At 35.6% G+C, this 288,358-nt stretch overlaps 8 protein-coding genes and 3 long non-coding RNA genes across 52 annotated transcripts; 5 read left to right on the top strand and 6 right to left on the bottom strand.

The window, feature by feature from the left end:
* Positions 1-22,560: 22,560 nt before the first annotated feature.
* On the bottom strand, positions 22,561-42,625 carry si:ch211-243g18.2. Its single transcript, NM_001044910.1, has 9 exons — positions 42,591-42,625; positions 38,728-39,125; positions 36,657-36,739; positions 36,414-36,570; positions 33,841-34,005; positions 32,157-32,282; positions 28,051-28,268; positions 27,872-27,900; positions 22,561-22,756 (listed from the first exon to the last, which is right to left on the bottom strand). Exons 2-9 carry the CDS (start codon positions 39,118-39,120, stop codon positions 22,641-22,643), a joined length of 1,287 nt encoding a protein of 428 aa, NP_001038375.1. The 5' UTR covers positions 39,121-39,125; positions 42,591-42,625; the 3' UTR covers positions 22,561-22,640.
* Positions 42,626-122,941: 80,316 nt separating this feature from the next.
* ndufa8 (NADH:ubiquinone oxidoreductase subunit A8) lies at positions 122,942-131,035 on the bottom strand. Of its 2 annotated transcripts, none has more exons than NM_200727.1 (4): positions 130,887-131,035; positions 126,953-127,116; positions 124,484-124,649; positions 122,942-123,234 (listed from the first exon to the last, which is right to left on the bottom strand). In NM_200727.1, exons 1-4 carry the CDS (start codon positions 130,935-130,937, stop codon positions 123,097-123,099), a joined length of 519 nt encoding a protein of 172 aa, NP_957021.1. In that variant the 5' UTR covers positions 130,938-131,035; the 3' UTR covers positions 122,942-123,096. The 2 variants fall into 2 exon arrangements, with proteins under 2 accessions (NP_957021.1, XP_087125152.1); XM_087269026.1 differs by lacking the exon at positions 130,887-131,035 and adding an exon at positions 128,307-128,836 and having other exon boundaries at positions 126,953-127,593.
* A 63-nt stretch (positions 131,036-131,098) lies between these two features.
* On the top strand, positions 131,099-180,214 carry morn5 (MORN repeat containing 5). Of its 32 annotated transcripts, none has more exons than XR_015500421.1 (12): positions 131,099-131,376; positions 133,112-133,260; positions 133,428-133,575; positions 134,460-134,571; positions 134,654-134,785; positions 155,185-155,278; positions 159,969-160,049; positions 160,147-160,262; positions 162,361-162,538; positions 164,297-164,378; positions 173,692-173,775; positions 180,005-180,214. XR_015500421.1 is itself a non-coding variant. In XM_087269514.1 (6 exons), the coding sequence occupies exons 3-6, from the start codon at positions 133,429-133,431 to the stop codon at positions 137,088-137,090; spliced, it is 396 nt and encodes a 131-aa protein (XP_087125640.1). In that variant the 5' UTR covers positions 131,099-131,376; positions 133,112-133,260; position 133,428; the 3' UTR covers positions 137,091-138,337.
* Positions 144,105-148,050, top strand: LOC147841970 (uncharacterized). The gene is made up of 4 exons (XR_015500786.1): positions 144,105-144,189; positions 144,586-144,663; positions 145,509-145,565; positions 146,896-148,050. It is a non-coding gene; the product is annotated as an uncharacterized LOC147841970 (long non-coding RNA).
* Positions 158,371-180,596, bottom strand: lhx6a (LIM homeobox 6a). Of its 2 annotated transcripts, none has more exons than XM_087269329.1 (9): positions 180,219-180,549; positions 179,553-179,624; positions 178,814-178,996; positions 177,047-177,168; positions 164,473-164,690; positions 164,291-164,391; positions 162,608-162,703; positions 162,342-162,516; positions 158,371-160,303 (listed from the first exon to the last, which is right to left on the bottom strand). In XM_087269329.1, the coding sequence occupies exons 1-9, from the start codon at positions 180,294-180,296 to the stop codon at positions 160,224-160,226; spliced, it is 1,125 nt and encodes a 374-aa protein (XP_087125455.1). In that variant the 5' UTR covers positions 180,297-180,549; the 3' UTR covers positions 158,371-160,223.
* Positions 180,597-182,356: 1,760 nt separating this feature from the next.
* Positions 182,357-213,595, bottom strand: rbm18 (RNA binding motif protein 18). Of its 4 annotated transcripts, none has more exons than XR_015500275.1 (6): positions 213,426-213,595; positions 211,395-211,508; positions 198,434-198,560; positions 197,619-197,705; positions 183,559-183,900; positions 182,357-183,353 (listed from the first exon to the last, which is right to left on the bottom strand). XR_015500275.1 is itself a non-coding variant. In NM_200793.1 (6 exon segments), coding segments are annotated over 5 exon segments (567 nt in total). In that variant the 5' UTR covers positions 211,502-211,508; positions 213,426-213,595; the 3' UTR covers positions 182,357-183,190.
* On the top strand, positions 184,712-186,451 carry LOC147841969 (uncharacterized). Its single transcript, XR_015500806.2, has 3 exons — positions 184,712-184,806; positions 185,406-185,445; positions 186,332-186,451. It is a non-coding gene; the product is annotated as an uncharacterized LOC147841969 (long non-coding RNA).
* On the top strand, positions 211,010-255,167 carry mrrf (mitochondrial ribosome recycling factor). 4 transcript variants are annotated; one of them, XM_087269237.1, is made up of 8 exons: positions 211,010-211,535; positions 227,246-227,297; positions 227,400-227,587; positions 227,870-228,022; positions 241,338-241,456; positions 245,767-245,858; positions 252,038-252,197; positions 254,611-255,167. In XM_087269237.1, exons 3-8 carry the CDS (start codon positions 227,416-227,418, stop codon positions 254,686-254,688), a joined length of 774 nt encoding a protein of 257 aa, XP_087125363.1. In that variant the 5' UTR covers positions 211,010-211,535; positions 227,246-227,297; positions 227,400-227,415; the 3' UTR covers positions 254,689-255,167.
* Positions 215,091-218,580, bottom strand: LOC147841968 (uncharacterized). The gene is made up of 3 exons (XR_015500821.1): positions 217,458-218,580; positions 216,300-217,302; positions 215,091-215,993 (listed from the first exon to the last, which is right to left on the bottom strand). It is a non-coding gene; the product is annotated as an uncharacterized LOC147841968 (long non-coding RNA).
* A 19,543-nt stretch (positions 255,168-274,710) lies between the features above and the next one.
* On the bottom strand, positions 274,711-281,034 carry slc37a4bl (solute carrier family 37 member 4b-like). 3 transcript variants are annotated; one of them, XM_087270198.1, is made up of 5 exons: positions 280,944-281,034; positions 279,342-279,504; positions 278,927-278,992; positions 276,762-276,900; positions 274,711-276,395 (listed from the first exon to the last, which is right to left on the bottom strand). In XM_087270198.1, exons 2-5 carry the CDS (start codon positions 279,342-279,344, stop codon positions 276,229-276,231), a joined length of 375 nt encoding a protein of 124 aa, XP_087126324.1. In that variant the 5' UTR covers positions 279,345-279,504; positions 280,944-281,034; the 3' UTR covers positions 274,711-276,228. The 3 variants fall into 3 exon arrangements, 1 of the variants encoding a protein (XP_087126324.1); XR_015500785.1 differs by lacking the exon at positions 279,342-279,504; XR_015500784.1 differs by lacking the exons at positions 279,342-279,504; positions 280,944-281,034 and adding an exon at positions 280,511-280,786.
* Positions 280,123-282,890, top strand: LOC101882704 (uncharacterized). Its single transcript, XM_087270153.1, has 3 exons — positions 280,123-281,510; positions 281,952-282,116; positions 282,226-282,890. Exons 1-3 carry the CDS (start codon positions 281,219-281,221, stop codon positions 282,849-282,851), a joined length of 1,083 nt encoding a protein of 360 aa, XP_087126279.1. The 5' UTR covers positions 280,123-281,218; the 3' UTR covers positions 282,852-282,890.
* Positions 282,891-288,358: the final 5,468 nt, after the last annotated feature.

The raw sequence follows: 288,358 nt of genomic DNA, 5'->3' as shown, positions 1-288,358 counted from the left end.
GTAGAAAAAAAAAAAAAAGATTTCTTAGTTGAAAATTCCAGCATTGCATATCAGGAATAAAAAAAAAATAAATAAATAAATAAATTATATATATATATATATATATATATATATATATATATATATATATATATATATATATATATATATATATATATATATATATATATATATTAATATGTTGTTACAAGTAATAAAGTCAAATTATCTGAAATTACTCTCCTGGCTGATATCAAAATTACCAAATTTAATATAGTGAAATACATTTACAGATATCAAGAATTAACATTTCAGCTAGTTACAACTGCATTTTTGATATTAAGAATTTGTGCTTTTGGTGAAAATTTATTAATATCAAAAATTATATTTCTAATAATTAGAAAAATAAAAGTTGAATTTCTGCCACTAAAAATCTAATCTTTATATCAACAATTACATTTTTTGACAGCCCATGTGGCATTAGCGAAACTGAATTGTTGATATCAGTAACACAAAACCTCAAATAAGTCAGAACAACTTGTCAAAGTTGAAGCAAACATTCACAAATATTCTTCATTAAAAAGCCTCACACAGAATTTCACCACAGAATCTGTAATTTAATAGGAGAGTAAAAAAATATTTAGCTGGTCTGTCCCTCTCTTGACCATAATCACTTAAAAAACCCATTATTCACTAGGGTACGATTTGCATCACAATGTGTCATTAGCAGAGGCTTTCAAATCTGGACAAGCGATAATTATAGAGCTTCTTAAATGGGTTTGAGGAAGGAATGACACAGGAACGCTAATAACACATGTCTGAACACTGAATCTCACTTTGAGGAACTGGTTCTTACCTACAACCTGACTGAACATGGGACACAACTTTGCATTTGTTGTCTTTTCTAGCTTGAAGGATGTGCAATGGCATAGGTAAATCATTAGAACAAATCTGCCTAATCTCTTGCATCTATCCTGTGGATTTCTAAGAGGTTTTCCCATTTAAACATAATGACAAAGAGCTGTCAAGCATGGGTAGTCTATACTAGTGGTCTTTTGTATGTTTATGGGAGTGACCCTAGATTTCTTGATCTCTTTTAAGCACCTCAGGACAGGTTTTTCAGGTGTAAATGCATCTAAGAATACTGATGAACCAGCAAGTTTTATATACTGTGATAGTGATATTAACAAAACTTTTATATTTCTCTCATTGACCTTAATATCTATTGTTCAAGTAAATTATGAACAGCAGCTACGCTACACTTTAAAAATGCTGGGTCCCACACAATCGATTTGTGTTGGGACAACATTTAGGAAGTTATTTAGGAACATTAAGGAAGTTAGTAACTACATAAAAGTTAGTAACTGTACATAAAACAGTTAGGTTGTCACCCCCCCCCCCCCCATAACCCCCCGCCCCCCTAAAAAATCTACGATTGTATTATTTCAGCTTATTTTAAATCAGTAGTTTAAACAAAAGGCAAACATCCTTTGAGTGTAGTTCTTTTTCTTTTCACTCTATTTCCACTACTAGGATTGAAGAGATGAGGTTTACCCTCTGAGCATTTTGAGCACAACACAAACACTTAAAACACAAATACTGTACACTTAATTGAACATATAATAGACATCACCTTTTTGAAAGGACACTGTATACTGTATAACTGCAGGTTATGTTTATATACTGTCCACCCATATGCAAAACTTTTCTGATTTTGACTGTAATGTGGTAATAATTTATTTTATTAAAGCTGCTTTGGAATGATAATTATTATGAAATATGCTGTAGAAACAAACTTGAATTGCATCTCTACATTTAAATTACAAACATGTCATTAGTCACTAGTTTCTCTGAGGACATCATCTCTGCTGTGATGTTAATCAGCTCTTCTTTAGTCTCTTCCACAGTTCACTGACTGTAGTGTTTGTTTAGTGATTTTCAATAAGGTTTAGGTCAGGGCTCTGGGTTGACATTTTATTATTTCAGTGTTTTTTACTTTCAAGTGATTGCTTTATCCGTGTTGCGATGATATTTGGGCTAACATTTCTGTAAACTCCTAAACTGGGGTTAAACTGTAGGTATTCATGTATCTTGTATTCATGTATCTCATGCATTTTGCAAGTGGCTGGCTGCTCAATTAGGTGGTTGTCAGTGGCAGTATGTGCAGGACTTTGAAAATGTTCTCTAGATTCTTCCAACATAGGCTCATTCTGAAAACGTAGCCCTTTATACATTTCTGGAGATCTTGAATTATGTAGCCAGAAGTATGTATGGCTGCATTATATTTTTTAAATGAACGCTATGGGGCGGGATGACGCCGATCCTTTTCGCGTGTACCATCTGATTGCTTACCTCTGAATGGACAGCTTTCTGACAGTTTTTCCAGTTAGCTCACCATGTACATCTGTGGACTTGAGATGCAGAGAGGAGATGACCATGACGACGGGTTTCAAGTCCGGAGAACTGTTCCAGAGAGCAGGTAAGACAAAAAAAAGCAAAAAAAAAAAGCAAATAAACAAGTAAATAACAGGGAGAGAATGAGGTAAAAGTGGTTAAAATCAGAAGAGGGCTTTTCTTTTTCTGGATTACATTTTAAATTTGTTGGTTGGGTTTAGGGAAGTGGTTGGGTGGGTCAGCTGATCGTTCAGTCATTTAGTCAGTCAAACAGTCAGTCAAACGCGGCCTTTGGTGGATTTATAAGAGATCAACATGCGCGAATGGCACTCGCAAGAGAAATTTGAGATCTCAGAAAGCGTACACAGCAGCCTCTCGTGGATTCGCGAAAACAAAAACTAGGAACAATTTAACTTCTGGGACGTGTTTGATGGTCTCCAGAAATGTATATAGAGGAACATTTTCAGAATGAGCCTGGGTTGGATTCTTCACTAACTTCTGGAAAAAAGTGAAAAAGTGAACCTACCATTTTGAGAGAAAATAAATAATGTGTTTTTCCTGCACATCTGTCTAGACTGTGCCCGTTTACGTCTGTAATCATAGCATAAGCCTTTGTTAATCTAAGCGATGGAGTTAACAACACCAGTACTTTTTAAAGGCTTAAAAGCTCTTTAGCAACAACCACTTGTGGGTTTTCTGTATTATAGTCCTTACTCAGTGTGTTGTTTTGACAGGGCATTATAGACGGATGATGGGTATTTCCCTCATAGTTCAAGATTTTCTGTTAGCTCTATCAGCACTTTTCTATTAACTGTAATAGTCTTGACAAACACTGTTATTGTTTCATTTCAAAGCACCAGGAGAGTTATTGGTTACCGGTCACTCCGGGACATGGACATGCTTGTGTCACGGTGACTGATTTTATTTTAGGGCTATTATGTTTGCTTCACTGGTTAAGATTTAGCTGTGATCTTTTATATGAAGTTTTCAATCACTGTGCTCACTTGCTAGCTAAATGTCTCCCTAAGTCTTGCGTATCATATTAAACAAGAGCCACATATCGGCAGAGATTCATTAAAGTGTAACGTTTTCTGCTACACAGGTTGATTTCAGAATAATTTGTGCTTTTTAGTGACAATATTGTACAGATCAGACTTCAAAGCCGAGTCAATCAGTAACTTAACATGGTGTGTTTTAATACATTTGAAAGGAAATTGTCTTTGAAAGGAAATTCAAAAACAACAAAACCAAGAATGAGAAGCTCTTTATGAGGATTTGTATGATTTGGTGTGGTGTTATACACATTCAAATTAGAAATAAAGCCAAGAATAGGCTCTAATATTCCATAGAATGGACAGTTCACCTCCAAAAAAGGAAAAATTCCTTACCAATTAATCACTCAAATGGTGACAAACTTTAATAAACTTCTCTCTTCTGTTTAACACAAAATAAGATATTCTAAAAGATTTATTGCAGCATGAACTCAAACAGTTTTGGAACAAGTAGAGGCAGAATAAATGACAGAATAAACAGAATAAAACCTTTAGGTGGGTTTAATCAATTCTAACACAATTGGATGATGCTAAATATTGATATAAATTATATTTGAACCACTTCTATTTGACTGGGTTGTTTTCTGTGTATAAACCCATGTGGTCAAATGCATTCAAACTGTTACAAAAGACAGTGTACTCTTAATCAAATGACTAAACACGTAATGGAATATATTGAGAAAGCTCACCAAAAACAAGGTATTTAAATGTCACTGCACTGTACAAGAACAAACAGATTTGTATTCATTATATCACATACTTGTGTGGCAAGTTCAATGGTGCTGATAGTGATGATTATCTTGGTTTTGGTAAAAGGACAGCTCACTTGGAACTTCATCCAAGTTTGTATTTAAAAATTACCAGATACTAGGTATGAAAGGCAGTTAAAAAGCACTTAAAAATGAGTGATATCCAGGCTCATTCTGGAAATGTACCTCTATATACATTTCTGGAGACCGCCAAATATATCCCAGGAGCTACGTTTTTTGCAGTTTTTGTTTTCCCAAATCCACAAAAGGCCACTGTATGCTTTTTGAGATCTCAAATTACTCTCGGGAACACCATTCTTCACTGGACTCAAACCCCATCATCTCCTCTCTGCATCTCAAGTCCACCGATGTACATGGTGAGCTAACTGGACAAACTGGTAACAGTGGGAAAGCTGTTCATATGGAGGTAAGCTGTCAGCTGGTAAGCGCGAAAAGGAACGGCATCATACAGCCCCCCGTAAATTTCATTTAAAAAATCAAATGCAGCCATACGAACTTCTGGCTACCTAATTCACAATCTCCAGAAATGTATTCATTTTTAGAATGAGCCATTGTACAAAAACACACAGATTTGTATTCGATATACCACATACTTTTGTTTCGCTAGCTTACCTGTTCACTCAAAAGCTACACAGCATGGGTTCATTCAGTCAGTACTTATGCATTACATTAAAGACACTTTTCCACAATGCAGTTTGGTGTGGTACAGTATGGTTCTGGCTGAGTAACTCGGCTCACTTAGAGTATGTACGGATTTGCTTGGGTTGGTTTACACTTTCACTACTTTTTGGTACTACCTACTGTTTGATACTACTGTTTAATACTGCCTCTATAGTTGTGCTCTAATGAATTCGCTTCTCGGCTACCAAAGAGAGGAATGTCTGTACCTCTTCTAATAACTACAATGCTGCTGTTACAGCTGTCTTTTTCTTGCAGTCGTAAGAAAAGCTTCTTAGTCATGTGAACCAACCATATTAACCATAAATATGACTATTTAAGTTTATCGAGTTTGGTGTTGCAAATTCAATGGTGCTGATAGTGATGATTGTCTTGGTTTTAGTAAGTCCAAGTTTGTATTAAAAAAGTACCAGATAATAAATATGAACAAAAAAAATTTGAAAGGCACCCAAAATGAGCCGTACCCAGGCTCATTCTGAAAATGTACCTTTATATACATTTATGGACAGTGCCAAATACTCCTCAGGAGCTACGTTTTTTTTTTTTTTTTTTTTTGCAGTTTTTGTTTTCGCAAATGCAAGAGAGGCAGCTGTGTATGTTTTTTGAAATCTCGAGCTACTCTCGTGAGTGCCATTCTCAACTGCTGTTTTCTCGTAAATTCACCCGAGGCTGCTGTTGGACTGACTGAATGACTGATTGACCGATGGACTCACCAAGCCTCCCCTTTCCTTAAACCCAACCAATAGTGTTTTAAAAAGCACAGATTGACCCTGTCATCATTTACTCACCCTTCACTTGTCAAAAACCTGTTTGAGGTTCTTTCTTCTAACACGAAAGAAACATTTATATATATATATATATATATATATATATATATATATATATATATATATATATATATATATATATATATATATATATATATATATATATATATATATATATATTTCCTGCTATGGAAGTTAATGATAGGTTGGTAGGGATATTCTATAATTATTCCTGAAGAATTCAGGAAGTCAATGGTTTTAAAAGTGATGTGGTCATATTTGCATACCCTCAACAGGATCCTGGCAGCACGGTTCTGAATATTCTACAATTTCTGTAGACTTTTTGCCAGGGATCCTAATGAGAAGAACATTAAAATAGTTTAGCAAAATTCCAGCTTTATAATAGTCAATCAATTGTCCAGCAGTGGTGTAAAGTATCAGATTACTGTAATTAAGTAGTTTTTCTCAAGAATTGTAATTTGTTAAGTAGTTTTAAAAATGTGTTCTTTTACTTTCCCCTGAGGACATTTTTAGTCCAGTATCGGTACTTTCTTTCCACTACTTTCCTTACACCTGCAGTCACTACTTTATTTTTTCTTGTCTATGACAATTGGCTGAGTAGAAAAATCAGTCCTGCAATTCCTGTCCAATCATATCGCACATGGAAAGTAATCACTTGCATCACTGAACAACAAGACACGGGCTCTATTAAAATGCAGCAAACTGTTTGAAAGTATTTAAAGTGTACAAGGACAAAATATTTAAACACAATGACCCAGAAACAGTTTAGACAGTCTAAAAATTGTCAAATAGTCTTAAACAATAACTTAATGCACAACAGAATGTTACGTTTACACACACCAGCACAAATTGCAAAAAAAAACACTAGCCTTTCACGGCATTATACTCACCACTCTTGAGTACTTTTAAAAGGGATACTTTTTACTCATACTTTGAGTAATATTTACAACAGATACTTTTTTATGCAAAATTTTTGGGCAAGTAATGGTACTTTTACTTGAGTATGACTTTTCAGTACTCTTTCCACCACCGTTGTCCAGCAATTCAATAGTCCAGGTAAGTCTAGCGATATTCACATGATGGAAAAATGAAATCTTGTACAGATAATTAACTTGAGCCTCAAAGACCAGATGAGAATTCATTAAAACACTAAAAACGTTTGTAACTGGATCTGAGAGTGGAATACTTTGACCAGAGAAAGTACTGCTGTCTGGAACTGGTGTGGGGTGCCTATTAAAATGCCGTCAGTCTTTGAGCTGTTTTAGTGCAGAAATTTGGACACATCCACTTCTGGTTTTTAAAACTCCAAACAGATGGTCAAGGTGGAAGATGACAGGGCAGCTAAAGTACATGAGTTAGTCCTAAAATAAAGTTGGGTGTCATTAGCATAGCAATGGAATGATATTCCATGCCACTTGATAGTTACGAACAAGGCCTAAAATTAACACTTTTCAAGCATCAAATGCAAGTAAATCTGCAAAAATTTATAGCAATGTCAGTCAAACACAATGCAGTGAGAACTACAGTCAGTTTTTAAAGATTAGCTTGTAACCCTATTGACCAATAGGTTTAATTTAGCCCTCTCTACCTGTACTTTAAGCACACCTATGCTTTCATTAGATGATGTATACGCATGGACATCTGATAGAACATGAGCATTAAAGTACAAATTAAAGAAAATATAATTAATTCCATTTCTCATTAGAGTTATCCTTGATTCTCTATTAGTGTGTTGTGTATGCTTTGCCTAAAGGGATGTTAAATCATTTACCTTACAGTCATTCTTTACTATATATATTTTTTATATTCTATACTATATTTTGTATGCTCTGTCAAATTATATGTTAACCAAAACTGGCCTTTGAGGAGATGTGATTTACATAATAATGAGACATTTTGCAGAAGGAGCTACAGTGTCTTGAAGAAGAAATATGCAGCAGAAACAATAAAAATAACGTGGGTTTCTCACTTCTGATATCCTGTGTAACCATTTATGAAAACATATTGGGGCCTATGGGGGTCTCTAAGCATGTGCATTTAATTGGTCCAGTTCTTCTGTGCAAAACAGAGGAACTACAGACGGTGCAGAGAAACTGACGGAGACAACCTGCCTTCCCCTTCTTCTGTGAATATAAACTGGGTCTTTAGCCCTAAGAAAACACTCGCAGAGAGCCTGGTGTGTTCACTCGCATATGTATACACACCCATAGAATAATAGAGCACATATTCCAACAAAATATAAAGTGGTCTATATACGATTTTTTACAAAGCTCATCTGGAAATAGTATAGTAGCATAGTATTGATAATGCATTTCTATCAAATAACATTGTCCCAACCCAAATGGCACCCGCAAGAGAAATTTGAGATCTGAAAAAGTGCACACAGCGGCCTCTGACTGCAAAAAAACTACAAAAACGTAGTTCCTGGGACGTATTTGACCTTCTCCAGAAATGTAAATAGGGATACATTTTCAGAATGAGCCTGTGTTCCATTACTCAGTTGAATGGGCATTATCAGTGCTTATCAACTGATAGATATGGGCCAGTAGGGTCCTTCTGCGCCTTTTGATAGGCTCAGAAGGCTGTTATCATCCATCCACGTGGTTAATCAGCTATACTAATAGAGAAGACTCCAGATTCAGATCTGTTTTTACATAACTGTGACAATTGGGTTTAGGGTTGGGGTAGGGGTAGACGTTAATAAAATACAATCATTGGGAACTTTAATAACTAATATAGAAAATTCTTATAAAATTTCAGCCATAGCCATGTGTGATCAATAGGTGATTAACCATGAGGATGGATGTTAACAGCCTACTGAAGCCTACAGAAAGCCCCTACTGGCCTATATCTATCAGCTGGTAACCACTAATAATGCCCATTCAATTAATTGATAACATTCAAATTGGCTGGAAAAGGAATTTCAATCACCAATTTTCCAATAAGAAAAGCAATAAATGTAATTAATTATAAATATTAAATATTAGTAATTAGCAACCCATGTCTTGTTGAATTGTACAAGCAGAATAAGCCCTGTCTGAGAATGAGGGGTAATGTGAATGTGTGTGAAAACGAAAGACTGACTATTTAGAAATTTGAGGGGAAAAATAAGTTAAAAATTCCATTAATCAGTTTTTTTTTTTGAGTTAAACAAAAATCATTGTAAAAATGATTTGTTAGAGTAAAGACAGAAAGTACCAAACATTTGTTATTTTAAACTGTAATAATATTGTAATACTGTTCCTCAGTGTTACTATTTTATTGTACTTTTAATCAACTAAATTGAGCTATCATGAGCAGGAGATTTTCTATTTTATAAACAGTTATTTTATCATTTGAAAAAGAGTATACATCACTATACTCACTGTAAAACACAAGTCATCTTTATTAAATGAAATGAGTGTAGTTAACTTAAAATTGAAGTGAATTCTACTAATTTGAAAGGAGCTTTGAACCCAGTGTTGAAGGTAATGAGTTAATTAAATACTTTATTACTGCAACTTAAATTGAGTAAGTTGACAGTACTCATATAAATTCATCTTTTAACTCAAATGGTTTTTATATATAGCAATTAGTGTTCTTAATTGGTTTGAGTTCTCTTCATTTATTGGGTTTCGATGTGCTCAAATTGCTTCATTTACTCAAATGGATTAAGTTGACAGTACACATTAGGATTAGTTTTTGAACCTAAATGGTTTGTTGCAATCAGTTTCCTCAAATGGTTTGTTACCTTAACCTTTTGGGTTTTACAGTGCAGAAATACTCTTAAATTGTCATATGGCAAAGAATTTACAAAGGTTTAAATAATAACAATGATTCCGTTCATAGATATTTCCTAAAATCACCATGGCAAGTTGTGTGACCAAAAGCATAGTACATCTCAGGCCTATAATGTGCATGTCACTGATGCTTATGACCCAGTATTTTCTTCTTGCAAATGTATGATTAGGCCTACATAGTGTACTATGTATACATTATACCCAGTCTATGTATATGCTATACCCAAAAATGAAATTTGTCATCATTTACTTATTTACTCATCCTTTACTTGTCCAAAACAATTTGAGTTTCTTTCTTCTCTTAAACACAAAAGGAGATATTTTTAAAAATGCTGGTTGCTGGGACCCATCGACTTCCATTTACATTTTTTTTCCTACTATGGGACTTGATAACTGTAAACAACAAGGATTTTTCAAATGATCTTCTTTTGTGTTCAACAGAAGAAAGAAACTCATAGCAGTTTAAAACCACGTGAGAGAGTATAAATGAGGTAATTTTTTTAAGGAGTGAACTGTCATGTTTGCATTTGCCCTTTCCTCATAAAGATGTCATGAAATCATATTGAAAGCTTGTGCGCTAAACATCACTAAACTAAATCCAGAAAGACTTTAATTTGAGCTAACTCTTAATCATTAATAACACAGACAGCAGGTGCTAGCTTTAGCATACAGATACATCAATCCAAAGAAGTAAACATCAATGTCATATCTGCAAAAATCCCAGTGTTAAATAGGGAACTGACAAGCTGTTTGTAGATGGAGGAGTTTGACAGATGTGTAAAGAGCTTTTTGAGGCATCCTGCATGTCAGTTTGTGTGTTTTAGGTTCAGGGTGTGTCGGGGAAGTCCAACATTCACCTTATTCCTACTAATCCCCTGTACTAGAGTCCCATTTCCATGAAAGAATGGAGGTCCCTTCAAAAGAAACAAGAACGCCTTCTTGTCATAATTGCACTGATCATTTTTGAGCCTGATTAGTTGCCATTGAGATCTTTCAGTATGAGGAATGACAAAATAACTGCAAGCAGCAGAGTGAGATGACATGATCCAGCTATATTTTTCCCACAAATTGTTATTACTGTACTTTTGGCTAATGTTCTCTGGTTGTTTCCAAGAAAAGGGATTTCTGGTGTGTTATTATTGCATGGAAATGGAATAGTATACGGTCAAACAAATATATTGTCAGAAAAGCGACTATAATTTGCACAAATTCATAAGATTTAATCCATATCTAATGTATTGTAATGCAATATGTATTTTATAGCACATTTAGTCAAACCATTCTTCTGCAATCTTATACCAAAAACGGAAATAAGGGCAGTATTAATAGCTATAAATGTGGGAGAGCGTTGATATTATGTGATTGTATTATATTGCTATATAGAACAATTAAGTGTTGATGTTAAATTCACAAATACTTGAAAATGAAAGGATTTAATGACAATAATTCTCTATGGTTACAACTGAATTAATTACAAAATAACTGTATAAAATGATAAAATATGAAATGATAAAACATATGGTATAAATTGTACCCAGCTTAAATGTAAAATTAAAGTTACCAGAGGTAGAAGGAGAGACACGGGGGGAAGGAGAGAGAGACAAGGAGAGCAGGCCCAAAAGTCTGTTGCAGTAGAGTTAGAGAAGATAGACTCCAGAGGAGGAGAGGAGCAGAGCAGGAGAGAAGCAGGCTAGGAAAAGAGAGGGCAGGAAAAGAGACAGAGCTCGAGTTTACTAACTATTTTGTATATTTCTTGACCATGTGACTAAAGCCGTTCAAGACATTCAAACTGACCAATCAACATGTGACCACACCATAAAACCCCCAAAGTCCACACAACAGGCCCTGATCTTATCAGTATCTGCCTTTGTAGTCAGTATGGACCTTCTTGAGTCAAAAAGCATGTTTTGTCATATAAACAAATGCATATGATAGTTTAGCCTCTTACAGTCTCATCTGAAAGTTGGAATACATATGACATGATGATATGATATATGATATGATATGATACGATATGACATGATATGATATGATATGTCATGTTATGATATGAATACATATGAATTTAAAATGGACAAAATGCCAATCTTAAACCCAAGAGGATTGGGGTATGAGCGAATCATACTAAAAGGTACAAATTATATTGTACAAATTCATACGAGATTGAGATTGTGTTGAACAAATCATTGTTTTGATTTAAAGGTTGTTGAGGGTGGTTGCCAAGAGTTGTGTCCTAAATTCCATACTTATGCATTCTGTGCCATTTTAATTATAAATAGTGAAAGTAGTGCATTCACACAAAACATTTTCAAAAGAATACTAAAAGAGTGCACTCTAAATTCTCGGATGATGTACTTATTTGGACGATAAAATAAAAAGTGTGGGATGTTGGACACTTTATGTACTCAACAGTGACAATTTTGTTCATGTAGTGCATAGGTCTCAAACTCAATTCCTGGAGGGCCGCAGCTCTGCAGAGTTTTTGCTCCAACCCTAATCAAATGCGAAGATCCAATCAATTTGATCTAATCAAGTTGTTCAAGCCTACTAACTATTAAACAGGCATGAGTTGGAGCTGGTGGAGCTAAATAGTGCAAAGTTGTGGCCCTTTAGGAATTGAGTTTGAGACTATTGAAGTAGTGGAAGGGAAGGAGCTTGAGGTAGAATTACTTTATTTATTTTAGATTGTTGACGTGTGTTCCAAATAAATACACTCTTTGGAGTGAAATCTATCATGGCTGCCAATATTGAAGTGTCATTCTTACCTGAAGAGCTCAAAACTGGCGATTTTGAACAGCCCTTTGGAATAGAGGATTAAAAAAGATATAACTGGCACTTCAGGCCTCCATGATTCTGCACAGGGTTGTTTATTGCATGGAAATGGAATAGTATACGGTCAAACAAATATATTGTCAGAAAAGCGACTATAATTTGCACAAATTCATAAGATTTAATCCATATCTAATGTATTGTAATGCAATATGTATTTTATAGCACATTTATCGTGTTTGGCCATACAACTAAAGTGCTTCGCAATCATGAAAGGAGGGTCTTTACACTCCACCACCAGTGTGCAGCTGTAACGGGGAGACTGACACGGAGGGATCCATTATGCAGTATTTATTAGTCACACTTTCACTCAAACAATCCACACGCACCAAGGTGCGAACACACAACAACAATAGTAATAAAGGTCTTAAGGCTGGCTGCTGACAGACACAGAGTGATTTACCAGGCATGGGTCAGAGGCAGGCGGCGTGATTCAGAGTCCGTGTATCAGGCTTGGGTCAAGGGCAGAGTGCGAGTATCAGAGTCCGTGTAACAGGCTTGGGTCGTGGGCAGGCAGAAGGCAAAGCAGAGTCAGAAACGGGCTGGAGTAATACACAGGAGATCAGGCAGGATATAACGCTCAGTAATGCTGGCCGGGGGCTGAACAAGACTTCGCAAAGACTGAGTGTTTGAGTGCGGCTTATAAACGGGTACGTGGGTCATTAACGGGATTCAGTTCAGGTGTGCTAGATCAGTGTAAGTGGATGATGTAATGCTTAGAAGTCCCGAGGTGGTGGCCTCTGCTGGCCAGCGAGGGGAGTGACTGGGACCGAGTCGGTGACAGCAGCATCCACTTGAATTATACAACAGCAGCCACAGGACAACAGTGCCACTACGCTCATTACACACCAGCCATTGGTGGATTGGGGAGACAGTGATAGAGCCAATTTGGTGGATGGGAATGATTGGGAGGCCATGATCGTTGAGGGCCGATAGAGGGAATTTGGCCAGGATACGGGGGTTACTCTTTACAAGAAGTGGCATAGGATTTTTAATGACTGAGAGTCAGGACCTCAGTTTAACGTCTCATCTGAAAGTTGGAATAAATATGACATGATGATATGATATATGATATGATACGATATGATATGATATGATATATGTTATGATATAATACATATGAATTTAAAATGGACAAAATGCCAATCCTAAACCCAAGAGGATTGGGGTATGAGCGAATCATACTAAAAGGTACAAATTATATTGTACAAATTCATGCGAGATTAAGTTTGTGTTGAACAAATCATTGTTTTGATTTAAAGGTTGTTGAGGGTGGTTGCCAAGAGTTGTGTCCTAAATTCCATACTTATGCATTCTGTGCCATTTTAAGTATAAATAGTGAAAGTAGTGCATTCACACAAAACATTTTCAAAAGAATACTAAAAGAGTGCACTCTAAATTCTCGGATGATGTACTTATTTTCCCGATAAAATAAAAAGTGTGGGATGTTGGACACTTTATGTACTCAACAGTGACAATTTTGTTCATGTAGTGCATAGGTCTCAAACTCAATTCCTGGAGGGCCGCAGCTCTGCAGAGTTTTTGCTCCAACCCTAATCAAATGCGAAGATCCAATCAATTTGATCTAATCAAGTTGTTCAAGCCTACTAACTATTAAACAGGCATGAGTTGGAGCTGGTGGAGCTAAATTGTGCAAAGTTGTGGCCCTTTAGGAATTGAGTTTGAGACTATTGAGGTAGTGGAAGGGAAGGAGCTTGAGGTAGGATTACTTTATTTATTTTAGATTGTTGACGTGTGTTCCAAATAAATACACTCTTTGGAGTGAAATCTATCATGGCTGCCAATATTGAAGTGTCATTCTTACCTGAAGAGCTCAAAACTGGCGATTTTGAACAGCCCTTTGGAATAGAGGATTAAAAAAGATATAACTGGCACTTCAGGCCTCCATGATTCTGCACAGGGTTGTTTGGTGTCTTACAGTGCTTTCCATTTGGAAGGGCTCAATCTTTGAAACTAATCTAAGTTTGTGGAAAGTAAAAATAAATTAAATATTTAAAATATTCAATATAAAGTCAATTAAACAAAACAAAAAAAAGTTAAAAACTTGTAAAATTTAAAAATAAAAAAATACAAGAAAAAAGTATGTTTAAATTGAGATTTATCATTATTATTATTATTATTATTATTATTATTATTATTATTATTATTATTATTACAAGTTAAAGAAACAGAATTACTTAAAAATGCATTTATTAATTTCTGCTTACTGTATTAAGGGACTATGAGAGACAGTACAGTACATCAGTAAATTAGATAAAGAAATTACATTTTACAAAATAAATAAATATAAAAGATGATTTTTAAATATTACATTTTATTACACATTCATATTAAAACATTTCTAAAAAAATAAAAACAAACAAAATAAAAGTAAGTATGGATGTCAGTCATTGATCAGACATTTCTAATCCAGCATTCTAAATGAATTCAGGATGACTTTCTCAGGACTTCTTAGTGAACATCCTCTTGTTCTCCACTGACAGATCTGAGCAGGGATCAGTTCAGATTGCTGGAGTCTCCAGACGCCCCAAATGCCAAACGCCTCTTCAATCCTCACCAGTCTATCCTCCACTGCCTTCACTGGCCAACAGATCCAATCACCTCAATGAGGGCATTTAGTAGAAGATGAAGACAACCAGTACGGCGTCAACAATCAAAGATGTTTGACCACAAATCTCATAAAATCAAATCCAGTACAATAAATGTAAAAAGAGTCATTTTATCACATAAATGCCTCCAAGATCATATCTTAAAACGTAATAGTAAAAAAAAAAACAGTACTACAGCAAATGACAAGTATACAGTCAACTTTGATAGCTTTGTTGTCCTGATGTGAACCAAGAACATTATTTACATGTTTTACATTCAAATCTCATAATTTAAAAGTGACTTTGGTTTGCAAAGTGCACCTAAACACACAGGTATTGCTACATTAAAGTATTTTGCTTTACCATTAGCACTTACAATACATTCTTTAAAAAATGTTAAAGTGGAAAAACTCTTCAGATTATTGACATTGTGGTTGATTTAAGAGTTAACTCATTAACTCGTTCAGTTTATTGAAAGGTTCTTTAATGAATCCAAAATGAATCACACATGACTCTGAATCCCCCTTTTTTTGAATCCTTATTTTGAACAGATTCATCTTTATAATTTCTATTGGGTTTTCTATTATGCATTTAGTTAATGTTGACCATTGTTCTTCTTGTCCTTCAGGTCACTACCTATCATGGATGTGTGGTTTGGAAGAACAAGGACAATGCAATAGAGATAAAGATAACATCAATTTAATAATCTTCACAAGTCACAGAAACACACATATCCCAACACTGAGAAAAACACTGATGTGCAGATTGAGACAATCATCAGTATCAAAATTAAAACAAATGAGGGGACAAAACACAACTCTGTTTGGTACCAGTAGAAGACAATGCATTGGACACCAGCCTATTAACGTTTACTATTTTGTATCTAATAGTAAAACTAGTTGAACTACATTGGACATCCTCAGTTATCTTCACTTTCCAAACGTGTCACCTTCCACTCCTTTTTTCACTGGGAAGCCATCTTTGAAATACCTTTCGGGCAGTATGCTTGGGCATTCTATCTGAATTTCGAAACATCAAACTCTCCAAAACTGTTTGCAAAACCTACAATTACATTACATAATTGGAATCATCAATAAAATTAAGCAACCGCTGTGCCATAAAGTTTCATTTCTAAACATTTGAGTCAAACAAGATTAGCATATTTTCAGGTTGCCCGCGCTAATGTGCACATTAATGTGCAAAAGGAATGAAATCACAACACCAACCTCATTTACAGTATTACCGTTCTACACATTATCATCCTCTGGATAATGTTTGTCAGATTGTGCTGGCCTTCTGAAGTAATCCACAACTTGGTCTTGATGGCGAATGTCCTCTAGAAATGACAGCAACACTTTGTTTTCAAGATTAAGGGTATAGTTTGAGTATTTTTACTGTATGCAGTATATATACAGTAGCGTTTGTTTCATACAGATTACAAAAACAAAAAAATTATGTTTTCAAGTGCACTTTGTTAATTTAAAAGTACATATTTCATGCTTTATGTTGATATATTTTTATGTTCGTGAAGCAAGTATTTGCTGAGATTCCAGTGCATTTGTTGACCACCAGACTGTCGTAAAAGCACACGTCTGGTACAACCAAGTGTGCCGCAAGCCTGCGTTTGAGCGAAGGTCTCGGCCGTTAGATTGCCCCCTGGGGGCTGACTGCAGTACAAGTCATAAAGCCCGCCTCCTCCGTGTTAATGAAGGAGACTTGAGCCCAAATAAAAAAAATTATTACACTTGCAATAAAATGTCCCGAAAGATGGTTCTGGTCGATTAAGGCACTGGTTATTGTGCTGAAATAGGTGCAGATCTTAATTTTTGTAAACAGTTTGTTTTTAGCAGTAATTTAATGCTAGGCGTGTCATCGTGATTGACAGTTGTGATTGACAGTTTCTCAAAGCAGCGCGTCTGAGCTTCGGCAGAAGACTGAAATGTTATTATTCGATTTCTGTGTTATTTTACCATGACAAAATGAGTTCAGCAGTAAACTATAGTTTCTGACATACATGATCGTGGTGGAACACTGTTTATTCGCAAAGTTCAGGGCTTTTTTCGGGCTTTATTAGTTTGCTGATACACGCCTAACCCCCCAGATAGCAAAACACAGTTCCGGCTAGATTCTCGCCTGCTGGAGACTTACCCCTCAGAGCTCAGTCTGACTACCTCTGCTGGACCTACTCCGGATGCCTGGACTCACTACCCAATTCCAGCCCGAGTCAATCGAGCCAGATGCGGCGGCCGAGCGAGCCGGCGCTGCCGCATGCGAGCCGGAATCAGCCCGCGACGCCGCGAGTAGGTTATGCGCTGCGGTCCGGAGATGGCGCGATTGAATATATAAAACCCTCATATTTGTTAACGTTATTACATCCATTTGTGTTGATATGACAGCAAACGCATGCTGAGAAGTTCGGGGGGCGTGGTTGATTTTACTTAAAGCGTTTGGTTGGAAGCTCGACTCCGCTTATTTTCGCGGCTCCTCCTCTGGCTCCATCAGACAGTCCTTCTGCGCATGTCAACGCTCCAATTTCAGCAGTCTTTTGCGACAGTTTGTGCCCGTCAAGCAGGCGTTTTGCCCTCAAGGCGTTCAATGGGAAAAAGGGCTGTCGCGTCGTCCATATTTTTTACAGTCATTGGGTACAACCTTTGACCCTAGAGAAACGCTAATCTGGCTCCTATAGGCGGACTATATTGACCGTTACGATTTTCCCCGTTCAAAACTATAATACGAGTCTATATATCTTTTCTAACTAACAGGCCTATGATCATTAAAAGAAATAGTATTTCTTTTTCCACAATAGCACTATATTTTTCCAAAGGATATCTTTTAAAAGTTTTATATATTTCTAAAAAAAAAAGAAAAAAAGGGGGGGGGGGGGGGTGTTTCTAAAAGCTGATCCGCACAATCTCTCAACATTCTTTTGCTAATTTGATCAGGGCCTGGCCTCTTCATTAACTTTATTTTTTAAATATATACAATAATTTGCAACATAGGCACATTCTGAAAATGTATCCCTATATACATTTATGGAGATCCCGAATTAAGTAGCCAGAGGAATGTATAGCTCCAAAATTATGCTGCTTTTCTTTTACAGGATTGTTTTGAAAACACTGTTGGTTGGGTTTAGGAAAGTGGGTGGGTGCTGTTCAGTTGGTGCTTTTTAAAACCCTATTGGTTGGGTTTAGGAAAGGAGGAGGGTTAGGGGATCGGTTTGTCAGTCAGTCAGTCGACAGGTGCCTTTCTTGGATTTATGCGAGATGTGCAGACACAAATGGCACTCACGAGAGAAATTTGAAATGCGCAAAAGCCTACACAGCTGTCTGGTGAATTAGCGAAAACAAAAACTGCCAAAAACCTACCTCCTGAGACGTATTTTGTGCTCTCAGGAAATATATATAGGGGTAAGTTTTCAGAATGAGCCTGGGTTGATTATTTTTTATTTGTTTATTTTGGTTATAGCTAACAAACACTAACTTTAGATCACTTGTGTTTAGATTCAGATACTCATCCTCTCATGTTTGTTAGTAGCTGAGTTTGTTAATACACAATTTTGAATATTGTTCGAGAAACAAGTGATAAAAGTGGCAAATTATCAATAAAAACCTGAAACTTGTAAAAATGTAATTAATAATGAATTGATAAAGTTTTAAACTTTTTGAGGTGGCTTGAACTTGTGTGAAAAAGGGTTTATGCAAATAATAGGAGATGGAAACACTTTTGCCAAATATTAAACGTTGTATTACTTTGTATTACTGTTTGTAATCGTTTTTTTTGTGAACTTTGAAAAGATTTGCTACATTTTAGGATGGAAAATTGGCTACTGTAGTGTTGTGGCTATAATACTACCGAGTACAGACTGCACAGCTGAGTATTTAAATCCAGCAGTGTCACTTTTTGTATATAACATTAGAGATGTTCGTCGGGCTGCAAGGTCAAGCAGTTATAAATTACACTCACCGGCCACTTTATTAGGTACACTTTAGTAATACTGGGTTAGACCCCCTTTTGACTTCAGAACTGCCCTAATGCTTCGTGGCATAGATTCAACAAGGTACTGGAAATACTCCTCAGAGATTTTTTTCCATATTGACTTGATTGGATCACACAGTTGCTGCAGATTTGTCGACTCCACAGCCATGATGCAAATCTCTCATTGTGCTCTATTGGATTGAATTCTGGTGACTGTGGAGGCCATTTAAGTACAGAGATGATTCGTGTTTTAGGTTTGTATTGTAGCAGATCTTCTTGACCATGTCTACATGGCTACATAAACTGAGTTGCTGACATTAGATTGGCTGATTAAAATATTGCGTTAAGGAGCAGTTGGACAGGTGTACCTAATAAAGTGAGTGTATATACGATTAAATGGAATGATTATAAGCGCCCAACATGCTTTAGTGCCATCTCAGATTTCTGATTTCACATTATAACGTGGAAACTAATTCTCTGTCATGTAAGTCAGGGAGGAGGACACTGTAACGCGATGCTTGGCTAAGCACAATATGGTGTGGAGCTTTTGCTACCTCAAATATAGATTGCTACCAGCTTCAGAGATGGGTGGGGTAACCAGCAGCTCATTATCATTTAAAGAGACAAGCACTTAATCATGTAGCTGTAAACTGTGTTTATTAAGGTTACCATTGAGAAATTTAACCCAATTCAGTCATAGACTTTAGATTAAGACCGTAAAGAATCATATGAACTTGAAATGAGCACCCCCAGAGTCACAATATTCTCACTATAATTCACACTGTAAAAAATAATATGACAAAAAGCTATCGCTAAAAAAAGCTTTAATGTTACTTTAACTTAATTTAATCGGGTTTCAACTCATCATCATCATCATCATCATTTTCATCTGCTTATCAAAGCACACTTGTCCCACCTCCCGTTTCCCCTGACGGCCCGCACCCACATTACAATCAGGCCTAGGCACGCTTAGGTCATCGATGATGTGCTGTTCAGTAAGCTCTTTCGCTCAATACAGTGGATATTTCTTTAGTTATTTAGTTTAAGTCATTTGAGATGCAGTGACACGCAGTCAAATATATTGCAGAACAGATCAGCCATTTTTGACGCTCATAAACGATCATAAAATCCTCGTGCTGCAGGTATTAAGAGGTTTACTGAAGGTGCAGCTGTTGTGCAGTGAGGGGTTTGAGTCTTTAATAATCTATGACAGTTTGTGTTCATTGATCTGTCAGAATGGTTATTAGTCCATATCAAACCGTCCTTTAAAGTTACTTCTCATCTTCAGTTTTGGGCTCAGGCACATTTTGCAATAACGCATGCCTGAGCCCAAGTGAACCGCGCTTTGGACACCTCTTCCAACCAGGCCAGGGCCGGCCAACTGTACCGTGCCTGAGCCAGATTCAGAGCACTCACACTTCTCAAACAATCCTTTGAACGGGCCTGGGCACGGTTCAGATAGCATTGTGTGAGTACACCCATAGTCCCTCCAGCGTGTCCTGGGTCTTCCCCGAGGCCTCTTCCCGGAGAAACATGCCTGGAACACCTCCTGGAGGCATCCGAAACAGATGCCCGAGCCACCTCAACTGACTTCTCTCGATGTGGAGGAGCAGCGACTCTACTCCAAGCTTCTCCCATGTGACAGGGCTTCTCACCCTGTCTATAAGGGTGCACCTTGCCACCCCACGAGAGAAACTCATTTCAGCCACTTGTATGCGAGATCTTGTCCTTTCAGGTTTCAACTAATTTTTTTCATTTATTAAAAGTTTAATTTTATATTTTGAGTCAGTTTGACTGATGCAAGTTGAGACAACTATAAAAGATGAATTTAAAAATATAATTTAAAATTTAAATTTAAATTTAAAAGATGAAGTTAATAAAAAAATTGAAGCATGACAAAATCTGCAGATGTAAAATCATCAGTATTAAACATTTCTCAATAAATCTAAGGTAAAAGTAAAGTAATAGACTTACAATTATAGACTTCACTCCAAACCAAACATAAATAATTTTAAAAAGATTTTTTTTTCCTCCGGGTGCTCCGGTTTTCCCCCACAGTCCAACGACATGCAGTACAGGTGAATTGGGTAGGCTAAATTGTCCGTAGTGTGTGTGTGAATGTGTGTGTGTGGATGTTTCCCAGAGATAAGTTGCGGCTGGAAGGGCATCCGCTGCATAAAAACTTGCTGGATAAGTTGGCGGTTTATTCCGCTGTGGTGACCCCGGATTAATAAAGAGACTAAGGCCGTACTCACACTAGGTACAGTTGCCTTGAACCGGGCCAAAGCACGCTTGTCCCCCCTCCCGTCTCCCCCGACGGCCCGCGCTCACACCACAAACGGGCTTCGGCATGCTTACGTCATCGCTGCTGCGCTGTTCAGTGAGAAGCACTCTCTCACTCAGCAGCACAGTGGAGATTTCTAGTCATATCGTTTCAGTCGTTTAATATGCCATCAAATATTTCGTCAAACAGTCCTTAGGGATGCGGGGACACGCAGTCAGATATTTCGCCGAACAGATCCGCCACTTTTGGCGCTCATAAACAATCATAAAGCTCTCGTGCTGTAGGAATGAGGAGGTCTGCTGAAGGCGCGCAGCTGTCGTGCAGTGAGGGGTTTGCGTCTTTAATAAACTACGGCAGTTTGCGTTTACTGAACAGTAAGAATGATTAATAAATCCATATGAAACAGTGCCTTAAAAGTCACGTCTCGCTTTCAGTTTCGGGCTTCAATTTCGAGCGCGTTTTGCACTTACACACAAGCGTACCGCGCCAAAGCCCAAGTGAACCGGGCTCAGGCACACCTCTTCCAACCGGGCCAGGGCCAGCCAAGTGAACCGTGCTTGAGCCCTATTCAGCGCACTCACGCTTGTGAAACGATCCGGGAAACGGGCCTGGGCACGGTACGAATGGCATAGTGTGAGTAGACCCTAAGCCGACAAGAAAATGAAATGAAATGATTATTTTCTACATAAATATAAAAACGACTGCTTTCATGCCTTCTTCATCTCGAGAGGCTTTTTCTGTTTATTCATGACAATTTGCTTTTGTGTAATGTTATTATTATTAGCAGTAATATTTATTATATGCATATTTATATTTGTTTTATTAAAAACAAACTTAGATTTGCCCACCTGTAAGGTGTTGGACCATATGGAGCATACATAGCATGTGTATTTGGATATAACCAATAATTTTGATCACACTTCGTTATTATTGTTCATTGATTCATTTGCTTAAACGTAGAACTGAATTAAGAAATAGTTTTGAATCAAATCTTTGCACTTAAACGAAATTAATTTTGTAGGCTAATGAATGTCTGTGCATACAATGAACCTAGATCGTCAAAATAGAGCCCATAAAGTTGAAATAAGTAGACTTAAGTCATAAGGAGTCACAACAAGTGCAGTTTGCATGGAATCGTTTTTAATATGGGTAAAGATTGAAAACAATAACAGAGAAGCAAACATTTAGGTAAATAAAGTCATCCTCACGCTACACTACTGAGAAATAAATATTGCATGCAGAAAGAATTTGGTCTGACAAGTGCCTAAATGCAATAACAGGAACACTTGTCACTTGTTTCTTCTTCAGTTTCAGCTCTAAATCTGATGGCTTTCCTAGTAATTTCACCTCTTTTTGTTGCTTGAGAAAGGAAAGACGATCTCTTTGAAAGACTGGGAATGAAACAAAAATCAGGGGCCCGCTGGGGCCAAAAGGTAATGCAGCTTCTAAATGAACAATAGAGGCTTTTATATGGAGAATCACACAGACAGTCTTGTTCTTGTTTTACTTCTTTGTCTCCTCAATCTGTTCGACTTCGCTGGATTCGTCCACGACTTTACCATTGATCATGGTTTGCGTTACCACCTTTACTATCTTGCGGGTACGAACGTCAGGCTCTTCTGCGGACAGAAAGACAGAGAGGGAGAGATGTTAGCGATACGTCACATTCCTCTCCAAGAAACAGACACTGGACTGTATGCTGCTTTATGAGAAGCCGCTCTGTTTGGCACTGTTTAATGTGTCATTAGTTTTCAGTATGGAGCTCAGGTGAGAAGATCCAGGACATTCCAGAGCCACGGGCTGATATCGGAGCTCTGTTTACACAACAGTACAAGACCACGGCTTAAATTATACTTAAGCATCAAGCATCATTGCTGGCCTGAACAGCGGATTCTACAGGATGGAGGACTTTTGTGTCACTCCTGCCTAAATTTGGGATAAAAAGTTTCACAAATTTACTAACACATCTTGACTTTGATTTACAGAAGATGCACACTAAAATGTAAATCAGTGTAACAATAGTTTATATACAGTGGCAAAATGTTCTTTAGGGCATATTAAGAATGTAAATCAGTTTGCAAAGTATTAAAGAAATTTTAATCTTTATACTTTGCCATTATTCTTTCCATTATAGGTTTTTATCCATTGGTTAGCTTAACCATTTAGGATATAATACATGGCAGTACTGTATGATCACTTATTCTTCTGTAGTTGTTTTCATAAAGAGAGATTAGAATAATTAGTTGTTTCATTTTTACATAAATATATCTGTTATTCTGAATTATTGTGTAACATAATTTCACCCATATGTTGACATTTTATTTCAAGACTGCAAAAGTACTCTGATAATCAGTTTTATGTACATTCAAAAACATTGAAAAATACTTTTCACATATTATAAATATATAATAAATATATAGTTCTGTCTTAAATGTGTGTATTTCTTTGGTGTGCATGTTAATAAGCATGCGTTTTCTTTGAAATGTTCTGATATAATGTCAAATTAAATGTTGTGTATCTCTGAGTCACACAAAATAGCTGTTCATTTCTAAGATACATGATATCTTTCTGTGTACTGTGGTCCGTGGTGATTCAGGCACTTTGAATATCAAAAAACATATACAAGCAAAACAAAACTAACCCTGTGTGGTTCACAAATTCTGCTTTTACATAATTTTTTTTCTAGTGACAATGGAAAGCACTTAAAATACGTTTAGTTGTACAGACAGGAATAAGACATCATATAAAAGGAGGTAAAGGGTTTACTTTTATTAGTGTTTCTGCACAATTTAAAATCCAAAAATCGTTTTTTTGCAAAAGAAATAAACCATGTAAACAATTAATTGGCCACATTGTGTAATACACTAACAATTTGTTTATTCTCCCTTACAATATTCACAATATTTATCATAGTTGGGGTTTTCCCAAACTATACTGTCAGAAATAATTCGTGTTGAATGAAGTATGTTGATAGCCATTGTACATTATATCTAATATGATTTGAACATATTATGAATTTTAGACTATTGTGTTTCTGTGTTTGCGAATATCTGAACAAATATGTTTATAAGGTGTTAGTAATCTGTGACACTGCACCACAAAGTCTTTTATGTTCATTAATTAATTAATTAATTAATTAATTTATTTATTAATTCATTTATTCAGTCATTCATTCATTCATTCATTCATTTTCTTTTTGGCTTAGTCCCATTATTAATCTGGGGTCGCCACAGTGGGATGAACCGCTAACTTATCCAGTATATCTTTTATGCAGCGGATACCCTTCCAGCTTCAACCCATCACTGGGAAAAAAGTTTTGTGTTGCATCATACATGTATAAGTCAGTGTTATATATTATTCTTTGATGGCAAAAGATTTAGCATTTTATAAATTTCATTCTGTAAATAAATTATGTACATAAAAACTACATTTATTATTATTAATATGCACTGCTAAACTCTTAATTCTGACAACTTTAAAGGTGATTTTCTCAGTATTTTTTACCCACAGATTCCAGACAAATAGTTATATCTAAGCCAAATGTTTATTGATTAATTTTCCTACGGCTTAGTGCCTTATTTATTATCAGGCATCGCCACAGCAGAATGAACTGCCAACTATTTGAGCATATGTTTAATGTAGCGAACGCCCTTCCAGCCACAACCCAGTACTGGGAAACACCCATACACTCATTTGCACCAATACTGTCCTATCCAAACATCAATGCAAATCTTATTTATTCAGCTTTCAGCAGATGTATACATTTCCATTTTCAAAAAATGTATGACTGGTTGTGTGGTCCAAGAAAACATTTCACATCTTATGTACAATATTAACTGTAGGTCATGCACTGTGTGAAATTTATTTTTTGTTATGGGTGGTCAATATCAGTATTTGTAACTGCCAACTGATAATGTCATTAGGGCAACAGCAAAGAATCACAAATGCAAATTGACAGACATCAGCATCAGCATATTAGACAGATATTCTACATCAACATATGGTAAATTTTCTATTGAGCACTTTTTTCTTCAGTCTATGGTAAAGGAAGCCGCAAACCCACTGGAAATGAAAGGTACGGTTCAGTTTATTTACAATTTTTGAGGAATGGCACAAAGGTGTGTGATTTTCTGTGTTCAAAATGTCTCTGTGTTCAGGTCATTGTGTGACTTTAATCTTTATTATTTATATTTTATTACATTGTGGACAGTGTAAAAAATAAACAACAACAAAGAAACTTCATCTTCATCTTCTTTACCTGCCTCAGTCAGTTTTCACATTGATGGGCCCATTAGGGGATGATGAAACTCACCATCAAATGTGTGACAATGACCCTCAAGCCTTTCTAACAAAAAGGTGGCTCAAAAAAGTTAAATCAACATAATATTTAAAGTCAATGTGTGCACAGGGTCATTTATACATCATTTTTGTAGTAACACCTCTAACCTTCATCATTTAGACAACAAAAACCTTCTCTGCCCTTATTTATTTGACTTAAAAATATATGTATATTTTTTACTAGCCACCCATATCCATTTTTTTCCTCAACAATATGTTTTACAATAACTGCAGTTATGTAAGCAATAATCAATAGTTTCAATACATTAATAGATTTATAAAGAACCACCTGACACACAGCAGGTGTATTTAACATCCAAAATCCAAACGCATGGCAATGTCTTGATTTTTCCGCTTACTATAGTCATTTTCCAAGTGATAGTTGTTACAACTGGTGTTGCTACAGTGCAATATTTGAATGAATTTTCATCAGTTATGACACGTTAGATCTCCCGAATCTGAATAATCATTTACAGGCAGACAGAGAGAGCATGTGTGAGATCGATTGTGTGTATATGTGTGTGCATGTATATGATACTGGCATATCTAATCTGGGTAGCTAAAATATATAGCTCATAGTAACATGTGTTAGCTACCTCTTTGCAACTATTTTTGAGCATATTGCTTAGTTCCCATTGGTTTCTGGCGAAGCACATATCAGTGTAAGAAGTAAAAAGTAGAAAAAGGTAAAAAAAATAAAATATAATAAAATAGGTTCCGGCAACTGTCACTTAGTTATTACACTCAAAAATAACTCATTGGATGAACTCAATTTAATTGATAGGCTTTCCATCCAATGTTTTTTAGCACCAACTAAAAAAAACTGTTTACACAATTAAATGAGTTGGTCCAACACGATTTTTATCAAATAAAAGTTTGACAACATTTGTATTTTTATTTTAATTTAAACTCAAAGGTCTGATAATATCATGTATGTTTATGTGTCTTACATTTCGAAGTCTCTTTTATTTGAAGTTATCCTAAATGAGTTAAATGAGTATATTCATATATTTCATATTTCATGAGTTACATATACAGTTGATTGAGAGAGATATCAGAACTAATTTTAGGACAGTTATTGCTCACTGAGCAAAACAACAAACACCCAAAGCATGGGTGCTTCTGCAAGGTGGAAATGCTGGTAACTACAAATCCCCTAACCAGGTAGTCGGACCAACCCAATTCCTTTATGTTGTCCCAACACAAAACACTTAAGTTAACTTAATAGTTTACAAATTTAAGTGGACTGAACATAAAAACAAATAAACTGGCAACAGAAATGACAAGAATTGTGTTGTTTTAACTCATATTACACAGGTAGTTTGAACAAGCACCAGTAATCCGTGGATCTAGCAGATTGCTTGTAAACATGCACCTTCACCTGGAATACGATTCTGTCACCTTATGAACTACAAATCCCATCATGCAACTCAAACACACCTGTTTCCAGCTGATCAAAGACTGATTACAGAGACTACTGCACATCCATTGCTCACATTCCCTTACACAGTGTCTTGCCTTCACATGTTTTTGGACCCTTGTTAGTTTTATTGTTTATGCCGTTAAGCTGTCTGTCTTGAGCCTTTGCCTGTTATTTTTACCACGTTCTTTAGATTACCCTCATGCTCCAGTTCGTCCCAGTTTCATCATTGCCTGCCTGACAACTCTTGATTTTTAAACTGCACGTGGATCCTCATCTTCGTTGTCCCGACCCGTATGTAACAGTTACTACTTATGTTTAAGGGAAGCGCATTTATATAAGTTTGTTCTAAACTGACTGGAATTATACGTGTGCATTAAACTCTTTTTTATTACACACTTTACAGCCAATCAGAATCAATTATTTCAACAGATTATGGAATAAAGGTTATTTTAGCACAGTTTGTACTTAATACAGTGTGCTCGTCACACTTTAGCCATTATTACATTTACAAGAAACTGAACAAGCACAAAAAACACAGAGGGTTAGTAAATAATGTACAGATTTTTGCAAACCCTTTTGCTTTATAAGACTTTAATAAGACTTTAATAAGGGGTATATCTTCAGAAGGAACAGATGTTAATTGTATTATATGTTTAGACTGTCAAAGTGCCGATAACTTAAGTGGAATTGCATTTTATGAATCACCAAGGACCACAGATTCAGCTAAAAACTTCTTTAATGTTCTACTGAGGATAAAAAAATCACCTACACATTAGATGGAGTAAATTAAATGCAAATTTTACAACTAAAAACTATCCCACTGAGATAATACCATGTTACAGTTTTTACATTCAGCTAATGCAATATGCACTTCTAGTCAAATGTTTGTTAGAAGCAAGTTTAGTTTGTGCATATTTGATCTACTGTTTGCTGAATCCAACAAGTGACACATTGAGAATGGATGAGAACTCACTCTTGGGTGGTGGAGGAATCTCTTTAACCCTGTTAAATAAAAGAAAATAAAAACATGACGTCAGTATCAAAACAGTCATTAAGTTGTGAAAACCCCAGACACCCATATCAGTGTGTGGAGATAGGGATGACGCTACACAGAGTAAATAATTGGGGAGTTGAGCTAAAAGAGTCACTCACGTCTCCTCGCCCTCCAGCAGCCTCCTGTAGGTGGCGATCTCCATCTCCAGGTTCTGTTTGATGCGCAGGAGCTGCTCGTAGTCAGTCTTGTTGCGCTGCATGTCCAGACGCAGCTGAGACAGGCTGTCCTCCAGCTGGGCCAGGGTGGCCTGCAGACGCTCCATCTCCAGGGTGTATTTCTGCCCCGTCTCACTCAGGTTACCTTCCAGAGCTGCCACCTGTGGGAGAGCAGTTTAAGGGGAATTTGTTAGTTGATGATTCCGACATCATGACAATGGACCACTGTTGAAATGCTGGTGTATTTGTAGCATAAGTTTTACACATAAGTCTGTTATTTCAAGGATTTGCAGAGCTTAATATGACGCGAAAAAAAAAAAAAGCTGTGATTGGTTGCTTTATATGTCTGTCAGACTGCTTGTGGGTTACAAAAAATATATTTAAAAAATCCAGTCTGGCTATGCAATGCTTTTTTGAAGGCACGTTAAAGGGATAGTTCACAAAAAATTCAAATGTACTCACTATCAAGTGGTTCCAATACTTTATGGGTTTATTTATTCAGTTAAACACAAAATAAGATATTTTGAAGAAAGCTGAACCCTGTAACCATGGAATTCCATCGTAGAAAATGTAAAAATACTATGGAAGTAAATGATTACAGGTTTCCAGATTTCTTCAAAATATCTTCTTTATTGTTCAACAGAGGAAAGAGAAACGTCAAACATGTTTGGTAAAAGTTAAGTAAATGATGACAGAATGTTCGGTTTTGGTGGTAACTACGCATTTAATGCATTAAACATTGGTGGTAGATACACATTGGATTTGTAATACATTTCTGTATACAATCATTACCTGTCCTCCACTCTATGATCCAAATAGTCAAAGGAAAACAAAAACAAAACAAATCTAAAACTATTATTAAGCATTAGGGGGCATTTCCGATTTTTAATTCAATTAAATAATAGACAATATCACAAAAGATTTATAAAGTTTTATGAATTTTGAACCCTATGCATGTGTCGAAATATTTTTATCAGAGCCAATTTTGGCCCGTTTCCACTGAGAGGTATGGTATGGTAAAAGGTACCTAAAAGTGAATCGTACCGTACTGTACAACTTTTTGAGTATCCTTTGCAAAGAGTACCTAGCACAACAAAAGGGGTACCATTAGATGGAGCTAGATCCGCAACTGAACACTTTTGGTTTACAGAGATACCTCACTTGTTCATCCAACAAGCCAGAATGAAAACAAAGGAAGTGCCATTTTTAAATACACAGCCAAGACATTACACCCTAATAATATAAAAATGAGCCATGGTCGACCTGAGCTCAAACAAACCTTGTCGTTGTCTTGATGAACAGCCATAAATTCAAGAAGAGGAGCAGAATCTGCCTTGTGCCCCATAGTTTTTTACAAGGCTGTCTAAAGCGTGAGCGGTTTATATTTCAACCCGCACGTCTATATTTGAAATAACAAACTTCCTAAGCTGATGATAATAACGTGCGCGTGATTATTGAAGAGCTTCTGACATTCGTTCCTTTCAGAAATAGACAAACATGAGAGTGAATCGCAAAAAAACAAAGGAGAAGCCGGAAAAAACAAAGGAGCAAATGATTCTTTCAGCAGCATAATACATACAAACCGCCATATTTAACTTTTGTCGCCTTTTGGACTATTATGAACTCAGAATGACGAAATTACACTCTAAAAGAGGTTACATGTGCTGGTGAAGATTAAGGATACAGACAAGATGTTTGCACTGACTGTAGGCTGATGTTGTGTGTTGTTTTTAACCCAAAAAAGGACTATGTACAGTCTCTCTGTAATTGGTAGCATATCGGACACTGTAAGGGGCTGTATGTGTTCACATTTATTGCATTTATTTATTTTCTATAATTTCACACGTTACAGTAGGATATTTCACATTGATCTGCAGTTATAATCAAATTACGTTAATAAAAATGTTAGTGATGAACATTTATACCCAAATATTTATGTTTAAATCCTCTGTTTCGAGAGAATGGCTTCTCGTGTGATATATTAAACAAACTGTAATTTGACATTTTCTTGGGAGAGAATGACGTTGACTAAAATTTTCTGTCAAACACCCACCAAAACGGTACCGTTGGTATCAATACCAGGGTACCAAGGGTACCAAAAGGGTACCATTGGTATCCTTTTAGCACTGGAAACGCAAGCCTGATAAAGGTGACCTGTACCGACAGTGGAAACGGGCCATTTGAGAATGTGTAAAGATAAAACAATCAGACTGTTATTCATTTTCGGGGACCCCTTTAAAGGGTTGTTTGGGGATTACCATTTGATTTTAGGTTCAAAGTTAGAACTGGGTTAAGGTTTATTTTAGACTAAATGTTAGGGTTAGGCAGTCAATTGTGATGGTTAAAGTTAGTGTGTGGGTGTGCTACTGGTATTGATCACATTATGGATCAATTCTATTCTAATTCTAACCTAACCCTTTAGTCCATCTATTTTACATGTAATCATATTTGAACTGCCAACCACCAGTTGGAGATAAGCTGAACTGCTCAGACAACAAGGCTTCTTTGAATACTGCCTCATGCATACAAACCCTTAGTGACCTCTAATAAAGTTGAAATTTAAGGTATTATGCAGTTCATTGTATAGTAAAATAGCAAAATGAACATTCTAAACTTACTTATGTTTTGCAGGGAAATTTACACACTATTTACTCACTCACAAGTGTCCAAACAAGAAGAGTTTCTGTTCACACTTTACTTTTATGATCCGTTTGTTGAATTTAAGTTACATTGCATCTACATGCCAACTAATTCTCATTAGATTATAAGTAGACTGTTAGGTTGGGGTTAGGGTTAGGGTTAGTGTAAGTTGACGTTCTTACACTCTCAGAAATAAAGGTACAGGAGCTGTCACTTGGGCAGCACCTTTTTAAAAGGTACATATTTGTAACTGAAGGGTCCGTAATGGTACATCAAAAGTACCTTTTGGGTACATTTGGGCACTAATGTGTACCTTTAAGGTACCACTTTGGACTCCTTGGGTACAAATATGTATCTTTTGAAAAGGTACTGCTCCAGTGACAGCTCCTGTACCTTTATTTCTGAGAGTGTATAGCAGCAGTATCAACAGATATTAAACAGTCTACTAATATTCAAATTGACCGTCAAAATAAAGTGTTAGGGAGTTTTTTTTATTTTGTTGAACACATAAGAAGATACTTTGAAGAAAGCTAAAAACCTGTAACCACATAATTAATAGTAATAGTAAGAAATTGGCCAATGGTTAAATGTTTCCAGCTTTCTTCAAAATATCTTCTTTGGTTCTTAACAGATGAAAACAGAAGCAGGTTTAGAAGAAGTAAATGGTGCACTGTAAAAAATCTTGCTGGCTTATTTTTTTAGGCTGAATCAAAGTCACAAGTAATCTCAATTTACATCATTCAAATGACTAAAAACAACAAGTTACTCTTTGCATAACTTTTAAAATGTCATTGAAACCTGGTTAACTAATTAGGGTAACAAAAACTTTTGTAGTCATGACTTTTTGTCATATATTTTTTTACAATATGAGTCAATGATGACAGAATCCCTATGTTCAGAGTCTTTAAAGGTACTGTGCATCTACTTGCACTTTAAAATAGCTGCATATACCATTAAAGTAACGACCCCTACTATGTGAATTTACATCTTGGCTTATTTACACAAGAGTGACCTGTTGATAGTAAATACATCTGAGATGCTGGAACTGATCTTTCACTTGCATGAGATCGGAAGGTCATGAAAAACAAGCAAACCTGATAGAAAAACCTCTTTTTTAGAGATCTAAAACCCTACCACTTTCAGTAAGGTCTCAACTGACCCCTTTTTACTGACATAATCCGACAACAAACTGTGTCTGTGCTTCCTGCCGCTCACATTTGACTGGTGAAGTAAGTGCAGGCATGTGATGGAGCATTTATGGCCTGGGTCGTTCAAATAGCTTTGACATAAAGGGCAGGGTTTTACTTTCCAGTGCTAAGCTGTAATTGTATCTGCATTGGCCGAGGCTTTCAAAGTTCACTCAGAGAACAGAAATGGTCGCTAAAAGATTCCTCCTGCCTGGTTCTGACCTGTTTATGAAGGCTCTCCAGTTCCACTTCCAGGGTCTGCAGAAAGCGCTGCCTCTCGGTGAGTTCACTCTGAGCTCCTCTCAGGGCTTCATTGCTCTCACGCACCTGCGTCTGCACTGTCTCCAACTAAACCCACACACATATACAGTTGATGGGTTACACAAGTGTTCTGTTTATGGAACTGAAGAAAGTAATGCAATGGGTATTTTACTTATGTATAACGATATCATTCATTGTAATAACATGGGACCTTAATATTACTATGGTTACCTTATGAAGATACCATGGTTCCACTTACCCAAAAATATAATTGTATTTGCATGGTAAATTATGCAAATAATATTGGGTAAATACTTACTGTAACTGTTTAGTAATGTAAATATCATACTTACACTACCTGGTAATACTGGAAATACTAGTAATAATGGTAATACACAACCTGGTTTTACTATTGTTCATGTCCTAAAACAGTGGTAAAAATGTTTTAAATCCATGTTATTTTCAAATCATCTTTTCAAAATATGTTGGTTTTATACACAAAAAATAATGCCTCAAAATAGTATTTATAGTACTATGCAAAATCTTTGATAAATAGTCCATAGAAGTATTATGGACTAAAATTATTATTGACCAAAAATAAATTGGTGTTATCATTGTGCTAAACGCATTTTTAGCATCTTGCTTTACCCTATTAATACTATCTTAAAGTTTACAAAAATACCATAATATTAATGTTTTGAAAAAACATATTAAAATGGTTCCATATAGTAGCATGCAAATACCATCTGTACCGGTGTGGTTCAGGAGTCCATGATAATAGTGTGGTCTAATATTTTTAGGAAATGGATGGTATTTGCATATGATACTTCAAAAATACAGTTGTATTTTTAAATATTAGACCACACTATTATCTTGGACTCCTGAACCACACCGGTACAGATCATCATATTACCATAGTTCCTGGTCAAAGTGTTCTTTATGTACCATATAAAGACCATGTTTTGGCTTACAATCATGTTATGGATAGAAAAAATCATGATTAACACAGAAAACAGTGCAATGTATACACTGTAAAACCCCAACAGTCAACTTTATCAAATGAAATGAGTTTAGTTAACTCAAAATTTAATGAAAGTTAATTTTACTCATGTGAAAAGAGTTTTAAGCTCAGTTTTGAAGGTAAGAGTTAATTAAATATCTTATTACTTCAGCTCAAATGGAGTAAGTTCACAATACTCATATAGATTAGTTTTTTTGTTTTACTCAAATGCTTTGTAGCAATCGGTTTCCTCAACCTTAACATATTGGGTTTTACAATATTCAATTGACTTGAGTTCTCTTCATTTATTGGATTCCGATGTACTCAAATTGCTTCATTTACTCAAATGGATTAAGTTGACAGTTCACATTAGGATTCGTTTTTGAACTTAAATGGTTTGTTGCAATCGGTTTTCTCAAATGGTTTGTTACCTCAACTTTTTGTGTTTTACGTTGTAATAATTTAAAAAAACCTTTTAGTACATGAATGCCCACGTTAGCCTGGTTTTCTATTGTACATGTCCAAAAACACATAGCTGTATGAAGGTGTTGTTGTAAGAGAAATGTGATCTGAATCTGGGATAGTCTTAATGGAGGCTGGCAGCCATGGTACTGGTTCTGACCCTGTTCCCCTGAGAGCACAAACCTTTTTACGGTACCAGCTCTCAGCTTCCTCCTTGTTCTTCTGGACAATGCCTTCATACTGAGACCTGAGATCGGAGAGGACAGTCCCCAGCTCTGGCCCACGGGCCGCATCCACCTCCACATTGACATCCTCTTGAGCAATCCGGGCTCTCAGACTGTCCATTTCCTGCAGAGAGTGTGGGAAAAGTAATGGGCGGATGATAAAAGAGAAGTATGTTGTACAACTAAACAAACTGAGCGATAATAACCTTCTGTGGAATTAATCTAAACTGTTGACTAATGAGATATGAAACATATTTGAGCATGGTAAATGTGTGTGTATTTTGTGTTTGAACACTGGGATGTTTTTTTGTGTGGTCATTCGAGACTGCGGAGTGAATATTGGCAATTTGATACCACGTGGTGGCACACGGTAGGTGGAAGTTACTTCATTATTAAATTCTTCTCAATGAATATTTAAAAGTGTTGATCTCATGTTGCTCACACAGGGAGTATGTAGTGTGTCTTTCATGCACACACACAAAAAAAAAACATTCAGATATAATTTGAATCATCTGCTATCACAGCGACACTCCTCCTTATCAAATACCAAGAGTATGCGTGTATGCTATATTTCTTGAATGCCATGTACTTTTTATATGCTTTGTGGATTTGTTTGTTTCGAAGTAAGACAATAATTCAAGTATATGCGTTTATTCTGCTTCTTTGCATTCAGACTTTGTTGGCCAAGCATTCACATCCGAGCATACCAATGTAGAGCAAGTTTCTGACCTAAAAATGACAATCAGCATTTGGTTTTGTGCCAAGGGTTTAGTTTTGAGGCACATCTTAGGTTGCATTAGTCAAAGGAACCACATGGATTGGGTTACAAGCAACTCCAGTCATAGTGCTTGTCTATCAAAGACAACAAAGGTCACTACTTTAGACTTTTCAAAAGTCTGACAAGACAGAGGGACAATCTTGAAAATCCATGGGTCTCAAAGGGTTTTTATTAGCCCTAGAAGAATCTAGGAGTGGTCAAATTTGGCTTGGAGAGCACTAAACTTGCAGAGTTTTGGGCCAATCAAGATAAAAACACAGCTTTACAGACCATTATGCCTATTAGCTTGTTAAAGTGTCTTCTGGAACTGTGGCTCTCCAGGATGGAACTTTAACCCCTGGAATATAATTTTACAGAAACCTTGTTGGCAAAAAAAAAATGACATTGGATAAACGAAGGTTCTCCAAAGGTGGCTCGGTGGATTTAGAGATTGAAACAGGTCTACAGTATGTAATAGATAAAATGACTATGTCTACAAATGAAGACTAATATTTTTCTAAAGAAGATATGTATATTTAGAGGTTAATTAACCAATCACCAATGTAATCTGAGATAACTGCAAAATAACCATGTAACTTGATGTACAAATGTATCCCCTGAAAAGTATTTATGATGGCAGTACTTTTTTTTTAATAAAGGTTCAAGCCTCAGCTGGGTCAGTCGGCAGTTCTGTGTGGAGTTTGCATGTTTTCTTGTTTTGGCGTGTTTTTTTTTTTATTCCCTTATGTGTACTGGGTAAAATTGTTGGGGAAGGGGTTGTTCTAAAAAATATAATAAAAGAAGAATATTAAATAAAAAGCAAAAAAAAAAAAATATGCTAATTGATCTATTTGACGTCCACACCTCGATAATCTTTTGACCATTAAAATAATGAAACAAAAGTATTACAATGTAAAACATATTTTATTTATCTTTTTAAGAGTTGAAAGTAGGGCACTCATGGTGTATATTATTTACTCTATATGGTGCATGTTCATATGGACTAGTGCTTGTTATTTGTTTTGTTTTTGTGTTTTTGTTTATTATTATTAATTTATTATTTGTTTTTAAAGTAATTTACTAATTAATTTTTTCAGCATTTTTCCTTATCATTTGTATAAAAAGCATTATAGACTGTACAAATGCTTTTTTGTTCTGTTTTGTATGTATAAAAAAAACTGTTATAAATAATGTTTTATTCACTCGAAAGCTTTAATTGCAAATTCTAAATTTACATTGGATTTTATATCTCTGCAATGCATGTAAAATGCTCAAAATTACATCAAACTGACATCTAACATGATGTCAAAAACACATATAAAAATCGTCCACAGGAGAGTTCAATAATTGATTTTTAATGTGTTTTTGACATCAATGTTAGATGTCAATTTGATGTTATTTTGACCAAATTATGATCAAACTGATTTGAGCATTCAGTGTGTTTTTACATGTTTGTGTGTCATTTTGACATCAATGCCCTGCTGGGAAGGGTCACAGTGTGAACAGATCCCTAAAAAACTTTTTATTCATAGTGTCCGAAGAAGCCCTTTCCTTGTTGAAAAAGTGTTTTGCATAAATTTTATTTGTGGAAAAATCATAAATGTATGAAGAAATGAGGGTTACACCAACAGTTTAGTAGCAAAAGAAAACAAGTGAGCTTTGTACTGGCTCACATCCAACTTTTTCATGTACACTTAAATGCTACTATTTAACCAGTTTGTAGACTTAGTGAATTGGGCTGTGAAGTGCAAGAACTGTCAATGTAGAGATCTTACCTCCTCATGGTTCTTCCTCAAGAAGTAGAGTTCTTCTTTCAGGCTGTCCAGGTCACCACGGAGTGTGGCGATGATCTGGTCATGGTCTGACTTGGCTTTCTTCAGGGCCACGCAGTCTCGTTCCACCGACTGACACATTGCGCTCTCCGTCTCCCATCTGCAAACACACATTCATTATACAGTAGGCCTTCGAAAGTAGCTCACCGGATGATATTTTGATGGGTGCAAAAGCCACGCACTCACTTGATTCTGAAATCATCTGCAGCCAACTTGGCATTATCGATCTCAAGCATGATCCGAGCATTCTCCAGAGTTTTCTTCCTTACCTGTAAGGTACAGTATTTTAAAAATGAAGGTGCATGTGGTGCATTTATCTCTGATGCATTGAAACAACCAATTAATCCGACACATGCTCATTGGAAATACATACTTTTTGTGAAACTGCAAAAATGGAATTCAACATATATAGTTTGACTGCAGTTTCTAGTTAAAATGAAGGCTAAGTATGATGCCAACAACTTTTGTTCCTTTTCAGTCTATTGATATTTATTTTTGATGAATAAAAGATTTTTCAATGCTTTCCATCCATTTTTCCATATATTTATATATATATATATATATATATATATATATATATATATATATATATATATATATGGCAAAACAACTTAACGGTGTCTATTATTTATATTCGAATACCATTTGCCTCACCTATCTTCATATAGACAACTTTTTGGTCAGTTTGCTCAGTGGCTCACTTTGTACGCAGTTAAACTTGTGATGCAGAGTGCTCGGGTTCAGAGCAATGTAAAATTAAGGTAAAACTAGGTAGCTATAATGCATTTTCTCTTATGTTTACTTTTGAAAACACTGTTGGTTAGGCTTAGGGACGACTTTAGGTTGAAGTAAAATGAATGAGTGAATAAATAAATGAATATAGACAGCGCCCTCTACCAGATTTGACATCTGAAACACGGAATGAAATGTACCCGGAGCAACGTACTTTATTTTTCCCTTAATTGTAGGCGGAGGCACGTATTTCCAAAGAGGCTGGTTTGGGTCATGGAGAAAGTCTAATTAATTATTGAAAACATGGCATGGCACACAACCAGGGGTGTCCAGTTCTGCTTTTGGAGATGCAGAGCTTGTCTCCAACCTTGGCATCTAACAAAATCAATGGGCGTTATGGTGACAAAGTGGGTAGCATGATTGCGTCTCAGCAAGAAGGTCGCTGATTCAAGTCTTGGCTTGGTCAGTTGGCATTTCTGTGTGGAGTTTGCATGTTCTGCCCATGTTGGCATGGGTTTTTATCCGGGTGCTCCAGTTTCCCCCACAAGACCAAAGACATGTGGTATAGGTTAACTGTGCAAGCTAAATTATTCGTAGTGTATGTTTTTGAATAAGAGTGTATGGGTGTTTCCCAGTGATGGGTTGCAGCTGGAAGGGCATCAACTGCATTAAACATATGCTGGATAAGTTGGTGATTCATTCTGCTGTGGCAGCCCCAGATTAATAAAGGGACTAAGCCAAAAAGTAGTAGTATATAATACAAAATTAGAAAAAATACAAACTGTCTGTTTTCTTTTTTTTCCTAAAAATAAAATACAAATAAATAAAATAAAATAAAACAAAATAAAACCAAATAAATAAATTAAACTAAAAATAAAATTAAATAAATGTTAAAAAATTAAAATTAAATCAAATAAAGGGCAACGCGGTGGCGCAGTAAGTAGTGCTGTCTTCTCACAGCAAGAAGGTCACTGGTTCAAGCCTCGGCTGGGTTAGTTGGCGTTTCTGTGTGGAGTGCTCCGGTTTCCCCCACAGTCTAAAGACATGCGGTACAAGTGAATTGGGTAGGCTAAATGTCCATAGTGTATGTGTGTATCAATGTTTCCCAGAGATGGAATGCAGCTGGATAAATAAGCTGAATAAGTTGGCAGTTCATGCAGCTGTGGCGACCTCGGATTAGTAAAGGGACTAAGCCGAAAAGAAAATGAATTAATTAATGAATGAAAGTAAAAATAAAATAAAATAAAATAAAATAAAATTTAAAAAATTAAATAAAACACTAAAGTAAGGGGCATGATGTGAACACGACAGGAGGGTTAAACTTAATTATAAAGGAATAATGGGTTGAGAATCTTAACCCTTTTACAGGGCTATTTATTCAGTTTTAAGTGCTTTCCTTCTTTGTTAAAATGTAACTGTTTAGTCTGCCAGTAGGTAATCATTTAGCTAGGTAATGAGCAGAGGCATTGCTGAGCAGACCTGCTAACAAACCTTATTTTCATGAAGTCAAAAAAACAGGACATACTTCCTGTTCGAGAGCATGAGCTTGGGCCATCATGGAATCGATATCGTGTCCTTTCGGCACACGGTCCAGCATCAGTTGTTTGAGCCTCAGCTCCAGGTCAGCGTTGGACTTCTCCAGAGAGCGCACCTTATCTAGGTAGTTGGCCAATCGGCTGTTCAGGCTTTGCATGGCCTCTTTTTCATTGGTGCTGTTGCCATGCAGGCCGTTGAGAGACATGCTGCCGAGGCCGTTCAGATCTGACATGCTCATGGAGGAAGAGCGAGACAGAGGCTTGGCTGCAGCGAAAGAGACCGCAGCTTTGGATCGGGCACGTCCACTGTCCCTCAGAGACATGCTGGAGAAAGAAGGCTGCCGGCCCAGAGATAAGCTCCGTACTGAGAGACTGGACGACATGATCTCTGTGGGTGGGAAGAAAGATGTATTTCAGATTGTCACAGAAGCATTCTTTTTGGTAAATGACTATCAAAAGATGTATTGTGCAACACTTAAATTTAAAGATATCCACTTCATATCCAACTGCACACTAATGTGCCATTCACACAGAACATGTCTTTTTTTTAAAGATTTTTTTTATCAGATTTTTATGACAGATGTTAATAAACTAAAGTAAAAGAGATATGACAAATAAAAAAATACAAAACAGTACAAAATTGATTACAAGAATATAAATGAGCCGCACTATAACTCTCATATTGTGCAACAAACAGTATATGATGTGTATATAAACAGTATATAAACAATATATGATGTGCATTCATTTTACAAATTAAGCATATAAATAGGTCAGTACTGAAAGTTGAGGTTGGCAGCATGGTGTATTAGGTCAAATAAATGAGAGAGGAAAGGCAAAATATATTAAATTGAATAGGCTGGAGGTGGCACGTTCTCCAAACTTGTGGTTTTATGTAAAAAAAGAGTTGTATACTGGATTTCATCTGAAACAGAACCTCTCTTTGGATGGAAACGTGATGTTTAAAAAAAAGGGACGGAACCCAACCACATCCTCTTCTTTAGCTCTCGGCGAAGTCTGTTGCACTTTTTCCCTCTTCGTCCCATATCTCTCCTTTCTAACTCCTCTTGTCTTCGTCTTATTCTATCTCTGAGGCTCTCCATGCCCTGCTATCCAAACAAATAAGGAATTATGGATTTGATCAACTGGTCTCGGAATGCAATTGACACCACCTTCTCGACAAGAAGTTTGGGCTCGGGAGGAGGTAGGCGGGTCTGCGACCAGCACCTCCATGGCTGCAGGACCAGATGGTTGCTCGCCCTCATCGGACTATATCCAGACCCCCTATTCCCATCCCCTGTATTAATGTTGTGTCTTGTCTGTGGGCTTTTTGTGCTTGATTGGGCTGTTTTTCTCCCTGTTCTCACTCTGCCCTAATTCAAGAGCAAGGTGAGAGGGTGTTTTTTTGCCTGCCACTCCTGGTGTATCTTACTTCCTTTTCTAAACGCTACCTCCTGTGACCTGTCTTCCCCTGAAAACTATGATATTTGTGTACAGTCAGGGGGGGGGGATGTTCAATTTTACAATACAAAAGTGTATGTGACAAATAAAGACCAGCACCTGTTAACAGAAACTTGCCCGACTTAGAGTTCTGATTGGTCCACTGCTTTGAAACTATTACTGATGATGAGTGATGCTGTGTGTAAAAGTTGAAGTTCTTTTAATTTGACATGGTGTCTAAAAAGGTGGTGCTCATTTACGCTGTGCTTCAAAAAACCTGAGACGCAAGCGTAGCAGTCCTGCATGTCTGTCAAGTGCATTTTTACATTGAAAAACCATGTAAAAGTGGTATGAAAAAACTCTAAATAAGCTTAAAACTTCCATTGTAGTCACATTTTAAGATAGCTTTAGGAGAAAAACATACAAGTAGCAACAGTGTGCAGGAGGAAATCATATTCGGTGTAGAAGAACATCACACATCTTCATCTGACCTCACGACATCCAGTTTAAAAACGCTCTTTATACAAACTGACTTGTCAAAAGAAGCTGGTCAAACCAAAAATTTTCCATGCTGAATTTTACAGCTAGAAGTAAACGTCCAAACCTTGTAACAAATGACTTCTCAACTCTGGGCTGCTTAAGAGAGTTGGTTCACACCTTCCTATTCCATTTATCTCCTGCCATAAAGTGATAACCGTCTGACAGCCTGCTACTGTTGAAGAGCTCTGGGCTGAAGGAGTTCTTTATGCCGATCTAAGACCACAGTCTCTACTTTGACAGTAATGTCAGGGGGGGGGGGTATACAGTTTATTTTTTAAGGAATCACCCACTATATCTGTCATCATTTAATCACTCTGTACTTGCTCCAAAACTATTTGACTCATTCTATTGAACAAAAAAGAAGCTTGAAACCACAAACCCTTGATTCTAAAGTATTTTTCTCTTCTGCTATGGATGTCAATGGTGATCGGTTTTTTTAGTTTTTTCATATTATCTTGTTTTAGGTTCAGCAAAATCAAGAAACCAGAAAGGTTTGGAACCACATGAAGGAGGCTAAATAGTGATTAAATTAGCATTTTTTCAGTGAACTATCCCTCTTATTTACCTGGATATGTGAAATGTAAAACAAATTAAGCTAAATCATTTTAAAAGATGTTATAATTATGGTATAAACTTGTTATGAATGTATTTTTTTGATTAACCACTCCTGAGGAAACTAACTTTCCTAGTTTCACACAACTAAAGCAATGAACTTGTAGTTTTAAATGCTTCTACAGTACTGTTAATGTTTATGTTTAACTTCACTCAATGAACTATTAAAAGCATCAAACAATGAACAAAGCTCCACTGAATGACAACGAACACATATGTAAATGGACACTGCATTGTTGTTTCGTGTTGGCACATCAAACATTTAACCTACTCATGTGAGGTCTGTTGTCTTGGAGACTTTACTGCTATGTCAAATACGATATGACTTACTCCAAACAAGGCAATGCAATTATTTTGTGGAGGTGCAACTACTTTAACCCTTTATCTGGTAAAGAACTATATACGGTAACTTAATCAACACTGATTTAAATATGAATTGTTCAGATGGAAAAACCTCTAAGTGTCGTCTGAAATTTCCATCAAACATTTTTCTCAGCCTCCCTTGTTAATGTTGAGTTATTTCACTTTAAAGACCAGGAAAAGGACTTATTCTTTGCCGAAAAAGTGATATTACTGAACTTACACACAGGATCCTGATAAAAATGCTGATTTTAGGGGAAAATTTCAGACAACATGTAGATGTTTTTGCATGTAAGCTCTTCATATATACTGTCAAGCCAGAAATTATTCATATCCCTGGGGTATGGAAAATGTAGTGACTCGTGTTTGACTTTATTAAGTCATAAAAAAAGACTTTAGTAATTTTCCAATAAATATATGAATGAGTGTATGAATGTCCTATAAATGGTTAAAATCAGTTGGTCGTCATTACAAAACTTCTGAATAAATTCAAAACTTTTTCTCAAGCAATCCAAAATGGTATTGCACCATTCTGTGCAAGAATATTTGCAACTCCATGTTAAATAACTTTCATTATTACTATTGGTACAACTCTAAAGTTTTTATTTGAGCACTGGTCAACACTCACTTTAGTCTTAGGGTTATTAAAATTTGTTGATATGCACTTACAAAATTACTTATTGGCAGATAAATGTCTGTTGATTCACCTTTAAAATATGTATAAGGCAGGCAATCTAATGACTTGAAGAAAATTAATAGAATATCTGGAATCTTACCTTCAAATACACTCTGAATTATTTATAATTAGAAATATATTTGATATTAAAACCCAGCAAGAGGCTGATATCCAAGTGGTTGGGCTACTGCGAAAGATAAGAAGTTAAACAAATTCATACTGTACCTGTTGTCAGTGAAGGGAGGGTGTTTTCTGTGCTGTGTGATGTGTGAAGCGCTGATCTGTGGTCAGAAACGAACAGTGCCCTCATATAGAGTTAAGGACCAGGGGTGGGGTTTATCTTACCTGAACACCTATGGGAGGAGCCACATGACACACACACTCTCTCTCTCTCTCTCTCTCTCTTACACTAAAGTTGAAACTCAAGACATCAGAGATCACGGCATGAAATATTCAACAGGTTTCCTCTGTGACCAGAACAAAGAGATGAAAAAACAAAGCCTGCTCTATGTGCCTGCACGACAAGATCTATGAGCCAGAACAGTGTTTACTATAGTATCTTTATCGTCTACAATACTCTCTGAACTAGATCTGAAGGATAGTCTGTCTATTCAGTATTTTAGTTATCAGCTGCTGCAAACTGTGCTCTATACTAGACAAAAAAGTTAGGAACCTGGCCTAATTTACAGAGGCTACATTCACACAGAAACTAAATACTGGTGTCAGTGCTGTTTTAAACGCTTAAAGGGATAGTTCACCCAAAAGGGAAGATTTGCTGTTAATTTATTCACTCTCAGGCCATCTAAGATGTTTATGACCTTTGTTTTTGCAAACTAAACATACAGGCAAAACAAAATAATACCTGTGTCTTTTAACTATATATACACAAGTCTTAGGAAGTGAAATAATTGGACCGTGCAAGAAACTGAAAATTAATTACAACATTATTATGGTGGCTTAAGAAAGCCAACATACTGTTATGCTACATAAACTTAATTTTCATGTTACGTACTCTTGTTTTGAGATTATTTTCTCCTCCTAGACCGATCAAGCTACATAAACCAAACTAAGAGCAAACCTCCAAACTAGTCTCGGGTTGCTATATCTTTTTCAACTGATCCGACTTACAGTTTTCTGAAAACTGACCCGGAAAATCCGGAAAAGTCTCTTTGACTTAACATTGGACCAGATTTATGACCTCATAACTTTGTGCCAGACTGTCATACAGACTTTTTAACTCATTTAACTCAGACTACCAATCTGCCGATCTCTGATGATCTTTAAACTTACTAACCACACCCTGGCAACCTCTTGCAGCACCTTAACAACTGTCCCATAGACTTCTATTGTAAAAAGCTGCCATTGACTTTAAATTGGACATACTAACAACATACCAATCCATATTAAACCATCCCTACAAACAAACAAATCATACTACCAACATGCTAATTTATACTAAATTCATGCTATCAACATATTAGTTTATGCTAGAAACATGCTAGCAACATGCTAATTCATACTAGAACCATGATGACAACGTGCACATTTATGCTGGAATATGCTTATTCAAACTAAAACAATGATAATTTATGATAGCAACTGCCTAGCAACCACTCAGAACACCTTAGCAACCGCTTAGTAACACCTTAGCAACTACCTACCAACCACTCAGAAGATCTTAACAACCACCTAGAAACATCTTAGTAATCACCTAGAACACACTAAAAAACACCCAGCAACTTCTTAGCAACCACCTTGTCTTGCCTTGCCTAACCAATCAAACACCCTAACAACTGCCTAGCAACCACTCAGAACATCTCAGCAACCACCTAGCAACGCCTTATCAACCACCTAGATAACCCTACCAACCACCTAGCAACCTATCAGAATACCTTAGTAACCGCCTAGCAACCACTAAGAACACCCTGGCAAGTGCCTAGCAACCACTCAAAACACTTTAGCAACTGCCTAGTAACAGGTTAGCAACCACTCAGAACACCCTAGCAACACCTTAGCAACAACTCTGGACACCCTAGCAACCACTAAGCAACCACTCAGAACACCATATCCACTGCCTACCAAAAACATAGGAAACCAACGCAAACGCGGGAAGAACATGCAAACTCCACACAGAAACGCCAACTGACCCAGCTGAGGCTCGAACCAGCAACCTTCTTGCTGTGAGACGACTGCACTACCTACTGCTCTACTGCATCACCCTTAGCAAACATTCCAAAGTGTATTGATGACAGTCTGGAGCGAGAGCCATGGATATTAATTTTGTTTTGCAAACATTTGGTTTTTGACTCTTAAAGTGCCAGCAGGGGTTTTTAATGTTCCGCTGAGAAAAAAAAGGATCACCTGCATCCAAGACGGCCTGAGGGTGGGTAAATTTACAGCAAATTATTATTTACAGAATGCAAAGAAACATATTGTGAGAGATTATAAAAAGCAAACAGATTCAAAAGTTTTAACTTAGCTAATACATTTTTTAAATAATAACAAAGAATTGGTGAGTATTTCAACAAACTAAATTAAATGTTTGCGAAAAAAGCACTTAGTATAGTATAGTATTGTAAAAATTATTTTTGATGAGTTGTTGAGTTGTTTAAACTAAATTGTAATTAAATATGCAACATAGGCTCATTCTGAAAATGTAGCCCTATATTAGTTCATCACAAATATAGCCAGAAGTATGAATGGCTGCATTAAATTTTTTAAATGAATGATATGACGCCGTTCCTTTTTAGGCTTACCAGCTGACCACTTACCTCCGTAAGGATGGGTTTCCCGCTGTTACCAGTTTGTTCCGTTGGTGGAGTTGAGATGCAGAGAGAAGATGACCATGCTGATGGGGTTCAAGTCCGGTGAAGAACAATTCCAGAGAGCAGGCGAGACAAAAACAACAAGCCAAAAAATAATATAAACAAATAAATAACAGGGTGAGGATGTGGTATTATCTGAAAACATGGTAAAAATCAGGCGAGGGCTTTTCTATTTCTGGATTGCTTTAGAAAATTGTTGGTTGGGTTTAGGGAAGTGGATCGGCAGGTCAATCAATACAATTGGTTTGGTTTAGGGAAGGAGGAGGGTGGTTTAGTCAATCGTTCAGTCAGTCAGTCAGGCAAACAGTCAGTCTACAGCGGCCTCTGGTGGGTTTACTCAAGAACAGCAGGCATGAATGCCGCTCGCGAGAGAAATTTGAGATCTCAAAAAGCCTACACAGCAGCCTCTTGTGGATTCGCGAAAATAAAAACTGCAAAAAACATAGCTCACTTTCCAGAAACGTATACAGAAGTACGTTTCAGAATGAGCCTGGGTTGTAAATATTAACAAATCTGAATATTAAGTTATTTTTTTTAATACAAATTGTGTTAAAATTGAAACAAAAATAAAAATTGTCTTCATTTGTGATTTTAAAATGTTTATGCTACAGCTGTCATTTATCAAATTAATTAAAAAATGTACTCTGCATACATTCATGAGCTTCCGTCTTGAAAAAGGTGCAGGTTCAAGTACATCACTGGGTGGGTGTTCAGAGCCAACAAGATCAATGCAGACTCATCTGGCACTGGGGTCTTTGCAAGAATCAGTCATGTTCTCTTGTCTCATTAATGTCTAAACCATATGCTCTGTGTATTGGCCAGATTCAAGATTAAGTGAACCTTGGAATAAGCAGAAATAGACAGACTAACATAAGCGCAGAGCATTTCAAATTTAGTTGTCAAGTCTTTTTGGAAAGTACTCACCTCTAACTACTCACTAATCACATTTTTGAGTAGTTTAAACTGCAACAATAAGGCAAACTTACACTACAAAATCATTTTCAAAAGTTTGGCTTAAAAAACTCTGTTTTATGGATGAAGCAAATGTTGTAAATGACTTAAGTCTCTCTAAAATGACTTGATGTGGTTGCCAAAGCCATCATTGGTCAACTGAAAATATTTATAAATAAATAAGGCATGGTGGATAACCCGTTAAAAACTCTTAAGCTAATATCTGCTCTTCTAACTACTGGCGTAGATCCAACCACACAAGGTTGCAACTGGGTTTGTAAAATTTTGTTGGAACATTTGGTTTGGGAAACAAAGAAGCAGTGAATTATGTTTATTTTTGTTATCTTATAGTAGTTCGCTAACGATGATTTTCAGAAGCGCTTTCCTGATAACACTGTGGTGTTTAACTAGAGAAGGCTGTTCTTTGCTCCACATTGTGAATATCGTGTGAAGCACAACAAAGTTTTTTTTTTTTTTTTAAATCTGTCTAAAGCACTGCAGGAAATTTTGTCAACACAACAAATTGCAGAATGCTGCATGAGTATAGGCGACTTAGATAAACTAAACTGGCAGTAGTGTTAGTGCAAATGCAAGAGTGTGTGGGTGTTTCCAAGCACTGAGGGTCCATGAGTTAGTGTACTCGAAGTACTCATCAGTGCTGGGTTGCTGAAAAGGCATTCGCTGCATAAAACGTATGTCATAGGCCTACTGGTGGTTTATTCCACTGTGGCGACTCCTGATGAATCAGGGATTAACCCAAAGGAAAGGAAAGTAGCTTGGAACAATGCATCATGCTATGGTTCAGTAGCGACCTACATATTTGTATAGGAAACATACCCCTGCTTGAGTTCTGGTTTCTACAAAGCCCCCTTTCTGAAAAAAAGTCTTAGAGTCCTGTGATTGAACAGCTGACCCAGTGCATTGTGTTTGACTGAACACCTTAAGCACAAGGCAGAAATGTACCGCCCCTTACCATAATCACCAGCTTCAGCTTTCAAGCCTTCTTGTAAAAAAACAAACTTTTAAAGTTCTCACAGAAATGAAAATTGACTCCTTATTTGAGCACTTTTCTCTGTTAAACATTAACAAAATGTTGGTGCATGCAGCTGAAATATTGGATTGCCATATCTGCAAAAAATACTATATAGTTTTAATTTTCAAATTCTATGTACATTTAAAATAAAACAAATGCAAAATGCATGTATACAATAATGTGCAACTTTTTTTTAAAGTGCTAATTTATGTAATACTGTCTGATTAAGTCATTGTGTTTGGGCAAAAGTGACAGAAAAATCAGAAAAATCCTCAAGTAGTCAAAATGTATCTGAGTTTCTTTTATCAGTTAAACATGAAAGAGAATATCTTAAAGAATGTTAAGTAAATGTAAGCACATTTGGCATTGGGGTGAACTGTTCCTTTACCACCTCTTGAATGTTCTCAAGAGCAGTGTAATCCTTCGTTCAAACTGTGTCATGGGAACAGTTGAGTAGCAAACAGAGATCTATTGTGAGAACTCTACACACACAATGAAGAATCCAGACTCTCTGAGCGGTACGACTGATGCCAAACTGGATGGCACCACTGCAATTGAGTAAATTCACACATGCATGTGTGTTTCAGGTTACAAGGCTTGGTCTGCATTTCAATGTGCCTGTAAACATGACATTCAGACATTCCTAAAGCCGCACTTCTATTCACTGAGGTGTGGTGTTTCTGTAGACACTGAAAAACGTGCTGTAGAAAACACAATTTTATAAATATTAAACAGAAATGGCATCAGTATCACATCAGATAAAAATAGGAATGTTTAAAGGAGAAAAACGTAAATTATTTTCTTGTAAAAAAAAATATTGTCTGGTAAAACATGCTCTGTTTTATTTATTTTGTTTTAACAGCCTAGATACACCAATGGTGAAATGTGTGTTTATATGTGCATGCACACACAAACTTAATATCTAAAAATATAAATGAAATAATTCAAAAATCAATCCTAATGATATTAAAATGTATATGTATTAATCTGGATTTATATATTTACATTATACATTATACATACCCAAAGCATTTCATTTATTGTGTTTATATGAAAATGTATTAATAATAGTTTTTTATTTAAAAGAGTTTTTATTAACATTTAATTTAAGCAATCAATAACAGCTACAATGATCTTTCAATAATATGCCTAAACAACACTGATCTGTATAAAAATAAATTTACAACAAATAAAGAAGCTACAGTCGTTTGATTGTTATGTAACTATATTAATATATTAATCAGAGTAATGTCTGATAATATTTTTTCTTCTGGAGAAAGTCTTATTTGTTTTATTCAGCTAAAATAAAAGCAACTTTGAATAATAATAATAATAAAAAACATTTTAAGGTCAAAATGATTAGCCCCTTTAAGCTATATATTTTTCAATAGTCTAGAGACAAACCATCATTATTCCATAACTTGCCTTATTACCCAAACCTGCCTAGTTTACCTAATTAACCTAGTTAAACCTTTAAATGTCACTTTAAGCTGTATAGAAGTTTCTGGAAAAATATCTAGTCAAATATTATTTACTGTCATCATGACAAAGATAAAATAAATCAGTTATTATAAATGAGTAATTAAATCTATTTTGTGTAGAAATGGGCTGAAAGAAATCTTCTCTCTATAAAAATAATATAGAGCTAATATAGGGCTAATAATTCTGACTTCAACTATACAATATATATATTTTTGTGTATAAAGTTACACCTTACTGGTACTGGGTTGGACCCCTTTTACCTTCAGAACTGCCTCAATCCTTCGTTGCAAAGATTCAACAAGGTACTGGAAATATTCCTCTAAGATTTTGGTTCATATTGACATGATAGCATCACGCAGTTGCTGCAGATTTGTCGGCTGCACATCCTTGATGCGAATCTCCCGTTCCACCTCTATTGGTGCTCTATTGGATTGAGTTCTGGTGACTGCGGTGGCCATTTGAGTACAGTGAACTCATTGTCATGTTCAAAAAAAGCAGTCTGAGATAATTCACGCTTTATGACATGGCGTGTTATGCTGCTGGAAGTCAGAAGATGGGTACACTATGGTCATAAATGGATGGACATGATCAAACTGCCGTTCAGTGGAAAATTTCTTTTTTTCTCGAACCATTTTGTGTAAACCCTAGAGAGGGTTGTTTATGAAAATCACAGTAGAACAGCAGTTTCTGAAATACTCAAACCAGCCCGTCTGGCACCAACAACCATGCCATGTTCAATGTCACTTAAATCACCTTTCTTCCCCATTTCTGACGCTCTATTGAACTCTATTGAACTGCAATAGATCGTTTTGACCATTTCTACCTGCCTAAATGCATTAAGTTGCTGCCATGTGATTTGCTGATTAGAAATTTGCGTTAACGAGCAGTTAGACAGGTGTACCTAATAAAGTTGAGTGTGTATTATAGATTTTATCAATCCAAAAAGAAACATATATGCTTTAAAATCACTAAATGTAATATTCATGTATATTAATAGAATTAATTTGATTAAAATGACTTAATCTCTGTTTTATGCCTTCCATAAAAAGCAAACATGTTATTTCATTTATTTATTATTTAAGTGCTCCAACGAGCCTATTTTAATTTCAAATATCATTAACAGATGAACAGCCACGGTTTGATCATCTCTTTATTTGCCTTGATAGCTTCATGTGTGGCCAAATAGACCCTCATGAAGACATTCCAAGGAGACAGGAAAGAAAGACAAACGAGCTGTAATTTATGTATGATCTTTCCGAGCAGCTATGATGTGCTGTGGATAATTGCTCAACATATGTTTGACTCGCACTCATCCACTGTCTTTATCCTGTAATATGAGGAGCTTCGCTTCTCTGTCATGTTGAATCCATCCCTACAACTACTGCTGTCAAAAGAGTTTTGACAAGCCTTAAAGGAACAGATCACCCTATTTGAGAACATTCTGGACATTTTTCCCTGTATAATCAAAGTAACCAAGGGCTGAGTCTGTTAAGATGCAAAAGTCTGCAATGCTCTGTTAATAATAATAAAATGTCAAATCAAGTGGTTCTTGTTTTCCATGTCTTAAAAAAAAAATGTTTTTTTTTTTTGTAAAAGAAACAATAAAAATTAAACAAAAAAACAAAACATAAGTATTTATAGCCGGCAGCTAGCTCTCTGCAAGTCTCACATGGTCGCCCACTGAAGCAAAGCACTGAACCTAAGCACTGAATCTAAGCACTGAAGCTGCACCTGGTCAGTACCTGGATGGGAGACCACATGGAAAAGCTAGGTTGTTGCCAGAAGAGGTGTTAGCGAGATCAGCAGAGGGTACTTAATCTGCTGTCCTGTGTGGGTCCTAATGCCCCAGTATAGTGAAGAGTACTATATACTGCTCAGTGAGCGCCGTCTTTTGGATAAGACGTTAAAGGTTCTCTCTGTGGTCGTTAAAAATCCCAGGATGCCCTTCGAAAAAGAGTAGTAGGTTCACCCTGGCATCCTGGCCATGTTTGCCCACTAGCCTCTGTCCATCATGGCCTCCTCACCATCCCCATGTCACACTTGGCTTCATCACTCTGTCTCCTCTCCACCAATCAGCTGGTGTGCGGTCTGGTGCAATATGGCTGCCATCACATCATCCAGGTGGATGCTGCGAACTGGTGGTGTATGAGGAGATTCCCCCCAATTTGTAAAGTGCTTTGAGTGTCTAGAAAAGTGCGATGTAAATGTAAGGAATTATCATTATTACTACCATTATTATTACTTAGATTTTATTTGGTTTTAATTTTAGTTTAGGTCCTTTGTCATTCCTATTTTAGACCTAATTACACACTAATTTTCAGCTTTTATTCATTTGTATATATATTTCAGTGTTCATTTTAATTTTAGTTTTAATTGTAGCAATTTTTTCTTATGCATTTTTATTTTGTTATATAAATTAGCAATTTTGTTTACATAATGTTTGTCAGTTTTTATTGCTATTATTCTTAAAATAAAGAACAGTAAAGTCTTTGTTGTTCAATAATTGAAAAGGTTTGATTTTATTTTTGAGCATTTATTAGTATTTTTATAATAATTACAATTTAATCACTTTTTAATTTTTAGATTTTCTGTTTTAAGGTTAATTTCAGTTAAAGTTTAGTGAGCTTTAGTAACTGTTTTTATTTTAAAACATTTTAATAGTTTTTCTGTCATTATTTAGGTTTTTAAATATTCAAATTTCAATTATCAGTTTCAAGTTATACTAAATTCAACAAAACAGCTTATATATTTATTATATTTTGCATGTTATATCGTTTTTTTTCTTTAACTTTCATTTAACTTTAGTTAGTTACCTATAAAATTGACTTTATTTTGCAGTTAGTTACAAAAACAATGTTTTCATTTATTTTAGAAGTATTACTTTATATGCCCCCTTTATTTTAATTAATGGAAAATGTTGTTTCGTTTTGTGTTAACGATAACAAAAACTGATTTCATTTTTCTACTTATCAGCAGTGAATCAAATTGGTTATGAATTGAACAGATGGGTTCAACTCGATTCGACTCACTGATCCAGTTGCAGCTCTTAACAGCTCACTGGACTGGAAAATTATAAAAAATGACTGGCTTAAATTTCAAAGATCACACAAAGCTATTGAATATACTCTGAACATAATGCATCGGTTGTTTGAACTAATTTCTTCTTACCTTTACGGTGCTTTTTAGGTCTTTACGAAACTTGAAACTCCTTTTATTAACATGACATGGAAAACAAACCCAAACATTTCTGCATAAGTTCACATTTTGTGTTCAATGTAAATAAGAACACAGTTTTGGATGGACACAAGTAAATATCTACAAAACTGTAACTTTTTTATACTAAGCTAATCCTTTGACACATAATTCACTCAACAAGAGATGGGCTGGTTTATGATGACAGCTAAAAGACAAACATGTGAGAGACAAGATAAAACAAACTCAAACTACAGACGTGCCATAAAGCAGACTGACTGAACACACACATGCAAACAAAACTGCTCTGTATGTCTGCACATCTTTTTAAACATGTGCCTGTTATATTTGCCTCACATTTTGGACACACATTTCACATTCCCATGAAAAAAGGACATGCGTTATTCTAATGTGTTGCTCACTCAGTGTTGAGTTATGAACCGTTCGTCCATCCACACCTCACATTTACATGCTTATCAGTCAGAAAACGTAAATTTTGTGGTTGTTTTAAAAGAGCTGAACTGTTAGCCAGCGATTTATGTCTTAGATGTAGACAAACTTTGTAAGTCTACCCAAGGGAGAGGGTGTGCAGACACTTGACAGGTGTAAATAATGTATATTTATGTAGGATTGGAAGGGGGAACTGCTTGCTTTCCTACACTGTAAAACCCAAAAAGTTAAGTTAAATCAACTGTGGTCTATGTCTCAAAAGCAACTACACTTTGTTATCGAACCATGGTTCATTTTCATAAAGGGTCATACTACATTAGTTCCAGGTTATTGTAAAAGAAACAGTAAGCCTATAATGTGGTTTTGGCTCCTAACAGCTTTATATTTAAAGCCATCACATTATTATTATTATTATTATTAGTATTATCTTTGTGGTGTAATGGTGTTTCTTATCGCCACCTGAGAATTCAGGTCTCTGCAATCTTCCCTCATGGCTGCTTTTTATTTTATATTATTTTAGTGTATTTTTAAATAAACACACTGGTTTTTAGAGCAGATTGTTTACCCGTTTGTTATACCCCAACTCTACAGGAAATCCACTGTAATGTGAACCGAAGAACGATACATAAACAGCACTGTATATTTGACAGAGAGGAAATGCTCAGCTCAATATCTCCACCTTGTGGATAAAGTAAACAATGCATTTCATTCTAGTGCTGTTTTTAAATAGTGGCTTAAAACATCAAGAAAAGTCTGACTGGCTTGTTTTGCAAACTAAACTGAGCTGAACTGAACTGACATAAACCAAATATCCAATTTACTAACTATTTTTGAAAAATCTTTTAGTAAAACAGTAGTTTGATACTGTTTGCCATACTTCTTATGAAAGGGATGATTTGGCTGTTCGGGAATGTTAGAAAATACAATCTTAGTTTACTTATGTGACATTTTGTCTTGTTTTTCTGTACAAATACTAATAAATGATAAACAATTAAGAGTTTCCTTCATGTAGAGATTTGTTTCTTTTTACAACAGTAGACCTACAGCATGTTTAAACATTTATATTATAACAATTTTTGTTTAGTTTTTTATTTAGTTTTAGGTTTCAGAAAGTGTATTAATTGTAATACTATTGATGTACTGTGATTAAAGTTTTCAAAATCCACATTTTGAACAGTCCTGTAAGTCAGTCGTGTATATTGATGTAAAAAGAGATCCAGGTGAGTATATACTGTATACTCGAGAAAAAAAAAATAGGTCTTCAACTGGTCTCCCAGCCTGGTCATATTTTACCTGTTTTAGAAGGGTTTTGACGATATTTTTAGTGGACTCAGCTGGTGGGAGACCAGATTAAACCAACTTAACACAAGCTTAACTATTTTAGCCAAACTGGGACCAGCTACTCAGAGTTAAAAAACTGGTTTCCTGTAGTTTTATTAGTAATTTTACTGTATTAAATAATGCTAGTACAGATATTATTATAAATTATAATTTATTGCATTTTTCAGAAGGTTTGTAGTAACAAAACAATTTGATGTTAATTAAAAAATACAAATTGAAGTAATACTAATAAGGTTTCATTTCGCTGTGATCAATTATTCATTTTCTTATCGGCTTAGTCCCTTTATTAAGCTGGGGTCACCACAGCGGAATGAACCGCCAACTTCTCCAGCAAGTTTTTACGCAGCGGATGCCCTTCCAGCCACAACCCATCTCTGGGAAACATCCACACACACATTCCCACACACACTCATACAGTACGGACAATTTAGCCAACCCAATGCACTGTGAGGGAAACCAAAGCACCCGGAGAAAACCCACGCGAACGCATAGAGAATATGCAAACTCCACACAGAAACGCCAACTGCGCTGAGGCTCAAACCAGTGACCTTCTTGCTGTGAGGCAACAGCACTACCTACTGCGCCACTGTTTCGCCCTAAAGGGTTAAGCCGAAGGAAAATAAATGAATAAATAAATGAATGAAAATGACATTTTAAAATTAAATTATATAATTTTAATGTTATATAATGTTAATGTTATTTAATGTTATATATAACAGTTTTGATAAATAATTTATTATGTGTTGTTTGTTTTGGCGAAATAATGAAATAACTTTAAAACTTTCAAGTGTTACAAAATCGTAGTTTTAATTATCATTAAAGTGGATTTTAAAAAATCTTTACCTGAGCAGAGACAGCAGGGGTCAGTAACGAGCTTCAGTCCTGACAGTTGAACATGTATCTGTCCTTTGTGCTGATCCAGCATCACTTCAGTCTCTGTCTTTAATCGACCAACATCATACAGGTACAGGTCATCTAAAGCAGATCTGTCTAAACTCCCTCTTTTTGATATGTTTTATTATCAGCTAGTCAATAGTCAGCGTTTCTTCTTCTTCTTCTTCTTCTTCTTCTTCTTCTTCTTCTTCCTCTTCTTCGTGATCATATTTTGTCTAAAAAAGATTTTTTTTAAATAAGGTGAAGTTTGATTAGTGTACAACGATAAAGCAGTACTTTTAAAATTATGACAGAAACTTTATTTACATTTTTGCTTTATTGAATGTGAATGGACACATATTAAATATTAAATACCCTATAAGTTTGACAGGACATCTCCCTTCAAACAAACAAACAAAAACAAAAAAACACTTCTAAAATATATTTTAATATCTGGAAAAGAAACTCAAAAACATTACAACATACACTTATTAAAACTTAGTAGTTTGCATTTGTTTTATTGTTTTGCTATCCACAATGTAATGACATTCAGACATGTTAGCTTACGTGTCCAGAGTTGTCCAACACTGTACGTCCACTAACAGCAATATATTTTCATAGGAACACAACACTAAAAACCAGAAGTCACTTTGTTTTAGATCATATCAAATATGGCAGCCAAAAAAGGGGGAAAGTAAGTTATAAAGGTGCACCAGAGCGAGGTCAGTGAAATAATCAACTAAATCAATAATAGTACTGATCAGTGAGTGCAAAGTCAGGATGCAACCTTTGACCCCACTTGACCTGTGCTGACCCCTGTCACACTTGATTAGGCTGGACAGAGCCCTGTAGCCTCCCTCTCACTTTCCAACACCACGCCACCCACCTCTGAACAATATCATGTTTACATTTAACCAAGAAAAGTGATCTGTGGTAATCTGAATAGTGATTCCCCTTCATGTCACCTCAGAGAACTAAAATAATCTTGTAGCTTTTTAAATAATATAGTTTGGTGCAAAACTTGAAAATCTGGAATTTTATTTTCATACAGATTAAACGTTTATGATTTGTTTTTTATTTTATGAACAGTTTTCTAGGTTTAGTTTCTGAAAAAAGAAAAAACATTTGTTACATTGATGGTGTCAATCAATTTGTCAGATGGTCATATATTATCTTTATACATCTCAGATTAGGGGTGGGACTGCCCTCACAGTAATAAGGTCGCTGGTTCAAGTCCCGGCTGGGTCAGTGGGCATTTCTGTGTGGAGTTTGCATGTTTTCCCCATGTTCGAGTGGGTTTTCTCTGGGTGCTCCGGTTTTCCCCACAGTCCAAAGACATGCGGTACAGGTGAATTGAATAAACTAAATTGCCCTTCAAGAGTTCACTCTTAGCTGATGATTGATTATAAATCGTGTTTGGCATATAAGCTCATAAGATTCCCTCCAGTTTGCAAGGCGAGGGGGGAGTTTGAGCTCAGGTAGATCTCGAGAACTCCCCTGCTGTAGAAGCTAATGAACAGATAGTGATTGCTCTTAAGAGATTACTACTTACTTGGAGCATGTCTATTTTGCCGATTTGGATTAGTCAATTAACTTATGTTACATGTTTTTGGATGATGGGAGGAAACCGGGGAAACTCATGTGAGCACAGGGAGAACGTGTAAACTCCGCACAGCAACATCAGCTGGCTTGATAAGGACTGGAACCAGTGATTGTCTTGCTGTGAGGCAACAGTGCTAACCACTGGGCCACCGTGCCACCCACCTAGGAAAGGAGGAGGAGTAGGGGTGGAAGGGGGGATTCTTCTAAACAAAGATGGCTGTTATATGGAACTCTGGGTATTTATAATGGCTTAGGAATCGTCTGATTGTTGAATCATGAATTGGATAATGAGGGACCGGCCGCACGCAATCATAAGCATGTGATCCTCTCGAAATTAGTTTATAAATAAACTTCACGTAATGTATGTGTGTGAATGAGTATGTATGAATGTTTTCCAGTAATGGGTTGCAGCTGTAAGGGCATCCACTGTGTAAAACATATGCTGGATAAGTTGGTGGTTTATTCCAATGTGGCAACCCCTGATGAATAAAGGGACTAAGCCAAATGAAAATGAATGAATGAATGAATGAATGAATGAATGAATGAATGAATGAATGAATGAATGAATGAATGAATGACATCTCAGTTCATACTGAAAATCATCAGGTTTTGTTCATCTCAGCTCAAGTGCTTTTATTATTTATAGAAAAGCAGCACCAGCATTACTTAAAACGCTTTCGTATTGTGTTGGTCAACAGTGGTTTGTTCTGCTGGGTCTAATAATATTGACCTTAAAAAATAAAATGAAGAAAGAAAACATTACTTGTTAAAACCTCACTTGATAATTTTGCCTTCAACTACTGTATGTACACACTGTAAAACCCGACAGTGAACTTTATCAAATGAAATAAGTGTAGTTTACTCAAAATTTACTGAAAGTTAATTTTACTCATTTGAAAAGAGTTTTAAACTCAGTGTTGAAGGTAATGAGTTAATAAAATACTTCATTACTTCAACTTAAAATGAAGTAAGTTCACAGTAGTTTTTTTACTCAAATGGTTTGTTGCAATCGGTTTCCTCAAACTGTTTGAGTTGCCCTTACTTTGTAGAATTGTAGAATCCACAGATGCAGAACTACTATGGGTCGGTCATCCTTTTCAGTGAAAGGTTGACATGTATGGAATGCCAAGCCTGTTGATTTAAAACTACATTCAGAACACCCAGCTTTTTCTGTAAAGCTGATAGAATGGTTGAAATCTTTACAGCAATGTGAGCATTAAGTATTATTCTTTCAGGTTGGTCAGGTTTCTCTTTAGTGTGCAGAGTGACTTACATTTTATGTTTGTGGCGCTGTATATACTGTTTGTTGTATTGTGTTTTCTTCTTGTTTATTTAACCAGGGACGAGGGCTGCAAATTAGCTTTATGCAACATGCCCTTTGTCCGTGAAATCAGTTGTCTTTGTATAACAATGTCAAGAGTATTGTCCCTATTAACAAGCAAATAAATAAAATAAATAAAAAATCATCAGGGGTTGCCACAGCAGAATGAACCACCAACTTATCCAGCATATGTTTTACACAGTAAATGCCCTTCCAAAGGCAACCCAGCACTGGGAATTACCCATACACACTTCTTCACACACATACACTACGTGAAGTTAATTTATTAATTATTTCAAGAAGATCACATGCTTATGATTGCTTGTGGCTGGTCCCGCAGTAAGTTCCATATAACAGCCATCTTCGTTTTAAAGAATACTACTCCTCCTCCTTTTCTAGATGGGAGGCACAGTGGCCCAGTTGTTAGCACTGTTGCCTCACAGCAAGAACGTCACTGGTTCTAGTCCTTACCAAGCCAGCTGGCATTTTAGTGAGGAGTTTACACGTTCTCCGTGCTCACATGAGTTTCCTCCGGGTTCTCCGGTTTCATCCCACCATCCAAAAACATGCAACAAACCTAAGTTAATTGACTAATCCAAATCGGCACCATAGACATGAACCTAGTTAGTAGTTATCTCTTAAGAGAAATCATTATCTGTTCATTAGCTACTACAGCAGGGGAGTTCTCGAGATCTACCTAAGCTCAAACTCCCCTCTCACCTTGCAAAAGGGAGGGAATCCCGGGCTCGAGGATCTTAGGAGCTTAGGGCTCTTTCCTAGGCCAGTATGCCAAACACACTTTATTATCAATCATCAGCTAAGTGTGAACTCTTGAAGGCCAATTTAGTTTATTCGATTAAGTTTTTTCTGTGCAAAACATATGCTAGAATAGTTTACGGTTCATTCCACTGTGGCGTCCCCTGATTAATAAGGGGCTAAGCTGAAGGAAAATTAATGAATGAATGAACACCACGAATGACTGAAAACCTTGTCTGAAATTCTTATTCTTATTGTCTGTTGTAATTTTTCGATTTATTGTGCAGCCCCTAATATATACCTCAATTTTGTACCACATGCAGGTCACATTGACATAGGTCACCCTTTGCATCATATAAAGGGCCAAAAAAAGATAAATCTAAGCACTTTCACTACAGCTCTCAGAATTTTGGACCTTAAACATGAAAGCGTTATCAGCCTCTCTTCCACTCTCAGTTTCATGGCCAACTGTTGTAGTTAATGCTTTTTTCCTCCTTATCTTTCCCCCGCATTTTATCTTAAGTCATTCTTTCCTGTTTGACCGTCTACAATGAACGGCCCGTCCCAGTGTTTACATGCACAGATGCTGCCAGGGTGTTTACTGTTTGTCTTCCAAACTGCACACACTGACCACTTAGCACAATTAGTCTGCTGATATCCAGAGCCCATCTAAGGGGAAGTGGAAACGTTTTCACAGGCTCGAAACGCAGTTCAGGTCCTTTGAATAGCTGCCAGCGCGTTCGGCCAGCGAGACTGCAGTTCTGAGCTCAATTGAACCAATGATAAAGATCGCTAGTGGTGAAATTGCAAGCAGATACGAACAGATGTGTATTACACTGGGGGTCAGCACCTGCATTTGCCTTTCGCTCATTACGTTTTTCCCCCCTTCTTCTTCTTTTCATGCAGTTTGTGTTTCCTCTCCCAAAGCACAGGTTGCTTTGTGCTTCAAAAGGCCCAGCAGAGGCAGTCAAAATGTGAATGGACATGTCTGAAAGAGAGATCGCTATCTAGAGAGGGCCCGTGTGTGAACACTTTAACCGCTGGCCAGCTTACAGCAGCTTTTAAAACCACTGCTTTTAATATAATTTTCCATCCTTTGAGCAATGAGGTCCCTGGGTATTACACACACACACTCATACAAACAGGCAATGCTGAAGAGTATAAGGGGAAATTGTTATAAGACATAATCAAGGAGAAATATGCCTTCCAAAGAATGGACATAAGACAAAGGGAGGGAATTTAAGTTGCATGAAATGAGAGGCTACGGTTATTTGTTGGATTTTTTTTACTAGTCAAGTTAATCTTAAGCTTAGAAAAGTTCATATGCTTAGTTTTTGAGTTGGCATGTTTGTTGTTTCAGATAAAAGTTTTTTGAAAGGACCAAATGATAGTAACATAGCACTTTAGGGATAGTTTGCCAAAAGCTTAAAGTGTCACGAAACACCAAAACACATTTGTTGAGCTATTGACAGTCGTATATGTGTCCCACACTGCTAAAAACAGTATTAGGACACATATATTTCACAAAAAATTTAAAATTGGTTGTTTTGCGTTATTTCGAGCAAATTCATATTTCCGGTTTGAAACAAACATTTGAAGCTGCGTCACAGCCATGAGAGCGTGTATTCCAGTATGGAGACTGGACGTCTGTACCTGGGAGCACCGTATTATGTTTCTGAGTGTGCTGCATTAATTCATTCCTTTAATGGCCTTTAAAACTTTGTCATCATTTACTCACCCTTCACTTGTCACAAACCCATGTGAATCTCTTTCTTCTATTGAACACAAGAAAATATATTTTGGGGAAAAATTACTGGGAAACTGTGACCATTTACTTCCATATGTTTTTTCTATGGAAGTTACACTGCAAAAAATGCTTTTCTTGCTTTGATTTTTTGTTTTTTTCTAGTCTAAATATCTAAACTTTCTTATATTAAGAAGCATTTTCTAGACAAGCAAAACAAATTGTCTTGTTTTGAGAAATAAAATGCTAATATTAAGTGAGTTTTTCCGTAAAACAAGTATCAAAACAAAATAATCTTGTTTTTTCTTTTGACGTAAGATTATTTTGCTTACCCCATTGGCAGATTATTTTGCTTGTTTTACAGAAAAACTAGAAAATTCTTCTTGATTTAGGAATTGTTAGATACTTGGACTAGAAACAAGACAAACAAATCAAAGTAAGAAAAGCATTTTTTGCAGTGTAATAGTCAATGGTTTCTAGCATTCTTAAAATCAGCGGTGCCCAAACTTTTTTATATAAAGGGCCAAAACCAAATATTGAGAGACGTGGGCTGAAGGTAACTATATCAAACTATATTTAATGAAAGTTGCCATGGGTAATTTCCTCATTTATTTAATAATATTTCAAAATGAATTGAAAACATTACTTTAAACCCTATTAGCTAATCCAGATAACTTTTTAAAATTATAACTTAATGCAATAAAAACATAAACAATCACATTTATAAAGAAGTGGAGTTTAAGACACTAAACGTAGAAACATCCCCATCATTCTTTATCAACCTTATTCATCATCCATTGTCCCATGATAGTGTACATTTAAACAAAATCTGTTTAATTTACACTATTTAATTGAAACATTTAATTTCAGTTTGCTTTTAACAATAAAGCATTGAAACATCTCTATCATTCTTCCTTTATTCTCAAATAAGATTACCATGGGCCAACTTTGGCCCTAGTTTGGGCATCACTGCTTTAAATGATCTACTTTAGTGTTTAACAGAGAAAAAAAATACTCATAAGGTTTGTCACTTGAAGGAGAATAATTAGTGAGAACATTTTCCTTTAACATTACTTACTAACATTCGTGAATTCTGTTATTAATACGAATTTTTTTTAAGCCAAGAGTGCTATCTAACAATTGTTTTTTTTTTTTAAATAATGATAATAAACTAGACAATGCTGAAAAAAATCCTAATAAAAACGTTATTCTCTCCATTACAATAAGCAGTTTAAGAATAACTGATCTCAGTTACAGAAATGGACATTCTTTCTACATTCTAAAGATTTTATAACCTTTATTAATGTTCATGTAGACTGAAATCTAAAGAAGGGTCCTTTAAAGCTTAACTTGTTTTTAGCTCACTTGCCAAAAACAAAAATACAAATTCTTATTTTAAAAAATGTAATAGTAAATGTATAAATGAACCTTGCAAAAATGATACTACAGTTCTGATGAACGCTAGATTTTCAACCCAGGACGTTTCTGGAAACCGCAAAATATGTTCCAGGAGGTACGTATTTTTGCAGTTTTTGTTTTCGCGAATCCATGAGAGGCTGCTGTGTGCATTTTTTGTATCTCAAATGTCTCTCACCGTGCCGTTCGCGCCCGCTTTGTTCTTGCGTAAACCCACCAGAGGCAGCTGTTGAATGATCATCTGTCTGACTGACTGAATGAAAAACTACCAGCCAATCAACTGACCCACCCTCCTCCTTCCCCAAACCCAACCAATTTTACAGATTGACCCACCCATTCGCTTACTTTTCTAAACCCAACCAACAATTTACAAAAACCATCCAGAAAAAGAAAAGCCCTCATCTGATTTCTACCACATTTTTGTATTTTACCACATTCTCACCCTGTTATGAACTTGTTCACTTTATTTTTTTGGATTCTGTTTTTGTCTTACCTAATTTCTGGAACTGCTCTTCCCCGGACTCGAACCCGGTCATAGTCGTCATCATCATGGTCAGCTCTTCTCTGCGTCTTAAGTCCACCGATGTACACGACAAGCTAACTGGACAAACTGGATGCAGCGGGAAAGCCCTCCACAAGGACGTAAGCGATCAGCCAGTAAGTGCGAAAAGGAATGGCATCATACCGCCCCATAGCTTTCGCTTAATAAATGAAATGCAGCCATACGTACCTTCAGCTACATAATTTGCAGTCTTCAGAAACGTCCACGAGACTAAGTTTTCAGAATGAGCCTGGGTTGTAGATTTTGCATGGTCAAACATTCAAAAGTTTTATTATGGGGGAAATAAGGATCAAATGTAGTTCCAGGCAGGTCTTCTTGACTACAATACAGCTTCATATCTCTTATTTGCATTTCTAACCCAAAAAAAACCCAAACCAACAAAGACACAGACAAGGTAAATAAAATGAAAGGTTGTTGATGTGTTTGTGTTTTTCCACATACTAATAAAAATGTGAAGTGCTTTTTTAAGATTTCATTAAAATTGTGTATAATGTCGGAGCCAGTGGTGTAGTGATTTGTGTATCGACACATGCACTCTGGTGTTTACGGCGACCCAAGTTCGATTTCCGCCTTGTTATCCTATGCCGATCCTTCCCCTCTCTCTGCTCCCTATGCTTTCTTGTCAATACTCTCTACTGTCCTATCAATTAAAAATGAAAACCCTGAAAAAAACAAGTAAAAAACAATGTGTATAATAATAAGGTAAGGTAATGAGGTAAATATCCCGGCCCAGTTGGCATTTTTAAAGGCTGCTTGTTTTCCTTATGTTCTTTTGCAAAAACAAGAAAATATTGACTGTCTGTAAAAATCTAAATGTCAAAGAATAAGCCAAAACTAGACTAGTCACAAATACACAGGGATAAATGACACGGGAACTCTGTCTAATCTATGTATTTGGTGACTAGTCCTAATAGTCTTGACCTAGTTTAATTTACGCTATTTGATTGAATCATTTAATTTCAGTTAGCTTCAGTTCTTTTTGACTGCATTAACTCTAACCCAAAAGAACCCAAACCAACAAAGAGACTGACCAGGCAAATAAAATAAAAGGTTGTTTAATGTGCTTGCATTGTTTTCTGCCACATACTAATAAAAACCTGAAGTGTTTTATTTTTCAGATTTCATAAAAATGTGTATAATAATAAAGTAATAAGGTTTACCGCACAAATAACTTATTAGATTCATGTAGAAACAAACAGTGATCTTCATTGTTTTGTTAATCTTTATTTTCTTTCCCAGCAAGCATTTTTTTGTGTGTTTAAAAGATGTCTAATAAAGGCAGGGTGGTTTGTCTCACATCAAAAATGTCCCTGGTTGGACTCCTGACAGGACCAGAGAGCATTTTTGTGTTTAGTTTGCATGTTCTCATTCCACATACTCCAGTTCTCTCCACAGTGCAAAGACGTAGTATAGGTGAGTTGGATAAACTGAATTGGCTGTATTTTATGAGTGTTTGTGTGAATGAAAGAGTGTATGAGTGTTTTCCAGCTCTTGGTTGTGGGTGGAAGGGCATCCACCACATAAAACATAGGCCAAAGTAGTTGGCGGTTCATTCTGTGGCGATTAATCGGGGACAAAGTCAAAGAATAGTGAATGAGTGAATATGGCTAAAACAAGGCAACATATTGACTCGTTAAAAATGTTGATGTCAAAGAATAGCCCAAAACTAGACTAGTCAGGAATGAATGACATGTGAAGTCTCTAGTTTTGGGTTATACTTTTGTCTATTAGATTTTCACTAACAGCCCAATTTATGTTTACATGTGTATTTGCTTGGTGAGTTTAAAGGGCACATAGTTTACCCCTTTTTTATGATTTAATATTAATATTATGGTTCTTCTGAGTGTGCCAGTTTAGGTTCAGTTCAACACACAGTTCAGATGTTTTTATTATAATGTGTTAAAAAGTGTCATGTTGGGGGCGTTTACACAGTTTGCTGTTTTAGGGGCGTGTTGCTTCACAGTTTCGCCTTCCCGCCCAACCTAACAAGGGGGCGGAGCCAAGAGCTCCTATGCTCAGTGTTTGCAACAGACAGGCTGACAGACAGAGAGAGAGCTAAGCTAAGCTAGGATGAGCATTCAGCTGTACATTTACGAGTCGGACACAGACCAAGCAGAGAGTACAAAATCATTTGTGTCTTTGAAACATGAAGTGTACCGCGCCACGCATTCCAGAACTCCAAACACAAGCCTCCACCAGGGCAAACACAATGGCGCCGCGCCGAGCTGCTGATCCAGAGCTCCGCCGCATGCACTCCGACAGAATCTCATGCCATGCCAAGCTGCTGACCCGAACCTCTGCCGCGTGCTCCGTGACAGAAAGCAGCGCCGAGCCGCAGACAAGAAGCTCCACTGCGTGCACCCCGACAGAAACGCATGCCGCGCCGAGCCACTGACCTGAAGCTCTGCCGCGTGCACCCCGACAGAAACCCACGCCCAGAACTCCGAAATGCACGGCGCCGCGCCACGCAAAAGGTACAAGCAGTAAATCTGATTACAGCGATAATGTGGAGAATATTGATCTTGTGTTAAGCCCGATGAGCTTTTCATCAAAAATAGAGCACGGGTGTTCCTTTAGTGATATCGCTTTGAATTAAACGCTGAAAATGGCGGACGTGCAACAAGAAACTGAGGATATTTTCGTGATGCAAGGCTGTCAATCAATATTGGTGGGCGGGGGGACCGCACTCCAGCGTAAAGTTGCGGTCGGACTGAAAACCTCTCCAATTGGTCCACCGTTTTTTTGTTGTTAAATTGAAAAAAAAAAGACTGTGTGTTTATATCACCCCAATATGACGGTCTATACACTGCACTTGCACACATGTCTGTCCAAACAGCTTGAAAAGTAGATTTTTCACCATAGGTGCCCTTTAAAGAAACTTAAGTGTAAATATAAAAGTTTTATCAAACAATTATTTTCAATATCAAATATCATAGAACTTCACTGCAAAAAAATGCTTTTCTTACTTAGATTTTTTTTCTTGTTTCTAGTCCAAATATCTAAAAGTTCTTACATTTTTAAATTGTCTTGTTTTAAGAAATAATATGCTATAATGAAGTGAGTTTTTCCTTAAATCAAACTAAATAATCTGCCAGTGGGGTAAGCAAAATAATGTTATCACAAATCGAAAAACAAGATTATTTTGCTTACCCCACTGGCAGATTATTTTGCTTGATTTGAAGAAAAACTTACTTCATTTTGGCATATTATTTCTCAAAACAAGACAATATGTTTTGCTTGTCTAGAAAATGCTTCTTGATTTAACAATTTGTAGATGTTTGGTCTAGAAACAAGACAAAAAATCTATGTAAGAAAAGCATTTTTTTGCAGTGTTGTATATTTGAAAGTAGACACTGAACCAGCTATAAAAGGTCTATCAACCTTAGTCAACCGGATGAGTAACTCACAAGTTCGTGAGTCTTTTTAAACGATTCATTCAGACACTCGGCTCATTTGAATCCACTATTCATGAAACACTAGAATATTTCCTGTCATTTTTGCAGTGCAACCATTCTAAATTCAATTTAAAACAAGCTCACAATGTGATTGCTGCTTCTGCTTGTGCTGGAGTATAATGGTAGCAGGAAGCACTGGGTGTGATGATGAATGTATGAAAGCTGAAACTAGAAAAGAATCTTATTATGATGTAACTGCAATTATAACAAACCCCATATTGTTTTAAAGCCGCTGCCAACCTACAATAGGTTTCTCTTCTTGATTGCACAATACAGCTCTTGGCAGCCCTTTTTTACTTTCCCACTGTGACTAAATGTTTCCTCGAACTATTCTGTCTTATTTTAATACCGAATTAAAATTCAGTACAGAACTTGAGTGGTGTATTGGATAACACATTATCAGTGGATGTAGATATGCACCATCTGATCAGTGGTAATAAAGGGAGAGGAAGTGTGCATTAAAATAAAAATACATGGCATAATGTTTTGTAACAGTGTGACGAAGGCGAACACTTGTTTTATGAACGAATGTTTTATGTTTTATGAATGAATGTTTGATTTACAGAAAATGATTTATTAATGTTTTTATAAAAATCATGATTTTATTAATATCACATATTAATAATTTGAATTAATAATCCAAATTATCGCTTTTATGAATCATCTAAGTTGCTATAATACAATAATGAATTTAAATTGTGCACTTACAGTTCCCAGCAGGCACACAACATCATACAGTAAGACATTATTAGGTTAGATTTAGGTCATGACGTCAGGTGACCAAAATTCAACGTCTAGCCAGCGTCTATAAGCACAAAGTTATTTTGACGTCCAGTAATGATGTCAAATTGAGGTTTAGTTAAGGTTGTGTTGAAAAGTGACCAAATTCTAACATCTGATAGATGTCATAGTGGTAACGTCCACACAACGTCAAAATGTAACATGATTAGAGGTTGATATTTGGTTGATTTTTGGTTAATTTTAGGTTGAACATTGGACATTAGCTATGTCTCCATCCACCTATTTTTATGCACATTTTATGCGCACAAAAAAATGGCTGATGGAAATGGCATAAAAACATATGCACATAACTGAGTAGGATAAATTTTTTATTCGATAAGAAAAGATGCGCATAAACTGCGATGGAAACACTTTTACCGCATAAACTCCAGCCTACGCATTAAAAAAGGTCATGTGATTTTGTTAAAAGAGATCATGTGATGATAAAAATGTGTAAATGGACAAACCGTCAGGCTGAGCAAAACATCTGAATGTTTCAGATGCAAAACATGTGAAATGTTGATTTAGTCATTTACCGTTTAAGTATTAGCATTATTATATTATAATGACCACAAGAATCAAGAGTGTCTGTGCTCCGCATCTGACACCTTCAAACCCCACCGCCCGTTCACTGCATGTCAGGATTGCTTTCTGAGGCGCAAGTGATTTATTAGATGAAGAAAAGATTGATGCAGCTTCTCCTACTGCAGCAAATTCAGTTTTTACTGCTGATATTTGGCGCCAGTTAATCAGGAAGTGACGATTTTGTTCGCTTTGACTCATTGTACAGAAGCGCTGCTTTATTCTATTCTATTTTATCTTTTATGCGATATTCCAGTTTTGCGCATAAAGTTCATTCGCATTTTTGGATGGAAACATAGCTATTGATGTCGGCCTGACGTTGGTTTCTGACGTCAAAGTTTTTTTTCGTTGACTTTTCTAGTTTCATAAAAAATTCTTCCAAACTTTTGCATTTCTCCAAATATTGTATTTTTTAGTTACTCTCTGAATGTAGACCCTTCTCATTGTATATTTATTATTAATTTATTGCGTTTTTAGCTAAATTTTACATCCATAAATGTAAATTTTCAAAGAAACACCCTTACTTTTTTATTTTCAAAAAGGACTGATTTGTATGTGAACTCGTTAAAAGACTCTAACAATTATATTGTATGTAAAACTCTTTCCTGGTGTAAATCATTTAAACTTGTTTAATTTGCTGGAATTTTTTATGTAACCCTTTCTGTCTCCTTGTTCATATTGTATCTTTGTACTGTTCTTTCTTGCATAGAAAAAAATCCAACGTCCTACAATGTTGAAGTACGTTGGGGTACAACGTTGACGTCCAGTGCCTGCAGGGTTGTTTTTTCATTTTAGAATACAGGCCTCCACTACAAGCCCAGGTTGTGTATCAGTAAATAAATAAATACATGTAAAAGAATGTAACTTTAGCATGAATTAGTTATGTAAAAAAATAATAAAAATAAAATAAAAAATAAATAAATGTTTTGATGTTTTAAGTCTTGTATAACAATTTTTGTGCTGCACTAAAATAATTTTGGTGCACTAGTTCTGAAAAGGTTCACCATGACCAGCAATATGTGCTCATTAGAAGCATATGAAAAAGAGTTGTAACTAAAACATGACATGAAACATGCTTTGTGGGTTGCAAAATCTTGTTACTGCCAATTATGAACCCCAGGAGAAATACCTTCGACTTCCGACCAAAGAATTTTTCAAGTCCTTTCTAGCTGTTGGTGGGAGCGCTGAAGTTGTTGATCAATATGCAAAACAGCCTGATGAATATGCATGAAGGGGGGCCGGTAATTGCACGCCAGCGTGGCGGCACTGCTAATTTACGGCTCGGGATCCTGCAATCAGCGCGCTATTCATTAACACGGCAGCCGTTTCATCCGCGCGCACTCGAGTCTGCCAATCACCGGCGCAGACACAAAAGCGGAATAAAAAAAAGTTTCAATTACCAGCCAACAACACTAAACACTATATTTACGCCGCTTTATGCTCTGAATGGCTGTTAACGCATTGTGAAAGAGAAGGGAGACGAACTTAATGAAACAACATAATCTTATGCATTTATATCACCTTTTTCCCTCGGCGGGCGCGTGCTCGTTAGAAGGCGCTTGTCTCGCGTGGAGAACAACAATTACCTTCCTGTTATAATGGGGAATATGAAAAATGTCAGATGGAAACCTATAGTGCAGAATGCATTTGTCTATGGTAATTCCTGCAGTTTCGAGAGAGAGAGAGAGGGGGGTGGACTTGATTCTTGTCTCTGAGGACCTCTCGCCTTACAAAAACAATTCAATATCTTACCATCACAGACTTGTGATCTAGAAATCTATTAAAAAACATTCAGGGGAAAAAATATTAACCTTTAAGAGAGTCAAATGCTGAGGTTTAATAAGCGATGCTGTGTTTTCCTAGCATATATAAATGGCACAAGCCTAAATAAAACATTACAAAACTGTTCTGTTGGGTGGCCTAAAGTTAGTTAACTTAAAGATTTATATTTAATTGAACACAAAGATGGTATTTTGAAGAATAACCAGTTGTCATTGACTTCCATAGTATTTTTTTCATCCAATGGAAGTCAATGGTTACCGGTTTACAACATTCTACAAAATATTGCATTTTGTGTTTAACAGAATAAAAAGAATTGAATACATTTTTGGAACCATTTAAGGGTAAGAAATTAATGAATGACTCTTAATTGGTGTGTGTGTGAACTGTCACTTTAATGGAAAAACTAACTGCTGTTTATTTGTTACAGTATTTACTAAGAAATACAACAGGTCATTGTAGTTCAAGTCAGCTTACGAACGTTAATTTTTAACTATTTTTTTTTCAGTAACTTTTGAATTTTATGAATTGGTAGGCTACATATTATCATTAATAATCAATTTAATATTCATTTATTCATTTTCTTGTCGGCTTAGTCCCTTTATTAATCCAGGGTCGCCACAGTGGAATGAACCGCCAACTTATCCAGCAAGTTTTTACCTAGCGGATGCCCTTCCAGCCACAACCCATCTCTGGGAAACATCCACACACACATTCACACACACTCATACACTACGGACAATTTAGCCTACCCAATTCACCTGTACCGCACTCCACACAAAAACGCCAACTGAGCCGAGGTTCGAACCAGCGACCTTCTTGCTGTGAGGTGACAGCACTACCTATTGCGCCTATATGATAGTTGAGTAATTCCTGAGATTGGGTGGCTTTTGTGTCTCTGGTAAAAATACATACTGTATATACATAAGTGTATATACTTTGTTATAAAAAACTTTATTCAAATTTATTTCTCATCAATATTTTATAAAATACATTATTTCCTTTTAGACCACCAAATATATCCACTGTGGTGGTGGTGTCCTCTCTGTTTAGAAAACTCTTAAGCAATAGTGTTTAAGGCCCTAAATATACAGTATGACCACAAATGGAACTTAAAGGTAAAGTAAACTTCTTTTTAAGTTTTAAAGAATTCCTTTGCCCCAAAAAAGAATTTACCTCAAGTTTACTCCTCATCATCCAGACATTTTTCTTTTCTTTTCCTTTTTACTGAAACTGTAGTATTTAGTGATCCAAAAATGTCAAGGGATATTAGTACTTTGAGAGTCAAAAATATATTTAGATGAAACAATATTAATATTGTGGCTCCTGGAAATGAATTGCGGCCTTAGAAACCAAATGCTTTCAGGAAACTGACTATTTAAAAGGTTATTATCCACAGCCTGGAGCATGAGCTTCCTGAGTTTCCAGAGCAATCACAGGTGAAGTTCATTGCATGAACTTTTTCCACTAACATTTCACAAGCAGTAAAAGTTCACACACTTCTTTTCTTAATTTTGAACGTTGTTGTTTTACTATTGAAACTTTTCTTGAAATGTGTGTTTTAATAATTCAAACAAATTGAAGCGTTTCATTGTCTGATTCAGTGACAAACCTAGTGAGGGTAGTCTACTCAAAATGTGGTTTTAAACCTTTATCTATTTTCTATCTATTGGTCAACAAACCTTTTCTTTAAGTAATTTTTTTTTAATTCTCAATAAATTAATAACGAAAAATAACTTTAAAAATAGCAACAGTCACAAAAAAAAACAGAAATAAAATAATATTATAATTAAAAAAAATAAAAAATAGTAATCACTGTCAGAATTAATAAGCACTTGTTGTTTAGAGAAATTTAATTTCTGTTCTCTTATAACTTCACTTTCTAAACTGTTAATTGTTAAACTAGAATTACTCAAATGTGAACAAAATATATAAAAATATATTAGAAATATTCAAAATATAAAGACTAAACTAAAACTAACAAAACCAGTAATGGCAAAAAACTAAACTGAATATTTAACCAAATTTAATTTGCTAGATAACAGCATTTTTCAACATATGTTTTTTTTTTCTGTCTAACAGAAAAAAAAGCCAAATAGGTTAAACATATGAAAGGTGTGTACATTTTTTGGTGAACTTGCCCTTTAATTCTTTATGGACAGTGTGCTGTTTGTATGTGTCAGTCAGTTCTGATCTCAGACAGCAGGGGCGCTCTTGAGTGCACTAAGACACATAAGGGATGGGTGGTGCAGCTCAATATCAAGAAATAGGCAGCAGTCCAGTAAAGACAGGAACCTCACTGCCTCCACGTGGGGGCTGTGAAACCATATGTCAATGTGTGACAGGAGTGTGCTGTCAGGTCTGCGGCAGACCCCTTGTCAGATGCTGGTCTCTGAGTTTCTCAGAATGGGGAATCTGGCCTTTATAGCGGCTCTGCAGGAAGGGAGTTCCTGACTAAGAAGAAAGAGAGCTGGTTAAAAGTGTCTGTTCTAGGGACACCACTGCTGTGTGAATCCCCCATTGTTCTCTTTGACACCCGTCTCTGTTTCCTCTGCAATAAATCTGCCCCTGCGGCCCTGGAACGTCCCTCAGCTGCCCCCCTATTGTCTCTCAAAGGAAACCTGCACACAAGTGAGTCCTGGCTCTACGTCTTCACTCCATCCAGAGGCCACAGGGGCAGCAGAAGAAAGCGGACAGAAGGGAAGATCTGCAGATGTTTGCAAAGGCAACAGCTACTCCTTTACGTTTGGAGACTGTGATAAGATAAAGAGCGTTTTACACACTCGTGTCACTTCAAACTTGCTTGCCTTTTATAAAGTGTAAAATTAAAAGTACTTGAGCTTGTTCATTTTCGACGGATTAGAAATTAGTTGGAAACTCATTCAATTGGAATTGTTTAGTGGTGTTAAATGTGTTAAAACAGCCTTACAAGATTCATTCTTTGTGAGATATGTTGTGAGAAAGTGCACCAAAACAAGGTTTATTTGTTAAGTTGTACCAAAACATTGCTACCCATACAATTTTTATCTGACTGTCTTATAATCTGCGTAGTGTGGGTTTGTTCATTGTACTGTTAGTCCATCAGAATGAGTACCAATGGGTTACAAAGGTCTTATTTAATCGTGTTAATGCCAGGTTTAAAGAATTATTGCCAATATAGCGAATATCAGAGGTTCCTGTTCAGCCACAAAGCCTGTTTGGGTTATTATCCAGGTAAGGGTAGTTTGGATTGATTTTCATTGGCTTTTAATGCCACGGTTACTTACGCTGCATAGCTGCTCCAGAGCAGATTTTATCCTTTGGGCCCGTAGTCAGGAGGATTCTGGTGATTCGAAAGACACAACCCCCTCACCCTCCCAGGGGAAAACATTTTAGAAGTAACTTTTATTCTAAATCTAAGAATAAAAGTTAGGAATAAATAGCCCATATTAATACTTAATAGGCTATTGTTGTAATGTACTTTCTTTATAAGAAAACCTAGAAAATCATGAAGCTTTACATTTTATTATTATTATTATTATTATTATTATTATTATTATTATTAATAACAATATTTAAATTGCCTAATTATGACATTAAGGAAAGTTGAATGTGCTGGCCAGGGGTGCATTTCCCAAAAAACATCATTAGGCAACAAAGGTCGCAAGTTTTGTCATTATAAACATAGTTCGTTGACGGAGTTTTCCAAATCCATCACTCCAACGAACATTCGCAAACTGCTTCACAAACTTTTACACTTGTAACTACATCTTTAGAGTTGTAGTTAGGAACATAGTTTCAGGCTGTGTTCTATTCCCAGTTATCCCCCCATGCCCTTTTCCTTTTGAACATTCCAACATTTACTCTGCCTCGTTTAGAGCGCCATTATGGAGGTTTTTCGTTATAAATACCATGGTTCAAACGACGGATCTGCGACAGAGAAACTACGGTTTTGGGGCTTTGGGTTTCTCGTCACTACATTGTTCATTTCCCAAAGAAAGAATTTTACTATGATAGTTCAGCTGTGAGTTATGCCGTTGTTTGATAAACACACCCCAGTTTGTTATTTGTCTAATAAATGATAATAGGCCACAGTTTTAATTTTAAAACTTTAACAGACTGCTATTTTCCCCCTATTGTTACATCATTAAGTAGCCTAAAAATAAGTAGCCTTCATTTTTCTTTATTGTAAATCTTTAGAAAAAAATGTTGGTATCAAAAACTGTGACCATCTGATTTAAGCAAAAATAAATAAATAAATAAAATAAATGCTTAAAATGTCACTAAAATGCAGTATTAAATCTAATAATTAAATATAAAATTAGTCTAATAAGTGGTCTTTTTGGTTCCAGAATAAAATCTACTATGCTTAAAGTATTTTTAAATCATAGTATTAGTATTTTTGTTGCTAAAGATTTAATGAATGAAATTGAGCATAAATTGAACTTCGTATAAAGTGTAAGGTGAAAAGATGTCCTGATTTTTTCTCAGGACAGTCCCTGAATTCAGCTGTTTAATTTGCAGACTTGTTATGAAAAAAGTTTAGTCCAGTATTTTATTTTTCTGAAATTCTAAATAGCTTGGAGCTATTAGTAGTCTTTTGTTGTGAAAAAAAGGTTTAATTGTTTAATATGTTGCATATTATGAAGAACAAAACTGACATCAAATTACGTTTCCATATCAATTCAGTTGCAGATTGAGGAGAGATGTTGTGAATTAACGACAAGTAAAAGAAAAAAATATGAATGAACATTAAAAGATTTACTGAAAGGAACAAGGTACAACTTATTGAATGATGATGTCTAAAAAAGTTCTCATGAAAATTGTCATGTAATATGTTACATTTACTTTAGGAAAACTATTCATTATTCCAACCCAATTAGTCAGCAGTAAAAAGCAATAGAGGGGAGCATTCTATTGAGCTTATGTGCTTGTCTACTATATATATATATATATATATATATATATATATATATATATATATATATATATATATATATATATATATATATATATATATATATATATATATATATATATATATCAAGACCAGAAAGCAACACAAAACCAGAGCTGTCACCTTTTCAAAAGATACACATACCAAAAAAGGTCCATATTAATACCTCAAGGATACATGTTAGTACCTTAAAGTAAAAAATTGTTCCTCTTAAAATGTTTAGGTACTAATATATACTTTTGAGGGACCAATATGGACCCTATAAGTACAAATGTGTACCTTTTAAAAAGGTACCCCCCAAGTGACAGCTTGCGTACCTTTATTTCTGAAAGTGCACATAAAATTGAGCAGAAACCTGAAATTGAAAAGATGTGTGTAAATGTAATGATTTAGAAGCACTTTTGACATTGAGATAAAATGTTAAATTTTACATTGTTGAAAATGAAACAGTTAATAAAAAATGTGATATTTTAAATGTGAAATATTCTTATTTGTGTATCTAAAGTCAGTGAAACATTTTCAGTGTTTATTAAACTCATATGCTCATTGTCTGTTTTCTTTAAAAGTCTTTAAATTTGCCTTGAAACGCAAATACTTAAACAAATCCATGGGTCATAAATTCAATAAATATAATTCAATATTTCGTATTAATTAAAAGTTATTTACATAAATTTAACAGCTGCACTAGACAAAATATTTAGCACAGCCTTGTATACTTAATTTGAACAAGAAAAATATTAATCCTAAAACATGAAATAAATGTTATAGTAAGCAAAAAACTCTCAAACATCAACATATTGTTACAACACCAATTTTTATTTTTTTTTAATTAAATTGATAAGCAGACTGATTGTATTTCTTGAAAGTAAAACTTCAGTTAATGATCTGCCAGATGTAACCTTATAATTCCAAGCGGAAAATAAATTTTTAGAATTAGAAGGTTCTATCTGCATTTGCTCTGTCTTTTTTTTTAACCCAGTTTGCAAATGTAAGAAAATGTTGATAATTTACATTTAGAGTACATTTAGGGTCTCTTACACTTTAATTACATCCAAGATCATATTAATAAACTTAAATGTTTCTTTTTATATTTCAAGTACAGTATTTGTGTATTTATACATAAACATATGCAGTAAATATGTATTTACAAAGTTTTATTTTGAATGTAATTACATTGTAACTACATTGTTATAACATTTTAATTACATATTTGTAGTTGTCATGTTTATAGTTATACGTTAATATGCACAATACAAAGTTCACAGCACATAAGTAATTGTTGATTCTTAATTCATGAACATGTTTGTACATGTGTTTAATTACTGTCATTACATTAGTGTTTAGTTTTTATAAACATGTTTCTTTGTATATTTTAAGTACATTATGTGTATCATATGTAAATATACACAGTACATATGTTATTGCGAACTTTAATTTGGATGTAATTACATTGTCATTAAATTATAATTACTATTACATTGTTATAACATTGTAATTACATATATGATAGTATTGTAAATGTGTTTTTGTGTATTGCATGTACAGTATATGTGTGTTATAGATATACTTATACACAGTATAGATGTAATATGTAATTACAAAGTTTTTCTTATGTAATTACTATGTTTTTACGTTGTAATTACATCCATGATTTACAAACGTGTTTGTAGTTGTCATGTTTATAGTTATATACATTAATATGCACAGTACACATGCATGTAATAAGTAATTACAAGCTTTAATCTTGATTCATGAACATGTTTGTACATGTGTGCAATTTCTGTCATTACACTGTAGTTACATTGTAGTTACATCCAAGATAATATTTATGAATATAAATATTTCTTTGTATATTTCATGTACTGTATTTGTGTATTTATAATTCTTTACGTAAATATACACAATACATATGCAATTGCAAACTATTATTTGGAATGTAATTACACTGGTATTAAGTCCCAGATAACATTTATCAATGTGTTTCTTTGTATATTTCATGTACATTGTGTATTTGTAGTTTATACTTAAATGTACACAATACACATGTATGTAATATGTAATTACACACTTTTATCTTGGATGTATGTTCTATGTCGTTTCATTGTACTTACTGTTTCATTACATTGTAATTACATTGAAGTTACACCCAAGACAATAATTATAAATGTAAATGCTTTTATATTTTTTTTAATTGCATATACAGTATTTAGTTATTTTGTAGTTGTATACATAAATATCAACAGTGCACATATAATAACAAACTTTTATTTTGTGTGCAATTTCTGTGTCATTACATTGTAATTACTATGTCATTTGTCAACATGATTATTGTAATTACATTCAAGATAGTTTTTATAAACATGTTTTTTGTATATTTCAAATACAGTATTTGTGTATTTATATGTAAATATACACAACACATATGTAATTACTAACTTTGATTTGGATGTAATGATATTATAATTACACTGTTATAACACTGCATTTACATCAGAGATGTAATGTGTAATTACAAACTTTTATCTTGTGTGCAATTACTGTGTCGTTACATTGTAATGGCATTGTAGTTACATCCAAGACAATATTTATAAATGTAAATGTTTCTTTGCATATTGCATGTACAGTATTTGGTTGTTTATAGGTGCATGCCTGAATATACACAACACACATGTAATTACAAACTTAGTTACTATGTCATTACTTTGCAAATACATTGTATTTATATTCAAGGAAATTAAAAAACTTAAATGTTTCTTTGTATATTTCATGTACAATATTTGGGCGGTTATATATAAATATAAACAGTACATATGTAATTACGATCTTTTATTTTGGCTGTAATTACAATGTCATTACATTATTATTACTTTGTAATAACATTTTTACTTTTTTATAAGAATGTGATTACATCTGAGATTTAATATGTAATTACAGACTTTTATCTTGTGTGCAATTACTGTTTTAGTACATTGTAATTACATCGTAGTTACATCCAAGATAAAATTTATAAATGTAAATGTGGTAAAACTTTTACACACTATGAACCATTTATTAAGCATTAGCACATAATGAATTCATTATCTATCTTTCATTAACTCTACATTAATATATGTTAGCAAGCAGTTTATAACTGCAGCTACAAATGCTGCATTCTTGACTTATAACCACATTTATAATGTGCTTATTTATTGCACTTTCATACTTTGTCAATAATTTATTTTTCATTGCTAAATTACGTATTACATTATTTACAAACCAGTTATTTAGGATTAGTTGGTGTTTTAAAAATCATTCAGAATGTGTAAGTAAATTATTAATAAACTTTCAAATGAACATTTATAATTTTTATTATTCAGGATTATACTAATAGTTACTATGTATGTTAATGAATGCTTTATTAACTCAACCTCATCCAGTTTTGTGACCCAATCTCAAGTGTGTTTATGAATTCCTTATAAATGACTATTGAAGGGCTCAGTTAAATTCTAAACATCAAAAAAGACATTAAACGACTTTATTCATTTCCATTTATTTGAAGATACACAAATGAAACTGTATCAAATAAAAAATAAATCTTTGCAACCTTAACTAAAAGCAATTACTGTACAGTTTAGACAATTGTTAAATTATTATATTGTTGTTGCTTTATCCCATTTTATGTCGTATTTTAACACTCCTGTTATTTAGCGATGTTTAAACTTTACAGTCATTTTATTTTTTAGATAAGATAGCAAAGATCATTATTCATTTGATGCTGAGCCTTAAATTTTCATTTATAAGGAATTTATAAAGCATAAACAGTCCTCACTTTAGATTAGGTCACAAAAGCATGAAGTTGAGTTAATAAAGCATTTGTTAACATACGTAATAATCATTACTATATGTCTGAATAATAAGATATAGAAATGTTGATTTTAATAGTTAATTAATCATTAACTCATTCTGAATGATCTTAAAAACCTTCAACTACTCTTATAGTTTATAAATAATGTAATAATTTAGTAATGAAAAATTTACCAGCCACAAAGTATGAAAGTACAATTATTAGGCACATTATAAATGTGGTTATGAGTCAAGAATACAGCATTTGTACTTGCAGTTATAAACTCCTTACTAATGTTTAATAATGTAGAGTTAATGCTTAACAAATAATGAATTTACTAGATGCTAATTCTTAATAAATGATTCATGGTGTGTAGTTATGATAAAGTGTTACTGTAAATGTTTCTTTGTTTATTGTATGTACAGCAGGGGTGCTCAATCCTGTTCCTGGAGATCTACCTTCCTGCAGATTTCAGTTGCTACCCATATCAAACACACCTGAACCAATTAATTAGGACCTGAAAACCACTTGATAATTACAGGCAGGTGTGTTTGATATGGGTAGCAACTGAAATCTGCTGGTAGGTAGATCTCCAGGAACAGGATTGAGCACCCCTGATGCACAGTATTTGGTTATTTATAGTTGTATACCTAAATATACACAGTATGCATGAAATTACAAAATTTTATTTAGTGTACAATTACTGTGTCGTTATATTGTAATTACTATAGTTACATTGCTATTACATTGTAATTACATCCAAGATAACATTTATAAACATGTTTCTTTGTATATTTCAAGTACAGCATTTGTGTATTTATACATAAATATACACAGTACGTGTAATCACAAACTTTTATTGTAGATGTAATGACATTGTATTGACATTGTTATGACATTGCAATTACATCTGAGATGTAATTACAAACTTTTACCTTGTGTGCAATTACTGTTTCATTACATTACATTGTAGTTACTTCCAACATAATATTTATAAAATCGAATGTTTTTTCCTTACAGTATTTAGTTATTTATAGTTGTATATGTAAATAAACACAGTACACATGCATTTACAAACTTAATTACCATGTCTGTACATTGTAATTACGTTGCTATTGCAACGTAATTACAATCAAGATAATATTTATAAACGTAAATGTTTCCTTGTATATTCCAATTACTGTATTTGTGTATTTATTTATAAATATACAAAGTACATATGTAATTACAAAATTTCAGTTTGAATGTAACTACTATGTCATTACATTAAAATTACTATAGCAATTTCAACGTAATAACATTGTAATTACATTGTTATAATATTGTAATTACATTGTTATAACATTGTAATTACATCTATGATAGTATTGTAAAGGTAATTTTGTATATTTCATGTACAGTACAATATGTTTTATATTGTGTATTGAAGAGTACAAAAGCTAAAAAATACTTTGAAATGACTTAAGACCTTAGGTTTTCAGAAATTGGGATTTTACATTGAGTATTAAACATTTAAATTGCAAAATTTTGAAATATAAGACTTTTAAGAGATGGTGGCAGTTTTCACAATCAAGCGATATAGTTTAATTTTCCAACTCATTATCTGCATTGAATGATTTTTACAGTAATCAAGACAATAGTTTCTTTATGAAATTTATACAAAATCTATACTAAAATTAAAAAGAAACACAAGTTATTTTTATGTTATTTTTTAAGCTGACTTAAACTTGCTCAGACAAACACTGTTGATGTCAAACACTGTTTACTTTACTAAGTCAGTTCAATGGTGAAAGGATTGATCCAATAGGCCTATTGATAGAAGCTTGGGGAAGAAACTTCTTGCTCCTTTGTAAAACGTATTTTGTAGCATTTTTAATTCGAGGTCAAAATTGAGGTAATTGGTATTTTATTTTAAAATACATTTCAATGTATTTTTGTCCATCCATGGCTTTGCTATTTTTGACTTTTGATATTTACTCTAGTCTTAAAAGAGAATTTAATCTTTTAGGTGTAATATCTCTTATACCTAAATACTTGATCCAGTCACAGATCTGGAAGCTATCAGCAAGGTCCATTGATCATGCCTCTTTCAGAGTCCTTCTGTCGTATTAGGGTCACCATGAAGCATAAACAAACATACTGGACATCACACAACAGTAGCAACACTGAAAATAATTAGCTCCAACGTCCACTCATCTGTGACGTCTTCCAACTGTAGGGTCATGTAATCTGCAATGAATTAAAAATAAGAGGCTGGTCAACAGAAACTTCATTAATCTCTGCATTTCACTGATTAAAGCTCCAATATTTGTACACATGTTTATTTTAGTTTGAAGATGTGGTAAATGTGCATACCGTTTGCAGTTTTGCATATGTGAAACAGACTTCATGTTTAATGAAAACTATTCGTTTGCTATCACGCTGCTGGTTGTAATGATCTGACTACGGTAATTGTGAAAAATATGTTTAAAGTTATGTTTAATTACATTGTTAAACATTGCTTCATTTCTACATTGTAAAATAGACCTTGGCTCATGTTTAAAACACTGCTCTATTTTTTATCCCCTCACTGAATTTTAAAATTGGTACTATAATTTAATATATTTATACTATATTAATAACTGACCACCTTGCTACAGGTTGGACTCTCAATTCCTTTCATTCATAAACTTTAATAGTTGAGTTGTTCCTTAACAAGGTGCTGGAAACTTTCCTCAGAGATTACAGTCCATATTAAAATGATTCACATCATACACTTGCGGAAGTATTGTAAACTGCACATGCCAAGGCCCATTCTGAAAACGTACTTGTATATACATTTCTGGAGACCGCCAAATATGTGTCAGGAGCTATGTTTTTTTGCAGGTTTTGTTTTCACGAATCTACGAGAGGCCGCTATATACGCTTTTTGAGATCTCAATTTTCTCTCGCGAGTGTTATTTTCGCCTGCTGTTCTCTTAAATCCACCAGAGGCCGTTGTCGACTAACTGTTTGACTGACCCTCCCCCTTCCCTAAACCCAACCAATAGTATTTTAAAAAGCACAGATTGACCTGGCCACACAAAAACCCAGCAATTCTCGTCTGATTTTTACCACATTATTACCCTGTTATTCACTACTTTGTTTTATTTTTTTGGCTTCTGTTTTTGTCTAACCTGCTTTCTGGAATTGTTCTTTACACTTAAACCTGTCATTGTGTTCATCTCCTGTTTGTATTTCAAGTCCAACAATGTACCGGACAAACTGGTAACTGCCAGAATGCCATCCATATGGAGGTAAGCGGTCAACTGGTAAGTGTAAAAAGAAACGGCATCATACTGCCCCGTAGCGTTCATTTAAAAATTTATATGCAGCCATACTTACTTCTGGCTACATAACTTGCCATCTCCAGAATTGAATATAGGGCTATGTTTTCAGAATGAGCTTATGTTGCCACATTCATTGCCCTTTCCACCAAATGTGCTCCTGTTGGTCTGAGATCTGGTAAATGTAGAGGAGACTCGAGTGTAGTGAACACATTATGTCATGTTTGAGATGATATTTGATGATATAGTGTATTTTTCCTGCTGGAAATGTTGCAGAATAATTGACACATCAGGCCAGACAACCTTTTAACAATTTTTTGTTGTCCTGTTTTGTTAAATCGTATCCTTAGTTTGCTGTTTTTAGCTGACTAGAGTGGTACTGGTGATTTCTTTTGTTGTAGCTCATCTGCTTCAAGGTTTGATGTGTTGTGTGTTCAGAGATGCTTCTCTGCAGACCTTGGTTGTACCAAATGGTTATTTGAGTTACTGTTGCCTTTATTTAAGATGGTCCATTTTCCTCTAACACCTGGCATCAACAAGGCTTTTTTACACAACGTGTTGCTCACCGGATTTTTTACATTTTTTGTTGTTGTTGTAAAACCTAGAGGTGGTTATGCCTGAAAAACCAATTAAATTAGTAGTTTCTAAAATTTTGACCACCCCATCTTGCACCAACAGCAGCATTCTATGGTGAGGAAGGCAAGATGCATGCATGAGTAATTAAAAATGCTCCAGCTATTTTTAAAAGCCTACAGCACATCTTGTCACATTTCACTGTTTGTGGGAGTTTGCTGGGACATTGTAAAACACTCCATCTCAACATTATTGAGCAGGAGATCACAATGCAGAACATGACATTATCTATTATTTAATGTTCGATTCATGAAGCATATTTTTGAGCAGATAAAATTAAAGGTTCAATTCATTTATCCGACCTCATGTATTTAATGACAAAATTGTAAACATGAAATCAAATCGAAAATTACGGATGCAGTGCATCATCAGTGCATTTTAATATACAATACACTACCTGACAAAAGGCTTGTCGTCAGTCCCAGTTGTAAGAGCAACGAATAATAACTTGATTTCTTGTTGATCATTTGGAAAAGTGGCAGAAAGTCGATTTTTCAAATGAATCATCTGTTGAACTACATCCCAATCATCAGAAATATGGAAGAAGACCTATTGGATGGATTCACATGGACCCAAAATTCTCACAGAAATCAGTCAAGTTTGCTATAGGAAAAATCATGGTATGAGGTTGCATTCAGTATGGGGGCATGCGAGAGATCTGCAGAGTGGATGGCAACATCAACAGCCTGAGGTATCAAGACGTTTATGCTGACCATTACATTACAAACCACAGTAGAGGGCAACTTCTACAGCAGGATAGCGCTCCTCATTCTTTAGCCTCCACATTAAAGTTCCTGTAAACAAAGATGATCAAGGTGCTTCAGGATTGGCCAGCCCAGTCACCAGACTTGAACATTATTGAGCATATCAGGGGTATGATGAAAGAGGAGGCATTGAAGATGAATCTAAATAATCTTGATGAACTCCTGCAAGAATGCTTTCTTTGCCATTCCAGATGACTTTATTACAGTTATTTGAGTCATTGCAGAGATGTATGGATGCAGTCCTCCAAGCTCATGGGAGTCAAACACAATATGAATTATTTTTCTACTGCACAATGACTTTATATTCTATACTGTACATCATTTCTTTTAAGGGACAAGACTTTTGTCTAAGCAAAGTCAGACTTTACTGTCCTAATAAAATAATACAAAAACAAGGCTTGATCATATTTTATTTAGTTAAAATAAGCGTAATATAGAAACATTTGCCTTTCATATAAGCTACTTCTTATGTTCAAATTGTTTATTGTGAAAAATCAAACACTATATCAGTACAAATAGTTACATATCATTATTTTTGTTTTTTGTGTTGTTTTTTTACAAAAGAGAATAAAAAAAAAATATATATATATATATATATAAATAATAAAAAAGAGAAATATTAATAATAATAATAATGATAATAATAAAAGAGGAAAAGAAAAATGGAAACAAGAGTATTAAGTGTACAGTCAGTTACAACCAAATATCACAATTAAATGTTCCGATAAATTGTCAATGTTGAAAGTAAATATTTACAATTAAACATTATAAAATAATTTTAGACAAAACAAACAAATTAAATTACTATGAAATACATTAAAAAGAGGAGAGTGCATCTATTAAATGGAAGGCAATACCTTAAGAGAGTTAAAGTAAGTTATAAAACATTGCCATATAAGCCACTTCTGATACCAAATAATCAACTCAAGTAATTAAGTCAAGTAATTATTTGTTGTTCCTAAAACTTGGATAGGTGACAAGACTTTTGTCAGGTAGTGTAGAAATGAACCATATCGATGATATTATAATAGCAATCGAAACAAAGAAGGAGACTAGGTTTACACCACTAATCTAATTTGTGCAAGTTTTTTACACAATAGCCCCTTTCACACAGTGATACCGGTAAATATCTGGAAAATTTCCGGAATGACTTCACCGGTAAATTCAAAAAAGCACTGTTCACACAGGCGAGGACGTTACGGAATTTTTCCAGAAAAGACCGTTCACACATCCATTCCAAAATGCCGGTAAATTCTGATATCATTCACCACATATGAGCTTTAAACGGCTGCGCTTGTATTTGTAAACATTTGACTACATTACAAACTCTGTGGATGATCAGTATTGTAAACAACTTCGATGAAAACATATGGAGGATCACTTTCGCATGTCGAGATGTTCATAATATGTGCGTGTGCTGGCGCTCACGGGCTGTTTCACAGGCACACGCAAAGCTTGAAGGTAAACAAACAGCGGCTTATCATAAGCATCTTATCGATGATTATTTACACAGTTGGCATTAAGAAGAACATATAAACATTATCTGACTAACTTCTAGCAGCTAAATGTGTCTGGGAAAATATTCAAAGGATTTTATTTTCATAAACCGCGCGGACGTAAACGCGTCTGACTGTTCTGATTGGCTAAAGCAGACGTCTCACGTCAGCACGTTCTAGACATGCACGCGCTCTTTCCGGCAATCTTCCTTCTGCATTCACACAGCGCAGCATTCCGGCAAATTACTGGTAATCTTACAACTTCTCTTTCCGGAAAATAGCCAGAACGAATTTACCGGTATTTTCAAAAAGGACCTGTTCACACATACAACCTTTCCGGAAAATTGCCGGTAATTTTCCGGAAAGGTCTGTATGTGTGAAAGGGGCTAATGCTATACTGAAAGATAAGGAAAGGCCTACACACACATAAACGCACCCACAGACACTCCCTCATCTAAAAGTGGCCAAAAGTGGTCAAAGGCAACTATCAAAACATGAGATATAAATCAGAATGTGTCTTTTTATTCCCCTTGTCATCCATTCACCTAAACTGTATCTTCATACCAGGTGTAAACCAGCTAACCTATCTCCTAACCTCCCTCTTTCTCTATACGGGACATGAAAACAAAGTGTGTGCGTAGAGTAACAAGAAAGCACTGAATTTAAGAAATTCCTCAATGCCTGTAACAAACCGCAAGAAGGTGTGAACAGCACGCCAGCCTCGATCCGCTACCTGCTAATGAATAGCATGCCGTCATGCGCGGTCACTGCAGGAACCCTTGACGTGTCCTGACATTCGCCTGTCAGTTCCAGTGGCATAGTGGGTGGCGCTGGAGAAGGATTGTCCTATTTGACAGCAGCTATTTCACTAATCCAAAACAACAGCTGTAAGGTAAAAATGAGCAAGATGGGGGCTCCAAAGGGTAGAGAAAATTAAATCCTCATGTTGCAGAACAGAGATGGAAAATAGCACTCTAGAAAGGGCAGATTTTGGGGGTTGTGAGTAAGTAAAAGGGGAAACAATCTGATGTAGGCACTTGGCAGGAGTGAGCTCATTTTGGTGACAGACTTTTCTCAGCTTGTCTACTAAAGAGGCGTAGCTCTGGGCCAGTGGCCACACGGAAATGAGCGCAAAGGTTCATACAGTCTCCGAGGGCCTGCACATATTAGCATGTACACGGGAGACTGTCAATGGACAGGTGAAAATAATTACTACTACTAGCGCGGCGAAGCTCATTACACATCTGGTTGAGTTTTAGGGGGGGGAACTAGTGTAAGGGTGGTCTTCTCACAACAAAGAGAAAGCCCGGTTAGTACAACATGTTGCTAAAAGTCCACTCCAATTCGCAAACCTGTATGGATTCTCCTCCCAGATCCAAAAAAAAAAAAAAACATGGTTCAATTGAACCATAATAAATGGAAAGCCTGCAAAACTGATTCATTAGTTCATTAGCCTTCATCAGGATACAGAGGGGACTGTGCCAGTAGGAAACCACAGATGTACATCCTTGAGACAGACCCCTAGCTAGCTGCCAAAACTGATAAATCGGTTTTCGAGATGTTCCTTATTGGCAGAGGCCACAAGGGTTTCCTGTGTGGAAGTGCGTACATTTCGGTTCAAGATTGGAAAAGACGAAAGCACAGCTTGAGGATCCTGCCAAGAAGTAAATTAATAAGCTAAGCGAGGCGTCAGCTGAGTGAGCCAGTGTTGTCAAGCACAGATCTCGAATTCATTAGCCTGTCGATAGAGCCATTTGACGAAATGATCCTCTGTTAAACAACTGCGTCTTTGAGGCAGAGTCAGTCTGTGATGATGTTCAATCGGTTCATACAAATGGTTGCGAGCACTTATCTGTGCAAACTTGCTGCTATAATGCTGTTTTGGGTGGTTTCCAGGGCAATGCTAGGTAGTTGCTTATTGGACCTGGATGTCAAATGACATTATTGTTTCTAGACCTGCCTTCCTTGAGATAAAAATGTGGGTCTGTATTGCTTCTGCATTAAATTATATTAACAAAAGACTATTTCTTAGATGCGGCACAGAGGCTCAGTGGGTAGCACGATCGCCTCACAGCAAGAAAGTCGCTGGTTCAAGCTTGGCTGGGTGAGTTGGCATTTCTGTGTGGAGTTTGCATGTTCTCCCCATGTTTGTGTGGGTTTCCTCCGGGTGCTCCAGTTTCCTCCACAAGTCCAAAGGTGAATTGGAAAAGGTAAATTGGCCGTAGTGTATGTGTGTGAATGAAAGTGTATGGGTGTTTCCGAGTGGTGGGTTAAAGCTGGAAGGGCATCCACTGCATAAAACGTATGCTGGAGAAGTTGGTGGTTCATTCCACTCTGGTGACCCTGATTAATAAAGGGACTAAGCCAAAAACAAAATGAATGAATATTTCTTAGACATAGAAAGCATATTGAATGCAGATGTCTGACTATTTTAATGTCTCAAATAACTTTTGTTCAAACAAATGACCTGGACATTTTATAAAAAAAAATAACAAAGAATACATGATTACACAAATTATTGTTATATTTTAAATGATTAAAAATGTCTTTCTAATAAATGGATAAAACCTAGTGGTTTAAAGGATATTTTCAAAAAGATGGTTTTATAATTATGATTCATTTGCTGCACTGTAATTCAAAAATAAACATTTGTAATATGTCATTAATAACTTTTGTTCAAAATATGCATGACAAGATTGTTTTGTTATGAAATCTTTAAACATGGCGATACGGTGGCTCAGTGGTTTGCGCCTTACAACAAGAAGGTCGCTGGATCGAGTCCCGATTTGAGGTTTGAACAAGAGTTAATGCAAGCTGTTTAAAAACGAAATATTGTTTTGGTCGAAACAAAACGTGTTTTGTAAATTGCTAAATTAGAATTAATAAAATTAAAACTACATATATAAAAAATTAAATGTATTTGGGGTGGCATGGTGGCTCAGCGGTAAGCACTGTTGCCCCACAGCAAGAAGGTTGCTGGTGTGAGTCCCGGCTGGGCCAGTTAGCATGCAGTATAGGTGAACTGAACACACTAAATTGGCCTTTGTGTATGTGTGTGAATTAGTGTGTATGGATGTTTCCCAGTACTAGGTTGCAGCTAAAAGGGCATCCTCTGTGTACAAAAAATATGCTGGATAAGTGGGAGGTTCAATCCGCTGTGGTAACCCCTGATAAATAAAAGGACTAAACCGAAGGAAAATTAATGAATGAACTTTAAACATAAAAATAATAATAATCAAATTCAATGTTCTGTCAGTCATAATTAAAATGTGTAATAAAATATTAATAATACTAGTAGGAACATTATAATGTACAAAAATCGGATTTATAATTTTTTTTTCAATTGTCAATGACATGTTTTTTTTAAAGGAATGCTTAACATCAAATAAAACAACATGTGTTATTTTCTCAACAGGCTTCTCACAAGAAACCTTGAGTTTAAATGTTTTTCTAGCCTCTAAAAAATGTTTGGTGATGTTTTTAAGTAATACAGGCACTGGTTATTATATGTCTGTCATTCTTCTTCTTGGAGTTTCAGTATCATAATTTTATGTTATGTCTCCTTTTTTATTCAAGATCTCTTTTTACCCATTTTTGGTAAAACAAGATTTCTGAAGATGAGACAGTTCAACCTAAAACTACATTAGGTCACTATTATTTCAAACCTTTATGTGGAGTACAAAAAAGGAAAACAACACTGAACCCCTTTGTTTTTCATTTTATAAACAAAAAGTCTTTAGAATACACTTGTGTCTTGTGTTTTGCAGAAGAACTAAACATATACATTTGGGACGAGGAATGTCCTGATCAGGTTTTTTTGCCCTCGAGTTCGAGTCATTTGATTTTCAGTATCTACCAATAGCAAAAACTAATACGATACTTCTATAATACATGTAAAAATATTTAAAAAGACTGAAGAAACAGATCCAGGATCTTTCTTATTTTTTATTTCATTTACCTTTTACATTCACCTTACATACACCTTTAACATTCAACAACTTTGTAATCAAACAAAGCGCTTCTTAAATAAAAATAACTTAAATTTTTCACTTTTGGACTTTAATTTGGACTTTTAAAAAATGTAATATAAAAACGAATAGCACCTCAACTGAAAATACCCGGCAGGCAATCCCAAGTTTACAAATCTCACATTTTGCTATGGCAATGTTGTCGTCCTCAACTTCATAACACCTCCAGACCACAGACATACTGGTGCTTTCTGCTTCAAGCTGTTTCCGTGTTCTACTTTGCCGGCATTTAACGAATAGCGTCTCTGCAACAAAGCAAAGTCTTGCCGCACACATTGCTGTTTTAGTCAAGAAAGAGGCCTAAATCTGTGCCACCGTATAACTATAGATGTGTTAAAAAATAATGATTACATATATATTTGAGCCCTGATTGGGAAATAACATCCGATTCTGATCAAGTCTGAAACTGCGTGATTGGGCCCGATTTCTGATCACATGATCAGATCTGGGCATCCTTATATGGAACAATTATTATTTTTTTTTTTGGTTAAACTAATTCTCTGTTAGTAAACACAAATCCTTAGTTTTTCAGTTTCATCACAATCATCAGGCTTGATGGCCTCATGAGGTGTCAGAAGATGTGACCATACAGTGGTGAAAGTCTGAAACTGCGTGATTGGTCCAAATTTCTGATCACGTGATCAGATCTGGACATCTCTATATGGGACAATTTAATTAAATTTTTTGGTTGAACTAATTCTGTTAGTAAACACAAATCCTTAGTTTTTCAGTTTCATCACAATTATCAGGCTTGATGGCTTCGTGAGGTCTCAGAAGATGTGACCATTCAGAAGTGATTGCGTAGACTTGGTTTCCCTCGCAACCAACACAAAGCAACGCATGCATCTTGGACATAAGTAGCAACAGATGCTGCGCTGACCTCAGCCACTTCCTGGAAACACAAATTTGTCAAAATGCAAGTTAGATTAATGCAGAAGGTCCTTCACTCAGTGTTGGAGAAGATTCAAAATTGTGTTGTAGTACTCCGTGGTTTTAGTGGATGTACACAAAACATTCCCCCTCAACATGAACAAATGAAAAAATGGGATTCAAATAACTGTTTGGACAGAGTACTGAGTGAATACAGTGGAACAGCTTTAAGAGCCAGAAACTGGACTTGCTTCGCTTCAACCAATGAAGTGATTCCTTCTGAAGAAACCCTTTGAAGTCCCTGTAGGTATTTATCAAATTATGATTTCTTTGGCTTGGAATAAAGTTTACTCTTGTAGAAAGCAGCACTGTGTTCCAACACGTGCACAAAGAGCAACAGCTGGACGTCCCCGGGAACACCTAGTTGAAATTTCCTCTGGATTTTTTTTGTCTTCAAAACATCTTGCAGGCCTTCAAGCCTAATTGTAGTCAAATTTCCTTACCACGTCATGTTAATGGCAGCACTTGCTGAGTCCATGTGGCCACACTCCAAGGCGGTTTGCGATAGTGATAACGGTGTGCTTTGATGAGAGCGCTCCAGCAACTCACTGCCCGGGCCACGATGGGGGAAAGCAATCACAGTATCACATGAAAACTCTGACCGCATGATATCACCTTCAAAATGGAGGAAACAGGCACCGGCACACTCACATGTGATCAATTATTTCGCAAAAACTTATGCAGGGAATTTCAGCCATTAGCTCCAAAGTGGGATCGTGGCCAGGGTAATGGCGGCTCCCAGAATAAACACATTTGGGTAATAGGTCACAAGGAACAGACTTGATGTAAAGGCGGTTGTCGTTTTAAAACTGTTACATGTCTGGGCGTGTGGCGGAGTTCACATTTAAGCAGTCATAATTGCCGTAGGCCAGACGGGCTTCCAGTGTCCTGATTGCTGTTGACCTTTTGTGGCTTGGATAATTGGAACCCGTATCAACACTATTGGTGGTGCCATCCAATTCAACCAGTCCTGCAGGTAAAATGGATAATGAAACTACCTAGAAACTAACTAGTGGGTGTGTGACTTGTTCCCACTCCAGAAAGTCATCGTTTTCATCCTGTTGTTGTGTTTATTCTTGCAGCGCAGCCAGGCCTTAGAGCCCAGAAGGTCTCGTTTCTCAGGCGCAAGTCAAGTCTCCACAGAAAAGATATCAAAATAGTTTAAAAAGAAATCGTCTGATAGCTCCCAGCGAGCTGACCGGCCAGATGCTTCCAGATTCCTCGGCTCTGACAGTATAAACAACTGCACACTGGGAATGAGTTTGCACACTGTGTACGTGTTATACCCTTGAAGTTGGTAGATGTTAGGGAATCCTAACCAAGGTTTGTCTGTTTTGAAGGAGAACGAAATTGATTCAACGATTTTGCCAAAAACTTGCATGGTGGGTGGCTTCACTCCGAAGGATACACTTCAAGGCCTTGTGTGGGTGGCTGTCCAGGAAATCTAGCAATATGAAGAGATCAGAGCTGAAGGAAAACATGTGGACGTTTCGTAATTATGCAAAAAATGGCTAATTGCAGAAGAGCTGAGAGTTAGCACTTTTGTAATGAGGTAATGATGGACTATTGAGTATGGGCAAGGGGACTCATGAAATGGACATCGCCGTATATAGATGCTTTTTTACTGTAATGCCGAGCCATTTTAAGAACAGTCAGGTATAGTTCCAGTCAACGCAATCTCACGCTAATTCGTAACTTGGATTTAGTGGCTTATTTGTATGAATTTGTATGAGTTCATCCATGCATATTAGAATGATTTCCTCATGTCTCAATGAAGGGTAGAGTTAGGGGTGAGGTTTGGTGACATGCCTCCTTTAAACATCTTACATTTTTATTTGAATAAAAGGTACAAATTATAGCCACTGACAATAAATAAAACAGTTACAACCTGATTTGAACTAAAATCAGAAAATGTTTCATGAATATAGGTCAATCATTCATATGGCAAGTGCATCATGGACAAGTAAAATCTCTTTTGTATTAAAAAGTGACGTCATATGCATGGGTATTACGTGTTCATTCTATAGGCTTGTGTGAGTACCTTTATTTATTTATTTATTTGTTTGTTTGTATTAAATATTTTCAAATGGTAAAAACAACAAAGACAGACAAACAAACAAACAAACCATACCCAAGCACTGCAAATTAAATAAACACTTACAAATGTAAGTTTGAAATAAATAAATAAATAAATAAATAAATAAATAAATAAATAAATAAATAAATAAATAAATAAAAATAAAAATAAAAATAAAAATAAATAAATAAATAAATAAATAAATAAAATTGTCAAAACAAAACAGAAGAAGCCAGAACTCTTTTAAAATAAAAAATATCAGAGTTCATGTAGAAAGGATTGGAAAAGTTCCAAAGTCTCCTGAATTTGTCCTGTTTGTGGTTGAAGTTGTAGGTAACATTTTTTCAAAGGAAGAAAGACAACTGAGAAACCCACATGGAAATAGTTGGAGTTTGAGAAGTAGATCTTAATAATATACATTTCTTAGCCAGAAATATAAGAGTTGTAAACAGAGGATTAAGCTCAAAAGGGTCTTCTGGAATGTCATTCAACAAAAAAAGTGAGGGGGAGAAAATAAAACGTTTTGCAATTATCTCCTGGATTGCAGAATGAACCCCTCGTGTGAGTATTTTTAATCATTTTTAGTTGTTTAAAAACAATGAGGTAATGCACATACGTATTTCATGTTCAGTTCATAGCCGTGCATGTGTACCTGACAACCAAAACAACAACATATAACCATATACGATCAGGTGCATAGTATTTCTTTGAAAAGTGTCAATGTTTTGGTTACACCTTGTGCTCATTTTAGATTGTAAATAATAATTCACCGGGATGGACCATGCCATACTTTGAGCTAGACTTTATTGTAGGGATGAAGGGGATGATAAGAGAACAGTGGGATGAAGGAGAAGGCAAGTAAGAGGATAAACAGTGAACAGGTAGGTAGGTTGATGATGATGATGCCCAGAGACTTAGAGTGGGGGTACTGACTCTGTAATATTTTGGTAGAGTGATTGGGCCCCCTGATTCAAGCTAGGAGTGAAGAGAGCGTTATAGGATTGTGAATTAAAAGCGAGGAAATAGAGGAAAAGAAGGTGGGTTTGAGAGAGGGAAAAGAAGAGTGCTAGAGGGTGGGTCTGCCTTAAATAAGTTTTTAGGGAGTAGGTGATTGGTTAAGGAGACAAAGTGAGGCGCCTATTCCTTTAACTACAGACTGATATTAATTAAATACATGTATTTACTATGTTAGGGGTTAGAATGCAGGTTAGGTTTGAGTAGGTTTGGCTTTAGTATTCACAAGAGACAAAAACGGTGGTTTGACGATGCCATGATTGAGTGTGGAATTATGGAAGTTCATCATCTTCATTGCATTCTACGGAACTTCTGGAGAAATGAGGAAGCAGCGTTGTACAGTTCTGTTATTCTGTTGCTCTTTTTGAAGTTTAATAAAATATATAACATATCAAAGAAACTTTGTGTTACCAATATTTCTTTATGGTTTATACATGAAACAATGTCACATCATGTTTTTTATTTTTTTATATGTTGTCATATGTTATATGTTTTACAGAAAGACTCAAATTAAAATTGCATCTGGATTTTTTTCATTTTGCTAAAAAATTATTTAAACAATATGATTAAAATAAAGGGCGGCATAGTGGCTCAGATGGTAGCAACGTCAACTGGACCAGTTGACATTTCCATGTGGACTTTGCATGTTCTTCCAGTGTTTGCGTGGGTTTTCTCTGGGTGGTCCGGTTTCCCCCACAGTCCTAAGACATGTGCTATAGGTGAATTGAATTAACTTAACTGGCCATAGTGTATAAATGTGAATGGTGTATGAAAGTGTACGGGTGTTTTCAAGTACTGGGTAGTGGTTGGAAGGGCATCTGCTGCGTAAAACATACGCTGGAAAAGTTTATGGTTCATTCCACTGTGGCAACCCCCGATAAATAAGAGACTAAGCTGAAGGAAAATGAATGAATAAATAAAATAAAGCAACTGTATTTGTTAAGACAAATTAAATTAAATCCCAAGACCTCTTTACTAAAACAAAATGATAAATATATAAATGCCAACTTGCCATTTGTAAGGTTCATCACTGCCATAACAACATAAAAGCCTCTGTAGTCCCATCCAAGTCTAAGGTTGTCTAGGTGGACAATGCAGAACAAGGGGTCTCAGAGGTGAAGGCCAAGGACAAGCCAAGGAACTTTCCACTTTTCTCTCCCCTTATTTATTTTTGTCTGTGTTGTTTTCTCAGTATTGCAATGCATCACTTGACATTACCCAAGCAAGTTTGAGCTGCAGAGTATCAGCTGAAAGCAATTTGGTACCGAGCGCAGCTGCCAGGCGGATAAGACTCTCCCTCTTTCGTTTACTTTGAAATGCTGCTTTTTTTTACCATCCAAAATACACAAGGCAGCCAAATTGCTGACATGTGTGCGAGGAGCAGTGAAATCCTGCATTCTTTCATGCCCCTCTATGCAAAACTCCCCATTGTTTATTTAAAGAACACAGAACACTTTAGCACTATTAAGAAACATGTCATATAGTAAACTAAAGGTTTCCTCCCAGGAAAAATCCCCCGCCGTTTATTTTTCTTTGCAAAAAGTTATTTTACTTTCTATTCGCAAACTCACCGCATACACAATTAAAGCCATGGTGGTTGTAATTGGGTTGTGTACGGCTGGACACTAACAGGCAAGGCAAACGTGGAAGTGAGGTGCTTATTTGTATTCGAGAAGTTGGACGGGTGGACTGGACTCTCTCATTCACATCACATCAATGTTCACACATAACACCCGAACATCGCAGTTGCCTGGCATGGACTGGAGACTTGCTTTTGTGATGCGGTTTACGTTTCAAACCTCAGCTACTGTCTGGGCCGCTTGCATCTGCAAATTGTCAATTTAACGTCACCTCAGAACTGTTTGCATGGAGATTATATAGATATTGGTTGTAATGACTAATTAGTAGAAGTCAAATGGATAGCTCTAAATAGTGAGGAACCAATTTTCCTTTATTTTTACAATTTCTTTTTTGACATTTTTTGGGAATAAACATGTTTTAAATTAAATGTAAAAAAGTTAAATTATATTAAATGTGAATGCATTCATCCTCTACTTACGGTGACCGAGAGAGCTTAATGTGCTGCAATTTAAAAAAAACACAAGCAATTACAAAAAACGCCAGCAAATTAAGATACGAACACATAAAAAACGCACTACACTTTCCCACAACTCAAACAAATTAATAAAACACACTGCAATTTCTCACAACACTTGAAAAAACAACAGAACACAACGGAAATGTTTCAAGGGGACCCTAAAGTATCCCATCTACAGTAGTTACCCATCTAGAATAAGTATACCTTCTGCGTATTGGCAGGAGGAAGTGGGTGATTCTTATCTGCTAAAATGGACATAGCCTTCTTTGTGACTCTCATCTCATACACTTGTTCAGTACTATTAAGATTTGTGCCCAATATCTTTTGAGATTGATGAACAATTTTTGAAAGTTTGTTTTTATTTGTCACCCTCAAATTACCATACCAGCATATTACTGCAAAAGTTAAGAGACTCAATAAAAGAATAAAATGTCCTAAGAAGAGGCCTATCCACTTCCTTCGTCTTTGATTTGCCTTTTGATGGATCCAAAAAATAAATTTACAGCACATTATTCAACCCAAGCTCATTCTGGAAATGTAGCCCCGCGGACGTTTCTGGAGACCGCGATTTACGTGGCCGGAGCGATCGCTGCGGGGCGGTGTGGCTGACGGCTCGCCTCCGAGTGGAGGGCTTTCCCGATGCAACCAGTTTGTCTGCTTAGCTCACATCGTTGCGGAGGCCCTGGAGGAGGAGGAGCCGGCCGCGGGGACGACGACCGGGATCAAGTCCGGAGAACAGCGGTTCCAGAAATCAGGTAAGATGAAAAACAGAATCCGAAAAATAAGGACGAGAACGCGGCGGGATCCAAAAACGCGGTCGAAATCGAACACGAGGGCTTTTGCTTTTTTTTTCCGGACGGCTTTTGCAAACCGTCGCTTGGGTTTAGGGAAGGAGGAGGAGGAAGAGGAGGGCGGCCGGGTCGGCCGATCCAGCGGCTTTTCGCGCGAGAACAGCCGCGGGGCTACGTTTCCAGAATGAGAAATTGGGTTGTTAAAAACATGTTGTGTAAACACAACTTAATTTCTGAATGTTGTCCAAATTTTAGTCCATATCAACCATTAATTATTGTTGGACATATTTAGTCTTGCTTTATGATAGAACAGTGGTTCCCAAACTGTGACACAGTTAATCAGTTTTAATCATTTGATGCGTACGATATCACCAATGTGATCAGCATTGGCTGTTCTCTATAATCTACAGTCAAAGCAATGTGCTTAGATTGTTAACTTTAATGCATCGCGTGATCAGCTGCTAAAATTCAATTCTATTGGTGCAGAACTACAGAAAAGAGGTTCAAGGTGCTTGCAGAGTAGATATGCGCTAAAGCAGTGGTCCCCAACCCTCAGGCCACAGACCAGCACCGTTCTATAGATCATTAGGTACCGGGCCTCACAAAAAAATCAAGAATTATTTCGATTTATTTATTATTTGAGTTTAAACGATCATTTATTTGTACAAATCTTTTATTTTGAAAAATGAGAGTATTCTCTTGGTCACTTGAGTGTTAAAATTTAACCCACCGGCTAGAAAAATAAGTAGGAACTGCAGCACAACGCGCTTGCGTATTCCAGGTGTACCCAGATGAAAACATCTTAACTTTTCAGAACTTCGCACCGCGAGTCACGTGCCAGGAACCGATTGATCAGCTTCATATTTTGTATGAAATATAATTTTGCTAGGCTTATTATCTCAGACAAACACTGAACGCCCAAACACTGCAGAGCTTTTTAATTTTCTTCATAAAAAAAACTTGTATCAGAGAGCAGCAATGTTTTCTCAGCTTGACATCCTGAAAACGGGTTCTCTACCAATTTACATTTAAGTTAAGGTTTAGATTTCAAAAAGTTTTACAAATATGTCATATGCACATGCAACAAATATTTAATAATGTATCAAAAATTTTATAAATATTAATATGACTCTGCCTCTTTTTTGAACTGTGCAGTGCTGTAGCTGCTTATTTAGGCAAACTACGATATTTTATTTTAATACCGGTCATTATGGTGGTACTTGGAGAGACAATTGTTTTCTGAGGTGGTACTTGGTGAAAAAGTTTGAGATCCACTGTGATAGAACATAAAAGCCTATATTTTTATTTTCAAACACTCTTGAATGTTAATTTACTTACATCAATTACACCTATGAAAACCCCATATGTTCGACCACCATTTGCAAGTCAACTTCTGTTAGTTGTTATGCCAAAGATGGCAGTAAGATCTGTTGTCATTCGGCGTTAATCTAAATAGCCGGTGGAAGTGGAAAGGGCAGGAAGGTCACGGTAAACAAGAATGATGTCATGACACCTGATGAATATGGTTGTAATCATGTCAAAAGCACTGACCTTTACATTGAGTGACAAAACTCAATTGGATTCAGGATCCTTCTACCAGCTAAACACTTCCAGCCTTCCTGTCACAGAATGAGCTCTGCAGCGTAAATATAATCTAAACCTTTAACACACCGCATGAGCACGAACTGATCCTCACATCCTTCTTTTGATTTCCAGGATGGCTGAGTGAATCCATCATATACAGAGGAATTCAGACTTCATTACAGTGTGCAGAGGTCTCTCAAGACAATGAGCTGGAGAATCCAGATCCGTTCGCATTCTTATGTCAAAGCCAAGACTATTGTGTCTTCCAAGCAGTGACTAAGCTCAGATTTGCCGTTGTTCCCAGTCAGCAGCTGCAGTCGTGTGGTTTCAGCTGTAAACAGGATTCTCCGACCCACACTATCCTGTGGTTTACCATACCTGGAACAAACACACCTCCTTTTTTAAGTGCTCTGACTCGTGGCTACACTTGGACTCAGGGCTGCATGCGGAAGCACGGGGGTTCTGTTGAAAGAAAGAACCACAAAATAATGTTTCTGGGCCAAATACAGCTGGAAAACTCCACAGAAGCCACTGAATGACGTGGCGGACAAGACTGCATGATTCAGAAAACCTGGAAGTCAACGGATGGTACGAGAAAGAAAAGACGGATAGGTGTATAGATATGAGAATGTTAAAAATAAATTTATCTTCATCAAACAGCTGCAGTAGAGGAAAGCAATTTCAGTGGAGGGCTTAAATTATGGTCTGTTTCAGGGCTGTTTGGTTGACCGTCATGGTCTATCTGGTGAAACTGGTTAACCAAGGAACATGGGATGGGTAGGCTAAGACCATTATCCACAACGCAACATGCTTGCTTTTATTTAATCTGGTGAGATTTATTTATGTTTCAAGTCGTTTTAACCACAGTAAAGAAACATCAGTGATGTAAAGGGAAAGCATTTTTCCACATGTCCCTGGCTCCTGTGTTCATTCTCAAACCATGCATTTTCACCAGTGGTGTAAAGTAGCAAATTACAAATACTCAAATTACTGGGTAACACTTTACAATAAGGTTTATTAGTTAATGCATTTACTAACATGAACTAATCATGAACAGCACATGTACAGCATTTATTAATCATAATTGAACATTTACTAATGTATTATTAACATTCAAGTCCATGCTTGTTAACATTAGCTAATTCACCATGAGTTAACATGAACTAACAATGAACTACTGTATTTTCATTAACTAACGTTAACTAACATGAACAAATACAGTAATAAATGTATTGTTCATTATTTGCATTAATTAACATTAACTAATGAACCTTAATGTAAAGTGTGACCAATTACTGTAATTGAGTATTTTTTTCTCAGGATTTGTAATGTACACATAGAAAGTAAATCGCATCATACTGAATGACGTCAATACATGGGTGCTGTATAAATGCAGAAAACCTTTTGGAAGCATTAAAAATGTCCAAGAAGATGCCCAAAATCTTTACACGCAATGACCCAGAGACTTTTTATAGACTGCATGTCACTGATGAGAAAATGAAGGATGTCGACTGTATGATGACTGAAATCACTAAACAGCCTTAAACAATCACTAAATGGAACAAATGAAGAATGGTAGGAAGGGCCAAATGAAGGAAGGACCGAACTAATGAAGGAAGCAAAGACAAAATAAATGAAGGAAGGATTCAAGGAAGGACTGAACAAACTAAGGAAGGAAGGAAGGAAGAAAAGAACAAACAAATGAATGAATGAATGAATGAATGAATGAATGAATGAACAAAAATACGAATGAAGGAAAGGCTGAACTAATGAAGAAAGCAAAGACAAAATGAATGAAGGAAGGATTCAAAGAAGGACTGAACAAACTAAGGAAGGAAGGAAGGAAGAAAAGAACAAACAAAAGAATGAATGAATGAATGAGTGAATGAATGAATGAATGAACAAAAATACGAATGAAGGAAAGGCTGAACTAATGAAGGAAGCAAAGACAAAATGAATGAAGGAAGGATTCAAGGAGGGACTGAACAAACTATGGAAGGAAGGAAGGAAAGAACAAACAAACGAATGAATGAATGAATGAATGAATGAATGAATGAATGAATAAAAATATGAATGAAGGAAACACTGAACTACTGAAGGAAGCAAAGAGAAAACGAATAAAGGAAGGATTCAAGGAGGGACTGAACAAACTAAGGAAGGAAGGAAAGAAGAAAGGAAAGAAGGAACAAACGAATGAATGAACAAAGGACCCAATAAAGGAATGAACAAAAATATGAATGAATAAATGAGCGAACGAATGAAGGGAGGAACGTAGGAAGGACCAAATGAATGAAGGAAGGATTCAATGAAGGACTGAACAAACTAAAGAAGAAAGGAAGGATGGAAGGAGGGAAGAAAAGAACAAATGAATGAATGAATGAACGAACAATGGATGAATGAATGAATTACCTAATGAACTAAAGAACATAAATACGAATGAAGGAAAGACCGAACTAATGAAGGAAGCAAAGACCAAATGAATGAAGGAACGAACGAATGAGTTAAAGAATGGACAGATCAAAAAAACAATGAACAGAAGGAAGGAACGAAGATAGGAAGATAACTAAATGCACTACAGAATGTTACATTTACACATATCAGCTTTTCACAGTGTAATACTCACTACTCATTACTCTTGAGTGCTTTTTTAAAGGGTCTACTTTTTACTCATACTTTGAGTAGTATTTACAACAGATACTTTTACACTATTTGCACAACATTTTTGGCAAGTATTGCTACTTTTAATTGAGTATGATTTTCAGTACTTTTTCCACCTGATTTTCACCGCAGTAAAGAAAGGTCCAGTTCTAAATCCAATTGAGGAATTGATAAACACCACATTGCAGAGCAACCAGGTGCGTGAGAGAGTAATGATGTTATGGAGTATGTCACTAGCTCTAGATGACTCACAGGATGTTTTTCACCTCAAGATAATTTTATGTCATGCTGTCGCCGTTGTGAGCATTTTTACTTTTGCATTATGCCTTTGTTGCTCTCCAATCACATTTCAAAACTCTGGCAGGCAGTGGGTCCAATCTCAGACCTTGCTTTGTGTTGTTACAATGTGTAGGTAATTTTTTTTTAGAATTGACCATCTGGGTCTGCATTGGGCTATAGACAAAGGGCTGTGCGGAGGCTACTCCGGGTTTACTGCATGGACTTAAAGCATAAGTATAAATTTTCTTTCATTCACACTGGCTGGCAGATATTAGGTGGATATTTGTCTACATCCATGCATCTGAATATCTATATTTGTATATAATCTACTCAGGTGAATATTTAATTCTGATTTTGGTGTGAACCCAGAAAAAAAAGTTCTCAAAAAAGAACCCACAGTTTGTCATTCAATTGTGACTGGACATTCATAGTTACTTGATCTACTGATGAAAATACAAACTTTTTAATATGTTCTCACCACAAGATCTGGAAATTATTAGAATATTACTAACACCATTTAGAGAGGTATAGGCCTATTAACTTGGTCTAATGTCAGGATTATGTAATTGCTTGTTTCCCAAGTCTATGGAAGCACATGGTTTGCACCAGGCTTCAGTTCACCTGGCCAGAAATAGGCCATGAACAAGCTCTGGCTCCAAAATGCACACCATTTTATTTGGAAAAGAGGGATTACAGATACAGTTTTGCCTCTGGGGCTGGTGACAGAGTGGGACCAGTTTTAGGTCAGAGGATGGCACTTGTTCAGATTCCAATGAAAGGCAGGACAACAACCCATTTTGGACACTGGCAATGGCAGCATCCCTGGTGGAAAAAGAAAGAAAAGAAATCCAGGCTGTTCTTGCATCCTCATGATTTTTTGCTTTTTAAGTGTAATTGCAAAATGCTAAAACCATGTCCATGCATCTTATGTTAATCAATTATTTGGTATGTACAGCGGATTGGAACCATGGTCTTAAAACATTAAAGATAAAGAAAGTCTTGTAAATGGACAATAGAAGGTGAAGGGTTTGAGACTCCCAGAGCTCAGCAGTGTGTGGACCAGTTCCAGGGTTGGAGTGGGAGGTGGTCCACAGTGACTGATAGCCCACCACGGCCCAAGGAACTCAAGTTGCAGCGAAATTTTAACACACCTTGACATCCATAGGAAACTCAAACCCAGATCCTAGCAGAGTCGGATACGTACCACCAAAGGAGCTCGGTTGCACCGCTCCGCTCAGAACAGCTTTTAACTCAATCTGTTTAGATGAGCGCACAGAAGAAGAATGTCTCCATCCTGCACCACCTCCCCTTCTCCGCTCTCTCCAAAAGCCCTCAAACCACATACACAAATGCATTAAAATGACATGTAGGCAGATACGTATGGGAAATGAGCAACTGCCTTGAAGGAACATTCAGTGCAGTGCCAACCAGTGAGCTGACATGAGATCTTGCAGTAAACGTTTGCATGGGAGCAACAAATATAGGCTGTTGCCTGCAAAGCCGTGCCAAGATGTTTGGAGAAATCAAGGAAATAGCCCTAAAGGAATGTGTCAGTATGGAGGAAAAAAAGCAACTGCAGAGGTTTATTTGATGATTGCATGTGTTGGCTGGAGAGACTTGTGTCTATGATGTAACTTCATCTCAGAAAGAAAAATCAAAGGAGTGGATACAAAGATTATCTCTGGACTATGTATCTTGGAGTGCACAAGAGTGAGAGAGTGGACCTAAAAATAAAAATTAATCAAATATTTATTTGTCCACTTGTTTTGCCAAATGAATAACTTGATGGGAAAGTCAAGGAAACATTTTTTTGTCTTGTCCGTTGTTATTTCACATGTTTATAGCTTAACGTATGTTAAATGTGTATATTGAAAATTTTGTAAAATAGATAGGTCTACATTCCCTGTGAGATTGGGCAATACATTAAATAGATATGTTCTCTTTGAGATTAGGTTAATTTCAAGTGAAACTAAATACTGAATAGAGAAGGAATGCAATTTCTTAGTGGAAACAAACCTTTAGATTTGAATTAAGACAGCAAGACATACTATTTAGTTTCAGTTGATCACTTTGCACAAACTATTTGTTAACCTTAAGAAATGCAATAAGATCAAACAAGCAGTTTTAATTAAAATTTCGCAACAACTTTAGAGCCACAAACTTTTCTCCCCATAGACCTCTTCATACGCAATCAAATGTGACAGATCAGAAATGCTAGCTCATGCGACAAGTTGTGCAGTTCGCTGCGGTGCAAAGTTCAAGCTTGGTGAACTCTGACCTGCTAAATCGCATCATATGACTGCATGAGACCAATCAAAGATTAAAACATGACCTCTCTGCACAGAAATTTAAAATATGGACCAATTGCTCACTTTTTTTTAAATGTCTAATCATCTTGTTTAATCCCATCCCTTTTTGTAGCACCGTACAACAGAATTTCGCACACACAAACTCTAGTGTGACTGCAGCATAAGGGTGGAAAATTGTTTTATCTTAAGAAAACATTCATAAACTAGGATGGAACCACATTTACTGCATAAATTCTTCAATGCAGATTAAAAACTTGTGATTTCCTGGTTGCAGTAGCTTTCATTTTTATTATTAGTACTTTGGACTGATTTCCTGACAAGAAACACTTTTGTTCTCTTTACCACATGGGATAGAAATAGTGCCTTGTTTGCAAATGCTTTATAAGGCATTATAATTTGCCACAAAGGTTATGTTTGCAACATTGGATGAAAACATAACTACAGATGTATGACTTGAGAATACTTGGAATATACAGAATAACATAGACTAATTTATTCCTGGCACATTTTATCTGTCATTGGGTGCAGAGTTGGGTAAGATACTTCAAAAAAGTAATTAATTACTGATTACATAATTGAAATTGTTTTTAAATTACTTCTAATTACTTGGTCTGAAAATAATTTTATTATTCAAGTAAATTAATTACTTGACTTGGTACTACTTTAAATCCCTGTTAGTCTCGATGCATAGACAGTAAAAATGAAAGAAATTTAACTTAAATTTGAGTTAAACAGGACCTTTTAGCTTAATTAAAAATGTAACATTTATATGTTAAAAAGTTAAACATTGTTACAATATTTTTAAAGAGACACACACTTTTCGGATAAGTCCCTTTATTAATCAGGGATGGTCACAGTGGAATGAATCGCCACATATTTCATTCATTTCAAATTAACTGAAAAAAATAGTTATGCAAAAAAAAAAAAGTAAAAAATTTTAATAAATATTTATTGTCATGAACTCTTGTTATTGGTGGGGACAAACAGTATATCCCTAGAGCGCATGCACTGCGCAAATTGTTTTTGCACTTTTAAAAACATGAATAAAGTACTTAACATTCAATAAACACTTAATATTACAAATAACAATTAATGAATCACCTTCAATGCTGCAAAAGTCAATATACATTATTCACTGCAATCTGGCTTTGAGGATGTATGAATATAGAGAAATTTAGAGGTGTGTGATGCAATTGAGATATTTTATCCCGATTATTCAATTCAATTCAGCTTTATTTGTATAGCGCTTTTACAATGTAGATTGTGTCAAAGCAGCTTTACATAAATGGTCATAGTAACTGGAACAGTGTAGTTCAGTTTTTAGTGTTTAAGTTCAGTTTAGTTCAGTTTAGCTCAGTTCAGTGTGATTTAATCATTACTGAGAGTTCAAACACTGAAGAGCAAATTCATAATTGAATTTACGATTAATTGCACAGCCTTGGTTAATAGTATTATAGTGAACTCATAGCAAACTTGACTTTAACCCTTTGTGCACAAATAGATTACCAACCGTTGATAGAGCATTATTTTATTTTGAAGTCAACTAAATTATTAGTATGGGGACATTTTAGCAATTGGTAGATATTAGTTTGGACAAAGTCCCCTCCGTCCTTGCCAATTCTACACCCTTAAATTTCTTACAATTCATTGATTCATTGTTTCTTAAGCATTTGCAATCATTTTAATAACTATAAAATAGCACTAATCAGCTAAATCTATTTGTTTCACATACAACCACTCTGCGTCTTTGTCTTGATTTATACAGAACTGTTAAATTTATGTACAGTATTTAAGGGAAGTACATTTAAAGTAACTTTAATTAAATGATCATAAAATGAACAGTACTTTTTTCAGCTGAAAAGTAATTTAATTACAGCAACTATTTTAGTTTGTTACATTTTACATCCAACATTGATCTATAAAAAAATGAAATAGATAAAGACTCTTCTACTCTTACATGTTTCACAGCAGAACCAACAACAAGGACACAAGAGTGAATAAACGATGACAAGAAGTTTAGTTTCTAGCTGAACTATCCCCTGAACATCTCAGTTCATCATCGGCCAAGTCTTGCCCGGGGATGCTGTGCTTATTCTCCCTCCATTGAGCGAAACCAATGAATCGAGGTTGAAGTTTCAACAAACAACGCCATATATAACACTGCCCTTCTGACAAGAAACGAGGGTAAGGAGTGAGAGAGTGAGAAAAAGATTTGGAGCTTGCACGAACTCTGTGGCCAGGGCTGTAAATAGTCCCAAAAGCTGTATCTCAGAAGGAGAAATGGGAGGCTGGTCATGAGCCAACACAAACACAGGGCTGGCCCAAGAGGATCCGCGCCGCTGGGCCCGTTTTCCTCCTTTTCAAATCCAGAGCCCCATGCCCTCATCTGCCGCCCTCCTCCACATCCCCTCGCAGCTGTCAACAGCTGGGCCTGTCATTCACTGGAACCTCTTTTAATGAGCAATCAATCACTCCACTATTTGTTTATCTATCTATATACAATATGAAGTCAAGTATGGAGCCTCCAGCCAGGCTTGTTGCAGTCAAAGCGTGCGTTCACTCTGGAGGACTAGAAAAACGGTTGTGTTGCCACAGGCACACGGTGGACCGAGCTCTGCAATTAATCTTTGGAAATGTGCGGCGACACCTGCGGTACGCCCGTGATCCATTTAGACATTGCATGTCATCACATGCTTCAGTATCAGTTTGCAAAAGATTTGTGATACACTGACACTTTTCCAAAATGCTACCTTCTACCCGGCGCTATATCGCATTATGCAGCCAATTCAGAAAATAAACAAGCATTCGCGCGCTGACACCTTTCAGTTTCAACATGCACTTGTTCAAGCCAAACTAGCGGTTATTTCGAGAGCGTGCGTTTGATAAACAAGCAAAATATGCCCAGGTGTGGTCAGGATGCTTGTGCTGTCTTGTCCAGCAGCTCATTTTGGCTTGTGAAAAATGGCTGGTGAATGAATAGTTTGGGCAAAAGCTGTCACAAACCTTTTAAGAAAAAATAGACTTCACACATGGTTTGGAATGCAAAGAGTGAAGTGGCCATCAGTTATCAAATGTCTGAAAGTGTCTTTTTAACAGGGCTATCCTACTGGAAATTTATGGTAAATCAATATGGGAGGTCTAAGAATGCAAACACAATGGTGTTATCTGAGGCAAAAGTTGAGTTGCATAAAAGGTGTCCATTTATTTTACAATAAAGAATTAACCACAAGAATGTCCTACAATGGTAACGATAGGTAAAAACAGATCTTAGCGGCTGTTATAATGGGCTCCTGAAAACCATCAACCATATTGAAACAGTTGGTTGGGTTTTTAAACGTTTGTTTGAATCTCTGTAATAGATGTAGTATACAGATGATTTTTGCTGAGGGAACAACACAATAGGATGAAGGCGTATAATCTAATAAGACATTTAAAAATGAGCATTGCTTAAAAGCCTGTAATATTTAGTTGATATATTGTCACCTTAGAATTATTCGGTTCTATCTGACATTTTTGTCAAAATTATTTACATATTCTTATTAAATGACAACTTATTTACATTATGTAAATTTTTTACATTATTTACATTTTAAGAATTTTTATTTAAAAAAAAAAAAAAGATTATCTACTAAGTCAAACTCTAGCTCGGCTTTATAAAGTTCTTTCTGTAAACCAAACAGCATTTCGATTGCATGTACGAGGGCCAATCAGGACCAACTTTCTTTATCATTTCACCACATTGCTCTGTTGGCAGTGGGAAAGACCGGAAAGAAACACAAAATCAGAAGCAACTATATAATGCCGCACCACACAAAGTTGAGAAGAAACCTGAAACTAAAACAGTGTGTAAATGTGATGATTTAGAACCGTTTTTTTTTTTTTTGACATTGAGATGAAATGTTACATTTTACATTGTTGAAAATGAAACAGTTAATAAAAAAGTAATCTATTAAATGCTAAATATTTTATTTGTGTATATATAGTCAGTGAAAGATTTTCAGTGTTTATTAAACACATTTGCTCATCGTCTGTTTTTTTAAGTCTTTAAATGTGATATTAATGTTTTCTTTGTATATTTAATGTACAGTATTTGTGTATTTATCTTGTGTGCAATTTCTGTGTTGTTACATTGTAATTACATTGCCATTACATGTTAATTACATCCAAGAAAATATTTATAATCATGTTTCTTTGTATATTTCAAGTAATGTATTTGTGTATTTATATGTAAATACACACAGTGCATATGTATTTATAAACTGTTGTCTTATGTGCAATTACTATGCCATTACATTGGGATTACATTGTAGTTACATCCAAGATAATAATTATAAATGTTTCTTTGTATATTGCATGGACAGTATTTGGTTATCTATAGTTGTATACGTAAATAAACAGCACACATGAAATTACAAACTTAGTTACTATGTCATTACATTGTATTTACAATGCTATTGCATTGTAATTACATCCAAGATAATATGTATAAACCTAAAAAAAATGTATATTCTATGTACAGTATTTATCTATATATATGTAAATATACGCCATATATATGTAATTGCAAACTTTAATTTAGGATGTAATTACTATGTAATAACATTGTAATTACTAACAATGTATGTAATGTCTTTGTTAAACATTCGAATTACATCTGTGATAGAATTGTAAAAGTGTTTTTGTACATTTCATGTACAGTAGAGTATGTACATTCTCATCTGTCCTATTTTGGGGGGAATTTAAATGTTGAAAAACTCATTGTTCTTTATTTTTAGTAATGGCAGCAATTCAAGATGGTGGATGTGTTGATGTGTCTGAACTGAATCTGTCCTTTGTGGCATCTATATCTATGATGTTAATATCATCTATTTAGCAGAGGAGTGGCTAATACAGTGTTAAGTAAACATTTTAGAGTCTTTGATTTACTTACTGTAACTTCATATCTGCATGACAGCCAGGCAGTGATAAGAATGAATTGTTGTAGCATTCCTTTGCTTTAGTGAAATCATGACCACACTGAACTAATTCATTACAAAAAATGTAACAACTCATAGAAAAAAAAAATCCTAATTTATGGCCACAAAATGTCATATTTGTTTATAGAATGTCATGTATGCATGGTAATTATTTGAAATATTGCTAAATTGTTTTGTACGTATTACCATTGGAGCATAACTTTTTATACCGTCCTCACAAAACAAAAATTCCCTTGAAAGAAACGCAGTTACTCTGGCTAGATGCTGGATGTCCGAAAAATGATTTCAAATACAACTGTGATACAATTCTGAATTTAAGAATACCACGGTGCATTTTTTAAGGACTACTGTATGTAAATACCAAGTGTGTAAAGTAGCAAATTATAAAAACTCAGATAATTGTAATTTAGTAGCTTTTCTCAATAGAATATGCATACTTTTACCAAGTGAGCTGTTATATCATCCCCTGGATGCTGGCAGCTGCAGAAGAAGTCATAAACCCCGCCTCCTCTGTGTTAATGAACGAGACTTGAGCCCAAAAAAAAAAAATTTTTTTTACACTTGCAATAAAATTTCAAGAAAGATGGTTTTGGTCAATTAAGGCACTGGTTCTCATGCAGATATAGCCTCAAATCTTAATTCTTGTAAACAGTATGTTTTTAGCCAGTAATTCAATGCTATAAAAACTGGGTGTGTCATTGTGATTGACAGATTCTTAAAGCAGACCATCTGAGCTTCGGGAGGAGATTGAAGTGTTATGATTTGATTTCTGTGTTATTTTACCATGACAAAATGAGTTCAGCAGTAAACTATACTTTCTGACATACAGAATCTGGTGGAACACTGTTTATTCAGTAAATTGAGGGCTTTATCGGGCTTTATTATTAGTTTGCTGATACACACCTTGCCATAACAGGGAAAATACAGGTGATCACTATATAGCAGTAATACTTTTAATGGGTCTGAAATAATAATTAGGAAGACAAAACTATAGCCAACCTCCACATTGATTTCCTGTAACGTTATTTAAATTCGATTTTAAGGACATCCCTGACATTTTGAATTCTCTGTTAAAAATATTAATGTTCTAGAAACTGAATCATATATAACAAATAGAGCTGTAAATGTTATAATTTATGTACACCATTTACTGTTGGCTTTTTATTTGAAAACTACTAAACATTAAAATGAAGGAATGAACCAAATGAAAACGGAGGAAAAATGATAAACAATATACAAGCGATGTTGCAGCAGCTGATAGGCCTATATCATAAAGACATCAGTTGATGTATTAATACTGCTAAGTTTATTGTACAAATTTATAAAGATTATTTTATATAGTGCAGGAATGGGATTAGTAAATATCCTGTTGATATTTAGAAATCTTGCTGTATTTATCTTTTAAATGCACAATTTTTCCCGCATGGTAAATTATTATCTATGGTGTGTATATTTTGGGTCCTGTTGATTGCTAATTAAAACTAAAAACCTTTTTAAAAATGTATGTGTTGTTTATATCTTATTGTTCATATTTTACAAGTGATATTTCTACCCTATGAAGACGACAAATACCAACAACCCCTATAAGAGATTTAGTTTTTTGTGCTCGTAGCTAATTCTAACTTAGGCTAGAGTGTATGAAAGATCGTTTATTTCTGCAGTCCAACATATATTGTCGTGTATCATTACGTGTTTTTAAATGTAAGTGCTCATATTTATATTTGCGAGCCTTTGTTAAAGTGCAGATACGGGTGGTCAAATGAGAAGTTATGGGGCGTGGTTGATTTGACATACAAGCGTTTGGTTGGAGGCTTGATTCCGTGTCCCCGCATCTGGCTCCATCTGGTAGTCTCTTCTGCTCATGCCCAGGCTCCAATTTCAGCAGGTTTTTGCAACAGTCAAAGCGAACAAAATCATCACTTCCTGATTATCTGGCGCCAAATATCAACAGTAAAAACTGAATTTGCTGCAGTAGCAGAATCTGCGTACATTTTTTCTTCATCTAATAAATGACTTGGGCCTCAGAAAGCAATCCTAACACGCAGTGGCGTTTAAAGGTGTCAGACGCGAAGCACAGGCGCTCTTGATTCAGGAGATCAATAATTTAATAACATTAATACTCAAACGGTAAGGTGTTTTAGAATGACCAAAACAACAGTTAAGATGGTTTACAATGTGCTCAGCCTGCTGGTTTGTCCATCTACACACATTTTTATCATCACATGATCTCTTTTCACACAATTACATGACCTTTTTTAATGCGCGTACTGAAATTTGTGCAGTAAAGTGTTTCAATGGTAGTTTATGTGCATCTTTTCTTATAGAATAAAAAGTTTATCCTACTCAGTTATGTGCATACGATTTTTTTTGCGCATTTTCAATATTTATGCACATCATGGCGTTCCCATCAATCGTTTTTTTTGTGTGTGTGTGTGCATATATGCAAAATGCGCATAAAAATAGGTGAATGGAAACATAGCTATTGACTTTTACTTAATTTGTAGTGCTGTATCTGTATTTTCACTCCGTTATTTCTCTTCATCCTGCAGTTTTGTTTACTTTTTCTTGCTTACAGTGATTGGCTAAGCAGAATTAGCCCATCCAATCAAATCATGCGTAGGAAAATTGCATCAGACGGACTAATCACAGGACAAAATAAAACACTGAGGTAAGCCTTTTATTTTGCAGGATATATTTTGTAATAATTTTCACCACGAGAGTACTTTTAGAAGAGCTACTTCTACTTGAATTTTGAGTAGTATTTAGAACAAATAAATTTGGCAAATAATGGTACTTTTACACTGCAAATTTTAGATAGTAGATTTAACTACCTTGGAGTTAAAATTAACACTTCCTCAGAGTTTATATGGGAACCACTATAAAAGTGTTAAAATTACACTTTTAAAAAGAGTTAACATTATCAACACTCAGAGAGTGTTAATTGGCACACTTATATAGTGTCAAATATGAGCACACTTATTTTTATGTGTTAACACTTTTACGCCTGTTTCACACCGCAAGCGAAAGCAGTGCGTGAGCAGTGCGTGCGCAGCGCGTATGGAGAGCAGAAGCAGCACGCAGAAGCAGCCTTTCACACCAGCCTCGTCTGCCGCGCGCATCTCTTCGGCAGCTGCTACACACCAATCTCTGTCTATTCTAACTAGTTACATATCTCTCTATATACAAATACACTTTAAAAAAAAAACTTTTCATCTGCACCAAGGCCCACGGCAACCTCCTCCTATGCTGTTTCCTTAACCTACAAGTCTTTATTTTACAAATGATATAGATCAAACAGTACTGTGTGCTTCTTAAGCTCTATGAGGAGTGTCATTCATGTCTGGTGCACTCAGTCGCCTGTGCTCTCATGTCATGTGGTTTTTGATTGTCAGGTTGCTGTAGGGCTAGTTATAACAACATTTATACAATATAGTTAGAATGATATTTATACATGATCAAACTAGTGTTACTTTCTCTGCTTCAATAATGTCCAGCAGCAGAGCAACAGCATGTGCAAAGGATGAGACGAACAAAAGTAATTAATGCATGCCCTTCTTTTACTTATTCTCGTGTTGTCGGGTTCACAACAGCTCCCGTGTGGAATAACTTGAGTGAACATAAAACAAAGCCGAATACAACTTTCTTCCTCTGATTCAGCTGCACAGCACACACCGAGCTCACATCATCCAGCATGCGTGTCGAACTACACGACCCACAATACACTTTGCTATGCACTACAGCTCATGTAAATAGCAGTCTTTAAGTGGCCACTTTCTATTTCCTCTCTCCTGCAACACTAGTGTGCAACCTAAGCAAAACGGATACTAATACTGTTTTACATTCGGTTTTGTAAGTCGAGCCTAAATAAATGTGGGCATTTTTAATCGTTTAAGTTGATTTGATTGACTATATATAAGTCAGTGAACATTATTGAAGCATTCATTGGGTAAAATTGTTACTTTTTACTGTCATTTCAATGTGTTTTGGTCATTGTCAATGCACTGTCACTTTAATTGAGCGTGAGCAGCGCAGCAAAAATAAACTCAGCGCCGAAACTATCGCTGCACTGCTGCTTTAGCGATGCTCACGCCTCGCACCAGGGCCGGAGTGGGACTCTTTTTCAGTCCTGGAGTTTCAAGCCTTAGACCGGCCCACCTTAGTTCACCACTGACTATATTAAAATAAGGTAATTTCCAATTCAGTTTCTAATTACACTATCACGTCTTTTTTGAGAAAACAGCTGTTTTAGAACTTCAAATGTTCAACAACCCCTACAGCATTATGTCTTAACAATAAAATTGAAAAAAAAATGTTTCTTTGACGAGGACGGAACCCGGGATGGCAGCGTCATAACTTAACATGCTAACCACTGTACCACAACAGCTGTGCATTTAATGGTGACTTATCTAGGTATATGATCATTAACCTGTAGGCTCCATCTTGCTCACGAGGCTACGGAAAAATAGATAAATAGAGCAGAGCTGCGGTAAAATAATGAATAAGAAGGCTGTGGTCAAGTAAATAAATAAATAATTTTTTAAAAGTGTGACTGCTGACAGCAACAGATTCTGAAGCTAGGGACACCGGCCCTCGCGGCCAAAAAACAGACCGGCCCACCGGGAATTCTCCCGGTCCTCCCGATCAGCCAATCCGGGCCTGCCTCGCGCTGACGCGCTGCTGCTACACGCAGTATGCAAGCTCTAATCTGTTAACATGGACGCCGAAAAAACACGCGCTGCTCATGCTCTACTCACACGCCGCTTACGCTTGCGGTGTGAAACAGGCTATAGGTCAAATGTTCAACAACACACGGAAATAAAAATATATCTTGTTTAATATTGGCAACAATTTATTATCTACTCGGTTATTGTTTAAGGAAAACAATTCAAAACAGTCACTCATTGCTCCTCGTGGTAAAAGAAAATGGTGTCTGGTAAAATCCTCCAGGGATTATATTGCTGCATAAATTCCCGGATGTAGTAGTCAACACTGTAATAGTGTTAGATACATGTAACTCTGCAGAACAAGGAGGCAAATCAGCTTTTTACACTGAGATGTTTATTTTATCTTTATCTAACTCTAGAACTTCAACACTTTACACTGAATTACCGCAACACTCAAAATGTAACACTAATGAATATGTTGTTGTGTACTTGAGTATAATTTTAACATACTCTTTTCACCACTGGTAAATACTGTGCCATAATAAATGTTTGACCATCTAACCCCAGTCGCAGTGCTTTTTTTTTTTTTTTTTTTTGACTGTCAAGGTGTTCAGTGTGTTTCTTGTACTCTGCCAACTGCCATTTGAGTTTGCTTGTGCGCACGAGTAAAATCAGTGAGTCCTGTCAAACACATGACATTAATCCCATTAAAATGCAAGGCCCATTATACTTATGGTATGGATCAAGTGCTGCATTATCCTGCAATATGCATGTATTGTTCCACAGAGTGACATCTGGAGCGCTAGTCAACAGACTGTGGCAGCCTGTGTATTTTACTTAGACCTGCATGTGAGTTCAAAGCCACTCGAGTGAGAGGCCATTTTAAGTGGAAACATGAAAGCGCCTCTCAACACGCCAGATCAGAAAGCCTTGAGTAAACATATAACATTCGGGCATGTCATAAACAGACACAACAACGAGTTAAAACTTCGACAAAACCACAATCGATAGATTGTTTCAACATATCACACAGCCTTCTTATTAGATAATACGTTTTATCAACTTCATTTACAACAGTTTTTATTGAGAAACTAAGTTGTAGAAGCTTATTTTTTGGTGTAATCAAGTAATATTTTTACACTGGTTAAATGGTTCTATTTTTAAAGTGAAGGTTGAGGATTCGAATCCCAGTGAAAGCAAGAATTGATGACATTTTAAGTAGTTAAATTTAACCATTAATTAAGGTTACTAGGTAAATTCATCTGATAATGCATACTTTTAAATAGGTTATTGGCATAATGCTGCACTTTGACATAACATTTGACAAAATATTTATAAAATTAGTATATACATCCTTTGAAATTTTGTAAATTTAAATATTTTAGTCTTTTGTGAGACTCTTGTTATGAAAACTGCTGTGTTATTAATTGTTTTACATTTTTGAGACAGATCTCAAAACTGTACTTTAGTGTGAAAATCAGAGTCTCAAGCTCTTTTTGATTTTTTCCATCTATATATTTTTTAAAAACATAAGAACTTGATACATCTTCTCCTGTGGTGTGACACTACTGAACTTATTCTTTTCGTTTGAGCCTGCACAGCCATTTGAATCTCTTTGGCTTGAGACTTCCGATCTTATTCACTTCTATTAATTTTTAGACATTAAAAACAGTTTGTTATGCTGCTTGATGTTGCAAACTTATATCTTATTATTATATTATTTTGCTTTGTCGGGATAGTCATGGATACACTTGTTTGTAGAGCAAGTAGTTTGACTGTTTTCTACCATTTATTATTCATAGTAATTTCTCCCATCGGAAACTGAATTGGAAATTTTAAAACAATCACAAAATAGAGCGCACGTCCACATTTTAGAATGAAGAAGGTCAATATGATCATTTTAAATTAGGCAATGGGGTATATACACATAGACGTTTAATTTCAATCAGTCATGGCTTCTGGTTAATTGTCATTCCATACAAAATCACCACGTTTAAGATCTGATTTCTTTAAAAAAAAAAAGCGATGTTAACTGCCTGGCAATATACAATATAAAGTGGGTATCAGGGGTATCAGACCAAATAAGAAGCACTGCATTAAATTATATTATTTCCGTGCCATGTCTTTAAAATATGGAAATTAATTTTACCCCATTATTTTTAATGGTGTTTTTCGTCTCTTTTTACACTTTAACAACCAAATGCTTGCTTAAGTATATATAACTGATTATATTTGAATTACATTTCAACATCGATGCTGTAAAAGGAACCCTATGAAACTGAAAATAGTCACATAAAGCTTTTGCCGGATGTTCATCACTGGCTGAAAAACACAAGCTGAGCATATAGTCCATTCCACAGAAAAATTTACTAAGTTGAAGAAAACCATTCAAAATCAAGTGACTGCAGCCCCATGTAAAGGAGCTCACATTTATAACATTTTTGGAACCACTATAAAGTTAAGTTTTGTTGTCCTTTGGTGTGGCAGCCCTGTTTATTGAAAATGTCCTTGAAAAAGTCATTGATAATTTCAAATAAAGCAAATTATGAAGAAAAGTGTCCGACATTAAAGATAAACTGCTCTCACACTACAGCATTTTATATATTATTAGATTTAATTTTAAACTCTAGAAGACCAAGCCCAGAGTGTCTTCTTCCAAAGATACATGAACTGTGAATGTAGACCAAATCATTCAGCAACTGTTAATGTTTTAGCTTGGGAAGATAATTTTTGAGAAAATGCCTCTGACGGTGAGGAAGAGAAGGACATTGACATGCCTCAGAAAACTTTTTTACAGTAATCTCATTTTGCGTGCTTTCCTCATCAAATTTGAAATATAAACTCAAGAAATCATTGGCTTTCAAGCCATGTTTTTTCTAGGACATTACAATAATGTTTTTCTGTATTTGTATATGGAAAACAAATATTGAACACAATACATTTTTTTCTCATGACTTCATAATTCATTCTTCATATATATTTATTAAAAATATTTTTAACATGTAACTTCACCTTTTACCACAGTAAAGCTCAATGTGTCTTCGTTCCAATGATATACAATTTGTGTTTGTAGCTTATTGGAGTCAGGATTTGTTAGTTTTAAGGTACAATTTTTTTTTTTTTTAAATGACAGAATTAATGAAGAACTATGCATACGTATCCAATTTTTATTTTTAAAATAGCGTTTTTTTTTGTTTTGTTTTTTTTTTACTGCCAATTTGTCAACTACACGATTTTTCACACTGACGTTCCTAGTTCTGGAGGTTCTCCAAACAGGTCATAGCTTATACTTCACAACATCATGTTCACCATGTGGCCCGATGACTGAATGATAAGGTGTTTTTTTGTGCAAATCGCTGCTTCAAAATATTTATTTGATCCTGTCAAAGTCAGCAGCGAACAATAGGAATATTGACAGTATAGGGCCGAGAATGAGCTCGTTTGTTTGAGTGTTTTAGCACCATGGACTCCCGTGCGGGCTGTTGCTTTGTGAAAGTCCAGTATTGTATTTCTTTCCGCTGCCAAAGTGAGCTTCCTGCGCCGGGGCAGAGTCGACCAACACTGACCTCTATTTCCTTTGTTGAGGTCTGAACTAGCGCTGCCACGAGCCCCCGGGCCCTGCCTCCAGACTCCAGCCTCCTGTGCGGACCTGCGGAACGGCCCGGGTCACTGTCACCGCTGTCCACGCTTCCTGCGGGAGGTGCTGGATCAGATCAGACCGCACCTTTGGGTATCTTCGGGGAATTTTGTAGTTAGAGACTTTCGGATAAATGACAACAAAGGTACTTGTTAGTCCTTAAAGGGATAGTTCACTCAAAAATTTAAATTCTGTCACCATTGACTCGCCTTCCTGAGGTTCCTTTTTAACACAAAAATAAATATTTTGAAGAGTGTTGGAAACATTGTAGTCATTGATATGCATAGTAGGGGAATAAAATATATGCTTAAGTTATTGGCTACTGGTTTTCAATATTCTTCAAAATATCTTTGTGTGTGTGTGTGTGTGTGTGTGTGTGTGTGCGTGCGCACATTTTAAACAAAGGAAAGAAACTCAAACAGATTTGTAAGTGGAAGTTAAGTAAATGAGCAAAGAATGTTGACTGTTTTCATTTTCAGGATTTTTTTTTTCATTTAAGTGTTGTCAAAACACTTCTTTCAAATTTGTAAATAAAAATATAATAATTGTGTTATATTATCTATATATTTGGCAAAATGCAGACTCTTTCTTTATGAATAACTAATCAGATATGACAGAATGTCTTTTCTAAGCTAGATATAAAGTCAGTTTACAAAATCTTTTTTATTGTTTTATTCTTTCCATTGTTGAACCACTGATTCAGAGATTACATGAGATATTATACTGTCAATATTACACTGTTTTGGCATATGCCTTTAATCCTTCAAAACTATTTCAGACTGAAAAGGAAATAGAAAGTTTGAAAGAGCCAAAATTTAAGGGTGCCCCCATTTTAAACCACATGAGAGTGAGCAAATATTGATGGAAATTTAATTTTGGGGGAATGATTCCTAGTAGGCCTATAACAGATACATTTTCTGATTTAGATAAAACACATCAAGCTGATTCTCATGGTTCTAGAAGGATTTCATCTGATCTTCCTTTATATGGATCGAGTGTGAGGCATTAAAAGTTCACATTTGACTTTTTCTTTTACTAAATCACTAACCCTTAGTATAAGCAACAGTTTAGTGACTCTTAATTGGCAAACACAAGTAATGACTGACATGCAGTTGACCTAATTATGACTCCATGAAGAAAAATTTGACCTCTGCTGACTATGCTTAAAAATGATGACTGCAATTATAGAGCTCTGGTCATAAAGGTGGCGTTTAAAATTATTTTTCACGTATCATGTTCTTGGGTAAAAACATATTATAAACCCTTTCAGCAGGGAAACAAGGCCATTTTTGGATAAATGTACCCATGATCTGCAGCAGTCCAGTTAAAAGTCAGATATTTCCCACAATGTGAATGACTGCTGCATTATTTTGTTTCCAAATATATATATATATAATTTTTTAAGCCTCTTATAAATGTAACCATTAATGTTCTACACTCAAAAACATTTTTTTTGCTTGCTCAAACTACTTATTCAAAATAAGCTGAATCAACACAATTTTGATATTTCATTGGCACAACTTAACTATTTTATGTTCAATCCACATAAATTTGTTAAAGTTAACTTAATCAATTTGTGTTGGGACAACATGAATGAATTGTGTGGAACCCTGCATTTTTTTTTTTACAGTGTTTATCATGCAAAATTAAGGTTTTGTCATTTAAAAGTTCATATTCTCTGAAATTTGATATTAGAATAAAGTAAACCTCTAAAGGCAAACCCATGAGCCATGTGGTTGTTTATCTGTTGCAGTGTTTCTCAACCACGCTCCTGGAGAACCTCCAACACTGCATGTTTTGGATGTCACACCCATTACAGGTCTTTCAGTCTGTTATTGAGCTGCTGACCTGAATTAGGTGTGTAGGTGGTCCTCCAGTAATGTGGTTGAGAAACACTGATCTGTCATATCATTTTGATGAACAAATCTATTCATATTTATTGAGCTTATTTGTAAGACAAATAAATTAAACAATGCTTTAGGAGCAATCATTACAAAATCTACATTACATAGGATGCTATATTCAAATTCCACCAATTAGAGAGCAGCAAGCAAAGAGTCCTAAAAGCTCTGCCCACTCCCACTATTCACTCTCCTTAGGCTCTCTAAATATTAATTCAAGAGTTCACACTTAGCTGATGATTTACAAAGCTTATTTGGCATGCTGTCCCAGGAGAGAGCCCCGAGCTCAAGGGCTCCTCGAGCCCGGGGCTTCCTCCCGTTGGCAGAGCAAGAAGGGAGCCCAAGCTCGGTGGATCTCAGAACTCCCCTGCCGCTGTAGCTAAGGGAACGTAAGGAATTGGACAAGCTTGATTATTATGTATGTTGAATGTCTTTGGATGGTGGGAGGAAACTGGAGAACCCGGGGAAAACCCACGCGGACACGGGAAGGACATACAAACTCCCCACAGAAACACCCACCGGTCCTATAGAACTAGGACCGGCAGTATTCTTGCTGTGTGGTTCGCAGTGCTAACCACTGGACCGCCGTGCCGCCCACTCACAGGTAAAGGAGGAGAATAGGGGAGGAGGGGGGTTTCTTCCAAACGAAGATAAAGTGAACTGAAAACTGAGGCTATTTATGGTGCCTTAGGGCTCATATGATTGGAAGATTAGTGATTAGCAAATACGAGACTGGCCGTGATAAATCATAAGCACGTGATCCTCTCGAAATTAGTTTATGAATAAACTTCACTAAAATTTGTGTTAAATCTCATTGTATTAAATCAAATAAAGATTGGAATCAACTTAATGGGTAAGTTTACCCAAAATGAAGCTTCTGTTAATAATTACTTACCCTCATTTAATTTTAAAACCCTGAGACCTTTGTCTGTCTTTAGAACACAATTGAAGCTATTTTAGATGTAATCTGGGAGCTCTCTCATCCTCCATAAACAGCAATGGTCCCAGCTCATTCAAAGTCCAGGGAAAAAAAACAGCTTCAACACAGACCACATGCCTCAGTGGTTCAGTTCGAATATTATCAAGCTACAAGAATACTTTTGCGTAAACATAAAATATTGACTATATCCAAGTTTCTTCTTCTCAGTGTCTGTATAGGGTACACGTACAAGAGCACTTAGCATTGATGTATACCTCGAATGCCCACACGACTTCCTCTGTTTGAAACAAAGCACAGGCTCATCCGAGGTATCCATCAGTAGGGCAGTGTGCATACAGAGCATATGGCTCTTGTAAACATGCACCCTATACTGACACTGAGGAAAAGAAAATGCTAAATAAAGTTATTTTTGTTTTATGTGCAAAAACATACAAATACAACCTCAAAAACACCTTAAGTAATGCTGAGTTCAGACTGCATAACTTTAGCCCAGATTTTGACTCGCTGACAGGTTTAGAGAAATCGCCGACAAATTCCTGAAATCACAGACAAATCGGTACTCCTTCACGTGATTAACAATCACACTGTGTGAACTATCAATGACGCCATCTGAGAAAATCGAAGAGTCAACGTCGACACCCGTCAGATATTTGGCATGCTAAATATCTAGACTTGTTGGTGGTTCAAAATCATGCTGTGTGAAATGTGTTCCGAATGAAAATAACATCACCAATTACCTACAGCCAATGAGAGCGCAGCATTCACTAGTATAGGTTGGGGAGAAGTTAAAAGCACTTATTTTCGGTCTATTTGGACTTGAAGGAAAAACTAGTGGAAATTTGGCAGCGGCACTAGGCATGGGACGATAACCATTTTCAAAGTTTACCGCGGTTTGGAAAAGTCAAGGTTTTAAAACTTGAAAATAATATGTAATACTGTTCCTAAGGTATGTCTAAAACTTTTTATTTATATTTTTTTTAGGACAACAGTATCTCCAGCAGAAAAAAAAATCCAAAGATTTAAAGCCGTTAAGATTTTAAGCCATTTTACACCTAAAATTTAACTTCGAAAACTCACCATGCCATTTATGTAAACACTTTAGTGAAGACACAGAACACATATTTTTCTCTTGCAGCGCCGTTCAATCATTTTGGAAAAAAGTACAAGGTTGATAATAAAAAATGTGAATGCTGAAGGTTTGACTTTTACATTACAAGATGTACTATATGGAATTACTAAAGAGTGCTCTACTTTGCACGACTTGATAAATATGATAATTGTGTTAGCCAAATATTTTATTCATAAATGTAGATATTTCAAAACACCTCCATTACTTATTGTATTTAAAAAAGAACTTAAAATATTTTCAGATGCCCTGGTTAAAATGAAAACAAAAATTGCCTTAAAAATGTTCAATTTATTTGTAGTATATAACTTGCCATAGATGATATACATGTTGTACTTATTTTTTATTTATTTAATTTTTGCGTTTTCCTTTCACTCTTGGATTTATTTTAACTTAAATGTTTTTGTATATTACATTTGTATCTTTGTATATTATTTTTTGTTGAGCCTTCCATATATGACACACAAGTTGTAAAGTTGAATCCCATTTTGTTGTATTTGGATTTTGTATTTTCAATAAAAAATAAAAAAATAAAAATAAAAAAAAGATTTTAAGCCATTTTAAATTGTACAGAAATTTGTTTTTGAAACAAATGAAGACACTAAAAGTTAATGATTCAGTTGAATTATTTAGCCTGATATGTTTATTGCTCGAAAGTATAATTTTTCAAAAAATAGAATATATTGTTTTAAAGGGGAAAAAAGTTTTTGTTTTTTAACTAGACATTTAAAATAAATATATTTTAGGGCAGTGAGCACAATACCGTGATGTTTTTATTCAAGGTTATCATACCGTCAGAATCTTCTTGACGTCTTATCTCAGCCATTTCACAACCCGGTTGAAATAGGAAAAAGTTTGAGAGAAATTGGTGACTTCCTGCAAAGCCAGGTGAGCAAATTTCATATATTTTCTACCCTACTAAAGGATTCTTTCTCATTATGTAGTTAGTAACAAAAGATACACTACATGACCTCGCGTTGTTTTCATGTCATTTCTCACATGGTTTTGGTTGTGAGAGGTACTTTTTGGACCAAGACAAAGTTGTTGGTGGTTCTCCTATTGTAATGTCATGCAGTGTGAAACCTCCTGATCTTGCAGTGTTAAGTGACAGAACATTACCCCAGATAGTCAGGTAATGTGAAAACATCTGTGACACGACTGCTTTGAAAATCCTGCAGTCTGAACTGAGGCCTTTACATACAAAACTTGCCATTTCAATCGATCGTTTCTCATGCAATACTTAAAATTGTGCATTTGCACAAGGTGATGAAAACCCAGCTACTGTATTAGGCATCCTCTCATGATGTATTGCTTTATTTTATCTCAAACCACAGTTTTCTGCATCATCCAGGGAGACCCCTTAAAAATTTGTCCCAGGCCCTGGTAATTTTAGCAGCGACCTTGCTGCAAAACAACTTTCTTTTTTTAAAGCAACCTCATATTATATCTTCCAAATCTTGTTGTTATCAGTTTACAGTTATTGTTTTGCCCCAGTGTTAACAGTTACTCTAAATAAATCACATTTCTCTCGATAAGATACCCGCAGGGCTCGTATCCCATACGTCCCCTGTTAACTGGCACAAAGCTGGCTCTGCACTAATCTGTTTTTCCGGCCAAAAAAACGTCACAGCACATTCAGCAGTGCCTCACAGGCTGCAATCTGACATCAGCTTACTTTTGTTCTTCAAAGAAAACTTCAACCAGAATGACGTCTGACTTGCATGGAGCAGGAGCGAGTCTAAATTTTGCAGGGAAAAAACGACAAATTCAGTTCCATGGTTTTATTAAATTTCACATGCTGGACCTCCCAGAAAAATGCTCCACATTTTAAAGTCAATGGAAAATGATCCGGCAGCACAATAAGCGTCTTTTACCTGCATGTCATTTGAAAACCTGTTGTAAAAACATGCTGAAGGACGAAGCTTCGCACACAGGTTTATTTACTTAAGGCAGCAGTGCTGTTGCCTGTAGGGCCAATTGACCTGTGCTGCTCCGCGTCTGTGCACTTCTGACTCTTTGAACCTGTGGTGTTGTTCAGACGGTCCTGGTAAGGAAGTGAGGAGGGAGATCTGGGGGAAATTGGCCTTTACCCGAGGGGACTCAAGAGCTCCATGACACTACGCAGTCATGCTCTGGTTTGAAAACACACAGCGCACTGATGGATTAAGACGGAAGGTGGTGTTTGGGCAGAAGTGCAGGCCAGGTGAAAGAAAGCAAGAACCTTTATAACAAGGGGTGAATGTGTGATTGTATCAACAATTCTGACTGCCAAAACATGATAAGAAAACACACAATCCCCAAAAAGTCAAATAATAGAAGTTAGAGCACCTGATCTACATGCATAATAGTATGTTTAATTATATTTAATATCCTGATTTAACAGAAGTTTGTAGAACTTTTAATGTGAACTAAAAAAACTCACTAGAATGCAAGTCACTAGAACAAATGCATTAATTGTAATAGTGTTTTGCCTTTTTGTATGGGGGTCAGTTTCTGGCATGTACAATCCAAATAAATTATTTTTGCTTTTTGTTCAAACTACTTATTTAAAAGGTTCTGAAATACAATTCTTAAGATTTTTTTAGACAACGTAATTTTTTTTTATGTTTAATCCACTTAACTTTGCTAAATTAATCTGGGACAGCATGAAAGAATTGTGTGGAACCCTGCCTTTTACACAGGGTAATTAAAAAAAGATTTTAAAAAATTTAAAGTAAATGCAACAACCCTGAATTTTCAACTTCTGATTATATCTAACTTTTTTTTATCAGAACAGCAATTATTTCTGCCATTTGTGAGTTAATAGGCTTTCTTGAAATTTAGATTTAATGTCTTGCAAGTCTGAATTTAGATTCCTAAAACTAAGAATTGAGAAATGTAAACTCAGTTTTGTTAAAACCATGCGTTTAATAGGGTCTGATCACACTCAATGCGCTTTAACTTTCCAAAAACACGAGGCACACCACAATGAAAAAAAAAGCAACATGCGCTTTTTTATGTCACTTGGCAACGACTAAATCAGATGCTTATTGTCAGTTGCTCTTGATATTGTTTTAATTGTAATATTTAATAATACTGTGATATTCAAGATTTGTGAAGTCATGAGCTCTGGATAACTTAAAACAGCGATCGCTAGTCTCTCCTTCATCTTTAAAAGTCTCTGTTGTTGTCTTGACAACACAAACACTGCTGTCACCTCAACAGAACCCCCTCCTCTGCTTTCATTAGATTAAAGAATGAAAAGCGATTGACATAATGTGCTTTTTCCGCCCAGGGTTGACTTTTATTTCAACTGCAAGCACACAGCGCTGATCAGACGGAACATGCTTTTACGTTCCAAAAACGAGAGGCGCACCACACTGTCTTTTGTTGACAAAAAAAAAAAAGCTCTGTGTGCTTCATATGTCGCTAAGCAACGACTAAATCAGCTGGGTTTTGTGCGTGAGTCTTGCTGTTGATATTAATATGATTTTAAAATGTAATAATATTGTGATATTCAAGATTCATACAGCTCAGAAAAACTCAAAATCGTAACCACTAGTCTCTACTCAAAACTTTTCAAAAACTTTTTTTAACTCTTAACTCTTAAAACTTTTCAAAAATCTTTGTAGTTGTATTGACAACACAAACACAGCTGTCACCTCAACGGAAACCCCGCCTCTGCTTATATTTGATTGGAGAATGAAAAGTGGTGCAACAGGCGGTTAGGGGCCAATCACACTGTACGCACATTTACATCCGAAAAAATGCAAGGCACACCGAAATGCCTTTTTTGTTGACTAAAAAAGAAGCACAGTGTGCTTTTTATGTCACTAGGCATCGACTGAATCAGCTGCCTATTGTGCAAGAGTCTTTCTGTTTGTACTGTTATAAATTTTAATATTTAATTATATTGTGATATTTAAGATTTGTGAAGTCCTAAAGCTCTGGATAACTCAAAACCGCAACCACTAGTCTCTCTTCTATCTTCAAAAGTCACAAACACTGCTGTCACCTCAACGGAAATCCCTCCACTGCTTTTAATTGATTGGAGAATGAAAGAAATGCAACACTTTTTCCACACAGAGCTGACTTTTTTTAACTGCGAGCACACAATGGCAAAAACGTGAGGCACAGCAGGCGGTTAAAATGCGAGGCGCACAGGGCGCCTTTCAACGCAAAAAGTCTGTTGGGTGTGATAAGCCCCTTAAAACACGAGGCACGCAGGGTGCATAAGCAGCGCGCAAAATGCTCATGGCCGTTAGCAAAACATTGAAACAAGACGCCTCTCTATGCAAAAAGTGCATTCAGTGTGATTGGCCCCTTAGTCTTTATAAGGTCTATCCTGCAATTTTATTTCTTTTATCACTTAATTTACAGCTCAAATTATTGCATGTTGTCTTTTACTGAATGCATTCAATTGTACTGAACCCAGTACAGCCTTAAGTCAAAACCATACAAAGCACACAAAATGCAACCTAAAGTTTAAATTAAATCTTTTTAATTGAAGAACAAAATTTATAAACATTTCTACACAACACATTAGGATAACAGCGCAACCATTGGCACACTGTCTTACGTCCCATCAGGAGCATGTAGATGAAGAACATGCTATTTATAGGACAGTGGTAGACTCTTTTTACCAGTTCCAGAAGAACAAGCGGCTGCCATGCTTAGCCGGTTGTAGTTCAGCCTCAATTGGAGTGTTGGGCTCGGGTCTTGGTCTAGAATGGTAGGGATTTTCAGGCAAGGGTCGAGCGGTTTGCACCTTGGTCACCTGTGGGAGAGGCCAAAAGTGTGATGGACAGCATTTGGATTGAAGAAAAAAAAAATTACACTGAAAATAAATAACTTTGACTCAAAAGGAATTTGCCACATTAAAGTTACACAACATGAATTTTACCAATCGGTAGAGCTGCATGATTCTGGCTAAAATACAGATCACGATTTTCTCACGATTCTGTAGATGTAAAATAAAGGTATGGTAAAAAAAAAAAAACATATGGCACAACCTCGATAATAATATTATGTTTAGGTCTACTGGTTTCTATAAATAATTCTATTCTACTTATAATAATTCTGATGTTGAATTATTATGTTTGAGATATATACTTGCAATCTGTCATATTAGACAATTTTGTTCACTGGTAAAATCAGACATTTGCCATTATCAGATTATATTCAACAATATATAGGCTAGAGTACTTATACTAACATTGTAAACATTTATTTTCATGCACAACTGTGGGTTTGCTATGAAAGAAAAAACATATCAAATGCTTGTCGTAATCATAACTCTAAAATGCAATATGATTATTTAAATGAAGGGCACACTTTCGGTTTCATTCTGACTGCTAAGTGCTTGTTCATACTTCGCGCGCGGCTCCCAAACGATCACTCTGTGCCACAAACTGAATATTATTTACAACTGTATTACCTGTTACTCGCAACATATGTAGGTTCTGTTCACTAAAGTAGACGCACGCGCGTCTATCATTAAGTAAAGCCCTCTCTGTGATAACAGCTCACGGTCAGCAGCACACGTCACGTGTGATTTCCCGATCGCAAAAACATCATTATATGAAGACAAAAATGACATTTTTAGGTGAATTATACCTTATGAATACAGTATGTGACTCATTTAACATCATTTGGAGCTGTCAATGTCACTGAGCAACGTGTGTGAAACAATGAAAAGACTCGTGCAGCCGCCTTTTCTTCTCTCCTGAACTTAAAAAATATGATTGGCAGAATCGTAGAAATGCTGGATTAAGATCGTCTAGGGGGTCGAATCAAGATCGCGATCTTTTAACGATTAATTGTGCAGCTCTACCAATCGGTGTTGATTTTTGAAAGCACCAAAACACGTCCAGAATTTAACAAGACTTTGCCTCTTTTTATTTCTCCACCATAGCTACTAGGCACACCTCTCACTGCTGATTGGCTCAATTAGCAGAAGTGTGTTTTCTGCCAGTCACTACAGTTAGAAACTTTAAAATAAGAAACCAATGAAAATATTGACTCACTTTAGACAGTTCTCCAAGCTCAGGTCTCTTCCATCCCAGTTTGTCCAGCACACAGTTATCAAACTCATGCTGCTGTTTACGGCAGCGGCGCAGCTCACCCATGTTAGAGTAATCCAGACAGGTCCAATAATCTGTGAAGGACTCAGCGCAGTTTCCCTTTATCTGCCTATGGGACACACAATATAAGATTTTTTTTAACATGACACCAGTTAAACTAAATTATTTTGAATTTTGAATTATATGTGACCAGATAACAAAAGGCATTACAGCATTGATGTCACTCAATTTCAGTTAGAGTTGAGCGATAGTCATTTAGTCTTTGCGGATATCATAGAAATGAATGGCAGCAAGTGGCAAAACCTGAATCCTGTCGGTTTTTTACTTACTAAAAACTGATAAATTCAAAAGAAGAATTTGTTAAATGTGTTAAAGGTTAGTCAACCGACTGTCAATTTAATAGACCGTTTTCCCAATCTGTGCCTTCTGTTGCATATTTACATGTTACTCCTGAGGTTTAAACTAAAGGGTTTTTAGGTTTTTATACTTTTGGATCAAAACAACAGATCCCCAGCCAGCTATTCACAATATGCCTAATCAATTATGGCATGAGGATGCGTCAGGTTTTTTTTTTTGTTTGTCGTCCTGTGATGAAATTGGCAGTCCACATATACTACCGCTCTTAAGTTTAAGAACAGTTCGATTTTTATGCGATTATTTAATATTTTTGAATACTATTTAAAATGTTATTTATTCCTGGGATTTCAAAGCTGAATGTTTAGTGTCATTAATCCAGTCACATGATACTTCAGAAATCTTTCTAATGTTTTGATTTGCGCTATTGTTGTTGCAATTGATGTAGCTAAAATAAGCAGAGTAGATGTTTTTTCAGCTTTCTCTGATGAATAAAAGTTTAGAATAACAGTATTTATCTAAAATAGAAACATTTGCTACGTTATAAATGTCTTTATCACCTTTTTGCTTAATGAATATATTAATTTCTTTTAAAAGTATTCATACTATTATTATTATTATTACGATTACTAATACTACTAATAATACTAACAACAATATTAATAATTTACATTTCTCAAGCAAATCAGCGTACTAAAATGACTTCTGAAAGATCGTGTAACGTAATGATGTAGAGTAATGATACTAACAATTCAGTTTTGAAATGAGAAGAATAAATTACATTCAAATAGGAACCAGTTATTGTAAATAGCACAAATATTTTTAAATCTTACTGTTTTGCTGAACTTTGGATCAAATAAATGCAGGCTCATTGAGCTAAAGAGATTTCATTAAAAATCTCCCTGTTCTAATTCTTTTGACTGGCAGACACAGAGATTTTCCAGTCAAATCATGTGATTTGTATCGTCAAATCTTGTGTTACACACATTGGTAAAAGTCTTTTGTCAATGCTGCATACATATATCAGACATACTGCACCAGTGTTCATTTGAATGTGTTCCAAGACTTATTAAAAGGTGGTTCTACCTTTTTTATTTTAAATGTTGTCAAGCTCTTATGTTTTACATGATGATACAAAGAATGACATAATGCAGCCAAAAAAAACACAGTATTCTTATACAACATCCAATGGTCCTTGAATAGCCTTAAATAAATTTAATATAATTGAAAACCAGTACTTTGTCAATGACTTTTAAGGAACAAACAATGCTATCTGATTTAATTCCACAAAACAGAAACCAGGATACTGACTATGAAAACAGCACTGCACAATGCTTCTTGTGTTGCACCTGCTTACTTCTTCAGTACTGTCTTCAGTCATACTAATATAATATAAATATGCTGATTTGCTGTTGTGTTATGATAGTTATTCTTGGTCCTAATAAATTGTTTGTAAGAAAATAATGTACACACACACATATATATATATATATATATATATATATATATATATATATATATATATATATATATATATATATATATTATAAATGTCTTGACTATTACCTTTGATCAATGTGTCCTTGATTAATAATACATTTTAATGTTACTTTTGTATGATAAGTGTATCACTGATCTGTATTCAGAAATGTTTCTTAAGCAGCAAATTGTCATATTAGAATGATTTCTGAGGAAAGTTCTGCTATGAATGACAGAAATAAATTGAATATCTTCACACTACACATACTACTGTTTTACTGGATATTGATTGAATAAATGCAGTGTTGATTAAGTGAAAACATAAAGAAATGTTACTTTTCACCAGTTATGTGAAAATATAAGAAGCTAAGTCAGGACAAAAAAAGAGATACTTTTGGATTTATTGGCATATCAGGTTCTCTGTCATGAGAAAAAAAAACAGATCAAGTTTACCACATTTTATAAATACTACTGTTGTATGATTATAAAAATATTCTAATGATTAAAAATCATCAACAGCAAAAAATAATACACAAGATAAAAAGTCAGGAAAAATAAATAAATAAAAGTGCTAAATACCTGAAGAAGTTGACAGCACACTCATTGACTTTCCTCCCTTCTTCCAAACACTTTCTAGGGTCCTTCTCTTCCCACCGGCACAACATGAACTCTTTGCTGGGCTTGTCACATTGAGAGCCAAAGTGATGAGCAGCCGCCTTCAGTACAGCAGACGATACATTCACCTGCACAGAGAACAGAAAAGCCATGTGAACATCCACAACATCTGACAAAATGACGCCGGAAAAAATGCAAACAGTGTACAAAAAGATCCTGGGCACGTATGCAACATAAACTGCATATTAATAACAATTTAAGAACAATGCAGTAAGGCTGAACAACTAAATAAAAAGTAACCAAAATCAACATTCGAAATCTATAATTGATCTAATTTTTCCAGGTAAATTTTTTCTGTTATTTTCCCTACCGTTTCTGGAGTCACGTGACCCTGCTCTGTTAAGGCTAATTTATACTTCTACATCGAAAGCATGGGTATGGTCAAGTGCAGCCTTCATGCGGTCGCATACGCGTTCACCTCTCCAAAAAATGCTACTACAAGTCGACACATTTGCACTACATTGATGATAATTGGAAGCTGTGCCAGAGACGGCATATTTTCTATTATATTAAAATTATTCTTTACAGGTAACATTTTAGAATAACTATTCGTTATAACTAGTTAACAGTCCATTAATAAACGGTTAGTTAATTAGTTAATTATTTATAACTGTGCTGTGCCTTATAGATAGCCAATAATTAACTTACAAGCTGTAAGTTAACAAGTGATAAATGACTTGTTAACGGTATTTTAGTGATTTATAACTATACCTAATTATACCTATAACTGTACCTAATTGGTATTAGTAGATGGTAAACAAACCATGAACAACTGATCTGTAATATGCGAGTTTATATATTAGTTAAGGGTTAGTTATTAGATTAAGTATGTTATTGGGACGTTATTCTAAAATTGCAACTATTCCTCATTTACCAACAGTTAATAAATGAAGAATAGTTACAACTTTAGAATATCGTCCCAATAACATATATAAACTATTAACTGATACTTAACAAGTCTTTAGTTAGTAATTTACAAACAACTTGTTCATGTTCTCTTACTAATTTATTAGGTATAGTTATAAATCACCAAAATACAGTTAACATGTCATTTATCACTTGTTAACTAACAACTTGTAAGTTATCTATTGGCTATCTATAAGGCACAGTTATAAATAATTAATTACCAAACTATTAACTATTATGTAACAAGTCATTTATAACCTATTAACTTACACTTTATTAATGGACTATTAACTAGTTAAAACGGATAGTTATTCTAAAGTGTTAGCCAAGTTATTTTATTTAGAAGGCATACTGCTTATTTTGTACTTTTATTATGAAAAACATATAGTTTATTTTGTTTCCAAAAGTGCAAGCTATTTATTTAATATTTTATAAGAAAAGTTTGTTTTAGGCAATGTGTGTTTTAATTTCTGTTGTTCAGCCTTGATGTTCAATAAATCTAATTCACTGTGAACAATGTTGTACTTTGATAGTCATTTGCTGCTTATATGATTTCCCTACTTAGAATTTGCAAAAAATGCTTTTCTTAAATTATATTATTAAGGAGACTGTCTGAATATCCGAATATAAAACCAACTTTGCCTCTATAATAAATACTCATAGATAGTAGATAGTGTGTGTTTCCTTCAACTATTTTAAAATCAAGTAATGCACACTTCATCCAGAAATCTCTTACTTTCAGCCCAACAATGTAGAGTATGTAACTTTGCACAATAATACGTGGCTGTCTAATAATATGCCCGATAAAACATTAGATCTTTTCATGCCAAAAAATGAGTAAATAACAATATCAATTGCTTTAAATAACAAATAGGTAGGTACCATGTTTTCGATTACATATATTTTACCTTCAAAGAAAGTTAATGGTATACAATAAACATTTTTTTTTAATCACAACAATTTAAACATTCTAAACTGTCTTTTTTTTAAATTGGGATGAAACGTTTTTAGAGCTTTAGCATAATAAAACAATTATAATTTTAAACAAACCTACATCTAATAAATAAAGTAAATTGAGAATTGTCAAATAGTCTCTTTTTTCTCTTGCTGTATATGACGAGTAAATTAAAGTATAAATGCTGAATAAGTGTAAAGATAAATACAAAACTAATAAAACAATTCTTAAAACCCATAGGGTCACTTTAATAATACATGCACGACTGTTAGGGTCCCCCTCCGTTCCTTAAAATACAGATTTTTCCTGTATTTGAGAATGAAATTGCTCGTCCCATTTTGAATCAATATGAGACGGGTACTGTCCTGTATTTTTAATAATTTTTTTTAAAGCAACTTTTCATGCACACACATTTTATGAAGATGCCTCATATCCTACTTTTGATTGGGTAATACTTGACATCATAATTAGTTTTATTGGTCTTTGTCCAGTGAGGACTGCAGGTCTTTTAAGCAGAGTCTCTGTCAAGTCTTGACAGAGAGTAATGGCAGATACATCTCCAGGTAACCCCCTCCGTGTCTTAGAAATTGTTATCAAGCCAACTGCACGATTTGTCGGAGAGTGTTCTAAGCTCATGCGGGTCTGTTGTGCGACAACATGCCTCCGGAGAGCAGAATTCCCGCAATGACAGAGCTCACAAAAATCAAAGCCCAAGTCTTCCCCGAAGCAGACACGGTAATGTCAGTGACCCAGTCTGTGAAAATCTAGCTGGAGTCATTTTTTTTCTTTTTTTATAATTTACTGTTTTCTACATGAAATAAAGAACAGTCTGTAAATAATGAAAATATATGTATTTAATATTAACTGAGTAAAACCATGTGAACAACCGAAATCACAGTAAAATAAATACCTACAATCAAACTTTATCTCAAAATTAGATTTGGACTTGTTTTCACACACTGGGTCACAAATTGTAATTTGCAAACATTCTGTAAATACAATGTAAGTGGATCATATTCCAATGCAATATTATGATTGCTGAGGTTAAGTCAGGCACAAAAGCATGAATTTATTACATGAAACATTACATTTAGTACATTAATAAACTACATAATGGCAATTTAAAGAAAATAAACTAGTAAATTGCAACTTTCCATATTTTTAAATTAGAAATATGATATTTGAAAACTTTACTAGCTAATGTTTGTAACTAGTTTATGTCTGGGCTGTTTCCATGTTTGGATAGTTGTTACTGCAAATAATGACAAATATTTTAGCCATGTTATCAACTTCACCCTTTAAAATTAGGTTTATTAGTATGTTCTCCTCTCCTGTAAGTTAACTCAAGTGTACCACATTGAACATAACATCAGCTACATCAGTGCTGCAGAGTTGTAAAAGAAAGACTGACTGCATCTGTTTACACAGATTTCAATAAAAGACTATTTAATTTAGTTTAATGTATAAGTGTTCATACTTTCCTGAAAACATATTTTAAGTTGCGATTTACCACCACTAACACGCTATTATTCCCTTATTTGTTGTAATAAAAGTTAAATGAAACCCTAACGACTGTTGACGTTGACATTGACATATAGAGAATGCCATTTACACAATAACATATAGCTGTCTAATAATAGGCCTGCTAAAACAGAAATTGCCAAGGTTATTGTGATTTATATACATTATGTTAGCTTTAGAAACACGCACACATATATAACGTTACTACTACAAAAGAATATGACACTTAGCAGGCTGCTAAAAACAAGACAGACGTAACCTAACAAAATAGCGCTTTAAGTCCCTGCCTAAACATATATATTTTGTATGTTTCCCAACCAGTACAATACTACAATACTAGCTGAAAACATTGAAGTTACGTTAACTTCACATGTTAACGTTAGCAGTGACTGCTGGCAGCAGCAGGCTAACTAACACCTACCAGTTTTCCTTTCTTTCAAATAGACGTAACGTTACCTCTTTGACGTTTAATTCCTCCAACGTCGGAATCTCAACCACACCGGGCATGGTGCGAGTTTAATGCACCAAAACTAACCACAATTATTTTAACAGTCCACACTTTAAAACGGGTCAATGTCCTCGTCGGCAGTAGGACGAGGCCGCGCAGAGAAGGTCAGTTTACTGCGCATGTGCGTAGAATTCTTTGTCGCGTTTCTAAGACGTCATCTGTGTGGAAACTGACTCTTCTTGGCTCAAAACACGACGCAAAGTTATATCAGTACATTTCTGCCGATTTCTAAAGCCTATTTTATTCGTGGCATAATTAATAATCACTTGTTCTATTCTTTTATGCATTCGTGACAATAGTATCGGGTTCAGAGTTTTTTTCTATTAAATATTGAGTATCAGTTATGTTTCCATGGAAACAGTATCACGCTGTTGCTTTGCTGTAGGTCAACATGGAGCTCATGGGTAGCAATTATGACGGAGATTATAATAATGGAAGGTAAATTCTCTTTTTAAAATGAAAGTTTTTAATTTTGACAAAGTTTGAACGTATAACAATTGTGTATAATTTTATGTGAGTAACTTATCGTAATTGTATCATGTCTTAAGCCCTTTTCGCGTGGTCAAGTTCCTATGCCATGAGCATAATCATGGCATACAAAAAACAAACTAAATAAATATATAAATAATTCAACTGAAATACACATAAGTCATAGAACATTCAAAAAATAAATTAATATTGGCAGGTAAGTTACTAATTAACATAATTCGACGTATTTGTAACAACAGCTAAAGTTAACAGCTGTGAATGATTTGATATGAAAGCCATATCAAGTAGTATTTCATGCAGTTTATGCATTCCTATTTCCTGTGCAATAAATGTCAAATTGCAGTAAACTTAATAATTTATATATTAAATATATAAAGACTTAAATATATTTTACAATGAGTCCTGGTTTCCCTTTTCTTTATTTGTTTTGTAGTATCGTTACTGAGCAAAACACAACACACATTTTACTATGATTTACACACACTAAAATATTACTCAGATAGAATTAACAATAGATTATATAACTAAAAATGTTGTTAGCCATTTTTAGTACAAGAATTCTTAGATTTTTTTATATTAAAGGTCATTTTAAGGTCACAGCACTAAAATATAAATTGTAATGTTAAATATTAATACTTTCATAAACCACTAGTTTTTTATAATTTCAAATATAACAAAACTCTGTATGATTATTTTTTATACATTAAAAAGTACAAGACAGAATATGATGTTGTTTATTTGTACATGAATACATGTATTTTATATCTTATGCTGAGCATTATTTCACCCATTTCACATTTTTATGTTATTTGAGACATGAAAATAGACGTTTTACTTGCATTTATTATGCTTTCTGTGTTGAAAAAATCACTTTAGCAAATTTAAAGTTGATGATTGTGATCCCTGAAAATCTTATTTTGATAAATATATACACTTGCCGGCCACTTTATTAGGTACATCTGTCTGAGTATTTCAGAAACTGTTAATCTACTGTGATTTTCATGCACAACCATCTCTAGGGTTTACAGAGAATGGTCCGAAAAGAGAAAATATCCATTGAGCGGCAGTTCTGTTGACACCAATGCGTTGTTGATGCCAGAGGTCAGAGGAGAAGCCAGATTTGTTTGAGCTGATAAAAAGGCAACAGTAACTTAAATAACTACTTGTTACAACCAAGCCCTGCAGAAGAGCATCTTAGTACAACACATTGAACTTTGAGGTGCCATTTCTGTCATCTAAGAACAGGAAACTGAGGCTACAATTTGCACAGACTCACCAAAATTGGACAAAATAAGATTTGAAAAACCTTGCCTGGTCAAATGAGTCTCTATTTCTGCTGCAACATTCGCATGGTAGGATCAGAGTTTGGCATCAACAACATGAAAGCATGGATCCATCCTGCCTTATATTAACAGTTTAGGCTGGTGGTGGTGGTTTAATAGTGTGGGGGATATTATCTTGGCACACTTTGGGCCCTTTAGTACCAATTGAACATTGTGTAAACACCACAACCTACCTGAGTACTACTGCTAACCATGTCCAACGCATTATGGCCACAGTGTACCTTATATCTTCTGATTGCTACTTCCAGCAGAATAACGCACCATGTCATAAAGCGTGAATCATCTCAGACTGGTTTCTTGAACATGAAAATGAGTTCACTGTACTCAAATGGCTATCACAGTGACCTGACTCAATCCAATCGAGCATCTTTGGGATGTGGTGGAACAGGAGATTCACATCATAGATGTGTAGCTGACAAATCTGCAGCAACTGCGTGGTGCTATCATGTGAATATGGACCAAAATCTTTTCATACATCTGTTGGGTACTGGTAAGGTGTACCTAATATAGTGGCCGGTGAGTGTGTGTGTTTGTGTGTCTATATATATATATATATATATATATATATATATATATATATATATATATATATATATATATATATATATATATATATATAACGCACCTCATTAACTCTCATCATGTTATCTTTCAAAGGATGGAGGGGACAGGCGAATACACAATCCCCACTCACACCAGATATGTTGGAGAAATGAAAGATGGCATGTTCCATGGAAAAGGAGTGTTGCATTTCCCCAATGGAAGCAAATATGAAGGGACCTGGGAGAAAGGAATATGCAAAGAGGTCTTGCTCTCCTCTTAAACTACCTGTTGTTTTTTTGTTGTTGTAGTATAATGTTGCAGTGTAAAAAACTAAATGTAGTGTGTAGTGGTGCTATTTGCAAAACATCTGCAATGTTTCCAAGATCAAAGTTCACAACAAATAGTTTTTGTTTGTCTAAAGAAACAATTAATACTAATTGCCTGAAATTAACTGCCAGTAGTTCTAGCTTTGATTCCTGCACAAACCTACATAGGATTGTAACAAATTTGCGTAATTCTCTCTAATGATCCTATAACTTTCTGCAAATGTTAGCTCTTTACACTGTAGTTATAGCTGAGGGCTGGAAGAGTTTGGTTTGTTTTATCATCATCTTGTGAAAGCAAATGCACATTACTATTATAGCTCAAGGTCTCACACTTGAATTGATATGGCAAAACTGACATCATCATTGTTCATTTTATTGTGTTTGTCGACGAGGAAGTGGTTGAAACTCTGATTTGAAAATGGATATTTTTTTTGACTGTTGGTTGGGCTAATGACCAATCAGAGCAGAGTAGGCTTTCAGAAGGGAGGGATTTAAAGAGACTGGGTCCTGATTTTCAATCACAACAAATAAAACGTTGGTTATTCTGACCATTATTTTTTTTCTGAATGAAGAAAAAAGGCTCTAAATAAAATAAACATCTTTATTTGACATTTGGAAGTAACATTATCAGGTTGTACAGAATAAGAACCCATAGCTTATCAATGTTATGAATTACTCTGGTTACCCATATTACACATCTTCATAATATATTAAGTGTATTTGATCACAGATAACATTTTGTTTGAGATTTTATGTTCAAACTAAGCAATGATATTTTTAGGTTGTCCTAAAAACATCATATATTTCCCTCCTTTTGTAGGGAAAGTATACATTTTCTGATGGCCTGAAGTATAAAGAGACTGACTGGGATTACTGTGATGGCAAAGACAGGCGTTTCTACTCTGAGAGATGTAATGGCCTCAAACCAGCAGGTATAAAGTCTAGCATTACTGGACTCATTGTGTGTGATCATTCTTAGCTAAGCAGCACAAATCTTACCCCTTCTTTGAACAGGGGAATCCCAGTTAACCGATCCAGACCCCCCGCGAGTTATTCCTGATGGATGCTATGACACTGGTGATGGCTTTTATGATCCCAATACAAGAGTCGTCAAAGGCTATGATGGCAATTTTCTCAGGAATGCAGGTGAGCGGAAGCATTATGCAGTGCCAAAGCAATTTAGTCTCCGAGGATCCATTCACAATTTTTCCATGGAATCCCAATATATTTCTTTGTCTAATCCATTCCTCAATCCATAATCTGAAGTTCTGGCAAACCTTTGCCTTTGGTCTTTCCACCTGGAACACATAAGACCACAAGCATTAGAGTGGCATAAATGGATTAGCTAAATGCATGTAGATATAGTGTAAGGCTGGAGATTGAGCAGCGAGATTGCAAGATAACTCATCTGTAGGTCTGTTCTCTTGGCCAGACATGCCTCTGTGCTGTAGTCATTTGAATTGTTTTCCAAGGAAAATTTAAAACACATTTTCCAGTGCCCAATGTCGGATCTCTGATTTGAGATGAATTCATTATGTCAGCCTTATAGATATGAGGCCAGGACCCCTATAAGCACAAAACCAAGCACTGATTAGAAAACATTGCGGAATTAGTAATCCTTGTGTTACCTGAATTCATTTAAAGAATACAGTTAAAGTACTGTATATACTACGTTATTTAAAGAAAACTAAATCTTTTATCTGTATTCATTACCCTTCTTAAGAAGATTTATGCTTTAATCTCACAAAGAAACAATCGAAAAATGTTACAAAAGCTTTCTTTAAAAAAAATTAGTTTAAAAGTTAATGTTGAGAACTCAACAACAACAAAAATATGCAGTGACTTATAACGGCAACGGCGCATAATAATGTGTTATGTTGCTCTCTAAAAAGCTATTTAAGATCTAAGTATTGTAGCATTGGCCAGGCATATATTGTTTCACTATATTTTCTGTGATTTCTTAAGATATAATAAGTCAAACAGTGACAATATATTCAGTTTTTTATTAATATTGTGTCATACATACATCTTTGGTCGTTGTGCTTGTGTAGCCCCATATCCAGATATCTGCTTGGAACTTTGCTTGTAAATTATTTGGCAGTTTGCTTTATTTTCCAGTATTGTGAGATGTATCATTTCATAAACACTGTCTAGAGCAACTATATGCAACACAATCTGCAGCCGCACCTTTCGTCACAGTCTGATTGTGTGCTTGCATGTCTATTTCATACTTCTACAGTTACTATAACATAGGAAGACAGAAACATCCTGAACAGATGTCAAGATAGTTACGTATTGAGAAATCAACACAGATTTTACAAAGCAGAGCTCATAACAGTAAATTGCATACTGTTTATTGATATTGTTAAGAAACAGAATCAGTGCATGGTAAATGAATAGTATGTGGTGATACTAATAAAATGTGTCTTAAGTTTTTTTTTTCTTATGACCCACCGTGAGGCCCACACAGATTTCTCTCCTACAAAATTTTAAACGTCCATAGAATTAAAACACCCATCATTCTCAAAGTGTTATATATAGGGCCAGTCTGTTAGTGTTGAAGACAATTAGATAACACACTAATATATCATTCTCAATGTTCTGATATTAGACATCCAACATAGGGACACCGATATGTGTATTTATGTCTTCATATTGGAGTTATTTGTATTACTAAACTATTTATACACATTAACATGTGTCAGACACTTCATGCCTCTATTCAAGGTTAGCAAACAGACTGTCATTTCTGCGTCAATGTGGTACATGTTCAGTCTTCAGATCAGATCATTTCCAGGCCTCTGGGATTACATCTTTACCACATGTGGCTGGAAAGTGAGAGCAAACATCAGAGACCGAGACTTACACAAAAGCATAGACCTGTCACATTAGACCACATCCTGGTTATGACTCCCATAGCCCACAAGCCCACCCGCTTCTAAACGAGTCCACATCACAGACTATATTTGCATTTACATTCATGTTCTGAGTGGAAGACTTGTAACCAAAGCCACTTATAATAAAGTGAATACGATGGAAGTCATAGTTACCAGTTGTGACTGCTCAACATAGCAACATTGACTGAAACTTTAAAGTAATGGTTTCCCAATACACAACATTTTTGTCACTATAAACCCATTTAATACAAGCCTTGAATATCTTTTTTATTTCTGTTCCTTTAATCCCTGGGTCTAATTTGTGGGCTATTTATTTGTGGGTTTTCTAACCAATGGCAATAGAGTAACAAGCCTACCATGATGTACCATGGAGCAGGAATTCCTATTTTATCGTACATCTGCTCTTTAATATATGGCAACTCTTACATTGGAGTATTACAGTATGGAATATTGTGCCTCCTATGGATTTATTTTTATCACCTGGAGGTGACGGTACATTTGTCAAAATGGGTGTGAAGACAGAATTTATTGCCAGTAGCTTCCCTCCAGGATAGAGGATCACAGAGGGCGCAGACGCTGAAAAGGCATGCGAAGAGGAACCACGTTCCCTGCGGGAGGATGTTTTTGGGAGGAGAGGAAAGAGGGACAAGTCCAACTACAGTTGTGGAGCAGTGAAACAGCAGGATCCAGGAGACAGGCATGATCGGGGGTGGCAATCCCAAGCAGCAACAGCAGACCAGGCTGGACAGGAAGGCATGCGGAAATGCCCAGGCAGTAAGCCAACTCTAAAGCTAGTTGGAGAGCACCAGAAAAGCAGATGGAAGGAAGCCCTGAAGAATCTTAACAGAGTGGTCTTATCAAATCAGAGAGTGTGGCTTATTACAAGTGGTTGCTGGAGTATCATGTAGGACAGCCCCTTGAGATGGGCATGTGGCTGAGCCGGTCTCCTTCAAATGTCCTATTCTGCCCAAGTCGACCAACTTCTTCTCCTCTTTGTCCTCAGTCTAAACACCAAAATGCAGTAACTGTATACTTCATATAATAACTACTATTATGAAATATACTTCATAATATAAAGCTATAAGGCTTGTCTTTTCAAAAAAATAAATAAATTATATGACCATAAAACATTTAAATGACCAAAATAACAGCAAATACATAGTTAGTGGTGTTTGTTCTTCTCTATTGTCTGTTTCAAACCACTAACCCCAAATATTCAACACTGGCATGAAACTGTTTATGTAGCAGAGATGAGTGGTTCCTCAAATCTTGCAGCTTGTCAAGGAGATGTGTACTGTTATATTTCGAACACTAGAATACACTGCAAAAGTTTGCCCAAATTTTTGCTTTGATTTGCAGGCTGGAAGAATCAACGCTACTTGCCAAAATTCAAAGCCAGTCTACAGCAGAATCACATAGTTTATGATGGGCACACGCTCCCCCCTTTTTTTTCTAGCTTCAGACAATAATTCCATCCAGTTGGACGATATATATTTTAGAACATATTGTAGTGTATAACATGCCTTATTAACTTATGTCACTTACCTTAAACTCCCACTGCAATCTTTATATGTCCACATCACTTGGCTTACTTTCTCGCAACACAAAACAGGGGCATTTTAACATGTACCTGCAATCAGCTCATGTACATTGATGTTTGTTTTCATCAGCCAAGAGTATCCTAAATACAAGTCAAGCTTTTGCTTGAGTTTGCCATGAAAAGTGAGTTTGCATGAAAACCTGGTGTCTAAACTGGATGTAATAAATACAATAAAATGTATTATAAACGATGATGCCCATACATTTGATGCATACTGCTTGCTTCTGGTTAGACAATATTAGCTCTTACAGGCACAACCTAAAAACACAGGATGAAAAGTGTAGATTTGTTTCTTCAATGTAGGCAGTTGTTAAGTGTAATATTGTCCAATTTTTTGTATATGATGCCTAGTGTTTTAAAAAGTTGTGATTAAAGTGATATAACTTTCACCTCTTATAGACTTGGGAATGGGTTCTTTAGATTTGGACCATTTAGTCAACTATTAGCCATCAACACCCTTGCATCAGATAGCATCTTATATAAGCACGACCCATATTTTGAATGATGTCAAAAACTATTTTAATTAATAGTCAAATCCTTCCATCTCCTTATTCTCTTACGATTATAATATCATCAGTTTAATATCATGATGATTTACTATGCACTGCATCCTCAATTTTCAATTTTACCTCACGTGTACAATTATCTCATACCAGTAGTTAAATATATGCTTTTTGAATGTATCAAATAAGTGATAACATGTTCAGCATTGTTTTACTGCACTGTGACTGGGACAGGTGGACCTTTTTACAGTGTGCGCTTAGCAGTGACATAAGGGTTTGACTGTATCTTCAATGCCAGTTGAAGACTGTCCCAGCACACTCACAACCAGCAAAATGTGCCCAGATTTAGGCTTTTAAAGTAGTTGGAGCATTTTAAATTACTCGCATACATGTCTAGCCTCCCTTGCCATAGTATGTTAAAGTGATAAATGTCATGAGAAAACGGTAAGTACATCGTAAAAGGTTATGGTCGGTTACTAAACTGATAACGAATTGTCCTCTTCCTAATCACGATGCATCAAAGAAACAATTAATTTTGACACCCCTACTCCTTATCATTACACTTTTCTCCTTTAGCTGATTCCTAGACTGGAGGAAAGCATAAGGTTTGCCTGGAAGACTGTTGTAAGAGATTCCTTCCTGATTGGGAAGGCTTTGAAACATGAACGGGGGTGGCACTAAAGCCTCTGTTATTACATAGAACATTTGTAATGAGCCTTTACCCATCAGAGGTTGCAGGATTAGAGGTTTTAGGATCTACTTAGGGTCCCTTGGTCGTGTTTAACTACCTGAAACCAAACAGGCAGGCTTTCAGTATATGATGGAATTGGAAATCCTGTTTACAACCAGCTTTAATAACATTGTAAAAGAGCAAAGAAGGCTGATACACTCCATTTACAGTAATTAAATTTGTTTGACCTGTCAAGACATAATAATGTATAGACCATATTTAGAACTATGCACTGTTTATTTTCATAGCACTAAGTGACTTTTGTAGTTTTCTAAGTAGTGATTGCTCTTGCACACATCTTCACCATGTGCGTGGTTGCCAGGGGGTTGTTATTAGATTGCTGAAGTGTTCTGGCTGGATTTTAGGGCATTAATATAAGAGCTAGGTAGTTATTTACTGTCTGCAAGTGTGAGGGAGATTTCGGCTGTTTATTATCAGCTAGGCACAAACTTTAGTTATCATGTGAGGATGTAATTTATATTCAGTTAAATTCTAAATGTTGTTGGCATATATTGGTTTGTCCTAATATATATTTGTAGAATCGAGTTTATGATTTTTAAATATTAACACTGACTTTTGTCTGGCTTAAGTTCCTGTTGCTTGGTAACTATATAAACTTGTGCCAGAAGCTAATCCCATATGTTTTGCAGGGGTTTCCTGCTTTTTGCTACAGCTTTGAGTTAATAAAAAAAATCTCACCACAAATGAAAAAGTCACTTTGTAAGAAAACATCAAACTTTGACAGGAAGTGATCATCTACCTGGCAGGGATACACTTGCGCAGCTGCTTGAGCCTTGGAAGATCCGAAAGCCATTAATTTAAAGCATGGCTCTGTTTGGAAGGAAGCACTTTTCCATTTGATTGTATTTTAGGGATAAAGATAAACACCTTTTAACAAGGCGCCATTACTGGTTCCCTTCTGACTTCTGGGCTTTGATTGTGGAAGATCATATTTACCACCTGAACGAGAGCTCAAAATGAGCATGAGGAAAGGAGGATCAATTAAATGAAGGAAGATTGTTACTTTAAAGTCTGTGAACAAAATACATGCTCAATATATCTCAATTCAATTTTAGAAAAAAAAAACAGAAAGTATTGTTAAAGTAAAATCAGACTTTCACATTAGTTGAAAAGACTAGAAAAAGGAAATAAGTCAGTATGGGTAAAGTCTTAATTTTAAAAGGCCAAGAATAAGAAACTACACATTAGTAATGAAAACAAATAGATGGTTATATAGGTTACGGAAATTCAGAGAGATTGATTTCAGCAGACTTTTAGCAAGTATGAGGGCTAAGACAGCTTTTTAAACAGAGTTCCCACAATGAATGTGCAATTGTGAATGACTTATGAATGAATGACTCTTCCAGTTATTTATGGTTACTGGACATAGCAGCAACTCTAAAGATTTACATAAAAAAAATATTTAATAGACAAAATAGGTATGTGGTTAAAATAGCACATTAATAAAAATCCCCAGGATTGTGGAAAACTTGTCCAAACTAAGGGACCTTAAGGACTTCTACTTATGAGGATCCTTAAGAAATTTGTGTCTACAGTTTCAAAAACCATGGTTGGTGCAGTAAAACGTTGGTTGATTTATTACCATCATTTAAGAAAGCTTTTGTTTTGTTTTGATTTTTGTAGCAAAACCATGTTTAATTTTCATGAGGAGTAATTTGGCACAAAGATGTTGAACAACTAATTTTATTCATTCATTCATTTTTTTGTCGGCTTAGTCCCTTTATTAATTCAGGGTCACCACAACGGAATGAACCGCCAACTTATCCAGCAAGTTTTTCCGCAGTGGATGCCCTTCCAGCTGCAACCCATCTCTGGGAAACATTCACACACACACTCATACACTACGGACAATTTAGCCTATCCAATTCACCTGTACCGCATGTCTTTGGACTGTGGGGGAAACCGGAGCACCTGGAGGAAACCCACGCGAAGGCAGGGAGAACATCCAAACTCCACATAGAAACGCCAACTGAGCCGAGGTTCGACCCAGCGACCTTCTTGCTGTGAGGCGACAGCACTACCTACTGCGCCACTGCCTCGCCCATAACTAATTTTACCATAGGAATAATATTTAGGTTGTTGTGCTTTTTTCCTTTAAGTTATAAGGTAAACGTTTGGTATAGTAGGCCATATATGTGTGGTCCCACATTAAAAAAATACTAAAGTAATTTATAGTAAATATTATAGTGTTTATGAACCACTATGAACCAGTAAAGTGTAGGCTATCTATTATTTACATCACTTTGCTCATAAATGCCACAGCACTGTATAAACTAGTAAACTCATAAACTGTACTAATAATTGTAGTAAACTGATGGATTAGTTTAATTGTTGAAAACTAGTGCGGTATTTGGGTAATTTGTTATATTACCACTGCAACTATAGAATTACCACAACAGATTAATTTTAAACACTGTATATGGTACAAAAACACTATAGAATTTACAATAAATGACTGCATTTTTATGAGGGATGTAAGTTTTCCAAGACTGCCCTCGTGTCTGCATGTGGATATGCAGACTTAAGTTACCTGTTATGCTTTTCAGACTGAAGTACCATTGTCATGTAAATCACGTCAAAAGTAACTATTTGCAAGCCCTTTCAGCCCCCGACAAACTGATACGCGGGAGGATTTATTTGCAGCAGATTTGATGTGAGTGACACGTGTGCTCTGAAATAGTATTGTATTAGCCTATGAATTCAGCAAGAGCATGAATGCCAGGCAAACAATAAGTACCGAGGCGCTAATTTTGCACAAATATAACCGTGCGAACTCGGTCCATTTGCCAAATGCGTAATTGTAGACCGACCTTGTCCATCAGCCATTGGTCGAAGCGTCCACGGAGGTATTAATTGGTTTAAAATAGTGATGAAATGTTCCTCTCGAGTGTGACCTCCATGTGGAGAGCCTGAGGTGCGAGTGAGCCGTTAGCATGCAGCTGTCGCAGAAAGGACCGGTCGCGTGCTGGAAAAGTCTCAATTGCCGCGCGCGGGAGCCAGGTAGAAGTGGCGGGGTATGGCAAGCCGAAGGTATCGTAAATACACTATTAATCAATCGCGTTTACAATTAAAACGCCGCATTAAACGGCGCTAATACCATTTCAAACGCCGCTAAAAACGCCGTTCTGGTTGCAAACGCCGCAAATAACGCGCGTAAACCTGTAAAAAACGCCGTTTTTAACGCCGTTTTAGTGTTAGTAAAAAGCGCGGCTTATGACGCATTCCGCTTGCCACAAAACGCCGTTTAAAACGCCGTTTTAACCCCACTGAAACGCGCGTTATGAACGGCGCTTTCCTGAAGTATAATGAGCCACTCCCGCTGATTTCCACAGCCAGTAAGCTTGAGCTGCTCTCACCCAATCAACGATGAACAGAACCAGACAAGACTAATTCACCACTGATCGTGGCACTCTGAACTGATAGCAAATGCTTTATTACAAAGTACCTTTTAACATAGATAGATTCCACGTCTTTATGCTTGTTAATGTTCATTTTAGATAGATGGCATCAGCAGAAATGTATTTTTGGAAGTGCCTTGGCAAAAGTGACCGGGCATGTTGTTGTAACCCTTATTTCTGGCTGTTTACAGACCATTCTCTTCAACGTGGGCATCGCAAATAAACGCTGGATACCAGGGTGATAATTCGTTTCTTTTATTTAATCTGGAGCATCGACATAACATTCACAAACAACATTACAACAGCATTGCATCTGCCGAATTCCTCCACTTCCTTTTTTCCCTCTCTCTCCTGCTTTCCAGTGCGCCTCCCTTAAAGGAGCCGGAGCACAACAATAACTTTCTCAACTAACACATATTAAACATTGTAACAGACATATTGAACGTAAATAGTTTAAGTAGATTCAATAACATTTTTACAGTTAAGTATTAATTAGCAAAATATAAATTAAAATAATGAATAAAATGTAAAGTTACATTGACGTTACATTGACATAGCAGGTCTATGCAAACGCAAACTGACTTAATACTATTAGGGCTGGATGGGCAACATCAGTTGGAGGGCTAATGCAGATTTTAGCTCCAGCCCATCAAGCTCCTGCCAGCTTTAGTGGTCTTGAATACGTTGGTTAGCTTGTTTGGGTGCGTTTGATGTGCGTTATAGCAAAACTCCACAATGCCATCCCTGACAGGCCCTGCGCCAGGGGCATTTTAATAGGGCAGACCTTATGACTGATTTTGGACCCTCCTGTTCCTTTCATTTAGGCTATTTGTTCACTTATTTGTTATTACTTTGCATTGCTGCCCAAGTTACTGACTTAAGGCAGTATAATATACTTTTATAGTAATAATAATACGCACAGTTTCATTATTACATCAATGAATTAGGTAGTGCAACGATGCTGTTTATATAAATGAGACAGATCTTTCAGCGCCAAACAAGTGCTTTACATTATTTTATTCTCCTTATTTATTTTCGTTTTATTTCAAATAATAAGTGTTAAAAGTTTTAAGTAAAGACATCAAACTATGCCCACACATGCAAGCTAACCCGGTTAGACTATATTCTATACCGGTATAGTGAAATCAGCATAACACAAAAAAATACGTTTAAAAATCAAGATTTAAAATTAAATGCCATTATTTAAATTGTTTTTAAATTGTTTAAATGTTTATGTAAATGCTGCGTTCAGGCTGCATTACTTTAAAGTGTGCATTACCGAGCCTTATTCCAGCACTGCAGCAGAGAGCGTTGTCATGGAAATGGAGCAACGACACGACACGACACGACCCCTGACCGTCAACAGCACTTCTCTCATGCGGCAGTTTTCACTAATTTCAGGTAAGTTAAGTCGCTAAAATCATGCAAATGTTACATACAACTGTTTCCGACACCTTTCTTACTGACAATTGACATGTTTCAGTTGAATATGTATTTTATAGAGACGGTTGTGTCTTTGGAAAAAGTCCGTTAGCATCTTAGCAGAGGAAACGTTAGCATTAGGCTACTAGCTCTTGTTTATTCAAGTTTTGGCATTTAATTACATCTTTATGTGTACATGAGAGGTTTGTCAATGTTTTATTGGAGGTAGTCTACTTTATTTATCCTAAAATATGCACTTTACTGTCAAGGAGAGCAAATTAAAACGTTAAAGTTAGTACACATGTGTTAACTTACTTTGATATTTCACAGTAATGTAAACTAATATTGATTTCAAAAAGTGCTCTGTTGTTTCAGGAGTGACAAAATTGCCCCTACAACAAAATAGAAGAGCCAAGATGAAGGGAGCTGATCACAGAGATGGAGGAAACACAGGTAAGACCATAATTAATTGTTAAATAGATTCATTTGCATTTTTCATAATAAATCCCTATATTATCATGCATCTGATACATGTCTTGATTGCAGTTATTTTAAGGTTTTGACATGCAAACGTAAATGAGTGGTTTTAAACAAATTTTTACTTTGCTTTTCTCAAAGCTGAATTTACAGCACCAGTGCTCCAGTCCAAAATGTAATATTGTATTTATAATTTGCTGCTGATCAAGCAATATTTCTTATTTTTATTATGTTTTGTTATTTCAGAATTCATTAATGAATAGAAAGTTTAAATTGAACAGTATTTGAATCAAAAATGTTAACTCTTTTCTGATCAGTTTTATGCATCCTTGTTTAATAAGTATGCATTTCTTAAAAAATCTCACTGACTGCAGTAGTATACATGACCGTTTAAGGTCTAGGGTCTATTCAACAATAAACAATACATCCTGGAAAAAAAAGAAAATAGCTTACACAAGTATTTGCCATCACATCTGTTTTTAACATTCATAATAATCAGAAATGTTTCTTAAACAGCAAATCAGCACCATTTGATAATCAACATATTAGTTCAGTCTTAAATGCTAAATCAACATCTTAGAATGATTTCTGAAGGATAAAGTGACATAAGATTTAAATAATGTTGCTGAAAATTCAGCTTTAAATTACAGCCATGAATTACATTTTAGGATTCACATTTAAAATATATATTTTTAGGTCCCTTACACTTAAACTCATTCTTAAGCCCAAAAATTAATATAATTTTTTTGGTACATGCATGATGAACAACTCATATTTATTTATGTCATGTCTTTTTTCTCTTTTTCTTTTGTTTTCAACAGCATCTTAAAAGGGGCCCAATGGTTCTAGAGCCAATCAGCTGCTGAACATATTTATATGTAAGTAAAGTTTTGACTGACTGACAGACAGTAATGAGCAAATGACAGTGTGTGTCAGAGTGGCAGTTCTTTAAAACAAAGATCTGGAAATTGATGTAGATTTCAATTCAAAATGTATTTATTTTGAAATATTCATAATGCTTTGAGATATGTTCCCTTTATGCACTAGATGTCCATGTTAAAAATTCCATGCATTAACTCTCCTCAACCAGATCACTTCTGAATTTAACTGTGGTTAAATTGCACTGCAAACACAAAAGCTCTAAAATACCAATACAATACAAATAGTGCAGAGCACAACAGAATAAGTTACGAACCTGGCTGCAATCCTGTGCCACTGTTTCAATTTTGACATGTTGATTTGTCAATTTTTTTACTGACTCTTTACAGTTGTTCTGCAAATATCCTTCAATAAGTAAATATCCATCAGAAGTAGTAAATGATATTACAATAGACTGACACTTTGACGTTTTTCATTTCTTATTTTAAATGTTTGCAAACAGATCATTGCCATTCATATCTGTAAGATGATTTAGACATTCTTAGCTGCAAATAAATGTATACTATAAGCATTTATGTAGCACTATAAAGTAATGTGGACCCAAATTGCTTTACAATCTTATTAGAGGTTTCACTTTACATGTTATTTTAAAAACTCATGTAAGCTTAATTTGCACATAAACAGCATGCACCATTAAATATTTGCTAAGGACTGTGGTGTTTTGTGCAGATCTGTTAGTAATATATATTAATGTTAATATTAATAACCTGCAGGAAATTATCCTATTAGAATGATTTTTGAAGAGTCCTCTGACACTGGAGTAATAATGCTGACAAATCAGCTTTGACCTCACATTAATAAATTGCATGGTCACACTTTATTTTGCGGGTCCGTTTGTTGAGTTTAAGTTATACTGCATTTACATGCCAACTAATTCTTATTAGATTATAAGTTGTCTGTTAGGTTAGGGTTGTGGTTAGGTTGGGTTAGTGTAAGTTGACATGTAGTTGCAAAGTTTTTTTCTTGTCAGTTTAATGTCTGTTGAAGGAGCAGTATCAGCAGATATTAAGCAGACAGTCTACTAATACTCAGATGGACCATCAAAATAAAATGTTACCAAATACATTTTAAAATGTATTGACATTGAAAATTATTATTTTAAACTGTAAACATATTTTAGTGTTACTTAACTGTAAATTAATTTAATCAATCAAATCAATTCAGTCTTGATGTCCAATAAAAGACAATAAAAATACAAACATTATTGTTTATAGTGACCTAGTTACTGATGATGGACAAAAATGATGATTGATGATTCTGTTATTTCAGGATAAGAAAGAAGCCTGCTACAAGAGAGACAGCGGAAGGGAGCCTCCAAGACATTTTTATTAGGATCTGCTAATCATGAGGGGGCAGACAAAAGAAACTGCATTTTCCTTCAGCTTAATATCAGGGGTCGCCACAGCGGAAGAATCTGGATATTACTTTGGCATATGTTTTACACAGCAAATGGCCTCTCAGCTGCAACCCAGCACTGTGAAACACCCATACACTCTCGCATTCACAGACACTTCTACACAATGTTCAAATTCACCTACACAGTATAGCGCATGTGTTTGGACTGTGGTGGAGACCCACACCAAAACAGGGAGAACATGCAAACTCCACACAGTAATGCCAACTGACCCAACCGGGACTTGAACCACCAACCTTTTTGCTGTGAGGTGACAGTCTGAGCCACTGTGCTGCCCCAGTGTAGTTCTTAATAACTTCCAGATATTTTACAGTTTGATTTTGTAATAATAATGTTTACATTTATTGTAATATGTTAATATTTATTCACAATGTAATTATTTTTTATGTTATTTATATTAATGTTAAATGTTATATTAATGTTATAATATATTATAATAAATAATTATAATAATGTTAAATTATAAATAATAAAAAAATTTATAATGTTATAATGTTTTTTATAGTTTATTTTTATATATAATGATAAGTCTCAAAGTTTGTCTTTTTATTATAGACAAACTTATTGTTGTATGGGTAACACTTTTCAATAAGGTTGTATGTATTAGTTAATGTTAATGTATTTACTAACGTAACCAATGCATTTATTACAGTATTTATTCATCTTTGCTAATGTTGGTAAATGGTAAAAAAGTTGTTCATTGTTTTTTCATTTTAATTCACAATTTATAAGCTAAAGTTAACAAGCATGAGTTTGGATTTTATTAATGCATTAGTAAATGCTGTACATTAATTATGCTGTACAAGTATTGGTGATACTTAGTTCATATTTAACCCTTTAACATTAACTAATGAAACTACTGTAAAGCGTAATTTTATGTAGTTTATATGCATTTTATATTTATTTTGTTATATTTGTTAACGTATGTGTTTTTGAAACAATTCACCATAATCTAAGTGTTTAACGTATGCTCGTTATGTAGTATTATGAATAAATTTTATAATGATTAAGTATTTTGTACTTGATTTAATTATTGGACAAATTAATATTAAATGCAATTGTACAGGCTAAAACAATATTTAAAAATGACCTGTGGACCGACCGTGGGCCGCCAGCTAACACTTATTTAAAACCAGCGATCCGATGGCGGACCACCGTCGGAAAAGCGGCGGCAGCCGCTGGTGGGCCGCTGGAATAACGATGAGGAAATTGCCGGTGGACCGCGGACGGCGCCTGCCGGTGGACCGCCGACTTTGCCGCCGGCGGGCCGCCAGTGGCCCGCTGGTCTTATGTTAGCTGGGAAGTCATCACGCTTCACGTAGCCTTACCCAACCAATATAAATGTCATTTAAAAAAATAAAAAAACGGTAGCTATTTGTGTTACTTAGTTACATTTAAGGCATTAGCCAGAAAAATACCTAAAAAAAGATACATTTAGTTATTACCGTGAGAATTGGTTAAATTTTGTCATACATAACACGCAGGTAACTCACCTGAGTATATAACTTTTTTTTCATAGTTTTAAAGGTAAAAGTAAAGATTTATGTTAGGCTATAATAAGTGTGGTTTCTTTTCTTGATATTGTCCGGTTGGCATTTGTAAAAACGCCATCATAAACCATTATGTTTTATTTTTTGATTTTATTTATTTGCTAAGCCTATTGTAATAGCTTGTTTTCAGGTTACATTTTCTTTATTTAGGGCCATGAGCTATCAAAACAATATCGATATGATAACTGTATTTTAGCTGTTAAAATAGGCCTAAAATATATTTTCGTATGTTCCATTTAAACGCAAAAGGCATTTTTAAGTGCCCTAACTTGACTGTTGCTGCATAATGGGATGTTTCTTTCACAACTGTTAATGCGCTTTAGCTATGTCAAAATGAAAGCAAACATTTAAAAGGGTTCTGCGTTATGTCAATTTAAGTTTAATTTTAATAATGTTAATAATAATGAATATAATACATTTAAATATTAATTATAGTGTAGCTTACTGTGATAATGTGCAGTGTCCCACTAAACATTTTATTAGGCTACTCCAATATGAAAAAAAAACCTGATGTACAAATGACTGGCAGTTGCGTCTCTGCTAATATTAATTTAACAGCACGTTTTTTTTTTTTGCATTTTTTTTCCTTTTAGAGCTCAAGAGAGTTGTATTCAAAGAATTAGTTTACCAAATCATGTAATGAATTAGGCTGCTAGTCTTTATGTTAACTAGTACAGTTTTCTCCCGTGTGAGTTGAGTGCGCCTCTGCTGCTGCGTGTGTGCACCTGTACTGACGCGGGAACCTCATCTCTCCAAATTCTTTCTGAAGAGGCAAGGTCTTACTTTATAGTATAGTCTAGGTTATTTAGTAAAAAAATGTGTCTGTGACATGGGTCTGTATATGTGCAGTGGGGCCTGCAGTACGCACTGTACCCAACATGAGGGAGCAAATTAATGCTGGTTTTTATTTATTTATTTATTTATTTTTATTTATTTATTCATTTATTTATTTATTACATAATTTAAACTGATAACTGATTAAACGGTGTGTGATATATTCAAAGCAAGAAAGAATGACAACAAATAAAGGTGTGCGTTTGTGTGTTTTAAAGCGTTTTTCCGCAAAAATTACCATTCAGATTACTATTGCTTAATACAAGGTTCAAAATGAGTAAATGCTCTTTAAAACAGAAAAACTTAATTTAGACATTTGAGTGTAAATCTAATTAGACAAATATGATCCCCTGCACGGAGTGGAGACAGTCTCATTATTAGCACATGAGCCATGGAAATTGTCTCGTTTCATCAGACAGATTAGATCCAGCTGCTGCGCAGTAATCTCGCATGGAATTTTATTTTACAGACTGGCTTAAATAAGCAGACATCTCCATTCTCACAAGGAGTTTGAGTTATTTCACCTTTCAACTGAGTATGGTAATGTGGGCATGTTCAGTGCTGTTGCGAATACGAACTTGTAAACGCCTGTCCTGCGCATAAATTATTTGATTAAATTAATTAAATTGTAATTGACCGGTACAACATGGAAAACAGTTTAATACAGGCTTCTCTGATACTGAATATTTCACTTTAATGTTATAACATTAGTATAATATTAATGTTATTTAGGCTAGAATAATAAAATTTTTTATTAATTTTTATTTATTTTATTTATTTTGACAACCGAATTAGTGATTCGGCATTGTTGAAGCATATAGCGGATTTGAAGCATCTCAAATGTTATTCGTTCTTATATTTTCTCTAGAAAATAACTGAACATCAAAATTATTGAAACAAAGAGAAAAACTATACGAAATTTTTTTTTTAAATATTTTTTTTCTAAGAAAAATATATATTTTTGCTTGAGCCTGTCCACTCAGCTGTGCGGGAGGATGATTTTCAGTCAGTGGAAAGTGAGGATTTAATTAGCCTAATGCTTCACCAAATGTATTGTCTCACAATCTTTTGACATATATTTGCAATTTTATAGATTATGTTTTGAGCGTCTGATTTTTCCTTGGTGCTGATGTGTTTTATTACATTTAGATTTCAATGAAATATTTAAATTAAAAAGGAAACGAATTATGTCATAACGAAAAAATATTGTCTTTGACAGTAAGCAATGCATCTGTGTCTTGACATTATTGGGAAAGGAGCGGGCGGTGCTGGATTTAGCGTACAAAAATAGTGTTATTCCATGCGTTCAAAATAATTACAAACATCAATGTCATCTAAAGTCTTAAAATAATTAAATGTTGTAATAATATATTAAATAATGCCTAACATCTGCGTTTAGGCTGTTTAAACTGTTTCTGTCTTTTAAAACAGCAAGTTCTGCGAAAAAATCGTGCTCTCCCGTTTGCGAAGTGAAAGTGAGGTGCAGCGTATGTATGAGTATGAGTTAGCAGCTACTGAACCACCTGCTAACTCATACACATAGACTGTATTAACAAAAATATCACAATTTAAGGTAATAACATCATAAAATATGTTGATATATATTCCTAATTGTTATATGCAATAGAATTCTGGTCAGTAAAAAAGAGTGTCAGTATATATTGACACTCTCTTTATATCACATTTCTAACATAATAGTTTTAATAACTATTTTAATACTAGATATTTTTAATATATCAGTTTAAAGTGCACTTTAAAAACTTAACTATAGGTTAATTATAGGGTAAAGTTATGGTAGGATTAATTAAGTCATTTTATAGTGATTTGTTACAATAAAAAAAAAAAACTCAAGGAGGCTATTATTGACCCTAAAATGTTTTTTAAACATGATTTCGTTGTATTGTCGTTTATTTAAAATATTTTAGCAGCCAGTTATTTTAAAGAGAAATAAAAAAAAATACAGTCATTGTAGCAGACTAAGACAACAATCTGATTATGCAGTAAGGAGCCCCGCCTTTACTCTTGAGGGTGAGCTCACGCAGTTTGCACTAAACACCTGTGTCTTTTAAAAAAGGTTTGCTTGCTGTTTATGCTCTTCAGGATCGTTGCATTTTTGCTGTTTTTTTGTGTTCCATTTTGATGCTCTTTGATGTAGGACAAAAAGGCAAATTTCTAAAACAAGTGGTTATTGTAGCTCGTTAGATCGTGAAGACATAATAATAATAATAATAATAATAATAATAATAATAATAATAATAATAATAATAACTTTAATTTAGATGAATGCACATTCAATTAAATTAATTAATTATTTTCACTATTTTATTTTATTTAAATGTAAACAAGAAGACCGATATATGCGTTTCATATACATTGTTATATTTTACAATAAATGACCAGGCTAAATACTTATGATTCTTAACTTTTGTGTTTTGTGTGATTTTTAAAAAAAAAAGTATTGTTATAAATTAAATATTTAACGTGTTAATCTGTATTTAATTTTACCAAATGATTAAATAATCAAGCAGTTTTTACAATTTTTAAATAAAACATTTAGAATTGTTTTGTAATCTTTAATTAATGCATTGGATAAAAAACTGCTATTTAAATTTAAACGTTTGACTGGAGCGTCGTTAATCTTAATTTTTAATTATTAAATAAAATTTAGCCACAGGTAATTTTGCAAATAAATTAATAAATAGGCGTCACGGTGGCGCAGCACAATTCGGACAGCTAGATGGTCGCTGGTCGACAGATCAGAATTGGGTCAGTTGGCATTTCTGTGTGGAGATGCATGTTTTTTTTCGTGTTGGCGTGGGTTTCCGGATGCTCCGTTTTCCCCCACAAGACATCCCACACAGAAAGAACGTTCATTCATATTCTTGTCGGCTTAGTCTCTTTATTAACCCGTGGTCGCCACAGCGGAATGAACCGCCAACTTATCCAGCACGTTTTTACGCAGCGGATGCCCTTCCAGCCGCAACCCTGGGAAACATCCACAAACACTCATTCTCACACATTCATACACTACGGACAATTTAGCCTACTCAATTCACATGTACCGCATGTGGACTGTGGGGGACACCGGAGCACACAGAGGAAACCCACGCGAACGCAGGGAGAACATGCAAACTGCCTATGGTTCATGATGGTGTTTTTACATTTGCAAAGCGGACAACTGCACACTTATCATAACCTAACATAAATCTTTATGTTTACCTTTAAAATTATAAAAAAGGTATATAGTCTAGAGTTGCGTGTTATTCATGCCAAAATTTAACCAATTCTCTCGGTAATAACTGTGAATTTAGGTAGCTATCTTTTTAAGGTATTTTTCTGTCTACACTAATGCTTTAAAATTTAACTAATTAACACAAATAGCTACTATTTTTTTTTACAATGACATTATTGTAACATTTAACTTTTTCTCATTTATATTGGTTGGGTACGGCTACGTGAACACTTTTTTTAGTGTACGTGAAGCGTGATGATTTTGCTGATTTCACTATTTATTTATCGGTATAGAATAGTCTAACCGTGGTAAGCTTGCATGCATAGTTTGACGTCTTTACCTAAAACTGTACACATTTATTATTTGAAATAAAACGGAAATAAATAAGGAGAATAAAATAATGTAACGTTTCCCAGAGATGGGTTGCGGCTAGAAGGGCATGCGCATCCGCTGCGTAAAAACTTGCTGGATAAGTTGGCGGTTCATTCCGCTGTGGCGACCTCGGATTAATAAAGGGACTAAGCCGACAAGAAAATGGATACATTAAAATAATGTAAAGCCCTTGGCACTGAAAGATCTGTCGCATTTATATAAACGGTATTGTTGTACTACCTTCATTGATAAAGCCAGTAAAAATGAAACTGTGCGTATTACTACTACAATAAAAGTACCTATATATTATACTGCCTTAAGCTAGTAACTTGGGCAGCAATGCAAAGTAATAACAAATAAGTGAACAAATAGCCTAAATGAAAGGAACAGGAGGGTCCAAAATCAGTCATAAGGTCTGCCCTATTAAAATGCCCCTGGCGCAGGGCCTGTCAGGGATGGCATTGTGGAGTTTTGCTATAACGCACATCAAACGCACCCAAACAAGCTAACCAACGTATTCAAGACCACTAAAGCTGGCAGGAGCTTGATGGGCTGGAGCTAAAATCTGCATTAGCCCTCCAACTGATGTTGCCCATCCAGCCCTAATAGTATTAAGTCAGTTTGCGTTTGCATAGACCTGCTATGTCAATGTAACGTCAATGTAACTTTATATTTCATTCATTATTTTAATTTATATTTTGCTAATTAATACTTAACTGTAAAAATGTTATTGAATCTACTTAAACTATTTACGTTCAATATGTCTGTTACAATGTTTAATATGTGTTAGTTGAGAAAGTTATTGTTGTGCTCCGGCTCCTTTAAGGGAGGCGCACTGGAAAGCAGGAGAGAGAGGGAAAAAAGGAAGTGGAGGAATTCGGCAGATGCAATGCTGTTGTAATGTTGTTTGTGAATGTTATGTCGATGCTCCAGATTAAATAAAAGAAACGAATTATCACCCATCCAGCGTTTATTTGCGATGCCCACGTTGGAGAGAATGGTCTGTAAACAGCCAGAAATAAGGGTTACAACAACATGCCCGGTCACTTTTGCCAAGGCACTTCCAAAAATACATTTCTGCTGATGCCATCTATCTAAAATGAACATTAACAAGCATAAAGACGTGGAATCTATCTATGTTAAAAGGTACTTTGTAAATAAGCATTTGCTATCAGTTCAGAGTGCCACGATCAGTGGTGAATTAGTCTTGTCTGGTTCTGTTCATCGTTGATTGGGTGAGAGCAGCTCAAGCTTACTGGCTGTGGAAATCAGCGGGAGTGGCTCATTATACTTCAGGAAAGCGCCGTTCATAACGCGCGTTTCAGTGGGGTTAAAACGGCGTTTTAAACGGCGTTTTGTGGCAAGCGGAACGCGTCATAAGCCGCGCTTTTTACTAACACTAAAACGGCGTTAAAAACGGCGTTTTTTACAGGTTTACGCGCGTTATTTGCGGCGTTTGCAACCAGAACGGCGTTTTTAGCGGCGTTTGAAATGGTATTAGCGCCGTTTAATGCGGCGTTTTAATTGTAAACGCGATTGATTAATAGTGTATTTCCGATACCTTCGGCTTGCCATAGCGGGAGGCGCGTGGAGAGGCCGTTTAGGGCCATCGCGCGCAATTATCGACAATCAGAGGAGAGCTTAAGACCTGTTCTCAACAATGGGCCCAGTTCGCCACGTTCATGGGGGTGAGCGCTCAAGTGCGTGCAGCTGCGCGCTCACATTCAGCACCAGCAGCAGAACTACCTCGCGCTCCGCAATTAGCAACTCCTTTCAGTTTTAACCATTTAAAAAAGCAGTATATTATCCACTGTTTTCGGTTGCGGAATCATCTCTGGGAAGGGAAGGGAAAAAAAGGGAGTGATTGATTGTCGCGTGAAGTAGGGCTGCTGAGAGCGAATTTTCATAATTGTTGTCTTAATCCCGCACGTAAAAAATGTAAATTGCCTTTAACCGCATATGAATGAGTTTGACACATGCCTTTTTGGAGCTCGATTTTTGACCAAACAATCAGAAAGGGAAAAATGAATCTCATTTACCAGTGTGCTGTGTGCACTTTCAAGACCTAATTCTTTTAGATCTTTTAGATTTTAAATCTAGAACGCATTTCCCTTACTAAAATGTGTATTTTTATTTTATTTTTTATTTTTTTGTAGATGACCAAGAACACGAGTGGATTGTGCTGAGCTGCAGGAAGAGCTTGGATGAGTTTACTGGCTATTGTCCAAGAGCAAGCACACTAGAAGAGAAGTGAGAATACTCACACACAGACAGCCCATTGTATATGGATGACATCTGAATGACACATTAATGCAGCTTTGAGATGCTGTTTTTTTCAGTACAGTTGAATAAATCAAAGCAGGTTTGTAATGGAAAACGTAAAATAAAATGTGAGGTTGCTAAAAGTGATATAAGCATATCTATAAACAACAGTTTATAGAGATAGTTCATCCAAAAAATAAACATTTACTCACCCTCAAGTTGTTCCAAACTTTTATTCAAATATTTATTTTTATTTTTTATATTTGGCTGAACACGCACAAATACAATTTGAAGATTGTTGACTTCTGTAATAGGGAAATAAATACTATTTATGTCAATAGGGATAAACAACAGCTTGGTTATACAAGTTTCTACAAATATCTTTTTTGTGTTCAACAGAAGAATAAAACTTTTACTGGCTTGGAACAATTGTTAATTTTTGGATGAAATATCCCTTCAACAAATTAATAGTTTCATTATTATATACATTATATATATGTATATGTCTGCAAAACTGTTGCAAACAATTTATTTGTGTTGAATTTAAACAAACGAACCAAATTTAATAAAATTCAACTTAATTTGTTTGCTTAAATTCAGCCCAAATAAATTGTTTACAGCCACTTAATGTTAAAAAAATTTGTATATCCAAGGAATCATCTCTGAACAATTTTTTTCAGTGCACTTAAAAAAATGTATTGCTTGTTCAAACTACTTATTACAAATAAGCTGAAACAACACAACTCTTCATATTTCATTAGGACAACTTATTTTTTTATGTTGTTTTTTATGTTCAATCCACATAAATTTGTTAAGTGTTAACTTAATCAGTTTGTGTTGGGACAACATGAGTGAATTGTGTGGAAACCTGCATTTTTACAGTATATTCCAATGTTACATGTTCAATGTATGTCCTTTGTGTTTTTAATTATTAAGCTCAAAAAAATGTTTGGTTGTGTAAGCCATAATGTTGGTATTCTAATATATTAACCAACCCATTTGGGTTACAAATCTTGGCTGGTATTTACCTATTTAATTTAAATTACTCTGTAATTTTACTGAACAAGAAATAGTAAAAGACTCAAAACTTTAAAATTTCTCTACTGAATTTATCTAACAAACCACAAAAAAACCAAATAAGAAAAAATATCCCTATACTTTAGCCTTTAAAAGTCATTACGTACAGTTTATTTTAAAGACAAAATGATGTTTGCCAAGGTAATAGGGGGTTTAGATGTAAACTAAATGTTACATCATTGCAGAACTCTCTCCAAGTAAATGACCGCTAACATTCAACAGCTGAATACAACTGAAAGAAACGAGATGCAAAGTCTCCTGTGTTAAAAAAAAAAAAACGTGTGTGTATGTCTGTGTGCTGAAGTGAAGAGAAGATACGTTTGCGAAAGATTAAGTCTTTTGAAACAGAACACGGGATACGGGATCAGTCGTGTGATGTGGACTGACAGGGAATTCCTGTATGTGATGGCGATGGAATCAGGGATGGAGTGATTATTGCACACGGTGACCCGTGAAGGCTCTGCCAGCTCCTCCATCAGTCTCTGATTGCTTCCTGCTACACTCCTGCACACACACACACGCGCGCACACACACACACACACACAAAACATTGGCCCAGCACAGGCACACATTAAACAGTGCCCTAAAATATCATGGAATGTAAGTGACAAAAGCCATCCGGATTTGTGGTGAAATTATCTGTAAATTATCTGTTGTGCGTTTGATATATAATAACCTGTAGAAGTCAAATGGACAATTTGCGTTTAATGGCAAACAGTGTTTCCTTACAAAAAATAAAAATTTGCTGGATGTATATTGCTATAGGGGAAAAATAAGAGACCACTTGAAAAATAGTCAAATTGTCTGATGTTATTAGGTATGGATTTGAGTAAAAAAATGATTCTGATAACATTTATTTCCTGTTTTTAAATTAATGTAATTTAGAGCTTGTTTTAACTGACAATTGGTTAAAATAACACATTTTTTCATTTGAAATCAGGGTTTTTCCCACCAAATATAGATTTTTTTTAACTTTAAATAATGTGTTGTCTAAAAGTGAACATAAACTGAACATAAACTAAACATAACTGAAAACATATTTTTTTTGACCAAATGTCATTTAATGCATAGATGGTCTAAATTACATTTTTTTTGAAAGTTAAGAAAAAAAATGTAATATATATATACAATATTTTATTTATACATTTTATATATATATATACAGTTGAAGTCAGAATTATTAGCCCCCCTTTGAATTTTCTTTCCTTTTTTTATATTTCCCAAATGATGTATAACAGAGCAAGGACATTTTCAAAGTATGTCTGATAATATTTTTTTCTTCTGGAGAAAGTTATTTGTTTTTATTTTGGCTTGAACAAAAGCAGTTATTAATTTTTTAAAAGACATGTTAAGGTCAAAATCATTAAGCTATAAGTTACTTGGTTTTGCGATAGTCTACAAAACAAACCATCGTTGTACAATAACTCGCCTAGTTACCCTAACCTGCCTAGCTAACCTAATTAACCTAGTTAAGCCTTTAAATGTCACTTTAGGCTGTATAAAAGTGTCTTGAAAAATATCTAGTCAAATATTACTTACTGTCATCATGGCAAAGATAAAATAAATCAGTTATTAGAAATGAGTTATTAAAACTTGATGAAATCTTCTCTTCGTTAAACAGAAATTAGGGAAAAAATAAACAAGTGGTCTAATAAATCAGGGGGGTTAATAATTCTGACTTCAACTGTGTGTGTGTGTGCGCGTGTGTGTGTAATGTGTAATGTAACATGCATACTACTAATAAAACATTTTTAAAGAAAAGGATAAATTGAATTATTTTTAATACATGCATTCTATTTTAAAATTCACTCATGTTATCTAATTATCATACATTTTATTTATATAAATGGTTAACAGTGTGATCTTAAAAATAGACATATATACAGAAAAAAGTATGACTTACATACTAATTCACTAAATGTAATTGTATTCATCACTACGTTATTAGAATTTGTGAACTAAATTCTTTTAAATAACAAAAAACATGATTCACAGCCAAAGAATTAGTTAATTATTTCATTTATTTATTTCCTTTTTTATTATTTTTTTTACAAAACAGACATGTGGAAGTGGGGAAAAGTGCTTACAGGCTACCTGTCATAATAAATACAAGAATGTTGAGGCCTTGTCCCCCATTCAGAACACAAGAATGCATTTCTCAAATTTAAGTTACAAATTCAGCCTTTTCCCCTGGATTCAGACCTGTACACAGCTCATGTGCAGCGTCTCTCTCGTCACAGCTGAATACGGCACACGTGAATGAAGAAAACCATGAAACACAGACACACTCGTCTCCCACATTAAATCAGGACACTGCTTAAATAAAAATACATGTACATTTTCTTTACATGTAGCTATCTTTACATTTTACTCAAGTGCTCTTTTTAGTCTTCCTCCTCCATTCTTTTGCACAAAATACTGTTGTTTGTCATTGATAATCCCTTCATCATCGTGTTTAATAATTGTATTTGTAAAACAATCACTGCAATTATCGTTCTTTGTAGGTAAACGGATACGACAACAGTCATTGCAAAGCATCCTGAAAAAGTTTTAATATTCAAAGGTTTAGACATCCTCTGGACTCTTAAAAATATTTAACATACTTGATCTAAAATTAAACAAGTTCACTTGATTTCTAAACAAACAAACAAACAAGATAATTGTAGCCATAATTCACAAGTTATTTTTAGGATTTATAATTTAAGGCAAGACACTGCAGGTAAAAGCTTTTTTTTCATCCACCTATCAATTTTGAGATTTTTTAAAAAGCTTTTTGATGTTTTAATTAATTAAATTAAGTATTTATTTAACATAATGAAAAGAAAGCATCCAAAATACACTTTTAAGTGATTCTTTTATAGGACTTTGTCAAATTGGGTCTGTGTATTTCTATTTCAATACATATTTTTGCAGGATATTTTCTCAAATTCTGTTTTCTCCAATAAATCACCTCAGCAGCTCTAACAACAATCTTCACAGTCTTTCTTTTTTCATATATGCATTCTGAAGGTTTTATTGATGGGTTTGTTCATAGATATTTTTCTTTTCTGTTCAAATAATTTCTGAATTATGAAGTGAAGAAAAGACACAATGTCTTAAAATGTCTTTGTAAAATCTCGTTGACTCTAATGTGTCAAAATAATAATTATATTAATAATGAAATAAAAAAGTTCAATTTTCAGTTTCAGTGCTAGCAATATATGCAAATTAGAGTTTATTTAATAATGTCTTGTTTGCATATTTATACATACAGTAACAAAAAATGTTTGCAGTTTTTTAATGTGATCAATCAACCGTGGAAGTGTAATAAAACTAATCTATTAATCTATTCACCTGTAGTTTCTTGCCTTAAAAACAATGAACAGTTTATAGTCTTTTTAAACTCTAAAATTGTGGAAGTCTAGTTTTTAGGCGACTAAGAACACGTTTAATCATGGCACATTTCAGCGAGGGGGATAAAAAAAGAGAAAATATGTCTTACCCATTGGTCCTATGTCATTTATTCCCCATCCACATTGCGTGTGCTTTTGCCTTTTTTCAATCTACATGTTATAACACTGATGCTGGTAACTTTTTACATTCCTTTTGTTTGCATTCATAGTCTCCAAACGCTGAGTCAGAAGAGTCTAGTCTTTACAGTGTGAAGTCCAGATCCTGGTCTTAGCGAGACGCAGATTCACAGGTCACCCTTGCGTGTGTTTTTTTTTTTTCCTCAACAGGTGAGTAAAATCCTGTCCAATATAGTCAGTGAGGAAACAATGTCATGTCTCTCCTTGCAGGGTTCTGAGGTCAAGAGCAGGACCTCTGGGGTGGTTGGAGGAGGTCGGGGTGAAGGGGTCAGAGGTCAGTGCGGGTGTTAGCGGCTAAGAGGAAGCTGCGGCAACGTCATGGCCTGGTGAGGGAGACTCTGTGTAGTGAGGACTGAGAACGGATGACCTGCCAAAGCAAAACATATGTTAATCCACAACTGAATCAATCACAAAAATTTTTACTTTAGGTTACAAACAGTTTTGTAAGTTAGATTTTATCTTCTCAGCAACAGATAATGATTTTTACCATGATTTGCAAAGGACCCCCACTACACTACACTACACTACACTACACTACACAACACTACACTAAACTACACTACACTACACTAAAAGAATGATTGCTTAATTTTTATGATTGTTTATATTTTTTAGTTGAATCAAATTAACTTACATCAATAAAACTGACTAAAAATATTAAGTCAAACATTGTATAATTTTAAAAACATAGGTGAAATTAATTTATTAAAATAAAGTTGGGTAACATAAAACATTTGTTAATTTCTTTACTGTGTAAAGTGTAATGATAGTTAATGTACCTAAAAAACGTGAAGCTGAACAGTTCAACATAAAAATATGAACTGATTGTCATTTTAAATCTTCATATTTTGCCAGTATCTTCAGTCTTTTAGGTTTTATTCATTTGTATTTTTAGTTATTTAATAGTAAAAATTAGGATGAACACTTTAAGTGATTTAGCAAAGGCAGGTCAGAATAATTTGTTTCATTTGTTTTAAAAAAATCTTGAGGAATGAAGAATTGTTCATTTTCTCATATTTTGACATTTTTTTCCCCACAAAAAATATTAAAAAACGTTATAATTAAACTCTTCACCTTGAAATTGATATGCTTCCCCTGGATATATAAAATCACTTTAGTCATTTTATTTGATGCAGACAACAAAAAGAGTTGTTTTTTTATGCAGACAACAAAAAGAGTTGTTTTTTTTATGCAGACAAGTCTAATTTTAGTTTTTTTTTTGGGGGGGAAAAAGTCCCTTGTTCTTACCATGTGTTACATTAAAATTACATAATAACGCTTTAGTATTTAAACATTTTTAAAATGAATTTTTTTCTGTGATCTATAGCTGAACTTTCAGCATTATTACTTCGTATTATATCTTCAGTATCACATGACCATTCAGAAATCATTTTAATATGCTTATTTGATGCTCAAATATGGTTTGTTCTCAATTATTACTAATAATTATTATCCATATGATCAATTATTTAGTTATAATTATTTCTAATGTTGGACATTTATTGCTTTTGTGGAAACTAAAATAAAACTTTAGCAAAAGAGCATTTAAAATGTTTTTTGTATATTATTATTGTTCATTGTATTATTTTGATTGATTGATCGATTGATTGTAAATCATACATTAAAATTTTAAAGGGTAGTGTAGAAAATGTAATCAAATACACTTTATAAATAATAATAATAACAGTGATAATAAGTATTTACTATCAAATTATAATAAAAGTACGTTGTAAAATTTTATATGATCAATTAGTCATGACATTAACTTAGTTTAATAAGATATAATGAACTAAAAACAAATGCGCTTTTAGTTCATTGTATCTTAATAAACAAAGTTAATCATGTTCTAGCTTAATTTTAGAAGTTATTCAAGCTTTTTTAAGTCAATTTAACATAACATAAGTGAAATGGACTCATAAACTCATAAGGGTAATTTAAATCAACTTACAAAATTAAGGCAACCAGGGTTTTATCACATTGTATGATTTTAAGTGACACTCTGGAGTCATAATGCTGAAAATTGAGCTTTGAATCACAGAAATAAATTACATTGTATTTCAATTCTCATATAAATTCACATTTTTAATGTTTTAGTGTATTTTTATCAAACTTCTTTGTAAGTATAAAAAAATGTTTTTCCATACTTAACCAGATACATTTTAGCATTATGATATCTGTTAGCATCATAGCATACATTGCTCAAAAAATTAATGGGAACACTTAAACAACACAATGTAACTCCAATTGTTAACTTAATATATTTGAGTAAATGTATAGTTTATATTTTAGTATTTACAATGTTAATTTATTCATACATCTATAATTATCAATAGCAGTCTGAAAGAGCAGTTGATCTGCAGTGCATTAGTTTCCTCTCTGTAATGAGATGATGAGGAATCACTCACTGTCGATGTATCCGTGCAGGGCCACCATGCGTGCTCTCTCAGGACTACCGAATGGAGAGTAATGCAGCTCGTCGGGCAGCGAGGGTGGCATTCGGGCCTGTGGATGAGCTTGAGGAGGGCCGTTGTGCTGAGGAGTGTGCTTTTTATGTCTCGCTCGGCAGTTTTGAAACCAGACCTGTGAAAAAAGGCAACTGACTGTAAGGATACGAATTCTCTATTTACTCTAATGGAAGAAATGAAGCATGAAAAGATTTATGTGTGGTCACCTGTATGACTCTTCTGCTCAGTCCTGTCATGTCCGCCAGTTTCTGCAGGGTTTGAGCATCAGGGTTGTTGTCCTGTGCAAACTGAGCCTGCATTACCTGTGTAGAGTTTATAGATTTTAAATCATAGGGTATGTTCAAAGTGATATATTAAAATGAAATGGGAAGTATTGTGAAATATTATTACAGTTTTGAATAACTGTTTTCTATGTGAATATATATATATATATATATATATATATATATATATATATATATATATATATATATATATATATATATATATATATATATATATATATATATATATATATATATATTTATGGTCCCACTTTCTATTAGTGTCCTTAACTACTATGTACTTACATCAAAAAATAAATACAACGTACTTACTGTGTTGATAATGTATTTGAGAACACTTGTGGTGCTTTTGAGTTGGGATAGAGGTTGGGTTATGTACAGGTTTAGTGGCATGGGTAGGTTTAAGGGTGGGTTAAGGTGTATAGGATGGTCAACAGTGTATTTACAAATGTAATTACAAAAGTAAATTACAGATGTAATTACATACATGTATTTATTCAAGCTTAGGTACACAGTAAATACATGTATTTACACAGTAAGTACATTGTAACAAACTATTAAATCCTGTGTAAGTACATATTAGTTAAGGCCACTTAATATAAAGTGGGACCATATATATATATATATATATATATATATATATATATATATATATATATATATATATATATATATATATATATATATATATATATATATAGCTATACACACACACACACACAGAATTATGAGCCCCCCTTTGATTTGTTTTTTTCTTTCTTAAATATTTCCTAAATTATGTTTAACAAAGCAAGGAAATTTACACAGTATGTCTAATAATATTTTTTTTTTACTTCTGTAGAAAGTCTTATTTGATTTATTTTGACTAGAATAAAAGCAGTTTTACATTTTTTTAAACTATTTTAAGGTCAATATCATTTGCCCCTTTAAGCTATATTATTTCGATAGTCTACAGAACAAACCATCGGTATACAATAACTTGCCTAATTACCCTAAACTGCCTAGTTAACCTAATTAACCTAGTTAAGCTTTTAAATGTCACCTTAAGCTGTGTAGAAGTGTCTTGAAAAAAAATATTTATATATATGATACAAACACATACAAAGAAAAAAAAACTATACAAAACAATTTTGTTACATAGATATTGGCATTTATATATAGTTTGTATCTTATACATATATATTTTATACGTATATAAACACTTTCCCAATTATATGCATGTATGTGTGTTTTTATACATAGATAATAAATATATACACCACACACATATGGCAAACCAAACGTTTATTTAGGATGCAACTATAAAAATTTAGATTTTTTTGCCCAGCACTAAAATATTTCACAATATTACAGTTTACTGTATGTTTGATCAAAGGAATGCAGGTTTGTTTTGCTGACGATCATAAAAAAATATTATTATATATTGTAACATTAATATTATTTAGCATTGCTTTTATATTATAATACCTTAGCATTTACTTGCGAATTACTGTGAACGATAAAATTATTTTCCATATTCATTTTAAAACAAACAAACAAATAAATTATGAATAACATTGAAAAAAAATTCAAATCAAAAAGCCGCTGTGTGTTCTGCTGTCTCACCTGCAGTTGTTCAGCAGTGAAGGAAGTTCGTGCTCTTTTGGCTGGTTTTGGTTGACTGTCCTGTTCCGACGGCACCGCCCCCTCCAAAGTGAGCCCACTTCCTGTACGAAACACAAAACTGCTTAGCAAATCCTTCAAGATCAATGACACGAAGCCATAACCCGCGTCTGAAACATACGCACCACTCTCAGCGGCCCGTTTCAGGTTCTCCACCATAGTGTCGTAGTGAATTCGACAGAGCACTTTTTCCTCCACCAGTCCGAACTCTTCTCCGGTGGACAGCTGCCGTTTGCAGGAGAAGCAGGCGAAGCAGGCCAGATGATAAGCGTTTCCTCTGGCTCGTCTGACCCAGTCGCTGGCGTAGATCTGCCGGCCACAGCGGGCACACTTTGTACCAAACCTACTGTGAGACAGAGAAGAGCTCAGGCATCAATACTCACTCCCTAAACCAGTTCAGTTTTGCTCACCATGGCTGTATTTATTTGATGAAGAATATTAGAATATTAGAATTTATAATAGCTCATTACTGAATGTGGTTTAAAATGTATTTAATTACTGCTCAAAGAAACATCTATAATAATAATAATAATAATTATTATTATTATTATTATTATTATTATCATCCTTATTATTATTATTATAATAATTATTATTATTATTCATTCATTCATTCATTTTATTTTCGGCTTAGTCCCTTTATTAATTCGGGGTCGCCACAGTGGAATAACCGGCAACTTATCCAGCATGTTTTTACGCAGCGGATGCCCTTCCAGCTGCAACCCATTACTGGGAAACACCCATGCACTCTCATTCACACACATACACTATGGACAATTTAGCTTACCCAATTCACCTACAGCGCATGTTTTTGGACTTGTGGGGTAAAACGGAGCACTCCGAGGAAACCCATGCCAACACGGGGAGAACATGCAAACTTCACACAGAAATGCCAACTGACCCAGCCGACAACCAGTGACATTCTTGCTGTGAGGCGATCTTGCTAATCTCTGCACCACAGCGTCACTCATTATTATTATTATTATTATTATTATTATTATTATTATTATTATTATTATTATTGTTATTATTATTATTTTTATTATCAGTGTTGAAAACAGTTGGGCTGCTTCATATTTTTTTAATTTATCATTTTGCACATTAAATTGATCAACAGTGAAAGAAAATAGACATTTGTAATAATAAATAAATATATTTCATTTCATCAAAAAAAAATATCAGTTTTTACAACACTTTGAAACTAAATAAAAAATTTCTCAACACTGATAATTATAAGAATTAATATTAATAATTGGGCACCAATATTAACTGATCATCCAAATTAAAAACAGGAAATCATCCAATAAGAATTAGATCTGAATTAAACTGAACTGAATTTCAGCAATGGCGTTTATGCAAAACTGAACTGAATCGCTTTTCATTTAACTAGAAGTACACCAGCATTTTACCACTACTCTTCTGTCCGCCTAATATGCTAAAATGTTCCACATTTTGAACTATCGTTATGGCTTTTTATGTCCTTTTCTTCATCTATGTGATGACCCTTTGACACAATATACAGGTACACTAAAAAAATGATACATTTTATGGTAAGTGGTGGCAAACAATTTATATGGGCTGAATTTAAACAAACAAATTGATCATTACTAAATTTAATTTGTTCATTCAGCCAATATAAATCATTTGCAACCACTTACCTTAAAAAATTAAGTAAATCCAATAAATCATTTTTTCCAGTGTACATTGTAAAAAGCACTATAAAATAATGGATGAATAAATAAAAGATGACTTTGAAGAGTGGAGTACAGTATATTAAAATGACATTTTCAACTACATTTAATTGTGATCAAATAAATGCACTCTTTATGAGCAGAATAATCTGACTGGTAATTTAGCATAATAATGTGTAAATTACACTTATTGTCTCGAAAGTACAACATATGTTTGAGTTGAACAGGTAGTTTTGTCTCTCTCTCGCTCTCTCTCTCTGGCAAAAGACAGAATACAGATAGACTGAACCGCGTCCAAAAGATAACCGGCAAACGTGTCAGACATGGCTGTAAAACTCTCAGCACAAACAAACCAGCAGTAATTCTCTGAGCCGCAGGTCGACAGGAAATGTCTGCTGATAAACTGTGCTGATAGGATCCATAAACTCTTGATTTTATCCAACAGTGTAATGTAATGCATGTAAGAAGTCTATTTTTAAACCACCTTCACTCTTTCTTTTGTTGGAAGGACATTTTCACGTGTTTAAATTAATAAAGGCAGTGTGGATTATATTACGTTATTTTGTACATATTATATAACGTACTCTAAAATAATACACACTATAGAATATTGAGAGTATAAATTACATATTGGCAGCATGGTGGCGCAGTGGGGAGCACAATCGCCTCACAGCAAGAAGGTCGCTGGTTCAAGCCCCTTATAGGGTCAGTTGGGATTTCTATGTGGAGTTTGCATATTCTACCCATGTTTGCGTGGGTTTCCTCGGGTACTCCAGTTTTCCCCACAAGTCCTAAGACGTGCTGTAGGTGAATTGGGTAAGCTAAATTGTTCATATTGTATGTGTGTTAATGAGTGTGTATTGGTGCTTTGCCAGAGATGGGTTGCAGCTGGAAAGGCATCCGCTTACATGCAAACATATGCTGGATAAGTTGGTGATTCATTCTGCTGTGGCGACCCCAGATTAATAAAGGGACTAAGGCGAAAATAAAATAAATGAATATTACATACTATTGTTATATGATAAAGAGTATTTTATACGTAAATATTTCAATAAATAAATGTATAATTAGTATATATATGTAAAATAAAAATTCATTATATATCAATATACAATAGTAAACACAGGGTAAAGTTTATATATATATATATATATATATATATATATATATATATATATATATATAATTCGTTTTCTTTTCGGCTTAGTCCCTTTATCAATCAGCGATCGCCACAGGGGAATGAACCACCAACTTATCCAGCATATGTTTTACGCAGCGGATGCCCTTCCAGCTGCAACCCATCACTGAGCACCACCCATACACTCCCAATTTACCTATAGCGCATGTCTTTGGACTTGTGGGGGAAACTGGAGCACATGGAGGAAACTCATGCGAACATGGGGAGAACACTGTGCCACCGTGCCGCCCTATTTGGCATTATTTAATACATTATTTGATATAACAGAAAAAATTTATATAAATGAAACTGTTCATAATATTAAACAGCAAAATTTTTTAGTTTACATTTTTTTTTACAGTTAGTGATTATTAAAGCATTTCTGCAATAAGTAATTTTTAACCACTTTAGTGCTCATTTCAATGAAATACAATGAAAATTATAGACTAAAAATACATACTAAGTTATTAGCACTCCTTTGTTGTTTAACAGAAAGATTTGAACACATTTTAAAACTTATTTTAAGAGTTCACGCCTAGATTTTGCTTGATAATAATAGCAGATTTGGCATGCTGTCCCGGGAAAGAACCCTGAGTTTGGAGATAATTGAGCCCAGGGCTCCTGCCTGGTCAATGAGCATATAAGGGGAGTACGAGATCAGGTAGTTTTCGAGAGCTAAAGAAGGAAAAAAGGGGAGATGGGGTGGATGGGGGGTTTCTTCAGAAAACAAAGATAACAGAGTATCTTCAGACAAGCTAGTGAGTTTGGATTGGCTTACTAATGACTACAGATGAGAGACCAGCTGCAATTAGTCATATCACATGCTCCTCTCGATATTAGTTTGTGAAATTTCACTTATTTTGTTTTTGTCATGATTACAGTACATAATATTTACTAGTTATTCTTGTAAGATACTAGTATTTAGCTTAAAGTGCAATTTAAAGGCTTAACTAGGTTAATTGGGCAAGTCATTGGACAACTGATTTATTCTGTAGCCACTGGAGGGGGGGGGGGGGGGGGGTATCTTAAGGGGGCTAATAATATTGACCCTAAAAGTTCTAGAAAATGTCAAACAAAACTGCTGTTATTCCAGCCAAACTAAAAGAAAAAGCAAGGAAATTTTCACAGTGTTTTTTGTAATATTTATTCTTCTAGAAGGCTTTTTCCAGATTGAAAAATATTGTGAAAATGTCTTTGCTCTGTTAAACAGCACTTGGGAAATATTTGAAAAAGATTATAATTTCACAAGTGGGCTAATAATTTTGCTCTCAACTGTATATAAAAGTGAACACTTTATTTGCATACCACAATGTGGTAGGCCTTTTCTGTTTTGCATCTGCTTAATATCTAATTAGATAGTATGGCAGAACTTTATTGTTTTCTGTTGCACAGAAATAAATTGAAGATGCTATTGACGTTTATGCTGACATTACATATTAAGCGTCACATCCTTAGCTGCCTATGATTTCTAAGTGACATCATATTCCATATTTAATCTGCAACCACATGGCCTTAGAGCTGCATATGCCACTTCTTCTGTTACTCTCCGATCAACAGGACTTGATAAACAACCCTGCAGCAACACAAACCAACAGCAAGCACACTGAGTCTGCTATAATGAAGTGTTATTTTGACTGGACGGGGCTGACCGTGCCTTTTTTCTGACCCAGACATCACATTTGGGTGACCAAACCGGGTTACAGGATTGGAGGACTAAAAGAGACTAATGCTCTACAGATGGCCAGTTTTTTTGGCCTGAATTCTACCCCCCTCCACCAGCACACCTCTGTCATTGGGAGCTCTAGTGTAAACAAAGTGTCACTCAATGCAAAGAAACACGGGATATCAAGATAGCCATGTTTCCCCCATATACGCTACTGAAGAATGATGACACCGGCCCCTGAGCCCTAAACTTGGGCCCTCCATCCACTGGAAATGACATCATAGCCCACAGGGGAGCCCCTCGGGACTCAACAAACCAGGAAACTTGTGTGTATGTATAATCATTTGTCTCTGCCAATATGCAGGATGAGCTAAGATACAAAACAAGCTGAATCGAAAAGAAAAATACGCTTTGGAAAATATTTACATTCCACTTACGCGCAAAGTATTGACACATAAAACTGTGTTAATGCCTGAGCAAAGCATTCAAAGGGTTTTCTGTGTACCTTGCGCTTTATGTCCTGACAGCATCGTTCCAGACAAAGAGTACAGGGTTTGAGTAATGATGCATTTCAGACGTGTGTTTAGAGGAGAAACATTGTGGAACGGAGCCGTAATCTGTCATGGCAGTTCATTTACCGCAAAAACCTTTCAGAAAAGCCATAAAGATCTTAAGGGGGTTTTGTTTTTCGTTCAGATCTGCCGCACGTCTGATTGTGCGTTGTTGTGCTTATTCTGGATTTATTCCTGTCCTGCAGATCATAACTCGCCAGGGAAAAATTCCTACAGCCGCAAAGCGTTTCCCTCAGCTCCAAAGAAATTCACCTCTGGCTGGAAAAATTAAACGTGTAGACGTACAAAATTCAGTAGATTAAATTTGATATACTCCTGAAGTATTATAATCTGGGGTAAATCTCCCTCTCAGAGACTGTTGAGACTTATTAGTGGTGTTTGCTACAGTAAGCATTGATCTTACTGTTGCACATGGTGGTTTTTCCAAACCTCAAGCCATGAGTATTAAATTTGGTATGTCACACATGTAGACCCAAGGTTTTTTTGTGTAGGAACATAAATAATACAGCAAATCATGTGACTTGTTTAAGTATGCTAATCTGTTCCTTAGCTATAAAAGATCTGTCATCATCATCATGAAATTTATGAGAAAATTATACATATTAAGGATACATCAATTTGGAAATGTTTTCCAGTACTGGGTTGCAGCCGGAAGGGTATCCGCTGAGTAAAACATATGCTGGAATAGTTGGTGGTTCATTCCGCTTTGGCCCCCCTGATAATCAGCATCTAAGCCGAATATATATATATATATATATATATATATATATATATATATATATATATATATATATATATATATATATATATATATATATATATATATATATATATATATATATATATATATAGGCAAATGTCGCAAACATTATTACTATATAATATATTTGGAAGCCAATATTTGTGGCTTAAATTGAAATGTTAGTTAATTTTTTTAGCCTGATCACTAAAAATGCTAACAAATTCTTTCTATTTCTAAACCATTTTATAAATTGCAACTTTCATGGCTTAAATGATTAAAAATAAGCATTTATTTTAAACCAATATGGCAGCCAAGATATCATGCCTCACAAAAATGTATGCCAAAGGATGCACTGTATGTAATCCAATGTAATTTATGTACCAGAAAAGAAACTTGTGTTTTGTCTGAATATACCTACTTCCATACTATGTAGTATGCAAATAAATAGTAAATAATGTGTCAAAATTTGTTTGAAAAACAATTGGTGAAAATATCCATACGATCAACTCGATGAGATTTTGGTGTGAGCATCCAATGGACACTATCCTGGTGGAGCATTAGTGAATGACTCTTGTAGCTCTCATAATAACAACATGCCAATTTCATTCATACTTCAAAGAATAAAGTCTTTTAAAAGCAAGTTTCAAACAAATAGTACCTGACACTACACGATTTTGCATGTAGCTAATTAGTTAGTTTGGTTGCTAACTTTAACAACCTAGCATTACCACAGTTTGATCCCATCCACAGTTTTTTGGAAACCACCCAAAGTGTGCATAGGAGTACAGAAGTAAAAAGAGCTGAAAAGGTTGTTAAAAATAGTATATGCTTGTTGAGCTTAAAGTCATATTTTACCCAAAAATGAACATTTCCTCACCTCATAAACTTTGATGAATTGCTTTTTTCTGTTGAACACAAAACATGAAAATTCTGAAGAATGTTGGAAACCTGCAGATATTGACATTCATAGTATAGAAATCAATGAAACCTGATTTCTGATTGAAACAAGTGGAGGGTCAATAAATGACATTTTATTAAATAATTTCCAGAGGAGCATGTGATATGATTGATGCGTCTTGCATCATTAATCGTTGCAAGTCCAATCAAATATTATTGCTAGACCAATCAGATATATTCTAGCCTCCAATAAATAAGCCCAGTCATCTGACCTTCCTTATCTTTGTTTTGAAGAGTCCCTCCATCCACCTCATCTCCCCCTTTCCTTCTTTACCAGGGGCAGCTCTCGAGATCTACCTGTCATGCTACATAGCTGTGTGAACTCTTGAAATAATTACAGAATTAATATTTCTTCAATGAATTTTTCTTTAATCCCAAATTAAATAGAATAACTAAAGTTAAAGTCAGAATTATTAGCCCCTCAAGTTTTTTTTCTTTTTAAAATATTTCTTAAATGATGTTTAACAGAGCAAGGAAATTTTCACAATATGTCTGATAATATTTTTTCTTCTGGAGAAAGTCTTATTTGTTTTATTTCGGCTAGAATAAAAGCAGTTTTTAGTTTTTTAAACACCATTTTAAGGTCAAAATTTTTAGCCCCTTTAAGCTATATATTTTTTTCCAGTAGGCTACAGAACAAACCATTATTATACAAAAACTTGCATAATTACCCTAACCTGCCTAGTTAACCTAGTTAAGCCTTTAAATGTCACTTTAGGCTGCATAAAAGTGTCTTGATAAATATCTAGTCAAATATTATTTACTGTCATCATGACAAAGATAAAATAAATCAGTTATGAGAAAAGAATTATTAAAACTATTATGTTTAGAAATGTGTTGAAAATAAATCTCTCCACTGGACATAATTTGGGGAAAAAATAAACAGGGGGGCTAATAATTCTGACTTCAACTGTACACAACCCATAATGCTTTACAGAAAGTTCCACCAATCACAGAGTTGTAGTGAACAAATCAAAACAATAGAGATCTTAAACTCCACCCTCTTTCTTAATGTACCTTACTATCAACCTTAAAATACTTTAATAATTGTATATTTAGGCCATTACACTTTCCAACATATAAGCCAATTTCCAATAAACTTGTTATATATTGTATTTATAGCAGGGGTGCCCAAACTTTTTATTATGAAGGTCCAACAACCAAATTTTATTGAGAGCCGTGAGCAGAAGATAAATATACCAATCTATTCTACATTAAGGCTGCAATGGGTAATTTCCTAAATCACATTATATTTATAAACAAATAGAAAACATTACTTTGAATCATATTACCTAATGCGGAATATTATTTTTTACAATTATAGCATGCAATAAAAACACAATCACTTGTATAACTGTGTAGTTCAATGCTGAATACACTAGTCAAGCATAATCTGCCTTGATTTGCTCACCAAAGCCTTTGCATTGTCCTCTATCTGTCGGGTGATAGTGTATATTTTTAACTAAATCTGATTCATTTAAACCATTTGAATAGAAATATTTAATTTCACTAAGCTTTTTTTGTAGCGTAACAAAAAAAACTAACAAATAAAAGGTTACATTAAATTTGAAATGACAATCTCTTAACCATCCTCTCTTCTCAGATATCAGAATCAATGCTTACCATGGGTCAACTTTGGCCCACAGGCTCTAGTTTGGGCATCTGTGATCTATTGCAACAAAAACCTACATTTTTAAAAATCTAAAAATCCTTCAATAAAAAGTTCCTATAGAAACAAAATATTTCCAGAACATTGATGCTTTAAAAAAGTGGTACTAATAATGCTCTCTACAGTGATGCCCCATTTAATCTGTGTAACAATACCATAATAACCATGCAGAACAGCGTAACATCGGCTGTATAGCAACACCTAAATCAATGCACAGCAATATACTAGCAACCCCTTAACAACCACCTATGACAGTCTAGCATGCATTGTTAATAGTTTTGAATTATCCTGTAAACAGCACAATATTTATCTCTCGATTATAAATGCATACATTGAAATCTATATTCTGACACACCGTCTTAAGTCACAGTAATTTGAGCCTCTCATTTAGAATCCCGTATTTTCCACTAATATTTTTTTTTAGTTGCCCAAGCTCTGTTTATTTCTGTTTGCGTTCAAACATAAGAATCCTGTCCGCGCATATGGCCATTACAGTACGTCATCTCCTGCAAATCTAGCGATCTCCGCTCGACACAAACCCACTCGGGTTACCGCCTCACTCCATCACCCTGTCCTGATCCTTTGGTTCCTCTGATTAACAGCCTTCTCTGACTTCCTGTGTGGCCTGATGCTCGTGCCTTTGTGGCTGTTTGGTTTTAGTGTAGGTACAGTCTCCGCTTTGACCCTCACTGCCGGTTCCACCTCCCCCTTTTGCACACAGAGCAAACCCACTTTGATTTCCTGTAATTACGCTCTATTAGAGCAGCTGTCAATCTGGTCCAGATGAGAGACTAACACCAATGAAACATATCTCCTTGTGTTTTGTTTTCTTTTTTTTGTGTAAGAAATCAATGGAGATCCTTTTCCTTTCAGGCATGTGATGGCTGTCCTATAGTTACAGGAGCACCGGCGAAATAATTCAGCTGCCGAAGAACAAATGATGGGCTTGAGCTACAGGTACAACTCTTAATGCCTATGCCAAAACATCAACAAGTGTCAGAAGCAAGGCTCAGATCATTTACAAACCAAACTGAAGTAAATGTGCAGATGTGGGTCAAAGAGATTTTGGAGCCTGAATTAAATTACATTTATAAAAGTGATTTATATAAGAATCGACTACATTAATGTCTCAAATAATGTTTGTGAAAATAAAATGTAAAACAATAATATTCGAAAAAGAAGAAAATAGCATTTCGAATTAGTATTTAATAATTTAAAATTCTATTTTTGTGTTGAAACAAAACAACATGCTTATTCTGACCTGTACTTGTATATAAAATATTTTAAGATATAATATAAAATTATAAAATATAAAAAAGAAATGTTGAATATTTTTAAATAAAATTCAAAAGCTGATAAATAGGATGAAAAGTGGTCAAATATAAGGCTTTAAAATTAGAATTATTTAGTATTTTATGGCTGCACTGTTATCTTTAAATAAAGTCTTTTGATCTCATCAAACGGTTCTGTTCGAAATATGCCTGACAATATATTTTGGTTTAATATTATTTCTATATTTTGGTGTAACTATTATTTGAATGACATTTAGTGGGTGTTTTCTATTGATCTTGATTAAAAACAATCTATGTTGCTTAGAAAATATTAATTAAATTGTCAATAAACAACATATACACACACATACATATACATTGCTCAGCATAATTGAGTACACCCCATTTTGAAAATGAATATTTGTATCCATTTCTCAGTAAACATAGGCAATGTATTTCGGTGCATTTAAACAAAACAGTTTTATTAAACAAATATTTATTAAAATGATATTTTAGTCACCAAACATATTTAGAAATTGAAAGATAATACAATTAAATTCAAGCAAAATATTGCAAAAACAAAGTTACAACCTACAAGTTTTTCAAATTTTTTTTGCTTCTCTTGATTTTTCCTGTTTTATAAATTTGTATTTAATATTTTTCTATAATATAAAAAATTGTGTGTACTAGTTTTTGTACCATTATCGTAAGTTATTTTGTTAGATAAGCTTCAGATTTGGCTTCAGTACTGACTAATTTAATGTATACACACAAATATAATATTGTAAAGCTTACTATACAAAATATGAATTTAAAAGATTGATTTGTGAGGTGTGTAAAAAAAAAAGCTTATATATGCCTTCTAAAACACTTTGATTTGATAACAGGGATGTTTCAGTGGCAGCGGAGAAAAACAAACATTCAATGCACTTCAAATTACTGAAGTCGACTCCACAAGCTCGGAGCTATTACTGTCTCTTTTACAAGGCAAACACGAATACATTACAGAGTCGATCACTATTCTGCTGCCATGTAGATTGACTTGATTCCATGTCAGAACTGTTAGCTGTATATACTGTCATGAAAAACACTCATAATTTGGAAAATCAATCGAAAATCAAATACCACTGTTCCTTTAAAGGAGCAAAATATTGTTTAGAGCAAACATAATTACATTAATCATTCTTAAAGTTTATTTTATCTTTATTTTTAAATTTTATTTATTTGTTTTTAGGTAAATATTACATGCTACAAATCACATTTCGATTATTTGAATTTATTTTGAATTCTAGTTTAATTTTATATTAATGTACAAGCTACAAATCACATGAAAATAAAGTTTAAATGTCAATTACAATAAAAGTGTCATTTTAATTTTAATTTAAAGTCTGGTTTAATTTAATAAAAAATATCACAAGCTTAAAAAAATCTAGTTTCAAGGTTAGTTTGAAGAAATGTGAATACTGTTGGCATATTTGTAATATTTAATGCCAATAAAAAATTCCTGTAAAAAAATGTTTTTGCTTTGAATTTTTAGGTTAAATCAATTTAACCGTACAAGTCATTGCAATTATATTAAACTAAATCAGAAAATAAAACCAAAGCTCATATAACTATATACAAGAATGACATGGTTAACTTATTTTGATAAGTTCAAGTAGCATAAAAACATGACTTGTTGATCGTATTATTTTGAAAAAAATCTGTATGATCTTGTCTATTTTATTTATATAGCTTTCTCAAAGAATTCCAACATTTCAGATTTGTGCTGTATTGAACCACATCTAACCATCCTAGCAATATATTTTCATCCCTCATAAAATCAACAACACAATCCCCTATAAAGTTCGTTTTTTTTATGCATTTAGATGTCTTTTCCACATGCAGACTCTTCAAATATTCCTCTTATAATCTCCCTTTCGGTTAAACAGCCGCTGAGAGATCCCGACGCTCCAGACTCACTGAAGATCAAGGCATTGATGCACCATCTTGTGGAGCATCTCTTCAGATTATTGGCCTTAACGTAGAAAACAAACCCTCTCCTGCAACACGGCATTGACTTTAAAGGGGCCAGTCATTCACACAGACGGGCAATAAGCAGGGAAGGCTGGCCAATATCACACTGCTATTCACATGCCTCGCTGAGTGCTCTGCAATCATGCCATATCACAGCCCTTCTGCCCTCAATGCAATTTCACAACTTCCCTGTCGGATCTCTCTCAATCCATGCCTTCCCATAGCACTGGATGAGATGGAATTGTTTGACTTGTGTTTGATTTCTAACACTGTTCAATTGCATGCAAGGGAACTGAACTCAACTGATAATCAAGTAATCAAGTACTATTTAGACCTCTCATTATATTACTATTGGCATCAGTTTCTTTTGTGGGCAGCCAAAGGAATTTTTTTCAGTAATTTAGTGTGGTAAATTTCAAATTAAATGGTCAGGAAATGTTGTGCAGCCTAATATTACTTAATAAGAAACAAATTTTTAAAACAAACTACTAGCCAAAAATGTACTTAGATAAAATTATTTGCATGGTTTATTATTAAACCTGTTTAATTACTTAGGAGAAGACAATTATGGAATCTCAGACTTTATTTCTAATGAATAAATAATTTAGTTATAAACCCGAAACACTTAATAAATCGATTGTCTTTAATTATTAGGCTTTATCAGGTTTTGCGGATGCTTTAAATAGTTAAAAGCGTTAATTTAACTCACTAGAAAGTTAAATTAAATCACTAAATTATAAACAGCGTTTTCTGAAATAATATATATTTGTTTAGGTAAGAATTAGATTGATACTTTTTGACGAAATCACATTTTTAAGCGCTAAAGCTTAAGACGCAACACTCGCGCAACGTATTTTCAATTATATACTTCAGTAGTAAACTATTTCGTGTATGTGCACGCCAGATATTTTTAAGGACAGAAAGTGAAAAACTTACCCTACCTGAAATAATCCATTTTACAGAAGATTTCCTTGTTTTTAATATAGCAGCTGCTGTGCTGGCGTAGTGAAGTCCTGCAGACGGAACATTCCAGACACCTCACGTGCCAGATCAGATTATTAACCTGTAACAAACATTATAGCGTATGTGAAAATTAATAATAATAATAACAACGATAATAATAATAATAATAATAATAAGAAGAAGAAGAAGAAGAAGAAGAAGAAGAAGAAGAATAGAGTACTGGTAAAAATAATAATATTGAAATTAAAATAGGACACTTAAAAATGCACAGTGCAAGTCTAATTGCATTTTTTCCAATTCGTAGCATTTGCTTTATACAACAATGTAATTAACCATTCTAAAAATAACTCGATTTATTTAATCTTAAAATCACTGGCAAAATATATATATATATATATATATATATATATATATATATATATATATATATATATATATATATATATATATATATATATGTGACAGGCTTCTAATGAAAATATTTGTTTAGAATCTTCTAAATATTTGTAATAATTCTTTAAAATTGTGTGGTTAAATTAAGTAAATGCTTGCATTATATTATTAAATTAAAAGCGAAAACAATATAAAACGGTATAATTTAATAATGGTAATCAAAATTACAAACATCTTAAATTAAATTATTAGAACTTGAAATGTAATACATTTCAAGTATGTTTAGAGACACGTATGATATTTTTCTTTTACAGCAATATTTGTTTAAATATTCTGTTAAAAAGCTTTTAATTTTAATGTTATTACTTGAATTTTTTGGTGATATATTTTAAGACCCTCAGACCCCATAAACTAAGAAAGAGGAAAAAGGAAAATATCTAAGAAGGTTCGTCTTTACTAAACTGTAATAAAAACACACGCACTGTTTTATTAGTTTCCGCAAAAAAAGCAAAACACACTCGGACTGATCGAGCTGTAATCATCCTCACGCGCAACACACGCACTTCCTGAAAAACAAGCAGCCCGAGCAGAGCACATGATGCACGCGAGCCGGAGCACACAGATCCTGTCAACATCAGCACTATAGAAGACTGCAAATGTTTAGGAAACAAAATGAAGCCAACTACCTTGTTCATTTTTCCCGAAAAGCGTCAAAACGCAGAAAAGAAAATCTGTGTGTAGAAATATCCATTTCATAATTAACCTAATTTCCTCTTCTCGTTATTTTAATGTTTCTCTGACCTAACCAAAATACAGAATGTGGATATTACTAAATATGTTTTAGTTCTGTCAAAATGCATTTTTCATTGATATGATTTGATCTAGACTTTATTTGTTATACATTTAAAAATATACACTAAAACAATTAGGAGAATTTTACTCATGTTATATAAGGACATAGGCTACTCTAATGTAGCATTTTATTTCTGCTTTTTGTATTCGTTATTTATTGATTAGAATTATCAAGAATTTTGAATAGTTTATCAACTTTAAGATTAAGTCGCAAATGATTTTTAAGCCTTTTTAAAAATCTATAAAAATAGCAGCATTGTGTTAGACCACAAACACGCATGTTAATACGCACAAAATAATTAATAATAACAAGCAATCCAAATCATAATAAGGAACAGTTTAGGCATAGCTTAATAAACCATTTTAACTAAAGCCTACATGATTTTGTTTGCGAATTTTCCAAAACTCAAATACTCCATTCGCTTTAAAACACTAATATTATTTAACACCACAGTTCAGTAGTCACAGGAGATTACACACACACTCACAAACAGTCGTACCTTGAGCAGGTATCTGTCCAGGATCTCCAGTCCGCAGCTCGCGCACACGTTCTTCCCGGTGGACGGCACGGAGGAGGCGGTGGACGTGGGCGAGCAGATGGACGGAGTTGAGGGCGGACTGGGCGAGGAGCGCGTGTCGTCTTTCTCCATATTAGATCTATGAGATTCCCCGTCAGACTGTGACTGCAAGAGAGGCATCGAAAATACGTCATAAACTTGACACTTTACATAAACATGACATTTATAAATATGACGTTTAGAATTTTTTTTGTTGACAAGAATATTTTGTAAACCGAAAAATTAAACCCGCTAAAACGGAAACCGTCAAATGCAAGTTGACTTGCATGATTCAATGAGAGGAAACAAATCAGATTGTAAAACACAGCCGCTTTTTTTCAAACATGGTTTTATTTTTGGACATTTCCCATTTGGAAGGGCAAGAAAAAAATAGAATATACTGGTAAAGAATGTTTTTTTTTACTCATCAAGTAGCTGTATGAATTCATAAAATGGTCGTGTCAGAATGAACGGGTGTTTTACAACATAATTAACTTTTGTATAATTAACCATTATGCAAAAGGATATTGACATTTTAAAAAGTGCAGTCAATTTGAAATAGACATCCAAGAACTCTCAAATAATGTATTCCATCAACAAGAGTGTTGTGTTTTGCGTGAAGGCCTGTCGTGCAAAAGCAAAACGCACCGATCTCGCAGAACCTCGTTAAATCCTCACTCACCATCGCTTGTCCGTGTTGTCCGTCCACGCAGCGTGATGCTCCCGGTGTGCTGTGCGAATCTGGAGAGATCACCTACAACACAGTCAAGCCACAGTGCTCCATATCAGGCACGTTCTCGGTTCTATATATGCGTCCAAAAACAATAAAAGCGCTTTTAACTGTGTATTGAGAGCCTCGCGACAAAAGCCCCTGTTTTTAATGAAGCGATTTCAATTTGGATTGATTTTTTCCCCACACTTAACCCGTGCCTCTTCCCATAATCGTATTTCCACGCAATCCAGGGAGCTGAAAAAAATAAACTACCTGCAATTACAAATAGCTTGAAATGCTCGCGATAAGAGGACCCCAGAGTGTCAATTTCAACTGCCAATCAGGGAAAGCAACGGGCCACCCAAAGAATTGCAAATTTGATTTTTAATGGCAGTAATTAAAATCTAATTTTTCCTCTGCAGACTTGGCATGTGAAGAGGATGGACCGCAAATCACACTATTCAGAAGAGATCCTGATTCTCATGACATCACTTTAAGGTGAAGATGTTACAGGCTGCAGGAGATGCACAGAGGACTTTCACATCCAGCAACATGTTGGCGACTTCTTACTTTTTTTGTTGCATGCAATTAAATAGATAAAAGCTAACAAGCATAAACGGTTTATAAATGTCTTACCTGTTTTGAGGGAATTCCTTCGGATAGAAACTGATTTCCCTCTGAAAGAGGGGCCAGAGCTTCATTTTTCCAATACATTTGACGGCGTAACTTCAGATGTTTTTAAGCTGCATCAAGTGTTTTTTGCAAAATGTTCATCCCATGCGCCTTTTTCGGATAAATTCGGTTTGATATAACAGCAATTCGTCGTTTTAATTCGTCGTTTCCTTCGGTGTAAGTCAGTCAATAATCTCTATACAAACGTCTTCACATTCGTGGTAGCTCAGTTAACCGACAGCGGACACGCCAAACGCGAGCGGTTCGTCGGGACGCCTTATTTAGAACCGTTTGCAGGATATTTCCTACTTTTTCCCTCTTTTGGGATGCAGTTGCTTGAGTACAGGAAGTGGAGAAAATTGAGGGGCTGGCAGGTTTTGCTCCTGCTCTCCTCATAGGCAGTCAGAGCACAGCCTACCTTCTGAAAGTTTACAGATCAGAGGGGAGGGAAGAGATGTGGCCTGAGTATGTACAGTATCGACATTTTGTGATGCTGAAAGCTTGCTTGGTGTTTGGGTTTTAATTTACGAAATAGCGATTCAAAAACTATAGTCGGCTCGGCTGATCAATATTTATTCGAGCTTTTAGCGGATGTTAAATAAAAAACACGAGTACAAGGAATTTAATATATTGAAACATTTACAAAGAAATTGCAAATAATTTTAAGAATATTTCGGCACATTTTGATTAATAAATTGGCTTACAAAATAATGCACGGTCATCCAGTTAATTGAATTTAAAATGCATAACACCATGAACTATTGTTAATTTAAAATATATATTAAACCATTTTCTCTTTTAAAATTATTTATAATAAAACAAGAAAATAGTCACGTAGCTCATCTCAATTAGGCTACATCATATTCACCACATCATATTCGACGAGTTATTTTTATCACGTACAAAAATGGTTTTGTAGCAATGCCATATATAAACCTTTTTGGTTTCTTAAGGAACATTTTAGAGTTTTAAAAGAACAGTTTCTCTGTTAATGTGAATAACATTTCTGCAAAAACAATAAAAATAAAAATTGTAGAATGAAATTTGTTTCATATTCCTCGTGGAACCATAGAAGCCAATAAATAACCTTTATTGTTAGGTAGGTTTTGTTTGAATTGGTTGTTCTATATAGTTAGATCTGATAATAATGTACTGCAAAGTTCAGTGTCAACAAAACATTTAATTCTAAGGAATTTCTTTTTATACGCGTTTTAAAATGATTTTGATTTGTCTGTTTACTTTGATTTTCCAAGAACTCAAGTCAAGCAACATATATTCAAATAACCTATACGTTAATATATCACATTAAGCATGCATATAGGCTAAATTCGTATATTTTGCTGCCGGCTATGCATGTCATCACTACTTGGAATTGCTTCAAAACGGGCATGTGAGATAAAATATAAGGTGGATTGTTTTTTTTTCCTATTTTTCAATCCTGAAAACAGCATATACTATTATGTGGGGGAGATACAGAGAGGGAAAGTACATTTCCATCAGATATGCAGGCAGAGAGAGCGAATACAGCATTTTCTCTTAAGCAACAATTTTATTATGAATGAAAAAAAAACATTTCGTGTGTTGTGCATGTGCACAAGATCATATAAAGGAGAGCGTTCGGGTTCAATTGGAACAGAAGTTACAAAGCCCATATTACTAGTCTTTAATTTGAATTTGAAGTATTGCTCCTCGAGGTTTGATTTGAATAAAACAAGAAAAATAGTCACGTAGCTTATATCAATTACATCATATTCATCGTAGAATATATTCGACGAGGTATTTTTATAAGGTACAAATGAAATGGTGATGTCGAATCATCATATAAAATGACAGTATATAAAAGTCAAATATTTATTTCCGTTAAAGTGACAATCCGGTTATAACGCATGCTAACTCGAATTTAACACAAGAGCAGATTTCATTCATATGAAAACATTAAAATTGCGTTTAATTGATATTGAAATAATGAAATTGTATTTACTATAAAAGGGAATTTATTATAAGCTGTAGAGCTGTTTGTAACTGACTTAACAATAGCAGCGCTCATACCTTACTCTCATTTAATAAACATTTTTCTATCAAATGAACGCACATGAAACCAGTTCGGACACCTCACAGGAGGTCCTTTCGTTTATTTTTAACATGACAGGAGCAAAAATCTGTCAAAATACCTGAATATTTACACTGTTGATGACATCCACTGTCGTGATGTTCCTCGTAATAAAAGCCCTTTTCACTTTAGACTTAAAAGGCAGGTTATTGATACTTAAATAATGCAGAATATTGTGCTTCCTTAACGCATACAAACCCAACAGTGTAACAAAGAATGATAGATTGAGTAGTATGTCGATGTATAAGACTCACAACACACAACACCACTTTCACAATCAGTACATGGGGCAGTTTACAAGTGATTATATAAAACAGACAAACTGGAAGGAAGATTGAGAAAAGAGTGTAAACTGAGATTGTTTGAAAAGGTGCAGAACTCTTAAAGAGACAGTGCAGCCAAAAAAAGAAACACTCTGTCATCATTTATTCACCCTTTTGTGCCAAATTTTAAAATTGGACCCCACTGATAAACATTTATCAAAATATCCTCTTAGGATATTTTGGAACAACATGAAGGCGAGTAAACGATAGCAGAATTTTCCATTCGACCGAAGTATCCCTTTAAACCCTGAAGAACTGAAATAACTTGGGCAACATTATTATAAAAAAAAAATTACTAGAATTGTGTGGTTAGATTCTGTTTACACCAGTCATCGTTTTCAGTAAAAAGACTGAGAATCAGAACAACACTACAAATCAAAGGTGTTCAACTGCTTCTTCACATTATATATTACAGTCTCACACTGGCCAAGAGACAAGAACAGCTTATCTGCGCACATCTCAGTTCGTTTAATGCAGCGGCACTTGGCCAGTATTTGGAGAGGTCATCTCCTGTGTTTGCGAAAATGCTTATGGTAGGGTTGAGACCTCTTTTCTCTTTTATCGGGGGGTTTGTTATAGGTGTAAGCAGAGGGTCCGGAATAGTCATCTGGGTTTTCTTCCATCATCTGCAGCTTTGCTTCGATGGCACGGATCTTTGCATTAACACTAGGAAAGAGAGAAAAGGAAAGAGCATTAACCTTCTGATCCAGTCCAATTTAGCCACTTAGTCAATTTGACCAAGGCCCTTTGAAAAAGAATGGATGATAATAAAAACAATAATATAAGTGTAGCTGAATAGGGAGAAACTTAAAACAAGAAATAAGGAAAAATGGGTGGAAACTGAGAGGTTTCAAGCGGTTATGTCCCTAACCTCAGTGAGGTTGGCAGATCCTCAGCTTCACTGGATGAAGGCTCTAAACTGGCTGGCATATTTTTTTCTCCTCGGAAGGGTTCAAATCTCTGAATGACAACAAACACACACACGGGATGAATACAAGACAGTCTGGGAGACAGTATGGACAACTGGGCTTTTAGTAACTCATATGGTTGCTTTAGAGATCAGAAAAACAAGAGCTGGCTGCTTATTAGTCATATGCTCCCTTGGAAATGTGTGGGAAAAGCCAGGCTACGCCATGTCATAAACATCTATTTCACTCAAAAATGTCCCTCCAAAACTCTTGTGATCGTGAGGATGATGATAACTTGTGGGAATCTGTGGGAAATAAAAACAAATAGTGATTAGAAAAGCGGTAAAATAATAATAAAAATATTTAGCATTTTTTGTTACACATACATATATATATATATATATATATATATATATATATATATATATATATATATATATATATATATATATATACATACACACACACACACACACACACACACACACACACACACACACACACACACACACACACACACACACACACACACACAGTTGAAGTCAGAATTATTAGCCCCCCTGAATTATTAGACCACTTGCTTACTTTTTTCCCCAATTTCTGTTTGATGGAGAGAAGTTTTTTTCAACACATTTCTAAACATAATAGTTTGAATAACTCATTTCTAATAACTGATTTATTTTATCTTTGCCATGATGACAGTAAATAATATTTTACTAGATATTTTTCAAGACACTTATATACAGCTTAAAGTGACATTTAAAGGCTTAACCAGGTTAATTAGGTTAACTAGGTAAAGGTAATTAGGTAAGTTATTGCACTGTAAAAAGTGCTACACTCACAAAGTTGGTTCTATCTACTTTAAATAATTGCAATCTAGTTAATTTTATTTGTTTTATACCAAAAAAATTTAATTTGCTTCCTCTTTACTTAAAATATATCAGTTTTTATATAACTGTATATTTTGAATAAAACTAATGCAATTTATTTGAGTAGATTTTTTTACGTGGTTATTGTGTAGAATAAATGTTATAAAAGTGAGTTGACACAGACAATTTATTAGAGCAGCTGTCGATGTGGGCAGGTGTTCATAAAACGTGATTTTTATAGTTTTGCGTGACTCCTTTTTCATTGCCCGGGATTTAGCAGGCAGACGCAGCTTCTGCAATGGTCGACATTAACTGCTCCCAGCAGCGGATCTGATTAACACGGTAAGTTGCAAATTTAGCCGAATGATAATTGTAAAGTCATGCAAAACTGCTGTCTTCGCTAGGCAGGTGAGGTTTTAGCTTTGTAAATTGTACTGTAGCCTCAGGTATGTTAACAGTTAGACTGCTCTCACATGGAAAGCTAAGTTGGCTAACGCTAACCAACGCTAGTTTATGCTAATGATTAAAAGTGATATTATTGAGAAAAAATAGTGAAAGTAGTTTTAAAACACTTAGTAGGTATAACTAACGTTGCAGAACCGATTAACAAGGTCACTGGTGGGCGGTCGGGGTGTGGGGGTTCAGTTTGCTAGCGCTAACTTAGCTAAAGTTAGCTCACCTAAGTTATAGCAGCACATTAAGGATGGATATTAAATGCAGAAACGTATGCAACAGTTAAGTAGTTTGTGTTTAACGTAAGAGAAAGTATAACTTAAAGTTTGTGTTTTAGAGATTTAGTCCATAAGTTTTTTTAATGCTGCATAGTGAATAAATTACAGATTTACAATTTATTTTAACTTAAATTACATTTACTACTGATGTTTACAGAACCATTTAAACTGTATGCACCTCATTCTAAAATGCATTTTCTTGGTCTTCAGATACCAAAGTGATTTTGTTACCTTCAAACTTCACATCCAGGTAAGAAAAACATTAGATACAACTACAGCTATAATTATTTGCAGGCAAGTAAAACATTGGTAAAATTGCAAACAATAGTGGGCTCCATAGAATTAACTTACATTTGATATTTGAAGTGCAACAGTAATTTTTTACTGTTTTTTTTTACACAGATATTATGTGTGCAACAGTAAAAACAGTATAAAAATATCCTAATGCAGTTTCTTATTATCTGTCAGTCTTTCAATAAAGCTAACTGATAACACTGAATCACTGAACTGTCATTTGCCAGTGACATTAAATTTGAAGAAAAAGTCAATTAAATGTAGCTTTAGCAAAAATTTAATGTAAACCTTAATGTAATGTGTAAAATGGCAATGTATTTATTTATTTATTTAATAAAATTTGTATTATGACGTGCAAAGTTTGGTGCAAAATGAAGATGACATTTAAATTATAGAACTTGTATTCTATAATTTTCATATAGCCATTTTCAAACAGTTTTAATATCTAAATTAAATACACATTCTTATGCTTTATAAGTTGCCAAAATAAACAAAAAATGTAATACCTAAATTTTAACAATTCTTTGATTGACAGGAAACCACAATGACATGCACTGTTACACTGAGTAAAATCACAGTTTTCTTTAAAATTTGATAACTAAAAACACCTGGAATAATGTAATTACACAACCTCTATAACCTTTTTTAATTTTTTAAATAGAAGTTAGGTAATTTTAACTAAGGTAATTTTTAACTGATAAACTAAGGTGTTTCATCCATGCATCATTCTCACTGGACTTTTGTAACTTCACTTGTAGTTATTTCCTATTCAGTATTTAGCTATTTAATGTTGTTTGGTAGCAACCACCTGAACTCCTGTTTCTTTTTGTCTCTACCAATAGAGTTGTGAGGAATCAGAGGTGCATGCGGCTGCCCACGGGAAAAATTTGCCATCAGCCCAACACAGTTTGGATTATCATAGGACTGTCAGAGGTTTGCCAAACCTGTCAAATGCATGATGGCTCCTGTTTGGACTTACCGATGTCCTCGACTTCAAGTATCCATCAAAACTGTATACATTTGAGATATATTAGAGACTCTTTGTGGGACTGGACATTATGCATCCTAAATCTTCATCAAAATATGCAAATCTCCTCACTGAGTTGCCTTGGATGATTTCTCAATAGGATCTGGTATTATTAATGTTTTGATTTATGTATTGTGTATGTGTAGCCACATTAATGGCCTATTTTGTAGTCACTATTAAAAGGAACATCGATTGATATTGAATACATGTTATGGTCTTTAATCCATCTTCTCATTCTTATTTAATTGTTATTGACAGGAAAGTCTGTTTATCTGTTTTTACTAGTGTATATTGTGCTTACAATATAGAAACGAAGATTTATTTTCTGAGGTTACAGCCAGAAGTCAATTAAATTAGTTTTAAATGACATATGCATGGTTAATTTTATTTAGATCATTAAGTTCATAATACTTAATTAAAATGAGTACAGTCAACATATAGCAATGTATAAGTAAGTTAAGTTTAACAAAAAAAGTAAGTTTATCTGATTTGAGTAATTTTAGAAATATTAGTTGGCTCAACTTAATTTTATTGCATTTGTTTTAAGCAATGTTTTAGTGTTTAAAATACTTAAAAAAGGCTGGAAGTTGAATCAACCTAAAACGTCCGATGCAACCACTTGCCTCACTTTTTATAAGTTAGATCTAAGTAACATTTTTTACAGTGTGTATAACGATGGTTTGGTCTGTTGACTTTGTCCTATGTTGCCTGACTAAAATATTTTCAGGCATACTGTGAAAATTTCTTTGTTCTATTAAACATCATTTGGAAAATATTTAAAAAAGATAAAAAAAAATTAAAGGGGGCTAATAATTCTGACTTCAACTGTATATATATTAGGGTTGAAATGGATCACGGTCAATCTGTGATTCGTCTGGATTACAACCCACAGTTCAGAACACACATGACCAGTGGAATAATACATTTTTTTTAGGCTATTACTACATTTGTAATGATTGCGTCATTCAAATCAAATGTAAAAAAAAAAGCATTTAGGCTTTCCTGTAAAATGTAATGATGATAGAAGAAGTTGTGTTAGGTTGTTCGGGATGTGGTGGGTCTTATTGAAGCTGTTTTCTGTCATCACTTGTTTTAATTATTAATCTTTTGATTAATAATTAAAAGATCGGGATCTCAACACCCACACAATATACTATAAGTGATGGTGATTTGCATGTTTATTAATCCTTCGAATTGCTGCATTCAAATATGAAAACACAAAAATCAGGAAAGAGATTAAGTCCTTAGTCTATTGAGTTAGTTATGAAGTTACAGTCAAATAACATAGACGTACTGGGATTACAGTTTATAGTAATAACCACTGATGTTTATGGTAAACATTAAAATCACCATTATAAGCATTTAACGACACTCAAATATGAAAGTTGTAGGCAGCAATACCATTATTTAACCAATCATCAAGCCATCAAAAATAAGCCACTGAATAATTCTTTCAGCAATGAAACATGTAGTTTTATGAGTGAATAACTGAATCATTTATTGAGAATGTGACTAAAAATAAATATTGTACAAATTACGATTTTAAATTTATACATTACCGTTATCAGCAACAGAAGGAGTAAGAGTGATTTTTTCACAGAACTGAATATTTAACATTTTTATTCAGCCGATTATTTCTTCATTTTGTTTGTAATAAAATTACAAGCTCTAAGCTCTGTTTGTTAGAACCAAAAGTGTCTTGCAGTGCTGTTTTTGTAATAAATGGAAAGCAAATTAGATTTGTCTCCTCCCATTTTTGATCTGAAAAATGGTCCGATCCATGAGTAAAAAATCATAATGTGTTCCGAACCATTAGGTTTTGGATCCATTACACCGCTAATATATATATAATAATTATAATTATATATATATATATATATATATATATATATATATATATATATATATATATATATATATATATATATATATATATATAGCTTCCAGTTCAAATACATATGTCTAATTAATTCTATATGGTTCATGCTTTATAACTTGCTTTATAAAATGTCAACTTAATGAAATTAGTTCATTTGTGCAAAAAGTGGATAGGCACTAATACACTATGCTAGAATAAATTATAATGCATTGGATGATAAAACAGGATTACAGAATGACTACCTCAAAATATCAGATTTAATTGCACCATGGCAACGCAGTGGTGCAGTAGGTAGTGCTGTTGCCTCATAGCAAGAAGGTCGCTGGTTCAAGCCTCGGCTGGGTCAGTTGGTGTTTCTGTGTGGAGTTTGCATGTTCTCCCGTGGGTATGCTCCGGGTGCTCCGGTTTCCCCCACAGTCCAAAGACATGCGGTACAGGTGAATTGGGCAGGCTGAATTGTCTGTAGTGTATGAGTGTGAATGAGTGTGTATGGATGTTTCCTAGAGATGGGTTGCAGCTGGAAGGGCATCCACTGCGTAAAACATATGCTGGATAAGTTGGCGGTTTATTGCGCTGTGGCGAACCCAGTTTAATAAAGGGACTAAGCCGAAAAGAAAATGGATGAATGAATGAATGTTGCACCATCAGACTGCACAACCCCATTATACAACCAAAGTGACATCCCCAACTACTGGCCTGGCATGCATAATACAGTGTTTTAGTTATTCTCATGGATCTATGTGAATGGATTGTTTTGATCATTTCTTTCTCAAGGTAGAGCAAAATCTTTTTGCACATCATTATTATTCATTTACCTTATACTTAAAAACTATAAAAGCTTAAGTTTTTGCCGTATTTAAAAAAAACACACAAAAAACATTTGATGTACTTGTATTCATTATTACAATTTCTCATATAAATATTTAAGAGCGAATCAGGCTTTAAATGGCACCAGTGGTATAAACACCACACACACTCCCAGCCTGTGATCACATTCAACAGCCTCACACTGAACACACTGAGCATTGGTGGAGGTGCTAGAGAGGACCTGGACTCAGATCTCTCTGCAGATCCATGTTGTCAACAACTGTGTGCTGTTGACCTTGACCTCTGCCTGGTGTCCCCTTCCCCTCAGACGGGGAGGAGCAGAGGGGTGGGATTCTCCACCATACAGGATTTCCTCACTCCCTGCTGCAGCTGCCTATTGTTAAGGAGCAGGGCAACCTGAGGAGCACTCTATAGCTCAACTAGAAGTCTATTTAATGGACTTCATGGTCCATTTTGTTGTTGCAGCACTCAGATATTCCATTGAGCAACAACAGAGGCATTAATTATAGCCTGGGATTGGCTAAAGTTACTGTGCACATTATATGTATACAATTTCCAGTGTAAAACAATGAGAGTGGTGGACTTGCAAAACTTGCTACCATGATGCTAAGGGTTTTAGGTCATTGTTATGTGGTTACTAAAGTGTTGTTTTGAGTGGTTACTGGGTGGTCCTAATGGTCAAAGTCTAAACAGCCCACCTTTCAGGGACTGTTCATTTGTAGACTTGTAGGCCTCATTTGCACATGCAATTTAGATGTTCACATTTTCGCCAATCTGTAATGTAATGTAATGTAATGTGTATTTATATAGCGCATTTATTGTGTATGGCCATACACCCAAAGCGCTTTACAATCATGAGGGGGGTCTCTCCACACCACCACCAGTGTGCAGCATCCACTTGGATGATGCGACGGCTGCCACAGGACAACGGCGCCAGTGCGCTCACCACACACCAGCTATTGGTGGAGTGGAGAGACAGTGATCGAGCCAATTCAGTGGAAGGGGATGATTGGGAGGCCATGATCGTATGGGCCGATAGAGGGACTTTGGCCAGGACACCCGGGTTACACCCCTGCTCTTTCACGAGAAGTGCCATGGGATTTTTAATGACCACAGAGAGTCAGGACCTCGGTTTAACGTCTCAACCGAAAGACGGCGCCCACTGACAGTGTAGTGTCCCCTTCACTTTTACTGGGGCATTAGGACTCATACAGACCACAGGTTGAGCGCCCCCTGCTGGCCTCACTAACACCACTTCCAACAGCAACCTAGTGTTCCCTAGTGGTCTCCCATCCAGGTACTGACCAGGCTCAGCCCTGCTTAGCTTCAGTGAGTAACCGGTCTTGGGCTGCAGGGTGACATGGCTGTGGCATCGGATCACAAGTGGACAACTTACATGTGTAAATGAGGTCTAAAATATTTTTCGTTTGACCACTTTTGAGCACTTCCAGAGGAAATGTTTTTAATCCCTTTGCTTTCATATTAGGGCTGCACTATATATGGTTTTAGCATCGATATTGCAATGTGCACATCTGCAATAGTCACATCACAGGATCTGCAGTGGTGGAAAGAGTCCAGAAATATCACGCTTAATTACTTGTCTAAAAATGTAGTGCAATTAGAGGAAAAGTATCTGTTGTAAATATTACTTAAAGTATGAGTAAAAAACCTTTCAAAAGTACTCAAGAGTAGAGAGTATTACGCTGTAAAAAGTTGATGCATTAACATCTAATTTGTGGATGTGTCTAAACGTAACATTCTGTAGTGCATTTAGTTATTGCCCAGCAGGTACACAATATCATAAGACATTAATATTAGGTTAGATTAGGTCATGACACCAGGGCCCGGTTTCTCAAAAGTAATCCAATAGGATTTTGGATAAGGAATTGGATCAAATCCTGAAAATGGGTTTTTCAAAAGAAAAAACGGATTACCTAATCGGATTAGATCACGTAATCCAATCTTGGTTTTGATCCAGATCAAACCTTTAGTTTGGGTTTTTCAGACCTTTTTTGTAGGATTTGGATCACTTTAATCCAAAAAACCTGGATTAAACTGATCCCATCAGAAGGGTGGATTTAGCGTGGATTTCATGCCTAAAATGTAATGAAAACTTAAAAATGTATTAAATAATACTATTTTTGGATCATGCAGTATCTTATGAGATATACTATTTATTAATAAGGTTTTATTTTATTTGTTCATCCGTCAGGCTATAGTGATTATAGGCTTTAACGTATTCAGCCTTTCAGTATAGGCCTACAGCAAAGTAGAAAGAGTTTGGCCTCATAAAATAATCCCCCAAACAGCTGTAAAATTTACCAAAAACAATAATAAAAATTCGGTCACTAATTGATATATATATTCATCACAATGAAAATATTTTTCTTTTGGAATATTTATTAGTGATGCATGCAATGATAACAGAATAACCAAAAATAAAAATGCAAAGAATGGCAATGACTTTAGATTTCTCTTTCAACAACTGCAAAAAGAGACTGAAAGGGCAGAAGCACAGCTTCATCTGGCAGAGAACAACTGACTCTGACCAAACTGCAGCAAACCAAGGCCAGACTTGAGATCTGCCTCTTAAAGGCTGCGCTCAGACAAGCTGGTCTCTCCACATCAGATGAGGAAGTCTGAAATTATTGTGGAGTTTTTGACATTAAGTCTTTTTTTATTTACATCTATATTTTAAAACTTATTATAAAAATCCTCAATGTACAGTGTTGTAGGTCTCAGATGAGCGGACTGCTGGAAGAGGATGGGGTGGGGTTTTTCTTGTTTTTATTATTTATTATTATTATTTTATTATTTATTAAATTTTCTTAGTTTTCATTTCAAATAAAAATAAAGTTATATTGACCCCACACTGGCTATTATATTTGTTGCTCTTTACACAGGCCTGTCTATCTACATTGTGACTGAGCACTGGTAATCCAGATTTAGTGATCGTGAAAAGTTCCTATCCGGATCAAGATTGATCCAATCCGATGTTGCTTTGAAAAACTGGCTCAAAAAGTAAGCTGGATTACATGATCACAGATCGCAAAAACAGGATTACTAAATGGATTAAAATGGATTAAAAAGGATTAAACCTTTTGAAAAACCGGGCCCAGGTGACCAAAATTCAGTGTCTAGACAGTGTCTAAAGACAACATTATTTTGATGTCCAACATCTTTAACTCTTTTATTTTAGATTATTGTGATGTTCTGTTTACTTGTCTGAACAAATCCTTTATGGAGCGATTGCAAATTGTGCAGAATTTAGCGGCGAGGCTTTTCACTAACACCAGTAGGAGCTCACACATTACACCTGTGCTTAAGGCACTTCACTGGCTTCCTATTAGTTTTAGAGTTAGTTTTAAGATTCTGGTCATTGCATATAGAACTCTGCATGGTTAAGCACCCCTATATATTCAAGATCTTTTTATTAGTCACTCAAATAGCCAGTCTCTGAGGTCTTCTGGCAAAGACCTGTTAGCCATTCCCAGAATTCTTTTTAAGACTAAAGGTGACTGTGCATTCTGTGTGGTGGCCCCACGGCTCTGAAACTCTCTCCCGATAGCACTGAGAACTCTGGGATCAGTTGAACTTTTTAAAAAGCAGTTAAAGACACACCTTTTTGGTCAAGCTATTAATTAACAGTATTAGGCAATGTGATGGGCAATGTCTAAGGCCAGTGCTGTTGCATATACCACAGTTCTCTTTCCGGTACCTTGTCAGTAGCTCAGATGCTTATTATACAATGTAGCTTTTCCAATAGTTCAGCTATACTTTAGATACATTGTAGTTATAATAGTAACTCAGCTACTTTTGATACATTGTAGCAGGGGCGTTGCTAGACATAAAGCTCTACTGGGGCACAACCCCCCTCAAAAAAGATATGCCGTTGCACATAGAGAGTAACGTCTTTATTCTGGGATTACCATTCTTAATAAATACATTTGCATATGATTTTCAATCCAGATGGATGGGGCAACCATTACTGCATCCAAAATGGTGAAAAGCCTTGGAGTAGCGATTGATGACCAACTAAACTTCTATGACCACATTTCTAAAACTGCTCGATCGTGCAGATTCGCACTCTATAACATCAGAAAGATCCGACCCTTCTTATCTGAACATGCAGCTCAACTCCTTGTTCAAGCTCTTGTTCTCTCCAAACTGGATTACTGCAACTCTCTACTAGCTGGGCTTCCAGCTAACTCTGTCAAGCCTCTTCAGCTGCTCCAAAACGCAGCAGCACGAGTGGTCTTCAATGAACCTAAAAGAGCACATGTCACTCCGCTGCTAGTCCGTTTGCACTGGCTGCCAGTGGCTGCTCGCATCAAATTCAAAGCTCTGATGTTTGCCTACAAAGTGACTTCAGGCCTTGCTCCCTCTTATCTGCTCTCAATTCTGCAGATCTATGTGCCCTCCAGAAAATTGCGTTCTGTGAATGAACGTCGCTTCGTGGTTCCATCCCAAAGAGGGAAGAAATCACTTTCACGAACTATCATGCTCAATCTGCCCAGTTGGTGGAATGAACTCCCTAACTGTATCAGAACAGCAGAGTCCCTCGCTATTTTCAAGAAACGACTAAAAACTCAACTATTTAGTCTTTACTTCACTTCCTAATTTGCAATTGCCTCTCTGGATATCACACTAAATGTACCCAAAAAAAAAAAAAGTACTAATACTTTCCTTTTTAGACTTTACAGACCTGAAACTTGCCTATAGCACTTATTCATTGTTGCTCTTATAGTTGTGTAAGTTGCTTCTGTGGAAATATAAATTTATATCATCTAATTTCAAATGAACAATAATCTACGTATAACTAAAAAGTTATATTCTCTGGTTTTTAATTATTTTATTTCATTGACATGCCAGCTAGGAGGGTCATTTAACTTTTCCCTTGCTGACTACAGGCCCCGTTTACACTAGTGCGTATTAGTTTTAAAACGGCGTTTTAGAATGAAAACGATCCGCGTCCACACTCGCGTTTTACCCAGCGTTTCTGAACTGCTCTCCGTCCACACCAAAACGCTGAAAACGCACATCACGTGACCACACACACACACTTTGGCAATCGCTGGAGCCCATCTACCCAGATGAGAGCTCTGCTAGTCGGACTTCTCATCAAGCATCTCCCGCTGGATCTAATCTCACTATATTTATTAAACGGGATATTTCATTCATCTTGTTGTCTTTATCTAACGACATATTCCCTGACTTTGGTCACTGGAATCTATTACTTGTTCTCAGGTAACGTGTTTTGGCTGAGCGCAAAGATAAGTTAATGATTAATGTAAGCACGTAGCCTACATTCTGTATATTGACTGATCGCTTGCCTTTATTTCCTATAATGTATAAACTTATTCTATGTTATACTTTTATAATGGCCATTATCGATTATTAAAACTGATATTCAGCAAAAGAGAGGGTGTGTTTCGTATTTTCACTGAAATTGAAAGGAGGCAGTTCGGCTCCGTTTTGTTATAAATATGCACACAGTGAAGATGACGCTCATGCAGCACGACGCCTCAACATTTCTGCTGTCTGTTTAGTTGTTAATATTAAAATAAAAATAGGCAGTTCCTTATATCAAGTTTACATTTTATTGTTGAGAAAGTGAAACAACGTAGCCAAGGTGATGTGAATGAAGTTATAAAGTACACTTTTCCCTGTGAAGATTGACGCGTGTCCTCGGTATGTTTTCCATATCAAACTGAGAAGAAGAGATGCAGCCTTGATCAAACTTGCGAAGTCTGAACTTACACGGAGAAGATTCAGGACTGAACTGTGTGTTAGGCTACTTAATATTGAGGAAAAGCCCCAATCAGAGAGGCGAATGTCTGCAGCCCCGCCTCCGTTTTCAGATGTCTCCGTCTTTCCCCATCCACACTGAGACGGAGCAGCAGCGTTTTAGAATGAAAACGGCCTCTCCAGCGTTTTCGAAAGGCTCCGTTTTCGGCGCTCGAGAACTCCGGCGTAGTGTGGACGGATGGCGTAACCGTAGCAAAACTTATGCGTTTTCAAACTAAAACGCACTAGTGTAAACGGGGCCTACAGACTAAGCCAAAGTGATGCAATTACCAGTTTCACAGCATGGGGTGTCTATTGTTTTCTCTTTTCGATCAAATGGTCAGGCGGTTTCTGTCTCCAGAACATGATGAGATCAAAGCCTGAAAGAGCAGTTTACCATGCTGACTCCAACTCTTAATTTGCATGCTCTGTTTAGCCAAATCCCCTCCTCCTAAGAACACAATATAGACATGAAATCTTAGACTAATTCAGACTTGTGTGAGACTTGTGTGAGACTTGTGAAAGAACTTGCAGACTGCGGACCTCTAGTAGGCTCTTGCAGACACATTGGACATCTTGAAGACGCTGTATGACTGCAGATTAACCAACACGTCTCAATAAAGGAATTCTGCTTGTTCTGAGTCTCCTGGACTGGGTTCTCTCTCTTCTTTTCCGCTCATTTATTTTTTTTACAACACTTCCTTGTCCTCATTTGTAAGTCGCTTTGGATAAAAGAGTCTGCTAAATGACTAAATGTAAATGTAAATATGAAGTAATTCATATCTCAAAGTATTTACTGGGGCACGTGCCCCAGTTGAGTCTAGCGCCGCCCTCTTCACATTTCCGGATTTCTCAGTAGCTGAAATCATTATAATTGGGTAAATTTAGAGCGCAGTGAATGGGAAAATGCAACAATTTTTTTTTACAATCCTATTTGCTGAAATAATAAAAGAAAAATGCCACGATGGTGTTATCAAGACTTTCAGAAAAAGGGGAAAATATTGTTGGACTGATGATGGCTGCCAGAGGAGAGAATTACATCAACTTTACTTTCAGCCCCATAGACGCTGCATAACAAACACCTCACATAAGCAGTAATTCGTTTTTTGTAATTTGATGCAAAGATCATATAGTATATTCATAAATGCATATAAATGTCAAAGTTTTTAAGGTTATGACCAGGTGTTATAACTGTCTTGTGAAAAGGGTCCAAGGTCTGAAGTGCCACAGCATTGTCTAACAAGATCACATACTACAGTTATGTATTACAGCCATTTTCTGTATTGATAAATCACACATCTCATGGATATACATTCATTTATTAGTTAATTTGTAAATAATATTTTTCAAGTAACAACAGTTGAAAATACAACACATAAAGTATTACAACCGTTGACAATTAACCTGAAGTGAGAATGTTATGTAAGAGATTCAATAAAATTACTTACTAAATCAAGCCATATATCACTGTTTTGAGAATAAATGCTTCCGTGGGTTTAATCTAAGTTCATTATTTTGATATTGCAATGCTACAGTTGCTGCAGTTTTGTGCTCTGACTCTTGACAGTCTGGGTAATTGAAAAAACATGTGTAATAAAGCATTATGCTTTGACATTATAATTGTATTGCACTGTTTAAAGTGCCAGACATTTTTCTTAACATTAAGGTTTATTCACATTTTTGCAAAAGTAGCTTCAATGTAACTTAAAGATATTATACGTAGTGCAGCTAGCCTCTTTTTTTGAAGTTTCGTTTGGTATTTAAGCTTCTTTCCTGATAAGTATTTACAGTTTTAGAGTAGCTTCTCCAACACTGCTTGAGCAATAAATACATACCTTTAAAAATTCATTCAATTATTCGGTCACACTTTACAATAAGGTTCATTAGTTAATGTTAAGTAATGCATTTACTAACATGAACAAACATTGAACAATACATTTACTACAGTATTTATTCATGGTAATAAACATTAGTTAATGAAAATACAGTTGTTCGTTGTTAGTTCATTTTAACTCATGATGCATTAACTAATGTTATCAAGCATAGACTTGAATATTAATAATCCATTAGTAAATATTCAAATATGATTAATAAATGCTGTACATGTGTTGTTCATAATTAGTTGCATTAACTAATGAACCTTATTGTAAAGTGTTACCAATTATTCATTTGAAAACATGCATAAGAATTACTTTAGAACAGCATTTTTGTAACAGAAAAGATGCAAAAGTCACAGTAAAGATGTCTATAATGTTACTATGTCATTTTTATAATTCTATTTTTCATAATTTTTATATTTTTCAGCATCTATCATTTTTAAGCCATAGACCTACATTTCTGTTGTCCAAAATACCAGCATCTGCCTTAAAAAAATGAAATCCAATCTGTGCAAGGCCCACGATCTTCTAGTCTTAAAATATGGCATTCCTTCAATAGAAGTCTACAAGTCTTTTGGGTTTTGTCCTGTTTTATCATCCATTTATACATTTTTTTCATCCATAAAGTGCAGAAAAAGTTTTGTAGAGGCTTGAACAAACATTAGGTAGGTTACCGTCATGTTTGCCATAGCAAATAGCATATACGATATATAGACATATACGATACCCACCTTTACCTGTGCATGAGCCCAGCGTACCACTAACTTCTTAGAAAGTGCCAACTTTCCGTTCAGACACTGAATAGCCCGCTCAGCCTCCTGCGATGGACAGAAATCAGTGCTGATTATCACACTTAGACCCAATCAAAATTCTGTTTTTGTAGCAAAATTTATAGATTTTTATTTTAACATTTTTTAAAGCATGACGGTAAAACATGAACACGGTTATGAATGTAATTAAACATTAACTTGTTTGTTGTAAAAATTCGTAATAATGACAAAAATACTCATTTGTGCATCTCCTTACTTCCGTATGCAGCCATGCTGCTGTTGTAGATGGTATATTCTGTGAAATTTCCGTACCCCTTGGTATGGATAAGGGTAGAATTGGGATTGGGCCGCCTTAATCACAATCATGCATTTGCCTCTAAATATCACTATACTACTATAACACTATCAAGAGTAAATTATTAGTTCACATTTAAAGCCCTCTATTTGTCCACCTCGAAGACAGTGTTTTTATTTGGCATCTTCTGTTTTTTGGCAGTTGCTAGAAGTATGGTGTAAAGATAGGGAACAATAATGGCTGATGATGGATCACTAGTTTTCCAGGCTCTTATGAAGGGTGTGAACGGGATCTGTAAACACACATTTCCCCTTCAACAACACCCTTGGGACTGCCTCACATTACACTCTAGAGAGCAACAGTTCCTTATCTCCATCAGCTTTCTGGGTGCCTCTTGAGGACTTGCGTAGATCATTACTAGATCAAAACGAACACTTCCTTTGGTATTTTGGGTAATTGTGTAAAGAAGAACAAACATAACCTCTTTGGTGTGGAAGTTGACGAAGCAGTATCCTCTTGGCTGGCCCTCCAGAGGACCCGACTTGTGAAACAGAAAGTCAAACTGCTTTACTTTCCCAAACTTCTCCAGAAGCTTCACTAGGTGATACCTGCAGGAACACAAAGTCAAGGGCTTTTAGTTTAAGGTATGTTTGCGAGAATAACTGCAACTAATCATCACCGTAATAGCTGTACTGCCAAAGAATAAAACATGAGTAATAACATCCACAAGAAAATAATGCATGTCACGGAACCATAATTCTTTTTAAGCAAGGCTTGATCAGAGTGACAGGTCTCTTTACACCTTTTTAGTCGCTGTAAATCTTTTATTCACACAATACAAAGGATACAGCAGGGGGACAATGAGGATATAAAATAGCGGAAGGCCGAATTCCCTCAAGAGTTTAATTTAAGACAAACAATTACAACGAGAGCAGCTTCTATAACCTGCTGTCCGGTAATACCCAATATAAGACATGGGAAATCGCTAGGGTTCCTCTTAAGCCCCTTATTATTGGCAAAGAAAGTAGCTATTGCTTGTTACTAAAAATTGGTCCATACAATGAAGGTTGATGGGCTCCAATGTTGTTTTACATCTCAATGGCTTTCACTGAATAGAAGAAAAAAAGGTTGTTAAACGTTGTTAAAAATATCTTCATTGGCATTCCACGTTGGACAGGAAAGAAATAGGATGGCATGGTCAGCACGGTCCAACGGTTCAATGTTGAAAGATGTCAACAAGAAACTGCACTGAAACTCATTCTGTCTTTCCAATTACACAATACTTTTCAACAAAAAGAGGGATGCATTCCTCACAAGTGGATTTGATTGAGAAAAGTGGGAGTTTTATACAACAATGGATCAGCTGGCTGGGTTTGGTTCAAGAATGAAAATGAAAGTCTTCAATTGAAAGCAACTGGTCAATTCTTTAATACAGGAGATCATTACGGGCTACCAGTGGTGTAAAGTAACAAATTAGAAATACTCAAATTACTGTAATTGAGTAGATTAGTAAAATGTGTGCTTTTACTTCTCCTTTGAGTCAATTTTTAGTGCAGTATCGGTACTTTTACTCCACTACTTTCCTTCAACCTGCAGTCACTACTTTATTAATATTTTTCGATGGGGAATAAAAAAATAAAAAAAATCAGTCCTGAGATTCCTGACCAATCAAATCGCACATAGAAGGTATATCACATCATAATGAAGACATGGGCGATTAATAATTGCAGCATAAAAAGTGTCTAAGAAGGTGTCTAAAATCTTTACACACATCGACCCAGAGACTGTTTAGATGCAGGTAACTGATGAGAAAATGACGGATGTTTACTGTATGATGACCGTAATGGCCTCAAACACCAAGCAGGCATAAGATGTCAACATGACATCAGATTGATGTTGTACCCCAACGTCATGGAGACGTTGAATTTTGTTTGGAAATTAAAATCGAGTTTACATGAGAACCCAAGGTCAGGCCGACGTCAATGTCCAACCTAAAATCAACCAAATATCTAAACATCTAATGATTTTACAGCTTGACGTTGTGTATTTACCACTATGTTGGATTTTGATTGCCTTACCTGACTAAATAAAGTCAGAATTTAATGTCAATATGGCGTTGGTTTGAGATGTTGGCTCGACGTTGAATTTTGCTCACTTTCCATCACAACCATAAATCAACCAAATATCATCATCATTTGATGTTGTTTATTGTAATTTAAAATAACGTTGTCTTTAGACGTTGACTAGACATTGAATTTTGGTCAACTGACATCACAACCTAAATCTAACCTAAATGTAACATTTAGTTATTGCCCTGCTGGGCAATAACTAAATGCACTACAGAATGTTATGTTCACACACATCCACAAATTGGTCACTACTCTTCGAAAGAGCTACTTTTTATTCATACTTTGAGTAGAATTTACAACAGATACTTTTACCGTACGTGCACTACATATTTAGGCAAGTAATGATACTTTTACTTAAATATGATTTTTCAGTACTCTTCCCACCACTGCGGGCTACATTAAAAATAATGAACTTCACACTGAACCTGTGCTATTCAAACAAAGAGAGAGCAGTACAAATAGAATTCTTCAAACAACTATGTACACAGCATTTGAGAGCAGTCAAGCTTGCAGTCTGTACATAAAAGAACATGTTTGCAGGTATCCTTGCTTCTGCATGTTCGACCTGTACATCATCCAAACTGTTCACATTTAATGTGACTTGATGCTGCATGAATTTGATTTTTTTCATCTCTATCATTTTTGTAACTGGCATTGTAATGAAGAAAAGCTTCATTACAAGCATACAATTCCAAACAATTGAAAAACCTTCAAGTCAGAAGGTGCCACTAGTGTGAAAACATGAAGGGGGAAAAAACAGGAAAAAGGTATGACCCTCCTGACGGTTCTGTCAAGGTCAGCAAGGCTTTATCTTGTATGCGCTTACCTCCCTTTAATTCTATAATTATGAAGAATCTTGCAGAAACTACCATCAGTATTATTTCCAATAATTCATTTTGAGTGATGAATGTGGCAACACTTGGGTGTCTGTCAAACAAAATTCTTAAGATTCAGTAATGCTTATCAGGAAGGCATCAATGCATTTCCTTCAGCTGAGAAAGCAAACAAGCCGAGCGTCAGGAACGTGCTAAGACTCAGGATAAACAACAATACATTTGGGCAACTTCTTGCAATACTGTTGTTCTTCCAGCATGACAGACGGAGCAGTTTGGGAGTAGCCTCCTACTCAAAGATGTAGAGATGCCTGGGATTTCTTTATTGTTTTGGATAGTTGAGGTTATTTTTAATCCTGGAAAGGTAGGAACGCAGACAGAACTGGGGGTCCTGGCTTCAGAATTAATGTTTTCCCCTCCTCTCCCAGGAGCTTTTCTCCAAGTAGTATTTCGCACTTTCCCAGCCACCACCCTCTCAGGCTTGGGCCATGGGATCTTCCTGACTTGCTGCAGATTGAAGAATTGATAGTGTCCTGATTCAAAGGGAAGCCATGTAGATTTTTTTCAGATCACAATGCATATCCCCAAAGGGCCATTAAATGTGTAGAGGAGAGGAAAGGGTCCATCGAAGGGGCTTGGACCATTTTGTGTAAGTGTTGACATGAGCCAAGCATGTCATTTGTTTGGGCCAAAGATGTCGGAGCACTGCCCACCCACCTGCAGTGTCTCCCATTTCAATATTGCCTGAGAAAGACTTTGAGAAAGCACAGAATTAAGAAAAAGAGGCATGGATATCAAGGTCAAGGTGGGATTCCAATAGACACGTGTCTATATCGGATGACTGGAAGGTGTGGCCTAAGGCCGGTATCTTTTTTTCTCCTCTGCGTCCCGTCAGATAGAGCCTCCTGTTCTCTGCTGCCCACGTAACCGACAATGCAAAACAGAACACCAAACGCACAAACAACCTGCGGCACATGGTAGATCCATCACCGGCCCCGAATGGGCCCCAGTGGAGCATGGACAGGTCAATATGTCAGGCTGTTATTACGACAGCAGCCCCTGCTTTGTTTGAACGGGCCGTGTCTGTCACAGGCCTAAGCTGTGGGAAACCAACCCTAAAAGAAAGTGTTTGTATGTTTGTGTCAGAGAGACTGTGTGTGCATGACAGGGTGGAGATCTGTGAATGCTGACGGATGTTTTCGTTAGATGGAAAACACAAAGAAGTGTTTTCAACACCGTCCTCATCATTGGTTGATCGATCTTAAGTAACTGCCAGAAAGCCAATCAAAACATTATAAAAGTTTATAGTCTAATTTTTTGAGGTTTGAATCATTCCATATTTCCAGAGAAACAGATTTACACTGGGGTTGGGCGATGTTGACCAATTTGGCATCATGCTACAATGTCGTAGGTGGCGGTGAATTATGTTTAATGAAAAACTAATTCATAACAAGTTAATTATTTTTAAGAGTACTAATACCATTTCAACTACCTGACCTGCATGGTTTTTGTTTTACCCATAACCATAATCATAATCATAAATAAAGATAAGTTACACACAAATTACCACCTGTCAATATCTTTTTCAGTGGGACTCGGGCATGAATAGGCAGAGTGATCCGTGTTGTTATAATGGCATCGACAAACTTGGTTGGTAAAAAAGGTGCACAACCAACAGCAACCAACCAACAGTATCTGAGGTTTTCGCTAAAATTACTTAACACAAGCGTGAAAGCAAAAGATTGAAGTAGTGTACTGAGGCTGTGATGTTATAGATTCAAAAGACAGAAGAGTTGTTAGATTGAGACCAGATTAGATACCTTTAACATATAATAATTAACATTATAATAAGGGGGCAAGGCAGTGGCGCAGTAGGTAGTGCTGTCGCCTCACAGCAAGAAGGTCGCTGGGCCGCTGGTTCGAGCCTTGGCTCAGTTGGCGTTTCTGTGTGGAGTTTGCATGTTCTCCCTGCGTTTGCGTGGGTTTCCTCCGGGTGCTCCGGTTTCCCCCACAGTCCATGTGGTACATGCGGTACAGGTGAATTGGGTAGGCTAAATTGTCCGTAGTGTATGAGTGTGTGTGTGTGTGGATGTTTCCAAGAGATGGGTTGTTGCAGCTGGAAGGGCATCCGGTGTGTAAAAACTTGCTAGATAAGTTGGCGGTTCATTCCGCTGTGGCGACCCCGGATTAATAAAGGGACTAAGCCGACAAGAAAATGAATGAATGAATGAACTATAATAAGACACAATCCAGTGGTACATCCTTGCACTGTATTTTGCGATGCGGGCAGGGCGAGGTGGAGGATCGCGATGCCAGCTCAGCATCATAATGTTTAATTTACCCTAACTTACACATTTACAGAGTTACAAAAAAACTGAAGGAGATCAGAACTTTTGTGAAAAACTACAAACATAGCAAGTTATTGCATAAAATACTGCAACTTAGAAGGTGCAACGTCTTGATTATACTGTACGTCTGCAAAAGTATTGAAATGGGATGAAGTTTGTAGCATACCGAGAATTCAAACTACTTTGCTGCTGTTAGTACTCTTACTGTTATTTAGTGATATTTAACTAGCTGGGTTAGGGGCTTAAAGTTTCATTGTGAATTTGTAAATATTTTTTTGTGATTTATACTGAGTAAAACAAACTAAGTACACACTGAAAAATAAAGATGCAAATGCAGTCACTGTGGTAGTGCCTTTTAAAAAGAAACACGTTTGCACCTAATGGGTCTACATATACCTTAAAGGTATGCAGTGTTTCTCAACCACGCATATATCTCTGCATATTTTCCATGTCTCCTTAACCAAATACACCTGATTCAGATCACCAGCCATTAACAGAGGCTGAAAGACCTGCAATAGGTGTGACAGCTTAATCCCTTTATTTATAAGGGGTCACCACAACGGAATGAACCGCAAACTTATCCAGCATATAATTTACACAGCGGATGCCCTTTCCAGCTGCAACCCAGTACTGGAAAACATCCATACACACTACAGCCAATTTAGTTTCGGCCAATTTAAGGGGAGAACATGCAAACTCCACACGGCAATGCAAACTGCCCAGCCAGGACTAAAACCAACAACCTTCTTGCTTTGAGGCCCAACACCTAAACATGTATTGTATTATATAATTTAAGGAATCTGTTTTCATTACAAAACCTTCTTCAAAATCAAAATGTTCATTCATGTCATTTACCAACCTGCTACTTAAGCCAAGCAAATAACAGCCACATAGTGATGACCAATGATAGCACACTTGTATCCCTACCAATTATTTTGCCTTACAATCAGGGTAGGGACAAAATCATTCCCTGTATTGAACTTGATGAAATAAGAAGGAAGGGTCTCAACAAAATCTGAACACATGTAGTCAAAAGAAATACATCCTTATGCATCTTAATACCATAATGCACCTCATCTAATCTAATTACTTCAGTGAAAATGCATGTTAATACAGTGCTGGCATATGATGGAAATCTATTATTTTGTGCATTCTTAATTTAGGGACACTGAAGACTTTTCAGTTTCCATTTTAGAAAAATTTTGACAATGGGACAGTTTTAATGGGACTCACCTCACTAGCAAAATGAGGCAGGTGGAAATTATGAGACTTTTAGCAATGTGACTTGTCGTAGTGTCTAAGCGTCACACATTTATACCACATTTCAGTGGAAAAGAAATGAGAGGGATTAGGCAACTGCTCAAATGTGCCCAGAAACAGTATTTTTTCCATTCAGCTACAGCTTGTGATTAATGTAATGATGATGATGAAACTTACAGTCAGTAAGGTAGATGGATTAACATTTATGCTGAAAGCACAGAATGATTTTCTTGTTGTCAGAGTAAAATTTGCTGCTGACCATTTGCAGAAATCTAAATGTGAACTTCACAGTCTAATCCAAACCTGTGATGCATTGAGATCAATCATGTTAAATAAATGAGGCTGTTTTTAAAGCGACGTGATGGAATGACTGACAAAGAAGTGTTTTTTTAATACATAAGTGTTACACCAGAATTTAAGCACAAAGCTCACAGCTGATTTTCCCTGCATTTTAATAAAAAAAAGTTATTTTGGCTTGCTAATTTATAGCAAACTGACAGATGATAAATTTGTGTTATATATAATGCAAGCGAGACAAATGAAGTGTTCATGCTGTGTTTTTGTTTTCAATCCCAAAAACTACTGGGAAAATCTAACAAAAACTGTCATGAGATGTCATAATTCACACAATTATACTGGATGAAAAATTAAGCTTGTATTCGGGCCTAGTAAATTATTTTTCTTGCATTGCATAAGTCTAGGTTACTGCAAAGTCTAAGATTTTTAAAAGTACTGTAGTACAAGGGATGATGCGTTCTTTAAATAATTAAGAATAATTTAAAAACAGTAAGTAAACATGACATTATATACTATGTTGTGTCAATTCTAATTTGCTGTTATGTTTTCTTTAGATACTCTATGTAAAATAAATGTTAACTGGTATGTATTTGAAAAAATTATATATATATATATATATTCATATATATTCATATATAGTTCATATATATATACATACATATATATATACATATACATATATATATATATATATATATATACACACATATACATACATATATATATATATATATATATATATATATATACATACATATATATATATATACATATATATATATATACACACACACATATATATATATATATATATATACATTTATATATATACACACATATATATATATATATATATATATATATATATATATATATATATATATATATATATATATATATATATATATATATATATACATACATATATACACACACATATATATATATATATATATATATATATATATATATATATATATATACATACATATATATACACACATATATATATATATATATATATATATATATATATATATATATATATATATATATATACACACATATACACGCTTGTTAAAAAAATAGAAATACAGAATCAATTGACTTTGCCATAAATCTGATTATATAAATTCTTAATTTAGTTCTATAAAATGACTTTCTTCCTAATGATTCATGTTAGAGGAACTCAACCAATGGTAGATTTTAAATGCATGTTATGGAGAGAAAGAACTGCCAGATTTGAGAGTTACAATGGTTATTACTAATGTTTGTGGGCAAAGCATTATTTTGTGCGACCAAAACTGACTGGAAGTGCACACTTTCAGCCAATCAGAATCCAGAATCTCAACAGAACATGAACTTATTTAAAATTATTCATTCTTAAACATTACAGCACTTTAATGGTATTGTCTGTTCTCTGCTCTTTGAATTTGCCGTTAGAAGGTACACATTCTGAATAAAAGTGTTCTTTTTTTACTCAGAATCGGCGACATGGTGGCTCAGTGGGTAGCACTGTCACCTCACAGCAAAAATGTTGCTGGTTCAAGCCCCAGCTGGGTCAGTTGACATTCTGTAAACATGTAATACATGTAAAGTTTACATGTTCTCCCTGTGTTAGGGTGGGTTTCCTTCGAGTGCTCTGGTTTGCCGCACAAGTCTAAAGACATGCGCTACAGGTGAACTGAATAAGTTAAATTGGCTGTAGTCTATGTTTGTGAATAAGAGTATAGGGATGATTCTCAGTCCTGTGGTATGGCTGAAAATACATCTGCAGTCCAAAACATGCGCTGCATAAGTTGGCAGTTCATTCCGCTATGGTGACCCCTGATGAATAAAGGGACTAAGTTGAAGGAAAACGAATGAATGAAATTGGCCATAGTGTATGAGTGCATGTGTGAATGTGAGAGTGCGTGGGTGTTTCCCAGTGTTGGGTTGCGGCTGGAAGGGCATCCACAGCTTAAAACCATGCTGGACTAGTTGGTGGTTCATTCTGCTTTGGTGACCCCTGATAAATAAGGGACTAAGCCGAATAAAAATTAATGAATACATCTTTTAAAAAGGAACATGTTTTTACCTAAGGGGTCCACATTGGTACATTTTTTGTACTTATCAGGTACTTTAAGACAGTGTTTCTCAACCTCGTTCCTCGAGGACCACCAACACTAAGCCAAAAAGAAAATAAATTAATAAATCTGCATCTCATTTCAGAGGCTGCTACAGCCTTCCGAAGGTCATATTTTCAGCTATTCCTGCAGATATTTAGGGAGCTTTCATGACTAAAATTAATTATGCTGTGTTTTTTGCCAAAGCAAGCCAGGTTGCCGGAATAATATTGCGTAAACTGGCAGTGGGTGGCGTTACACAGACCAAAACAAAGACAAACATGAAATGCTCATTTTCAGAGAACAATTACTGACTTAAGCATTATTTTTCAGATAAGCTATGCTCACTTAGCATATTTCTTAAATATTTGCAAACATATTATGGTATTTTTATATCGGGGATTAGGGGAAAAGATATTAGGGGAAAAAAATATTTAAGGTCTGATAATATGGAATATTTGAAATATAAAAATGTTTTTAATTGTATTTCTCCTAGCATATTAGCTGCTATACTTATAAATACTTACAATAAATGCCTAAAATAAATTGCCTGGGTGTCCAATTTTCTTAGCTCTAGAATCCAACAGGTTAAAACAGGAGGTTTTATTTCAGATAAAAACTTCAGTTGGAGCTCCCCAGGGTTGCGTTTTATCTTCGTTATTTTTTTATTTTATAAACAAATTCTTGTATACGTTTATTTAAAAATAGACATATTGTAAAATATGCAGATGATACCGCTTTGGTGAGCCTTTTAAATGAAGAGAAGGAAGAGCACAGGCATGTTCTTGGCTTTTATTTTGACTGGCGTGAAAATTTAAACCTTCTCTAAATTCCTAAAACTAAGGAGGTGGTTATTGATTTTAGAGAGAGAGCACAAAGCAAAACTTATCCCACAATTATTAATGAAAAATTCAGTTAGTAAAAAATTATAAATATTTGGGTGTGATATTGGACAGTAAACTTAAGTGGGGCATATGGACTGACTGTATGAAGAAAAAGCTTCAACAGAGAATGAACTACTGTCTTTTCAAGAGTTCACACTTAGCTAATGATTGATTATAAGCAAGTTTGGCATGCTGTCCCGGGAAAGAGCCCTGAGCCCAAAAGGTCCTTGAGCCCTGGGCTCCCTCCCGTTTGCAGGGTGAGAGGGGAGCTTTGAGCTCAGGTAGATCTCGACAACTCCCCCCTTGATTAGAGCTGATGACTAAAATTAATGCTATGAAGAGATATGCTGCAGGATGAGAGTTTGACTGTAGTGCTAAATTTAGGTTGATCAATTCACTTGTAGTGCATGTTTTTGGAACGTGGGAAGAAACCGGAGAACTCGGGGAAAACCCACGCGAGCACGGGAAGGACATGCAAACTACGCACAGAAATGACAGCCGGACTGTTAAAGGACTAGAACCAGTGACGTTCTTGCTGTGAGCCAACAGTGCTAACCCCTGGGCCACCGTGCCGTCCTATGAAGGGAAAGGTGGAGAAGTAGGGGTGGAAGGGGGGATTCTTCAAATAGAAGATGGTTGTAGTGAGAAACCCTGGCTCTTTATAGTGGGTTAGGACTGGCCTGATTGGTGGATCATACATAGCTTATACAGAACCAGCCATGTTCAATCATAATCACGTGATCCTCTTGAAATTAGTTTATTAATAAACTTCACTTAATGTTAACAACACATTGTTGATCATGTTTTATAGTGCTTTTATTGAACGTATTGCAATATTTTGTTTGATCTACTGGTATGGAAATGCCTCTGAGGCCCAGAAGAGGTCACAGGTGAAGGTGGTAACAACAGCCAGTAAGTTGTTGTGAATAAAACTAAAGAGCATTGATAGTATATACAAGGAAAGAGTACTAAATAAGGCTATCACGATTGTCAATAATGAGAGACATCCCTTATCAAACATCTTGCAATTGTTATCATTAGGTCGTCGATATTGTGTTCCCAGATGCGTAAGAAACAGGACAAAAATATCATTTATACCCCAACTAATCAAGTTTTTAAATTCCTCCTCCCTCAGTAGCAGTTGATGGCCAGTAGACTGGATATTTATTTAGAATAGGGGAACCATGTTTTTATATGATTTATTTATTTGTAAGCCAAATGTTACAGGTCAGATGTCTCTGTAAATGTATGCTGCAAATGAAATGAAATTTTCCCACGGGGAACAATAAGTTTAACTAACTAACTAACTAACTAACTAACTAACTAACTAACTAACTAACTAACTAACTAACTAAGCAATATTTTATTATTGACCTATAGTTTTTTTTCTGATAATCTAAATGAAAATATTTAATATTCATTAAAGGGCCATGAAACCCCCTTGTTTCAGCAGGGTGTTTTCACACCTCTACTTTGGAAAAAGTCAGAAAAGTGGGCGTGTCCAGCTCTGTTTAGGGGGGAGTGTCGGAAGAAGAAAAGTGGGATGGTGTGGGAGTGTCTATTTGGGCACGCGCAAGTTTCAGAGTCAAAATAAACACACAGGAGAAAGTGATGGTGTTTAACCTACATGGACATCTGTAGTCGAATTATTTGCCAAATTATTAAATGGTGGACTTTAACTACATTTGGCTCTTTCAATTAGGGAATTCATTCATGCCCCTCGCGACAAACGAGATATTTGATTCGAGGATCTGCTCTAAGCGTGTATTTTTCATGCAATGTTTGATACCGCACAGCAAATAAGAGAAAAAAAACCTCCGCATTTCCCGGAAACTTAGATGCACATGGCAGGTAGCGTCAGAAAGCCGCGTGTGTTATTCCAGTCACTAAATGTGGTAAAAACCCTACACGAGGTTAAAGTTTGGTTGTGGTGCTAACGTGTTTACACTCGGTGCAATAGTTTGTTAGATACGAACAAACTGAATAAACAAAGAGCACTGGTCGCTCACTTACCAAATCTGTAGAGACAGGACAATCACCAGCAACTACTAGAGCCGCGTCTTTATGAAGAGAAGACTACAAGCGAATCCGGATCTCAGCGTTTGCAGATGAGAACAGCTCTCAGGTAAACAATAATCCTCCTTAGACACGCAAGTTATTGTTGTCGAGCGTCGCGTACACTGTTAATCCACACGTGACTCTGAGCTCTCACAGAGAGAAAATGAAAACAAAACTTAATTGCAGCAAACTATAAAAGCAACACTTCACGCATGTTTTGCCAATACAATGTGGCGTCTCTGCCGTCTAAACACTGTGACAGTAATGAATATTAATGAAGTTGCACAATAGAGCGCGCTGATTGGTTTGAACCAAGCCTTACTCATGCATTAATGCATCACACTGTAAGAAGTAATAAGACACACTCTGGCACAGACATCCAGTCTGCACGCCGGAATACAACGCTATTATGTCATGACCGTGACGCAGCTTCAAAAATTCGTTTCAAACCGGAAGTACGAATTTGCTTGAAATAACGCAAAAACAACCAATTTACACTTTTTAGTAAAATATAGGTGTTCTAATAGTGTTTTTAGCAGTGTGGGACACATATACGACTGTCAACAGCTCGAAAAATGTGTTTTGGTGTTTCGTGACCCTTTGAACAAATTACTCATAACATTTTAATGGAAATTCCAGAGAACTGATAACAACTCTGAAGCAATCTGTTAATTTTTCCAGAGCAACATCTATTAAAAAATTGATCACCACCCACCCCTTGTGCTTGGATCAGCAGAGAAACACATTAATACATGTAAACAAGACAAAAACTGCCCGAACTGCTGTAAACGGTTATTCTACTGTGACCATATGCTTCATCACCACCAAATCTTTTTTTTTTCCTAAAGTTTCTTCATAAATCTCTCAGATGATCAATTCCTCTGCTAAACTGCCACAGTGCAGAATCTAAAGTACCTCCCAACTCAATTACTGCTCTCAATTATCCACTTACTTGGAGGAAAAATGCCTTTGGGTGAATGCTGACCTCACATAGCAGACTTCACCACTCGGTGTGTGAGTGTGCGCGCAAGATCTGCAGGACCCTCAAGTGGAACTCACTACTACAAACACTCCCCGCATGTGAACTAATTAATCTTCCCAATCACCAGCCTGTGGGCATCACGGCTGTTTTCATTCAAGCAGGTTATTTAAAGAAAAACAGAGGAGCGCGAGGGAAGGAAACGCCTGTCTAGACGCCAGCCCAGGCAAGCCGTACATTTTCCAGGACCGCTCTTGCAACGTGTGCTATATCTCCAGCGCTTCCCTTCGGTGTCACGAGCCTCCCCCCTCTCCACCTTGAGCAGCCGCTACAGGTTCACAAAGTAAACACACCAGGTGAATGAGAAATGATGGCAGCCCCTCAGCAAAACAGGTCTCCACGGCCGAGCGGCTCTTTTTAACACAGCTTGTCGTCATCTGCTCATTCTCCAGCACAAAGATACACTCGGCTAATCAATCACCCGGGCAGGTCCGCAGGTCTGCCTGGGAGGCAGTGCAGTGCTGGCTTTCTGTGCAGACAAACACTCACTCTGTGATTTTGGGGTCAATGTTGCCGATCCACAGCCGATGACCGTCCTGCGCCGAGCCACCTGACAGGATGGAGGCATTCTCCACAGTCTCTGCAGCTGACTGCATCGGGCTCCTGTGCAAACACACACAGAACATTCAGGTAAGCTACACAAGAATGCGGCATTAAAATATATATACACATTTAATTAAAAAAAAAAAAAAACATTAATCAATTTATCTGTCTATCTGACGGTCTATCTATCTGACTGTCTATCTATATGGTTGTTTATCTATCTGACTGTCTATCTTTCTATCTGACTGTTTATCTATCTATCTGACTGTCTATGTGACTGTCAATCTATCTGTTTGTCTATCTATCTGACTATCTGACTGTCTATATATGTGACTGTCTATCTATCTATCTATCTATCTATCTATCTATCTATCTATCTATCTATCTATCTATCTATCTATCTATCTATCTATCTGAGTGTCTTCCTAAGTGTCTATATATGTAACTGTCTATGTATCTGACTGCCTATCTATCTATCTGACTGCCTATCTATCTATCTGACTGCCTATCTATCTATCTATCTATCTATCTATCTATCTATCTATCTATCTATCTATCTATCTATCTATCTATCTATCTGACTGTCTATCTGTCTGACTGTCTATGTGACTGTCAATCTATCTGTTTGTCTATCTATCTGACTATCTGTCTATCTGACTGTCTATATATGTGACTGCCTATCTATCTATCTGACTGCCTATCTATCTATCTATCTATCTATCTATCTATCTATCTATCTATCTATCTATCTATCTATCTATCTATCTATCTATCTATCTAATTGCCTATGTATCTGACTTTCTTCCTAAGTGTCTATATATGTAACTGTCTAAGTATCTGACTGCCTATCTACCTATCTGACTGCCTATCTATCTATCTATCTATCTATCTATCTATCTATCTATCTATCTATCTGACTGTCTATCTGTCTGACTATCTATGTGACTGTCTGTCTATCTATCATATCTAACCATCTGACTGTCTAACTGACTGTCTGTACAGCTGTCTATCTGTATATCTATCTATCTATCTATCTATCTATCTATCTATCTATCTATCTATCTATCTTTCAAACTGTTTATTTATTTGTCAGTCTATCTATCAGTATATCTATCTAAACATATATCTATGCTTCTATTAGTATATTTAATTTTCAGACTGTACATCCGTTTGAGTCTATCTATCCATCTATCTTTCCATCCATCCATCCGACTGTATATCTATTTGTCAGTCTAACTGTCTTACCATCCATCCATTCAGCTTTCATTATTTCTATCTATCTATCTATCTATCTATCTATCTATCTATCTATCTATCTATCTATCTATCTATTTTTAAACTGTTTATTTATTTGTCAGTCTATCTATCAGTATATCTCTCCAAACATATATCTTTGCTTCTATTAGTATATTTAATTTTCAGACTGTACATCCGTTAGAGTCTATCTATCCATCCATCCATCCATCCATCCATCCAACTGACTGTATATCTATTTGTCAGTCTAATTGTCTATCCATCCATCCATTCAGCTTTCATTATTTCTATCTATCTATCTATCTATCTATCTATCTATCTATCTATCTATCTATCTATCTATCTATCTATCTATCTGTCTGTCTGTACAACAGTAAATTTTCCATCATTTTCCCAGAGCTTTAATTAAGGAGCAAAACTAGACAGTGCAATCATGTGATGCATGCAGTACAATTACAGTTCAGGCCTTTCATTGTTAAATGAATCATGACAAAGTTGCAGTGTGAACGAAACAATAACGCCAAAACTAACGATAGCTTAAAATGATTTGTCGTGAACAAAACAGAAACTAGAAAGCAAACACCGTCATCGTTGTCATTATATAAACAAAATAAACAGATAACAACAAGTCAAACCGGAAAAAAAACACAATTTTATACTTTAGAGGCTGATAACAACTTGGCAAGTCATGTTTGTCAATTAACAAATGTTAGCAAAACTCACCCTCCTCTCGTATTCCTCTCCTCTACTCTCTAAACCTAAAATAAATACGCTGCGTACAAAATGTTATACCGGTGTCTCAATATCTAAAACTCATCTCGTGTATCTGCAACACGAACGAGTCGGACAAAACACTCAGTGCAGCCAGTTAGCCTAGCATTCCTAACATCAACATCGGCGCAGGAGAGTGACGTAAACCACATGTTCTGATGATGCAAAACACTGAATGTAGTGACATGTGCCCTTGAGTTGCCCATGTTGTCAAAAAGGGACTGTAATGCAAGGCATGCTTGCTAAGATATATTTTTCTGCATGAGAGTGGTATGTATGAATTACATATATTAATTTATATTACATGTGAATCAATTGTATGATTACACTATATATTCGTAATTTCGTACACGTTCTGTCTGTTTTTGTGGCGATGTGTGGTTTGGGCTTCAGTATATTTGCTCATAATGTAGCTTTCATTTTACATTTTCTTTGGTTTTCGTTAGTGGACAGATGATTGGAGTACAATTGTCTTGGACTCTTGGTAGAAAAGCACACTTGAGTTGAAATCATCGCGTTGTTTTTGTTGTACAAATATTGAAATGTCAAATTCTTATCAAATTATTCATAGAGAATGCTTGGGACCTTAGTTTTAATAACACAGTGCATACATTAATACAAATGCAAGTGTTTTAGTTAGAGAATATGATATTAATACAGTTTATGGACCATCGTGTTCTGTCAGGTTGCCTTACAGGATAAAAAAGATTTCACTTTTACTAACACAGATTCTTCTTCAGTTATTTAATTATCTTTTAGTGCTTTTCTCATTAATGATAGATTATAAACATAAAAACTTAAATTTAATTAAATTGAGGTTAATTACCTTAATTCCACAGGGTATGCATTAGCTAATCTTTTAACAGGAACAGTATGTTACATGATATTTTTAATTTAAAGTGATTTAACATAACAATAAAGATAATTTAAGATAATATATATTTTTAAACCTAATAATAATTTAAAGATAAGAAATGATAGAACACTAGAAAATTGAACATTTTCAACCAGCTTTATAAAGTAAGTAATGTCTGGTTCTGTCTGGATCTCGAATCTGATTTGCTGATAGCCCTGTGATATTTAGTAATTTCAGAACACATACAGCCTCCTTACCTTTCTGTATTACTCCGCCCACATTGAGTGACAGCAGATCAATAAACTCACTACATTTTGACAAGTATTGCAGCTGTTGGAAAATATAATGTACTTTTGAGGCTTTTTTAGTCGCTCTTATAGTTGTGTAAATTGCTTCCTTGTCCTCATTTGTAAGTTGCTTTGGATAAAAGCGTCTGCTAAATGACTAAATGTAAATGTAAATGAGAATGTAGTTGTTTAGATTGCAACTATGCAGTTTATTTATGGGTAATTCTTCAACTATGGGCACTTTTTTGTCCTTTGACCATATATCCAATAATATATATATATATATATATATATATATATATATATATATATATATATATATATATATATATATATATATATATATAATTTTGTTCAAATTCCTCTTTCTTTGTCAATCTAACAATAAACCTACTTAAAAAGAATTTACTACCCTCAAAAAAGGTAGAAAATCACTGCTATCACCTTGTCGCACCCAGAGTTTTAAACTTAAACGTTAACATTTTAAAACATTATTTATCTGGTATCTATTAATGTATCTTAATTAGGCACTAGTGAAATAATTTAAACATTTTATAGTTATTTATGTGAGACTATTATCAATATTATTTTTTTATACAAAATATAGCTGTCGCACAGTATCAGTGTCATTTCCACCACAACATTGTAATGTTGCCTTAAAAAGTTTGTGGAAAAGATTATTTAGATGGTTTCTATGAAAATGAAAAATGCCATCTGAGAACATGTTCAAGATGAAGGGAATTTACATTTTTATTAACAACACTTGAAGAAGAATTAAGGTTGTATTGTTGTAAGAAGGTTGTGATAATATTACTTGATAAGGAAATACATTTATTCTACGTCATTTTTAAACATGTTGTACCTTCAAAGATGTTTTTAAAAACCAAACAAAAATAAGGCAAATAAGGGTGTTTTGTAAACACGAAAGGCTAGTGTCAATTCAAAGCTAATCAGTGTAGCTATTTTTTATTTTTCACAATAAACTGTTGAAATGTAATTTCCACCACTGTCATTTCTATCACCACACACATTTTTTAAACGTTTTTTAACGGAAAGATTGGTTAAACTAGATACAATAATGATCTTAGACAATGACTATGTTTACATGGACACCAATAATTCAATTTTAATGCGATTAAGACAATACTCTGATCAGAGTGCTCAGAAATGTTGCAATGCGTGCATGAAATGTTGGTAAATGAAAATGCCAAACTGCAGTTAAAGTCCACAAATTAAAAATAAAACACCCGAAATTACATGAAACTCCATAGGAAATGCGGAGATCATGGTGACGCAATGACGTTAATCTAATTATGTGCTATAACATGTAAAACGGCATCATGAAAGGAACATTCAAAAAGAAACTCATGTAAATACCTTAATCCAATGGTTCTCAAACTGTGGTACGCAGGCTTCCTTCTAGTGGTACGCGAGGAATGAAATATGTCATGTACATGCTACACACATTTCAAAATTTACCGAAATTATGTATATAATATGCCATATATGACATATAGCCTATTTTTCTGAGGTAATCTGCCACGTATCTTTTAACCGTGCAGAGTTGTAGCTGCTTTACTGGGCCTACTACGCTACTGTATTTCAATACTGCTCATTTTGGTGGTACTTGGAGAGACAAATTGTTTCTGAGGTGGTACTTGATGTAAAAGGTTTGAGAACCACTGCCTTAATCATATTATTGTCTTCATTAGATTAAAGCAAATAATTTGATTGCTAATGTCCATGTAAATGTAGTGAGTGTTTGAGTGCCATAATTTATTTCATTTTGGAATAAGCTGTATATTGAGATGTGGTGGAATTGACATTTGTTCAGTTCACAATGGAAAAAAATGATTCTCTTCTTATCTATGTTTGTCCTCTTACAGATCTTAAAACTAGACAAATTGTTTAAACTCAATTTTGAACAAGTTTTTTTTTTTACTCAACTTCACAAGGCTAAAAGTGCCCTTATTCAGAAAGTGCCTATTTTTAATTTTAATTTTTAAGACACAGCTCTGTCAACAAGACAAAGACCGCATAATAAGTCCTTAGAGCAGGAAAAACTTAGCATAATCTTAAACTATAGCTGATCAAATCATTATTAAACTGGTAAATGACCTTCTAAGTCAGTCTTTCTCATTTGTATGTCGTAGTGCTGTATTTATACCATAGTAATTGTAGTGTATTGAGTGTGAGATGGGAATCCCAAATTAGGAATGTGTGAATTTTGTGGTGGCCAATCTTTATGTAACCCAGAGTCACTTTTTGGTTGGCCATCTGCTTATTTCAAATTAGTCTCCTGTTTTTGTTACTGCAGACTAGTTCAGTAAACAAAAAGAAAGAAGAAATGCCTGCATGTGTTTAGCGTTTTTCCTAATCGCAAACACAACCGTACTCTGGTATGATTGCTTTGCTTTAATTTTTGTTAAGGGTTAATTATTGTTAAATCCTGATTCCAACAGAGAAATACTGGAAAATCTCTGTAGACGGATGGCATTTCATGTCACGTTCAGCCTTATAATCTTAAAATGTCAGCAAAACCACCTGTTTTGCATGACTTTAGACAATACACTATAGAATCATTCAAATACTAGCTCTAAAATGACGTTGGTGAATTAGTAACGATTTCTGCTGTCCTGATGGTCAGCTGCAGATGTGAATGAATGGTGGAAGAAAGTAATTTCTCCTACAAAAGTATTTTTAGAATATCGTGTTTGATTTTTTTTTATATACACGATCAAACTGTTGTATAAATGCAGAATCACACTCAAAGCAGTGCGATGTGGCTGTATATCGTCACTGGTGGGACACAAGGGACTCCACCCACCAGTGCCGATATACAGCCACATCGCAATACTACGAGTGTGATATTGCTCATTTATACAGTGTATATTACAGATAATTGCACCACTAGATGTGATTATTGGTTGTCTATAAATGGTCAAATTATCAATTTGATATTATCAGTTTCTATCTGACATTTTTGCAAATTTGTTAAACGTTATTCACATTTTATTTATTTTTTTGGGGCAATTTAACAAAAATATACAAACAAGACCAATAAAACTGATTCATGCATATTTTAAAATACTATCAAGGATAAAATACACAAAGACATTGGCATTCTTATTTTGTGACAAATTATTTACACTATGTGACATCCTAAGCTGTTCTATTGGTATAAAATATGGTCATTGTGGAGGTTATTTGAGTGTATTGAACTCACTGTTGTTTTATTTTGGGATTATTTGAGCTTTATGGCATGACACATTTTTCTGCCGGAATGTTGCAGAAGTAAGCAAGACTCTTCAGACCAGGCGAACTTTTTCAGTTTTCCGTAGGCCAATTTTTTAAATTTTAACCTTAGTTTGCAGTATTAGCAGACAAAAGTATGACTGGTGTGCTTCTGCTGCTGTAGCTCATCTGCTTCCAGGTTTATTGTGCTGTGTGTTCAGAGTAGCTATAACTGAAAAGATTTTTGTATTTTTGTCAGCTGAAACCAATAGTTCACCTCAGACCAATGGCGCTGCCAAAGCATTTTCCATGGAGACTGCGACTCACTAAATATTTTCTCTTATTTCTGACCATTCTCTGTAAACCCTAGAGATGGCTGTGTGTGGAAAAAACTCAGTATCAGTAGTTTCTTAAATTCTTAAACAAGCCTGTCTGGCACCTACACTCATTCCACATTTAAAGTTGCTTAATGGGATAGTTCACTCAAAAAATCATATTCTATTATTAATTACTCACCCTCATGTTATTCCAAAACAAGAACACTGTGCATCTCATACAGACCTGGATTAGAGCTGGGTGATTAATCAAAATAAAATTGCAAACACAAAGGAGCAAAGCTGCAATTGTCCTGCACATTTTATGACGTGAGTTTGTAGAAAGTATAGCTTGTCATTAGGTAAGTTTCCACCTATTTGTATGCGCATTTTGGACTATACATAAAATGCTTAATTAAAAACAAAGAATAAAGTAGGGTAAACTTTTTATCCAATAAGAAGAAACTGCACATGAACTATGATGGTAACACATTTACCAAATAAATTCCAGCATTCTGCAATCATCAAAAAATTCTCATGTAAGTTGACAATTTTTAATGGACAAACCAGCAGAGCGACAACATCGCACAACACCTGAAATGTTGTTTTGGTCATTCTAAAATCTCTTAGCCAATGTCCATCAACAAAGTGGTTAGGTATTATTTTCTCCTAGAAATGTCTTGGACATCTGCGAGCTCAAAGAGCACCTCCAAAAGCATTTTCTTCACATTAGGCTTGGGCGATGTCGGCCAATTTGGCATTGTAGGATGTCTAATGTAAAAACATCGCGATGGTCAATGGCATCATTGTCGTAGGTGGCAGTAAATTAATTGTTTATGAATAATGAATTAATTAATTCATGACAAACTAATTTTTTGTTGCCTACCGTTTTAACTACCTGACCCGCATGGTTTTTGTTTTACCCATTATCAAATCATAAATAAATAAAGATAAGTTACACACAAATTACCACCTGTCAATCACTCTTTCTGCGGGACTCTGGCACAAATAGGCAGAGTGGTCTGTATCGTTACAATGGCGTCTACAAACTTGGTTGGTAAAAAAGGTGCACAACCAACCAACAGTATCTGAGGTTTTCGCTAAAATTACTAAATACAAGCGTGAAAGCAAAAGATTAAAGCAGTGTACTGACGTTGTAATACGTTACCTGGTAGATTCAAAAGACAGAAGAGTTGTTAAATATATACAAGATTAATTTAATATCACCTTTAACCACTATAGTGAGACTCAATCCAATGGTACATCCTTAATAAACTGTCCAACGTGCACTGCTCTCCGGGGTTTTGTGCTTAAAGCACCCACTGACTGCCTGGAGCTCAGATGTGTGCATACACTAAAGAGCATGACAGAGTGTGTGTGTGTGTGTATATATTGTATAGTGGTATAGTGTGGACATAGATCTTTTCAAAAATGCTAGATGAAACGACAGTGTGGACGTGGATTGTTTTTGTTCTACAATGCCATTTTAAAACTAAGACGTATTAGTGTAAACGAGGACTAAGTGTGTATTTAGGTTGCTGCTGCGACGGGGACGGGGCACCAGTTTAGCAGGAAATGGCGACTGTGTTCTCTTTGAATCATTGTATGGAAACCAGCTTTATTCGCAAATGTTTTATACAAGATTCCAGTTTTTCTAATTTGCATATTAAGATGAAAGCATAGCTAGAGATTTACATCTCTGCTAGACCCCTGTTTCCCATGCATGACACTTGCTATTTAAGGAGGATCACACAGGCCCGGATTGGCCAATCGGGAGGACCGGGAGAGTTCCGGGTGGGCCGGTCTGTTTTTTTAACCGCGAGGGTCAGTGTTTCTAGCTGCTTGCACTCTCAGCAGTCGCACTTTTTTTCATTTATTTGACCATAGCCTCACTCTTTTTATTCATTATTTTGTCGCAGTTCTGCTCTTTATTTATTGTCTCGCAGCCCCATGAGCAAAGTGCAGCCTGCAGGGTAATGATGATCCAACTATTTTTCCGTCCTCACAAGCTTAACAGCGCCATTGTGGGTTTTTTTCATTTTTAATGTTAAGACATATAAAACTGTAAGGTTGTTGAACATTTGAAGTTCTAAAGCAGCTGTTTTCTTGAAAAAGACATGATAGTGTAATTAGAAACTGAATTGGAAATTACCTTATTTTAATATAGTCAGTCGTGAACTGAGGTGGGCCGTGCTAATGCTTGAAACTCCAGGGCTGAAAAGGAGTCCCACTCCGGCCCTGGGATCACACAACGCTCAGATTTTAGCAAAAATATCAAAGTTTGTGTTCTCTGTGAGTAATAATGACGGAATTTACATTTTTGGGTGAACTATACCTTTTATTGACCCTTCTACCCCATGTCAGCTTCCCCATGTCTAGCTGCTGCCGTGTGTTTGGCTGGTTGGATATTTGTGTTAATAAGCTGTTGAACAGATGTACCTAATAAACTGGCCAGGAAGTGTAGATATAATCATTTCCATTACATCTCTAAGGTTGCATTCATTTCCAGAATCATCAATGTCTCTAGACTTAATGCCAAAATCTCGTAACTGCATTTCAAGGTTTTCCAATAATGACATGATATTACTCTTGGTGAGCTATGCCTTTCATTAAAAAGTCTAGAAAAAGAAGTGGCCTATAGATCACAAAATCCAACCACTGGTTTACATTACCGTAACCAAACAGATATGCTACACTGTTTCAGTTTTTATAGTAAGAACTTTTTAAGAGTTTACACAGTAAACATTTCTTTCATGAGGTGAGCTCACGCAATGAGGGTTTTCCAAACGTTTTCATTCCTACCGGTAAAAATCAAATGGCGGCGCACTGTAACCCACAGACCACCTGTGCAACTGTTTTTCTGCTTGACGTCTCTTCTAAAAACTGCCATCACCTGTTCTCCATCCACACCCCATGGACCAAAACACCGTGTCGGACAACTCCCATCTCCTTTGGATGACAAGAAGTCACGCTTTTCATTTTTTGATCTGTGCTTAACCATAGCAGCTGCGACTCCTATTGAACCTGCAACATGCATCATCAACAGCCGATAAAAATCACGTCTCGTGCATATTTTAGACCCGTGCCATTGAGTTATCTTTATCACAGCAACTGTAAAAACACACGGCCAAACTTGTTTCAGTCGCTGTCCTTTGGAAAAAGCAGAAGCCCGGCTGTATTTTGACTAGAAGGAAACCTCACGCTAGACATAACAAAGAAGCAATGACAGAGGTGCAAGCAAGCCGTGAGCAAACCTATTGCAGCACCTGCAGAACTGCGGCAAGCTGTTTTTCACTTTTATTCATTTAAAGAATATGTGTTCTTGATATCAATGATTAGTTTTATTAGTTCAAATGCTAATTCCTGATATGAGGAATGAGGAATTTATTTAGTAACAATTTTTGATATTCGGGATTACAGTACATTTTTAATGGTGTAAAAAGGCCGATTTTTTTTGTTTCACTAATGACATCATCACGCACATGAATAGGGTTGGATCGATAGACGATGTAGTCCTCCATCGCCGATGGCCGATAGACATTAAGATTCTGAGCCGGCATCGCAATCCTCCACCCTGCTCCCTTCGCAGCAGCAACCCGCTCACGAAAAATACACACTGCCCTGTTTACACTAATATGTCTTAATTTTAAAATGGCATTTTAGAACAAAAACTACACTACATCCACACTATACTGATGAAAGGCACATCATGTGACCACACACACACACACACATTTGTCTGAGCTCCAGCAGTTAGCGGGTGCTTTGAGCACAAAACCCCAGAAAGGAGTGCATGTCAGACAGTTTATCAAGGATGTACCGCTGAATCGCGTCTCACTATGGTTGTTATGATGTTTAATTAATCTTGTCTCTATCTAACGACTCTTTGGTCTATTGAAACTATCAGGTAACATGTCACAGCATCATTACACTGCTTCAATCTTTCGCTTTCACGCTTGTACTTAGTAATTTTAGCAAAAACTCAGATACTGTTGGATGGTTCCTGTTGGTTGTGCACCTTTTTTTACCAACCAAGTTTGTCGACGCCATTATAACGAAAGATCACTCTGCCTATCATGCCAGAGTTCCGCAGAACAAGTGATTGACAGGTGGTAATTTGTGTGTAACTTATCTTTATTTATTTATGATTTGTTTATGGGTAAAACAAAGACCATGCGGGTCAGGTAGTTGAAACGGCAGGCTACAAATAATTAATTTGTCATGAATTAATTATTCATAAATTACTAAATCACCACTGATGACGATTGTCAATCGCAATGTTTTACATTAGACATTGTACAATGCCAAATTGGTCAAGATCGACCAACCCTATTCTGATATTAAATTTGAGATTTAGATTTTGTGATCAAGAATTGATTTCTTGGTAGTTGAAATTGCATTTTCACTTATAAGCTTTGTATTTCTTGTATTTTTGACATCAATAAATGCATTATGTACTTTCATGCACATTTGGTCAGTAAAGCCTGTTAGAGTAATTTATATGTATCAGGGCTGCAAAATATATTGTTTTAGCATCGCTATCGCAATGTGATCATTCACAATAGCACATCACAATTATACACAATGTTGAGTCTGGTTTATAATTACAATAAATCATTTCTGAATTATAATTTGTCATTTCGCAAGTGTTTTTTGAGGCCTGTGAATGTGTGAGGGTTTTAAAAACATTCAGGCATAACAAATTGTACCATTTGTAACTTTAAAAAATAACGATTGATTTTACTGAATTGTTTATAAAACAAAGACTATGTAATGTTATTTTACATTTGATTATTCAATTACTGTATACCTAAGTACAGTTTGACTCCTTAGAAAACAATAAAATGCTTTTTCTTAATTTAATTAGTATCTTTTTGTGTATTTCATTTATTTTTGCTCATAGATCGTTTCTTATATTTTATGCTTATAGACTCTCCTATAGATCAATGTAATCATCAATGTAATCACCCAATCTATCTAAAATGATCAATTCTTTCCAAATAGTTAGTAAACAAATTTAGTGACATTTTTATCGTAATATATATTGCAGAAAAAAATAAATAGATGATAAAAATGTCGTGCAGCCATAATATGTATATTATAAAGATGTTTGTGCTGTTTTAGTGCATAAAAAGCTTAACCAGGGACTACTGGCAAGAAGCCTGTGAAGCATCAGCTGCTTAAACAGTATTCAGGGTTCAACGCTAAGGATTTTTTCTACTGGCCCGATTTATACCAGTGGTTCAGATTTTTACTTGCCCTGCCAAAATTTTCACTGGCCCCATAAAAGAAATAAAAAAGTTAGCCACATATATTAAATAACGTTTCACGAAATAATGTCAGGCGGTTCATTCCACTGTGGCAACCCCAGATTAATAAAGGGACAAAACCGAAAAGAAAATGAATGAATGAAAATAATGTCAGTAGTTGTAGAATAGAAATATTTGAAAAATATTTAGCAGTAAAATATAGCAGTATGGAAAACGTGCACGCATTTTATTGCAAAACAAAAGGTGGCTGACTTAAAAGTGACGGCAAACTAAGCAAAACATCACCTATTTTTTTTTTTTTTGTCATGCTATACCTATTTAAAGGTTTCCACAAAGTTGGAAACAGACATTTCCTTTAGCCTCATAATTTAATGTCACGGTCATGTTGCCGTCTATTAAAATTTAGTGACAAGGCAGCACTGCCCTGATCGGGCCAGTAACAATTCTGTCTACTGTCCCGAGCATCTCTCACACTGGCCCTGGGCCATCAGGCAGTCCTTATTGTTGAGCCAAGTAAAGCAAAATAAATAGTAAATCTCCAGCACATGCTTTTTTACAGAGCAGCATTTATATATAAAGCTGGAGTTCAGTGTCAAGCTAGACAAAACTGCATTCAAAATCTAAATCAGGTGATAATGACACTGAGATAATAATTTTTGAGATAATGACAGTTGTTTGCGTAGCTTCTCAATTAACTGTGAAGAAAATGTGATAATATCATGTGTAATTTTTTTACTCCAAACTCACTTCATAACTTCAGTCTAGTGTTGAAGTAAATTATTCTCTGAAATAATTCTGCAGTTGTGAGATTATTAGTAACAGTGAATTAATGAGTAGGTTTACATGGACACCAATAATCTGATTTTAATACGATTAGGACAATACTCTGATTAAGAGTCTACCATGTAAACATCATTTTTTGATTTATTTAATTTGATTAAACCAATATAACTAAACAGAAATCAAATTAAGACATGTGGAGTATACTGATTTTAATCGAAGTGCAGTACAGACATGTAAACACCAGAATCAAACTATTACCGTCGTGTAGGATTTTCTCTGGGTTTTGTGACTGAATATTCCATACACACTCGGCTGTTTGACACTATTCTCTGCAGCTAATGAGTCAGTGATGGACCACAGACACCTGCACTGCAAAATGCGGAGTGTTTTTTCCTATACAGGGTGTGGTATCAAATTCCATTAAAACAACACTCTTCCAGCATACTAACATCCAATATCTCGTTTGTCACGAGGGGCATGCATGAAATGTTCCTCAATGAAAGTGAAAGTGCCAAACTGCAGTTAAAGTCGACAAATTAAAAATGAATCACCTGAAAGTACATGAAACGCCGAAGGAAATGTGGATAGCGTGGTGACGCAGTCAAATCTATAGCATGTAAAACAGGATTATGAAAGGATTATTTAAAAAGCAATGCATTTAAACACCTAATCATATTATTGCCTTATTCAGATTAAAGCAAAAAATTCAACTCCTGATGTCCATGTAAACGTAGTTAGTGAAAGTGATTAAATCTTCTGTTTATAATGGAACATTGTTTCCTAGGTTTCTTATTCATGGGTGTTTGGCTTTTTCGGGTGAGAGTACCCTATGGCCTCTGAAAATTTACTACTGATCAAACAACAGGGCTTCCCTGACTAAATGTGCATGACAATCTTATCCTTGCTTAGTCGCGTTTGCGATTCTTTTCATTCGCCAACCCTATAAAATGTTGATAATTAAAATGTAAATGTTCTTGTTAACTGTAAATGTATTTTAACATGTTACATTTGTCATTTTTTCTAAAAAAAATAACAAATGAATATTAATCAATAATATTGCATAAATAATTCATCAATTAATCAGAAGTAATAATTTAGTAATTTAGTAAAATAGTAGTAATTTCACTAATCTAAAATGGCTTTCTCACTGGAAAAAAATGCTTTTAATTTTTTACAATTTGCAATTCATTTGTTATTCATCTGCATTCATAATGACCAGTATTGATATCTAAATAAAAAAAAATGTTACTGGTTGGAATTGTATTTTTGATTCTGAATTTCACCTACGAAAACGTTCCGAAAATTAATTTTAATGGTATCCTATGTTGACATTTAAGTAGTGAAAAACAGTTGTTGATATGAAGTTTTGAAGTTTTATGTGTTTTAGAAGATAAAGTTTAATTCCTGATATCACTTTCTGACGATTTTAAACCCTGATAATCCTATTTCTGAGAGTGATGATTTCATTCATTCATTTTGCTTCGGCTTTGAACCGCAGTGCGGTAACATTATTTTTTATGAACATTTTTATCAGTAAAAAAATCTAATTCCTGATATCGTAAATGAGCATTTTACCTAGTTAAAACATAATTTCAATATCAAAAATGCACATTGTTTAATTTAATAAAAGCCAAAATGTCTTAAAATAGCAGAAAAGCACTGTTGTTTCAGTCCACCATGCAGAAAACAACCTCCATTTGAAGATTTATGCTCCTAAAAACACAAACTACAGAACTTGGAGTGTCCACTAACGAGTCGATGAGTTAAATCAGATGTGTTTGATTAAGGAGACATCTCGAATGTGCAGTGTTGGTGGAACTCCCGGACCAGGATTGAGGATCTTTGCTTTAACCCTGAGTATTAAACGGAGCACTGTTTGTGCTACAGACATGAGTGATACAGCAAATCAAGCAGCTTGAGGAGAGTTGTGCTATTACTTTTCAGAATGACAGTTTTCACCTGGTGGATTATAAACAAATTGGATATATGTATAAACTTACAACGAAGGCAGCATTGTCGAGATATACTGTTGAAGTCAGAATTATTAGCTCCCCTGTTTATTTTTTCCCCAATTTCTATTTAAGGGAGATCAAAACATTTCTACACATGATAGTTTTAATAACTCTTTTTTAATAACTGATTTGTTTTATCTTTGCCATGATGACAGCACATAATATTTTACTAGTTTTTTTCAAGACACTTCTATACAGCTTAAAATGACATTTAAAGGCTTAATAGGGTAATTAGGCAAGTTATTGTATAACAATGGTTTGTTCTGTAGACTATCGAAATATATATATATATATATATATATATATATATATATATATATATATATATATATATATATATATATATATATATATATATATATTTATAGCTTAAAGTGGCTAATAATTTTGACCTTAAAATGGTTTTTAAAAAAAATTAAAAACTGCTTTTATTCTAGCTGAAATAAAAAATTAATTTCTCCGGAAGAAAAAATATTATCAGTCATATTGTGAAAATTTCCTTGCTCTGTTAAACATCATTTGGGAAATGTATATAAGAAAAAAATCAAAGGGGGTTTAATAATTCCGACTTTAACTGTATATCCTGATTCATGTCTCTCAACAAATGTATGTGTGTGTGTATATATATATATATATATATATATATATATATATATATATATATATATATATATATATATGTGTGTGTGATACTATAAACCAATTTATGATTGCATCTGTTTTTCATCTGTTAATCAAAGCCTAAACTCACTCAATATATACATAAAATCAATTACTACTGTATATACGTACATAAATACGATTTTTTGTTTTATAACCAATAATTTAGGAATGAGATTTTTTTTATATTTATCTTGTGATTTTGATTTATTCAATGTTAATTTAAACACTGTTTTATATCTTTAAATTGTGAATATCTCTCTCTCTCTATTATCATTATTATTAGTATAATTATTTTTAGTTCAGTTCAACTAACAAATCTGATGGTGTGCTTCTCTTTGTTCTGTCTTTTCTAGAATTTAAAAGCGGCCCCTGGTGGCACTAATAAACTTCATCCAATCTCCAAAGGTTTTTCGTTTTCTACTTGCTCTTATGAAATATCTGAAATCTATTTTTAATATAAATTCATTTCTCTAGTTGCTTTCAATCATCTTCTCTCCATTGTTTTAGTCTAGTTACCACAGACATGGCCTTGAGTCATCTGAACCTCCTGCGGCCAGTATTGTACCGATCTCTGCCATCAGTTTTTAGGATCCCACGACTGACCAGTTCAAGAGTCTCCTTTCTGCCTCAAGTGAGCCAGTGTCCCGTGGCTCTGCCGAATTACGCCCGTCATTATGCCACAAAGAAGAGTAAAGGTGAGTGGAGCACCACAGCTACTTATCCCTCACAGAACCACAACAAAGGCCATCCAGCATGGGGGTTCGAGTGGATGTTGTGTTTGTTTTCTGTACCAGTGCTTGTTTAGGTTCACTCAAGTGGATTTGGAGCCCATATGAAGCCCAAATCCTGCTTTCATTTGTAAATGTTAAGACAATCAGCCTGCATGCTGGTCACAGTCTTTCATTTCTATCTCCAGCTTTTCTTTTGAAGAAGACATTAATGTTTCTTTCTTCTTTGTTGCTTTTTTTATTTGTTAGCAAAGGCAAAAGGGCAGACAGCTAAAGTGAACATCAATGCAGCTTTGGTGGAGGATATTATCAGCCTGGAGGAGGTGAAGGAAGACATGGCTGCTGTTCTGGCTGCTCTGAAAGAAGATTTCAGCCGCAACCTCAGCGTTCGCACATCACCAGGTCAGGAACTAGATTTTGACTTGTTACCCCGTCCCTTTAACCTGAAGCCACAGTTATGCTTGGGTTAAGGTTCAATTGCAACTTTGGCAACATGCAAGCCTCAAACATGAGTTATAGCGTTTGATCAGTAATGACGTTAGTATGGAAGGAAGTGAAATAGAATGAACTGCAACTGATAGGTTGAAGGTTTAGTACTGTCAGGGGCGCCCCCTGGCCACCCTAATATGATTTTGCTGTTGATATTATTCATAAATTCACAATATATTAATGAATAAATAAATAACGAGCAGCCACAAAATTTTTGTTTATTGCCTGATGACACTAACGAAGCTCACTGCCCCTCCCCCTCACCAATCGTCGTTGACAGCACGCACACGCCTGCAATAGACAGCAGTGGTAATTTAATATTTACCTTAAGGTACATTAATAAAAGAAGCTGTATTAATAATGTTGCTCAAAAAGGAATATAGATGATGGTATTAGAGTCTGTAAAGTAAGTGTATATAAACAATGCATTTTGTTCACTTGTTTGTTTTATTAATTCATTCATTCATTAATTTTAGACATGTCATATACTGTATGCTGTAAACTAAAAGTATGTGAAAATACCTGAAAAGTTATTTATATATATATATATATATATATATATATATATATATATATATATATATATATATATATATATATATATATGAAAAAATGTTTTTAAAATTAAAACTATTGTATATATATTTTTTCGTTTATTGTTTTTTTTTTTTTTTTTTTTAGGAATAAATTTTATTATTTTAAGAGTAATTATTTAAATGAATTAAAACCACATTATTTCATTTACCAGAAACAAAAACATAACATTACACTGAATTTATCATTTTTTGTGTGCCACCCCAAAATTTGATGCGGCTGCTTCTGGCCACCCCTAAAAAAATTTCTGGGGGTTGCCACTGAGTACTGTCAAAGCAAGAAAAAATATATATACACCTTTTCATAAAAACAAATAAATAATTATAATATTTTATAAGTATTTTCTTACAAATGTACACTGTAAAATGTAATAAGTTGACCTTAAAAAATTGAGGAAACCGATTGCCTTAAAATTTCTAAGTACAGTAGTCTTTACAGAGTAGTTTTAAGTGAGCAAAACTTAAAACAGTTTGTACTTTTAAATAAGTAAAAGAGAGAGTTACTGCTACTGTCAAAATGATCAATGACTTCCGGCCCTGCCCCTTTTAGGGTGAGAATAATTTAAATAGTTTCATAAGAATCTAATTACCTGAATTATAAATTAAATAATTTGATTACAAACTAATTACTGGAATTATAAAACGTAATTTAATTAAATTGATAAGGATCTAATTACTTAAAGTATAAGGCCTATATTAAAAAGGGGCAGAGCTGGAAGCCATCAATCATTTTGACAGTAGTAGTTCCTTCTAATTCTCTAGTAAACTTCAATACTGTTGACTCAAAATAATTAGTTGTGTTAACTTCTTATTAGGGTTCACATTACTTGGAAAATGTTAGGAAACTGATTGCTATAAAATGATCAAGTAATGCTGAGTTTAGACTGCATGATTTTCAAAGTAGTCGTGTCACAGATGTTTTCACACTGCATGACTATCTGGGCTAGCATTTTGTCGCTGCTTTGTTTTGGGGCTTTCACATTGCCTGACTTTACAATAAGAAGAATTGCTGACAACTTCGTCCAAACTACATCTTACAGCCAAAAACATGTAGTATATCTTTTGTTATTAACTACATAACGAGAAAGAACCCTTGAATGAGGTAGAAAATGTACATATTTGCTCACCTGGGAATTGAATTTAAAGGGGATTAGCAATTTCTCCTCAACTTTCTTTTTTAGCTTTCTGTATGAAACAAGAAACAGACACGTGTGCTCCTGTCAAACCACCACTAGTTTTTCCTCCATTTCTTTGGTCCTAATAAACTGAAAAACAGTGCTTTTAACTTCTCCCCCAACCTCCCGCTGGCCTGCAGGTACACACACAAAAGTGAATGCTGCTTTCTCATTGGCTGTAGGCGATCGCCGATGTTTTTTTCAGTCAAAACTCATTTCACACGGCATGATTTGAATCGCTGACAGCTCCAGATGTCAAATTTCTCACGCCAAATTTCTCACAGGCACTGGCGACACATTGGCGATTCTCTCAGATCGCGTCTTTGATAGTTCATACTGTGTGATTGTCACCCATGTGCACGAGCACCGATTAGCCGGTGATTTCAGGCATTTGTCTGCAATTTCTAAAAACCTGTCGACGAGCCAAAATCAGGGCTAAAATCATGCAGTCTGAATTTGGCATAAGCTAAACTAAAACATTTAAGTAAAGACAAAAACCAATACCTATAACATTTTTGTTGTCTAAATATTGTACGGTACTGTAAACCTAAATTAGTAAGCAGAACTCATAAATTGTATGTAACTAGATCCAAAAAACATATACGGTACTGAAATTAACTTTATTATTCATTCATTCATTTTCTTTTCGGCTGAGTCCCTTTATTATCCGGGGTCGCCACAGCGGAATGAACCGCCAACTTATCCAGCTTGTTTTACACCGCGGAAGCCCTTCCAACTGCAACCCATCTCTGGGAAACATCCACACACACACTTATTCACACTCATACACTACGGACAATTCAGCCTACCCAATTCACCTGTACCGCATGTCTTTGGACTGCGGGGAAATCCGGAGCACCCGGAGGAAACCCACGCGAACGCAGGGAGAACATCCAAACTCTACACAGAAATGCCAACTGATGCAGCCAAGGCTCGAACCAGTGGCCTTTTGGCTGCGAGGCGTCAGCGCTACCTCCTGCGCCACAGTGACACCTTTACTTTATCAAGAAGTTGTAAAAACAAACTGTTTTAGGTTATGCTCACAGTTGGTTTCCTCAATTTTTTTAAGGTAACACATGACCATACAAAAGTTGTAAATACAAATTATTGCAGGTCAAGATTACTTGAAACTATTTAGTTTGACAACTTAATGTGCTAAAAAGTTGGGACTACTTGTTTAAATGTAGTAAGGTGAACACACTTATTCATAATAAGTTAACTGCTCTTAATTTTGTTAGTGAAAGCAGCTGTTGCTTTTTACAGTGTGTAAAGTATAAACAATTTTAAATTCAGTAAAAAAATGCAGTAATATATTCTTTAAAATAATACTTTTATTATCTTTTCATGTTTTTATTACTCCGTTATCATCAAACTATTAAAGGGCACCTATGGTAAAAAATCTACTTTTCAAGCTGTTTGGACAGATCTGTGTGTTGGTATAGTGTATAGACCGTCATACTGGGGTGATATGAACACACCCATTCCTTTTTTTTTCAATTTAACTACAAAAAAAGGGTCGACCAATTGGAGCTGTTTTCAAATCGATCGCACCATTACATAGGTGTGCGATCCCCCCGCCCACCGAATTGATTGACAGCTGCGCGCATTAACATGTTCCGGTAGTCACGTGTATATGTCAACAAGACCAGACAGACATACTCAAAGCAACCGGGAATAAAAGCTCTGTTCTGTTCGCTAGGATCAGCAATCATCATCAAATGGGATTAAGAGTAAGTTTCACATGTTTAAAGTGTTTTAAAACAGAGTATGTGTGTAATTAATTACAGCGTTTTACTTCAGCTTTACTTCATCAGCACAGCCGCGTGTCAGAACAATTATAAAAGAAGACGCTTCAATCCCGGTTTGTGGAAGTTAAATCAGGTTTATTTTGTACATTAGCATAACAGATATCCACACTGTACTGGAGGTTAGCCTTAACTAAGCTAAGCGCGCTCTGTCTGTCTGTCTGCCTGCCAGCCTGCCTGCCTGTCTGCCTGTGTGTGTGTGTGTGTGTGCGCGCGCACGCGCGCGTTAACTTTGTAACGATATTGTGTGTGACTCATCAATGCAACTTCACAATACTGATTAGTAAAGGTTAGTTCTTACTGTAGTATTTCACAAACGCTACGTGAGACCTTCTTCCTTTATGTCTGTCTGTTGTCTGACGCAGCTGAGGGAGGCGGCATGTAGAAATAGTGGGCGGGAAAGACTCGGCTTAAAGGCGCAGTACGACAAAACCACCCCCTGCTGGAAATCAGTATAAAACTGCATCTTGTAAAAGGTATAATGAAAAATCTGATGGGTATTTTGATTTGAAACTTTATATACACATTCTAGAGACGCAAAAGACTTATATTAAATCTGAAAAAAGGGGTAACCTAGGTGCCCCTTTAAATAAATCTACTTTTAAATTAGTCTGAAGTGATTCACAGAAATAAATTTCAATTCTGAGACCATTAACAAACTGAATTCACAGATTATCCTTTCTTAGGTGATCAGACTTCTTGCACATACTCTAGTATAAACTTACTTTGTATTCAGTAAAAAGTGACACAACCTCATGGCATTTGATGTTATCATCTTCATCAGTAAACTCTAGTCAAAAAGAATCAGAATTTAAAGTGTCAGAGACTGCAGACTTGTGTCAATCCTAATGTAACCCACCTCTCTGCTATTCACAAACAATTCTGAACACCTTGATTAGCCTGTTCTAGTTCAAGTTCAGGTCTGTTTGGTTAAGTTTCAAGTGAAACTCATAAGGACAGGACTGGAGTTGAAGAGCCCTGATCCACATTATCAATGTCACAGAGGTTACGCGAGGCTAAAAGAGTATTGTGTTGCCTCGTCCTCCCATGAGGATCAATGCACACCGATCCACCTTTGGACGTTCTGGTCATGACCATTGTTCCACAAGGTGGGGTCACTGTTTGCGATCCTACTTCCTGGAGTACGTCCAGGTTGACCCTATTCATTCCAGTCCAGTCCCTAAAGACCCCACAGTTGGGCATTTGGGACTTGTACAGTCCATGTTCTTCCCTTTCACCTCCTGACCTTTGCAGTCCTTCCCTCCCTGCTCCTTGATCCAGGACCAAGAGTGAATATGGAAAGATGGCATGAAGTTCTCAAGCAAATGATAGTATCATCTGGATTTAATTAAGCAGCAAGTTTATTATGAAGGACAAGAGAATCACCTTGGCCGAGGGAAGGAGGTTGTGGAGTGGGGGATTAATGTGGTGACCTTGTGTCTGGGCACACTACACAAGGATTACGGCCTGTCAGTCTGTCATCTATAGGATAGACTGTTTGCACTTGGATCTCCACAAATGTGCCTTCTCTTGTTCCAGATAAATCTCCCATCAGAGGACATCGCTTCATGAGAAAACATTTGTATTTTTCCAGACACCTCGTATCTAGGACAAGGGTTCAGTTGTTTCATTTCTAGCAAGTCAATCTGAAGATCTCTGCAAATTTCTTTAAATTTTTCATTTAAGGGTAAAAACGCACAAAATAGAGCAGTGTACAGTTAGTGAACATATTTACTTCTAAAATTGTTGTTTAGTAGGGCTGTGCAATTAATCGAAAAAAGATTCCCTACATAATCTTTTTTTTTTTTTTTGGCAAATATATTACAGATCTTGCAAGTGTTTTTTTCTCACCTTTTTCTATAGAGAAGTTCTGCATTTAACAGCCACCTATGTATCCTACACCTTCATTTACCTTTAAAAAATGTAGGACAAAATTATATTTTGAGAACTTTCTGAGCCCTGACCTGTATACATGATAACACAGAATTATGACAGCATGTAAAGAAATGTATTTTGTACATGTTACTAGTGTAGTAAATTCACTGTCAATTGAGATTAAGGGCATACTCGCTCTATGTACAATTTAGGGATGCTCATTTCGGTTAATTTTGCTAACCGACAACCGGTTATTAACGGTTAACTGGTCAGATTACTATTAATTTTATATTAAAACAAATTGACGTATCTATTTTGTGTCCGACAAATAAAATACTGATTTATTTTTATAGCATATTAATAACAGAACATAACAACAGAGCATTTTCACGCACCTGCAGTGTTTAGCACGGAAGAACAGAATAAACTAAATAAAATGAATAAAATAAATAGGACTGCCCTAAATTATTTTCACTTAAATAGTCAATTTATATTACAAAACGCAAATACTGACTGATTCTTTTTAATAACCGGCATAGGCTGTTTTTTTTTCAATCATATGTTTTTTTTCTTCCGTCAAATAAAAATAGCTGACTTCCTCAAATTGCCCGCTCCACGGAAAATATGCATTTATTTAATGCTCCGCTGTTATTATTATAATCACAAAACCTTTTTACATTTTTAATAGAAATCATTATTTTAAAGATAATGTCCTGATGTATGGTTACCTTTTTCTCCCTCGCGGTTCAAGTGCGCGCTGCGTGATGAAAAGACAACAACAATGCGCACATATGTTGACTTTTTGTAAACAGTTGTGTTGTTTAAATATGATATTGCATTAACGTGCATACATGCTTTATAAGCTGTAAAATAAAAGGTAAAGCCTATTTGTTGCGTTTATGACGCAGATGCAGGTCAACATCAACGCTTTTTTTGGCATCAACACGTCTGTTAAACAGCAATATTCTTCTTCCATTTTGCTTCTTTGGCAAATGTGTCTGTAGCCACAGGGTATACGTTATCGTCCCGCAAAGTTAAGTATGTCTTGCAGTAAAACAAGTGGCCGACCACAGCTAACGTGCTTTTTTTCATTCCAAAAACGCGAGGCGTACCTCTCTGCCTTTATGTTGACAAGGAAAAAAGAAGAGAAGAAGCGCGGTTCTCTTATGAAACGACTGAATCAGCTGGGTATCGATTGTGCAAAAGTGTTGTTGTCTATGTTGTTACAATTTTAATATTTAATAATATTGTGATATTCAGGATTTGTACATTCATACAGCTCTGGACAACTTAAAACAGCGATTAGACCTTCAGAGCGGCATTAATGCGTCCTGAAGTAAAGCGAAACGGCTATAAACTCCAACAAGATAGAGTGATTATATACAGTCATACTTTATCTTTAAATAAAGTATAACTATAGAAACTGTGATCATCTTAACTGAAAGCTTCTGCGTGTTTGCTGGCCTCACGCATCGCGCACCTTTCAGTCTGTCAGTCATTCAGTCAGTCAGTCAGCACATAACCCCAAAGGATTAAACAGATAGCGCACAGCACTATACGGTTACAGAAAAGTTTGCGCTGTTATAATCTACCTTTTAATTTGTTTTGGTGCTATTATAATCCACTATTAAAAACAACAACAATAATAACTGAGTGTTTTGAATGGGTATGTAGCCGTGGCTGGATGCATTTTGGTTTCCGCCATGGAAGAATGAATGTAGCAGAAATCATGCTCTTTAAAAGTTCTCTGTAGTTGTCTTGACAACACAAACTGCTACTCTGGGATGAGCCGCGTGCAAAAGATGCCCCTCTTAACGCAAAGGCGCATTCAATCGGCCCCTTATCCAGTCAAACTAAAAATATATAAAATAATAATTTTAATCGTTTAACTGATAGCATTAATCGGTCACAAACACACCCTTTCGGTTAACGGTTAATCGATTATTTTAAGCATCCCTAGTACAATTGCCTTGAACTGGGCCAAAGCACGCTTGTCCTCTCTCCCGTCTCCCCTGACGGCCCGCACTCATATTACATTCGGGCCTGTGCATGCCTATGTCATCGATGATGCGCTGTTCAGTAATCGATTTCGCTCAGCACAGTGGAGATCTCTTTAGTTCTATTGTTTAAGTCATTTGATGTTCAGTGACTCAGAGTCAACACTTCGCTGAACAGATCAGCCACTTAAAACGCTCATAAACAATCATAAAGTCCTCAGGCTGCAGGAATTAGGAGGTTTGCTGAAGGTGCAGCTGTCGTGCAGTGAGGGGTTTGCGTCTTTAATAAACTACGACAGTTTGCGTTCATTATACAATCGGAATGATTGATTAATCCATATGCCAGTCCAACCCAAAGACTGCAATAAAGCCTAAGAGTGCAAACATGAAAGAATCTATTAGACAAAAACAGATTTGAAACCTTTAAAACAGTAAGACAATAAAAAACATCCACAAATCAGAATAAATCTTTGATCTTAATACATTGAATAAATTGCTTCCTGTGGCCTTAACAAATGTGTAAATCATTTCCCAAAAGAAAAAAAAAACTTACTATATTACAAAACGTGGTCGCTTTTACAGTAACATTAGACAGCGGCTGCATATCCACAACAGTAAAAGCAATACGCATTTTTTAGTTTAGTGGAATTAATTGTTTTACCTGGAGAATGTGATCTGATGTCAATTATAGCTGAAGGTAGGCTGCAGGTGAAGTGCTAAGCCTCCAATTTTGTCTGTATTTTGATGTTGTGTGTTTCGCAGTTGTCAAGTGTTTTACTTGCACAATCTACACTTAACAACAATCCACTTCTTTTATTTGAGTTTAAATAACAAGAATCCACTGCAAAAAATGCAAGTCTCCGGCATGCCATTGTTTCTGTTTTTAACTGTCTGTAGTGATGATGGGCGATTCGCGAATGAATCGTTTGTTTTATCGTTGAATCGTTGTAAACCAGTCGAACCAGTCGTGAAACGGTTTGCGTCTTTAGTAAGTACTAACATACTGTGTGATTCAACCTAAGGTCATTTTTATTCCGCAATATGTTTAATAGGGGTGTCAAAATTAATCGTTTCTTCGGTGCACCGCGGTGCAGACGCGGACAATTCGGTATCGGTTCAGTAATAATCATAACCGGTTATTACTGAGGTCATTTACCTCATATGCGCTCTGTCGCGAGGGAGGCGATCGCGAGTATTTACAGCGCTTTAACTACTTAAAACTCATAAACTGTGCACAATTTCACTGTGTGTGTTTGCTGGATCAGTCTTTCAATCAAAAGCCAATCGCAACCGTTTTTGTTGAGGGTGTGAGCAATCAAAGAGGTGTAAGAAAACTAGACAAGGATCAGAAATTGATGTTTATATTTGTTTATATTATTTGCTAAATGCTCGTTTTGTTTAAAGTTAGTTTATATATCTGACTGTTTGTATTAAACGACAAAATTGTATTAAAATAATATATAAATATAAATATATTCATACATTTTAATACAAGAACTGCTGCTGTGAAGAAAATATAAAACTGTGTATGGAAAGCATCGTCAATGCACCGTGATGCACCGAGATAACGAATTGAACCGAATCGATGGCATGGTAATCGTAACCGGACCGAACCGTGAGACTAGTGTAGGTTCACAGCTCTAATGTTTAATAGAGCCAATTAAGCAAAGTAAAAAGTTACTCGCGTTACATTTTTTAAAAAGTAACTCAAATAATATTACTTATTTTTTAAAAGTAATGCGTTATATTACGTGTTACTTTAAAAAAAAGTAATATTGTTACGTAACGCGTGTTAATTAAAAAGTGTTACCCCCAACACTACTGAGTATTGTTAATAAATCTTGGGCATCTTGGGCACTTCAAGAATAGAGGTGGATGTTTGCACGAGATCTGCATTTTGGCTCTCCAGAAGGTAGTCACATCAAAAATTATATATCACCTTGTACAGTAGATTACTTTAAAGCTGATAGCTTTACAGTATTAGACATGAATAAAATACCATGCTATTACTTACAAACATCAGACTTCAAAAGGAATTGGATTTCCAAATCAAAGAAAGATGTCCAACTCATAGAAGCCGAAGCCACAGTCCCACTCCTATTATTTATTCCCACAGACTAATAGTAGTCATTACTTGAAAGCTGACTTCAGCAAATTGTTTCAAACACCTGAAACAAAAAAAACAGTTTGTCCTTTGATCTTGTTTGAGGTATACTACAGTCTTAACTTTATCCAGTTATGCTTCTGAATATTAACCAACCTCTTAAAACAGAAAGGATAACAGGTGGTTCCCTGACCAGGAAGAGCCCATTTGGCTAATAGCTTCCCTGTTAAATTCAGTGTTTTTTAGTGGAGGAAACAGCAATATGTTTCATGGAAGCATTAGCAGATGTAAACATTTCCAGATAGCACACACACAATCTGAGGTGAGTTCCAGAGACGTTTCTCTGCATACCTTTGCTCATGACAAGATTGAGATTTTTGTCCCATAAGCACTGTTGAACCAATCAGAGATTGCGCAGATGCTAGTTTTCAAGGATAGCGAAGTATAATTTTCTTGGATATTACCGTTCAAGTAGCTGACCGACAAAATTGTATCTGTATGGAGAATTGAGAGGGTTTTATATACAAAAGTCACATGCAGGTTCTCTTGTAAAAGATCAAAGTGTAATGGAGTGTTTCAGTGTTCTTCTGAAGTGTGGGATAAAATAAGGTAAGCCTGGGGACAAAGGGTGAGAGACAGAAACATTGCTGCGTGAGGTAAGGCAGATGAGGGAAGGAGACATGCTGGCGAAATGTTCTGGTTTTCTGTCTGAAGAGAAAGACTGGGTGCTTTCATCCCTCAAAGAGAGCGAGACATGTCGTCACAACAATTATCGAAATGAGTCTCTTCGTTTGCAACCTTTTATTTTTTGTGACTGGTAGGGAAAGGATGCATTAACTGATAGGAAAAACATACATAATTCAAGCAAATGTGTTGTTGTCAGATGGAGTGAAGGCAGTTATTCCATTGTTTGTCTTAAAAGTTCTTCCCAAAATGAAATGTCATTTAGAACCTGCATGGCATTCTTCTTCTGTCAAAGAGAAAATAAGGTATTTTGAAAAATGTCTCTGCTTTTTTGTCTGTACAGTACAATGGCATTCCATGTTGTTATGGGCCTTAATGACTTTCATTGTATGGGCAAAAACAATTGCAACATTCTTTAGGTCAAAACATTCTTTTTCAGTTCTTGCATTTCCTGGGCATGATGTTTCTAGCATTGTGCTTCACTGTTTTAGCTTCTGGAATGGCCCTCAAACAAGGTTATTTTGGCCTAATCATAGGCACCTTAAGGGTACCCCTTAGCTTTGGACATTTCCAAGGGTCCTGATTAGAGAGCAGGCTCAACATGGGGACCACACTACACATATGTCCAGAAGAGTGAAGCCAAAACATATTGCCAAAGCTCATCAGTGTTCTACAGTCTTGCTGCTACTGTATGTGTAAAAGTCAAGCTGTAACATCCTGCTCTTTCTCGTGAAGCTAATACGGAAGTAACTAAACCTGCAATTCATTGAAATTCTGTTAGGCCTGGATCAAATAGAGCACATTTCTATTGAGCCCATTGTTAAAATGTCTAACTTTACAGCAGATTTGTTTACAGCCTAGTCCAAAAAAAATATATTTTGGTTCAAATAGCTAATATTACCCTTCATGACAACTGTGACGGGGTAATTTTTTTTTTATAACTCATCCATTTCATTTATATTAAGTTATATTAAGTCTGCATAATTAAGGGCGTGGCCACTTGAGTAACAGCGAGGTCTCGATGGTCGCATTCATGTCACCTCAGCTAATTCCAGCTGATTAGCCGCTGAGCTCAGCATTTTTGCTTTGTTTTATGTGGGTTCACACAATTAAAGTTGCCTTTTGGAATTATTTCTTACAATTATCAGATAATATAGCATGCTGTGTGCACTTAATTGTGCACACAAACCCTTCACGCTGCCTCCATTTTTCAGGTGAGTGAAATTCTAATACTTGTATACCATCTTTCTAAATGTGTTTGTTTTATTTAAGATTATTTATCATTTATATTTTTATTTAGACCTGTAATGCACTCCAGAATCTGACAGATTAATACGCTGTAGGCTATAGATCAGTCATCTGAAACGTTGTCATACAATGTTATGCCTGGATGTCACACTGTATATACAGTATGAAAGCCTTGCATTTTTTGTTTTCTTTCTATAAAAAAATGTCATAAGAACAGTGCTTAGTGGCTCAATGTATCACAACAGTGATTTTAAAAGACTAAACACTTTATTTATACAGTACACAACCAAGCACAAATGGTCAGAACACAAACGAGTCGCAGGTAATGAAGTATTAAGCGTTTCTCCCAAAGAAAAGCTCATCTAAGCAAAATGCTAGCAAGCGTCTGTAGCTCCGCTCACGCTCTGCCTCTTTGCTCTTTTTTGGTAGCCCCCGGTGGGCAGGATGACACACGCACAAAATGGTGCGGTTGGCCACGCCTACTTGTAGCTTTATGTGTGCTTTCAGAAACATGGGTGAGATCAAGTATACTACGTCCATATCTTTTACAGTCTATGGTGAAAGCTCTTCAAAATACAACATTTAATTACATGTTTTTATTCCAAATTCTTCAATCGAGTGTTTGAAATAAAACCTTCTAAGAGATAGTTCTATAGCCATGTGATTATTAGTCACATTATTTTAATTAAAGCAGTTAAATCTTCTTACCGTACGTTCACACCGAAAGCGGCGAGAGCGTCCAAGGTCGCTCTGGCCGCCCTGGCGACAACGCTCTCTGCCTTCAGCTCCTGCGGCGAGAGCGTTAAAACTCGCTACATTGATCTCATATTAAAAGGAGCCGTTGCAGCATATCAGTTACATTCCTGCATAAAACATGTTTCTAGCGTGAAAATGTTGCGCACTTCTTATCAAATTCATACAACAATGGAAGATCAAGTTGCGTGTGATGTGGCTTTGCTCTATTTATCCAATATGTGTCCATATGTCTGAAATATCCTGAAGCAGCAGTACTGTTTCGTACTTTCACATCGCGTGAGATTCCCGCTTTTTTAAGATAAATTTATATAACATTAATGAACGTCAGTAACTCGCCAGTAACTTATTTAATGTATGTTCCTGTAGGAAAAAATTGTAAATAATTGGAAATCCGGCGACCACAATAATCAAACCCTTGGGAACAACTGTGGTCGGAACCAAAGTTCACAGGCCTGTGTTCTCTGAACTGCTATCAAGCGATGGACGTCTTCATTCTGATTGCTTGCCGCCGAACCGCGTCATAGCTCATTACCATAAAGTTGACTTCATTTCAACTCTCCTCGACGCTTACGCCGGCGAAGACGCGCCGCGCTGCTCCTCGCCGCCTATCGCCGCCGGCTCTCATTGAAAATGAATGACTTCCGGCTACTTTGACGCTCTCGCCGCTTTCGGTGTGAACGTACGGTTATTCACCAACCACTCTGGGAAATTCCTGGGTGCCTTCTTCATGGGTGTTTGGAAGTTGTGCGCGAGAGCGCCCTCTGCTCTTCAGAGGAGATTTACTAGTGATCACCAAAACTGTCCTTCAGTGACAAGATGTGCATGACAATCATAGCTTTTGTTTAATTGTGATTTGGATTTTATTCCATGTCAAACATTAAATATCGGTTGTGATTTGAACCCTTTTTGCTTTATGTTCTTAGTGGATAATGGTTGAATAATTGCAGCGAATCCTGTTGGCTAACAAAAGATTTTGTTCTTATGTGTTCAGGTGCACTGGACCACATTACAGTCACCACAAAGGATGGCAAATTTCCTCTCAACCAGCTGGGCCAGATATCCATGAAGTCTCCTCAGCTACTTGTGGTCAACATGACTGGCTTCCCAGAGGTATGGAACCAAACTACAGATGGCTCAATTCATACTGTTGCATCCAAAGTCAAGCACACTCAAACACCTCAAAAACACACTTTTTCTCCTACTGAAACCTGAGTGTGATGGACTTTTTCCAGCCTGGTTTCACAGAAATTGATTGATTGTTGGGGGAAGCCCTTTGTTCTTGGAGAACGATTGAAACCTAGGCCAAGAGTCTGTGGTTAGCTGTCAGGCCAGGAAATGACCGCAAAGTGCCCTCTGGAACTTAGACCCGAGTTAATGTGTGATATCTCTCTTTCTCTCTTCAGCGTCTTTTCCCTCTCCACACATTATGAGATGCTGTCGTTCTGTTTTTCCTCTCCTCTTTCTCTCATCACGACACTCAATGTTGAAATATATGGGATCTTTCTGCCTGATGTTCAGATAACCCTAATGAGATTAATGCGCTCTCCTTTTGGCCTATGTCCACTCAATTCCTAAGTTTCTGGTTTCCTGGTAGCTCTAAATTCACCAGTCTACCTTCATCATCCATCCTGGGCGTCTTCCAGCCAAAAGGTTTCTCATAGGGAGTAATGTACAGTCAGTCGGTCATTATTACAAAATGCACCTTGATAGGATGATCAAAACCAAAGAAAAAGGATTTTTCTTCACCTCATGGCGATAAGTTTACTTTTATCCATTTGGCAAGCACTTTTATTGATGTTTTTATCATTTTTTCCTTGGGAATTGAACCTATGACCAGTGGTGCTGCTAGTACAATGCTCTGCTAAGCTACATGACTTGTGAAAATGGGATTATACTGTTACCCACTGGTCCTACTGCACCAAACCCAGCCTGAGCTGGGATCGAACTGTTGATTCTTTGTTTGGGAGTCGGTTGCTCTAACAAGGAAGCTAAAGACCATGGCCTCTAGTGTCTGTTGCTAGAACACCTTTAGAGGTCAAAGGAGTGAGGTTTACCTGCTAAGAACTTCACTAGCTGGCCTCCATTACGCTCATCCCCCTAAACCTTACACCCATCCCAGACGTGCCCCCATGTGTAACCCACCGGTTCTACTGCACCCAACCAATCTGAGCTGGTATCAAACTGGCAATTCTTTGTTTGGGAGTCGGTTGCTCTAACATGGAGTCTAAAGACCATGCCCTGTAGCGTCTGTCTCTAGAGCACCTTTAGAGGTCAGAGGAGTGAGGTTTACCTGCTAAGAACTTTGCTAGCTGGCCACCACTACACTCACTCCCCTAAACCTCACTCCCACCCCGGATGAGCCCCCACGTGTAACCCACGAGTCCCACTGCACCCAACCCAGTCTTCGCTAGCTGGCCTCCTGTACACTATGAAAATATTTAACTACTAAATGCCACTATGGTCCAATCAGAATCATGTAGTCATGTAATTAATCCTAAAATATGACCAAACTTAACATATTGGAGTAACACATTATGTTAATAATATTGCTACCATTTGCAAATGGGTTCATCACCTCTGAATTATCATTGTATTAAAAAAGACCTTCCACAGTATTAAGGGGCCGGTTTTCATGCTTGGATGTTTATAATGCCAAATTCAGCCATTTAGGGTGTCAAGAAAAAATGGCCATTCCCTAACAGGCCTGCCAAAACAACACTGAGGTGATTGGCCTGGGCTGAAAGCAAACAGCTACATAATTGTTCTAATCCATTACACACTCTTTGAGAAGAGGCGGTTGTTTTCCAGTCATTCATTAAACGGCAGGAGAAGGTCCAGCCTTGTTCAGAAACCCCAGTGGCTGTTGTGTGTTGTGGTGCAGACATTAGCTTTCCCTCTCTGTGTGTATGTGTGGTATCCAGAATCATTAAGAAATAGTTTGGTGTGTTTTTTTCTAGCCCACAGTTTCTCAATCCCATTTTGAACATTTGTTGCTTTTTAATCAGAAGTACAGAGAGTTCCCGGCTGAATTTTTTTTCCCTTGCTAACCAGAACAATGCAGTTTTTACCGTAACATTTTGAACCACCAAGAAGTAATGGCAGTGAGTCATACTTCGTAAGAAATTCCATTAACATAAGGGGAATGTGTTTTGAAATTTCTTCAAAATTTATGCATGTTTGTATGCGAAATACTGTAAATATTTCTAAAAATGTATACGAAGTATCTTTATCAACAAAAAATCTAAAATGTAAATGTGTTTTTATTTCCTTTACTGCACTGTATAATTGGATTGGGTCACACTTTACAATAAGATTTTGTTAATGTATTAATGAACAATACATTAAGTGTGAGCAATACTTGTACAGCATTTATTAAACAGTTTAGCATTAAAATCCAAATCCATGCTTGTTAACATTTATTAACGCACTTTGAGTTAACATTAACTAACAAGGAACAACTTTATTTACATGAACTAACGTTAATTAATGGCCCGTTACCACTGAGTAGTACAGTACGGTACAGTTCGGTATGCTTTTAAGGCCATTTCCACTGTCAAAAGGTATCAAAAAGGAACCTTACCACTTTTTGGGTACCAAATTGGTTATTGGTTTACAGGGATGCGTCGCTAGCTCATGCACAAATCAGGAAGTTAACATTTTTAAATACACAGCCGAGACATTATACCATAATAATGTATACATGTAATAATGAGCCATGGTCGACCCGAGCTTAAACAAACATTGTCGTTGTCTTGATGAGCAGCCACAGAGTAAAGAAGAAGAACAGAATCTACCCTGTGCTCCGTTGTTGTTTACAAGGTTGTCTAATGCGCGAGCGGTTTCAATTTTACACTTGCGCATGCCGCTGGTCTACATTTGAAATAACAAACTGATGATAATAACGTGCGCGTGATTATTGAAGTCCTTCTGACACTCGATCCTTTCAGAAACGGACAAACGTGAGTTTAAAGCATGAAAAAGGAAAGGAGAAGCCTGAAAAACCAAAGGAGCAAATGGGACCCCATTGGTACACTTTGGCCGTGGAAACACAAACTTGATAAAGGTGACCTGTACCGTACCGTACTGTTACCTCTCAGTGGAAACAGGCCATATCATAAAGAAATACTGTAATAAATTTAGTGTTCATTGTTTGTTCATGTTAATAAATGCAACTCTCTAATACTAACACAACCGTATTGTAAAATGTTACCTTAATTTGTTTCAAACTCGGAAGATTCTCAATTAAAAAACCCCAGTATTTTTGCTATTTAAATGTTTGCGATGCTGAAACTACACTGATGTGTGTAGTAGTTCTCTAGTTTTAATCCTCATAATAGTAAGATAATCACATACTCCATTTTAACCCCAGAAATTGTCATTCTCACTTGATCTATCAATGCAACTATAGCTATATATACAGTCACGCACAAAATTTTTCATACATAAATAATAAAGGCTGAGATTTTTTTTCCCCCAATGACGACTCTTTTACGTTGTCTTTTTATCTTTTGGAAGAAGCCTGTGCCATTTCCCGTCAAGTCGTGAATTTCAGCCTTGACTGTGAATATAGGTATAGCAGCCTCAAAATAAACATGCAAAAAAACATTATTTTTTTAATTACTATTTGGAGCATTTTGAACTTCATCAACTAATTTTGACAAAAATTGGCATTTTAACTCATTTTAAAAGTAAAAGTGCTTTTTCTCAACCATTTTACCTAAAGTCACATTTTGTCCAATATGAGAACGAGTGATTCTTCAAAACTGATTCATTGTACTGCTTCACTCACATTGTTAATTACACTCAAATACACAACTTTACATGCAGTTTTAAAGTACTAATAGGCATATACTGTAGTATATATACTGACCATTATGCAGTAACCAATACTGTAATATTTCAATCCAAACAGCCTAAATATTTATCCATGAACCCATCCCCCATGATTTACTCACATTAGACTGCCTGCACCCAAGTTCAGAGTGTAATCTCAAGCTAGTCTGGCCACAGGAGTAGCAACAGGTTATGAAGTGAACCGGCAGAAACCCCCAACACAGGGTCATGGTGGGTCAATGCCCTGCACTGCAACCTCTCAACTCCCTCTCGGGGGATCTTTCGTTGACAGTGCCCTGTGGCGCTTCCTACACCACACACTCCACCACTGTACTGCACTCTCTGGAGCTCCATCATGGGAGATGCTGCCCAGTTCCCTCTGGATCAAAGGGCTATAAGTCGGGGTACTCCAGTGATCTGGAAGGGGTGGTCTGGTAAGATATGAGGGCTGGAGAGATGTTAAGAGTGCATGAAGGGTTGCAGCAGGTACCTTTAGCGCAGCTGGCTGTCATTATGTCTGATGTGTGTGTGTGTGTGTGTGTGTGTGTGTGTGTGTGTGTGTGTGTGTGTGTATGATGTTTCCTCAGGCCATGGTAGCCGTCACCCGTGCCTTGCGAGAGAGCAGCATGGGACTCAACCCAGAGGTGGAGGGCACCATCATCAGGGTGCCTGTTCCCAAGTGAGTGTTTTACCGCCTAGGGCCTGATTTCCCCATGACCGCTCTCGCCTTTTCCTTTAACATCACTTTCTACAAGCTGTGTTTGCTTTCACTCCTGTTCCTGTCTTTTTATCTCACACTCTTCCTGTTTGTCTGTGAAAAGTGTAAATGTTTTTAATGTGTCTTTTTAGCTTGTTAAAGGGATAATTCACTGAAAAGTGTCCATTTACTCACTATTTAATGGTTCCAAACATATACGAGTTTCTTTGAGCTCTGTTGATCACAAAAGAAGATATGTGGAATAAAGCTGAAAACCTATAACCATTGACTTCTGTAGTAGGAAAAGCAAATACCATGGAAGTCAATGGTTTTAGGTAGGCAGTGTTTCACAACCACGTTCCTGGAGGACCACCAGCTCTGCACGTTTTCCATGTCTTCATAACCAAACACACCTGATTCAGATCATCAGCTCATTAGCAGAGACTGAAAGACCTGTAATAGGTGTGACAGACTAAGGAGACATCCAAAACATGCAGTGCTGGTGGTCCTCCAGGAACGTGGTTGAGAAACACTGATTTAAGGGAAAAATGAACACTGCTTTTCCACATTATGCTTTGGCCATTTTTTTAGTTGGACACACTTGGAAATACGGTGTGACTAGCTCGACTAGGCTGGAAAAACTAATTGAGGTTGGTTTTAGCTTTTCACCTGAAGCAGTAAGCAGACACATAGCATAGTTACATCCTAACAACCATCCTTTAAGCCCCTTGATATCTATATCAACGTTTTTTAGTTGCTAAAATCAGTGTGATAGTCTTAATAAGATCTTTTTTATGATCTTGCACGCTTCAAAACAAAGACAAAATTCAAATTTTGAAGATGTGAGCATTTAAAACGTTGAGTTTCTCTTATTTACCAATATGGATTAAGGAAACTGAGCACTTCAGCTTCACATTAGATCTTCAGACCAGCTCATAAGATCCTCGAGCCAGGGGCTCCGTCCTATTTGCAAGGCGAGAGGGGAGTTTGAGCTCGGCTAGATCTCTAGAACTCCCCTGCTGTAGTAGCTAATAAACAGATAGTGATTGCTCTCAATAGATAACTACTTACTAGGAGCATGTCTATTTTCCGATGTGAATTAGTCAATTAACTTAAGTTGCATATTTTTGGACGGTTGGAGGAAACCAGGTAACCCGGGTGAAACCCACGTGAGCATGGGGATAACGTGTATACGTGTAAACTCCGCACAGAAACGCACCATGCCACCCATCTAGGGAAGGAGGAGGTGTAGGGGTGGAAGGGGGATTTTTCAAAACAAAGATGGCTGTTATATGGAACTCTGGGTATTTATAATGGCTTAGGAATCTTCTGATTGGTGAATCATAAATTGAAAAATGCGTGCCGGCTGCAAACAATCATAAGCACGATTCCTCTCAAAATTAATTTGAATAAACTTAAATTTACTGAAAAACTTAATTTTTACTTAAATTTTACATTGAATGCTGTATTTTAAAGCAGAGAAACCATAAGACAGACTCAGAATTGCTTTTAAAGGCTGTCATGAGTCTAATATGCTTTAACTGAATGACTCTTGACTTACTTGTTTTTTAAATACGGAGAAGTCCAACCCTGTCTTCATGTTTACAAATTAAGCTACGTATTTCAATGTACATCAAGGGACTTTTAACAACTTTGTAAGAACTCCTTACTAACCCCCACCCCCCGAACAGCTACTCAGAATGTCCTGTGAACTATATTACAGTGCCCTACAACAGCAACAACAGACCAACTCCTTATGAACCACTCAGAACATGCTTTAGACTGCTTAATAATTCCCAATCCACTGCATATCAACTCAACAGCAACCACTCAAAACACATTATCTACTGTGCTGGAGTGCCATTGCAATGAACAGAACCCTCAATGTGTTCAAAATTGAATACACATTTGATTTTGCGGTTACTTCACGACCATTAAAAAAGTATGAACAAGAGTAGAATGAATGGAATTTATTCCCCCACAGATCAGACATGCGGTACAGGTGAATTGGGTAGGCTAAATTGTCCGTAGTGTGTGAGTGTGAATGAGTGTGCATGGATGTTTCCCAGTGATGAGCTGAAGCTGGAAGGGCATCCGCTGCGTAAAAAAATATTCTGGATAAGTGGCGGTTCATTTCACAGTGGCGACCCCAGATTAATAAAGGAACTAAGCTGAAAAGAAAATGAATGAATGCAGTTTTGTTTTTTTGTCATGCATGACTGGTTTATACTGTCTCAGCACTTACATTTTGCTTACATCTGCAAAAACATTTTTGGCTCGAAAACGGTACTTGTAGTTTACATAACATTAGTTTAATCCAAACCTCAATCTGGAAGCTTTCTATAATGATTACTGCTATTCAGCACACACGCCATGGCTTGATCCACTTATTATCATATTATCCATCACACAATGATATGTGCCATGTGGATATGCGGATAATGATATGCGAATATACTGCGATGATTGCAAAAAGCTTGTGTCAAACATTATCAAATGATTAATTAGATTTTTAAAAAATTAACGCCTTAACCTTTTCAGAATAATCAAATTCATTGACATGGTCATGTTGACAACTCTTCACTCAAAAAATGCATTTTGTTATTTGTTCAAACTACTTATTTAAAGGTTCAAGACAGTCTGGAGTACTTTTTTTTTTTTTTTAACAGACTTGTGTGTGGAGCTGTCAGCTTTAATTGTGGGAAAACTGGATAATTTTGAGCTTTTTTCAGCTAATTTCATCTTCTGGGTTTAAAATAATTTTTGAGGGTGGGATCAAAATCAGTGACGAATCAGGAATCTGCTTGTGGAGTGATGATGCATCGGGTTCTCATTATTATTCATAACAGTATTCATATTATTCATATCAGTTTTCTTATCCTATGAGAAGACCCTGCTTCTTAATTATTCACGAGAGCACATGCTTTCCAAAGGCAAGGCAGACCTGCCAAGCTGTGAGACCCAATGACTGGGTGAGACTGCATCTGTGCACGGCATGTGTCGTATGAGTTTTTTTCCATGATCCATGGGGTTTATTGCAAAGTTTTCTCCACGATTCTGTCAGGGCCGACACAGCAAAGCTGTTGGTTTGCAGCAAGCATTTTTTTTGGGAGAGCGGTATGAGAATTGGAGAATGGCGGACTTTGTCTTTTATCAGTTGAGTTTGTTACCATTCAGACACATCACCTATATCCATGCTGCTGCTGTTTAAAATCCTCCAGATTACCGGCAGGGTTAATGGTTGAAATAATTAGGGCAAGAGACCTGCTGTACCTCTATCTACTGTGTCTGCATTCAGACCCTGGGTATTGAGGAGGAGAGAAGTCCTCCTCATTTATAGTGTTTATATAAACACGATTATCTTCATAATGATGTAACAAATTGTGGTTATGTGTATATGAAATTACGAATAACAAATGTAGCAGGACATTAAATTACTTACTGTTAATTTCTTTGCATTTTAACTTTGTAAACTATAAAATCATGCGTCTCCTCATAGAATGTGTCTCATTTTGTGAGCCAACTCAGTTGTTTGCTCCCCTTTTTTTTCCCTGCTCTGCCAGCCACGCCCACACCTCCCTCTGCTCTCAGACCTCCACGCTCATCTCAGAGCATTTTTTGAAAAAATTCTGAGGTAGACTTGAAACCGAAAGAGGGATTCTAGAGATTTTTCTAAGGGACGACTAAACTGTTTTATGATTAATCCATTTTATTTTGTTAAGTTAACTTCATCAATTTATGTTGGCACAACATGAATGAATTGTGTGGAACCCTGCATTTTTTACTGTGTAATTTACCTAGCTTATCAGAAAAAGTTATCTGTTCTGTTAGTGTATTTAGGATAACTTTGTATCATAATGTTTCATGTTTCCTTCTGTGCTTCATAAACTCTCCATCATATTTAGTATGTGATACAAAAGAAGTGAACCCGGTGGTGTTCAGTGTCTGACCGGCACTCTTCCTCCCTGCCAAGCCAAACAGTCTCAGCACTCGGCCTTCATTCTGCGAAGCACAAAACTGTTTGATTACGGGGCCGCGCTTCAGCAGCAGCAGCAGGTGCTTGTCTGGCAGCTCGTATCGAGAGGCCGAACGTCTCGCCCGTAATCAGCGCAGCCTCCTCGCATGCATTTGCATTTCTAAAGAGAGCGGGAGGCTTGATTGGCTCCGAATCAGTAATTATGAACATTGTTTGCAGTAAACAGACACTACTCTTGGACTGTTTGCAAATGGCTGGCAGCAAAATGGCAATTATAAGATGGGGAAACTTCTACACCTACATGAGAATTTGGGCGAGAACAACAGATTGTTGATTGTCAAACTTTTTTTTTTTGTTTTGTTTTGTTGTAGATGTTTTGGGGTTACAGATGTTTTATTAATATAAGTTGTATGAAGTAAGCATTTTAATATCAACTTTTAAATATTCTAGACTGGATTGGGGGGGCAGCACGGTGGCGCAGTGGGTTGCACAATCGCCTCACAGCAAGAAGGTGGCTGGTTTGAGCCCCGGCTATATCAGTTGGCATTTCTATATGGAGTTTGCATGTTCTCCCCATGTTCATGTGGGTTTCCTCTGGGCGCTCCAGTTTCCCCTACAGATCAGACATGCGGTACAGGTGAATTGGGTAAGCTAAATTGTCTGTAGTGTATGAGTGTGTGAATAAGTGTGTGTGGATGTTTCACAGTGATGGGTCGCAGCTGGAAGGGCATCCACTGCGTAAAACATATGCTGGATAAGTTAGCAGTTCATTCCGCTGTGATGACCCCAGATTAATAAAGGGACTAAGCCGAAAAGGAAATGAATGAATGAATGAATGAGACGGGATAGGTAGCTATATACAGTTGAAGTCAAAATTGTTAGCCTAGTTTTTCAATAATTTCCAAAATGATGTTTAACAGAGCAAGGAATTTTTCACAGTATTTTCTATTATATTTTTTCTTCTGAAGAAAGTTTTATTTGTTTTATGTTGGCTAGAATGAAAGTGTTTTGTTTTTTAAACTATTTTAAGGTCAAAATTATTAACCCTTTTAATCGATATTTATTTCAATTTTCTGCAGAACAAACCATCAATATACAATAGCCCCTTTCATACATACAGACCTTTCCCCGGAAAATTACCGGCAATTTTCCGGAAAGGTTGTATGTGTGAACAGGCCCTTTTTGAAAATACCGGTAAATTCGTTCTGGCTATTTTCCGGAAAGAGAAGTTGTAAGATTACCGGTAATTTGCCGGAATGCTGCTCTGTGTGAATGCAGAAGGAAGATTGCCGGAAAGAGCGCGTCAACGTCTAAAACATGCTGACGTGAGACACCTGCTTTAGCCAATCAGAACAGTCAGATGCATTCACGTGCGCGCGGTTTATGAGAATAAAAGCCTTTGAATATTTTTCCAGACACCTTTAGCTGCTAGATGTTAGTCAGATAATGTTTCTATGTTCCTTCTTAATGCTAACTGTGTAAATATTTATCGATAAAATGTTTATGATAATCCGTTGTTTGTTTACCTTCAAGCTTTGCGTGTACCCGTGAGTGCCCATAGCGCCAGCACACACACATATCATGATCATCTCGACATGCGAAAGTGTTCCTCTATATGTTTTCATTGGAGTTGTACTCAATACTGATCCATCCAAAGAGTTTTTAATGTAGTCAAATGTTTACAAACACAAGTGCAGCCGTTTAGAGGTCATTTCTGGTTAATGATGTCAGAATTTACCGGCATTTTGCGATGGATGTGTGAATGCTCTTTTCCGGAAAATTTCCGTAACGTCCTCGCCTGTGTGAACAGCGCTTTTTTTGAATTTACCGGTAAAGTAGTTCCGGAAATTTTCCGGATATTTACCGGTATCACTGTGTGAAAGGGGCTTGCTTAATTAACCCAGTTAAGTCTTTAAATTGCACTTGAGGCTGAATACTAGCATCTTGAAAAATATCTAGTCAAATATTATTTACTGTCATCGTGGAAAAGATAAAAGAAATTGGTTATTAGAATTGAATTATTAAAACTATTATGTTTAGAAATGTGTAGAAAAAGTTGTCCATTAAACAGAAATTGGGTGAAGGATATACAGGGGGCTAATAATTCAGGATGGCTAATAATTCCCTTTTTCAAAGTTTTTAATGGTGTATATTTAGTCCTAAATTGATTATGTTTGCCTTTCAGGGTAACTCGTGAACACAGGGAGAATCTGGCGAAACTGGCGAAGCAGTTCAGTAATAAATCTAAAGACTCGCTGAGGAGAGTCCGATCAAATGCCATCAGTCAAGTGAAGAAGAGCAAAGATGCCGTTTCTGATGATACCATTCACTTGATAGAAAAGCAGGTGATGCACACTGTAACACACACTCATGCAAACCCCTTCATACTATGTGAAATTGCTGTGTTACAAAATAACAGAAATTCAATAAAGAAACAAACAAATATCAGCTATACATTAATAGTAGTATTAATAGTCTTTTTATTTATAGTAGAAATATAAATTAAATGTAAAAAAAAAATAAATTAAAATCAATAATAGATTATTGTTGTTGTAAATTATTATTAGCAGAAGCATTGATAAAAATAATTCATTTACTAATATTAGATTTATTAGTCAATCGATATGCATTACAAAATAGTAGACTTGAAGTAAACCAAAAAATTTTTTGTTGTTATTAAAATTATTATTTATAGCAACTGTACTTTAAAATAAATAAAAATATGTTTTTCAATTTTAAATTAATATTAGTGCTGGGCAAAAATTCAAATCGCATCCAAAATAAAAGTTTGTTTAGACATAATTTCAGTGTGTGTGCTGTTTATTTATTTTGTGTATATGTCAGAGAAATTGTTAATTTAGATTTAGATGTATATGATACAAATTATATATAAATTTTGAATATCTATGTAACAAAGTTTTCGTATAGTTTGGTTTCTGTGCATGTGTGTATCACACATAATAAATGTAGATGAGTAATTCCATGCAAATGTCAACCTTGCCGTGAAAAAATGTTTTCACCAAAACACCGAAACCGTTTCTACGTTTTTTGTGTAAGCAAGTATTTTACAGTATTTTAGAAATACTCAAAAATGTCAATGTTTTCAAACTATTATATTTGATTTACCAAACTAACACAACTGGAAATTTCACATCCATAATGAAACTTTTTCTTCACAATTACAAAAATATTAAATTAAATAAAATCAATCATGTTTGTTCTATAGAAAGCCGACTCTCATCCTTTAGATTAGCATTTAAATTAGTTCAATTCACAGAATTTCTACAAAGCATGTTGTATACTGTAAACTCGCAGACTTTTTTGGTCACATTTGTAATGCATGTTTATTTTAATCATTTCAAGAACAAAATACATGTTTACAGATTGATATTTTTCTGATCCTATAACTCTGTGGTCAATTGTTCTGGAAAATATAAACAGATCGTCACCTTAGAATTAAAAGGTTCTATCTGACATTTTTGTCAAAACTGAGATATTAACATATTCTTATTAAATGACAACTTATTTACATTATGGGATGTTTTTTTTTTAAGTTGTTTACATTTTAAGACTTTTTATTTTAAAAAGAAATGTTACACACACACTGTAAGCTATGGAATGTAAAAACTTTGAAGCTCAATATTTCAAAATCATTCAGAACGCAGATTGAGCCTTATAATTCCAAGGTGACGAGATGTTTTAATATAATATTAACATATATTTTTCTATATGAATTTATGTTTTGAGTTTTACTGCAAATGTCACATCCATAACGCTGGAATTGCTCATTTACTGTGTAATGCACACAGATGTAAATAATGTCAAAACAGCAATCCAAACATTAATCTTTGCCCAGCACTAATAAATATATATTAATTTCATTCTGGACGTGAACTACTCCTTTTAAAAATATGCATTAATTATTACAAAAAAAAATTTGTCATAGATGTTGTAATAATGTGTTTATTGTTACTAAATCAACAGTAATTTGAAAACATTGGTATACCATTATTATTATTAGTTTTAGAAATTAAATTGTGTCAATTATCAGTAGTGTATAAGTACTAGTGTTCATACATTTATTTTCTTTTTGGCTTAGTCCCTTTATTAATCAAGGGTGGCCACAGCGGAATGAACCGCCAACTTATTCAGCATATGTTTTATGCAGCGGAACCCTGCTGCAACCCATCTCAGGGAAACACCCATACAGTCTTGCATTCACACATATACACTACGTCCAATTTAGTTTACTCAATTCACCTATAGCACATGTCTTTGGACTGTGGGGGAAACCGGAGTACCTGGAGGAAACCCACGTGAACTCAGGGAGATCAGGCAAACTCCACACAGAAATGCCAACTGACCCAGCTGGGGCTCGAACCAGTGAACTTCTTGCTGTGAGGCGATCGTGCTACCCTCTGTGCCACTGTGACGCCCCAGTACTAGTGTTATTAGAAACAATAAATACTGAGTAAAATATTGTTTTGCAAATACCTGTTAGAAAATAGTACAATTAATAACAATAAATAATAAAATATATGTTTTAGTATTCATCATAAATTATAAGTAAGAAATATAAATAAATATATAGATAAAAAAAATTAATAATAAAGCATATCATATCATTATTAAGAATCATATAATAAATGAAAACAGTCGCCAGTTGCAGAAACATGTAGTCATGTACAAATATCAATGCATTTATGTGTATCCAATAACCATATATCTATTCCACTATTTTCTCTCTAAAATCACCAGATTCAACAAATGACCGACAGTTTTACAGCAGACATCGACAAACAGCTGGCAACTAAAACCAAGGAGTTACTTGGATGACAACAAGGCCTTCAAACTTTCACAACACCTCCGGAAACCCAACTATAACCCACTATCAGGTCAAACTGGAACAAAACAAAACAGCTAATGAACTCACTGACGGAGGCACTGAAGGTGGTGTTTTGGAGGGTGTTTTTCCTCATGCATAAACAAATGTTGGCGTGGCACGTCAGTGGTTTATGGTGCTCCTTGTGTTCTCATCTGCAAACAAACAAACGGAGGACAAATGACGTTTTAATGTGATTTGAGGCACTCCTCCTAATCAAAGCGATGCCACAAACGTGGTGTTTATGTCAAAAACACAGTACTGAATGTAAATGCTGTGGTGAAAGTCACACAGGGTGAACAACGAGTGCGCACATGATGTCAACATTTGTTTCACATTTACATTTGCAGCCCAAAAATAGTCATTTATTTTTGGCTGTGTGATCTGATCTGCTAATGTAAACTGAATAAAATGCATTGGTTATTGTTCTGTTTGTGTGTTTCATGTTTGTTACGTTATTTAAACATCCATTGTTTTTTGTTTACTAGTATTGAAACATAATGCCTATGGTTATTCTAGCACGACACTGTAAAATGACACTGTTATTATAAATTTGAAATCTCAAAGCTGATTAATTCCAGTTGGTTGATAAATATTCAAAACAAAACTAAATAAAGATTGACCAACGTTTTAGGTTTCCCGAAAACTTAGAACTTTTCTGAGTGTGAATTGTTCAATAATCTACAAACTTTTTTCGGCTGAAAATTAGCTTTTGTAAAAGGAATAGATTTGTAATGCTTCGGTGGACAGTTCATCACTACACTAAGTTTACACAACATTCATTTAATGAAAACTTTAATCTGGATGCTTTCTATAATGATTATTGCCATACAGCACACACATCGTGGCTTGATCCATTGTATATTATCCATCACATTATGAAATGCGGATATACTGCGATGATTGCAAAAAGCTTGGGTCAAACTTTATCAAATGATTAATTTGCATTTAAGAAAAATTTACTTCTTAACCATTTCCGATTAATCGCATTTGTTGACGTGTTAATGTTGACAGCGCTACACTCAAAAAATACTTTTGCTGCTTCTTCAAACTTCTTATTTTATATGAGTAGAATCGACACAATTTTTAAGCTTTTTTTTATTTTGGGACAACATAATTGATTTATGTTCAATCCACTTAAATTTGTACAAACCAGGGTTTTTCAAAGTCTGAGACAGTAGGCCTCCCTTTTGACACCATTTATCCATTGGCGCCCCCTCCTCCCAAACACGCACGCACACACGTGCACACACACACACACACACACACACACATATACACACATATATATATTACAGAGTAATAACAAGTATTTTAATATAACGTTTTTTTAAAACTAGGATGATGGTTCAATATGAATAGAACAGATCCAAGAACTGTCCATCCCAGTCAAAACAGTCAAAGTTTAGCGGGTCTCATGCTGTCATTAGCCAAAATATCTTGACAAACCACACATAAAGGTCGTGGTTCATCAGCTGGTCCTGTCCACGTAAATCCTAAACTCAAATACTGATCATCATATCGTCGTCTTTTGGGTTTAACTTGAACTTGAAGGCTTTGAATCGGGGGGTCTCAGAAACCGATCCATTGTATTAGCAGGCATTTACCTGTATTAGCGGGCTTGCCAAACAGAAGCGAATTCACAGCTATGGCCTTCTGGGTAAAAAAGGTTTTCTTATTTTTGACGTATTATTTTTTTTAGCTTTGTTTAATTAAAACATTTAAATATAACAAAAAATACATATAATAATTAAACTTAATAATAATATTTTTATTATATAATATTTTTTCCCGCGCCTCCCCTGACATGCCCACGCCTCACACTTTGAAAACCCCTGGTACAAACTATTAAGTTACCTTAATTGATATCTGTTGAGACAACATGGAGGAATTGTGTGGAACCCAGCATTTTTTAAAGTGAATGCTCTTTTCAGAAAATTTTCAAGCGTTCACACTTAAACCTGGTTTATACTTCTGCATCAAGTGTTCGGTGTGACCCACGGCAGATGCCTTGCGTGCATTTATACTTCTGCACGCTGTTTGTGTTCCTTCTGCATTAACACTTCCAAAACGCTTGCGGGCAGTGAGGTGTTAATGTTTCTCTGTGTCAAGTGTCTTCGATGGTGTTTTGTTTTTTCTGAATGCTTCCTTAATGTACAAGTAGCTCAAACTTAATAATTTTGAGGCATGAACCAACGGATGTGCAACAACTTTTTTTGTAACCATAAGGTAAACACAAAACAACTCGTCACTTGTAAACACTCACTCCAAATGGACTTGCCCGGCTCTCTGTCCTGTCCACACTCGTCAGCGCTACTAACCCGACCAATAACAGAACTTGCGCTACGCATCGTTGCAACATGTAGTTAAATTTTTTGAGAGGTGTGCATCAGCGACGCTGACGGCCACAGCGAGGGTTATGCGTCCACGCGTAGTTCTTCAAGACGAATATTTTGAGATCAGAAAACTCTGGTTATTTATAGTCAATTAGGAATCATCTGATTGGTTAATCGATCGTGAGCTGATGCTGAAACAGCTGAGAACAATTATTAGCACGTGATCCTCTTGAAATTTGTGTATAAATAAACTTCACTTAGGTTACACGGTTGCAGCCGGAAGTTAACGAGAATTATTTATATTATTTATTAAATTTCCCATTTATTGTATATTATTTACGTCTAACCCCACCCCAACCCTAAACCCAACTGTCACAGTAACATAAAAACAGTAGTTATACCGTATATTATTTGTAAAATACCCAATAAATTGTATTTTTTTAATGCCTACCCACACCCCAACCGTCACAGTAATGTAAAAATATGAATTATTGTTACACAGTAAATTGAAATGCTGATATATTGATGTGCATATTGCACTTCTGGCCAGCCACATATCCCATCTAGAGTTTACCCCCATGTGACTCTATTATGCTTGACTTGTTTACTGTTAATTACTATCAATATTACAATCAGCCACTCTACAACTTGATGAAATCACGCCTATTTCACATTTGGAACTTTTTTCCTTTTTTTTCTGCAAACTTAAAATCAAACAGTTGCAAACTTCTTTATATAACATTGCACATCCTCTGCTAATAGAAACAAAAGTGCATGATGCTACTTGATTCACAAAATCACATTCTTTGGACTTGCATCAAAATGATAATTGTTTAATTTCCCAAACCTTGCACTTTAAAGGGGACCTATTGTGCAAAAATCACTTTTATAGTGGGTTTAGGCACAGTTGTGTGCAAGAGTCTGTGTAAATAACTAGCCTCTAATGGTAAAAAAAAAAAAAAAAATTCTATTATTTATAATCAGGCTTCATAAAAACAGTCTGCAGAAACACATCGATTGACATTCTCCTATTCTACATGTCATCAGAGAAAGAAAGCGCCGTCCATTAGTGACAATCTCTCCTACATTAGCATAGACAGCCCTGAGTGAGAAGCAGCCGTCCACCATTAAAGTTTTCACACAATACCTGCTGAAGGTACAAGGTGTGTCCCAAATCGCATACATTATGCACTATTCTACACCATTTTTTAGCATAAATAGTGTAAGTAGTGCATTCACACTGAAAACTAAAAATAATATGTGCACTTTAATTACCCGGATGATACACTCATTCAACCGGTAAAAAGAAGTGTGCAATGATGGACACTTCATGCACTTAACGACCGCTGCTTTGCTTAGCGGAAGGGGCGAAGCTTTTGGTCGCTCATGTTGGATTTATTTATTTATTTATATTACAGTACTTTATTTATTTCTCCTATGAGAGTGATTATGCCGCCTACAGATGGTGAATGCGGTTATACTTACTGTATGGCAGGTATTATTTGGTAGTTTGTTCATTTATTTCACTAATTTGGCAAACGTCATCGGGGAAACATTTTGAATTTTCGCTTAGTAAAAAAACCCGTTAGTGTTCCATTTGGGACGACACTATGTGAAGTTTCATAAACTAATTTCGAGAGGAGCACGTGATATGATTGTGCACCGCTGGCCACTCATGCGTAATCAGTAATAATCCAATCAGAATGATCCTAGCTTAATATAAATGGATCACTTTCTCCTTATTGCTCTTCATTTTGGAAGAATCCCTCCTTCCACCCCATCTCCTCCTTTTTCTCCCCTTCTAAAGGGGGAGCGATCGAGACCTACCTTATCTCGGTTCTCCTGATATGCTTCTAGACCAGGCGGGAGCCCTGGGCTCAAATATCTCCGAGCTATAAGTATATAAGTAATATAAGTGCCAAGCATATCTATGTGGGAACTCTTGAAATACATATAGTATGCTGTTGAGTGTGTAAGTGCATAGTGTGCCATTTGGGACGCAGCTACAGTCAGCGACTAAGAGACATGTTTTAGGATGCACAAATGAACACTGTAGTCTCCATAGACTGCCTTCTAAGACAATTCTTTTGGCAATTTCACATTTTAGAACTGAGGCTACAGTTCACAGAGGCTCAACAAATCTGTACAGCAGAAGAATGCCTTGTCTGGTTAGTCTTGATTTCTGCTCTGATCTTTGGGCGGTAGTGCCAGAATCTGGCTTTAACATCAAGAAAGCTTGGAATCACCCTGCCATGTATTAACAGTTTGGTGGTATAATAGTTTGATAGATATGTTCTTAGCAAAAACATGGGTTGGTTTGTACCACTACTAACTGGGAATTAAAAAAAAACAGAGCATAGGCTACTTAAGTATCACTGATGACCATGTTCATCCCTTTATGACCACAAAATATCCTGTGTGGCTACTTCCAACAGTATAACTTACTACAACATGACAATAAGTTCACTAAATTCCAACCCAGTCCTCAGATCTGAATCCAATAGATCATCTTTTGGATGTGCTAGAACAAGAGAGTCACGTCATGGATGTGCAGGCAACAAAATCTGCAATATCTTTGCGTAATGTTTCCAGAAACTTGTTGAATCAATGTCATGAAGAGGAAACGGGGTTTAATTTCACACTATTATTTTGGGCCTGCATCTGTGTGCGGCATATGCCCTCCTGACCACTATAAGTTTTACAAACACAACAGTCTGTCTTAGTGTAATACCCAACAAATTCACACTATTCCTTGCATGTGAGTTCCCGGTTCCCGAAAAGCATCATCTCTAATGGATGAAAACACTGGGTCACTAAATAAACAAAAGTTTAGAGGAGCTAGTTCGCAGACAGAGGAAATGGGCAGGTTTTCCCCGGTCCATATGTCAGCAATTTGGGGGCATTGTATACCTTGGCCTGAGAGAGGCTCATGATCGATGGAGGGGTGAAAATCCCAAGTCGCTGGCTCCGTGCGCTGCCCCGAAAATTGCTTTCAGCTGATAGCTTCATTTCACTTGACATTTATCAAGTGGATTACTGTGTGTTTCTCTGTTTACCACTACCATGATGGAGAGGATTGCGATAGCAGCGGGGAGACCAAATGTTTTTCCTTCTGTGTCGCTGGAAATATATACATGTAAATTGGCTCTGTAAACTCTTGAATTGACGGTAAACTTACATAGGGGAAACGTATGAGCTGCGAGATCGTCACCTCTTGACCTCTCTCAAAATGGGGTCAGGATATGCGCAAAATCAAAACAATGCATCTGCTATTAGCCGCGGCCTCCGATGTGGAAATAGGTGGAAACCTTGCGCGATTCCCACCTAGTTTGCATGCAAATGATTTAGGGCCGCACTGCATTATTCATCCTCTCAGACTTGTGACAATGCTAGAACACTGATATGCTGGTTAGGTGGGAATATGAGCACTTTACAGACAACGGGGTCTCCAGCGAAGGAGCAGAGCGGCGCTATTATACTTTCCCTGTCCGCGTGCGCTGATTACGGTCCATGCACGCATCCGTACGCGGAGATAGTTACCGGGGGCCTCGAGAGCGCGTTTAATCACTTCAGTGGCACCGAATTGGCTCCCGCACGCTCGACGCGTCCTCGCCTGAAGTGCGCGAGCCACCCCGACCGCCTCATCAAGAATCCAATCAGTTTAAGCGCGAGATGCACTTCGCTGGAGATGAAAAGAGATTTTCCTTCGGGATGTCGGTGCCATAAGGGCATGATCACTGCATATGCAAAGTGGAAGGGAAATTAGCGCGGATTCTCTTCCTTCTGATAGTCATGCATATATCAGGGGAGCGTATAAGGAGCGAGCCTTTTCTGGCGTATGCATTATTCATTCTTGATCTCGGGTCAATCTGGGCGCTTTTTAAAGAATTACACAACTTAATATGTGGCTTGGTTGCAGCTGAAATGCAGCCGTGATGATATCCTGCGTGAATGCGCGGTTAGATGGAACCGCTGCACGCTCATGTCACTTCACACTTGGATTAGAACTGCAGTTCACCGCTGTTATCCGATAGCAGCCTAACAAAGTTTTCCTCCGTGATCATTTGTTATGCTGCCTGCGAGGAAGCACAGCACTGAAATCCCTCTTACCTCATGATGTATGCATATTTTCTTCTTCAATTAAGCTTGGATTTTTCTTCTTATTGTTGTTGACATAATTTAGCTTTTAATAATAATTAATTCATTCATCTATTTTCTTTTCAGCAGAACCTTTATTAATCAGGTGGAATGAACCGCCCTAATAATCATCAATAATAATTAAATTATTATTATTATTATTATTATAACCTTTATTTTACCAGGAGAGACACATTTAGATAAAAAATCTCTTTTACAAGAGCGTCCTGGCCAAGATTAGGCATTATACATGGGTCTAACAGACAACAAGCAAAACACAATTAACAATTAACTGTTGACAAACTATTCAAAACATCTACAAACCTGTGTTTCAACTTCTAAATCTTTTATAGTCTTTTAAAAAGCATTAGTGAATTTAATTCTTTGAACTGCAACTGTGTTTGCAGATTATTCCATGCAAGGTGCTGCATACTTATAAGCGCTTTTTCCCATCTTAGTCCACACTTTAGGGACAGACAGTAAAAATATCCTGTGACCGAAGACCATTTAAAGAACAGGCTTTTTACAAATGTAATTCTGTAGTGATGATGGGAGTAAACCCAGATTTGTAGACAAGGATATGCCAATGCTTGAGCCTACAAATGGACAAAGCAGACCAACCTACCCTAGTATACAGCACACAACGATGAGTAAGAGATTAAAAACTAGTTATAAATCTTAGTGCACCATGGTAAACAGTATTAATATCCAATGTATGACTTCGAGACGAAGCATGCAAATAGATTACATCACCGTAGTTATATCGACATAAATGTTGCATCAACCAGCTTCTTTTTAGCATCAAAAGAAAGGCAGTTCTTAATTCTAAAATAGAAGCCTAAAATGACTTGTAATTAAACAAAATAATTTAGGCTTTTTGTTGTTTTGTAGAATAAATAACATTTAAAATGAAATGTGGTTTATATTAAGTGACCTTAACTAATATGTACTTGCATCAAAAACAAAAACAAAAAAAACAATGTACTTACTGTTCATAATATATTGCAGAACACTTCTAATGCTTTTGAGGTGGGATACGGGTAAGGTCAGAAACTTGGTGGTATAGAGGTATAGGTTTGAGGTGTAAGGGATGACCAACAGTGTAATTAAGTGTAAATAAATATGTAATTACTGAAATTAGTTACAAATATAATTACATGCATGTATTTATTTAATCATGAGTACAATGTTGAAACATGTATTTACACAATAAGTACAATGTAACAAATGATTCATTTCAGTTTAAGTACATATTAGTACATTTAAAGTAACAGTGAAATCACTTTTTCCACAGATATGGAAGCCAATCAAAACAAAGTTTTAAAACAAAATGCATCACATCTGAGTTTGAACTAAACATATTTGTTTAGTACACTCAGATACGCATCATGAAATGTGGCCATAGAACATATTTGTTTAATACAGACATTTATACACTGCCAGAATACCACTTAAATATCCTTCAGGAATTAACAGGATGTCTGATGTATATGCATGTATCTTGCTATAACATATGCAAATAGTCTCAAATACACTAATTTTATTGGCTGTTGTGCTTGTTGGTACGCTGACTCCATCCAGCTCTGTGTGTTACAAATTTCATACATTTCATTTAAGGAAATTTGGTCCCAATTGAACAAGCAGAACTCATCATGAACACTTTATTAGGTACACTTGTCCAACTGCTCAAACCGTGCATCAGAATGGGAAAAAAAGGTGATTTAAGTAACTTTAAACATGGCATAGTTGTTGGTGCCAATCTGAATATTTCAGAATCTGCTGATCTACTGGGATTTTCATGCACAACTATCTCTAGGCCTGGTTTACAGAAAATGGTCCAAAAAAGAGAAAATATCCAGTAAACGGCAGTTCTGTGAAGGCAAATGTCTTGTTGATACTGGAGGACAGAAGAAAATGCCCAGACTGGCTCAAGCTGATTGAACGGCAATAGTAACTCAATTAACCACTCGTTACAACCGAGGTATGCAGAAGAGCATCTCTGAATGCACAACACACCAAAACTTGAGGTAGATGGGCTAGAGCAGCAGAAGACCACACCGGGTACCACTCCTCTCAGCTAAGAAGAGGAAACTGAGGCTATAATTCACCCAGGCTCAACAAAATAAGACAGTAGAAGATTGGAAAAACATTGCCTGGTCGGATGAGTCTCAATTTCTGTTGCGAAATTTGGATGGAAGGGTCAAAATTTGCCATCAACAACATAAAAGCATGCATCTATCCAGCCTTGTTTTAGCTGTTCCCATTTGTACCAATTGAACATCGTGTCAACGCCACACCCTACCTGAGTATTTCTGCTGACCATGTCCATCCTTTTATGACCACAGTGTACTCATCTTCTGATGGATACTTCCAGCAGGATCACACACCATGTCATTACATAGCTTTCACAGTCACCAGGCTCAATCCAATAGAACACCTTTGGGATGCGGTGGAACAGGAGATTGGCATCATGGATGTGCAGCCGACAAATCTGCAGCAACTTTGTGATGCTAATATGTCAATACTGACCAAAAATATCTGAAGAATATTTTGAGTACCTTCCTACTGTTCATAGCAAACCGACTTGGCCCAAATGTGGCCTCATTATGGCACTGCTGGTGTGTTGCCGGCACTGGCATGCCTAAGGTCAGCCGAGTGTGGGCCATGCATGGCAAACTACATTTGGGCTAGATGTGGATGGGAGGTATGTGGCCAGATCAGTGTAGCGATTGTTCACATTGTTTAGGTAACATTAAGCTGGGTTATGGCTTTTTTTGGGGTTTCTGGTTAGGGTATAAACTTATAGCTGAGAATTTGTACCAATAATAAACCTGTTTTGGCCCAGTTCAGGACCAGTTAAGGGTGATAAATTGCATGAGGCCCTAGTCTTTAATCCAGTTATGGGCCACTTCAGGACAGTCATTCTTTGCAGTACTTGGGCCGAGGGAAAACTTATTGTGTGGCCCGGAGCAGGGCCAGAAAGCATTTGCTATGTGGATTGTTGAATTTATGCCACAAAGCATTAAGGCAGTTCTGAAAGCAAAAGGGTGTGCAACCCCGTACTAGTAAGGTGTACCTAATAAAGTGGCTTTTGAGCGTATGTCATACAGCTTCATGCTGACTTTAAAGCCTGGTTCACACAGTGCAGTTTTTAATAATCCTTTACAATTGTAACTCCTTAATCTTTACAAACGTGATCCTAATGTCACACTGTAAGATCTCCTTTGTAATAATGTCAGACTGAATGCAAATCAAAAAGCATCAAGCGCAGACAAATGCAAGGCTCATGTGTAGTTTGACGTCATCAATCCATGACACGTTCAGTAACAAGTGTCCCAAAATGATAAATCAAATAAAACATTAAAAAAAAAATCTGTATTTTGAATTTTGCTCATAGCCTGCATTGATAAAAAATAAGAAAAGAAAAAATCCTGAGATTGTTTGAAGATTTTGTACTGATTGCATCGTTGTTGGTTTACGCTCATCATCAGAAAAGTCTGACTGAAAGTGTCTGAAATATTAAAGAGCCCATATTATACATGAAATAGGGTCATATCTTGGTTGTAAGGGTCTCCAACAACAGTCTAATATGCATGCAAGGTCAAAAAACACTTTCATGGTCTTATAATCTGCATTTATTTTTACCTAATTATTTCAGCGACTCCCGTATGAATCGTCCAGTGATTCATTTGTTCCCAAACCCCTCCTTAGCGCGAAGCTAATCTGCTGGTTGGACCGATGACAGTTTGTTGCGATTGGTCGACTGCCTTCAGTCGAGTGAAATGCCCAACAGCTAATCAGCAATATAAAAGTAATCACAGTTCATACACGCTCGATAGTGTAGGCGTGGATTTTAGCTGCCAGTGGGTCAATGTAAATACAGTCGATGGACTTGAAAATACAGACGACTAACAATTTTATTGAGCAAAAACTCCAAAAACTGTCGAGGAGATTTCCTAGCTTGTCTCACTCTGCTCTTTTCACAGACACACACACAAACACACATATTGCTCTCGTCCTTGCGCGCGCGCACACACACACACAAACACACACACATACCTCCGGACGACAGTTCACGCACACACACGCACGCACACTCGTCCACGGAGCTCCGTAAACAAAGCAGCACGCGATGCACGCGATATGAGAATATAGCCAGTTAACCTGATACAGTACACGCGGTTACAAGTAACAAATCACAACTAAATACATCTGCAAGCTAGAGTCAACGAGGCAACAACTTTAATCGCACGTACTTACACTTGAGAAATGGAGGAAGGAACCCATCCTGACGTCCATCAGTAAGTTACTCTTTACTGATCCTTCCTTTAACAAACGCCGATGAAGTATTCTTTGTAGCATGTAGTTTCCAGTAGTTTCCAACTGCTTGGTTATAATGCTGAGGTTTCATCTTTGGGTAGAGACTCGATATAATATCCATCTGCAGTGTGACTTCAATCGACCGGCATGTTTGTGTGTTTGTTTGTGGGTGTGTGTGTGTGTCTGGGTTTCTGTGTCAGAGGGTGGGGCCTCAGGTTTCAAATCTCCCGGGTTTGTGCGTGCATGTGAATAACTTGATTTCGTTAGTACGTCATGGCAAAACACCTGACTCGGTATCAAGGCGACTCGTTTGAAGCACTATGAGTCGACTCTTTTATAGATGAATCAACCGTTTTAAACATTGTACACTAATAGATTTAAGCCTTAGCTGGATACTTCAATTAGAGCAGTGTTACACACTACATGGAGGGGAATTTTCAAAAAACCATAATATGGGCTCTTTAATTTCCTTTGGCTTATTCCATTATTTATCAGGAGTCACCACAGCGCAATGAACTGCCAACTATTCGGCATATGTTTTATGCAGTGGATGCCCTTCCAGCCACAACCCAGTACTGGGAAAGTTTGATCGAAATGACCGTCAATTTGCTGTCTGTGAAACCAACTATCAAAGACCACAGATTTTAGTCTAGGATTGTAGGGATCTTTTAAGAGTTTTAATATTTGTCTCTGTGTGTTTTCATACCTGCCTTATTTAGTTTTGTTGAATCGCACTAGAGCTCGTTTTCCCTCTTGATGCGGTTCATTTGGGCAGGTGTGAATGTAGCAATCACACTGGAGTGTGCACCATAAGCAGACCAAAAAAGCTTTCAAAAGAACACTGAAGAGGTTAGTTTGTGGTGAGAACATGATCCGAACTAAAAAAAAGACCCAACAGCAAAAAGTACCGCGCCTTTTTGGATTAATCCAGCTGCTGTAGTCTGATCCGCTGTCCCATCTTATGGGGTGTGAAAGAAAAATTTTGTTGACAGCGCTTTACCAACCATTTTACAAAAGGGAGAGAGAGAGAAACATGACCTGATGGATCGCTGTTAATATTTCCAGAAGATGACCACGCCGCAGTTTAGCTAAATTAATTCACGCCTCCTCCTTAAGTGACCTGCGCTGTGCCTTCGCTGTTTGCAATACATTAAAACATTGTTTTACAGCCGCAGCCGTGTTTTATTCGCGAAATGTATAGTTTGTCTAAAGTGATGTATACAAACTATATAGTATACTATGACCAGGGTTACAATCATCCAGTCGTCCCTCCATAGTAAAAAGCCACATTTTGAGTCTGCCGGTTTGTTTACCTGTGGGAGTTTCATTGGCATTTTCCCGCATGTTAATTCTGACCAATCAAAAAGCTTTTTAGGAAATACGTTTAATAGCATCTGGCCAATAAGTGATGTGGATTTTGTCACATGACTGCATTTTGAATCTTTTAAACTGGTTCGGACCAAAGCAATCAGTGAGGAGTGAAAAGGTAACAAAAACGGCAGAAAATTGACACAATGTATCATTTGTTGCCCTCGGTCCGGACCAAATGAACAGAACCACGGATGGGAAAACACCCTCAAACAACTAAACTATGTCCGACATCAAAATGTGAGAGTTTTCTCTGAAAAGAAAAACAATAGCTAAACATGGTATTTGTACTGATCATTAATGATAGTGACATGTTGCATGTTTTGTCATTACAATTACATATGAAAGACATAATCAAATGCAGGTATGTTTATTTGCAATGTGTGGAATTTTTAGATGGTCCCTTACACTTTCCCTTTTATCCTAGTTTTTAATTCACGATATTTACATTTATACATGAGTTTTTTGAACATGATACAGTCACACGTGGTGTTTCCCAGGGTAGTGCATTATGTCACGCATGATAAGAAAACCGATTTAGTAAATGCTCCGGATGTATTTCAGGAAAGTGTCAAACTGATTTACAGTTTAGGCACATTCCATTAAGGGGTATTTGATTGGACAAAATGAAACCGTTTTCAGTTTTTTCAAAAAGTAAAAACATCTTTTATATATAATATTGCATGTAAATATACAGTGGGCCCTATCATATACCCGGCGAAATGTGGCGCAAGGCGCGGCGCAATACTCTTTTGCTACTTTTAGCTCGGCGCAGGGGTCATTTTGAGGCATTTGCGCCATGCTGTTTAAATAGCAAATGCATTTGCGCTCAAATGTGCGCCCATAGGTGTTCTGGTCTAAAAAAGCAGGCGTGTTTTGGCGCGTTGCTATTTTGAGAAACTGTAAATAGTCTGATCTTTAGACCAGAACAAAGTCGGTCTATTGTCTGGCGCAAAGTGCACCTGGCTTACACACTACAAACAAGATGCAGAGCAATACGCAAATATTTTTACATATGAAAAATATATTATATCTTAAGGATATATACAGGATATAAATATAAATGATTAAAATATTACAAAACATATTAATTTCTAGCCTACATAACGATTTAAAAACCACTGCCTTACTTTCTTTATCTCAGGAGGCTTTTTCAGTTCATTCAATTTATATAATTGCTTTTGTATAACGTTATTATTATTAGCAGTATTATTTATTATATCCATATTTATATTTGTTTTATTAAAAACAAGCTTAGATTTGTCCACCTGTCAAATTTTAGACCATATGGGGCATGGCAGGTGTATTTGGAAATGACTCAGTATTTTTACCACACTTGGTTATTATTGTTCATTTATTCGTTTGCTGGAAATTAGAACTGAATTTAGAAATAGTTTTGAAAGGTTTCCCTATCCACGAGAGCAAAAGCGAAAGTGAACTTATTTTTACATCAAAATGTGCTTATGGAGCGACGCAGCTGGCTCTTAAAGGGAATGTGAGATGAGACTTAAGAATTGGTTTATTCTCAAAACACACCTATAACTCATTAAGAAAATAAACTCAACCCTTTTAGACCATGCGCCATGGCGCAAAGCAGATTTTCCCGTCCTTAAATTAGCAAAAATGCGTTCTAACATGCCCTGAAAGCGTTTGCGCTTTGCGCTTTGCGAATGGACCGTCAAAATAGAGCCCAGTATGTTTTAATTCTTTGTTTGGACTCTACACAATCTAAAATTCTATACATTTCTTCTAAATTAGTTTATACATTCCACATACAAACTGAAAGCTATTCTGTGCTATGGAAAAAGTTTCCTTCCGGTTGCCCTCCATCCAACCTGAACGACCGCAACCTGTGCTACATATGTAATTACAAACATTTCCCTGAAGTGGTTTGAAGGTTTTTTTTTTTGCTAATTGCAGCATCAGGTTTGATGCTCCAATTGCTTTTTGGTTTTATGCTCATCATAAGAAAAGTCTGACTGAAAGTGTCTGAAATTTTAATTTTCCTTTGGCTTATTCAATTACTTATCAGGGGTCACCACAGCAGAATGAACTGTCAACTATTCTGGCAAAAGTTTTATGGAGAAACCCTCAATTTTTAATGGAGGAAAATTTTGATCACAATGCCTGTTAATTTGTTGTCTGTGAAACCAATGATCAAAAAAGACCACAGATTTTAGCCTAGGAATGTAGGCATCCCTAAAGATTTCTAATATTTGTCTCAGACGACAAAATTGTGTCCGAAATCACAATGTGATCCTGATAGAGAGTGTCCTCTGATAAGAAAAACAACATCTAAATAGGTCATTTGTACTGTGATCATTAATGATAGTGACATATTGCATGAGATGTGGTAACAATTACATATGAAAGACATAATCAAATGCAGGTACATTTATTTGTAATGTGTGGAATTTTTAGATGATCCTTTTTTTCCTAGTTTCTAATTTACAAAATTTACATTCACACAGTTTTTTAACATGATGCAGTCACATGTGGTGTTTCCCAGTGTAGTGCATTATGCATAGTAAGAAAAACGATTTAGTAAATGCTCCTTTATGGGATGTATTTCAGGAAAGTGACAAATTGATTTACAGTTTAGACTTGTTGTATACAGAAATGTGATTGGCTTTTATATGAGTAGCCACATTGATGAACCAAGATTTGCTACTATTGATAGGGACACATTTTAGGGACATTTGATTGGCCAAAATGAAACATAAAAATGTATGTTTTTTTAGTTTTCCAAAAAGTAAAAACATCTTTTATATATATTATTGCATCTAAATATATGTTTCAATTCTTTGTTTAGACCCTACTCAAGCTAAAATTATATATATATATATATATATATATATATATATATATATATATATATATATTCAAAATTAGTTTATATATACCACATACAAACTGAAAACTATTCTGTGCTGTGGAAATAGTTTCCTTCCGGTTGCCCTCCATCCAACCTGAACGACCTCAACCTGTGCTATATGTGCAATTACATCTCGGCACAGGGTGTGCTCATTAGATGAATCCTATTGAACAGAAACGTCTTTGAGTTTGAAGTGGTTAAACTGTCATTTCAAATCGTCTGGACCTTGTGATTACCGGCACGGGAGGAATTATATATTTAGCTTTAAGTCCGTAGCGATTTCCTGGCCCTGTCTTGATCCTAAGTGACTGGAGCTCTAGATTCCCCCCATCTAGATTCGAGAAATCCCCCCAGGAGCTGTAATCAACGGCTCAGAGCATGAAGGACACGAGATGAGGCGACTGGGGGTCACGGCATACATGCACACATGCACAAAGCTGTCTGTGCTCGCTGCATATTATTCTTAAGTCTTTACTGGCCAAATAAGAAGGGAGGCACCTGCCATGCGAGTTAGTTTAGAGGGACACGCGACTGGGGTGAAAGACCTCTTGTTTAGTCTGATATCACAAGTGACAGTGTTGAAGGGAAGAAAAGTAGACTGCAGTTCAAGATCTAAAGATTGCCATCTAAGGCCACCTTGTGAGATTACTTATTCGGCAGCAGTGAAAAATACACTTTTTAACTTTGGGAGATTGGAGACTTGCATACTTACACAAGACTAACATGTACAGTCGAACAAATAGAGTGCATTTTGGTTCAGGGCATATACATACATCTTATCAGAGGAGTTAACGTGGTCCGGACTGGTGTAATGTAGCTTAAATGTGTAAGTATTTTAAAAGTACAGGTAAAATGACTCGTAATTTGCAGTTTTTGGGACAGCTAAAGATCTCTTTTGCATGCTGAGACTCCTTCACTGGTGATTTTTTTTCTGTACAGCATTGTGGGTAATGTAGTTTTCAGCATGAAGTTTGGTAAAAAACACTATTGCTTATAATATGTTGAATTAATGTTAATAGTGTGATTGATAAATAATTAACGTGATAGGGAATTTTTACTTCTAAAACAGTAAAACTCAACTGACCTTGAACACAAATCTAACTTTAACCGGATTTAAGACCGCATGACATTTTAATACTTTAATAATTTCTTTTTTTTTATTATTATTTTTTCCCCTCTTTTCAATACAATGGTTTTACATTTTGATGATTTAGTGGCAAATTGGTATGAACTTAATATGAAGTCATTTATATGAAAGTGTAAAATTTGGTCCCACTTTATATTAAGTGGCCTTAATAAGTACTTACACAGGAATTAATAGTTTGTTACAATGTACTTATTGTGTAAATACACGTATTTACGGTGTACTTATGCTTGATTAAATACCAGTATGTAATTACATCTTTAATTAACTTTTGTAATTACATTTGTAAATACAATGTTGACCACCCCTTACACCTTAACCCACCCTTAAACCTACCCATACCACAAAACCTGTTCATAACCCAACCTCTATCCCAACTCAAAAGCACCACAAGTGTTCTCAAATACATCATAAACACAGTAAGTACATAGTATTTATTTTTTAAAGGAAGTACATAGTAGTTAAGGACACTTAATATAAAGTGGGACCTAAAATTTTACAGAGGAATAAACAAGCATGAATGCCTGCCTTTTATGCTATTGGCAGACTACATAAATAGTACAAATTACATATGATATTTTATATTAAATATGTGGTGCGTGAATGATGTCAAAATGTGTGAGACAAATTCAAAGTGAGATTCTTCAAGATTTTCCAGTGTATATTTAACATACAGTTAAGGTCTATTGTAAGCAATTGGACAATACTCCAACAATTTGTTCTATAATTAAAACAGCATACACTCACACATACTTATTAGGAACATACAGTGCATCCGGAAGGTATTCATAACACTTCATTTTTTCCACATCTTCCAGCAGAACAATGACCCAAAGTATTGAGCAAACATGTGATTTTTCAAATTTTTTTTTTTATAAATTTGCAACAATTTCAAAAAAATATTTTTTCACATTGTCATTATAGGGTATTGTGTGTAGAATTGTGAGGAAATAAAAGATTTTATCCATTTTGGAATAAATCTGCAACATCAAAAAATGTGGAAAAAGTAAAGCGCTATGAAAACTTTCCGGATGCACTGTATGCTTTATATTATAGATGCATACATTCACATTTTCGAAAACAGTGTGACTAATTTATTTTGTAGAGCAAAACATTAAAGTAGGTTGTGTTTAATACAGACTCCTAAAGTCTGCATAAAATTTTGCCATTTTTTTGTCTTTAGTTAAACAACTAATCTATATAAAATACAAAAACTGTTTGCTTCGGTAATCTTTAATAAAATCTGACCATTTGTTTCTGCTCAGGAACAGCAGTTTTGCTCTGATAACATCAGTTTGATGACTTCTGAGTTCACTTCCCTTTAGTTATACAAATTAGCCACTATTTTTACAAAACATTTTATGAATTGCTGTGAGATTGTGGTGCAATCTAACCCAATTTGCAGGGGCACCCCCAAGGGCCACCCCAATATGATTTAGTTGTTGATATTATTAATTTAAATGTACTTACGTAAATTCACATTATTTCAATAAATAAATTCCTGCCACTAAATTATTGTGGATTGATCAGCGCCACCGACGTAGCTGATCCACTTAGATTGCACACATTTTGTTAAGAAATTATTAATTTTTAAATGAAACAGTTGTGTTTTATCTGACTGAAAAGCACAAATCCCTCCCAAAAATAGATGCATTTTGAAATCAGCTTTTCAGAATGTAGTTTATTTAGTAACTCTATTACTTTGCTGGTTGACTTAAAAGGGCCAAATTCAAAATAATTTTGTGGGTGTATTTTGCTAATAGGTATATAAATAGAACAATATGTATTAATATATTGTGGATCAAAAAGGAACATGGCTAAATGATAGCATTAGGGTCTGTATAGTAAGTGTGTGTGTTTGTAGTATTGTCTTTTGCTCAGTTTATTCATTTGTTTGTTTTATTAATTCATTCATTAATCTCCATTAATTTTAGACATGGCATATACTGTATGTTATACAATAAAAGTATGTGAAAAATAACTTACCTCAAAGTTGTTTTTAAACTAAATATAGATTTTTATTTGGTTTGCACATACTTGCTGTATTATTTCAAGGAATAAATTGTAATATTTCAAGAGCAATTAATGGAATTAATAAAAGCTTCATTGTTTTAATTGACCAGAAACAATAATATAACATTACTCATTATTCACAATATATACACAATTTATTTATGTATTTATTATTATTATTTTCTTTTTTTTTGTGCCACCTCAAGATTTGGTTTGGCCTTACTTGACCACCCCTAAGAAAATTTTCTGGGGGTGCCACTGCCAATTTGTGTCCAACATTTTGACGGAAACATAACTGTTTTAAAATTTGGTTGATTAGTGGCTAATTGGTATAAATTTGTACAAGCTAAATGGTATGAAAATGCACTATTTTTCAAGAAAAAAGTCAACAAAATGAATGAAAATTACAATTCAAAGTGACATGTTGCAAATTGCATCATCCATGGCTTTATGACTCTCACCCCCCAAATATCATCACATTATTCAGATAGGCCTATTTATATCTATGAACTTCTTTAATATTAATTAATAATCCTGACAAAGAAATGCTAATGAATTTTACCTGTCTCCCAATGTCGCCAGAGGGCAACTCCTGAAGCTTTCCAGAACCATTCTTATCAACCCCTAAGTCACAAAGAAAAGGATTAATGCATCTGAGTCTAATACGTAAGCTTCATCAAAAAGAATTGTCTTTTCTAAGGTGAATGCATGGAGTGGACAGGAAGTCTACTAATCTGTAACCTGATGCGCAAGGAAGGAAGGACTCAGGAACCAGCCTTCAGAGCTTTCACCAATCATATTCATCACAGAACCCAGTCCAGCCTCATTAGACCACAGCGCTGCACTTAACTAAACATCTTTTCCATAAAATAAATGCTTCCAGGTTATCCTGAGCTCAGGTCGAGCCCACATATGATCTCAATTATCGTCTTGCAAGCAGTCGAGGATCGAGAACTAACCAATGGCGGCGACGCTGGACCTTTGAATCCACCGTCTGAACGCGTCAACCGTCCTGTATGTCACATTAAACAATGGGGGTTGGAGGTCTTATTGAATAATTGGTTCCTCATGGGTTCTTTCTCAAGGAATATTAATTACGGGACGATTCAAACCTTTTTGGGATCTTCGGATGAGGCCTAGTCTGGGACGGTGTATTTCCATGGGTTTAACTGTCATTTGGAAGTCCAAAGCAGCGGCATTTCTTGTGGATAGTAAAGAATTTCATGTGGACTGGAGGTTTTGGCAGTGTTTTCCAAATTAATAGAGTCTTTCAGTAGATAATTTTTCTTACAGTTGCTGGAAATGAAAAAAGAGAACAAAACAACGAACAAAGCAGTGCCGCATATTGTGTGCACTCTTGTTTTACTCTCAGCCTAGATGCCAAAATGGGGGAGTGGGGTGGGCCATAGAAAAGAAACTGCAGAAAGAGTTTGTTTGTCTCTCTCTCCTGTGGTCCTTGGATGCTTCAAGACACATATCAATCTTCTATCTTTTATGTCTAGCTTTGGTTGTTTTTCAGGCATTTTAATGTGTTTATTAGGATCGAGAATGTATATTATTTTTTTCCACAGACGGTTTTCTTGATTTAGACAAGACTCCACCAAGTGGCAGCAGATGAAACAACAGCCTGATGTGACCACATTGAACATTATGACATCTTATTCTTAGAGAGATATCACGAGTAGCTAATGGCTTTTGCATTCGACAGTTGCTTCAGAAAATGCCAAAAAAAGTGCATATGTGATACTCTTGTCTTGATACACTAAGAAATTATAATTCTAACTTATTTTTATAAAAAAAAAAAAAAAAAAAAACAAGATCCTTTATTTCTACATGGTCAAAATACATGCTAGTTGAATAAACATTTGAAATATATATTTTTTAAAGATATTTTGGTCCAATATTAAATGTCCACATATATGTTTTAGAAATCTCTAAGCAGTTATTATGAACAGCTACCCAGGTAGCAAAGAATTCTGGCCCAGATTTGTCATGAAGCTGGCACATCAGGCACTGACATACAGCATGTGGGCAAAACATGTCCCAGACAGAGGTGGCACTGTCTTTAGGGCGGCATGCAAGATATGGGCCAGAGGTTAAACACTGATATGTGGGCCACGTAAGTTTGGCCTTTGACCCACATTTATAATACATTTAAATTGTTTTATTATTTTGAGTAAATAAATATTTTAATCCACAAAGTAACTTCCAGTTTGCATCTTCTAATGCCTTGATTTTAATTCAGAACAATCAAGATTTAATATTCTATGTATCTTGCAAAATAACAGAATTAAACCTACATTACATAGATTTTATTTACCAAATTATTATTTAACAATTCATATTATTATTAATTAAGCATTACTAACTATTACCATTATTTATGCACCTAAAGCGCGATGCTTCATGGGTTTATGAATTTCTTTGCAGTTCAGTTTAGGCCGAGTTATAAGTTATTAACTTGACTGAGACTAGGCCCAGATATGGTTCATGTTTGGATCTTATATATAAGCCAGTAGGCATGGGCCGGTATGAGATTCTGACAGTATGATAACCTTGGATAAAAATATCACAGTTTTACAGTATAGTGATTACTGCTCTAAAATATATTCTTTTAAAATGTCTGGGTAAAAAACAAAAACTTTTTCTCCTTTGAAAACAATATGTTCTATTTTTTAAAATATTTATGATATTTTGGAGCAGTAAACACATTAAACTATATAACTCAAATGAATCATCGACTTCTGCTGTCTTCATTTGTTTCAAAAACACAGATTTCTTTATAATTTAAGCGGCATCTTTGGATATTTGATTTTTTTACTGTTGTCCAGAAAAATGCAAATAAAAAATCTTACACATAGCTTAGGAATGGTATAGCAGAAATCCGGTGACAAAATGACAGATGTTTCAAGTGCAAAACAACAATACAGTACATTTAAGCTCATTTCAGCACCAAAGCTCTTGAAATGTAACTAAAACACTGGACAATCGTACACAAATCGTACGCGAATCAAACAACATTCATGTGAAATTATTCATGTTAATAAATACTAAGAAAGTAAACAGCTCTCCGTGCTCGAAAAGTGTGTAAACATTTCTGTTTTTACAGTAACAAAAGGTTTATCTCTAAAATAATGTCTGATATTGCTGCCGAATAAGCTTGAGAAACAAATATTAATATCATAATCAAACGAATTGAGATGCGTGATAAAAATATACATTAATGCATCACTGGCATGTAAATGTCCTGTCCGAGTGCTCTCACATTGGCAGGGCTCTCTGATTGGATTTAATAAGAGGATTAGTCCATCTTTTTAGGCACATGGCCCATTTTTGTGCGCATGTTACGGACGAAGAAGAAACAAACTGTGGTTATGGCGCAGGAGACCTCTGCTACCCAGAATGCTGTGTCCCAGCTGTAGCGTTTGGCAATGGTACTGAATGGCAGGCCGGCAATGAATGCACCAACTGAAAGAAAACATTATTAAAATCATTTCAAGCTTATTTGTATAGCACATTTCAGAATAATAGTTTTAAAAAAGGAGCACATTATTGCATTACAATCAACATAATTTACCATAACACTATTAATTACTAATAACTTAAAGTAGTTAACTAGAAACTAATAACTTTTAACAGTAAAGTTATTATATATAAGCATAGTTAACCTGCAGTTATATAGTATATAGGTGATGTCAATGTGTAGATGTTCAATGAACTGTATTAAGTGAATGTGTTGTCCTCAAAGTCCTCAAAGGATGGTGGTAATAAATGGTTTTAAGAAACATTCAATCTTCTGTATGGACTATTTAATGACAGAATGCATTGATTTACCATTTGCCATCAGAGCTACAATGGCGTGGGACGTCCCGCAGAAGTTGGATGGGGCGCTTTCACTCGCAATCACTCCGAACAAGGCGATCGGTCCGTATGAGGAAAATCCAAATGCAGCACCAAGAATCAGAATCCATAGCTGGACAACAGAACGAGGTTGTGTAAAAAAAACTATTAGAGTCTAATAACAATAAGACTAAAACATTTAAATTAGTGCTGCTCGATTACAGAAAAAAAATCAAATGACTATTTTGGTCAACATAGTAATCGCATAGCAATTATTTAAAAGTATTATGTATGTATGGAAGAGAAACAACAGTTGTAGGAGCAACAAATAATAACTTGACTTCGAGATGATCATTTGGAAAAGTGGCAGAAGGTGGATTTTTTTGATGAATTTTCTGTTGAACTTCATTACAATCTTCATAAATACTGCAGAAGACCTACTGGAATCAACATAGACCCAAGATTCTCACAGAAATCAGTCAAGTTTGGTGAAGGAAAAATCATGGTTTGGGGTTACATTCAGTATGGAGATCTGCAGAGTGGATGGCAACATCAACAGCCTGAGGTATCAAGACATTTGTGCTGCCCTTTACATTACAAACCACAGGAGAGGGCAAACTCTTCAGCAGGATAGTGCTCATTCTCATACATCAGCCTCCATATTAAAGTTCCTGAAAGCAAAGAGGGTCAAGGTGCTCCAGGATTAGCCAGCCCAGCCACCAAACATGAACATTATTGAGCTTGTCTGGGGTGAGATGAAGGAGGAGGCATTGAAGATGAATCCAAAGAATCTTGATGAACTCTGAGACAGGAACACTTTTTTTGCCTTTCCAGATGACTTTGAGTGATTTGAGTAAAGTGATTTGAGTCATTGTAGAGATGTGTGGATGATCTAATCTAGAAGCCTTTACCTTTCATATAATCCACTTCTGATACAAAATGATCAACTAGAAGTTATTATTTGTTGTTCCTAAAACTGCGATAGGCGACATCATTTTCGTTAGGTAGTGTATACGTATACAGTTGAAGTCAGAATTATTAGCCCCCCTGAATTATTTGACCGCTTGTTTATTTTTTACCAAAATTTCTGTTTAATGGAGGGAATATTTTTCAACACATTTTTAAACATAATAGTTTTGATAACTCATCTCTAATAACTGATTTAGTTTATCTTCGTTATGATGTTATGATGACAGTAAATAATATTTGACTAGACATTTTTCAAGACACTTCTATACAGCTTAAAGTGACATTTAAAGGCTTAAATAGGTTAATTAAGTTAACTAGGCAGGTTGTCACATAACTCTTGAGAGCGATCGCTGGTTCTCACACTATAACCATGGACTACACTTCCGCCTTTCCCAGGACTACATATTCATACATGCACTTCGCCCAGACACCCATGCTCATTCATCTAGCTTGATTACACTCACCACCTGAACCTTGTCAGAGACTGATACACTCCCTACATAAGCCACGCATTTACCCATCCAGGTTGCTGAGTCTTGTTAGCTGTACCAGTAGCATTACGAAGCGTTTTCCCTGTCTTGTTTTCCTGTGTTTAGTTCTTAGCCTTGCTCATCCGTGTTCTCCTGTTTAGCCGCCTGCCTTTCGACCTATTGCCTGTTTATATTACTACGATTCTGGATTTGCCTACACATACCCGTTTGTACCTGTATGACCACTGCTTGCCTGACGCTGAATAAACCTGCATATTGGATCTTACCTCCTGTTGTCTCTATCACTCCACCCCGTCGTTAAACAGGTTAGGGTAATTAGGCAAGTTATTGCATAACGATGGTTTGTTCTGTAGACTATCGGAAAAAAATGTTGTCCCTAAAATGGTGTTTAAAAAATGTAAAACGGCTTTTATTCTAGCCGAAATAAAACAAATAAGACTTTCTCCAGAAGAAAAAATATTATCAGACACACTGTGAAAATTCCTCGCTCTGTTCATCATTTGGAAAATATTTTTAAAAAGAAGAAAAAAATTCGAAGGGGGGCTAATAATTCTGGCGTCAACTGTATTTATGTATGGCACAACAATCAGTTAATCTTAATTGTAATTTTTTTTTCAATTGGTCAAAATTGAGTCCGAGATTGTATTTTGATTAAGTACACAGCCCTAGTTTTAACGTTATTCCAGTGGAGCTCAATACCTCTTTCTCCGAGACACCAGTGAGGACTGAAACTGGATGTAGAGCCAGAACCCACAGCGGTGCTTCCTGAGGAAACACACAAAGCCATTTAATAAACACACCATTACACAAAATGATGCTCAAACAGATTCTGAGTAGGCATGTAACAATTTATCATTCATTCATTCATTCATTTTCAGTGAGTCTCAGCGCTCAGTGCACGCCATCTGCAGGACTGGAGGTAAAGTAAAAGAAAGGATACATCTAAAAAAAATTATTGATTGTATTTGCTGAACATTTCCAATCAAATGCATAACAATTCTTTCAATGTTACACATTTTAGCATAACATGTGTAAGCAAATATAACAGAAAGAAAAAAAGAAGGAGAGAAAGAAAAACAAAACAAATATAGGAGCTGGTGTACATAACATTTACCATAGAGAAGAGGAGTTCAGCTGTTTTAGCATATTCACAGTTCTGGTCGCTTTACGACTTGAAATTCCGTTAAGAGTCTCAAAATAAATGTTTAAATCAGCCTTGAAATGGAAGATGTTAGGCTTCCTCTCCGACCATTTACACTTGTGAATATGAAACTTGCCTAATAACATCAACAGATTAAACATAAACGGGAGATTCTTATCTATATCTTTTTTATAAAAAATCTGACATCTCTTTTCTTAATAATAATTCTATGACCACTCAGTATATTAAATATACATTCAACATCGAACCAGAAAAAATTAACATACATACAATAAAAAAAATGCATAACATAATCTCAACATCCATTACACGAAAACACGCGATACAGAAATTTTAACTTTATACCTATAGAAACTGGTTGGATATATTTTATGTATTTTAAAGTATATTTCACAGTACAAGAGCTGTCACTGGGGTGGACCTTTTCAAAAGATACACATTTGCACTAAAAGGGTGCATAAAAATACCTCAAAAGCTTTTATTTGTACCTAAACATTTTAAGAGGAACACTTTTGTACTTTTTAGGTACTAGTATACCCTTGATGTATTAATAGGGACCCCTCAGGTTCAAATGTGTAGCTTTTAAAAAGGGACCACCCCAGTGACAGCTCTCCTGCCTTTATTTCTGAGTGTAGTATTGCGGTTCTGTATTTTTGTAATACGTTATTTAAAATGTATTTATGAGTTTTGTTGTTTGAGTTTCACAAAACCTTTTTTTTTTTTTTTTGAGTCTACTGCCATTAAATATATCAATTTCTAATGAATTATTATTTAAACTCACAAATAAAACAGCTTTGGTTGCTTATAAAGGAATTTATCCAGCTGAGATGTGTTTTTATCTAAATTCACAAATAAAAAAACAAGCTCACAAATTATGTACAGTTTAGCCATGATTTGTGACTAGATTTTAATATTTGCATGTCCAGTAAGGAAGGAACGTTTCACTATTCATAGGGGCCCCGGTTTAGAAAAGAAGTAGTAACGTTAAAATCTGAATGATTATAGACAGATTTTTACAACATATAATAGAAACACTATTAAATACCTTTAGGATTATTAATATAGGCTTCTTGGCATTGGCCAAGGCTCCCTATTTACCGGGGACCTAAGCGGTTGCTTACCTTGCTTATTGGTTAAGTCCGCCCCTGATTGATGCAGAAATAAAGGTACAAGAGCTGTCACTGGGGTGGACCTTTTTAAATTTGCACTAAAAGGGTCCATAATGACACCTCAAAAGCTTTTATTTGTACCTAAACATTTTAAGAGGTAGACTTTTGTACTTTTTAGGTACTAATATGTACCCTTGATGTATTAATAGGGACCTTTTAGGTACAAATATGTAGCTTTTTAAAAAGGGGCCACCCAGTGACAGCTCTCCTGCCTTTATTTCTGAGAGTGTAGTACAAAAGTATATTGCAGTTCTGTATTTTTGTAATACGTTATTTAAAGTGTATTTATGAAGAGAGTTTTGTTGTTTGAGTTTCACAAAACTTTTTTTTTAGTCCTCTGCCATCAAATATATCCATTTTTAATTAATTATTATTTAAAACTCACAAATAAAACAGCTTTGCTTGCTTATAAAGGAGGTTATCCAGCTGAGATGTGTATTAATGTACTTTTACTTCATCTTCAGTCATTTCTCTTTGAAAGAAAACATCTCAGAGAAGTGTCCTGTTGCCATAGTTACAGTTTAGAATCATCATTTAGAACGCGTTCTGAGCTGTACGTAGAGCTGTGCAGCACTCTGAAAACTCTGGCTTAGAGGTTGTAGCAGTGTTTGTGTCTGACATCGACTAAACAGCTTTCCTAGTGAAAAACTTGAGCTATTCATGGCTTTTCAAACTAGCGAAGCTACTGGTGATTTGCTGATGTCCGAGCTACATACCCCGAAGTTTTTTGGCAATCCACGGTGTAAGACCGAGATTGCCACCACTATGACTGCGGACCAGAAATATCCCAGTGACACACCGTCAACAATGTGTTTCCAACTGGAGGACGACCAATCAAGAATGGAGGAACCAGTGGTGAAGCCGAAGAAAAAGAGCTTCTTTAAACTGCCCTCTTTCCTCAGAGCTCACCCGAAAAATGTGCAGTCCAGTCAAACACCCGACAGCTCCAATGGTGAGCGGTATTTAGGCCTACATTGTAAAGGGGTTTCCCTGATATGAGATTATTTAAACCACATTCTATACAGTTTGAGGATTAATTCACCCAAAATATTACAATTCTGTTATTAATTGCTTAACCTTGTGTAGTTCCAACACCATGAGACCTTCCTTAATGTTCTGGACACAGATGAATATATCTTAGATTAAATTCGAGAGCTTCATATAAGTTGTTGCAAACAATTTATATGTGTTGAATTTAAGCAAACAAATCAAATTTAGTAATATTCAACCTAATTTGTTTGTTTAAATTCAGCCCAAATAAATTGTTTACAAGCACTTAACTTAAAAATTAATGTTGTAAATCCACAGTACATCTTTGAATATTGTTTTTCTTTGTATTTCCTCTCAAATGACTGTGGAAAAGTGTGTACTACAATCGTTTCCCTTTTAACAGATGAGCTGAAAGAAAAGAGGAAGAAAAAGAGCCGGCTGGCGTCGTTCTTCAGAGCGTGCAGAAAACACATGAAAATCTCTTGCCTCACGTCCAACAAAGAGATGGAGGATGAAGAGGAGGAAGAGCAGAAAGAGCTCCCAAACTCTCCAGACAAGGGCACTGATGGTAAATAAACACATCAGTCTATAATGCTATTAATACATTGTATTCTTCACACAGACATCTTGAAAATGACAGTGTAAAATGTGTATCCACTTCATTTCTCCTCTAACAGATGACTCTCTGTGCTGCTCCACGTTTGAGAACTGTCTGGATGTGAATTCTGTCATCATTCATGAAATACGCTCTGTTGAGGACGAGATGGACGTCAGTAAAGGAGAAATCCCACTGACACACACTGACTTATCCTGCGGAGAACAAGAGGAGGAGAAGGAGGACAGGATTATGGAGGAGGAGGTGAAAGACAAGAAAAAGAGAAGGAGAAGGAAGAAAGTGGAGAAGGTGGAGGAGCCAGTGATTGAGAAGGAGGAGGAAAAGATTAAAGAGGAGGATGGAGGGAAAGAGAGAAAGATAAAAGAGGAGGAAACAAATGAGACAATGATGGAGAAGGAGGTGGACAAGACTGAGGAGGAGGAGGATGGAAGGAAAAAGAGAAAGAGAAGGATGAAAGAGGAGAAAAAGGAGCGAAGGAGCAGGAGGAAAGAGGAGAAGGAGAGGAGCAGGATGAAAGAGGAGAAGGAAAGTGAGGAGGATGAGGAGGACATTGAGATGATGGACTTGAAAGAGGAGATAAAGGAGGAGGAGGAGGTGAAGAAGAGAAACAGAAAGAGGAAAATCAGCAGCAGGATGAGCAGGAGAATGATGAGAAGGAGAAATAAGAGGAGGAGAATGAGAGGATGATGGAGGAGGTGGAGAAAAACAATAAAAGATGCATTCAAATTCTTTTGTCCCCGTCTGTTTTGTTCATCTGTTCAAATATCTGATTAAAATGAACTCTTGTGTGTCTGGTGTTGTAAATAAACTGAAAAAGATAATAATAATCAGCAGCAGGATGACGATGAGGAGGAGAAGTAAAAGGAGAAGGATGAGAAGATGAAACAGGAAAAGAAAAAAGTGTAACCTGCCGCTGGGCCCCTAAATTACCACGGCCCTATGCACTCTGTCACCTTAAGACGCAGCTACACACACACACAAACATACACACACACAGGTGTATTGGTGTGGGGGATATTTTCTTGGCACACTTTGGGCTCATTAGTACCAATTGGGCATTGTGTCAACACCACAGCGTACCTGAGTATTGTTGCTGACCATGTCCATCCCTTTATGACCACAGTGTAGCCATCTTCTGATGGCTACTTCCAGCAGGGTAACGCACCATGTCATAAAGCACGAATCATCTCAGACTGAATTCTTGATAATGAGTTCACTGTACTCAAATGGCCTCCACAGTCACCATATCTCAATCTAATAGAGCACCTTTGGGATGTGGTGAAACGGGAGATTCACATCATGGATATGCAGCCGACAAATCCGCAGCAACTGCGTGATGCTATCATGTCAATATGGAGCAAAATCTCTAAGGAATATTTCCAGGACCTTGTTGGTGTACCTAATAAAGTGACCGGTGACTGTATATACACATACACACAACATAAACATATGTATATGTGTGTGCGTGCATGCATGTGTAAGATATACATTTATTAGTTATTTTTTCAAATTGATAAACTTTAAATGTATAAAACTAGACATAAACGAGACACGTTTTGCGAAAGTTAGCTTGCCAAACCAGGTTAGTGTGTGTTACAAAATGTTTTAACCCTTTTAGAAATATTAGCTGGTTTCATGTTTCAAAATTAAGCATATCAGTGCACCCTAGTTAGATAAAAATACTAATAAACATAATGTAGTTTTGCTAAAAAGAAATAATAATAATAAAGAAAAAGCATTCAGTATTTAAAATAATCCTGTTGACACATAAGCAACAATAAGTACACATAAAATCAACTTGTATACTACATTTTTACACTTTTATACATCCTATATTATACTGCTGGTTTCATGTGACTTGTTTGAATTGATGACATGTGCTGAAACAAACAAAATCACTTATTCAGGTGCAGGGGCGGACTGGCCATCTGGCAATTCTGGCAAATGCCAGAAGGGCTGGACCATTTTTTAAATGTGGGCCAGTAAATTTTTTTTGTCATATGTATTGTTTTTTAAATATAGGCAGCTTTTATCTCTTGCGAGATGTGAATATTATGATGATGATGGTGATAATAGTAAGAATAATAGTAAATGTTAAGGATTGGCTCAATCGGCAACAACCGGCTGGTTTCGAGATTGGCCGACCCAATCTGAGGTTACGCAGACGTAATCAAAATCTGCCAAGAATGTCAAACAAACAGTAAGTGCATCACAAGCTAATTGTCAGAGATAGACCATAAAAAGGGAAAGGCAGTCAAGTCAGATATTGCCAAATACATAAAAGTTACTAAACTAGTCTCGAAAGGGGGCAGTGCAGTGGCGTAGGTAGTGTAGTAGGTAGTGCTGTCACCTCACAGCAAGAAAGTTGCTGGTTTGAGCCTCATCTGAGTCAGTTGGTGTTTCTGTGTGGAGTTTGCATGTTCGTGTGGGTTTCCTTCTGGTTTCCTTCACAAGGCCAAACACATGCTATAGGTGAATTGGGTAGGCCAATTGGGAATTGGGTAACCCAGTACTGGGTGGCAGCTTTGAGGGCATCCACTGTAAAACATATGCTAGATAAGTTGGCGATTCCCAGATTAATAAAGGGACTAAGCCGAAAAGAAAATGAATGACATAATTGCATATAATGGGTTGTTTTTGTTCCAGTCACATACATTAAATGTTTAAATATCTCTTAAATAGGTACTGCTTACATAATTTTACCATCTGTACACCAATATAGGTAGTGAATGTGCGTGTCCTTGGGTGGGGCTGTGTCGGTGTGGTAATGTGGGCTGGTGTGGCTACAATGCCAGGGCTGATTTTTAGTCCCAGTCCGCTTCTGGCAGAAAATGTTGGCGGTTTTAAAACCTTAACTTTTCCAAACCTCGGTTTACCTTGGAGAAGATTATCGTCCCATGCCTAGAAGCCAGACTTGGTCCAGTTATGTACCGTAATTCACTGCGGCATGTTGGTCAAGTAATAAATGAATTGTGTGGGCCAAAGCTGGGCCAGAGAAATTTTGCTATATGGGTACTGACAAAAAAATTGATTTTGGCTTTACCTCCCACACTTAAAGAACTTATATAACCATATATGTTTTAATATAAGTTTTGATATAGGTTTTTAATATATGTGACATATATAAACTTGACTAGTTTCATATATTATTTGTACATAGAAAACAGCCAATTTTACATGTCACATATATTAAAAACCTATAGGTTCTTTCCGTGTGGGCTCTCACTTATTTGCCATTGTTAAATTCCATAACATGCCAATTACATGTGATACCAGTTTCAAGTGTTTGCACATACATGCATTTTTGCAATTTTGTATTGGTTCTTAGCTATTGCTTTGATAATAGAAAATATGAGCTATATGCATCATGTATGACAGTTGCCAAAGTGAGATATGAGCTATATAGGAGACACATATTGTATGTACATAAAGGGTTTATATGTGTATGCTGTATAAAGATGCTATACAAGAGTCCTACAGTATATGGCCTGAATATGCACATATTATATATGCACCTTAATTTTTCCTATATGTGGCATATATGAGCATATATACAGCAAATATATTATCATATGTGCATATATATACTGCAAATATAGGTTTCATTCATTCATACATTCATTCATTCTTTCATTCATTCATTCATTCATTCATTCATTTTCTTTTCGGCTTAGTCCCTTTATTCACCTGGGGTTGCCACAGCGGAATGAAATACCAACTTATCCAGTATATGTTTTACACAGCGGATGCCCTTCTAGCTATAACCCAACACTGGGAACATCCATACACACTCATTCACACACATACACTATGAACAATTAAACAATTAAAACATAAAAAGCCCTGAAATGTATACATTTGCAATCATTACAATACCTTTGATGATGATAGTAGTAGGCTAATAAAACTTGGCGTTGTGTCTTTAACAGAGGCTCAAACTCTTTAGAGTTAAACAGCTAAGAGAAGATTAAGGCTTGTGCTAATAAATGCTCAGAATATAGTGTCAGACATACTTTCATTCCAGTGTGTAGCCTAATTTCTTAATACCTCTGCTGAGAAACAACAGCATGCCGGTGGTGAGGTTTTGATGCTGGTTTGGTTAACACTGGTTGCTGGTTGTGTGTGGTTCTTGCAGCCCATGTGCTGTTCAGAGCAGTATGACCCGCAACAATCTCCAAAGATAAAGAACCAGCACATGACCACCAAACCATCAAAACAAAGGCTACTTTTTCTTTCAGCAGTGATATAGGCCTAATACAATTCAGTAAGATCACATATTTTTGTGCAAAAGCAGGCAGCTCTATGCTGTATCATTTTACCATATCAGTTACACCGAATGATAAACTAATAAAAAACTATTTCATCCATTTAATACCAATTCATATTTTGACTGAAGTTATATAATACTCTCTATTAGACAGTTTTCTTACATTTAAAGCTTGATATGTGCATGCAGAAATACCCTTTGTATTTTTTTTTCATCTCAGTTGAAAACTCCCTATCTCTCTGTAAAAGAATCTCCCGCGGTTTACCGCTGTATCAATCCACACTTCAGCCATTATTCGTCTTTCTGGATCATCCACTGCTTTCCCTCAACCCACACTTTGGAGATCATCAGACTAGAGAAACGAGGACTGGGGTTTTACACAGACTGCACTCAGCTGGGCCCTCATGAAATTGAAATATGAATGTATCTGCAGTGGTGTGGAGAGCAGGTGATTTAGCGAGGTTGTGAACCTCAACAGCTCTTGACGAATGAGAGCGGAATCACTGAAACTAGACTTTCATCAAGCTCTTTGGTGTCACGCTTTCTCTGTTTCTCAATCTCAGACATTTCCTCGAGAGAGTTCTTGGCTTTTGAAAAATAATTTTGCAAAGAAACGACCAGCAGAGGGAGACAGCAGACAGTCTATAAGGCTACAGAAGTTCATTTATGGTTTGAATCTTAAGTTTGTTTAGACATGTAGTAGTTGCATGGTTAAATCTTTCTTAAATTAGTATTAGCAGTTTATAAGAATCACATTTTCCAAAAGCTGTGAACATCTGAATACAATATAAAATTCGTCAACTTAGAATTATAAGGTTCTATCTGACATTTTTTTATTGACAAATTCTTCTTTAGTTATTAAATGACAACTTATTTACATTATGGGATGTTTTATTTTTAAGTTTATAAAAGTTTATTTAAAAAGCAAATGTTACACACATACTGCTTGCTATGGAATGCAAAAACTTTGATGCTCAATATCTCAAAATCATTCAGAACGCAGATAGAACCTTATAATTCCAAGGTGATGAACTTTACAGGCAACATACAGACAATGATCAACTAATACAATTTACTACATATGATATAAACATAAATTTACTGTTCTATTGATTTTTGGCATAAAAGGAAAATCAATAATTGTGACACATACAGTGTTTTATTGAATTTTGCCAAATATATCTGCACAACTTAAGATTTTTTTGGGTTATAGGGTCACAAAGAAGATCTACTTTCTTAGCATTTTGTTGAACCAGCATGTAAGATTAGACTATATTGAGATTAACTTTATTGCTTGGATACTTTTAAATGTAAAAGTTATAACTGTAAAAAGAAAATAGCTTAGATATTGCTAGATAATTAAAATGTAAATAATTGCAAGTAACAGCAAGTAACACATTGAGCAGAAAGACAAATAGTAGTTCGTTTAAAATACAGGGTTATCTTAAATTGGGGTTAGGTAACTATTTTAAGAACAAAATTTTACAGTGAAAAGATTTAAACATGGTTTAGAAGGGCTTTTTAACTTGATAACAAATAATAAATATTTGTTTCTAAACAAGACTCAGCACTTCGTTTAATACACAAAAAATCTATTGAAATATTGTACTTATGAAACAGGAATATTACACATAATAATTGTGTAAAATATCAGAAAAAGTGCTAGCAGCTCATATTCTTTTTTCCCTTGTTTTAATGTTCAAAATATATTGTTTCAGATTCAGAATACTAAAAATGTTAAAAAATAAAATAAAATAAAAAAACTTTTTTTTAAAAAGCAAGAAGGTCGCTGGTTCGAGCCTCAGCTGGTCAGAGCCTCAGCTCAACAGTCCAAAGACATGCGGTACAGGTGAATTGGGTAGACTAAATTGTCCATATGTATGAGTGTGAATAAGTGTGTATGGATGTTTCCCAGAGATGGGTTGCA

The sequence above is a fragment of the Danio rerio genome, chromosome 10, assembly GCF_052040795.2.
Source record: "Danio rerio strain M-AB ecotype USA chromosome 10, GRCz13ab, whole genome shotgun sequence".
NCBI classification, from domain to species: Eukaryota; Metazoa; Chordata; class Actinopteri; order Cypriniformes; family Danionidae; genus Danio; species Danio rerio.
Note: the sequence above shows the minus strand (reverse complement) of the source record. Positions and strands in the feature narration are given on the sequence as shown.

Bases quoted from the DNA above. Each gene is read 5' to 3' on its own strand.
- LOC101882704 (XM_087270153.1), top strand. From the start codon at position 281,219: ATGGCTTTTCAAACTAGCGAAGCTACTGGTGATTTGCTGATGTCCGAG. The intron at 281,511-281,951 runs GTGAGCGGTATT...CCCTTTTAACAG, and splicing joins AACACCCGACAGCTCCAATG to ATGAGCTGAAAGAAAAGAGG. The intron at 282,117-282,225 runs GTAAATAAACAC...CTCCTCTAACAG, and splicing joins TCCAGACAAGGGCACTGATG to ATGACTCTCTGTGCTGCTCC.
- si:ch211-243g18.2 (NM_001044910.1), bottom strand. From the start codon at position 39,120: ATGTCGTCCAGTCTCTCAGTACGGAGCTTATCTCTGGGCCGGCAGCCT. The intron at 36,740-38,727 runs GTATGTCCTGTT...TGTACCTTACAG, and splicing joins CTCATGCTCTCGAACAGGAA to GTAAGGAAGAAAACTCTGGA. The intron at 32,283-33,840 runs GTTTGTGCTCTC...GTGTGGGTTTAG, and splicing joins AGAGCTGGTACCGTAAAAAG to TTGGAGACAGTGCAGACGCA.
- mrrf (XM_087269235.1), top strand. From the start codon at position 211,464: ATGGAGGCATTCTCCACAGTCTCTGCAGCTGACTGCATCGGGCTCCTG. The intron at 227,298-227,404 runs GTTTTTCGTTTT...GTTTTAGTCTAG, and splicing joins ACTTCATCCAATCTCCAAAG to TTACCACAGACATGGCCTTG. The intron at 227,588-227,869 runs GTGAGTGGAGCA...TTTATTTGTTAG, and splicing joins TGCCACAAAGAAGAGTAAAG to CAAAGGCAAAAGGGCAGACA.
- ndufa8 (NM_200727.1), bottom strand. From the start codon at position 130,937: ATGCCCGGTGTGGTTGAGATTCCGACGTTGGAGGAATTAAACGTCAAA. The intron at 127,117-130,886 runs GTAACGTTACGT...TTCTCTGTGCAG, and splicing joins AGGAATTAAACGTCAAAGAG to GTGAATGTATCGTCTGCTGT. The intron at 124,650-126,952 runs GTATTTAGCACT...TGTGTCCCATAG, and splicing joins TGTGCTGTCAACTTCTTCAG to GCAGATAAAGGGAAACTGCG.
- lhx6a (XM_087269329.1), bottom strand. From the start codon at position 180,296: ATGTATTGGAAAAATGAAGCTCTGGCCCCTCTTTCAGAGGGAAATCAG. The intron at 164,691-177,046 runs GTAGGGTAAGTT...GTCTCACAGTAG, and splicing joins TGTAAAATGGATTATTTCAG to GTTTGGTACAAAGTGTGCCC. The intron at 162,704-164,290 runs GTGAGACAGCAG...AACTCTACACAG, and splicing joins TCACTGCTGAACAACTGCAG to GTAATGCAGGCTCAGTTTGC.
- morn5 (XM_087269507.1), top strand. From the start codon at position 131,330: ATGGAGCTCATGGGTAGCAATTATGACGGAGATTATAATAATGGAAG. The intron at 131,377-133,427 runs GTAAATTCTCTT...TATCTTTCAAAG, and splicing joins GGAGATTATAATAATGGAAG to GATGGAGGGGACAGGCGAAT. The intron at 134,572-134,653 runs GTATAAAGTCTA...TTCTTTGAACAG, and splicing joins TAATGGCCTCAAACCAGCAG to GGGAATCCCAGTTAACCGAT.
- slc37a4bl (XM_087270198.1), bottom strand. The intron at 276,901-278,926 runs GTATTGAGCTCC...TCTGTTGTCCAG, and splicing joins CTGGTGTCTCGGAGAAAGAG to CTATGGATTCTGATTCTTGG. The intron at 276,396-276,761 runs GTAAATCAATGC...GTTTTCTTTCAG, and splicing joins TGTAGCTCTGATGGCAAATG to TTGGTGCATTCATTGCCGGC.